This window comes from Saccostrea cucullata, unplaced genomic scaffold (genome assembly GCF_032062105.1).
Source record: "Saccostrea cucullata isolate Sc308-1 unplaced genomic scaffold, CSIRO_AGI_Scuc_v1 ctg192, whole genome shotgun sequence".
In the NCBI taxonomy this organism is placed as follows: Eukaryota; Metazoa; Mollusca; class Bivalvia; order Ostreida; family Ostreidae; genus Saccostrea; species Saccostrea cuccullata.
In genome coordinates, this window is record NW_026932625.1 from 1,051 (window position 1) to 259,013 (window position 257,963).

The 257,963-nt window shown below is 35.5% G+C and overlaps 18 protein-coding genes and 1 pseudogene across 21 annotated transcripts; 7 read left to right on the top strand and 12 right to left on the bottom strand.

Moving 5' to 3' along the window:
- Nucleotides 1–4,327: 4,327 nt before the first annotated feature.
- On the bottom strand, nucleotides 4,328–6,028 carry LOC134235686 (uncharacterized; annotated as a pseudogene).
- A 2,245-nt stretch (nucleotides 6,029–8,273) lies between these two features.
- LOC134235671 (symplekin-like) lies at nucleotides 8,274–33,091 on the top strand. The gene is made up of 32 exons (XM_062717811.1): nucleotides 8,274–8,493; nucleotides 8,934–9,002; nucleotides 9,131–9,184; nucleotides 9,336–9,409; nucleotides 9,828–9,954; nucleotides 11,246–11,352; nucleotides 12,285–12,348; nucleotides 13,250–13,407; nucleotides 13,721–13,818; nucleotides 14,027–14,181; nucleotides 14,717–14,809; nucleotides 14,919–15,086; nucleotides 15,404–15,562; nucleotides 15,888–15,966; nucleotides 17,832–17,890; nucleotides 18,096–18,219; nucleotides 18,311–18,397; nucleotides 20,070–20,271; nucleotides 20,413–20,494; nucleotides 21,118–21,300; nucleotides 22,329–22,401; nucleotides 25,077–25,173; nucleotides 25,922–25,991; nucleotides 26,702–26,810; nucleotides 27,085–27,185; nucleotides 27,576–27,762; nucleotides 27,985–28,172; nucleotides 28,643–28,819; nucleotides 28,942–29,169; nucleotides 29,737–29,880; nucleotides 30,430–30,531; nucleotides 32,787–33,091. Exons 1-32 carry the CDS (start codon nucleotides 8,398–8,400, stop codon nucleotides 32,913–32,915), a joined length of 3,843 nt encoding a protein of 1,280 aa, XP_062573795.1. The 5' UTR covers nucleotides 8,274–8,397; the 3' UTR covers nucleotides 32,916–33,091.
- A 4,966-nt stretch (nucleotides 33,092–38,057) lies between these two features.
- LOC134235662 (NADP-dependent oxidoreductase domain-containing protein 1-like) lies at nucleotides 38,058–43,729 on the top strand. The gene is made up of 5 exons (XM_062717800.1): nucleotides 38,058–38,296; nucleotides 41,453–41,649; nucleotides 42,374–42,715; nucleotides 42,883–43,069; nucleotides 43,498–43,729. Exons 1-5 carry the CDS (start codon nucleotides 38,094–38,096, stop codon nucleotides 43,667–43,669), a joined length of 1,101 nt encoding a protein of 366 aa, XP_062573784.1. The 5' UTR covers nucleotides 38,058–38,093; the 3' UTR covers nucleotides 43,670–43,729.
- Nucleotides 40,057–94,607, top strand: LOC134235664 (uncharacterized). Its single transcript, XM_062717802.1, has 2 exons — nucleotides 40,057–41,192; nucleotides 94,591–94,607. Exon 1 carries the CDS (start codon nucleotides 40,087–40,089, stop codon nucleotides 41,020–41,022), a length of 936 nt encoding a protein of 311 aa, XP_062573786.1. The 5' UTR covers nucleotides 40,057–40,086; the 3' UTR covers nucleotides 41,023–41,192; nucleotides 94,591–94,607.
- Nucleotides 43,767–49,917, bottom strand: LOC134235665 (dnaJ homolog subfamily C member 4-like). Its single transcript, XM_062717804.1, has 6 exons — nucleotides 49,836–49,917; nucleotides 49,376–49,498; nucleotides 46,695–46,809; nucleotides 45,605–45,723; nucleotides 45,255–45,377; nucleotides 43,767–44,114 (listed from the first exon to the last, which is right to left on the bottom strand). The coding sequence occupies exons 2-6, from the start codon at nucleotides 49,450–49,452 to the stop codon at nucleotides 44,063–44,065; spliced, it is 486 nt and encodes a 161-aa protein (XP_062573788.1). The 5' UTR covers nucleotides 49,453–49,498; nucleotides 49,836–49,917; the 3' UTR covers nucleotides 43,767–44,062.
- On the bottom strand, nucleotides 51,207–64,666 carry LOC134235660 (dnaJ homolog subfamily A member 3, mitochondrial-like). The gene is made up of 7 exons (XM_062717799.1): nucleotides 64,517–64,666; nucleotides 63,785–63,883; nucleotides 63,294–63,399; nucleotides 62,817–62,968; nucleotides 61,606–61,976; nucleotides 59,311–59,337; nucleotides 51,207–51,367 (listed from the first exon to the last, which is right to left on the bottom strand). The coding sequence occupies exons 2-6, from the start codon at nucleotides 63,856–63,858 to the stop codon at nucleotides 59,327–59,329; spliced, it is 714 nt and encodes a 237-aa protein (XP_062573783.1). The 5' UTR covers nucleotides 63,859–63,883; nucleotides 64,517–64,666; the 3' UTR covers nucleotides 51,207–51,367; nucleotides 59,311–59,326.
- LOC134235659 (dnaJ homolog subfamily C member 17-like) lies at nucleotides 64,742–72,343 on the top strand. The gene is made up of 8 exons (XM_062717798.1): nucleotides 64,742–64,810; nucleotides 68,833–68,951; nucleotides 69,696–69,814; nucleotides 70,153–70,258; nucleotides 70,348–70,478; nucleotides 70,751–71,172; nucleotides 71,448–71,489; nucleotides 72,048–72,343. Exons 3-7 carry the CDS (start codon nucleotides 69,738–69,740, stop codon nucleotides 71,456–71,458), a joined length of 747 nt encoding a protein of 248 aa, XP_062573782.1. The 5' UTR covers nucleotides 64,742–64,810; nucleotides 68,833–68,951; nucleotides 69,696–69,737; the 3' UTR covers nucleotides 71,459–71,489; nucleotides 72,048–72,343.
- On the bottom strand, nucleotides 72,596–75,907 carry LOC134235691 (dnaJ homolog subfamily C member 4-like). 3 transcript variants are annotated; one of them, XM_062717839.1, is made up of 5 exons: nucleotides 75,752–75,907; nucleotides 75,398–75,493; nucleotides 74,445–74,547; nucleotides 73,687–73,850; nucleotides 72,596–73,376 (listed from the first exon to the last, which is right to left on the bottom strand). In XM_062717839.1, the coding sequence occupies exons 2-5, from the start codon at nucleotides 75,469–75,471 to the stop codon at nucleotides 73,004–73,006; spliced, it is 714 nt and encodes a 237-aa protein (XP_062573823.1). In that variant the 5' UTR covers nucleotides 75,472–75,493; nucleotides 75,752–75,907; the 3' UTR covers nucleotides 72,596–73,003. The 3 variants fall into 3 exon arrangements, with proteins under 3 accessions (XP_062573823.1, XP_062573824.1, XP_062573825.1); XM_062717840.1 differs by having other exon boundaries at nucleotides 75,737–75,811; XM_062717841.1 differs by having other exon boundaries at nucleotides 75,730–75,805.
- Nucleotides 77,337–98,742, bottom strand: LOC134235663 (protein FAM50A-like). The gene is made up of 6 exons (XM_062717801.1): nucleotides 98,594–98,742; nucleotides 88,742–88,960; nucleotides 88,198–88,337; nucleotides 87,871–87,967; nucleotides 81,343–81,412; nucleotides 77,337–78,260 (listed from the first exon to the last, which is right to left on the bottom strand). Exons 2-6 carry the CDS (start codon nucleotides 88,932–88,934, stop codon nucleotides 77,750–77,752), a joined length of 1,011 nt encoding a protein of 336 aa, XP_062573785.1. The 5' UTR covers nucleotides 88,935–88,960; nucleotides 98,594–98,742; the 3' UTR covers nucleotides 77,337–77,749.
- A 139-nt stretch (nucleotides 98,743–98,881) lies between these two features.
- LOC134235692 (uncharacterized) lies at nucleotides 98,882–103,912 on the top strand. The gene is made up of 4 exons (XM_062717842.1): nucleotides 98,882–98,984; nucleotides 101,881–102,259; nucleotides 102,543–102,773; nucleotides 103,465–103,912. Exons 1-4 carry the CDS (start codon nucleotides 98,886–98,888, stop codon nucleotides 103,677–103,679), a joined length of 924 nt encoding a protein of 307 aa, XP_062573826.1. The 5' UTR covers nucleotides 98,882–98,885; the 3' UTR covers nucleotides 103,680–103,912.
- A 5,130-nt stretch (nucleotides 103,913–109,042) lies between these two features.
- Nucleotides 109,043–115,543, bottom strand: LOC134235693 (mitochondrial import inner membrane translocase subunit TIM50-like). The gene is made up of 10 exons (XM_062717843.1): nucleotides 115,186–115,543; nucleotides 113,506–113,537; nucleotides 113,313–113,334; nucleotides 112,474–112,520; nucleotides 111,334–111,453; nucleotides 110,687–110,794; nucleotides 110,461–110,559; nucleotides 110,149–110,305; nucleotides 109,525–109,628; nucleotides 109,043–109,351 (listed from the first exon to the last, which is right to left on the bottom strand). The coding sequence occupies exons 1-10, from the start codon at nucleotides 115,541–115,543 to the stop codon at nucleotides 109,265–109,267; spliced, it is 1,134 nt and encodes a 377-aa protein (XP_062573827.1). The 3' UTR covers nucleotides 109,043–109,264.
- Nucleotides 115,544–116,071: 528 nt separating this feature from the next.
- Nucleotides 116,072–122,052, bottom strand: LOC134235687 (mucin-2-like). The gene is made up of 9 exons (XM_062717834.1): nucleotides 121,926–122,052; nucleotides 121,700–121,818; nucleotides 121,088–121,617; nucleotides 119,313–119,549; nucleotides 118,601–118,839; nucleotides 118,120–118,272; nucleotides 117,498–117,947; nucleotides 116,967–117,359; nucleotides 116,072–116,370 (listed from the first exon to the last, which is right to left on the bottom strand). The coding sequence occupies exons 1-9, from the start codon at nucleotides 122,050–122,052 to the stop codon at nucleotides 116,072–116,074; spliced, it is 2,547 nt and encodes an 848-aa protein (XP_062573818.1).
- Nucleotides 122,053–122,273: 221 nt separating this feature from the next.
- LOC134235666 (uncharacterized) lies at nucleotides 122,274–133,744 on the bottom strand. Of its 2 annotated transcripts, XR_009985457.1 has the most exons (6): nucleotides 133,709–133,744; nucleotides 131,641–131,868; nucleotides 131,279–131,406; nucleotides 127,362–127,462; nucleotides 123,141–125,681; nucleotides 122,274–122,978 (listed from the first exon to the last, which is right to left on the bottom strand). XR_009985457.1 is itself a non-coding variant. In XM_062717805.1 (5 exons), the coding sequence occupies exons 2-5, from the start codon at nucleotides 131,816–131,818 to the stop codon at nucleotides 125,156–125,158; spliced, it is 933 nt and encodes a 310-aa protein (XP_062573789.1). In that variant the 5' UTR covers nucleotides 131,819–131,868; nucleotides 133,709–133,744; the 3' UTR covers nucleotides 122,274–125,155. The 2 variants fall into 2 exon arrangements, 1 of the variants encoding a protein (XP_062573789.1); XM_062717805.1 differs by having other exon boundaries at nucleotides 122,274–125,681.
- A 112-nt stretch (nucleotides 133,745–133,856) lies between these two features.
- Nucleotides 133,857–149,413, top strand: LOC134235667 (fasciculation and elongation protein zeta-2-like). Its single transcript, XM_062717806.1, has 8 exons — nucleotides 133,857–134,170; nucleotides 140,775–140,883; nucleotides 141,540–141,695; nucleotides 143,622–143,718; nucleotides 144,919–145,175; nucleotides 145,480–145,555; nucleotides 145,996–146,061; nucleotides 146,538–149,413. Exons 1-8 carry the CDS (start codon nucleotides 133,860–133,862, stop codon nucleotides 146,552–146,554), a joined length of 1,089 nt encoding a protein of 362 aa, XP_062573790.1. The 5' UTR covers nucleotides 133,857–133,859; the 3' UTR covers nucleotides 146,555–149,413.
- Nucleotides 149,414–149,688: 275 nt separating this feature from the next.
- On the bottom strand, nucleotides 149,689–155,313 carry LOC134235668 (serine/arginine-rich splicing factor 6-like). Its single transcript, XM_062717807.1, has 8 exons — nucleotides 155,251–155,313; nucleotides 154,742–154,870; nucleotides 154,448–154,518; nucleotides 153,471–153,581; nucleotides 153,189–153,258; nucleotides 151,823–151,896; nucleotides 151,461–151,586; nucleotides 149,689–150,979 (listed from the first exon to the last, which is right to left on the bottom strand). Exons 2-8 carry the CDS (start codon nucleotides 154,862–154,864, stop codon nucleotides 150,718–150,720), a joined length of 837 nt encoding a protein of 278 aa, XP_062573791.1. The 5' UTR covers nucleotides 154,865–154,870; nucleotides 155,251–155,313; the 3' UTR covers nucleotides 149,689–150,717.
- Nucleotides 155,314–159,827: 4,514 nt separating this feature from the next.
- On the bottom strand, nucleotides 159,828–160,616 carry LOC134235688 (uncharacterized). The gene has a single exon (XM_062717835.1). The coding sequence runs from the start codon at nucleotides 160,614–160,616 to the stop codon at nucleotides 159,828–159,830; it is 789 nt and encodes a 262-aa protein (XP_062573819.1).
- A 9,249-nt stretch (nucleotides 160,617–169,865) lies between these two features.
- LOC134235669 (glutathione-specific gamma-glutamylcyclotransferase 1-like) lies at nucleotides 169,866–170,956 on the bottom strand. The gene is made up of 3 exons (XM_062717808.1): nucleotides 170,693–170,956; nucleotides 170,540–170,578; nucleotides 169,866–170,404 (listed from the first exon to the last, which is right to left on the bottom strand). Exons 1-3 carry the CDS (start codon nucleotides 170,870–170,872, stop codon nucleotides 169,916–169,918), a joined length of 708 nt encoding a protein of 235 aa, XP_062573792.1. The 5' UTR covers nucleotides 170,873–170,956; the 3' UTR covers nucleotides 169,866–169,915.
- Nucleotides 170,957–188,235: 17,279 nt separating this feature from the next.
- On the bottom strand, nucleotides 188,236–189,518 carry LOC134235670 (putative glutathione-specific gamma-glutamylcyclotransferase 2). The gene is made up of 3 exons (XM_062717809.1): nucleotides 189,216–189,518; nucleotides 189,052–189,090; nucleotides 188,236–188,944 (listed from the first exon to the last, which is right to left on the bottom strand). Exons 1-3 carry the CDS (start codon nucleotides 189,390–189,392, stop codon nucleotides 188,504–188,506), a joined length of 657 nt encoding a protein of 218 aa, XP_062573793.1. The 5' UTR covers nucleotides 189,393–189,518; the 3' UTR covers nucleotides 188,236–188,503.
- A 26,552-nt stretch (nucleotides 189,519–216,070) lies between these two features.
- LOC134235689 (uncharacterized) lies at nucleotides 216,071–217,584 on the top strand. The gene is made up of 2 exons (XM_062717836.1): nucleotides 216,071–217,442; nucleotides 217,528–217,584. The coding sequence occupies exons 1-2, from the start codon at nucleotides 216,078–216,080 to the stop codon at nucleotides 217,582–217,584; spliced, it is 1,422 nt and encodes a 473-aa protein (XP_062573820.1). The 5' UTR covers nucleotides 216,071–216,077.
- Nucleotides 217,585–257,963: the final 40,379 nt, after the last annotated feature.

Here is a 257,963-nt window from a genome sequence, read left to right on the forward strand (position 1 = left end):
GTAGCTATCATATCAGCTTAGATTAACTTTTTATTTGGTTAAAGTATACCGACAGATAGAATAAGAATGTACATGTATATGTAGAACGAAAAAAGATACTAGTATATTAGAATAATTGACGGGAAGTATTACATCTAGTACATTATCTTAGTAAGTAGGTTATACAAAAATATCTACACTGTACACATAAAGAGGTTTACTGCAGATCCACTGTGTTTAATTACATCCCTCGGCAAGAAAAGATAATTCTTGATATAAAGATTTTATTTTCCTCAGGTTGAAAAAGAAATTTATAAATCAAATCGAATCAGAAAATCACTTTTCATTTTAAAATTCTAAATATGATATGAACTGATCTCACTTCTGGAGTTCCCTGTACAAGATTTAATGTTCCCTTTGCATGTATGTTTGGTGACTATTTGCAAATAATTTCATCTCTGAGAAAATATGATAAAAAAGTAAAATCTGCTTTCAAGAAAAGATTAATACAAGGAGTTAAAAGTTTGGCGTTTGTGTTGAAAATTTTCAGCCAATTTTTATCATAAAAATACTGCATGTAGTTGTATGGGTGGGAAGGGGGAGGGGGTGTTCCAACATCTTTCAATACCAAATTTTATGCATATACTACTATTTTACCCTTATTTGACTACACAGCAAACAAAGATGGGTGACAACCGGCCTTTTGAAGAACATTTTAATAGTAAAAAGTTCTGTCTGGACCCCCACCCCACCCGACGCTCCGTACCTGCGGTGTTCGATATCAGATTCTCCACCGAGGCGCATTGCAGCATTGATAACAAGTACAAACAGTGTTTTTTTTAACATTGTTTATAAATTTCTTCGCGAGTAACAGATGTTACAGTGTTTTTAGAAAATGTGTATCAATGTACATACACAAGTAAAAGTGAATCGTGTTCAAAAAGATTGCTTGCATTTTATTGTTGTCGGTATTTTTGTTAAAGTTGACCATCACCCGTCGTTAAGCAATTTTGACTGTTGCTACGTTCTTTCGCTCCAGACAGTGAGGTTTCATCATTCAGAGGGTAAATCTCTCTCTCTCTCTCTCTCTCTCTCTCTCTCTCTCTCTCTCTCTCTCTCTCTCTCGTGTATATGAAAAGTTCAGCAAAATGTGAATGTGCTTTCGAGGTTTATCTGCTGAAATGCCGATATGATAACAAAATGTGTATTGGCCTCGTGCCCGCGGTATAAATGACGACATGATAACAAAAATATGTATTGACCTAATGCCATCTGATAACTGACTGGGGTTAAACAAAATCTTCCAACGGAGAGTACAAGCATCATACAGCTCAGTAAGTGGCGGAAATGAGGTACCGAAAAACCCGAATTGTGATCAACGCCTTGGTGGGGGGCAGGAAGAAATCCACGGAGGCTTCCAGGCTTACATCGTCGCAAACCACGGCGAAAATGTATGATCCTCTCCCATTCTGGCTGTGATTGAATAAGATAAAATATTAACCAATGCGAGTAAAGCATAGTCGGATAATGAACTTTGTTGCGACCTTTCAATACCCAATCTCAGTTTACGAAATATTTTTGTGTACTGATGATGTCCATGTTGATTTCAACTGCGATGGAAACATTTCAATTGCGATGGAAACAAATATTAATTTATTGTCATTGGCTGAACATGACGTCACAGCATAGAGGCGTAAATATATAAGATTACGACAATATAAAATTACGGAATAACTATCTTCTAATTTGGTATTTGCGACTGTACATGTACATGTATACGATGCCTATAAAATCACCTACTAGTATACACATGTACATGTATACGATGTCTATAAAATCACCTACTAGTATTCACATATACATGTATACGATGCCTATAAAATCACCTAATAATATACACATGTACATGTATACGATGTCTATAAAATCACCTACTAGTATACACATGTACATGTTTGTATACGATGCCTAAAAAATCACCTACTAGTATACTCATGTACATGTATACGATGCCTATAAAATCACCTACTACTAGTATTCACATATACATGTATACGATGTCCATAAAGTCACCTGCTAGTAGTATTCACATGTACATGTATACGATGTCTCTAGAATCACCTACTAATATACACATGCACGTGTATACAGTGTCTATAAAATCACCTACTAGTATACACATATACATGTATATGACGCCTATAAAATCACCTACTAGTATTCACATATACATGTATACGATGTCTATAAAATCACCTACTAGTATCCACATGTACGTGTATACAATGACTATAAAATCACATACTAGTATACACATGTACATGTATACTATATGCCTATAAAATCACCTACTATTATACACATGTACGTGTATACGATGTCTATAAAATCGACTACTAGTATTCACATATACATGTATACGATGTCTATAAAATCACCTAATAATATTTACATGTACGTGTATACGATGTCTATAAAATCACCTACTAGTTTACACATGCACGTGTATACGGTGTCTATAAAATCACCTACTAGTATACACATATACGTGTGATACCATGCTTTTCTCTCCATTGTGTTTATGTTTTTTTTTTTTTTTTGTTATGTAGGCCTTGAATTCTGTGAGACTATGGACTGTAAATATTATGATTTGGGAGATATTATCATAATAACAGGTGAAGGTCAAGCTCTGACATATCCGCGCTGTAACTGGTGCATTACATCTGAAACATGTAGATAACGTTAATAGGACAGTGACACACATAAACAAAAAAAAAATGTGACAGAGTTAGCAAAGTTATGGGATGGCAAGGGGTAGCAATGCTAATTTTAAAATAAATAAACACACGATCCTGAGCCATGATATACAATTGAATCACTTTTCCTTTAAAAGTATGTCAATTATTGCAAAACGATTTTAGAAATAATGATGATTCACTGTATAACTAAAGCATTTATATCGAAGAAAGTCTGTGAAACTACTGATTCTGGACCCCCTTTTTGTTCCTAAAGAATCCATAAGACTACAGAGCAACGTGAATCTCTAATACATCAGAGTTGGGATCAGGTGCCATGGAGGAGTAGATCCCCTTTCGACCAGTCACAATAAAACTGCCGTGTGTTCTTTGTCATAATCAGGTAAACGGGGAAATCCTGAAGTAATCTCGTTATCGCTTCATTTTTATGATATATAAAGGCCTCGCATAAAAAATAAAGTCCAGTCCTCGGTCTATAAATTCAATCTCTCCATGATATGACTTTTCACTGGTCTGTTACTGTGATTCTTATTGTAAAAAGGCACCACATTGATTTAAAATTTTCTAATAAAACCATAAAAGGTAAATATATGTTTAACTCTGAGAACATTGTATTCTGTATATATCCCAACAAACAGATGACATAAGATCAGGTTTACTGTTATCAAGTGACACACATAGGAGATTTTTATCCTCTCTGGCTGAAAAACCACTTGTTGATATTAAACATTTTTTTAACTATAGAAAGTACAATCTTTTTCTATAAAGCCTTTTAAATGGAATCTCAATCTTAAATAGGGAAGAAATCAAACTAAAGATTATCTTAACATCGCAAATAAATTCAGTATCACTCAAACCATCATTTAACAGGAAAGATATTTTTTCAGACGTCATTGCAACACTCTAATGCTCTTTTTATAGTATAGTAATAAGAAAATGATATTTTAGTGCTTTCAGTATAATGTTCTGTTTCATCATATCATGCATGCACTGTACATGTCATCTTCCCAAGTAAAGAGTTTCTGATCAGCTCCGCTCCACATAAACGTGGAACGGCGCGGATCAGAAACTCTTGACTTGGGAAGATGTGTACATGTATGTACCTTTATGTATAAGTTCATAGAATTTTTTCTGAAGCATTTGCATTTGCTTTGGATGCAGTTTTTCCCCAACTCTGGATGATCTTCCGGTCCTGTATCTAGTTATCGAGTTAGTTCTTGCGGCCCAGCACCTAGCTATCGAGTTCGCTCTTCCGGCCCTTTATCTAGCTATCGAGTTAGCTCTTTTGGACAGACTGTACTTGTCTTAAAGGAAGTTATAAATAACTCAATATTTTTAAGAAACTTTAACAAAAAGTTATAAAAACTGAAACTAATGTATATCAGTATCATAAACAAAATTCATGTAACTTACAAAGCAATCCCTTATGATATGGACAATAAAAGTTTTCTAAAGCTAAGCTAACGCAGACATTGGAAACTATAGATTCTAAATTCAAATGACAATATTGAAGAGTTTGTTACTTTTATGGTAGTTTATGGAATGTCTAGCCTACTCAGTCTTTTACATGTCAGTTAAAGAGACTATCAGTCTTTTACATGTCAGTTAAAGAGACTATCTGCAATGATTTTGATCGCAGTCCTCAAGTAAAGCCAGTTTTTTTTTCTATAATATTGACAAACTTCAAAATATTAACATAAATAACAAAATAAAATAAAGGTTTCAAGAAACTTAAAAAGGTGACATCTTTGACAGCAATATAATTTGCTGTGTCACAGGATTGTAAAATTTTACACGGTTTCTCTAATTTCTCTCAATCTGTGGAAAAACATCATCTCTTGTTCAGCCTGCCTTCAACTTCTTTGAGATTGTTCTGTAAATCTTGTCTTGGAAATCGAATGGTTGTCTACTTCTGCAGATGGCAGTATTTGGAATTATACCCAATAATTCGATTCACCATTAAGTGACGCACAATTTCAAAAGCGTCTTGAACCACTGATGAAACAGCCAGTCGTCGACTCATAACATGATATTTTCGGATGCAATCAATGTTATGAGAAGTTATGAACTTTGATTGAGTTTCCCCCATTTACTCTGTTCCCTCAACAAAGGGAGATTCCTCCGCACTGCCTCCCGGAAGTGGTTTCCGCTTCCGGGCTTCCTGCTTACTCTCTATAAAGAGTATAAGGAACGTCAATTCCATTAAAAGGAAGGAGAATATCGAAAATAGGAATCCAATGGAGAGGTTGTACTGAAAGAGTGTTCCAAGCTGCGTTATCCATGTCAGGAAACTCAACATCAGACAGAAACCTACAAAGCATAATAATGTAGGAGTAGTAAAAGGATATCGCTAAATTGTAGAAAACGATTACAGGAGATTAGCTTATCTCTAAGGTAACTCTATAGAAAACAAGAGTCGGTTAATTGCCTTTTGTAGTAAACAGAAAAAAATTACCAATAGCAAATGAGCACAGAGCTGTTTCCAGAAGCCGTATTGGTAATTTGTCTTGTCTCTGCCACCGGAACAGGAGAATCCAGTACACAAAAACAGAATGAAAGCGAGGCTATGAAAGAACTGTGGCGCAACTATCCCAGGAATACCTTAATTATTTAAAATGTGTAGTTGTTAATAAAATCATAGTAAGATTTCAACTTTCATTATAACATAATTAAAACCTAAAGCTATATACACATATGTACATTGTACCATTGTATTATGGTGTTGGGCACATCAATAAATAAATTGAATAAATATTTAAAATATTTTTAATGTTCAAAACAACTGAAATAAAATATTTTTTTATACAACTTTAAATGTACATAAATTTCTTTTAATATAATATGGACAGTATTGCTGTTTTGAAGTGGATACAATGAACAATTAATTATATCAAAGAACACAACCTTCGGTATCATATAAATCCATTAATGTAGTTGAGAATTTGTGAATATTTCATTGCAGGGTATATAATCTTATGTGTTCAAATGAAGAGCATTGACATTTACCTGTATTCCAGTCACAACTATAGTCATCATACAACTTGCAGTTTTGCCATAAACAACAATTTTGAAATATTTATGATACAACTTAACTTCAAATGTACATTAATTTCTTTTAATATAACATAGTATTATTGTTTTGAAGTTAATACAATGAACTATTAATATCAAAGTATATTTGTGTACAATATTCACCAATCCTTCGATATCGTATAATAAATTTATCAGTTGAGAATTTGTTATTTCCGGGGTGTCTACATATGGGTGTGCTGAATATTTTACTCACTCTCCATGTTTCTTGTCTGTACAAGATAACCTGTACAGATTTCTTGATGTTTCCATCAATGAAATACAAAGACGTCCTTGTTCATTGCCGGAAGAGAATAAACAAGAGGCTTAAAAGCAAAAGAAAGTTAGTTATATCAAGTCTATTTATATTTTAATATGAGAGACTATTGCAGAAAAAATTTACATAACCCCTTACGCGGGTTATGAATTTGCAAGGTTATTAATTAAATGTATAGAATAGAATATTTATCCAACCAATATGGGCCCACAGTGGAGCATACAGATGAACAATGTCCAAAATCATCACAGTTATAAATACAATACACAGAACAAAACAAACATTGTATAATGAACAGAGAGTTAGCTATCTTCTTTTAGGATGCATGAAATGTATACATTACAGTTGGCTTATGTATAATGACTGCAGTATGCCTATATTGAACTATGTTGTTCTCTCCTATTAAATTTTGGATTTAAAAGTTTGTATAATAAAACAACAAACTCTGAATCTTCATTTGACATAATCCATGTAAACAGGTCAACTTTATTAAGCAGTATCAAATTAGGAAAAGTTTTAAAGACTTTATTTAAAAACTCTCTTCTAGAATGTATAAACCTAACCAAGCAAAGGTGACCTTGGACCCCCCCCCCCTAGAAAACAAGGATCTATGTGAAAACGGTATGGAAAGTCAAAAGGTATGAGGTATGAAGCTTTAAAAGTCAACGACCCCCTTCCCCCGAAACAAAACATTTGAGGATTTGATTTTATTAATTTTGACTGGAGTAGACCCCCATGGAAAAAATTTCTGGGTCCGCGCCTGATGTTTCATTTTCTGATATTCCAGTATTGGATTCAGAAGATTAAAAATCTGGCCTAACCACAAATATACAGTACAATTTAACACGCTTAAACTTCTGGGAGGAGCTCATCAAAGAGAAAATTTAAATAATAAAAGATGTATTTGTAAATATCCATTTGTTAAACACAAAATTAAATGCACCCGTCTGGCAGCCTACGGCAAATTAAAGGTTAAAGTTTCTAGGAACTTCTAGCAACTCAATTAAAAATATGCTGTTCTTCTAAGAAAGGACTTATATCAATGAATGAGATTCGAAAGCCCAAGAACCAACCATCTAACAGTTATGGAAAATATTTTTTTTAATAGAACTTACTTAAGGTCAAGGTCAAAATTGTTGGTATCCCTAGGAAGGTCTCGCCACATGGGATACACATGTGAAATATGAAGACTCTAGTTCTAATTTGTTTTAAAAAAGAAAAGGACAAGGTTCAGTGGGTCAAACTTAAAGGCCAGGGTCAAAAGGTCGTATTTATATCTAAGGAAAGGTTATTCCGTGGATATGAATGATACACATGTATTTTAAAATCACATATGAAGGCCCTAGTACAAACCGCAAAAAAAGTTTTTCCCAATGTTTTTTTTTTTATTATTATTTGCAAACGTTTTTTTTTTTTTTTTACTTAAAAAAAAAATGCCACACCCCCATCCTCACCAACATCACCACGAAATAGGATTTTCGGTTTTGACTGTGAAGAAAATTTCCTCAGACCTTTTCAGTTTTCATGTTTTAAGTACTTTTTTTTATTTCTTCGCTGTCCCCTCTCCTACTTTAAAAAAATCGTTAAAGGTACCATTCTATTTAAAAATAATTTGATTCTATCGGTGTTAGTATTAGAAGACCATTGGCTATTGTACTGATACTCATATTAATAACGCACTTTGAAAGAAAATTTAGTGCTTTGTCCTTTTATAACATGCTCTCAAGTTATTTTCGACTTTTCCAAGATCAGATAAAGAACATTTTAACGCACTTTGAAATTTTTTTTCAAAGTGCGTTGCTACAAGGCCCTAGTACAAACCGCACAAAAGTTTTGACCAATGTTTTTATTATTATTTGCAAAAGACAACTGTTCAAAGCGTTTACGAATATGGGCCTCAAAAACACTGTATGGAGATGTATGATAGAAAATGTTTTTTTTCTTCTTCTTCCACATGTTCCAGAGATGCAAAAATCACGCACTGATGAAGAAGGATATATAAAACGGATTTCCCATGCAGAAAGAAAGAAGGTTTATCTTGAAATAACCTTAAACAATTAATGAGTTATCAGAAAGATTTAGCCATCTATTTTTATTTATTTGACACAACAAAAGACTGAAAGAGGTGCACTTTGTAAATGTGAATTGAACTCCCTTATTATACATCGGGATCTGCAATTAATTATATCGGGATCGCTATTTTAACTTGCCGCCTCAACTTCCGTTTTTGTGTGAAATCTCTGTTCAACTGTTGAAAAGAAATGCTTTAATTAATATTATATTTTTTTGCATTTCATTTGCCAAAAAAGATACGAGATGACGGCAGCTGCAGAAAACAGAAGATCGACTGCCGCGCAGTTTTTCATGGACGAGGAAACGACACACAATGAATCCGTGTCGACCTACGACAAGGTATAACCACTTCTACAGCTCTAGGCCTAGTCCCATGATATGCAAATCTCTGAAATCCTTGAACTTAATTGTCTCTTTAAATATTGGCTCCTTAACATTACATGAGGTAAAAAATTTAAAGATGTGATAAGGAGGTGTTTTCATTACAAACAAGAAGAGGTGAAATGTTTTAGAAATTATCAGATTCTGATAAATTCTTAAACATTTCACCTTTTCTTGTTTGTCATCCTTGACCTTTTTGATGTGACAATAGCCTGGATTCATGTCTTTGAAAACGAAATACATTTTCATGCTGATTTACTCAATTAGAGGGATATCAATGGATTCCAGAGTAAAACAATAACAAAAAATTGGATGCAAATAAATTTAGCATCATTTACACATATGAAAAAAATAGTGGGCTTAGCCCTGTTTATTCAATAAATTATTATATTTTTCAGGTGGTGGAACTTTTGAATCAGGCTTCTCTTGTACAGAAAGATCAACAGAAAATCAACATTCTCAGACAGGTAGTTACCAAGATGACATATTTGTAGAATTGTTGTGTGATAGGAAATGTTACTCGGTGATTGGTGCTAAGAGCTATTGATTATCTTAATTTTTTTCAACTTATTTCAAGCGATTTCTTTTCAAACAGGTCCAGGAATTAATCATTCACAAGGACCCAACACTGTTAGACAACTTCTTAGATGTAAGTAAGCTATTTTGATAAAACTTAAATTATGAATAGTTTTCATTTTTAATTGAAAGAAATGCCTTTATGTTTCATCCATACATGCAAGATTTTGTTTTAAGTGTCAGAAATAAAAGTGTGTTTGATACAGGTACATTTGGTGTTTCAGGAAATGCTAGCATTCCAGAGTGATCGGTCTGTAGACGTGAAGAAATACGTCATCACCTTCATGGAGGAAGCCTGGTTAGTTACCTCTAAGTTACATTACACAATTACATTACAAATTATGTCACGTAATCAGCTTCTCTCACAGAGTCGTATAAGATAGGGATAGCAGTAACATTTCTCAGGATGTTCTTCATGTGTTTTATAACACAACTAAGATTACTTCACAACAAATCTCTCAAGTCTAGACCCTTCACCTACACAAATTTTTACACAAGTTAAAGATAGTAGCATTAAAAAAATCAAATGTCTCCCAAGACACCCAAATAAACTTGCCACTCGACCTACACAAAGTGCCTGTCATGATAAAATTAAGCTTACCTTTCAGCAACATTTAAATTAACTCATGGGTAACATTGAATTATTTTACCAGTTAAAAGAACACTAAATGTCTTACAATCTACTCATGAAGTTTTCACATCTCATTCCATCACAGCAAAAAAGACCCAGAGTTGTTGAACAAGATTTTACCCTGTCTACAGATTCTACTGCAGGACGACAATGTTAATGTACAGAAGAAAGTCATTCTGTCTCTACCACAAGTGTACAAAGTCATTATAAAGGTAAAAACTCATCAAATTGTCTCTACCACAAGTGTTCAAAGTTTGTATTAAAGGTAAAAACTCATTTTGAACAAGATGAAAAAGTTTGTGTTCCAGCAGAAATCATTCTCTGTCTACCACAAGTGAACAAAATTATTTTTTAAATTTTGAATTTTCAAAGTGAGATTTGAGAGGATACATTTGTCATAAAAATTCTATGATATTCCAAATTCTATTGTTTATTAAGGTGGCTCATTACATCCACAGTTTATTTCAGATTTCAATACAGCACCACTTATAATGTAGATGTAAAATATCCAGATGGGGATATTGATATCATAAATATTTTTTATAGATTTTTTTAGTTTTTGTTTTATTTTAGTGAAATGTTTTATTTCAGGTTTATTAATCACAGAATTTCAGAACTTTCAGTGTCAAATGATGGGCATCTTCTTAAGACAAGTACACAAAGTGAAAATACCTCATAATACCTAATAATAATTTTATTAGAAAAAAAAAACTTCTCCTAGAAAACAATTAATGCCATTATCTTTTTAATCTATGCATAAAACATTTTAAAAATGTGTTCTGAAGAGACAAGGAATGTATTTCAATTAATTACATATGTCAAATTGAATGAAGAAAGTTTAAACGAAATGAAAAATCCAATTTAAAAAATATTTGGTATAAATAGTCCACTTTCAAGAGTTATCTTTCCTAATTAGCCAAGACTCAAAACACTATGGAACGTTTGACATTACATCTAAAATTCAGAATAAAGCTTTAAATTGCCAGAGTATACATTTAAATCAATAAAACAAATATATAAATTAACACCAACACAGTAAATAGCGCAATAAAATAAAATTTTAATTTCAACAAGGTTGTAGATTTTAACTCGAATTTCCTCCATACATACATGTCAGTGATTGATAGAGTTTACTGCATGCATGGCTATGAAATTGACATTACTTGTTTGGCGAAGATTTGACTGTTGCTTTCTTTTGTTTCTGCCTAAAAGCATTTCTTCTTGGTTTATGCATAATGAATCCGCTACTTTGTTTTCACTGTTTACAACACCGCATGTTTCATCTATTTTTAAAGCGTTTTAAAGGTCAGGGTCATATTATAGAGGTGCCTATACAACTTGTCCCCTGAGCAAACCGGTCGACACAATGGAGGTTTATTTTTTTGTGTAGTACGTCATCAAAAAGTGGTGTAATGAGCCTCCTTAAATAAAGATGTTTGTGTTATTCAATAATATCATTAAAGAGGTGCCAATTTATGTTAACTTTTATTTACTTGCTAACAGTGGCTAGCCAAGGCTAAGACAATGACAGAGGAGAAATCTTTTGTTTGGGAGACCATGAAATCACTGAAGAACAGAATGTTTGAACTGATAGACTCGGAGAATGACGGGTAAGTTAAATATCAGAAAATGACGGGTAAGTTAAATATCAGAAAATGATCGGTAAGTTAAATATCAGAAAATGAAGTGTACAATAAATATATCAGAAAATGATGAGCAAGTTACAGTTGTACTTGACTATCCTGAGCATTGATATCCCAGCTACTGATCAAATCAGGGGGTTCCAGCTACCTTCCCTTTTGTATTTTAACCTCAAAATTTGGAATGCTGTAATATCTTGGAATCTTTTTATACCCCCCGTCAAACAAGTTTGGGGGGTATATAGGAATCACCTTGTATCTGTCTGTCTGTCTGTGCAAACGTGTCCGGTCCATATCTTTCTTACGGAGGACATTAGAATCTACTACTCCACACAAAGATTGCCCATGATCCAAGGGTGTGTCATGACTTTGACCCGAGGTCACTTGAGGAAGTTCAAGGTCACTGGAAGAAAAAGTTCATAATTTGTGTCCGGTCCATATCTTTCTTATTGATAAAGTTGGTAGGTTCTCTTTTCACACAAAGATTGCCCATGACCCAAGGGTATGTCATGACCTTGACCCAAGGTCATTTGGGGAATTTCAAGGTCACTGGAAGAAAAATTTCATAATTCATGTGTGAAACATATCTTTATTATGGAAAAACTTACTTTGAAAAAACCCATTGTGACTTTTAACATTTGGACAGTGCATTTTTTTGGTCACATCAAGTTTGAGATGACTAGGTTTGATTGGATTTGTGTCTCAGTCTGGATTTATGAAATTGATATTAAAGTCATGTTTATTTTAACCGTTTATCTAATTTGATTATTTTTTTTATGTGTTTCTTTTCCACGTGATAGCATTTGTAGTACTGAAAAATTGAAGTCACTCTACATTTTTGATGAATGTTAAAGTTAAAATACTGTTAATTGTAACGATGTTAAACTTTTGGATTATTACAGAGTGCGAACTCATGTGGTGAAGTTTATGGAGGGAGTTATCTTGACGCTGTCACGGAAAACCCCGGTAAGGATTGGTATAATGCCTGTTTACTGGAAGTTTATACTTTTAAATGATGTTTCAAAAATAGTTGTATACCTTTATATTTACCTCAAAGTGCTCCAAGGGACTAGTAAAATTGATGCTGAGGCAGTGATCAATTTTATGCATGCATTGAAAAGGAGATGACTGAGCTCAACTTCCTATTTGATACAAAATATGTCTCATAAAACAACCTATTATAAACATTTTTTAGCATTGAGTATCAAATAGTACATGTCTACACAGTATAAGTTGTTCTCAAGAAAAAGAGAGACAAATCTTGCTTAAAAAAGTGCTTGATGCATTTTTTGGCCTCAAAAACTGGGAAGGGGGGGTGTTTGCTCTAGTAGATCACATCATTTTTTGCAAGCACGACATGAAATACAGTACATGATATTTTAAGAGTGTTTCTTCATTTGTTTATTTTTTTTAAATGTCAATATTTTACTGGTTGAAAGGAAAGAAGTACTTTACAGTAGATAATTTGTGAGATTAAATAGTCTACAACCACCCATGCATCTAAAAATATAACGGATGAGGACAACCACCCATGCAAATTTAATTGCACCAGTCCCCATTACCCATACAAAAATATATGAAGTGCCATCCAACCCTCCCAAACATTTTTTTCTGGAGTAGCCTTAAATCACTCTATTTTTATGTAATTTTGCGAAATCATCTGCTTATTACAATTTCTTCTCACATATATAATACTTCCATCAAAGATTATGCACCAAAAACACTAGAAAAATTGTGAAATATTTTGTTTCACATATTAAAAAAAAAAACAACATAGCAAAAAGGAAGTTGTCACAAAAATGAATTGATCTACAATTATAGGTGCAAGTATTTCTTTTAAAAAGTTGAATATTTATTTAATGTTCAGGAGTCGGAGGCACCAAAGTCCTCTAAGCCTGAGTCAGAAGTCACGCTGGACATTGTTCCAGAGGACAATAAATTCCTACGAGTCAAACGTCTGGAGGAGCAGGGCAGACAGATGTTTGAAACACTTCTACAGTTCCAAGCCTCGCCTCACATTTCAAGGTAAATATTACTAAATACTAGTGATGGGAAATCGGCATTTTTTTCATAATTGGTCATCAAAATAATCGGAATGACGGATACACTATAATTGATTAATAATCGATTGATATAATCAAATCACAGCTAATAAATCCATTTACATATATATCTTCATGATCTTATCAAAGAATCCATAACATGGTGAAAAGATATAATAGATCATTAAAAAATAATACTTGTGATGTACATGTACATTGATCAAAACATGGAGCTAAAAAATACTTCATGTTTATTTCCTTAGTAATTATTGTGTAGCTTTGAATCTTCCTTTCAGCATTAATCTGATGACTGTTATGGGGAGCTTGACCACCATTGCACGACAGAGGCCTGTCTTCTTTGGAAAAGTTGTCCAGTCTTTTGAGACACTGCAGGGTAAGGTATTTAAACATGAGAACAGATTATGTTCAGAAGCTTATACATGTAAATTAGACTAGTGAAGATATGTAATTCAGTGGTCCAAAATACATTTTCTGGTACAGGTTCATCTCTTTTGCATAGTATATCCTGCATGTTTAACTGAAAGTCTCTTTGTTTAAGAACTACATGTATTATGATTAATAAGATTTTTTTTATGCATCAGTCAATCTGCCACCGACCCTGGCTAAGTCCCAGGTGAGCAGTGTTCGTAAGAATATGAAGATGCACATGTTGTCTCTGCTAAAACACAAGGCCTCCGTGGATTACATCACTCAGATCACCACCTTACTGACAGACCTAGGGGCCACAAACTCCGAGGTAAGGTCACCAGGAAAATAAACAAAAGGGGGAGGGGAACTAATCACTCAGATCACCACCTTACTGACAGACTTAGGGGCCACAAACTCTGAGGTAAGGTCACCAGGGAAAATAAACAAAAGGGGGGAGGGGGGACTACATCACTCAGATCACCACCTTACTGACAGATCTAGGGGCCACGAACTCGGAGAAGGTCACCAGGAAAATAAACAAGAGGGGAGGGGGGGACTACATCACTCAGATCACCACCTTACTGACAGACCTAGGGGCAACAAACTCTGTGGTAAAGTCACCAGGAAAATAAACAATGGGGGGGGGGACTACATCACTCAGACCACCACCCTACTGACAGACTTAGGGGCCACAAACTCGGAGGTAAGGTCACCAGGAAATTAAACAAAAAGGGGGGAGGGGGCATTATCTGAATAATCAAACTATTAAATCTTTGTCACTGAAATATTTGATTGAAAATGCATATCAAAAATTGTTTGTGTTTTTTTAAGGAACATTTTATTTATACTTTTTCTTTTTTTAGGTGATGAAGAGCATGCCAAAGATAGACGAAAGCAGGAAGAGAAAGGCAGAGGAGGCAGGGGGATCAATGAAGAAAGCCAAGACCGAGACAGAGGTATTTCTTGCTGAAGCTTTTTATTACCTTGTGTTCTGAAGTACATTACAAGGTGTACACGTAAAAAAAACCAATAAATCTGACCTGTTAATGTCTGTACTGTTTGTAGATTGAGTTGGATGACGATGATGCTGGTATGACTCCGTTTGTGGATCGCTCTAAAGTTAAAGCACCAGCCACGTTAAAACAGAGACAGACGGCTGTAGACATCACCGCGGAGGACATAATCCCCCGCCTGACCCCCCAGAATGTCGCTGATCTCGTTCTTATTAGCATGGTGAGTATAGCATGGCAATATGGTAAATCAGATAGTGTGTGTATGTGAAGGAATACAGTGTCATAGGTTATTAACATTATTGTATAAAGGAATATTTTTGCCCACTGTTTTATTTTCGCCTCTTTTGCTCTATCCTCATTTTGGCAAAATTAAAATAGGCTGAATTTAAAGAATAAGTACAATTTCTTAAAGATAACTGTGACTGGGCGAATTTAAGATGGGGCATAATTGTTTGCAATCGAAAAAAGGCCAAAATAAATCAGGGCAAAATACAGCTGTATACAGTATATAGAAATCTGAGCATTCTTTATTTGTAGGTGATGTTGCCAGACCAGTTACCTCCTCACTTCCAGGCGACCTACACACCTATAGCTGCTGCTGGCACGGAGGGTCAAATTAAACACATGGGAAGACTTCTAGCCAATCAGCTTACTGCTGCAGGAATGGGCAAGGGAATTGCAGAAGTCCAGATTGAGGTGCGAATTATTATGCTTTTGATAGGGACCAGAAGTCATGTAAAGTAAATAATATCTTTATAAATATCATTTAGGAGCATTAATCTTAAACTTAGCATTAACGGTTAGAAAATGATATAATTTCTTAAGTTGAGTATAATAACACTGTGTTTTGCTAAAATAAATAGTGAAGTTGGTGTAATCCTGATTTGTTGAAGCTCAACACACATAGTTAAAAAAATGTTTATAAAAAAAATACATGGTAGAAAAAGCAATTTATTTTGTGCACAGTTTTATTTTGCATTGTTGTTCTTGCAGACACTTTCAGAATAACATTTACTTGTAGGAGGCATCAGAAGAAGATGGAGGTGCATCTCCTGAGTATCAGCCCACATCCCCTAAACAGGTCATACAGACAGTTGTAGGTAGGTCGATATCTCCCTAGTATCAGCCCACATCCCCTAATCAGGTCATACAGACAGTTGTAGGTAGGTCAGTATCTCCCTAGTATCAGCCTACATCCCCTAAACAGGTCATACAGACAGTTGTAGGTGGTCGATATCTCCCTAGTATCAGCCTACATCCCCTAAACAGGTCATACATACAGTTGTAGGTAGGTCAATATCTCCCTAGTATCAGCCCACATCCCCTAAACAGGTCATACAGACAGTTGTAGGTAGGTCAGTATCTCCCTAGTATCAGCCCACATCCTCTAAACAGGTCATACATACAGTTGTAGGTGGTCGATATCTCCCTAGTATCAGCCCACATCCCCATAACAGGTCATACAGACAGTTGTAGGTAGGTCAATATCTCCCTAGTATCAGCCTACATCCTCTAAACAGGTCATACATACAGTTGTAGGTGGTCGATATCTCCCTAGTATCAGCCCAAATCCGCTAAACAGGTCATACAGACAGTTGTAGGTAGGTCGATATCTCCCTAGTATCAGCCCACATCCCCTAAACAGGTCATACAGACAGTTGTAGGTAGGTCAATATCTCCCTAGTATCAGCCTACATCCTCTAAACAGGTCATACATACAGTTGTAGGTAGGTCGATATCTCCCTAGTATCAGCCTACATCCTCTAAACAGGTCATACATACAGTTGTAGGTAGGTCGATATCTCCCTAGTATCAGCCTACATCCTCTAAACAGGTCATACAGACAGTTTTAGGTCGATATCTCCCTAGTATCAGCCTACATCCTCTAAACAGGTCATACAGACAGTTGTAGGTAGGTCGATATCTCCCTAGTATCAGCCTACATCCTCTAAACAGGTCATACAGACAGTTGTAGGTAGGTCGATATCTCCCTAGTATCAGCCCACATCCCCATAACAGGTCATACAGACAGTTGTAGGTAGGTCGATATCTCCCTAGTATCAGCCTACATCCTCTAAACAGGTCATACAGACAGTTGTAGGTAGGTCGATATCTCCCTAGTATCAGCCTACATCCTCTAAACAGGTCATACAGACAGTTGTAGGTAGGTCGATATTTCCCTAGTATCAGCCCACATCCCCTAAACAGGACATACAGACAGTTGTAGGTAGGTCAGTATCTCCCTAGTATCAGCCCACATCCCCTAAACAGGTCATACAGACATTTGTAGGTCGATATCTCGCTAGTATCAGCCCACATCCCCTAAACAGGTCATACAGACAGTTGTAGGTAGGTCGATATCTCCCTAGTATCAGCCCACATCCCCTAAACAGGTCATACAGACAGTTGTAGGTAGGTCGATATCTCCCTAGTATCAGCCTACATCCTCTAAACAGGTCATACAGACAGTTGTAGGTAGGTCGATATCTCCCTAGTATCAGCCTACATCCTCTAAACAGGTCATACAGACAGTTGTAGGTAGGTCGATATTTCCCTAGTATCAGCCCACATCCCCTAAACAGGACATACAGACAGTTGTAGGTAGGTCGTCGATATTTCCCTAGTATCAGCTCACATCCCCTAAACAGGTCATACAGACAGTTGTAGGTCAATATCACCCCAGTATCAGCCCACATCCCCTAAACAGGTCATACAGACAGTTGTAGGTAGGTCGATATCTCCCTAGTATCAGCCCACATCCCCTAAACAGGTCATACAGACAGTTGTAGGTAGGGGTTAGTTAATGTAACAAATATAAGTTTATGTATATGTTTCCTTATACATAGGTAGGCATCAATTAGGCAGAAAAGCTGGGAGCTAAGTCCTGTAAAAGTTTATGAATCTTCTGTTATTTTATGTTGATGTTGATACAGTGATTGATATTCCTGTACTTTTTGTTGTGTAGGGGGGCACACAGAGCCGCAGGCAGCAGCTTTCTCTAAGTCAGCCAGTTTACCAGCCCCTGTACGTGAGAATGTTTTATCTCCTTCTATTTACTGAGAAACCAATTTACTTAAATTTTGAAAGTAAATGTTTAAATAAACTTGTATTAGTAGTAAAAACAAGTGTTGTACATCAACAATTTACTTCCTTCATTTTATTAACAGTATTTCCCCCCTAATAATAACAATATAGTGTTGCATTGTACATGGAGAGTTGGTCATTTTAGCAAATCCGACCTGTGAGGGGAGGGATTAAACAGTTCAAACTGTCCACAGTGACCACAGATCTGGACAGGGACCGACTGGATGAAATGACCATTGCATCAGTCAGAAGAATACTAGAAGCAGAGAGTAAGGGGAAATTAATTAATAAAAATTATTTAATACTAGAATTGCTGGTAGTTGACTGTTTTTTTTAAATGGCTGTCTTTATTCCTTCCAGAAAGTGCATCATTAGGCAATGCCCTTCCAGCCAGAACCAAATTATTAACAAGTCTGGTATCCCAGTTTGGGGGAGAGCTGAAAAATTGTAAGTATCTTTCTAGTTGAGTGTTATTATTGAGTACAGTTGAACTTCGGTATCTTGAACTCTGATATATGTAAAATCCCATGGATATGGCAAAGTGATTTGAAAGTCCCAACCAATATGTTCTTTTTGTACATGAATTTTACCCTCAATATCTTTGAAATCTTGAAGTTTTTAGCTCACCTGAGCCGAAGGCTCAAGTGAGCTTTTCTGATCAAAATTTGTCTGTTGTCTGTCGTTGTCGTCGTCGTAAACTTTTTACATTTTCATCTTTTTCTCAAGAACCACTGGGCCAATTTCAACCAAACTTGCTACAAAGTATCCTTTGGTAAAGGGGATTCAAGTTTGTTCAAATGAAGGGCCATGTCCTTTTCCAAGGGGAGATAATTATGAATTAGAGAAAAATTAATGGCATTATTAAAAAATCTTCTTCTCAAGAACCACTGGGCCAGGAAAGATGAAACTCATATGGAAACATCCTCAGGTAGTGTAGATTCAAGTTTGTTCAAATCATGACCCCCGGGGCTAGGGTGGGGCCAAAATGGCCGACCCAAGTTTTACATCGGAATATATAGGAAAATCTTTAAAAATCTTCTTCTCAAGAACCACTGGACCAGGAAAGATGAAACTCACGTGGAATCATTCACAGGTAGTGTAGATTCAAGTTTGTTCAAATCATGACCCCCGGGCTAGGGTGGGGCCAAAATGGCCGACCCAAGTTTTACATAGGAATATATATAGGAAAAATCTTTAAAAATCTTCTTCTCAAGAACCACTGGATTAGGAAAGATGAAACTCATGTAGAATTATCCTCAGGTAGTGTAGATTGAAATTTGTTCAAATCATGACCCCCGGGGCTAGGGTGGGGCCAAAATGGACGACCCAAGTTTTACATAGGAATATATATAGGAAAAATCTTTAAAAATCTTCTTCTCAAGAACCACTGGGCCAGAAAAGATAAAACTCATGTAAAATTATCCTCAGGTAGTGTAGACTCAAATTTGTTCAAATCATCACCCCTGGGGCTAGGGTGGGGCCAAAATGGCAAATCAAAGTTTTACATAGGAATATATATGAAAAATCTTTAAAAATCTTCTTCTCAAGAAACACTGGGCCAGGAAAGATGAAACTCGTGTGGAATCATCCTCAGGTAGTGTAGATTCAAGTTTGTTCAAATCATGACCCCCGGGGCTAGGGTGGGGCCAAAATGGCCGACCTAAGTTTTACATAGTGATATATAGGGATACCTTTTAAAATCTTTTCAAGTACTTCAAATCCATGATGATTAGTGATATTTATATGGAATCATCCTCAGGTAGTGTAGATTCTAGTTTGTTCAAATCATGAATCCCTGGGGAGGGGGTTAAAATTCAAACCCACCACCTCAGTAAACTTTCAGTTCTGATCTGATATGTGCTTTTTCCTAGCGGATGTGCTCAGGTGAGCGCTGTGGCCCCTGGGCCTCTTGTTTATTGTTCCGTTGATTTTGAACCGAGTAAATTTGACTGCAGTGGACCTTCAGATATGCGAAGCGGAATTTTATCTTGTTTAACTGGTGATTCAGGTATCCGGACAAATTGACTAGGAACCAAAGCGTCCAGATAAATGAGGCTCCACTGTCCATGTATATGATATAAATCACAGACTATCATTTTCCATCTTGTTTGTGTTGTAGTATTACAAGAGTACATATTTGAGGACCTTCGTAACCGCGCTGACGTAGCTTTCGCTTGGCTGTATCAGGAATACGCTAATTGTCAGGGATTCTGTGCCTCCAGCCTGAGAAATGAACGCTCGTCCATGGCCAGCTATGATGAATGCTTGACCAGACTTTTATCAGGATTACTGGAACGGACAGAACTGACCACCAAGGAAGGGTATGTCTAGAATACAAAGGAAAGCTATAGAGTACATTTGTATTATACACTGCACAAAAGAAAGGAAAAGGGTTTTACATGTAATTAGTGAAAATTATAGATTCTTACTCAATTTTATTTTTATGTGTTGGATTTTTGAAGATTATTTCATCGTTTGATTTTGGAGGCCCCAGCTATCACAGACAATGCTATTCAGATTCTCAAGAAATACTGCATGGATAAGGTATATATAGAAAAAGAGTTCTAAAAATATTGATAAGTATTTATAATAAACTATTGTCTATGCTTGTATTAATGTATTATAGACAATAAAATTATATTTCTTCCAAAATACATGTAACACAGAATATTTAAATATTTTTGACAAATATTTAAATGAATTATGAATAAAGTACTGTAACCCAACTTTTATTCGCGTGCGAGAAATTTTCGCGAGGTTCGCGAGAGCCTGGTTATCGCGAATATTTCTCGCCGCGAACGGGTCCCTAAAGTCTCTTTATCTATAAAAAACAGTTTCAAAAACAACTTGATCGCGAAACTTTATCATCGCGAACTAGTTTACTCCCGGTAAATCGCGAAATAAAGTCGTCGCGAATAAAAGTTGGTTTACAGTAAATTGAAATAATTTAGTACGTTGTATTTCATGAAGTTTGCTGCAATGGAATTAATTGTTCTACATGGACAACTTTTTTGTTACACGGTATACATGTATATATATTTTACATGTATTCTGGATATTTTCAGCTCAAAATTTATCCTGTAGAAATTCAAACATGTAAAATTGCATCAATTTACACATCAAGTAGAGGCCTAGATATCTTTATTCCATTTATCTGCTTGTCACAGGACCGCGTGGTGAGTGGGATTAACACTATTCGTCAGCTGATTTTGACCCGCCCCGCCCACAGACTGAGGTACCTTGAGGTGTTACTGATGTCCTGTCACCATGACATGCCAGAAGTAAGGGCCACGGCCATCCACTGTAGTAAACAACTGTATGAGAAGGGGCACATCAGGCCCTATATAGAGGTCAGTATACAAAACAAAGCCCTGAGTCACATCAGGCCCTATATAGAGGTCAGTATACAAAACAAAGCCCTGAGTCACATCAGGCCCTATATAGAGATCAGTATACAAAACAAAGCCCTGAGTCACATCAGGCCCTATATAGAGATCAGTATACAAAACAAAGCCCTGAGTCACATCAGGCCCTATATAGAGATCAGTATGCAAAACAAAGCCCTGAGTCACATCAGGCCCTATATAGAGGTCAGTATGCAAAACAAAGCCCTGAGTCACATCAGGCCCTATATAGAGGTCAGTATGCAAAACAAAGCCCTGAGTCACATCAGGCCCTATATAGAGGTCAGTATACAAAACAAAGCCCTGAGTCACATCAGGCCCTATATAGAGATCAGTATACAAAACAAAGCCCTGAGTCACATCAGGCCCTATATAGAGGTCAGTATGCAAAACAAAGCCCTGAGTCACATCAGGCCCTATATAGAGGTCAGTATGCAAAACAAAGCTCAGAGTCACGTCAGGCCCTATATAGAGATCAGTATACAAAACAAAGCCCTGAGTCACATCAGGCCCTATATAGAGGTCAGTATGCAAAACAAAGCCCTGAGTCACATCAGGCCCTATATAGAGGTCAGTATGCAAAACAAAGCTCAGAGTCACGTCAGGCCCTATATAGAGGTCAATAACACATCAGGCCCTATATAGAGGTCAATAACACATCAGGCCCTATATAGAGGTCAGTATCACATCAGGCCCTATATAGAGGTCAGCGTACAAATCTTTTCTAAAGATTGCCCAACATCAAGATCAGTATTGTATACTGGGAATTTGTTGCCCCCGTTTTTTTTTTTTTTTTGCCCTACTTGCTAGTGGCCTAATTTAAGGAAATGTTTCAGTTTTGCACTTTTTATAAGCTTTATTTACCTTCAATGGTGTCTTTTAAAATATATGTTTGGAACTGACTGCGAGTAAAAATTAATGCATAGCTTTAAGAATTATGCCAGTTTGATTCATAATGCACACATTTTTTCCAGCAATATGCCACAAAGATGTTAAAGAATCTCCTATTAACAAAGCCACCAACAGAAATGCTAGGAAAAAGTAAGAGTAAGTATGAAACGTTTGCCTCCAAGAGTTTATATAATTAGGGCCCCGCCCTGTGGTGATCAGTCTGTCCGTCCGTCAGTCTGTCCATCCGAGATCTCTTGTCCGGAGCATATCTTCTCTCTCCTTGGCCCAATCTGGCTCATACTTCACCCACGGAGTGCCTTTGGGTAACCGGTGTGCAGTGATCTTGAACCATGTTTCTAGGTCAAAGGTCAAGGTCATAGCAGAATTATGTTAAAATTCTTGTTTGGAGCATATTTTCTCTCCTGTTAGTCCAATGATGCTCATACCTTACTCACAGAGTGCTAGTGTTGTAAAATCGGACATATTTTACTATCGATTATCAAATTGAATCGGAAGAACACAATCGATTACATAATCGATAATTTGAACTATTAAAAAGGTTAAATTTATTAATTCAGCACGAGTAGAATTCGATGACATTTGACCGCGAACTTCAACTTATCTTTATTGGCAGACGACATTTTACACAATTTACAAATAATCGAGTCCATCTGTATATTATTTTTGCATGGAGGCCCATCGCCCTTTTTCAGAAAGCCAAAAAAATTCGAACTTTAGATCGTATTGCACCAGGATATTGATATAATTAGGCGTCAACCTCTTCAACATGCACGTTTGCCATTTTGTTTACCGCCGATTAGAGTGACTTCCCTTTGGTGAATATAAAAGTTGAACCTGATCGGCTTAAAAAATACGACATGAAAAATATAGCGATCTATCGATAATAATATTTACAATCGATTGTCGCCGACCTGGGCCTTTTAACGACGATTTTTCGATAGTCGGCAACTATCGTAACAACACTACAGAGTGCCTTTGGTCAGTGAATGTGCAAGGACCTTGAACAAAGTTTTTAGGTCAAGGGTCAAGGTAAAAAATAGTCTCACTTTTTAAAGTCTTTGTTCGCTGCATAATTTCTTTCCCTTAAGTCCACTCAGCCTCAAACAAATTGACTGGATATGGAACATTTGTGAGTTTCCTTCCATATTATGAAAGAGGATATGCAACAATTTTCATAGATAATACATTTCTAAAAGTTTTTAGCTCACCTGAGCCGAAGGCTCAAGTGAGCTTTTCTGATCACATTTTGTCCGTCGTCCGTCCGTCTGTCTGTCCGTCCGTCTGTAAACTTTTCACATTTTTTACTTCTTCTCAAGAACCAATGGGCCAATTTTAACCAAACTTAGTACAAAGCATCCTTGGGTGAAGGGGAGTAGAAATTATAAAAATGAAGGGCCAAGTCCCCTTACAAGGGGAGATAATCAAGAAAAGACAAAAATAGGGTGGGGTCACTAAAAAATCTTCTTCTCAAGAACCACTGGGCCAGGAAAGCTGAAACTTATGTGGAAGCATCCTTGGGTAGTGTAGATATTAAATTGTTAAAATCATGACCCCCGGGGGTAGGGCGGGGCCACAATGGGGAATCCAAGTTTTACATAGAAATATATAGAACAAATTGACAATTAAATATTTGGAAATGAGAATGTCTTTAAAAATCTCCTTCTCAAGAACCACTGGGCCAGGAAAGCTGAAACTTATGTGGAAGCATCCTTGGGTAGTGTAGATATTAAATTGTTAAAATCATGACCCCTGGGGGTGGGGCGGGGCCACAATAGGGAATCCAAGTTTTACATAGAAATATATAGAACAAATCTTTAAAAATCTTCTTCTCAAGAACCACTGGGCCAGGAAAGCTGAAACTTATGTGGAAGCATCCTTGGGTAGTGAAGATATTAAATTGTTAAAATCATGACCCCCGGGGGTAGGGCGGGGCCACAATGGGGAATCCAAGTTTTACATAGAAATATATAGAACAAATCTTTAAAAATCTTCTTCTCATGAACCACTGGGCCAGGAAAGCTGAAACTTATGTGGAAGCATCCTTGGGTAGTGTAGATATTAAATTGTTAAAATCATGACCCCCGGGGTAAGGGCAGGGCCACAATAGGGAATCCAAGTTTTACATAGAAATATAAAGAACAAATCTTTAAAAATCTTCTTCTCAAGAACAACTGGGCCAGAAAAGCTGAAACTTATGTGGAAGCATCCTCGGGTAGTGTAGATTCTAAAGTTTTAAAATAAAAAAGGGAAGGGGGTTATTGGGCATGATAGGTATAGCAAGAGGGGGAATCTGGTAAAGATCTGCATCACCCAAGTTACTCAGGTGAGCGATGTGGCCCATGGGCCTCTTGTTTAATTGTATTATTTTTCAGGGAGTAATACTTTTTGTCCCCTTTAATCTCAAACACCTTTAAAAAAACCTTTTCAGCTACGTTACATTTTCATGTTCATTGCTAAAAGCGGGGCCCTTTGAGATGGCCACCATCTCAATGATATCTAGTTATTTCTGAAAATTGTTACTTATAAATGTGTGTGACTGTGTGGCATAATTTAAAGTTACTATGGAGTATGGATAAATTTTATTGACACTAGCTTGAACGTTGTGACATTTGAAGCTCAATATTGGGATTTCAGAAAACTATTTATTACCATAAAATGATATTTGCATTAGTTCTTTGTGGAGTAAAATAATTTGAATAATCTGCTGTCTCCTAGAGTATCAAACATTCAAAACATACTACATGTAGATCAGCTTTTGGATATGGGTTTATATCTTAAACACTTTTAAACGCCTCTTTAATACATTGTAGATGACCCCGCCTTACAAGCCTGGACAGAAGACACCATTAAGATGTGTTTATACCTTTACCTGGGTCTGTTGCCTAGCAACCATAAACTAATCCACCAGTGAGTATAACCTTTGTGATAATTGGCATATTGTATGTCCTTACTAAGGTCATGGTCAAGGGCAGGCAACAGCATCTTCAGCTTTTACTTCACTTAAGTTTTAACTACATGTATGTATAATACATGTATTTTAATGTAAATTTTTAGCTCAACTCGACGAAGTCGAGATAAGCTTATGCTATACCCCAGGTGTCGGCGTTGGTGTTAGCGTCGGCGTTCTGGTTAAAGTTTTAGGAGCAGGTCCATTCCCAAGTAACTATAAGCCCTGCCTGGACCAAACTTGCATGGATGATGCATCTAGGGATTGACGCTACCAGACTTGCTTCGGATGCTGGATCTGACCTACATTTTCCAGATTAGTGACTAGGTTATTCCCAAAAACTATAAGTCCTACCCGGACCGAACTTGCATGGATGATGCATCTAGGGATAGACAATCGAAACTTGCTTCAGATGCTGGATCTGACCTACATTTTCCAAAGAAGTGTGAGGTTAAAATTTTTGGAACGGGTCATTCCCCAATGAACTTTAAGACCTATTTAAACAGAACTTGCTTGAATATTGTTGTCAGAACAAATACTAAATGTTAAGAAAACATGATGCAAGATATGCATTACTTAAACTAATAACATTTGTTGAGGTGAGCTTTGTAATCTTTGATTACCTATGTTTTTTAAAAATTTTTGGATAAAGTGAATTGACAATTAAATATTTGGATATGAGATAGCGTAATACTTTCCTGGTTTTAGGTTGGCCATGGTGTACACATCAGCTGGAGCCGACATCAAAAGGATCATCCTCAGAGCACTGGAGAATCCTGTAAGTATAAAAACCGTAATTACTCTCAGGGCACTGGAGAATCCTGTAAGTATAAAAACCGTAATTACTCTCAGGGCACTGGAGAATCCTGTAAGTATAATGACCATAATTACTCTCAGGGCACTGGAGAATCCCATAAGTATAATGACTGTGAGGGTTAGGTATAATTACTCTCAGGGCAATGGAGAATCCCGTAAGTATAATGACCATAATTACTCTGAGGGCACTGGAGAATCCCGTAAGTAGAATGATCGTAATTACTCTCAGGGCACTGGAGAATCCGGTAAGTAGAATGATCGTAATTACTCTCAGGGCACTGGAGAATCCCGTAAATAGAATGATCGTAATTACTCTCAGAGCACTTGAGAATACCATAAGTACAGTATAATGACCGTTTGGGCTCAAGGAATCTCCTAGGTATAATTACTCTCAGGGCACTGGAGAATCCAGTGAATAGAATGACTGTGAGGGTTAGGCATAATTACTCTCAGGGCAATGGAGAATCCCTCAAACCATCAATTTGCGTGAATATGGAGTAATCATGAACGGGTCTGAGGAGAATCCCATAAGTATTCAGAAGCCATTCTAAGTCTCAAGTATAGAGTATTGTATGGATTTTATGTAATTAAAAATATCTATAGATACTTAAAGAATATTGAAAACTTTTTAAAAAAATGTAATACAGTATATTTGAGCTTCTGTATTTTTAGGTGAAGGGTATGGGAATGAAGTCACCTGAGCTGTTGACATTAGTGGAAAGTTGTCCAAAGGGAGCTGAAACACTGGTGACTAGAGTCATACACATCCTAACCGATAAAGGTATGTAACATCTTGTCCAGGTAAAGGTATGGTAAAAATATATATCCTGACAGATAAAGAGATGATAAAATCAGATCATTTCTACCTTATAGCTCTCTCCATATCCAAGAGGATGCAAGAGGCCTTTCCATCAATGTATAATTAAAATTTGAATGTTATACCTTTACCTGTATTTCTAGCTTCGCCCTCACCTGAGCTGGTAGAGAGAGTTTGTGACCTTTATCACAAACGTGTACCTGAATTATAACACCTTTACCGGTACTTGTATTTCTAGCCTCGCCCTCACCTGAGCTGGTAGAGAGAGTTCGTGACCTTTATCACAAACGTGTACCTGATGTCAGATTCCTCATACCTGTTCTCACTGGACTTTCTAAGGTAAAGGGAAATAACTTTGGCTAATATTCTACTTGAAACAATAGATTTAAAGTGAAATATAATTTCAAATTTTCTATTCACAAGAACTTTTGAAATATGAGACAACTCACGAACATTTAATCCCCTCATATATTTGTACTGCTTCAGATTTTGAAGAACAATAGTTATATGTGTATGTTATGATAACTTTGGCTTATTTTACCAAATGAGTGCTTTACTATGTCAAAAAGAAAGTTATCATTAGTTTCTAATGATCTACAGCAGGTGACTGAATCAAGGGTAAATTACTAAAGGTTAGATGATTTTAACTTAGAATTCTTTTAAAAGTAAAAGATAGAAAATTTGATAATAGCATGTAATGAAGAGAATGTTTTTGTGTCTTTGATTCAGGATGAAGTGATACAAGCCCTGCCTAAGTTAATCAAGTTAAACCCGATTGTTGTAAAAGAGGTGTTTAACCGACTCCTGGGGGGTCACAGCGACGCTAACTACACCTCCCCCCTTACCCCCGTGGATCTATTAATAGCTCTACACAACATTGACCCAGCCAAGTGTGACATGAAGACCATCATTAAAGGTGGGCGGAACTTCCTGTTATGATCAACTTCCTGTTATGATCAACTTCCTGTTGTCAAATTTATTTAGCGTAAAAAGAGATTATACAAAGAAAAATTATTCTTGGATTTTCTGGACAAAATTTCTGTCAGGCATTTCAAAATACAATGTATGATCTGCCAGACACATGGTGTTAGAGAGTAACACCCCTTTAAGTGTGTCCATGGTTTTTTTTTCCTTCCAGCCACAAACCTGTGCTTCAGTGAGAAGAACATTTACACCCAGGAGGTGCTGGCGGTGGTGATGAAGACTCTGATGGAACAGGACCCCCTCCCCACTCTGTTTATGAGGACGGTCCTACAGTCCCTCTCCATGTACCCCCGACTGATGGGATTTATCCTCAATATCCTCCAGAGGCTCATCGCTAAAGAGGTAACAGTCAGAGGCCCTCTCCTGGTCATGTATTGTCCTCATTGAAGGACTAACACAAAAGAACATATATACATGAGATGAGAATACTTTTAGTTCCTTTGTGTAGCAATGGCTTCTGCAGTTTTCAAAAAAAAAAAAGAGTTTTAAAAAAATTCAGCTTTTGTTTGAAGTAAAGTTTATGAACACAGGTCCTTCAGGATAGAGGAATTTTCTCATTTTGGGTATATGTTTGAATTAAAAAAAAAAACTGTAAATTCAGAAAACATTAATGTAAGATGAATTTGATATGCTGAAGCAAAACAAAGAATTCTTACCAGTAGTTAAATAATTAATATTTGCATCAGAAATAGTGCAGTATTGCAGCAGTTGTTTTTATATTCAGGGGTTAATTATTTGAATGTAAAAGCTTCTCACTTTAGAATACCCACAATACACTGTGGATAATAATGACACTGCCCTGTTGTCTGTAGGTCTGGAAGAACAAGAAGGTCTGGGAAGGTTTTATTCGCTGTTGTCAGAAGATGAAGCCACAGTCCTTCGCTGTTTTACTCCAGTTAAAAGCTCCTCAGCTAAAGAGTGTGTTTGAGAGTTGTCCAGACCTGAGAGAACCGCTACTGAACCATGTCAACTCCTTCGCTCCAAACCAGGTCTGCTTTTATTGACATTTCCATTTGACTTCTTGTATTGGATTTTTCAAATATGCCATTTAAAACTTTTTACCAATATGAGCTAAGAAATATTACAGCAATTTTGTATGGTGTCATTTCAGAAAGCTCACCTGCCTAAATCTGTGTTAGCTGTATTGGAGAATCCTCCAGAAGTGACCCCGATTCCTCCCCAGGCTGAGGTGGCACCCCCCACCCCCACCCCCCTCACCCCCACAGTTGTAACACCACAGGTGACCACAGTGAAGGTCGAGAACACCACGGTACCCATGGAGACCCAGACCATACAAACTGTCCAGTCCATACAGACCATAGGATCAAACTTGGTCCAAGTAAGTTAACACGACTGAATATTGCACTCAAATAAAATCTGTTGACATAAAATAATGTTTGTTCTTCAGGATTACTGTAAACCAACTTTTATTCGCGTGCGAGAAATTTTTGCGAGAGCCTCGTCATCATGAATATTACTCGCCGCAAACTGGTCCTTAAAGGCTTGATCGCAAAAATTAATCGTTGTGAAGTATTTTACCCCCGGTATATCGTGTCGCGAATGAAAGTTGTTTTACAGTAATTTGGAGAAAGTTGTTTACAAGTATATTAAGCTGAAGAAGTCTAGTTGTAAAATTGTAAAAAAAGGGGGCACAACTATCTTGATACAGCAAAACTATAACGAAGTCACTGGGACCTATGAAATTACTTCGCTATATCTGTAATTTGTTATAACCATATTCGTAACGAATAAGAAATAAGAAATTTATTAAATTTATATAGCTGGGTATTCAAGATGACTTCGCTATATCCGTGAATTCGCCATTATCCGTGTTCATACTAAATGAGTTTTGCTGTAGCGTGAATATAACAAAATTAAGGAGCACATTTGTTTTATTCTTCTTAAGGTGAAACAAGAGCCCCCAGACCCAGAAGAAATAGCGAGACAAGCAACAGAAAACAGAGAGACGCAGGAATCACAGGCCAGAAGTTCACCGGAGAAAGACAGAAAGGAAACACCAGTCAGGAGGAAATCAAAACGGTCAACAGAGGTTGGTAACTGGGCCAATGATAAAGAGTAATTGGGCCTTGAGGCAAAATAGTAGTGGGCAAGTGTGCCTTCATGATAAGTCATTTGGATGGGATAGCTTTTTCCTGAATTTTATCTCGTTATCTCGCTGTAAGGTATTGTATATCATTAACTAACTGTAAGATGATGTATCTCATTATCTCACTGTTGGATAATGTATCTCGTTTTCTCACTGTAGGATAATGTATCTCGTTATCTCACTGTAGGATAATGTATCTCATTATCTCACTGTAGGATAATGTATCTCATTATCTCACTTTTGGATATTATGTTCTGTTATCTCACTGTAGGATAATGTATCTCATTATCTCGCTGTCGGATAATGTATCTCGTTAACTCGCTGTAGGATTATGTATTTCATTATCTCGCTGTAGGATATTGTATCTCATCATCTCATTGTAAGATAATGTATCTCATTATGTCACTCTAGGATAATGTATCTCATTATCTTGCTGTAGGATATTGTATCTCATGTCATTGTAGAATAATCTATATCATTATCTCGCTGTAGGATAATGCTGATGCTGAGATGGAGGAAGCCGACTCGCCGGAGAATGCCCTTGCTATTGCTGAGGAAGCCATGGATACATCACTAAATGAGTCGCAAGATCAGGTACATGTGTGTGGATAATGCTTGGAAAACACGTTCTACAGTTGTGTTTTCTCTGTGGAACATAGAAATATGCAACACTTGTGTCTTTATTAGGTTCAGTAGAAATGTCAAACACTGTAAATGTATTGTATTTAGCGTGTACGATATTTTGCGGAAATTGATTTTTGAACATTTTAGCGTAGATTTGATTTAGCAGATATCTTAATGTTCTTATTTATGTGTATAATTGCAAAACATTTAGCGTTGTACTTGAATTAGCAGAAGTTCCTTTTCGCCAAAAGCGCTAAAAAGAATACACAGCCAAATGTAATACTTTTATAGTATCATGTCAAAACATTTTAAAATATGCAAATGCAAATTTTGCATCTTCTCTGGACATGAGAGAATCTTCAAAACTTTACAAATCAAATCAAAAAAACCTTTTATTTATTAAAGCAATATGAGCTGCATTTTGGAGAAATTAATTTTGCTGTCAAAATAGGCTATTATGATAAATCTGTATGATTGTAATATGAACCATTATGTTATATTTCCATTTCTAATTTTTTTCTCTGCGATAACTCTTTGAAAGTTGTCGGAGTTTATTTCTTGATAATTCTGCCGGAATGTAAATTAGGCAGGTCGATTGGTCAGGAGCTTAGGAGGCCTATAATGCATGCAAATCTCGTGTGCATCTGTCTCTATGTCTGACGCTAAGGTGGCAAAATTTGCATGTAAATCTCGTGCAGCTGCCTAGGTGTTTGACGTCATTGGGCGAGGACTATTGAAATTGGCATGGAAGTCCTCGTGTAATTTAAGTCTATGTCTACATTTTTAAAGTCTTAATCTACCATTTTATTTCGCACTGAAATGAAAATATAAGGAATCACTGTCTAATTAGGAGAGTATGTCAAGGACATCAACAATAGTGGGAAACATGGGATAATTTAAGCATTAACGGGCTTTGCCCGTTATTCAAATTATCCCATGTTTCCCACTATTGTTGATGCCCTGGCATACTCTCCTAACTACACAGTGATTCCTTAATAATAAGACTGATATAAAGAATTGTTTTGTTTTCAGAAGAAAGAATTTTACAAAGAAATGTATAGTATTATATAAGAAATCAATATTGTACAGGACGACAATAATGTAATTTTGCTTCAATCAAAGCATATAAATAGTTCTGAAATATAAAGAATAGAAGTTTATAAATGTTCTTTTTTTCTGTCATTTAAATAGTTAATTGCGATATTAGAACAAAAATTTCCGACATCAAACTTGCAGCTCATATTGCTTTAATTCATTATTAAGGTATATGTAATGGATATATGCCGAATACTGTTCTATATGTAAAATTAAGACTGTTTGAGGCCCGTTAGGGCCGAAAACTGTCTGATAATTTTACATATAGAATAGTATGAGGCATATATCTTACTTAAAACATTGCCATTTAAATGTCCAAAAGTTACCTGGAGGAGTCCGATAATAACACAATAGGAGTTTACGCAGCCATTGTTTTCTACCCGTCTGATAAGTAGATAAAAGAAATGAGACAGTAAAGAAAAGTGAGTGAACTCTTGTTCCATTTCACTCATTCAATGGCAGTCGTTTAGTTTAGCAGGACAGGGGTCAGGTGGTGAAAAATTTTTGGGGGAACAATTTTATTTATGATGTGCATAAATTGACATTGATACCGACATAATTTTAGTTGATATTATAACCATCACCATGGAAAGTAAAAATGTGGATTTTTACCCTGAAGTTTTAGTTTAGATAATGGAAATATTCTCAGGTTTTAAAAGTGTGGCCATCGGGGAACAAAATAAGGAGATTTGCAGACTCTTTTGCAGAAATGGATTTAAATTCGCTTATTCAAAGTGCTGTATAAAAAATTCTTTTAAAGAGTGGAAAGTATTAATTTTGTGGAAGGGTAAACTTGGATTTTTTTTGTCATGGATTTGCTTTTTTGTAGCAATTTAATTTCCTTGCGTTTGCTTTCCCAGAATTTGTTTCCTAACATTTTTATTGGGGGGTTCTGGACATATTTAACCTTAATTTCACTCTTCTTTTTGTTTTTTAAATACCGTCCGATTTTGTTATCATTGCCGTCCGATAATATATTATCAGACTGGTAATTATTATTATCGGACGGCTACAGGTAAATTTTTAGACTGCAAGAACAAAGGCATGACGTCACAGCAATGTTTTAACAACATTTATCATACAAGTCAGTTTAAGTAATGATGACAGCTCGGCATTGCGTTTCTTTGTAGTCACAAGACTCTTCAGGAGATGGCCCATCAAAGACAAGTAGGAGCAGATCTAGGTCATCTGAATCTAGGTCATCAGAATCTAGGCCATCCGAAGCCAGGCCCAGAAGAAGCACAAGGTCACGGAAATAGGTCGAGGTCACCTCAGATATATAGCAGCAGTGCTTTGTGGATTCATTATGTTTCTTTTGACTTTTACTTATGAACAATTAGTGCTGTTAAGTAATCAGTGAATTTACACAAAATTGTGTATTGAAAAATCTCTGAAGTTGAAAATAAACACAGGTCTGTTACAGACTGCAATATAACTTTTTATTTTTCTGAGTTTCATTTACAGATTTATTCATATTAAATTATATTAGATGCAATTTACATTTGTGAGGGAGTAGAACCTAATTTTATTCCTTGACAAACAAAAAAAGGTCTTTATTAGGGGGCACTCTCTACCATCTGCTCATAAATTCACCACTGTCTTTGGCTCGTTTATTTAAACAATAAAATGCTTTCTTTGTTTGTTGTTACTGGAATGAACGGAAGCAGCTGTTGCAGAAAAAATACATAACCCGCGTAAGCGGGTTATGTTAATTTTTTTTGCAACAGCTGCGACCGTTCATTCCAGTAACAACAAACAAAGAAAGACATTTTATTGTTTATATTTATATCTGTTTAAATTATCATTTTAAATAGGATTAAAAATATTAATTATTGTGTTAATGATGCGAACGTCTTTGTACGTTTCATTGATGGAACGGCCACTGATCAAGAAATCTGTACAGGTGATATGCCTAATGTAGTTTATGCAGGGATGAACACAATGGGTTTTCTTAAGAAATAAAGAAGAAAATATTCAGTGGATGTAAATATATCATAGTGATAAATAAAGGGAATAGTGTGTGTTTGTTTTAATTCATTTTGATTCATTTTCTTTGTTTTTTTTTAGTTTTGAGATAGATATTTAATAAATCATTGAGCTATTAATTTATTTTGAAGAAATCCTGCAAATATCACGTTTTATACGTTGGGTCAAAAATCTTGATGTGAGCCCATTGCAAAGGTGTAAGTAAGTAAGTAAGTAAATTTTATTTAAAGTCGGCATTGTATACATTACATAACAAGAAACATGAGCTCTGTAGAGCTCTTAAACCGACTATCACAGTTAAAATATCACAAGAAAACATTTACAACATAAATAAAACATGCAAAAACACATGTACATATATACACATACATATGACAGATAAAACGAATTTTAAGAATTTAACAAATTTTAACAATTTATAATTTCTTTAGAATAAGTTAAAGAAAAAAATAGACAACTTGAAAAGCAATATGATTGCATTAAGAGGAACAAAAATAAATATAACGTGAGTATTATCAATAAATAAATAAAAGTCATATGATAGTAATAAAAATTAAGCACTACGTTTAACCCATAAATTTAGATTAAAAATAACTAATTGTATTATTGATGATAATAAAAATAAATAAATAAAAAACGATAAATAAATAAATAAACTTGAAAGTTTAGAAAATTAAAAATTCACACAGACATAGCTAAACCAAATTTAGAAAGAAGAAGGAGAAAATTAAAAAAAAAAACAAAAACAAAAAAAAAACAACAACAACAATAATTTAAAAATAATTTATGTTCCTCGTCAATACACATCCTGCCTAGTGATTGGGTCAGTCCCTACCTACATAGGCAAGATATGCATTGTTGTGGGGGTAAAGAGGGAAAAAAAAAAGGAAAACAATGGAGTAAAATGAGGTGGTATCATTAAGGTAAATGAAAGATTTCAAAAATAAATGAAAATTCGATTGTTTCTAAACTAAGTGAATAAATAACAGATAAATATTGTCTCCTCAGCTATGCAGTCCCACGCTGTGGTTTCTGCAGGAACTGCATTTGCATTTTTCCCACGTCCATGTCTCAATGAAAGTTTTAAATTGGCTGAGGGTGGAAAGTTCCCTAGCATGATTTGGTAAAGAATTCCACAGCGTAGCAGACGCATAGCCGAATGACTGTTTTCCATACCTAGTGGTTCTTGGCCTAGGTAATTTCAGAGTCTTTTGATACCTAAAATTGTATGTGGAATTTCGCTGTTGAACTAAATCTTGCAGGAACAGTGGGCTTTGCTTGTTCATAATTTTGAAAACTTCAAGGGCCATGGCTCTCATACGCCTGATTTTCAGTGAGAGGAGGTTTGATTTTACTAGTAGCTGGTCATAACTGCTTGTGTAGTCATTATATAGGAATCTTAGTGCTCGCTCTTGAAATTTTTTTTATTTATTTTGCAATTTTGTTCACTGCTAAAATGTCATACCAGAGGACAATAACTAAAGTTGGACATTATAAAGGAGTGATAGATGGTAAGTTTACCCAGTTTACAAAGATGTTTCCCGACACGTTTTAACACATTTAATTGTCGAGCTGCTTTCTTGCAAATATTTGATATATGAGAATTGAAGTTTAAATTAAAATCAAAAGTAACACCAAGCAGTTTCACTTCATCCTCACAGGCAAGAGTTGTACCATTCAAGTTTAAAGTAATGTTTTTATCATGCGTCTTTTTCCCCAGTGCTATTGCTTGAAATTTTTCTGGGTTTGCCTGCATTTTATTAGCTGAAAACCAATCGATGAGAGTGCCACTTTCCTTTTGAAGAGTAGTAATAACATTTTGTAAGATAGGATCTGATTTGGATAAGGTGTTGTCGTCTGCATAGTTGTACAAGTCTGAATTCTTTACAAAATAGAAAATGTCATTAATGAAAATATTAAAAATAACTGGCCCAAGAATTGATCCTTGAGGTACACCTTTCAAGATATCCAATAAGGTGCTTATATTTTGACTAATTTTGACACACTGCTTTCTGCAAGATAAATAGTTCTTTATTAGATCTACCGCAGGTGGGGAAAAACCATAAGATTTTAGCTAGAGCAGAACAAGATCATGAGGGAGGCAATCAAATGCCTTGGATAAGTCCATTAAAATAGCAGCAACATATTTATTTTCATCAAGAGCTCTCTTCCAATCCTTGGTGATTCTTAATTAGGTCGATTGGCAACCATACCCTGATCTAAATGCCGCTAAATAAGGGTTAAAAATTTTCTCAAAATAATTTGATATTTGAGTGTTGATTGCATTTTCAAAAACCTTGGAAAGAGCTGGGAGGACGCTTACTGGTCTGTAGTTTCCCTTATCTAGGACGCTGTTCTTTTTGTGAATAGGGACTACTTGGCATCTGGGAAAACTGAGGATAACAACGATATATTTACAAGTTTGGTCAAGGGACTGATAATAACAGGCGCTTTGCGTAATGTAGTAACTTTGGGGAAATCCCATCTATGCCTGTAGCTTTTCTGGTATTGATCTTACTAATTTGTTTACTTATAAATTCTTCATCAATAGATTTGAATTGGAAAGATTGATCACTGAGTTGTGGCAAGTTTTCCCTAATTGCTTTAACACTTGGGTGATTATCGTCAGTGCTTATATTTGAATTTCCTATGTTTTTGGCCACATTAACAAAGAATTCGTTGAAGATTCCTGGTATTTTGGATTGGTCAGTTTCAATCACATCATTTTCTAACAAGACTGTATCTTTCTGTGCACAACTGCCCTTGTTTGTTAAAAAGGGTTTAATAGTGGGCCAGAAGTCCTTAGATTTCGGACCACCTGTACATCTTTCCAAAAAGTAATTATTAACTGATTTATTCTTTAACTTTGTAACATAGTTTCTTTGAACTCTATAGGCTTCCCAGTTCTTACTTGACCTACAAGCTTGGTATTTGTTGTGTAGCATTTTTTTTGTTATAGATAGCTTTGCGTAGTTCTTTGTTCATGTATGGAACCTGATTGGGTCTTATTTTTCTCATTTTCATTGGTGCATGCTTGTCTATAATGGTTACAAACTTGTTGGTAAAATCAGAAAACGCTAAGTTGATATCATTATGGTCCTCATAATAGAAATCCACCTGCGCAAGATCTGATATAAAAGATTCTTCATCAAAATTTTTAAAGGTACGGCATCTCTCCCATTTGCTATCTGGTTGTTTGATGTTGCATTTAAATTGAACACCTATAAAATTATGGACATCACTGAGGCCACAGCTAAAGTTGCATATCTTGTTAATTTTAGTATCATCTTTAGTCAAACAAACATCAAGCAGACTTGGTTTAGTTATTCTGGTGAAACAAGTTGGGCCTTTAACTAGATTTGTAAAATCAAAAATATCACAGATGTCTAGCAAAGGGGCGCTTTTATCCTTATCTAGCAGATCAAAATTCATATCTCCTATAAACATAATGTTATCGTATTTTGTAGTTATTTTGTCCACGTTTTGCAAAAATCATCGTAAAAAGTAGAATTATGAACATTTGGTGGTTTGTATACACTAGATAAAAACCATTTTTGACTATCAACTCTTGTTTCCAGGCCTATTGATTCTAAAATTTCAAATTCAAGTTGCTGAGAGAGGAACGAATGACAGCTCTGCATGGGAGATAGCATTAGGGGGCATCACAATATTTGCACATCACTAAAAGTAGCATTAATTTTCATTTGTATACTACTTTCTTAGATTATGGGAAAATGGAACCTATGTCTATTCATATTAAGCCAATAATTACCTTAGCTAAAACTTGAAGGTTTGAACATCCTCACAACTTTAAGGGCCCCATGACAATGTGTGGACTAATGAATCCTGAAGTGAAGATGAATTTTGATATTCTACTTAGAGAAAAAAATCCCTTTTTAGTAATGAAACGATAATGGGACAATTCTTCTTTTTCAGTCCATACTGAGGCAAATGTCTTGCTTATTACCTGCTTACCACAAAAAATATTTTTTAAAGTTTTTTTTTCCGTTTGTGGTCAAGATTTAAAAGGAGTTGGTGAAAGTACCCTTCCTCATTCTCATCCACTCCTTTGTTGTTTTTTTTCTTCAGTTTAATAAAATTTACAGATAAGAATCAGCAAATTAATACATTCTTTAAGAATACAATCTCTCTCTCTCTCTCTCTCTCTCTCTCTCTCTCTCTCTCTCTCTCTCTCTCTCTCTCTCTCTCTCTCTCTCTCTTGCAGTTATTTTTTTTTTATCAGTCTGTTCACGTTCCCTGGTATTAATTCTTAATAAAATACACAATTATATTGAAATCAGAACGTACATCTTCAATTATTTGAGAAAGGGAAGTATTCTAGATGTTTATTACGAATATTTATTCCAACAACTGGCATACGAAACATTTTAAGATCGACTTAATAAGAAGACGAGCACTAGAGCGCATGCGTTGGCTTTCATAGATACAAAATGGCGCTAATGAAAAGACTTCAAAAATCTGCGGTTGAAATTACTCCAATAGATATCACCCATAATTTAGAATCTTTACAGTTTGAAAGCGCACTGAATGATGACGAAAGACAACTACTCGTTCTTAGGAAAAGATCTCACGCACTGGTAGTAACTATGTGTACACAGGCCACATTTTTCGCCAATATTCTTCATGAAGCAAGGTGCGCTAATTTAAAGTTTCATATGTAATTGTGATGCAACATAAGAATTGGATTTAGAATCTGTTTACATAAATTTATGTACATGTGTTCAAAATTTAATTAGTTTAATCACTGCATATTGAGTGGTTGACATAATCTTGTATTAACATCTGGAATATATCCAGAGAAATGGCTAGAGGGTTATACAACACCAATCTTTAAATCAGATAATCCTAAATTACCCCAAAACTATAGAGGAATAACAATAAACAATAGCATAGCAAAACTTTTTAATATCATTTTAAATAACAGGCTTAATACATATTTAATAGAACATAAAATAATACATGAAACTCAAATAGGTTTCTCAAAGGAATCCAGAACATCAGACCACTTATTCGTAGTAAAATGTCTAATTGACAAATATATCAACACTGGCAATAAAAGGCTATATGCTTGTTTTGTAGATTTTCGCAAAGCTTTCGACACAGTTATTCATGAAGGCATAAAATTAAAACTATTACAATTAAATATAAACGGGCTGTTTTTTAACATTTTGTGCAACATGTACAGACATAGCCATAATCATAATATGTTTTACGGTGTGACCGTTGGGGCGAGCGCAGTTTATTTACTATCATAAACCTACATATGTACTGTCTGTCATTCAAGAAAAATAAAGCAAAAAGAAGAAAACAAACAACAAAAGATATCATTTCCCAAGCATCGGGATCGAGATTCGCAAATTCTCAGAAGTTTCCGACAAAATCGGAAATACCCGAACCGTTGAAGTGACGAAAGTCTGACGTCAGAATGAGATAAAATGTTTTGTTGACTTAGAACGCAAACACTAGTTTTATGGAAAAGAGATTGCATTAAATCGTTCTTTTCATGCAAGTTGTTGTATGTTTAAGCCGAGTTTCACGGAAGCAACCGACATAACTTCGTGAAAATTCGTAAGTTTCCGGTGACGTCATTTGTATCATTTCCGAAGGGCAAGGTGAATGCCGGTGTTGTGGCATGGGGGTATTTTTTTGAATAAGGTAAGGCAAAATCATTTCGTTAAGATTTCGGTAAGAAACAATGTTCCTTTAATTTTTTTTTTACTATTTTTGATTTATTCGCGCAAGGGACATTGGGTAGTGCAGGAATTCTGGGAAGGTTGCACAGAGAAATTTGGCTGACGTATGTACAGATTTCAATCCGAATTTCCTCTGTTCATACACGTTAGTCTATTGAGCTCGCTTCGCGAGCGTCGCTTCGCGACGCTCGCTGCGCTCGCTATAAAAATAGGTAACAAATTAACTCCCCCATATAGACCAGAAATAGGAGTTCGACAGGGAGACGTATTAAGCCCAAATATTTTTAAAATATTTCTCAATGATTTTTCCAGATTACTTGATGAAGAAAATACTGGACATGCTTCTCTTTCTGGAAAGAAAATTTCCTCACTCTTATATGCTGATGATCTTGTTTTATTATCGGATAGCCAAAAAGGACTGCAAAACAAATTAGACCTACTTTACAAATGCTGTACAGACTGGTGCTTAGAAATTAATACAAGTAAAACCAAAGTAGTGATCTTTAATAAAAGTGGTCATTTTATTAATGAAAAGTTCACACTTGAAAATTCCCTTATTGAATGTGTAAACAAATATAAATACTTAGGTATTATTTTAACCTCATGTGGATCCTTCAAAGAAGCAAGATCTCATCTATATTATAAAGCGCTTAAAGCTTCTTTCAAATTATACAAAGACCTAAAAGCTGTTCATCCTCCCATCAAAACACTCCTACATCTTTTTGATCACATGATAAAGCCTGTTGCATTATATGGCTGTGAAATTTGGGGAACCCTTACAGCACGCATACAAGATAAAAACAAACATTTATACGATATTTTTAAAGAGTGGGAGGCAGAAAGCTTAAATATCAAATTTTGTAAATATCTATTGGAAGCTGGGAAGAAAAGTACTAATATTGCAATAATTTCTGAACTGGGAAGATACCCTATGTATTTTTCAATTATTCAAAACATCTTATTATACTGGCATAGGTTGCAATCAAGTCCAGAATCTTCCCTGTTACATAAAGCATATACAGAAAATATTAACCTTAATCAAGGCAATATTAACTGCTGGTACAAAAATGTAATTTATTATAGTAAGAAAATTAATCTCTCATTACCAGAATGTAAAACATACAAAAACACATTTTTAAAAAAACAAGTTAAGAAACATTTGAAAAAACACTTCCTACAATATTGGAAAATGAAACGTGAAGAGGGACTGGAATCTGGAAAACTTACTACTTATTTTATGTTTAAAGAAAATTTTATAATGGAAAAATATATGTACATTAAATCTCATAAAATAAGAAAATCCATTTGCAGATTTAGAATAAGTGCTCATGACCTAAGAATTGAAAAAGGCAGATATGAATCTGTAAAAAATAATGCTGGTCAAAGAATCCCCTTAGATAGAAACAAAAGAATATGTTTAATGTGTAATCAAAACAATATAGAAGATGAATATCATTTTCTTACTGAATGCCCATTATATACTGAGGAGAGAGATAAATTTTTTCGTGATATCTCATTACTAAACAAAAATTTCATATTATTATCAAAAGGAGACAAATTTCTCTGGTTAATGTCTAATGAAGATAATCTAATTATTACAAAGCTAAGTGAATATCTTGTCAAAGCCTTCAAAATAAGGCATAATGCCATGAGTTTTCATAAATAATGTTATAGACACATATTTATTTGTAAACTGGGATATATGTATATTGATAATATTGATTTTGATTGCATGTTAATTAACAATTTGATAACCCCAACTGCTGCATCTACATGTCCAGTTACTTGTAATATTATATCAGATATATACATGTGTGTGTATGTGTGTTTATGTTTGTATATGTTTACTAGCTATATAGTATAACCTTTCTTTTAGAACTTTCTATCTTGTCATTGTAAGAAACCTTTATGCCTTCTGGGCCCAAAATTGGAAATAAAATTATCTTATCTTATCTTATCATAATCATGAAATAGTGCTACATAAGTTTTCACTATGCATTGTTTTTTTATTAACCATGGCAAAGCCACAAGATATAAGGACTGCTTTTTTAAGTACATGTACAGTATGTTGAGAAATAATTTTCTGTTTGTTTCAGGCAAATAAAGAAACAAATGAAAAGTCCTCAGAAGATGACAGCCAAGATCTTGCAGGACAAGGATTCACGAGACCCACTAAAAGTTGGTATCATTGGATGTGGCCGTGTCGGCAGCCAGTTAGCTCACTGTTTGTTAACATATGGCAGAGTGAATCCAAAAGACCTTAAAGTATCCACCAGACGACCAGAAACACTGGGTAAATTTAATCTAAAGAGATGTAGGATTGCTCCCTGCTTCATTGTTTTTCACATGTAGGAAAAGTGCATGGGGGTCCATAACCCCAAGTCTCTGTGGTTTTTCACGTTATATTAGTAAGAACTGGATACATTTAGAGCCAGAATTAGCCATATCAATTAAAGTGATCAAGCTCTTGTTTAGACTTGAAAGTACACAAATAATCAAAGTTTTGCTGTGTCATTTTCCCCTCTTCTATTAGAAACTGAGATTTAATGGTTTCATCTGGAAAATTTCACACAAATACTTGGATGAAACCTAATTGCATTAAACCTAGCAGTGGGGAGAAAAAAATGCCCCAAAAAGGAATAATCCTGAATAGTATACTAGTTTTAATGTTATATATAAATATTCATGCTAGTTGAGATAAATTGCAACTTATAAACTAAAGGTAGACATGAACAATTGTTTTAAATTTATAATGGTATCATGTTGTCAATTTTACAAGGCAAGTTACCAAACCTAATGTACCCAGCTCTTTACCTGCATGAATATAAACTTACTCTAGAAAGATTTTTTTGGACAGTAAATGAATCAAATGTACTAAGTAGAGAGTCCTTGGTCTAAATCAAAACCATTTCAATACATGCACAAATCATGATCCTGTCCAGAACTTGGGAAACATCTGCAAATAAGAAATCTAGATAAGCAACAAAAATAATTGATTATCAATTTTTTCATTTCAGAGTACTTACAGAATAAGGGTGTTGACTGTTTTCATGACAATATAAAACTAGCCTCTACTTCACATGTGGTGTTCATCTGTGTACTGCCATCTCATGTACAAGTCGTGGCGGAGGAAATCAAAGAACACATTCCTACACACACCATCACCTACAGCTTTGTCGCTGCCTACTCAGTCCAAAAACTCAAACAAATTCTACAGACTACGAATATACTAAAACCTGACCTAACATGGACCAAAGAAAGTGAACAAAATTCCTGGGACTGTTCAGAAAATGTGAATACTGCTCTCGAAAATCCTGTTACAGTTGAAAAGACATGTCCATTTGGAAATCTTAGATCTGGTAGGTCTTTTTTTTTTATTATATATCTTTTTTCATCACTGGCCAATCCATCCCCTACCCCAGAAAATCAGATTTTTTTTTACATGTTAATAAATCATTAAATTTAAATTGGAAAAAAAAACTTTCAATTAAATAAAAATGTTTATGTCAAAATGCACCAATTACAGAATGTGTGATTTTGACCAATGAGAAGTTCGGGGAATTGATGATATTTGCTCTCCTTAATATGTGTACAAGTCTACGACTGAACAAGGCAGACTGCTTGACAATTCTTCACACAACACTTTTTTGTGACATCTCGGAGGATAAACTTCAGGAGTCTGACTTCATCAAAAAGAATCAAGATATGCACGGGTAATATAAACACTCCTGTGCAGAATCAGTCAAGATATAAATGGATAATGTTAATGTACATGTAGTATCAAAGCCATTGCAGTAAAGCATATTAAATTTTATAGCAAGTCCACAGTAAATATACAGTGAATTCTTACCAGATCAGTTAGTATAACAAGTTACTCAAATGCTTCTCAAAAGGTCTTAGTTTTGAATTATTAAAGAAACCTTTGTAGTATTCTTTTACCACGCACACTTGACTTGATGTTACATATTTTTAATATATAATAATTATTAGGTATGTGTGGGGTTATGATTTTTTTAATGAGAAAAATATGTAACATCAATTTCCTGTGGTATTTTCAGGGTTTTCCACTTTTGACACATTATCAAGTTTGTTTTAAAATTTTGTTTCAGCCTAATTCTGTAAAATGTACCTGTATTTTTAGAGTATTCCCGCGGTTTGACTTGGTGAAGGTATCTCAGGTGAATACATCTGTGCAGAAGCGTGTGTCGACCAGTGAACATTTAAGAAAGGCTTTCATAAACAGATATCTGACAATGTTTGAAGAATACTTGAAAAGGAAAGCCCTGCTTGGTCCAGACATGGATGAAACTTAACTCAGAGTTTTGTGCTAAATTGTAAGAGCTGATACATATCAATAAATAAAAATTATAGTACCGGGTATATTCATTTTTTTTTTTTATTAAATCAACATTTTTTATAATTTCATAATCATTTTTAAAAACCCATTAAATTTCTTTAACATTGTACACAGATTCAAATATATAAGTCAACAATAATAAAACAAATTGTAATAATATTCACACTCTTACAAAAACAAAAGTAATTGATCCCACATGAACATTAATTACATGTAATTTCTCTCACATACATAAATTACTCTTGCATATGAGCAAACCATAATTACACTTGCAAACACTCTATACATACTCTCACATAACCAAGTTGTAATTACTTTCAAAAAGTTTATTGATTCATTAAGAGGATTGTCATTTGGGTTGATCTGAACTTCTCCATTCACTTCGTACGTTATAATTCTGTCTGTGGAGTAGAAAGGGTATAAAAATTAAACACTCTTTTCTGACCTTAAACTTTTAAAATAAGCATTGGTATTTGCTCCCTGTGTTCTTTTTTTTTTATTTATTTATTTAAGAATTCTATATTATCTTTTCAGTTGAATTTATTAATTAAATATATATAGATAGATAAATGATAAAAAAAATAGATATCCTTCATGGAGTTTAAGTTAACAAAATCTTTAAAATTTACAGTACATGTCCTAGAAAAAAGTTTTACTATGGGTAAAGTGTGAAGCAAACTTGCACAAGGGCAGAAGCTTTAGACATGTACTGTACTACTAAAGGATTTCATAGTCTGCTTTGACCTTGACATCTTCTGACCCTTAACCTTTCTTGTACCTATGGTTCACTGTACATCATTACCTGAGGTCACTTGTGGTCAAATAACCCTGAGCAAAATTAGACCAATGGAAGAAAAAAGTTTTTGCACAGTAATTTTCTTTGACAATTCACCTGAACATTCTGTGAGTAATAGCAGAAATAAAATATTTTCCACTGAGGTGATTTAAGCAAGAGTTATTCTCCATGTCCGCCATTCCTAGTTCCCATCTTTAGTCAACCAAGTTCAGTTTGTTTTACTGGTTATTGAGGTAAAGATAACACCATTTTTCTTATCAATATACATTTTGTTAAAGCCTCTATTAATTCATAATTTTAAGATTGTAAATATTTTCCCCCATATATTTCTTGCATGCATATTTAGAATTGGTTGCTCGAAGAGGAAAATTCACTGCTTTGCCCTACAGGATGGCGGCTGCTAAGGGGAAAAACTCCTAGGCAAAATACCTCATAGGAATTAAAAGGATCTATTTTCAGATAAGATTTTGGACAGAGGAGACTGCACAACCTTTCCACAAGAGCATATGAACCATACTGGGTCAAGAGAATAGAAAATAAAGAGTTTTCATTGAAAACTGTTTTAATCATTTTTGACCTAAAAACTTGGAACAATCATGAATGTCAATGATACTTTGTGTGTGTAAAACATTATCACACTGAGGCATGGGGTGAGAAAATATACTCCAAACACATAGTACCAGCATTAGATTGACAGACTGACTTATGTAAGATGTTGATAGAAAGAGCCCCGTGATCAACTTACTTTTTACCGAATTGGGTTAATCCGATCACATAGATAATCAAAATAAAAATCCTTATATAAGGAGCGTAAACCACAGTGTCTTTGGTCTCCTCACTGGACAAACCTTGGTTGTAAAACTCCTCCCTATAATACAAAAAATTACCTTTTTACAAAATTTCTTTACCTGAAGCAGAACAGGTCTACATCACATGAAATATTTTAGAGTATAAGCACATGTATTTAGACACACCCAATTTATGATCAAGTGCATAATACATTGTACTAGAAATAAAATAACAGTTTCTGATTTACTTTCTTGTTTCAACAAGAATTAACAAAAAGGTTTAGCCACCTTAGGAATGTATACATACCCCTTTAACTTTTTGTCATATCTGGCCCTTTTACTCTCGTTTATTAGAACATTATAGGCTTTATTCAACTCCACAAAGTTCTGAACATCTTTTGTTCCACTGTTACTGTCTGGGTGCATCTACCAACAGTACAGAAACATAGGTTATCAAAGATTACAAAGCTCACCTCGACGAATGTTATCAGTGTAAGTAATGCAAATCTCACATCATATTTTCTTAATATTTAGTATTTATCCTGACAACAATATTCTGTTCTGCAAGTTCTGTTTAACCCCTTACATGGCGTATACACATTTCTACACGTCTAGCATGAAAAACATATATAGTGTAAACAAATATTCATAACTTTGTTAATACTGCATATCTAGGACTAGGAAGTTCATTGGGATTGATCTGTTCCAAAAACTTTAACCTGGTCTCTTGTTTGGAAAATAAAGTCAGATCCAGCATCCGAAGCAAGTCTGTGAGTGTCCATCCCCAGATGCATCATCCATGCAAGTTTGGTTCTGGTAGGGCTTATAGTTACTTGGGAATGAAAATGTAGGTATCCAGCATCCAAAGCAAGTCTGGTAGTGTCCATCCCTAGATGCATCATCCATGCAAGTTTGGTTCAGGTAGGGCTTAGAGTTATTTGGGAACGAAAATGTAGGTCAGATCCAGCATCCGAAGCAAGTCTGGTAGTGTCCATCCCTAGATGCATCACCCATGCAAGTTTGGTCCAGGTAGGGCTTATAGTCCCTTGGGAATGGACCTGCTCCAAAAACTTCAACTTGGTCACTCATCTGGAAAATTTAGGTCAGATCCAGCATCCGAAGCAAGCCTGGTAGAGTCCATCCATAGATGCATCATCCATGCAAGTTTGGTCCAAGTAGGGCTTATAGTTACTTGGGAATGGACTTGCTCCTAAAACTTTAACCTGGGACGCCGACCCCAATGCCGGAGGTATAGCATAAGCTCATCTCGACTTCGTCGAGGGGAGCTAAAAATGCTTCTTAGCTCAAAAATAAAAAAATATATCCAAGAAGTTTTTATCATAAATTAAAATTGTCATTATATATAGTCAATGTCTATTGATTAAGTCACTCTTTACCGTTTTACACAATTCAAAGTATGCCTCCTTGATTTCTTTACTAGAAGCATCCTTCTTTACTCCCAGTATCTCGTAGTTTGTGGGCGGTTCCTTGCTTGTTGTCCAGAAACATTGCCTGAAAAAAGGGAGGTAAAATGAGGTTTTTTGAATGTATATACATGTATCAAATGCATCATTAGATCATTAGATGGATTATCTTATGTTTGAGTTCAACATCCTTATTCATGTACTAAGGAGAGAGACCATGCTCCAGGGCGACAAAGCTTGAATGAGCTCACTGTTGATCTCGGTTTCACTTTCCACTAAAAATTCCTTTTGAAAAGTGAAACAGATCAAAAGTGAGCTCATCTTAGTTTTGTGACCTCAGAGCCTGGTCAAAAAACATCAGACACTTATTCAGAAAATTAAATTCAAGTAGAGCATGCAAAGTATGCTTGGTGGTGCATCATCCCTGCAAGTCTGATCCAGGTACATGTAGGTTTAACAGTTCCTAGTCAATAAAAGAAACTACTCAAAAAATCTCCACTGTCCATTTACCTAGGTACCCCCAATGATGTTACAGATATGTGTCTAACATTAGAAATATATAGAAATAAAATTAAAGTGAATAATTTTCAGCAAAAGTGTAAAATCAATGTTCCCATGTAAGAAAATGTAGTAGATATGTTCCTATGTAAGTTGAGTTAATCCTAGCTACTGATCATCTCAAGAGTTATACTGGCCTATTCTACTTAATTTTGCAGTGGCGGATCCAGAAGTTCATGTGGGGGGGTTTTGAGGCCCAAAGGGCCGAAGGGGGAGGGCATGGGAGGGGGTGTCCCCCTCCCATAGGTGGGGGTTCGGGGGGCCTCCCCCGAGAAAATTTTGTTTTAAATGGTTCTAAATGGTGCATTCTCCAGCATTTTGGGGGTACTTTTTGTAGCTTTTTTAAAGACCGATCATCACAAATTTTTAATAAAATGTTTTCAATTTAATTTAACTTTAACACAAGACTTTAGGCTTTGTTTAAAAAAAATGTTAAGGTCAAGATCTAGTAAATAACTTTCTTGGTGCTAGATCCATTATGACGTCATAATCAATTTCAACTTTCTTTTTCCCGTACTTTACATCTTTGGCAGAATTATGTAGAAAATGGGGTATTTCCATGACATTCAATTTGAAATCATATGAAAAGTAAACTGGATACCTTTATTAAATTTGATTTTGATTTAAAGAAGAGGCATGAACATACAAATTACTGTTTTCTGAGAGACTGTAGGCAATCTGGATGCATTTCCTATGGCGAGTATGAAAAAAACTCCCATATTCATGATTGGTTTTCTTAATTTTTCATTGAAAATGACAGTTTAGAACACAGTTTTTCATCTTGTTTACCTTCAATTTATGCCCCGAAACACCTCATTTGACCAAGCTAAAGTTGTAAAGCATCAATAAAGGAATTTATTTTTCAAATTTGATAAATCTGTAGGCACCCTTCATTTACTAGATCTTGACCTTAAAACTAGGAATGCAAGCAGTTGACTTCAAGTTGTCTTAGTTTACTTTAAATGCACCTACAATTAATTTAGTCATATGTCAAGCTAACTTCCAAGATACAACTAATATACCAAATTTTTAAACACTAAAAATTTAAAATTGAATTCTTTTCAGAATCCCTAACTTGTGCTTTTCAACTTACTAGAGTATATACTGTCAATATGATTTGGAATATAACCACACGTCTACAATTAATGAAATTACAAACTGTCTTAACTGAAGAAAAAAATTACATAAACTGGAGAATCTGTCAAAACTAGAGGGGTTTGCTAAGCCAACCTGTTTTTGTAAAAAAAAAAATACATGTACATGTATATTAATTTAATTTTAGAACGGTAAAAAAAACCTGCATGAATAATAGTTTATTCATAGTTTAAAAACATGCATTTTATCAGCAAAAGAATATTACTGAGCAGCACCGTAACTTTGCAGTTTTCTGTTGTTGGTACCTGACTACATTGTACTGTGACCTTGTGACTTCACTAGATGCACGGACTACCCGATCTCTGAGGCACTCTATGTTGATTACCTGTGTATTGTGTGCGTTCAAGCGGAAAGTGATTTCCTGTTACGTAGTGGATGTATATTTCACAGTTGTACAAACAAAGGGTTTATGTTTATTAGAGTCTTATCAATGCAACAAAATGATAAAATGACACTTGTAAAAAAAAAAAAAAAAAATCAATGAGCAGGGGGGTTTTCCCGAACCCCCCCAAACCCCCCTGAATCCGCCCTTGTTTTGGGATGACACAAAAAATCAAAACTGGTGTAAAAATATGCTGAAAACTTGAATTGTGTATATGCAAGTCATGGAAAAATTATTTTAAGAAAAAACATTCGGGAAAGGCAGAATTATAACCATGGGACAGCTGCAGATTCTTGTGACTGCTAACTTATGTTCATGAGACTCCAGGTGAATGATGAATTCATTTGACAGTTCTATCTAAATCACCCTTTCCAAATCAGAAATGTGGGAGGAATTAACATGTTTTGAAGCACCTTGTGTGTTTGAAGAAGTCTGTGAATGCTCTGCTCACATTTCGTATTGTAGCAATGGTTTTAGTGTGATTATTGGTCTTTATGCTCATGTTTTAATGATAGAAATAATACAATATGTGACTTTATGATTTATCATGTCATGTTACCCTTTCACTGCCAGGAGGTTTTTACAAGGAGTAAAGGCAGTGACATTCTTGGAGACTGCAGACTTGATACAGTACATGCTAAACACCGATTGGTTATTCCATTCTCCACTACCTGTTCATTTTCTGAAAAAGAAAAGTTGTCCAAGAAATTACATTTACAAAACGAAATCTGTCTAATATAAAATTAGCATAAATGGTGGTTCTATAATTTTGCAAGCGAAATTTTGATCAGAAAACGTGGATATTACATCTTTAACCACACCGACAACCTATAGTACATGTACAACAGCGGGTAGATAGATATCAGATGAGCACACTGTTAATAACATGACTATCCGTGATTGAAATGTCTCTTTACAATACATATAATTTGTTATCCTCCTTGCATTTATTTGATTCATCAGTTGCATAACAGTTCCACCCTTCAGTAATTAGTTTACGTCTCCAAGTAGATACTTACAAAGGACATGCAATGTACACACGATATTTTTGTTTACATAACTGGACCAAACAACCGGATGCTTAGTGAAGGAAACTAAAAATAAAACCAATGTCCTACAAGATTTTTTCCGGATTGATATAATGTGGAATGCTGTCAGTGCCCTTTCTTCTGTTTACATTTTGAAATGATTATATCCTAGTAGTTTAAGTTAATTTTAACATTTTATCTGAAGCATTAAAAATTCCAATGCAGTGTACAGGGGTAGATATAATTCAATTTGCCACCCTCGGCCTCCCCGACAATTACTAAATTCAGGGGCGTAGCAACAGGGGGGCCAGGGGGGGCCTGGCCCCCCCACTTTTTTTCCCTGAGCCTTACTTATACTATAGGAAATGTTAATTGAAAGCCTGGTTGGCCCCCACTTTTAGACTTTTAGTGATGTACCGAAAATGTAGTATTAGAATTGGAGTACTAAAAAGGATTTTCGACTTTGGGCAACTTTTTTTTCCTTTTTTTTTTTTTTTTTTTTTTTTTGCTTGTCAACTTTTTCAGGTAAGTAAAACAATTTTTTTCTCTGGCTGGCCCCCCCCCCCACTTTCAAAAACGATGCTACGCCACTGCTAATCATATACGCACTTTCAGCTTCTGGGTATTTCCTCAAAATTTGCTTTAGAGGAAGTGTAAAACATTATTAGGCACTATAAAATTGTACATAGGTCTTTCATTTAATGAAACTCTTAAATTATTCAGAAAATGGGGGGGGGGGGGGGGGGGGGGGGGGCTAGCGAGGATATATACCTAAATGCTATAATACATGTATATATATCTCCTTAACTCCGTACCGGTACTTTGGCAACTGCAATTATTATAAACAATTGGAATTCTGTATTTTTTTTTTTATAATACACTCTTCCAAATAATCATTGGTCAAAATTTACTCCAGGAACTTTTATTTCAATTTTGATTGTTATTGTTAATTCATAATACATGTACCTTAATTAAACAGCTGTTAAAGAAATTAATTCAAAGAAGTCTTTAAGACTCTAGATCTTCAATTTTTTTCTATTGTACCCCACTTCAAGATCTGCAAGGATGCACACTGTCTGTTTTCTATTCCTTGAAACATTTTTGAAGTCTCTGTTGGCATTTTTCAAAGCTCCAGCGCATAATTTGAAAACATACATTTATTCCAGCATAATTTTTTAACTTTGCTTGATTCCTTGGGATATCAATTAAAATAATTCCTTGAAATTTAAGAATAACACTTAAGTTTAAAGATTTCTCCATGTAAGTTTGATTTAACAGGAAGATATTGTTCATGATCATTACAAATTTAAGCCTATAGAAATTTGCTCAGGACAAATACAATGTTAAGAAAAAGAATTGGTTGTAAAAACTATTTTTAATCTTTCATTTTAAAACTGTTATAAATAACTGCAGTAAAAAAAAATCATCTCAATATCACATAAGAAAAGTTTCACTTCTTTTCACTAAGTTCGTTAAAATCTGCTCCTCTCCAATAATTTCCATATCCATGGGATATAATAATCCTGTAAAAGGAAAAGAAATATCATTAAAACAACACAAAGTGAAATAATTATTTTCTTACAATTGCCATTTCGTTTTACAAGAGAGAAAGTTGTAAAGTAAATATCAAGGAAAATCAAAAAGATTGATAAATCTGCATGACTATTACAGCAAGCTAGAGTTTCATGGTACATGTAATATTGTTTATACTCAGCTTTATGTCACTATATGTATATAATCAGCATATGGATGCTAATCGAGGCTCACACTTTGATAGACTGCGCATGCGTGAGCTGAATGAGAGTCATGATTTTTCGAGCTCTGAATATAAGATATTTTCAGTTTAAAATTAACAAACTTTGGGGGATTTACCGAATGATTTCAACTGCGTGTTATGAGGCCTAAAACATCTGGAAGTGGATCCAGCGGTTCTAGTGGAAATAAATCTAAGAAAGGGAAGAAAAGAAAAGAAGGCCCAGATTTGAGCAGTGAAGCGCAACAAAGAAAAGTAAGTGTTATGAGTACTTCTCAAGACAATGTAGACACACAAAGAATCTCGCAACCGTTATTCTCAACTCCAATAAACAATCAACAGAGTATGCAGAACAATCAAAATAATACATACCAAATACCACAAATGTCTCAGTTGCCTGTAATGAATTACAGTTTCTCACCTGTAGCGCCTGTTCACCCTGTACAACAGGTACAACAATATCAGGGTGGATTACAGCCAATTGATTATGGTAATAAAATAGACAATTTGGCCAAAACATTGGACAAAGTTTGCCAAAAATTGGATAAACTTGATCAAATTGAATCTAGAATTAGCAAATTTGAAGCAACAATGAATACTGTCACAACTGACGTGCTTGAATTGAAAACAAAAATGTCAGACATTGAAAAAAACATTATATTCACTAGTGAAAAGTTAGATGAGAATGAAGAAACATCAAAAGAGATAGTAGCAGAAATGAAGAGATCCAAAAAAATACATGAGAATTTAGAAAAAGAGAGTGAGGCACTTAGAGAACAAATGACAATTATGACAAAAAAAATGTTAGATCTAAAAGACCAGCAAAATGAATTACAAGCAAGGTCTATGCGTGACAACCTTATATTTGTGGGAATTCATGAACCAAAAGATGAAACATCAGAACAATGTGAGCAGGCACTAAAAGCGTTCATGTCTGAAAAACTCGGAATAACGGATGAAATTCCATTTCATTGAGTACATCGTATGGGCCGGAAGCAAGAGGCAAAATCTCGGGCAGTTGTGGCAAAATTTGTAAACTTTAAGGATCGTGAAAAGGTCCGAAAAACTGCAATCACGGTGATCACCGATCTACGGGAACGAGGCGATCAAGGCAACGCAGATTTCAGTGTATTCGAGCAATTTCCCAAGGAAATAAACGATAACCGGAAAATATTATACCCGCATTACAAAGAAGCTAAACGACAGGGCATCAAAGCGCAACTGGTTATGGATAAACTCTATATCAACGGCGAGCGATTCGTGGCGACAGATTTCGGACAGGAAAACCCATGTAACGCACCAGCGGCACCACACAACGTAGATCCGCGCCTAACTCCAATGGCCCGTGAATTTCGACCATTCAACAGACGCGGCTCAGTAAGTCAAAGGTAGGATAACCTAGGAGGAAATCTACCACGTGACAATTTAGTGGACAGTGATCCAACCGACTCTCTCGATTCATCCACTGGAACTGATTGCAAACTTAAAATCTTAGGATTAAATGTTTGTGGTTTAAGTAGACGCATAAATTATCCAGAATTTTCAACATTTATCTCTTCCTTTGATATATTGTGTTTTACAGAGACAAAAACTGATGATACTACACCGATTGATCACAATTATTTTTTGTTTGATGCTAAAAATAGGCACGGATTTTCAAACAGACGTTCTGGTGGTATTGTAATTGGATACAAAAAATCTATCAAAGATTATGTAACTATCGTTCACACAGATTGTAAATTTGTTCACTGGTTAAGATTAAAATCTTCTTTAATTAATTCAGATAAAGACTTGATTTTAGGTGTTGTTTATATACCACCAGAAAGTTCTATATATAGTTCAAGGGAAGCTTTTGAAGAAATTGAACTTGAATTTTTGAATTTACAAAGTGAATTTAGCCATATATGCCTAATTGGAGATTTTAATGCAAGAACTTCTGATAGAGATGATTTTATTGAACCAGATGACATATCAAATCAAGAATTTGAGTTAGATGATCCCAGTTTAGACTGTCTCTCAAATGTATTTGAATTACAAAAGAGAAATGTACCAAGGAAACGAAAATCATTAGATAAAACAAAGAATAATTTTGGAAACAATTTATTAAATTTTTGTAAAAATAACAATATGTATTTATTGAATGGAAGATTAGAAGAGGGTAAATTTACTACAACAAAATCAAGTGTGGTCGATTATTGTATATGTAGTGTTGAATTTTTGAAACATGTGCAAAATTTTTCTGTACTAGAATTCAATAGGTTATATTCTGATATCCATATGCCACTACTTTGTGAAATAAGTGTGAACTCATATATCTCAAATGATAACTACCAAACTAAAGAAGAAAGTAAGAAAAATAAAAATAATTTTTCGTGTCAGAAGATAAAACCATGGGATAATGAAAAAACAGAAGAATTTTGTCAAAATATTGATTTAAATGTTCTAAGAAAATTAAAATATGACTTGAGCAATATTGATATCAATGATTTAAATAAAAACCAGGTTAATGAAATCTTTTCAGACACTGCAGGTCTACTGCTTGACTCGGCACGCACAACTTTTGGAATCTTTAATGCTCGCCAAACTCACAATAAACTACCACAGAAAAGAAAAGAATGGTTTGATAAAGAATGCAAAATAGCACAAAAAAAATATAGGAAATCAAAACGAATGTTTAGGAAATATCGTTCAAGCATCTTAAAAGAAGAAGTACGTATCAATGAACGTAAATATAAAAATACTATGGATAAAAGTATGAAAAAACATAGAAATTTAATTATGAAAAAAATTAGAAAACTGGGAAGTAACGATCCAAAAAGTTATTGGAAAATAATTAATAAAAGGCCGAACAACAAAAAATGTGATATTAATATTGATGAATTTTACAATTACTTTAAAAACGTCAATAATGGCGATGTAAATAATGACGAACCACTATCAAATGAGATTAGAAATACATATACTAATGAAGAACTAGACTCAGTGATAACTGAAGATGAGATAAAACACGCAATTGAAAATATTAAAAATAACAAAAGTTCTGGAAGCGATGAAATTTATAATGAATACATAAAATCCTCTGCTAGTATTATGTTACCGGTATATGTTATGTTATTTAATATTGTTTTTAACTCAGCAATTTTACCTGAAGCTTGGATTGTTGGTGATATATTGCCTATTTATAAAAATAAGGGGAACGACAATGACCCTGAAAACTATAGACCTATAACTTTATTAAGTTGCATGGGTAAATTATTCACATCCATCTTAGCTAAACGATTAAATAATTATGCTGAGCAATATGATATACTAAATGAAAATCAAGGGGGTTTCAGATCAAATTATTCTACAATAGATAACATTTTTACTTTACAATCGCTAATCGAATTATCCTTTTTAATGAAAAAGAAACTATATTGTGCATTTATAGATTTTAAGGCTGCTTTTGACAATGTATGGAGAATAGGACTATGGCAAAAACTCATTCAAAATAATATTACCGGAAAATGTTTTGAAGTTATAGAGAAAATGTACTCTGAAAGTAAATCCAGAATAGCTGTTAATGATATAGTTACTAAATACTTTCCATGCAAAATAGGGGTACGACAAGGGGAAAACTTATCGCCCTTTTTATTTGCTTTATTCCTGAATGATGTAGAATCTTTTTTAATTGCACATAACAATATTGGTGTCTCAACAATATCAAATGAGATTGAAAAAGAACTTGGTGTCTTGTTAAAAATGCTGATTATTTTGTATGCAGATGATACAGTTTTACTATAGGAATCACCCGAAGATTTACAGAATCAGTTGCACAGTTTTTTATTGTATTGTGAAAAATGGAAGCTAGAAGTTAATATAGAAAAAACAAAAATAATGATTTTTTCAAAGGGACGTATACCGCATAAAGTTTTTTATTACAATAACAAAGAAATTGAAATTGTTAAACATTTCAAATATCTAGGAATTATATTCTCAACAACAGGCTCATTTATTAAGACAAAACAATATGCTACTGAAAGAGCAACGAAAGCTATGTATGGTATTTTGAAAAAGGGTAACCAATTACATCTTTCTCTTTATGACCAATTGTATTTGTTCGACAAGATTGTAATTCCAATTTTATTGTATGGTTGTGAAGTGTGGGGTTATGGTAATGTTGAAATGATAGAAAGAGTACATTTAAAATTTTGTAAAATGCTTTTTCATTTAAAACCAAGTACTCCAAATTTTATGATCTATGGTGAATTAGGTAGAGTACCTTTAAGTATACATATCAAAACAAGAATTATTGCATATTGGTCAAAAATTTTATATGGAAAACAATCAAAATATTGTTTTTTAATGTATAAATTACTTCGTGCAAAATTTGATAATGGACATGAATCTAAATGGTTAAAGAATTTGAAATCAATTTTAGACAATTGTGGATATAGTAATATTTGGAACCAGAATCAATTATTTAATAGAAATTGGCTTATTAAAAGTTTGAAACAAAAATTACTAGATCAGTTTCAACAAAATTGGAATTCAACCTGTAAAGATTCTTCAAAAGGTGTGACATATAATCTATTTACAAATTTACACTTTGGATGTCAATTTTATGTAGATAGCAGGTTAAATAATTATAAGAAACAAATTTTAGCTAGATTTAGAACAGCAAACCATAAATTACCCATTGAAACAGGAAGATGGGAAGGTATTGAAAGAATTAATAGAATATGTCTTTTATGTAAAAATGATCTTGGTGATGAATTCCACTATATTTTATGTTGTGAAAAATTAAAAGATGAAAGAAAATTGTACATTCCGAAATATTATTTTACAAGACCAAATATTATCAAATTTAATGAATTGTTTTCTTCAAAAAATGTTGGACTATTGAGTAAACACTGTTCTTTTATTAAAATTTTAAACGAGAGAGTCAAACCTCCAGGTTAACATCAATGTAAACATATATGGAAATACTTGATTATAAGCACACTTTGTATATATGTTATATGTTATGCTCACGCATGTATGTATATATGTTATGATAATATGTATTGATCTCTGTGTTGTTAAATAACAACCAAAGAGATGTTAATAAACTGGATAGTATAAACTAACTACCTACTTGTATGTACATGTATCATCGTTGTTACTAAGCCATGGCTGCATGGTTACTCCTCCTTCCTCTCTAGGAATGAAGTGTAATCAGCCATGGGTGGGATGGTGTCTTCCCACTTAGCCAAAATTCTGAAAATGTTACAGGTGACTGGTTTTGGTGGGAATGGTGTACAGGTAAGGGGTGTGAGAGAACAAAAGAAATTAATCACAGGTGACCTATAGTCTGTTTAAGATTAACCACACGAAATAGGTTAAAATTTACTTTTTTTTAAATTTGTAAATGGTAAACGATTTGTGTTCTTTTTTTTTAATTTTCTATATTGTGCATTTTTATAAAATTTGATTTTTTACAAATTTATTAAAAATTTTAAATGCCAATCTTACTATACTTTGTATCACAGATATTTTAAAGATAACGGTACACGTGTGAATGAAAGGCATGGTATTATAAATGTCTTTGAAATCTTGAATCTATGAACTGTAATCATAATATTAAAATAAAATATCGGAAAAACATGAATAAGATGACTGATAAATTAATATATAAAAGTTTTTATTTTTTAAATAAACTTTTTAGGAATAAATATGCTTATATTAAACTGTATTGTTTGAATTATGTTAAAGCAAGATATTCTCTAATAGATTCTCTATTTTATCATTCAAACATTTTTTTGTGCATTAAGAATTGGTTTGAACATATTTTACAGAATAAATACTATATAAATGGTTTGAAATCAAGTTCTAACAACTTATGAGGTTCTCATCATAAAATGCTACAACTGTCAATGTTTATACATGTGGAAAAAAGAAAAAAAACCTATTGATATAAGAATTAAATATAAGTTTTGCATGGACATTTTATGTATTTCTAGTAAACTATATAATTCAGATCATATTATATTTTTACCATCAATTAATTTTTTATAGTACATGTATACATGTAAATTCTATTTAGTACAAATATTTCTGCAAAGTAACTTAAACTCAATTCTTTGTCTTTTCATTCTGAGTATAATCTCTTTATAGGAAAGATTTAATTAAGGAATGATCCAAATACATTAAATGATTTTAGTGAATTGTAAAAAAAAAATCTCTTTGTAAATGGGTAAATTAAATTTTTTTTTTCACTTTTTCCCAAGAAAATCATTTTTTAAAATTTGTCTTTACATAAAACATGATCCTAAGTTTTCTTTTTAAAAATGTACGGGTATGAATGTACAGGTATGCATTTTAAAATTATTTATATGTAGAACTTGATTAATTAATAATTATGTTATAAATCAAGTATTTATGGTATGTATTTTGATACTGAACTTATACGCCACTGGAATTCAGAATTTTGGCCAAGTGGGAATAAACCCCGATGATGGTACATGTATGTGTATGTCCATTTATGTATTAGCTAGTCCTTAAGAAGTTTTTTATAAAATAACAATAAGGTCAATAAACATGAGGCCCATTGGTCTTATAGGTCACCTGAGCATCATGTAACAACTTTCCTACCATTGAAGCTGGTTCATGGTTCATGTTTATACCAGATGCCATGAAATTCACAATTTTGAAAGAGGCACCAGAGCTAATCAAAACCTTTCCTCATAATAACTATTAATATAGCTAGTTTATTAATACCCAGTGGCAGAGAAGAAGATTTTTAAAGAATTAATGCATTTTCAATACATAATCAATAGCCACCCTAACACCAGAACTCCTAACCCTGGGGCTGTGACACAATTTTAGAAGAGGCACTCTTCCTCATAATAACTATGTATGTAGCTTGTTTGTTTAATACCCAGCAGTAAGAAGATTAAAAGAATTAATGCATTTTCAATATATACGGTAATCAATAGAGCCCTCCCCCCCTCACCTCCCAAGACCAGAACTCCTGACCCAGGGGCCATGAAATTCACAATTTTAGAAGAGGCACCCTTCCACATCATAACTATGTATGTAGTTCGATCGTCTGATGCCCAGGATCAGAGAAGATTTTCAAAGAAATAATGCATTTTCACTATATAACCTATTTAGCCCCACCCTAGTACTAGAACCCCTGACACTGGGGCCATGAATTTCACAATTTTGGTAGAGGACTCAATGCTGATTACATCATACCAACAGTTTGACTGCTTGATGTCCATGAGTAAAAAAGATTTTTAAAGATTGCACCAGGGGAGCTGTGACCATGAAATTCACAATTTTAGTTCCTGCTATATGCCAAAAAATGGTTGAAATTGGTTCAGCAGTTTCAGAGAAGAAGCTGAAAATGTTCAAATGTTAAAGCACGATGCACGTCGAAAGACACATACCATATGGATAGCAATAGGTCACCAGAGTTTAATCAGATGACCTAACAAAACAGTACTGTAAATCACAATTTATTTGTGAGAACTTTATTTTGGGGTAATTACACGAGATAGTGTGCTCGCAAAATTTAATTCTCACATATAATAGGATTTAATTGAGATTAAATAGAGCAATAACCACAATTCTTCCACATTTTGTCTCTCCAATCAGGAGTCAATGACTATCTCATGAAAATTTAGTGATCTACAGTATATAACAAAGCAAACTTTTCTGTTGTACTCCGATAAACTACATTACATGTACCTTTCTTCCATTAGCTTCAGTCAGGACCTGAAAAATAGAAACAACCAGGTGCAGAAAAATAAAATGGCAACAATTTATTGGTTCTGTTTAAAGTATTGGGTGATCAATCAATCAAAAAAATCTCTGTTTTATAATTTTGTTTCTAATGTCAGAGGCCATTTCAAGTTTTTTTCCCCCAAAAAAATCTTTTATACTTGTCAGCCAAATCAGGTCATTGGTAGCAAACCTGTTTACCTATTTTGATGTCTGTCAGTAGTTTTTATTCGATTAGTTGGTGAGATATGGCATTTGTCAGTAAGATTCAGTTTTCCATCAATTTTACATATATGTTACTAGAGAACATCTCATTTCTGATTATCATGTATATCATTTCTAATCCACTGCTTTTGGCAACAAGAGATCACTTAAGTGTTAAAAAGCTTCAAACTGAGACAGATCATAACAAACTTACTGCCAGAATCGAAACAAATGGATTTCTGATTTTCGAATTTTCATAATAGCAAAATGTGAGACATGTTTTTGACTCAAAATCCCTACAAAATACATCGAAATTGTACAAGTAACAAGAGGCCCAGGGGCCACATCGCTCACCTGAGCAATTATCTAGGAAAAAGCACATATCAGATCAGAACTGAAAGTTTACTGGGGGGGGGGGGGGCAGGGGGTGGGGAAGGGGGCTTGAATTTTAACCCCAAGGGGATCATGATTTGAACAAACTAGAATCTACACTACCTGAGCATGATTCCCTATAAATATCACTAAGCATGGCTTTGAAGTACTTGAAAAGAAGATTTTAAAAGTTTTCCCTATATATTCCTATGTAAGACTTTTATCGGCCATTTGGCCCCACCCTACCCCCGGGATTTGAACAAACTAGAATCTACACTACCTTGGGATGATTCCACATGAGTTTCATCTTTCCTGTCTCAATGGTTCTTGAGAAGAAGACTTTTCCTATAAACTCCTATGTAAAACTTTGATCGGCCATTTTGGCCCCACCCTACCCCCGGGGGTCATGATTTGAACAAATTTGAATCTACACTACCTGCAGATGTTTCTATGTAAATAGGACCAATCATGGTTTTGCTGTTTTAAGAAGATATTTTTTAAAGATTTTTCCTACATACTCTCATGTTAAACTTTAATCGTCCATTGTGGCCCCACCCTCCCCCCAGGGGATTTCAATCATGAATCTACACTACCTGAGGATGATTTCACATGAGTTTCATCTTTCCTGGCCCAGTGGTTCTTGAGAAGAAGATTTTTAAAGATTTTTCCAATATTTTCCTATGTAAAACTTTAATTGGCCATTTTGTCCCCACCCTTCTCCCGGGGGTCATGATTTGAACAAACTTGAATCTACACTACTGAGGATGATTCCACATGAGTTTCATCTTTCCTGGCCCAGTGGTTCTTGAGAAGAAGATTTTTAAAGATTTTTCCTACATATTCCTATGTAAAACTTTGATCGGCCATTTTGGCCCTACCCTACCCCCGGGAGTCATAATTTGGACAAATTTGAATCTACACTACCTGAGGATGATTCCACATGAGTTTCAACTTTCCTGGCCCAGTGGTTCTTGAGAAGAAGATTTTTAAAGATTTTTCCTACATATTCCTATGTAAAACTTTGATCGGCCATTTTGGCCCCACCCTACCCCCGGGGGTCACGATTTGAACAAACTTGAATCTACACTACCTGAGGATGATTCCACATGAGTTTCATCTTTCCAGGCCCAGTGGTTCTTGAGAAGAAGATTTTTAAAGATTTTTCCTATATATTCCTATATAAAACTTTGATCAGCCTTTTTGGTCCCACCCTACCCCCGGGGGTCATGATTTGAACAAACTTGAATCTACACTACCTGAGGATGATTCCACATGAGTTTCATCTTTCCTGGCCCAGTGGTTCTTGAGAAGAAGATTTTTTAAAAATGCCATTAATTTTTCTCTAATTCATAATTATCTCCCCTTGGAAAAGGGCAGGGCCCTTCATTTGAACAAGCTTGAATCCCCTTTACCCAAGGATACTTTGTAGCAAGTTTCGTTGAAATTGGCCGAGTGGTTCTTGAGAAGAAGATGAAAATGTGAAAAGTTTATGACAACAACGACAACGACGACAACGACGACGACAGACGACGGACAAATTTTGATCAGAAAAGCTCACTCGAGCCTTCGGCTCAGGTGAGCTAAAAAGGTCTGCAGTAGATATGTAATATGAGAAAAAATAATTCAAAGAAATGGAGGCAGAAATTTGCTTTAAAACATCACCAAGGAAAGTGATTAAACATTTACCTACGATCACTAAGACTAGTAGTTTTATAGTGATGTAGAGCCAAAACAGTGAGAAGAATACGTTGCCCAGCCTGGGACTGGAATGGTAGTGGTAGTACTTCTGCTGTGTCCTGTAGTCGCCCCAGGGGTTACCCCTCGGGTTTCCTCGGGAGGAGTACTGATGGAATTCTTTATACAAGTCATCGTACGCTTGACGTCTCTTTTCTTGGTTTCTTCGGATCATCTCATCATACATTTCCTCCTGTCGTCGAGTTTGTTTTACCCAGTCCCTGTAAATGTCCTCCGCACTTTTGGGTGGGGTTCGGCTTTGCTGTCTATAGTAATTTCTCACAAAATCATCCTCTGAAGAAGATCCTGCACCGCGAGTGTACCTGACAAAATTAAGTTTAAAATCAGGTATGTAAAAAATGATTTCTTTCCAAACTAACTTTTATTTTGATCATGCTTGATGAAAAGAAATTTAGTGAGCAAAACTGAGAAAGAATTCTAACCCTTAACATATCCATATGTATAAATGTATACAGTGGACCTTCAGATATCCGGACGCCAGATATCCGGATGCTTCAGTATCCGGACGATTTTTTATCGGAACGAAATTTTTAATTGTTATTCTGTCTTGTTTAACTGGTGATTCAGGTATCCGGACGCTTCACATATCCAGACAAATTGACTGGGAACCAAAGCGTCCGGATAAATGAGGGTCCACTGTTATTGTTTTTCAATGTATGCATGTAATAAAAGAAAAGCTCTATGCAGATATATGAAACATGTATGTGCACGTAAACCAACTTAATTTTATTGAATTAATTTTATTCTATGGGAACATCTGACAGATGTACAGAATATGAACAGAGGCCTGTTCAACAGAGCGAGCGCTCACGAACATTTGTATTGGAGGTAACAGGAATTTTGGCGAGTGCTCATGAACATTCGCTTTGTTCAACCGTCTTCAGGCTTTTGTGTGTACATGTATATGGCCTCTTGATATCAGGAGACTTTTTACATTTAGTGCATAACTGTGATCTATAATTTCAGCTAACCTGTGCTGTCACCTATACTAACAGGTTAAGTTCAATGACTCTGTCAGCTGCATTTACATTTGATACTTGCACTGATTTGTACATGTATATCCAGTATGGTATAAATATGTACTGATGGTATATACATGTTACAATGTACACACAGGCACTGACTGATCATGTTTGACTCACTGTGTACTGTAGGTGTTCCTGTAATGTTGTCTATTTATCTTCATGTCATATTCAGCTCTCCCTCTGGGGTCATTGAGGACATTGTAAGCTTCTTGTAGCTGGACAAATTTCTGCTGAGCCTGAGGATCTCCTGGATTGGCATCGGGATGATACTGAAACAATGTTCAAAAAAAGTTAAATTCCTGACTAAGGAGCAACAGTATATAGAAAAATATACAACATTCCATCTAATCAACAAAGACTCATGGTTACATCATGGACAAGAACATCTTTCGTGAAATTACCCGGTATACAAGCATTTTTTTGTCTCCATTTGATATGAGTAACATAAAACATTTTTCGTTTTTTTAGCCTGCAGAATAAAAGGCATTGTTGAATAAATCAATATGTGTACAGGCATATTCTTTGTTAAAAATTTCTCATATCAAAAAATATCACAAAGCAGGACATAAGTCTATATGTTGTCATTCTAATTACCTTTTTGCACAGCTCTATATAAGCAGCTCTGATTTCCTTGGCACTGGCCTGTTTCTGGATTCCTAGAACTTCATAGTGGGTTCTGGACAGGGAGGGGGAGTAGTGTCTGACATTCATAAAGAAAACCAGGTTTTTAAAAAGCTTACTCTTCTTTATTTTTTAATACTGAATACAGGGAAATTTTTATCTTCACCCCTTTTACCCTCTTCATGATTGGGTTAGTTAAAATTGGGCAAACCAAAGAACACAGCATAATTTTCTTAAACAGAACTATGAATGGGCAAATTTGAAAACTGTTCACAAGAGCAAAAGGGTGAAAATAACATGCTGTGAAAATATCCATGTATACAGTAATCTTATTGTTCAGCTTATTAACCTTTCCACTTAGATTTATCATTGTGCATATAACTTGAACAGCTATAATAATTTCATCATAATTTTGTAACTGTACTTTATCTAAAAACTGAGCTGGCTTCCCCCTACATATTCACCTTAAAATAAGCAGCCTACATGAAGAAACATGTGTATGCAGAGGCCCCTTCACTAAACATGGTGAGTGTAACATAATTTATGTCAACATCTTCACTGGCCTGCAATGAAAAATACTTTCAAAATAACATTACATGTTTGAATTTACTAGGTTTTTTTAAAGTATAAACTGGTACTTCATTTATGCATATAACTCTAAGATAAAACGAGAGGTACTGTGAGCAATTAGTTCACTAAATGATACCCCCGCCTCCCATATGAATTTAATATATTGGCAGTGTCCATGTTTTGCTATGAGAAACCCAAAATATATGTTGGATCAAAAAGTAAAATAGGAGGTGCAAAATGGCAATATGTAATAAAGATTCTGTGGAAGTCTCATAAGATTTAATTCAGTGGTATGAGAGGAGTTGTGGATAAGAGATTGGTACCCAAAGCGTAACAGACAGACGGACGGACAGGCGGATGCGCATCCTGATTACTATATACCCTCCCACTTTTCAAGCGGGGGTATAATCAGGAGGCATATATCATGTTGTACTGTTACAGCAAAATACTTGCCTTTGATCTCCTGAATTATACAGATACGACCAAATGCCCTATAACGTCTTAATGTCCTAAAATCTGAAATACGTTCAGTCGTTCTGCAAAGATTGATACATGTTTGCAATAGCAAATTATGCAATACGCAAATGTTATGTCTCTGGTTATAATTTACTTGACTGGACACCCACCTGTTATCGTTTCTTTAGTGAGAGTTGTTGTCCTTGTGTCGATGAACTAAAACTGCTATTCCTTATGGCATGTTTTTCTACGCGAAAAAATATTTAAAGCGAATGTTTAGTTTACCCAGCCAAACCTTGAGCAGTTCAACCCCATAACCAGAAGTAGAAAGTGTAAAGTTAATAACAAAACCCATAAGAGTCGAAATTTTTTCCCGGATTGTAAACGAACGACAGAGGGACAGTGATCAACTTGTAAACATTGCAGTTTCCAGATGTATAAGTCGATGCATGATGGACTATTAGGTATACATAACTCATTTTAAGGTTAAGAACTGAAATCACAATACACGTATAAAATATGCCTCTGGACAACACTCAAATGATTTGTGATATTGCTCTCTGACTGAGTGACAGAACAGCTGCAGAATGTTTAAATTGACAGACACTGATCAGGTCCAGCACAATACCCCGATAAAGGTATATAGCTTGATAAAGCTTTATAGCTTTATCAAGGTATTTGAAATACATGTACCTTGATCAAGGTATATTTTATGTAATGAAAATTCAAAAAAATTGTTTAAAAATTAATTACTGAAAGTCGAGTTCTGAGTTGTTGTCAGTAAAATTCACCCATGCATGTAAAGTACTCAAACACAAATAAATCAGTATAAAAACATGTCGTGTGAGGAGACGTTATTTTATGCTTTCTTTTTGTTACCAGCTAGAGTGTTTTTCATGCACAAGTACACACACTGATAAAAACTCAGAACTCGACTTTCAGTATTTAATTTTTAAAGAATTTTTTTGAATTTTCATTACATAAAATACCTTGATCAAGGTATTTTAAATAAAGCTATATACCTTTATCGGGGTATTGTTCTGGACCTGCTGATAGACAGATTATAAGACACAGGGCCTTTGCCTGAGGTTTATGCAGTAACAAATCAATCAGTGATGTGGGTGATGCTGCCACTTACAGAAAACCCAGTGGTCACTGAAGTAAAGTAATTAACCACAGGGGCCGGGTGTTCTACAAGTATTTATCAACAATTTCCCATATACAAACACAAACACAGTGTTTGTGGCCCGGGCCGACTCTCCGCTCTGCTGCTGTCTTAGACAATTAGTCCTGTCTCCGTGTCTGCTTGGCATCCATTTGAAAGGTTTCTTTGAAAGGCTGGAGTCTACCACAGGAAAGAGGGTCCGAAACCATCTCCATCTTTGGAGCGCTAGCTGTTAACGCCCTCCCGGGCTAACTGCATACCCAAGAATTACAGTTGCCAGAGCAATTAGCTCCAGACAAATTAACCATCTCATTGATTACACGAATCCTAATTACAATATTTACCAGGTAGTATGTCCGGGATAATTCCCAGACAACCTCCAACAACTCCTGTTTAACATACCAGTACATCGAGTGGGTCATTAGGTAGCCAGGCCCACTCACTACTCAGAAACTGACACCAGTCACACCATCAGGCTCTCTAGCGCCCCTCCGGTGTCGCCCATGTCTCCGCCTGGATCTGTAAAAGTGACAAGTACTTTTCTCCTCTGGTGTCGAATCATCAGAAAACCAGGGACTGCCTGAATCATACAGGGCTGTCCCCATTTCTGCAACATACTCCTTGGTGCCCTCTACCTCTGGGTTTGGGCCCCTGCCCAAACAACTCAGCAATCCCCAAGTAACATGACCATATGCTACCTTATTCAAAGAAGGTTGGGTTAGTCCTGGGGATAGAGGTTCAACACCGATATCCTCAATGGCCAAATCCAAGAGGTACTCTTCCATTATCTCTACTCTCAGGTCTGGTATACCCAGCTTACTTCCGAGATGGGCCAGAGGCGCCACAAATCCAAGAGGTACTCTTCCATTATCTCTACTCTCAGGTCTGGTATACCCAGCTTACTTCCGAGATGGGCCAGAGGCGCCACACTGCCTAATACCCTCACTAGGTGAGGCACAGATTTACACAAACCTGCCTCAACAAGTGTGCCTCCTGTCAAGATCACTCTTCCCTCTGGTATACCCGCAGACCTTCTAAACCCCATCTTTATGGTCTCACCCCCCAGAGTAAGGGTTCCTTGCCCCAAGTCTAACTAGGCTTAACGGGCACAGGGAAACTCCGTGCCCAGCAACATAGAGTCCTGTAGTGGGGCAACATGAAGTTCCATTTAATGTTCTTGCCTACCAATACACAGAGTGACAGGCCCCACTTCAAACCCTTACAACTCGATATTTTCTCTGGCCTGTCTCATGGTCACATATTCCAGGATCGGGGGCTTAGGTTCTAGCTGGTCAATTACACCCTGGTTGACAACACTGACCTCAGCCCCTGTATCCACTACTGCTGCAACCTCCATGCCTTGCATGCACAGGTCAACAGTAAAACCTTTAGATCGGCATAACGGCTCAGTGGGTGTAGAGCTGAGGGCTCCTTCAATCCCACTGTCACGGGTGACCAGGGATTACCCATCCCTGCAGGCGACATCAGATCAACACCACATGGGTCCATCCTCCCCAAGTCATGGGGTTCATCATCAACCATGGCTGGTCCAAGCGGCTCCAGAGTGGAGTGGGGAGTTACAGTCCCCACCTCCTCTTTCATGGTGACCAGTGACCACTTCCTCCTCAGCCAAGCAAAGCTCTGGTGATGGTGGCACCCCAAAGTGATCTTTCAGCCTGCGGCGCTTGCGCCGGCGCTGCACACAGGAGTGGGAAACACCGACCCCCAGCTCCTTGGAATTCGACCTAGGGAACATCTCAAAAGAGAGTCCTCCCATGTCCCACCCCTTTGCCCATCAGTAGCCACCTTCTTCCCTGCAGCTCGGGTAGGGCAATCTCTAAGGAAGTGCCCCACCTCTGCACACTTGAAACATACAGCAGGCTTCCGATCCTACTCCGTCCATCTGGGTGACGGGGTACGTACCACTCCTCTGATGTTTCTGTAGGGGGGCAGCTTCCCTCTGCCTAATCAACTCCTCGAGTTTCTCTATTCTCCACCAAAGGGCTTTAAGCTCCTCAACAACAGCAACATTTTCCACCCAATGATCAACTTGCTGAACATCTTGGCCACAATCAAGCTTCCTCACTTCCCTCGATGGTTTAGGGCTGTGGAACTGGGAGTGCTGAGTAGCATAGTGTCCCAGCTGGGCTGTACCATGTACATGTGCTATCCTCTCCCCCTCTCTTCCAAAATGGCAGGTTGGGTATCAACATAGGCAGGACTATAAGTTGATGACATGGGGACACTATGATGCTGTGGTGCACAGGGCATTGCCATACCTAAGTGCAAGGTTTGAATATCCTCACCTCGGTACCAAATAGATTGGGTGTGATCAGGCAGTGGGGTTGGGCATATCCACCCCCAGTATTCACCAAGTCTCTGACAGGGGTAGTATGTGGCATTGAGCTCAAGGGTTGCAAATCATCCCCAAGAAGAGAGGGCACTCTAAAGTCCACAGGTCTAGGCTGGGCTTGTACAGGCATGGGGTTCCAGGTGAGCCCTAAAGGGTCAACAGGCCTATGATCATACTCAGAAGTGAGCAGTGAAGGCCTTACAGGCTGTTGATTGGCAAACAGTGTATGTGGTGGAAGGGTGGGGTCAAGCCAGTGGGGTACACTCTCACCCAAGCTTGGTCTAACTCCTATGTCCCCCAGGTTAGCTGTGTCTCCCACAAGGACAGGCTGGCTGCTAGCTGAGTGCACTTGACCTACAAAATACTGATGTTCTAAACCTGAATTCAAGGGAACCTCACTGTATTCATACTTAGGTGGGCTACAACCCACAGTGCTGCCAGGTGAGCCACACCTACACATGCAACGGAAAGAGGACTCCAGGTCATCATCCCTGGTGAGCTAAATTGGGGCTGGGCAAACTTTACCTCTCCTTGACATACCATGTAACACGCTACCCTCCCACAGGGGATGCCCGAATGCAGGTCGGGCATAGGTGTAGAGGAGGGGCCCCCCCAGGGGCAACCTCCCTCCCATGTGACCTGACATTGACTGAGCAAAAAGGTTTGTGACGGGAGGCAAAATGTTCGCTCCCACTATAAACATATGGTGAATAGCCCCCTTCCCCGGGATAACAACCCACACTACACGGAGTACAAGGGTTAAATTTGTCTGACCGGATGACAGCCGGGCACATGTCCAGGCCTAAAGTCAACACAGCCGTCTGACATAATACAAACAGTAAGTTGTACCACGGGACAGTCGCACAGATACTACAGAAGTGAACAAAGTTCTGCTTCTGCATTATGCAATGCCCACAATGAACTTTTAATAGGATTCTTAAATTTTTTTTTTTTTTTTTTTGCTGCAGGTTATAAATAATTGTTGATATGTATAATGCTGGACCAAAGTGATGATTGCCGAGTCCACATGTTTATTACCATACAAGGTACTTCACAGAGTTTCTCCTGGTCAGCTTTACTTTCTGAGGTATTGAATCATTTTATTACTCTGTTTAGCCTAAATGTAAATTAGATAGGTGGACTTTGCTCAGTCAATGTCAGGTCACATGGGAGGGAGGTTGCCCCTGGGGGGGCCCCTCCTCTACACCTATGCACGACCTGCATTCGGGCATCCCCTGTGGGAGGGTAGTGTGTTACATATGGTATGTCAAGGAGAGGTAAGGTCTGAGCATCCTCAACAGACATATCCATAATAAAATGTCACAAATAATCAAGTAAAATCACAGACAATATTTACAAATCAATTCAAAAAATTGATTCAAGAAAAAATACATACAAAATCAACACCTGCTCTCACGTACCTAGCAGCACCAAAAATGGCGGCAAAATCCGCTGCCTGAAAAATCTTTACTTGACAGCAGTACAGGAATCTCCGGGCCCCACGTTGGGCGCCAGTAAAGTAACCGTAGGGGGTGTTCTTTACAAGTATTTATTATCAACAACATATATACAAACACAGTGGGTTCTGGCCCGGGCCGACTCTCCGCTCCGCTGCTGTCCCAGATACGTCCCGTCTGCTCGGCATCCACATGTAGAAGAGAGACTGTGTGACTATCCCGCCGTCTGACATAATACAAACAGTAAGTTGTACCATGGGACAGTCGCACAGATACTACAGAAGTGAACAAAGTTCTGCTTCTGCATTATGCAATGTCCACAATGAACTTTTAATAGGATTCTTAAATTTTTTTTTTTTTTTTTTTTGCTGCAGGTTATAAATAATTGTTGATATGTATAATGCTGGACCAAAGTGATGATTGCCGAGTCCACATGTTTATTACCATACAAGGTACTTCACAGAGTTTCTCCTGGTCAGCTTTACTTTCTGAGGTATGTATTGAATCATTTTATTACTCTGTTTAGCCTAAATGTAAATTAGATAGGTGGACTTTGTTCTTGCTGATTTATGTGAAAAAATATTTAATCATCTATTAATGGCCAGGTCAAGCTCAAAATGCAGCATCTTAGTAAGTGCTACAAAACACAGTTTAAAATGCAAAATTCTCTCCCATTTAGGAGCTTAATAGGAGAGATCAAGTAATGAGCCGAATCCAGACTGCATGTGGCTTTAGATGATTGATCTAGTGCTGATATGTGTTTAGCTCTCTTTAAAGGACTGCTGTTTGAAATGTATAAAATATATTTTTAAGTCTTCTTTTGTTTTGAAGGAAGTGTTCATTTCTGGAATCACAAACTCATTACCAGATTCTGGGTGTAGATCAAAGGGCGGATAACAAAGAAATAAGGCAAGCTTACATCGCAAAATGTAAAAAGGTATGATATTGTCAGACACAAAGAAGGAATTAGATGAAGATAGAAAATTTTAAGAAGCATTGACCTTGACCCCCTTGTGAATTTTCCAGTTTCATCCAGATGCCAATCCGGGTGACTCCCAAGCTCAGCAGAAGTTTATCCGTTTACAGGAAGCCTACCGTGTACTGAGTAACCCCTCGGAAAGGGTCAGCTACGACATCCACTTCTACACCCAAACAAAGTAAACACTCAGTTACTGAAGCTTGCTCTTTGTTAAATCCCTGAGGAATTTTAACTTGTAGAAACTTCTTTTATCAAAAATTTTTGAGATTTAAAGCCATTTTTTGGGCACTTTTGCAGTTCTTCTATCAAGCTGTCAAAAAAGTAAATCTAAAACCAATAGCAAGATTGATATATACACTTTCTTTTAATATTTTCTCATCAACTTCATACTTTAATTAAAAGATTACCTATATGTTCTTGCAATTCCATGAACTTATTAATTTATTTAAGACACAGGACATCTACCAATCAAAGACGTCATCACAGGAAGCACTGGGCAAGGAGTAGAACCGAGGATGTCCACGGACAATGGACAAACCACACCAGACAACAGGAGGATATGTATGGTCAGTGGGCTGGACAGCAGAGAAAGTATGAGGAGTGGATCAAAGAGAACAAAAGTAGACAGAATTCAAACCAAGAACACAGAGAATATTATAACGAGGCCCACTACCATCAGAAGTACTACGACATGCTGGGTCCCTTTGGTTGTCTTGTGGACTCTTTCTTTGGGAACAAAGACTCAAAGCAGGCATCATTTCATGACATTTTCTTGTTGTTTACGTTGATTAATATTTTCACCATCTTGGGATGTGCTTCTGGGATATACCTGATTAAGGATATCACAGAAAGTGCCAGGAAATGGCAACAAGGTAAGAGGTAGAACTTAATGGACCATTTACATTAATGTACTCCTATCTATGATGTACATATACACCTGGCAATATCGTATACAATGTAACTATTTCACAGAAAGTAAAAAGACAAATCTATGTTGAAGATAAACAGCTTAAAACATGTAAAAAAAACAATCATGATAAATCAATGTTAGAGTTATCTTCCATATGATGCCAGGTTTAACTTCCTTAACACATGATTAAATGAATAATTATTGAAAATGTCATAAAGTTATTTCCCTTTTTTTCAGTGAAGAAATAACAACTCCTGATAGCTGTGGTGTGGCTGTGAGGTACAAATATTTGATTCATTTGCTGTAAGGTCTCAAAAGATTTTTTTTAAGGAGATCAAGTCCAATACAATTCTGATGATGAAGTCAAATAATTTATAATCTGTCTAACACCACTTAAGTTTTGTGTCCAGTGTGCAGCAACAGGGCAACTTTTTTCATGAATCCTATTGTTAAGTATGTAATACATGTAACTGTTGAGTGTTTATGAATTGGTGGGGGGGGGGGGGTCACTGTTACCCATAAATACATGTATGTAAAACTTGGATAGTCCATGAACATTTGACTCCCGCAAATTAAAATAATTCCAAAGTAAATAATCCATGAATAAAACTCCTAATCCAGTGATGATAATTAATTTTTTATGAATTCTCCTATGAAATAACATTTTCATTATAATAGTATTAAAACAATTAATAAAGAATATTGGGGAAATATATATTTTTTTTAAATTATGATTCCGATTTCTTTATTAGTAAAAGACTTACAATGTACTCTAACAATTATATTTGAAAGGGGAGAAAATAAAAGTCTTTTTTTTTTTTTTTTTTTTTTTTTCAGTGGCAGTCTACATATTTAATGATGGAGGATGGAATACTCTTTCCTTTCACTTGAATCTGGTAATATACTTTATACAAGAACACTATACTTTGACAGTATGCATGTGTTGTGTGCTAAAGAAGGCACATAAGGCTTTTGTATACAAGTGTATGAAGCATAATGAACACTGACTTTCTAACAATCATACTATGCAAAATTTTTAAAGAATGTAAATTTTTATATACAGTGTAGTTTTAACAGTAATCTTTCAATGTTATGCATTTTTGTAAAATTATTCTTATGTTTGTTAAGTTTTTGTTGATTCCCTCACTGATAATAAAATTGTCAAAAACAATCTTGACCTTTCATTGAAAATTCAAACAGGAAATGACTATAACACAAGTCAGAGTCAACTTGCAAAAATCCAAATTCTATCAGGATGCAAAAGCCAGATCTGTATTTGATCAGAAACATTTGGTTAACTGGTTAGCTAAGATGTTACACTTTTTTTAAAAAAAGGTTCTTCAACTGTGCTTAACTTGGGCCATGGCCTCTACAGAAAGAAAAAATTTAGAACAATGACTTTTTTTTATTTCTTCAAAACTTAAAACAAATTTTACGTATCACAGTTAACAACTGAAATTTTCATGCAAATAACACTCAACAACAAAATGCAGAGTAATGTACCTCTCTGACACAATCAAAGGCATATCTGTGTCAAACAACAATTTTGTACTCTGTCCTAAAGAAAGTAAAACAGATTGAAATAATTCTTGCACAAGAAAAACAAACTTAAGTATGAATTTAAAATATAAGTGCAATCACCTTTCCAAGAGGTCACTTAATTTTAAATTTCTTTTAGACATCCAACATTTTCCCCAAAAATATCAGCATTTACCCTTAATTATTCATGAACATAATATTTATTGTTAAAAAAAGCCCCCCTCTCCTGAAAAAAAGCAAACAAAGAAAACTGTTTAGAACTTTCTGTAATGAATATATAAAAAGTACACAAGTATGAACAGGCCAGCCACTTTCCCTAGAGCAGTAATAAGGAACAAGTCCGCCACTGTTAATTTATTCATGAAGTAGAAAGCTCTGGCCTTTATTTCTTCATGAGGATTGAACCCTCCTTGCCCCGCCCATTGCCTGGGGTCGTCCTGTGGATTGAATCCTCCCCATTGTCTGGAGTCGTCTCTGTGACTATTGTGGTTCTGATTCTGCTGTTGATGTGCGTTAGGACCGGACTGGTTTCGACTTTTCTTGATCCAGTCTTCGTACATCTCCTGGTGCTGTTTATAGTACCTCTGTATGACTTCCTGTTCAGACATGTGTTCTGTATTGTGAGTCCTGAAGGTTAATTACAATTGTTTTAACTTTGGTTGTAAACGTGTCATTTGATTGGGTAAAATAGCCTATATGCTATGACCCATGTTGACTACATCATGACTTACATCAAAAAGGTATCAGATGATATATTTTAAAATATACAGTTTGATGGCATTTTGAAGGAGAAATTGATTTATTTTCTATATTTTTAAAAATTTATAAGGAATACCGGTAAATTTAATAGCTATCCAAGTTATACAGGTATGACCTGGGTTGAAACAGATGAGCAATAGAAACACGAATACAGATATCAGTATTTTTAGTTACGTACGTTGTATAACTTTTGTTGACCTTGGCCCTTGACTGTAAATCTTTGTACATTTGAACGTCATAACTGGTTCTTTCTTTGGGGTCACTTAAAACGTTGTATGCTTCTCGAAGTCGGATAAATTTCTGCTGAGCTTGTGCATCACCTGGATTCGCATCTGGATGCAACTGAATATAAATATAAGAGTCATTTTATTTCAACAAAATAAAAATAAATTAGGGAATAACTATCTTCTAATTTGGTATTTGCGACCGTTAATGCTGATTTAACGGTCGCAAACTGAGTTTTACCGGCGACGCGCAAGCGGAGCCGGTAAAACGGATGTTTGCGACCGTTAAATCAGCATTAACGGTCGCAAATACCAAATTAAAAGTTTAGTTATTCCCATTCTAATGCAATCCATGCATTTTGTTTGTTGTTTCGTCTTATTTTGTTGAATTTTGTTACATGAAATACGTCACGGAGCATTGTATATTTGCGTAGATCTATTATGACGTCACAATGAAAAAACTTTCAAGCTCGTTAATGCTCGTTTTACTGCTTCAAACATCAGTGCATTAGCCAATCAAAGAGTGTTTTACAAAACAATTGCATTAGAATTTCAAAAAACACTCATGAAATGCATTTCATTTTAAAGAAACAAAATTATAAGGTTGTCCTCATTTCAACCATTATGTCTCAAGTTAAAGAGAGCACATTATTGACAGATTCTCAAAAAATTCATAATTAATTCATATGTAACTTTTTTTTTTATCGCGTACTTTTTTACTCATAGAAATATATGCTTGTTTGATTTCTTTAGTATTGGCTTGTCTTCCCACTCCCAAGATATCATAATGTGTCAGGGATGCTGCAGTGGAATACCTACAACAAACGATTATTCATATTTATTGGCAGATTAAAACTGTTTAATATTTATATGGAACATGTCATTTTTTCTTTTATAAATTAAATGTAGATTGAACACAAAACAAAAAAAAAAATAAATAAATGGCAAAAATACTTTCAATGTGTCCATATAATGTGAACATATAATAAGTAGTCGGCTAGCTGCAGATCTGTAGCTCTCCGAAAAAATATATTGATAGACCGGAGAGCTACAGATCCACCCATTGAAAAAAATATATATTTATTGCGCACAAATAAATGCGCTTGGTTCTGGATAAATTCTTCCAAATTTTTACCTCAATTGCAAAAAAGGGAAGTTTTAAAAATTCCTTTCTCCTCTATCAAGTACTCTCGTAGTTGACATCTGAACGAAGCATATTGGACCGAATTATCTTTGAAACCAAAATGGCATTATAAACAAGCGAAATGTTCTCTGATTACAATATCAGGGTCAGGAGGACTATTAACAACATTTATGAGGAATGTTTGGTTGTGGAAACAGCGAAAGAATATGTTAGGAACATACGGTTTGTAATATTTTGAGATCACAGTTTTAAAAACATAGAGAAATAAATCGAGAACCGAGCGCATTTTTTTGTGCGCAATAAATAAACAGTTTTTTCAATGGGTGGCTCTGTAGCTCTCCGGTCTATCAATATATTTTTTCGGAGAGCTACAGATCTGCAGCTAGTAGTCGGCATGAATAGACTTGAAGTTTTGAAACAAAGTATAATATATATTGCTTTGTAAACTTTGTACATAGTGTCTCAACTGCAACTTGTCATTTACATTTTGCTAATGGAACTTAATTCGAGTACTAATGTACCTTTGAAAGCAGTTCTTGTTCAAAGATGTCACCTGCCATTTCACAGAATATTTTAATATCCAGAAAAAACACATAGTTCTGATTCTTTGCACATGGCTTCTTTCCTAAAAATATAAAGACAAAAAAATCGACTATGTTAATAAAAAACAATTGGATATTTAACACATAAAATGCGCCGATTCATGATGCAGATCATATACATACTTATTTTAAACTCGGACACCTTTCATCAACTACAGTATCAAGGTGTTAGACAAAGTTACATTAAATAAATGGTGTCATCAAAGATCATTGTATGAATTGTCCTTATTGAACAATTTGCAGCCATTTACCGAAGACTGTATCCGACAATACCTTTCAATTCTCTCTCAATTCAACAGACACGACAGTGACGACTGACAGTGACTGTGACATTTCTCTGTGGGCCAAACCGGAAGCATAAGTGTGAACAATAAATACCGGTGAAGAAGCGTTAATTCCGGAAAGTGACGTTCGAAATGAAACCTTTTCACGAGTTCCTTTCTCCCAAGCAAGAAGCCCGTAACTTTATGGCTTTATACATGAAACAAACGTCAACAATGAAAAATAATGTGTACTTCTAATGCGTTTGAAGCGATCTGACGTTTCTGTCTAAATTATTCCTGTAAGTGTAACACCCCCACCACCCCGAATCATTTCTACTACTCAATGGCATATCTTTCTTTATTGCTGTAATAGACTGTAATAAATATATAAATGTTCTTTGTTTTTTAAGCTGTTAAGGTGGTTTTTTCCTTCACGAGTTGGGCCAATTATTATTTTTTCCAAATTCCCCTTTGAAATGAAATTAATGCTTCCATAAATAGGATTTACTAACATTAGAGGCCCATTTGAATGCACATTGTTGTTTTCCTGGTCAATTCACCTTTCACAACTCAAAATCTTCATCTTTTATTAAACATTATTATACCTCTACTGATTTTTTTCCTATTTAAAATTTGGGCAGTAAAATGTGAATAATTCCCAAGAAATCTCTTTGAATGGACTAATCCTAGTGCGTTAATCAAATGAGCCAATCCCTGCTTCGGAAGCTAATTCCCTGGTTATCTGTAATCCTCTAGAATTTACTTTTGTTTCATTCTAATATGTTAATGGACTAATCCCCATGTGTTAGTGCGGAATCTTTTTTCTACAAAACAGTGTTCTCAGAACTCCTACTCTAAACTCTGCAGCAGCCAATTCCTCTCTTGGTATACAATTGCTGGTGCCTTGTGGATATCCCGTAAGGTTTGAAAATTTCTTATCTGTGAGCACAACTCTCTCTCTATCTCTCTATCTCTCTCTCTCTATCACTCTCTCTCTCTATCTCGATCGACTCCCCCAGTACCTGATCTTGCAAATTATCAATACAAGTATAACTCTTAGCTGTTGGAAGAAACTTACACATAAACTTTTGAGTCTGATTACTTTTCATTATCTTCAAATTTCTATTACCTTGGATAGAAAAATGCCATTTGATGATGTTTAATTATTCACAATCCAACAATTTTCTCCCTTTTATTTATGATGTGAAACTAACATTAATCTATGAAAAGTACATGTATAATACTCATAAACATGTATGCATATAATTAAGATTGGCAAACAAAACAGTACTTTAGGCCATGCAAAATTAATTCCTTGGTTCTCAGGCCTTTTTTCAAGAAATATGATGAGGGAGGGAGGCATTTTTTTTTTTTACTTTTTATTGCCCCCAAAACATGATGAGGCAGCTTTTTACATTGTACAAAACCTCAAAAAATGATGAGGGAGGTGATTTGTTGTTTTTATTTTATTGATTTAGCAATAAAAAGGGTCAATGAGGCGCCCTTGGAAGAGATGAGGGAGGGCCTGAGAACCAAGAAATTAATTTTTTTTGGCCCTAATTGATTCTTTATGCTGCCTCTTTTCATTTAAGACATAAACTTGTTTTGCAAGACTTATTTTCTCAATTTAAGTGCATCATAGTTAATTTAATTTAATCAATATTTTATTATGTAAAATTACATAATTGGATTGGACATCAGACATGGCCTATATAAGTCCTCTTCTTGTATCATAGTTAAAGTCACAAAACCTGTTCAATGCATATACTGACAAGAAAGCATTCAACAAAACTAGATATGACTGATTATCTGTACTAAATTATAATGTGAAATAATCACAACAGATACCGAATATGAGGTTTGCTAGCTCTCAAATCATCAAAACCTCCTCAAACTGTCTTTAATCAAAAGACTGTACATGTATGTGTAAGATCTTCATAAGATCTTGATTCACAATTGTGTACCATTACTGTGTACTTAGCACTTGACAGATATTGTGTACAGAATGTCACTTGACTGTGATTTTGGCCGCATTCTTGTCTGACACTGTATACTCGTCCCATTTTTTCTCTGGATCATACGGTTCCCATCGACTTGCTGGGAATATGTGCTTGTTCCTTTCGTACCAGGTTCTGAGACAAACTTTCCCGGCGTGTGATTCGTCCTTCTCCACTGAAGCATCACTAAGAAGCCTCACGTCGTCATGAACGTCAAAACTGAACAGTGGACCACTTTTACCCCGAGCCTTGGTAACGATAAAATCATAGAATGTGTAATGATGGGGAATGATTAAGTCCTCTTTGACATACATTAACTGGTCGACGGAGACAACTTTGAGGTCATTAAATTCCCGTCGGAGGGTCTCTAAACACTTCTGTAGGAACTGCTGGATGCTGTTTCCTTTCTTCATCCTGGCCTGCCGTCTGTGTCCTGACCCGTCCCAGTAACTGTACGTTATGTCTATCTCTTCATTCTTCATTCTCTCCTGCTTTTCTTCCCATTCCTGGCGAAGTTGTTCCCTGTGAAATGTAAACATGAATGTTTATGGGAATTTCCTGAGAAACACTGACAAGTACCTTAGCTTCAAAGAGAAAATAAGCAACAAATTAGTCAATGATCTGTCAAATTATAATGTACCAGTATACTGTTCATCAACCCTAATACAACTTTGACTTGTAAGTCTTTTTAAGCAGCATCAATGAAAAGGTACTTTATATACTGGGTATAAAAACACAGTGAGTAGGGAGAGTTTTTACTGGAATCCTATTTTAAATTTAAAACTGCTTGGGCACAGAATTGAAATTAATATTTCTTAAATTTTCGGTATAATGTCATGACTTATTTGTTGCTATAGCAATTCACATGGAAAATAATAAAAACAAAAGATGTTTGTGAAACACTTATGCCCCCTGCCCCAAATATTTGGAATTTTTCCAAGTCCAAGGGACATAACTCTGTCAAAATGGCTCGATCGTACCCAAAACAACAGAACTTAATCTGGATATTCTTATGATAAATATATATAGTAAATTTCATTTCAGTATATGCAACCTCTGCAAAGAAAGTGAATTGAAACTGCAAATAATTGGAATTTTTCTAAGTCCAAGGGGCATAACTCTATCCAAAATAGCTCAATCATACCCAAAATAGAACTTTACCTAAATACAATGTATTCTTATGATAAATCTGTATTTTATTTCAACAAGTATAACCTATGCATAGAAAATGAACAGAAACTGCAAATAATTGGAATTTTTCAAAGTTCAAGGGACATAACTCTGACTCAGTCCAAAATGGCCCCATTGTACCCAAACCTTGAAACCTTAAAACTTGACCTAGATATTCTTATATATCATGTATATTCAATTCATTTATTGACAACACCATCATACATTGGCATATAGTCATGAATACAACAATTAACATACATGAAATAAAATATCAAAGAAAGCATATCAGGTTTGTTGAAGGTTTTCTTTCCTAATATCAAAGCACTTTTTCAAAAAGTTACAAACTCTCCTAGCAGTTCTAATACTTGTAGGATTGATAATGTCAATAATAGGGTTTTCCTTCATGTAACAGTGTGCATTGAATATATCGTAATATTGTAATCTACATTGATCATAACTAGGACAATAAAGTACAAAATGGTTTTCATTTTCAATAAAAAATTTACAAAAATGACATACACGTTTTCCTCTAGGAATAGGTGGCCTTGAGTATCTCCCCATTTCAATATGTAGGGTATGAGCACTAATTCTTAGTTTTGTTAGGATTGTTCTTTCAGATTTCTTCAATGGTAATTCTAGATAGTTTTGTAATTTATATTCATTTAAATCAATTATACTACTATAAAAAGTTAATTTCCAAGAATTTGATTTAGAAATGTTCTTTAACTGTTCACTGATCTTGTTTCTATAATGTTCCTCTAATTTACATTTTAAAGTTTTATGTGATATGTTCAATGAGGATAAAGACAATTTCTGTTGTAGAGTATAAAGCTTCCTTTGCCAAGATATTCTAGATCCCAGTGTTTTATCTTCCTTAAATGCAGACACCACTAATTGGTCATTATAATCATTTTCTCTCTCTCAGTTTTTCAGTCTTAAATAAAATTTATACATATTTATCACAACACAAATAAAATACTGGGAACTGTCCCAACTCATATAGAACAGCAATATTAGATGATTTTCTATGAACACGTAAAATGTCTTTAAAAATCTGGTGTTGTATTTTTTCAAATGGAAAGTGATCTGAGGATAATAAATCACATTTGTAGTCTGCTATCCATATTTCAGAACCATAAGTTAAGATTGGAGTAATCATAGATCTATAAAGTTTAAGCATTGTCTTTACAGAAAAATTTGTATTAGCTGGAAAATTGGTTTTTATAGCATAATAAACTTTTCTAGCTCTTTCTGACAGTTGTTCTGCTGAGAATTTCATTTTTCCATCAGATTTAAACACTAGTCCCAGATATTTATACTGATTTGTTATTTCTATACGGCTATGATTATAGTAAAACCAATACTCATTTTCACAATTTGTACTTTGAGAAAAAATCATAACATTTGTTTTTTCCATGTTCACACACAATTTCCAATCATGACAATATTTACCTAAAATATCTATACATTTCTGTAATATCTGTAAACCAAATTTCATTTCAATATGTGCAACCTCTGTAAAGAAAATGAATGGAAACCAGAGCTCCAGATAAGGTGCATATATATTTACAAAGTACGCACTGAAAATTAAAATAAAGCGTACAATTATGCATTAGCAATCATAGATATTATAAGCATTACACCACCAAGGTACAGCGTACAACAGGTTGAAAAAATACAGGTATAACTTACTTAATGATATGAAATGAATTGAGGTTAATTCAGTGTTTGGTTTTTCTCAAAACGAAGTACAGATTTAAAAGCCTTTTAGTGACCAGGAATATTTTAGTAATGGCAACAACGATCTCCATTTAGGGAGGAAGAATCAGAGATTTAGATTTCTATAAATAGAAAAAATATGCACTCCTATAACTTTTTTATTATGGGTTCATAGCCAATTTTTCCTTTCTCTCAATTTGCCATATTAATGAAGATTCTTTTCTATCAGTTTACTCTTGATACGATATCTTAATAGAAAGAAAGTTTTCTGTGTCTCTGACTCAATGGTACCTTGACCTATGTATTATCTTAGAATTCCTTGTCAAAACAGAATGCTTTCCAAGTTTTGCAAAAAGTCTTGTTGGTATTTTCAAAATTTATTTAAATAAATGGATGTAGGAACAGACCTTTGTAGTTTTTTCCCTCTTCAAAAACACTTATATTTCGATTACAAGATTAAAATCAAAATAAATGTCAAAACATTTATATGTAAACAGAATACTCTTCAATCATTTTGCTTAAACTCAAAATCTGCATTGATTTGAAAATTAGGGAGTAAATACACTTTGGGGTAAAAAATTACCTGGAGCTCTGGGAAACTGATGGTGGACCAACAGACAGACTGACCGACTGACAGACAGCAGCAAAGCAATATGCCCTCCCTTCTTTGAACGGAGGCATAACTAGATAAGTTATTATAGGCAGTTGATACCTGAGCTTGTTTTCCTCTTCCTCTCTGTCGCGATCTGGCAGGAAGCTCGTATCTACATCAGGATTCTTCCCTGTAAAAAGTTTCATTGTAAGTGAGTATGTTCTTATCTGTAAGATAACAGTGATTAAAAAATAATAAATGTGAAGTAAGCACACAAAGATTGCCTATTCAATGATGTTTCTAAAGAGTATCAACAAAATCTGTTACTAGATGCTGTCATGAGACAGTAATACCCGCACTATGGTGTTTGCCTCTAAATATACACTCATTCATATTGGACTTTCCAAGGAAGAAGTCAAAATAATTCTATAATTATCACCGTACATGTATTCGTCAAATTGAACATAAAATTTTCAGATGACCATATCAACTCTCAGAGCCTCACATATGTATTTTAAAATACTTAATTCATAACCAGTCTGAAATAACAGAATTTAATTAATGATTGAAGTGAATTACTTAATTAGATTCAAATAAATAATTTTCCCATAATTTGGAACTTTTTAAATTTACTTTCTCAACGACATAAAATATTATTTTAGTACAAAGCGTTTTTGATGAATTTATCAAAATGTGCAAACTGATTTTAGTATTTGGTCGGGCAAAAAACCCATTGAAAATACAACCCGATTAATTTGTCAATGCCTATCTCCCACCCCCCCCCCCCCCCCCCCCCCCACACACACTCTCTCTCTCTCTCTCTCACTCTCACTTTTTTTAAAAACATAGTTTAGTTTATTATGATAGTTTGAAATTTGTTCTTGTACTAAACAGTTTTATTTTTTACATTCACATTGGGTTTGCGTCACCCATTATCATATTTATAGATATCACCTCTCGGCACACCTCGGCCAATTCATACTGGCAACGGAATCAGCAAAGGTTTGTCGAATGAGATTATTTAGCACATGTATGCTGACGATGCAGTGTGGTCAGTTAAAATCATTTGTGTTTTAATTGGATTATATGGATTATATTTCATGAATTCGTTGTCACGACCTATGACATTCGGTAAGTACAAGATTTAGTATAGATTGCATAAAAATAAATAAATGCAAATGGTTAGGTTGAAGTTCAAAAAGGGTCAACATGGTCAAAGATCATCGCATGCCACAGTCGACAAATTTCACATTGTCAAGTTATCTCCCGTTGCGGACATTCAGTAGGCTATATAACAGACGCAGATCCAGAATTTTTTTTTCAGAAAGGGGGGGGGGGTGTAACACCTCAGTCAAAAAAATCAGCCCAAGATTTCCTGAGATGGAAATAAAAAATAATAATAAAAACAATGATGGTGGAGTCCCTGTTTTCTAAGGGGGAGGATGTCCAAAGTCATTTTTATTCTCTACAGTACATATATAGTCTTATTTAAATAACTGCTAATTCCAGGGGGGGGGGGGGGTCTGATCTCCCTAGCCACTGACTCCCTGTACCTGAAATGACAATTGATCTTCTGACTCCATAATAGTAGAAAATTTTTTCATTTGACTATTTATACATATTTTGTTTCCTATGTTTATGTATTTTTGTTTGTCCACGGAAACTTTAACCTTGCCCATATTTTTTAAGTGGATTGGGCTATACACATGGCTTCAATATTTCATAGGTAAATTTCTTTTGGCAAAACCTTTTAATGGGTACCACCAATTTTGACCTCTTGATCTCTTGACCTTGGAGTTTGACCCAATTTTACAAGAAAAATACCTTGAACTAGGCGTAAGTTTTGAACAGGTGGTGCTAGGACTTTCATGCTCTTACATGTGTAATCATTGTGAACTTTCAACAGGTATAATTATTTTTGACCTAGACCTTAGAGTTGAATCCAATTTAACTTTAACCTTGGCAATAACTTTTGAACAGGTTAGGAAGTTCTAGGGATTTCTCCCTTTTTTCACATTTGTATTCCTTGTGACAAGACTTTCCCTTTGATACCAACAATTTAGACCCTTTGACCTTGACCTTGGAGTTTGACTTACATTTGAGAAACTTCAACCTTTGCCAAAAGCTGCCATAACAGTTGCTTTCACAACAAACAAACAAATTACTAAAAAAAACACAGAATACATGTACATATTTTATATTCAACAGATATACATCTGGTCATATCTCTAGTTCTCCCTTGAATGAGACATGGTGATATAAATTTTAAAAAATAATTATAAGAGTTGAAAAGGTTGTGCATATTGAAATATACTAAGCTCTGCGGATGAATTAGATATACCAGTTTAGCTTTATTTTGCTACCCAAAGCACCTTGATTAACTATTTACGAGGGTTGTTCGAAAAGTTCGTGGACGGTGTAATTTTCTCCGAAGATTTGTTGCAATTCGAAAAATTTTGTATATTACATTAAATGATAATATATTTTGAAATAATATGCAAAATTTCAGTCAGTTTTACTTACATTTATTAAAGTTATACCAATTTTTGTGATACATTGTCAATGCCCGCGGAGCAACTGTGGCGTAATTTTTCTGACGTCGTTACGTCGCTATGTTTTATGAATAATCTTCCATCTTCTTAGAAACTCTTTCGATGCTACGATCCGCCGATTTTTTCGTCCGTAGAAAGTAATTTCGGCATCAAACGAGTACAAACCTTTTCAAATCCAAGATATTTTGTGATTATTTCATACGCATAGACGTACTTATTTCAAATTTATTCGATTTATCTCTTACTACTAATCTTCTATCTTTGTCAAGATCTTGTAACATTGACGCCGTCAAGTCAGAATCAATAGGTGGAGGTCTTTCTGACTTTTCGTCAAGTTTAATCACATCGACCTTCTTTAATTCGTTTATACAACTTGTACACCATTCATCTTGATACTTTTGACCTATCCCCAAGTTCATCTAGCTATATTGTTTTGTCTCAAAAGGAGTCTTTCCAGCTACCATACAAAATTACATCACAGCGCACTGCTCTGTGGCGTCCAATTCTTGCGCCGTTTTCAACGGTGAATCGAGACCGTCCCCTTTCATTATGAATCGGTAAGCTGAGAACCACTTGCTTTAAATAACTGAAACTTCTCAAATATGACGAGTGCATGTTATTGTGACTTCATATTTAATATCATAGATTTTGTGCGCATAATCTAAAACAAATTTTGTAATGACGATATCGACTTAAAATATTCATATACGCAGAAAACGAGGATGCTCCGCGACCCCTTTCTAAAGAAATTAGAACGGCTTTAAAATTTTTATTCAATGGACCCCAAAATTGAAAAGTTGTATTTTTACTGGAAACATGGTATAATAAAAGTATATAAAGTTTCACTTCAAACATACAAATACAGCGGTCAGTACCGAACCCGTCCACGAACTTTTCGAACAACCCTCGTATAAGCATACTGTTTTCTGAAATGTACTGATTTCTGTTGTCCATCTGTTTATCTGCAAACTTTTCACATTAACTTCTTAAGAACCACTGGGCTAATTTCAACCAATTTACATTTAAATATGCAGGGTACTTTTTAAGCGCCCGGATCGATAGATCCCGGGCGTATATTGTTTTTGTCCTGTCTGTTTGTCTGTTTGTCTGTTTATCTGTTTGTCTGTTTGTCAACTTTAACCTTGGCCATAACTTTTGAACAATAAGGGATAGAGACTTCATATTTGGTAAGCATACTCCACTAATAAAGTCCTTTCAAATGACTTCAAGGTCAATGACCTTGTGACCTTGACTAAGACTTATATGCTAAAAATAGCTTTTTCCACTGTTTGTCATAACTTTTGAACCATAGGAGATAGGGACTTCATATTTGGTATGCATACTCCACTAATAGAGTCCTTTCAAATGACATCAAGGTCAATGATCTTGTGACTTTGACTGTGACCTATATGCTAAAAATAGCTTTTTACACTTTTTGCCATAACTTTTGAACCATCAGAGATAAGGACTTCATATTTGGTATGCATACTCCACCGATTAAGTTCTTCCAAATGACACCATGGTCAATGACTTTGTGACCTTGACTGTGACCTATATTCTAAAAATAGCTTTTTCTACTGTTTGTCATAACTTTTGAACCATAGGAGATAGGGACTTCATATTTGATATGCATACTCCACCGATAAAGTCCTTTCAAACGACGGCAAGGTCAATGATCTTGTGACCTTGACTGTGACGGATATGCTAAAAATAGCTCTTTACACTTTTTGCCACAACTTTTGAACCATAGGAGATAGGGACTTCATATTTAGTACGCATACTCCACTGATTAAGTTCTTTCGAATGACACCATGGTCAATGACCTTGTGACCTTGACTGTGATCAATATGCTAAAAGAAGATTTTTTTAACTTTGTTGCCGCCGGGCGCATAGTGTTTCACAAACACATCTTGTTCCAACATAAATCTTCTTCTCAAGAACAGCAAAGACATTTATTGTCCCCATTTTTGCTAAAGGTAGGGTACATTAAATCTCATTTGTTTGTCAATCTGCCCATCTGTCACAATAAATTTAACCTTGGTCATCATGGTCGTATATTTTGAATGAGAAGAGATAGGACTTTTATATTAAACATGTGTATTAGTATTAAATGGGACAATACCATTCTACATACACTATGATTTTCATTACCCATGATCTTGAAGTTTGACCTAATTTCCTTAAAAAATTAATTGCTTTGAATTGATCATTTTGAAAGATAAATGAAAGGGCATTCATATTACCTGTGATAAGACCTTCCAAAATGTATCATGACTTTTTGACTCTGTGACCTTGACCTTGAAGTTTAACTTAGTTTTCATTAATGTTGTATTTCCTTTTCATTGAGAAGAGATTTGACTTTCACATTTCAAGTGAACATTACCCATAACAAGAGGCTCCCAACATGCTATGATTTTTTACCCCTTGACCTTGATGTTTTAACAAAATTTCAAAAGAGTGAACTCTCCCAAAAGATGATAAGACCACTGTTTAAAACAAAAAAGGAGTTTAGGGAAGACTGGGCTTTTTCCATAAAAAACGTCATTTTTCAACCCTCATTTGACCCCCTGGGCAAAATCAAAATTCCGAAACCTAACTGCACATCTACATGACCCAACCAACCATCTCCCAAAGATGATTAGGATGCTGAATAAAATGTAAGAGGAGTTCAGGGAAGATGGGGCTTTTTCCATAAAAAACATCATTTTTCGACCCTTATTTGACTCCCCGGGGCAAAATCAAAACTCCGAAACCTACCTGCACATCTGCATGACCCCACCAACCATCTCCTAAAATATGATTAGGCTGCTGAATAAAATGTAAGAGGAGTTCAGGGAAGATGGAGATTTTTGCATAAAAAACGTCATTTTTCGACCCCCATTTGATCCCCCAGGGCAAAATCAAAATTCCAAAACCTTACTGCACATCTACATGACCCCACCAAACATCTCCCAAAAGCTGGTTAGGCTACTGAGTAAAATGTAGAAGGAGTTCAGGGAAGACGGGGCTTTTTGGACAAAAAACGTCATTTTTCGACCCCCATTTGACCCCCTGGGGCAAAATCAAAATTCCGAAAGCTTACTGCACATCTACATGACCCCACCAACCATCTCCCAAAAGCTGGTTAGGCTACTGAGTAAAATGTAGAAGGAGTTCAGGGAAGACGGGGCTTTTTGGACAAAAAACGTCATTTTTCGACCCCCATTTGACCCCCCGGGGCAAAATCGAAATTCCAAAACCTTACTGCACATCTACATGACCCCAACAACCATCTCCCAAAAGCTGGTTAGGCTACTGAGTAAAATGTAAGAGGAGTTCAGGGAAGACGGAGCTTTTTGCTTAAAAAACGTCATTTTTCGACCCCCATTTGACCCCCTGGGGCAAAATCAAAATTCCGAAAGCTTACTGCACATCTACATGACCCCACCAACCATCTCCCAAAAGCTGGTTAGGCTACTGAGTAAAATGTAGAAGGAGTTCAGGGAAGACGGGGCTTTTTGGACAAAAAACGTCATTTTTCGACCCCCATTTGACCCCCCGGGGCAAAATCGAAAATCCAAAACCTTACTGCACATCTACATGACCCCACCAACCATCTCCCAAAAGCTGGTTAGGCTACTGAGTAAAATGTAGAAGGAGTTCAGGGAAGACGGAGCTTTTTGCTTAAAAAACGTCATTTTTCGACCCCCATTTGACCCCCTGGGGCAAATTCAAAATTCCGAAACCTTACTGCACATCTACATGACCCCACCAACCATCTCCCAAAACCTGGTTAGGCTACTGAGTAAAATGTAGAAGGAGTTCAGGGAAGACGGGGCTTTTTGGACAAAAAACGTCATTTTTCGACCCCCATTTGACCCCCCGGGGCAAAATCGAAATTCCAAAACCTTACTGCACATCTACATGACCCCACAAACCATCTCCCAAAAGATGATTAAGCTACTTTGTAAAATGTAGGAGGAGTTCAGGGAAGAAAAGTGTGACAGACGGACGGACGGACGGACATGAGTAACAACAATATACCCGAACTTTCTTTAGAGAGTGCGGGTATAAAGAACCAAATTCGAATCTAGAAAGAAAATGGTGAAATAAGTACCAAGCCGTCGTTTCTTTTTTATGTCCTCCTCTACTTCTTCTTTTTCTATTTCCTCATCCTCTTCCTCTTCATCGGGATCAAATGAGAGACTGGCAATCTGAAAATTATGTAATGATCATTTAAAAGAGCATATTACCCTACAAGTATTTTAAAAATGCAGATTTAGCATATGAAAAGTCATTTCTCAATGTGTACCTAACTGCCTACCATTAGAAGTTGCAATCCATTACATTCTTGTATCACATGCATGGTTGCACCAGAAGGAGATGATTTTTAATTTAGATGCAATGATTTCAATGTAAATTTCAGAAAATAACACTTTTTTACCTTCTGTTGTTCTTTTCTCTTCTTTCTCTCCTTCTCTTTCTCTATGAGTCGGGCCTGAGCATCTTTCTTGGCTAACTGTGACTGTCTCTTTTTAATCACATCTTCCTGCTTTGCTTTCATTTCATCCAGAGTTACAAGACCTAACACAAAATCATTTTATCATTATAACTTACTCAACTTAATTAAAAATGTATTTAATTACTGTAAACCAACTATTATTCACGATTCATCAGTTTGAAACCAATCCACATAACATTCGCAAGTTAAAGTACAACTCATGAAACTCGCAAATATTTCTTGCGTGCTAATTAAAGTTCACCTTATTTTCGCGAGATAGTCATTGACACTTGATAAGCGAGACAAAATTTTCACGAATTGTGGTTATTGCTCTATATTATCTTATGGAATACTATTGTACGCGAGAACTTATTTTTCGTGATCACACTGTCTCGCGTAATTATGCAAAAATAAATTTCTCGCGAATAAAAAGTGATTTACAGTATATGTATTTTATTTCTAGGCAGAACCATAGAATGTGACTTACCTATGGTATTAGACTTGAGTTGTTGTTCCACTGCGTCATAATGAGAAGCAAACTTATTCTGTATGCTGCCGATCTTCAGTTCGTCCTCGATCTTACGTTTCCGAGTCTCTATCTCCTCTTGTTCTTTCTGACGTTTTTTCATTAAAATCTGGGCTCTTCCACCCTCTGATGCTGCCCCCTTGTAATGTGCCATTTTTCTTCTTAACACAATCTCTCACTCTATTAAATACAATATATACAGTATTCTCTCTTCCCGTAAACTGGAGTTATCGTTCTCAACACAAGTTATCTTTCCTAATAGCAGGTATTGTAAAATTTCCGGTATTAAATGAGGTAGAAGAATGTTGTAAAAGACATTGTCTAAATGTTGTTTTTTTAATTCAGCTTTCTTTTCCAGGCCAAGTGTTAGAAGGTCGTCCCTTGGACAAATGTAATGGAAATATGCACATTAATAAATATCAAGGTTTGACCGAACTATTTAAGTTGTACAATCGCTAATGAATTAATTAATATAATATGTAACTTGTAAGCGGATGGTGTTGGAAACAAAACTCGGGAAAATGATAGTCTCTGGAAATAGGTGGAACATGTCGCTTCATTGATTGCTTATCACATTTTCAAGATATATTACTATTCTACATAGCAGGCATGTAGTCGAAGCATCGCTCTTCAAAGTAAAGAAGGGGGCATTGAAAAGGCAAATTAAAAAAAAGACAACAACAAGAATATTAAAATGAATTTTGAAAACTGTTTCAGGAAACCTGAAAACTATTAAAAAAAAAAAAAAAAAGAAGAAGAAAAAAATTTCGTGTGGGAAGGTGGGGGGGTGTCCTATATGTTCTCAATCGTTTTCCGTAAAAGAAAATCCAGTGCAATGCCATACTACATTAATAGTGCGGAGGGGAAGGAGGACCTGCAAACCTGCCTAAGAATGAGAACTTCCATAGCTTAACTCTGTAATAAGCAGCAAATGACCTGTTATTGCTGGTGGGGGGGGCACTTTGGATTTGCACACTGGATATATAGAAAAGATAAAGATAAAGCTTCTCATTGATATGTAATAGTGTGGGGAAAACTTTTGATTTTTAAGCAGTATTCCTGATTGACGTGCATATTTATGCATGATGTGAGGATAAAGTACAGGAAATCATTATCTGATTCTTGTCGGAAAGTTAGTAATTTTCATTTCGTAGTTAAACTTGAATGAGCAGGGTACAAATATTAAAGTTATTGATATACCTGTAATTGAAAATATTTTTTTTTACACTCAAACAAGGTATGACATACACTTGTATATACCGGTGTGTAATTGTACCTCTTGAACCATAAACTGAACTGGCTCTAGCTTATGATTAGTGTCCTACATGTACCTTAGTGAATTAGTTGTTACTGTGCCTATTTCATGAAGGGTGGTAGGGAGTTTGTTTCCGACTTTTTAGGTCACCTGAGTAAACTCAGATGACCTATTGCCATCTGTTTTCATCCGTCGTCGTGCGTCGTGCGTTGTGCGTTAACATTTGAACATTTTCATCTTCTTCTCTGCAACCACTGAACCAATTTCAACCAAATTTGGCACAAAGCATCTATGGGTGAAGGGGAACAAAAATTGTGAATTTCATAATCCCTGCCCCCCTGGGGCCTGAGGGGTGGGGCCAAAACCACTAAAATTAGTGCAATCTTTGAAAATCTTCTTCTTTACTCCTGGACATCAAGCAGTCAAACTGTTGGCATGATTGTAATCAGCATTGAGTCCTCTACCAAAATTGTGAAATTCATGGCCCTGGGGTCAGGGGTTCTAGTGCTAGGGTGGGGCTAAATAAGTATATAGGGAAAATGCATTATTTCTTTGAAAGTCTTCTCCTCTGCTCCTGGGTATTAAATAAACCAACTAAGTGCATAGTTATAATGAGCAATAGTGCCTCTACCTAAATTGTGAATTTCATGGCCCCAGGGTCAGGGGTTCTGGTGTTAGGGTGGGGCTCTATAGATTATATAGTGAAAATACATGAATTCTTTGAAAATTTTCTTCTCTGCTCCTAGGTATTAAATAAACAACTAAGTGCATAGTTATGATGAGCAAGGGTGCCTCTACCAAAATTGTGAATTTTATGGCCCCAGGGTCAGGGGTTCTGGTGTTAGGGCGGGGCTCTATAGATTATATAGAGAAAATACATGAATTCTTTGAAAATCTTCTTTTCTGCTCCTAGGTATTAAAAGAATAAACTAAGTGCATAGTTATGATGAGCAAGAGCGCCTCTACCAAAATTGTGAAATTTATGGCCCCAGGGTCAGGGGTTCTGGTGTTAGGTTGGGGCTCTATAGATTATATAGTGAAAATACATGAATTCTTTGAAAATCTTCTCTGTTCCTAGGTATTAAATAAACTAACTAAGTGCATAGTTATGATGAGCAAGAGTGCCTCTACCAAAACTGTGAATTTTATGGCCCCAGGGTCAGCGGTTCTGGTGTTAGGGCCAGGCCTCTATTGATTATATAGTGAAAATACATGAATTCTTTGAAAATTTTCTTCTCTGCCCCTAAGTATTAAATAAACTAACTAAGTGCATAGTTATGATGAGCAAGAGTGCCTCTACCAAAATTGTGAATTTTATGGCCCCAGGGTCAGGGGTTCTGGTGTTAGGGCGGGGCTCTATTGATTATATAGTGAAAATACATGGATTCTTTGATTTTTTTTCTCTTCTCCTAGGTATTAATTAAACTAACTAAGTATATAGTAATGATGAACAAGAATGCGTATTCCAAAATTATGAATTTTATGGCCCCAGGGTCGGGTTTCTGGTGTTAGGGCGGGGCTCTATTGATTTTATAGTGAAATTCTAATAAATTCTTTGAAAATTTTCCTTTCTAGGTATTAAGCAGGTGAACATACCTATATAGTTATGATGAGCAAGGGTCCTAATCTTCCAGAATTGTGAATTTCAAGGCCCCTGGGTCAGGGGTACCATAGACAGGGGGGTACTTATATACTAAAAATGAATGAATTGTTTGAAATCTGCTCCTTGGTATTAATCAAATATTTTTGAAAAGCAAGGATGCCTTTTTAAAAATTATGCAATGTTTGGATCTAGGCCTAAGGGTCAGGGGTTCATGTGTGAAAGGGGCACTACTGATTAGTTGACATGCATTTTTTGCTCCTCTACCCTGCCTTTGGGTATTCAGTAACCAAACTAAGCAACTGCTAAGTGTATTGTTATAATGATCAATGGTGCCTCTTTCAAAATTGTGAATGCCATAGCATCTGGCTTAAAACATGAATCAAATTCAGTCACTGGAAAGTTGTTGCATAATGCTCAGGTGACCTATAAGGCCCATGGGCCTCTTGTTATTAAAAGAGAACTATTCGAATATCTGAACATTAGACTGCAAAAAAAAAAACAAAAAAAAAATGTGTGGGCGGTTTTCAATGAATATTTTCATAATAAATTAACAATAAAACATATTCCGAGAAAAAAAGGGGGGTTCTTAATTCGTGTTCTATACAATGCATCCATAATATAAACAAAAATGGCATTTCAGTAAAAATATTTCCATTCAAATATGAATGTAGAACATTTGAAAATATTTCTGTTTTTGATATTTTCTTTTCGCAGCATCATTAGGAACTTGTATATTTAATTGCAGAATGCTTACTCACACTTGCCAACCTCCAGCATGTAAAAATCTGGTCATGACCAGATTTGGAAAGTAAAAAATCTGGTCATAACGCGTAATGACATTCACGACATATTTACCATGATTAAATTCTATACATATATATACAAAGTATTTGTGTATTGAGAATTCTTTTATTGAAAAAGGATTGAATTTACTATGACAAAAAATTCATACATAATTTGATTTAATTTACATGTTAAAAATGAGAACTGAAGGTTTCATATTTCAGTATTGACCTGAAGTAAGTGTGCATTTTTTTTTTTAAACCTTTTCAGTTTCTGCTAAATTTGAAAGTATACCAATTTCAATTTTGAAGTTATTTTCCCTCTCTCTTAAACTACTGCAATATGTTTTAAATGTGAACTTAGGCCTACACTGTCTTTGATCACTTCATTTTATCTAGAATGAAAGTTTTTTGCCAAGATTCCTTGATATGTACATAAATATCGTTGCTCTTTTTTTTGGTTCAATCAGAGACATGTGTTTGGTTCAGTTTGTTCCTGTTGGCCCTGATAACGATCTAGTTCTATCGGAAGCCATTTTAATTGACTTCAAACATTGATTTGTCAAAACAACACCCAGTTAATTGTTTACACCTGCACTGATAATTAATCCATCGGCACTGTTTACGTAGATCTAAGCTTGGGTTGTTACTGGAAGTTAAAAGTGCAACCTAATTTACGAACCAAATCCGGAAATCGGGAGATTTTCGGGTTGTTCGGCAAAAATCGGGTGATAAGCATGACCCGCCGGGTCATCAAAAATAATCGGGTTACGGGTTGAAAAATCGGGTGTGACCCGACGAAATCGGGTGAGTTGGCAACTATGCTTACTTTTAAAGTTGAGACAGTTTCTTCCTTTTACGTTATGAGTTTCATATTAAATTGTGTGAAGAATATTGCGGAAATTAGATGCCATAAATATTTGACATAATTCGCAGAGACATTCAAACACTTTCGTCTCGCATTTCGTTAATATCGTCATTTATTTTTGGCCAAAACTTGGCCAATATGGTTTATGTATTTGACATTAGGATTGTAAAATTGTGTGTTTCGGTCAAATCTTAAAATTTGATACAATGTATCAGATCATACATTTTTCCAGAGACGAACTTCGGACTCGCTAGTTTAACTTTAATGCCTTTAAAAAATTAACATTTTAGACTGATTTAGTCATCTGCGACATTTGCTCTAAAAACGGAAGTTTTGTGATACCTGCTATAAGGAACAGATAACTCGTGCTAAAAACGATAACTCGAGTTTACGGGAGGAGATAATTACACAAAGAAATTTTGGAAGACTGGTTATGAGATTTCCTCTGATCATGCTGATAGTGGGGGAGAAAAGCTCCCTTTTATAATGTTGCTGTGATAATAAAAAAGTAAAGGAGTGGATCTGATCGAGGATTTGATTTTAATCAGATTGCAATAAAAATATGCATTGGGTATCGGTATCGGCACTTTTCAAAAGTTATGTTCTTTGGCTGCCATCACAGTAGCCATGATAGTTTTCTGGTTTGTAACTTTGTCATCTGACTGGAAAAATTATGTGCATCTTGTATAATGATTGCCCTAAGATCGATGGGGCTATACCCATTTATCCAAAGATTTTTTTTTAAAACACTGCAGATTTATCAGAGTACGCCCAAATGTTAAGTAGCATAAAGAGGAGAAATTTCATTGCTTTCCTTTTTGATCTTTGAGTTGTCCCCCGCAAAGGGACATACTTATGGTTACTTACTTATGGTATTTTTCCAACACAGGTCCTGTCAAGGTCCTCTTCGTCGGACTCCAAACTTGCTTTGTAACTACTTGGGTGACTACCGGTGTAATCGGTTTTAAAGTCTACTTTGTAGTTATAGAGCACATCCTGGTCCTTCCAGAAGTTGTCTAGTCTATTCTTGAAAGTATTCAGAGTTTTAGCACTAACAACGTCCTCTGGTAAGCTATTCCATAGACTGACAGTTCTAACACTGAAGCTGAATTTTCTTATATTGAGTCTCGGTCTCTGTACCAATAGCTTCTTGGAATTCCCTCTTCCTTGTTCCCTCATAACGTGGTCTCTCCTTAACTTGATAAAGTCTGCTGCTAATGGGTCATACTTTCCACTTGTTATTTTGTACACTTCAATCATATCTCCTCGGTGGCGCCTGTACTTCAGCGTTGGTAGTTTTAGTTTCTTCAACCTTTCTTCATAGCTTAATTTTGCCAATCCTGGAATCTGCTTGGTAGCTCTTCTCTGCACTCCTTCAATCATCTCTATGTGTCTTGATTTGAAAGGGAACCAGACCGAACTCGCATAGTCTAAGTGTGTCCTGACAAGTGTCTTATAAAGAGGAATGAAAGTTTCTTCATCCAAATGTTGAAACGTTCGCCTTAACATTGCAAAAATAGAGTTTGCCTTTTTCACCTTCTCGCTTATGTGTCTGTCAAAGCTGAGTTGTTCATCTATGATGACTCCTATGTCTTTTTCCTCTTGTACCTTCTCCAGAGTGCGTCCTAACAGCTCATACTCAAAGTCTTGGTCTGGGTCTTTCTTCCCAATGTGCATGTGTTTACATTTATCTGGATGGAACTTTAGGAGCCAGGTGTTACTCCATTCTGTTAGTTTCTCAAGATCTCTTTGAAGTGTCATTTTATCTTCCCTACCCTTAACTATGTTGAAGATTTTCGTGTCGTCGGCAAATAGGTACACAGTAGAGCTCACGATATCAGGGAGATCGTTGATAAATATAACGAACATTATCGGCCCAATTACTGACCCCTGCGGAATGCCGGAAGTTACGCTATGCCATTTTGATGTTGCCCCGTTTATGGATACTTGTTGTTTCCTTCCACTTAGGTAGTTCCTTATCCAGTCTACAAGTTCTTCCCCTATTCCATATGCTTCCAGTTTCTTAAGCAGTCTGTTATGTGGGACAGTATCAAAGGCCTTTTGATAGTCCATGTAGATACAGTCAACATCATGTCCACTGTCCAAAGCCTCTGTCCATTCCTCTAATACCCTTAACAGTTGTAGTGAAGTTGATCTACCACTGATAAAGCCATATTGTTTAGTTGTAAAGAGGTTGTTGCTTACAAAATGCTCTATTATGTGGTCCCTAACTAGTCTCTCCATGACTTTACACACCACTGACGTTAAGCTCACTGGTCGGTAGTTTCCTGCTATCGCCTTGTTTCCTTTTTTAAAGATCGCGCTAATACGTGCTGTTTTCCATTCTTCTGGGACTTTTCTCTCATCTATCGATTTCCTAAAGATCCTTGCTAGGGGTTCTGCTAATTCCACTCTTAATTCCCTCAATAGCCTTGGATGCATATTGTCTAATCCTGGTGACTTATCTGGCTTTAACAGGTTCAGTGCTTTGACAATTCCTTCCTCCAATATTCTTAATTCTGTCCACTCCTTCTTGATAGGGCGTTTGTCCAGTTCGGGTATGGCTTCCTCAGGTTCTTGTGTAAAAACGCCACTAAAGAAGTCTGCTAAAATGTTTGCTTTCTCTTCGTCCACTTCTGTTTTATTAGACTTTGGATTTTTAGGGTCTACACACAGTTCCGCGATTCCTTGTCTCGTTTTACTTTTTGAGTTAATATACTGCCATATCTTTTTTGGGTTAGTTTTTGACTCTTGTGCTATACTCTTTTCGAATGACTTCCTTGCTTTCCTCACAAACTTTGCCACTTTGTTCCTAGTCCTATTGTACTTTTTCCTTATATTTGGATCCTTGGTAGTCACATATTTTCTGCTCAGTGCGTTTTTTTCTTTAATCAAGGTGACAGTTTCTTTGTCCAAGGGCATTTTCGTTTTTCTGCTTGGTCTGATGGTGACTACTGGCACATATTTATCCTCTATGTCCTCAATTTTTTGTCGGAATTGACGCCACATCTCGTTTACTGTGCTCTGTGACTCCAGAATGCTTTCCCAATCTGTTTCGCTAATTTCCTTCTTCATACCCGCAAAGTTAGCTTTCCTGTAAGTCCTCCTCTTTTTTGGTCCGCTTTTCAGTATTGCACTGCAAACATAATTAAAGCAGATAACACAGTGGTCGCTCTTTCCTAATGGGCTTTGGTATTCCATTTCCTCCACAGCATTTTCATCCTTTGTGATCACAAGATCCAAAATGGTTGGAATGTTCGTTCCTCTCCACCTTGTTGGTTTTGTGATGGTTTGGAACATGAAGTTGTCCTGCAGACAATCTATGAATTTCTGCTCAGCAGAGTTTTCACTTTTTGTACACAGTAAATCCCAGTCTATGTTAGGAAAGTTGAAATCTCCCATAATGAGATAGTGTTTGCACTTCATTCTTGAGGCTTCAGTTATCAGGTTTCTTAAACATTCATTTTTTTCTTCGGTGTTGTCTGACGGTGACCGATAAATGAGGCCGGCTAGGAAATATTCTGTGCTGTTTATCTTTATTTTCACAAATAGCTGCTCCTCAAAGGGCGCTGAAAGTTTTGCCTCCTCTGCATAAAGAGAATCATGTACATATAAAAGTAGTCCTCTACCTATGCTGCTTTCAATATTTACATGGAACATCCTGTATTCCTTCGTCCAATCCATCGTATATTCAGCTGGATTAGGTGCACATGTTGCATTTTTTGCCTTCACTTCTGTTATTCCTATTATCAATGGCTTTGTGTCCCTTATCCTGACCTGGAACTCATTGAACTTATTTCTAAATTGGTCTGCATTGGTGTAAAAGAACGAAAGTTTGTTTATCACTTTAAAATTATGTACATTATTTACATTCCTCTTTGTATCTTCTATTCTGGATCGTTTACCCTGAGTTTTACCACTTTCCTTGCCCAAGGTGGACCGCGCACACGGTAATTGAATTCCCCCGAACCATTTTTATTCAGTTCCTTGGCTTTCATATACAGTTTCTTTTCATTTTCCCTCTCTGTGCGTGTTAAATCATTTGCCAGTCGTACTTCACTGTATTCAATGTTTTCCCGCAACTTTCCACCTCGTTTAAAGAACTCCACTTTTTTTTCTGGGGTTGAGAAGGTAACGAGCAATGGACGGCGTTTCTTATCTTTATTAAATTTACCAAGTCTCACTAACTTTATCATGTTTTCCTCTGCGATGTTCACTTCACAGACATCAGCAATTTCTTTCACATGGTCTCTGTCATAGGAACGACGTACTTCCTTATTGTCTGAGTCACTTTCCTCTATCCCATAAATGATCATGTTACATTCTCTGTTTTTCCTCTCATTAATTTCACTCAGTACTGCTGATACTGGCACGGTGTGTTTTCCAGATTCACTCGCAGTCTCGTCCTCTGTATTGGCTTGATTTGATTCTGTTGATTTCTGTATTGCCTCAGAAACTATATCCCTCACTTGTTCTTCACTGCATTTCTTCTCTATCTCGTCCTCCAGATACTTAATTCTACTGTCGAACATCTTCATCATGTCTTTACATCTCTCCTCAATTTCTCTGTCCACAATGATATTTTTCTCCACTTTTTCTCGGCATGGCACACAGAACCACATGATATCACTACTGTCCATCAGATTGTATTCTTCGACCGACTTATCCAAGCACTTAATACAAAAGTGGTCCTTGCATCGTTGGCATTCCAGTAATTTATCACTAGGGTCAGAGAAAGAGTATTTGCACAAATTGCATTTCCAAATTTCCTCCGTGTCATTTGATCCATTTACAGGTTTATTAGGGGAGTTAGTTCTGGAGTTGTTCCTAGAGTTAGTTGCTGATTTAACAGGTCTACCTCGTTTCTTCAGTTTGTTTTCCCCGCTTTGGTCGAGTCCGCCATCTTGGATTTGTTTACTAGCCATCCTTTGTTGGGTGTTTCGTTAATTTCGTAGGCAGAATAGATTTTCTCCACCACAGATTTATTGCAAAACCTACTAAGCACCTCAGAGACTTACCACTACCCTTTCTATGCAATTAGAGCTCTTTGAGTTTGCAGAAAAATAATTTTTCTCTCCTTTGTTTTTCCAGTCCGTCTACACCGGAAGTCACCGTGTTACATAACTAATGCAAAGTGTGGATTGGACTATTGTCTAAGATTTTCTACTTGCAATTTTACACATCGATAGCAGCTATAATTCATTTTTTAAACACTTGGATGAAGTGACTCTTTATTACTTCCCTTAAAAACAATACTTGATTTTTAAAATAGCATAAATTATGACAGAGAAATGAATGTAAGTACCAGTATTTGAGGGTGTATTTGATGTCTCAGCCCCTCTCAACTCAAGCTTTGGTTTTGTTCTTCCAACAGGAAATCAAATAAGGGTAGTAAACTTAAAAGCGGACACAGTCCTTGATCCGGAAAGTATTTTTAAAAAATATGAATAATTTTTTGTCATAACATTAACCACTTAAACAATTAATTAGAGGGAAAAAATGTGAAAGCGATATTTTTCTATTAATTCAAGGTACTACTTAATAACAATTAACAAACCGAAAGCGAAAGTTGCATATTACACTGAACCCAAGTTTTCATGATGGGACCTTGGTCTTCAAAGCAAGACAGTAATGAAGAAATCACAAAACAGATCAACGATCTCGATTCTCTGATATCTTTAATTGCAGAAAAACAGGTATTATATAAAATTTTGTATTTATACAAAAGCTATATCGTCATCAGGGGCGTGAAAGTTATATAGATAAGATAGGCTATGAAATATAGTATATTTTTTGTAAAATAGTTGGCTTGAGGGTCTAACTTAGTGAAGTGAACAACCTATTCGAAAAATTCATTATTTATTTTATCCTCTCCCCTCACTCTCTCTCTGATGTAAAATAAATCTAACGATCATGATTTCCAACTGTAATGGGAGAATCCAGGTATTTAAAAATAATAATAAACAGGCCCATGGGCCATGGAAGTCACCTGTCTGTCTTCTTCCTATATAGTGCAAGACTGACTATAAACTCTGGAGCATTGTCGCACCTATACTTACACAGTGTAAGTTACTAAATCCTGGGTAATTTAAGTTTTAATTGGCAATAAATACTGTGATTAAAAGGTTATTTAGTGGCGGATCCAGGAATTTCATAGTGGGGGCACAGTAGGCAGGATTGGCAGGGTGTCTGGGGCTGCATTGAAGCTTGGGCACAGCCCGGGCTGGTGCCGGGTCATGCAGTGGCAAAGGCTGACAGACAAATTCCTACAAATAAAAAGTGTTTTTCCTTTAATTGCATGCCATGATTTTAGGTAACATGTCGTGAATGCAAAATAATATTTCGGAATATATCTCATACTAGTACTGTACTCAGGTTGGTGAATAACATTAGTGAAAAAAAAAAAATAAAAGACATATATGTTATCATATTTTATCAATTTAGGTACTAATTTTTAAACTGGACTAAACTGAAGGTAGTTGCTTAATATTAAATTAAAAAAGAAATTTTTTTAAGTCAAACCAGCACTATATGGATCGATCAGTCTTTAAGTTATTTTTGCTTCAAATTATTTTCACCCTTTCACAGTGACTTGCAAATAATTTTGCCCCATTTTGAATTTGCAAAAACACAGTTCTAGTTCAGAATAATCTAACTCAGTGTCTTGATACAAGCCCTAACCACAGGTAGAAATTATGACTCCCATAAATGCATGTGCAATGTAACAAATCAGAGCGGATCGATACGTGCTCCAAAATGATTTAGAAGAATATATACAAAAGAGGTTGAACGTAAAATAATTACCAAATTATTCAAAACAAATCTTAATATAGAGATTGTATATATCTTTTTTTATCCCAACAAATATTCCATATAGAGGAAAATTCATCTAATTTCTCAACATTTTTGTCACTTCAAATCTACATGCTATGTTTACATTCTGAACTCCTCTCTGGATTGTTAGTACATGCACTGAGTTTGAGTTATCACCTGCAGTGTTTATTTTGCAACATTGCAAATACTGGAATGAATTCTATCATAAACTGGGTCCATAGAATATATATCATTTTTAGCTCACCTGAGCCGAAGGCTCAAGTGAGCTTTTCTGATCACATTTTGTCCGTCGTCCGTCCGTCTGTCTGTCTGTCCGTCTGTCTGTCCGTCTCTAAACTTTTCACATTTTCGACTTCTTCTCAAGAACCACTGGGCCAATTTTGACCAAACTTGGTACAAAGCATCCTTGGGTGAAGGGGAATTTAAATTGTTAAAACAAAGGGACATATCCCCTCGCAAGGGGAGATAATCAAGAAAAGACAAAAAAAAGGTTGGGTCATTAAAAAATCTTCTTCTCAAGAACCACTGGGCCAGAAAAGCTGACACTTATGTGGAAGCATCCTGGGGTAGTTTAGATTCTAAATTGTTCAAATCATGACCCCCGGGGGGAGGGCGGGGCCACAATGGGGAATCAAATTTTTATATAGAAATATATAGGAAAAATCTTTGAAAATCTTCTTCTCAAGAACCACTGGGTCAAAAAAGCTGAAACTTATGTGAAAGCATCCTGGTATAGTGTAGATTCTAAATTGTTCACATCATGACCCCCGTGGGAAGGGCGGAGCCACAATGGGGAATCAAATTTTTACAAAGAAATATATAGGAAAAATCTTTGAAAATCTTCTTCTCAAGAACCACTGGGCCAGAAAAGCTGAAACTTATGTGGAAGCATCCTGGTATAGTGTAGATTCTAAATTGTTCACATCATGAACCCCTGGGGAAGGGCGGGGCCACAATGGGGTATCAAAGTTTTACATGGAAATATATTGGAAAAATCTTTGAAAATCTTCTTCTCAAGAACCACTGGGCCAGAAAAGCTGAAACTTATGTGGAAGCATCCTGGGGTAGTGTAGATTCTAAATTGTTCAAATAATGACCCCCGGGGGAAGGGCGGGGCCACAATGGGGAATCAAAGTTTTATATAGAAATATATAGGAAAAATCTTTGAAAATCTTCTTCTCAAGAACCACTGGGCCAGAAAAAGTGAAGCTTATGTGGAAGCATTCCGGGGTAGTGTAAATTCTACATTGTAGGAATCATGACCCCTGGGGGAAGGGCAGGGCCATTATAGGGAATCAAAGTTTTACATAGAAATATGTAGGAAAAATCTTTGAAAATCTTCTTCTCAGGAACCACTGGGCGAAAAAAGCTGAAACATATGTGTCCATGGAAGGATCATGGGGTAGTGTAGATTTCAAAATGTCTAAATTATGATCAGTGGGGTAGGGTGGGGATGCATTATGTATAACAAGGGTGAAATCTGGTAAAGAACAGAATGGTCAAAGCTTCTCAGGTGAGCGATGTGGCCCATGGGCCTCTTGTTTTTAAAGATAGAACATGCTATCTAGATCTGCTTGAGAGACTTGGCTGTTTTATTTAAATTTGCCCCATTTTAAATTTGCTTGATTACAATGAGGGCAAAAGAGGCAAATATAAAAGAGGGGAGGGGGCAAAATTTTCCCTGTATACCAAATTAAGATGGATGCGTCAACTTTCTTTTTCAAAGTAGATGAATGTATGATTTAAATTTCTTTGTAGGTGTCAATACATAAAGAAATAGATACACAAAGTGATGCAATTAAGAAACTGGTTGATGGAAAGGAGAAAGTTAAACACTTACTGAACACATCACATTCTTCTCGTGGGGACCACATTGATTACTTTCACAAAGCCAGTGTTCTTCAGCGTCAACTTGATGATTTAAACAGACATTGTAAAGAATTAGAGAGGGAAAAGAACCATGTGGATTCTGAGAGAAGACGGTTCCAAAGTAAGAAAGAACAATTGGAAAAAGATGTGGAGAGATTGAAAGAAAAGGATCATGAAAGAATGAATCTTCAAAAACAAAATGCGGAACTGGAGAGAGAAGTGCAGAGATTGAGATATCACTTGGAGGAAGTTTCACATAAAAAACCTGGTAATTATGAGAGAAATGGTAAAAAATTTCAATCTGTTACAATGAAACTGCATAGTTTGTCTAAAATAATGACATTAAACATTTAAATTTACATGTATTATAATGATGAAAAAATTATTATAAGGAACAGCAAATATTAAATTACTCAAAAAAGTAAAAACTTACTCGTAATATGTGCTTGTCTTTTAATTTCAACTTTAACTTTTTTTTTTACTGAATTATAGGGAATACATTATTGTAATAATTCTGTCTTTATTAATTCTCTTCTTTTTTATTATTGAAGTTCAAATTTACATATATGCCCCATCAATGAATGAGAAAATTTCTTCTGCCGTGAGGTCAGAGCTACAGATGATCTTGATGTCGCATCTGGAGGCTACCAGGGGGAGACAACTAGAGATTGTGTATACCTCTGATGCCAGGTCCGTGTCCTCAAACAAACCCCTGATTGTCCTGTGTATCAACGCCTCCAGACTCGGGACTGACGTGGAACAGGCTCTCCAGCAAGTCAACTGTAAGTGTACATTGTAAAACAAAGTCAACTGTAAGTGTACAACGTAAAACAAAGTCAACTGTAAGTGTACATTGTATAACAAAGTCAATTGTAAGTGTACGTTGTAAAACAAAGTCAACTGTAAGTGTACATTGTAAAACAAAGTCAACTGTAAGTGTACATTGTAAAACGATATATAACAGAGATTTTAAAGAGGAAATTCTAATGAACTAGTAAATTATTGTAATTAAATCATTTCACTTGAGTCACTTGACAATTTTAATTTCAAGGGAAATTGAAGGAAAGATCAATAAGTAAAGTGTATACCGTATAAGCATGATAGGTAGAATTTTTAGCAAGGATTTAATTTTGAAATTATTAGCAAGGGTGCCAAGATCACTAAAATGGAATATCGCTAAAAATTAATTACATTTTATTTCTAATAGCTTCTTTAATGTGCATTTTAAATCGCTAAATTAACATCTCGCTAAAAATAAATTACCAGTTTTTAAGGACAAATCACTAAGTTTGCGTGTCGCTAAAATTTCCACTTATACGGTAAATTGTCTCCAAACTTTTTAACAGAAGTAAAACTTTAAAATGCATTACATGTAATACTTAATAAATAAAATTAGATATGAAATTTTATTTCATATATTTATTAACACTTTTTGACAGTTTAATTTTAGAAAATTTTCACTTTTCTTGACAGGTTCCAAATCAGTGACTGTAGCAGTGATACATCATAAAGAGCTTCACGCCTTGCCCCCGCAAACCTCAGAAAAACTTCTCTACGGTGATAAATTCCGTGATCTCTATGCTATTGTGGACATTGCTTTCCTTACAAACAAAGGGATGTATACTTGTGATATGAACAACAAAGCCCTAGAGAGACTCACAGAATTCATCTGCCAGTTTGATACCTGAATTATTTTAAAAAAACATATTACATCAAAATGAAAAAAAAGGCAAGAAAAATGGAAATTAATTTAATTGTTGCTACTGTTCAAAATGAATTAATTAATTTTGTCCACAAAGTGCCATACACAAGCATAGTTTCAGTCAAAAATACAGCCTAGTTAATGGTATCTCAAACACAGATGTAATGTCACTGGGGACATATGACAGCGAGTTTATGCACGGTGCTTACTTTCATTTGAAGTAAAGTAAATTTATTATTTAAATTTGTACATTTCATACAAAGATGTATTTGTCAGTCCCACTGAAGTTGATATAGATGTACCAGATTTAACAAGTGTTATACATGTGTTGGAATATACATTGTACATCTACTTTAAATCAATGATTTGTGAAGTACCAATGTTTTCATATAACCATACAAAATAAATACAAAATTGTGGAATTTCTCTGTCATAAAGTTCCTGGTGTCCCAATTAAAAGAATCCAGACCTGCCAAGTGACCCGCATTCGGTGGGTTACACCCGCAAAATTGACCTCTCACCCCCCACTCATAATGACCCGCGGTGTGTCATTGTTTTCACCCGCAAAATCGATCATCCCAATTTTTTGACCCAATATTAATTAAGCATGTTTGTCTCAACAAGAAAGATCTGAAAATTCATCCTAAAATTTCCGATTTGTGTTTTATAAATCAGGATATGAACATCTTGTTTATTCAATGCACACAGATTTAATTAGTATCTTTGTTTGCCGAGGTGTTAAAAAACTGTTAATTAGCCACAGGAAATCACTTCACGCTTGATCGCAGACTGACACAGCTGTACAGGTAATATGCCTGGAGCATTTAGGGGATTATACGTAACCATTTGAAGGGGTATATGCATGGTGAGCCACATAGATTTAAAGGTTAATTAAATATCATTTTATTAAAAACAGAAATTAATTAATTAAATACAATGATATGATAAACATTGGGATCGTTTTTTAAAAACGAAAGTAAAAAACGAAACTACAAAGCATAACTGATAACAGCTGATTTTATCAGCTCTCATATATTGAAATTATTGTTAAGTGTAGTGGTTAAAAGAAAATGATATTAAGTTAAAGCAAAAGAGTCTAAAATGAAGTATATTGAATTTCTCTCCCCCCCCCCCCCCCAAAAAAAAAATGTAGTATTATACGTTGTGTTTCTTCGTTAAATGGCTATGACAAGCCTGAAGGAAATACCCACTTGTCAGTCACATCATGACTCTAACGATTTTAAGTTTTTGTTTGGGATGTTAGGTATCTTTCATTATTTATTTTGTAGTATTTGATTCATTTAATTTATTTTTTGTGTGTTTTAAAATTAATTAATAATAATAGAAAATTAGATGGCACATATTTCTTACCACCACCCCCTGCAGCAGCAATTTTTCAATATTAATCTTTCAATGTAATGTCAAATTACAATTTTCTGATTGTGTAATATGTTGAAAATTAATCATTGTAGAATCTAACAAATGTTTCCCTGAAACTTTTTAAATTTTTAAAACTTTGCAAAAATTCTATTGAACTAAAAGTATCTGAATCTTACTATCAATCTAAAAGTGTTCTTATACAAGCAATTTTAGGTAACCTGTCCTAAGTAAAAATTAAGTCTGCAATAAAATATAACATATACATGCATGTGTTTGACTGCTTGCATTGATGCCTAAAAATTAGGAAGCATTTTGTTACTCAAACCCCAACGAAAATGTCGCCGCGCGCTATGACCCAACATTTCAATTCTGAATGTTGGGTCATGACCCCCCGCAGCATCAATTTTGGTTGGCAGGTCTGAGAATCTTAAAAATCAAATTGGGAAGAACAGCATAAAAAAGGACTGGGAATTTTCTATCATCAAATTATTTTATGTTTATTAAGATCTCATTAAGTGTTAATGAACATTTTATAGAATGAACATCAAGTATTTTTTGTTTTACCTATGTATTATTCATGTTACTTTATCCAAGATTTTCATGCTTTTAAGATGTGGATGATGGACACTAGGCTTCTTCAACAATGAAAGAACATGTCATGTAAACAGGGGATGCTTACTCCTTCATGGCACCCAATCCCACCTCCGTTCTAAGAGGATCATGTTTGCTCTGCTCACAATTTAGTACTGTTGAAATAGATTTTTGAGCTTTTAAAAAGACTGATCTGTATTTTCCATTTGAGTGAAATATGAATATAACAAACAGCATGCTAAAAGATCCACAAAATTGTGAGCAGAGCAAACATATACCTCCTAAAACCAAGGTGGAATTAGGTGCCAGGAAGGAGAAAGAATCCCCTGTGGACGGATCACTGTAAATGAAACAAGCAAATTCAAAGAATTGTGGTTTTCCCCATTCAGTGTCTTTGTGGGTGAGATGTCATTATTTATGGCATATAGTGTCAAACATGAATGCCCTTTCATATTTCATTCAAAAGTTATCACTGGAGTTGATTTTTCTTTTAATTAGTTCAATCATGAAGGTCAAGGGGTCAGAAATCGTAGCTTGCTTGGAAATATCTTGTCACAGGTAATATACATGTCAAATTTGAAAGCCCTATCTCCTTTCAATCAAAAGTTATAAGGAAAATTTTTGAAAAGTAGGTCAAACTTCAAGGTCAAGAGGTCAAAAATCATAGTGTACTTAGAAAGGTCTTGTCACAGATAATACACATCTTAAATATGAAAGCCCTCTCTCTTCTCATTCAAAAGTTATGGCCAATTTTAAGTCTTTAATTTTTTTTAAAATACATGTACTGTAGATCACTAAATCTTCGCGACACCTTATTTTCGCGAGATAGTCATTGACTCTTGATAAGCGAGACAAAATTTTCATGAATTGTGGTAATTGCTCTATATAATCTTAAGGAATACTATTATACGCGAGAACTTAATTTTTGCGAGCACACTGTCTCGCGTAATTACGCGAAAATAAAGTTCTCGCCAATAAAAAGTGATTTACAGTATATCAAACTTCAAGGTCATGGGGTAAAAATCTTAGTGTATTTAGAAAGGTCTTGTCACAGGTAATGTACGTGTATAATATGAAAGCCCCAGCTCTTCTCATTCAAAAGATATGATCAAGGTTAAAGTTTTTATGACAGACTGACAGAACTACAGACTGACAGACTTGCAAATGAGATTTCATACTTTCATGAAAGCGAGGGACAAAAATCTGTAGGTGGACATTTTAGTGAATGTGATGGCCTAAGAATTTTTATGAAAGATGTAGCAAAACTTTCAACTTGACAGTTTTTAGCTCACCTGAGCCGAAGGCTCAAGTGAGCTTTTCTGATCACATTTTGTCCGTCGTCCGTCCGTCCGTCCGTCTGTCTGTCCGTCTGTAAACTTTTCACATTTTCAACTTCTTCTCAAGAACCACTGGGCCAATTTTGACCAAACTCGGTACAAAGCATCCTTGGGTAAAGGGGAATTTAAATTGTTAAAATGAAGGGACATATCCCCTCGCAAGGGGAGATAATCAAGAAAAGACAAAAATAGGGTGGGGTCATTAAAAAATCTTCTTCTGAAGAACAACTGGGCCAGTAAAGCTGAAACTTATGTGGAAGCATCCTGGGGTAGTGTAGATTCTAAATTGTTCAAATCATGACCCCCAGGGGAAGGGCGGGGCCACAATGGGGAATCAAAGTTTTACATAGAAATATATAGGAAAAATCTTTGAAAATCTTCTTCTCAAGAACCACTGGGCCAGAAAAGCTGAAACTAAATATATGGAAGCATCCTGGTATAGTGTAGATTCTAAATTGTTCAAATCATGACCCCCGGGGGAAGGGCGGGGCCACAATGGGGAATCAAAGTTTTACATAGAAATATATAGGAAAAATCTTTGAAAATCTTCTTCTCAAGAACCACTGGGCCAGAAAAGCTGAAACTTATGTGGAAGCATCCTGGTATAATGTAGATTCTAAATTGTTCAAATAATGACCCCCGGGGGATGGGTGGGGCCACAATGGGGAATCAAAGTTTTATACAGAAATATATAGGAAAAATCTTTGAAAATCTTCTTCTCAAGAACCACTGGGCCAGAAAAGCTGAAACTTATGTGGAAGCATCCTGGTATAATGTAGATTCTAAATTGTTCAAATAATGACACCCGGGGGAAGGGTGGGGCCACAATGGGGAATCAAAGTTTTATATAGAAATATATAGGAAAAATCTTTGAAAATCTTCTTCCCAAGAACCACTGGGCCACAAAAAGTGAAGCTTATGTGGAAGCATTCTGGGGTAGTGTAAATTCTAAATTGTTCAAATAATGATACCCGGGGGAAGGGCGGGGCCATTATAGGGAATCAAAGTTTTACATAGAAATACATAGGAAAAATCTTTGAAAATCTTCTTCTCAGGAACCACTGGGCCAAAAAAGCTGAAACATATGTGCCCATGGAAGGATCATGGGGTAGTGTAGATTTCAAAATGTCTAAATTATGATCAGTGGGGTAGGGTGGGGATGCATTATGTATAACAAGGGTGAAATCTGGTAAAGAACAGAATGGTCAAAGCTTCTCAGGTGAGCGATGTGGCCCATGGGCCTCTTGTTTGTAGTTAGCAATTTGCAAACAGGGTCATCATATTAACCTTAATGATGGTATCAGCTTATGTGGCAATAGTCTGTCCTTTTAAATAATTGTTTATACATAGAACAGCCGAAGTGAAAAAAAATGTCAACTCCCTTGTTTCATGGAAAAGAAATGTTACAATCTTACTGGAGTCTGCTTTTGTTCAGTTGAATTTAAATAATCATTTAAATGATACAGGGTTCTTAAGTTTCATTGCAAAAGCTTAAGAACTTTTAAAGATGCATGCATTGTCTTTTTCTTTGTTGTTTAACATCCCTCTCGAGAATATTTCACTAAAATGGAGAGGCCACCACTTGCCGGCGGAGAGCTGCAAATTTTGTCCTAAACTCGGCATTTACGGCCATTAAGCTTTTTTTTTTCATGCCAACACCTACTGTGACACGGGGCCTCATTTTTTACTGTCTCATCTAAAGGAAAGGTCTCTATGATTGGGATTCAAACCTGCAATGTACGGATCAACAACTTTATACATGGTTACTCTAGAGCAAATCCTTAACAGCTTTAATTTGCCAGATATCAGTATCTAAAGGCATAGTGACAGACCGAAATTTAAAATCCCCAAAGGGGAAGAAAAACTTTCATATTTTTTTAGATGAAGGCAAAGTTATGCAAGTTTCACCGCTGAGAAAACCTTACATTTACAAACTCTCCTCAAAATAAAATTGTTCATTATATGTTCAAAACATAGTACTCTTTACCAATCTGTGTCCTGAAGTTAGGCCCACTTAGAGATAAATATATCAAAAATAATCTACACAGCATAAAAACAATTTTATTGACAGTTTCATCATCTTACAGTGGCAGTACATGTACTGTTCCTCATTTCATTTCAATCTAGAGTGAACAAATCTGTATGATATTTGACATGCATCTGATGCAGTTTTCACTCATATCTTTACATGTCATAATGATGAAAGAGCACTATATGTATGTTACATTCAGTTATTTCAATCATTCAACCATTTGTTCTATAGCTATCTCTTTCTAAATGACTTGGCAAAATCAAACGGTGATTTCTGTTTTGGCTTCTCCTGTTCTTGTCTTTGTCTTTCCTGCTCTTCCTACAAAATAAAGCAAATTGATAACATCTTTAACACATCAATTATAAATGCACATGTCAATTATTAGGTAGTTAATAAAACGTCACTTTTCTTTTATAGTGTACTGAATTCCATCTAGATCCCTAAACTACATGTTCCTGTATTCTATGGAAGCAGTTAGATAAAGAGCTAACCTGAAGGAGTAACTGATTTTCTCTAAATTTGGCAATAGGGTCATCAAACTGCATGTAGTATTCTAAAACTGTCCGAACATCCTCGATCTTACTGTGTGCCAGAGCTGGAAAAAAAAAATTATAATCATTTTCATTTTTAAGAAGGCTTTCATATCACCAAAAGCTTGAATTCCTCTAAATGACATATACAGCGAAATAACATTAACAAAGCAGGTGATAAAAGAGAGACTATTAAAATGGATTGTTAATTTCTGACAAATATTGTTTGTATAAGTTTAGAATACCATTATTTTATTCATAAACTACTGTAAACAGGGTTATTTTAGCCCTTTCACACTTGCAAACGATTTTGCCTTGTTTTAATTTTGCCCCGCCACAGTTTTGTTAAAAAAATTACACTGTGTTATTTTTAAACTTGCCCATCTGTAACTAGGGCAAAAACAAAAGGGGGGATATTTTCCCTTTAAACAGTATATTATGAACAATGAAATTTATTACACTGTATAGAGTGAAAAGGGATAGAGTAAATTCCAGTTTTTAAAATTATTTTCTGGCAGAAATAATGCTAGCTTTAGGTTGCGCCTCCCCCCCTCCCCTTCTCTCACTATCTCACAGATAACCTACTCTGTAGAAAAGAAGCCAGATCAAACAGTGCTGTGTCATTCTCGTCTCCGTCCCACTCTTTCAGAACAAACGCGTTGTTCCTCTGTAGCTTCACAGACTTCGACTTACAGTCAATCATTATAACTTTGTTTAGGTCTCTGTTTAAATAGGACAAATCCTGGAAAAAATCCATTTATATCATCAATCAATAATATAAGTTGCCTCAAATGCTTGATTTTTCACGGATATTTTTTGTAGGAGTTTTATGACTATGATTTGATCTCTGCACTATCATTTTGATTTGTACACATCCTTGATCAAGGTTACACTCACTTTGACGTGATCTTTGCCGTCGTACCAAGTGGCATCTCTGTATAACTTGTACATGATGTGTCCTTGTTGATCAAGGCTGTGAATCACAGGAACAGCATTCTGAAAAAAAAAAATTGTAGACTTCAACCAAAGAAATAGTTTACTATTGTGTAAGCAATTTATAAATTAATGATTTCACTGCTGTGTATGCCATTCATTAATTAATGCTTTTACAATCCGATTATACCATGCCGGTCTCTGAGGTGTACACAACAGTCTCAAACAGAGGTGGCCCTACAGCCTGGAGGAAATAATCCACACCTGGTCTCTTCTTAAACCTCCATCCATTCTTAATCTGTAAGTGGAAAGCCAACCATTCAGAAAAGAGAGAACTTTAAAGACATGCTCATCAACAAAACATTTTAGAAATTTTAAAATCTGGACCTTCACTTTTTTAAAGCTAGAATGGGCAGTCAGTCTACTCTAGCTTAAAAATCTGAAAGTTTGTTATGAGCAGGTGCCCTCTATATAAGATGTAGACACATATTTGTTTGTATGAGTCAGAGTTGACCATTCTTATTGGCTTTACGAACTAAATGTTTGTTATAAGCAGGTGACAACTATATATGTAGACATATGTTTTTGTATGAGTCAGAGTTTACCATCCACTCCGGTTTGTTATGAGCAGGTGCCTTCTATGTATGTAGACATATGTTACTTGTCTGAGGTAGAGCTTACCGTCCACTCCAGCTAGACAAACTAAAGATTTGTTATAAGCAGGTGCCCTCTATTTATGAAGAAATGTTACTTGTATGAGTCAGAGTTTACCGTCCACTCTGGTTTGTTATAAGCAGGTGCCCTCTATTTATGTAGACACATGTTGTTAAAGATTACCGTCCACTCCGGCTTGACCAGGATCCCGGTGATCTCCATGACCAGTGTGTAGGGGGGCTGGACAAATGGCGGCTGGAGGGGCTCGGGGAGCAGCTTCTTCCTGGAGGGCTCCTCCATCTCCTGTTATCAGAAAACAGTAAAAGTGTAACGTCAACAAGTGTAATGTCTGATTCATCTCCTGTTATCAGAATAGAGCAAGTGTTAAAGTGTAATGTCTGATTCATGTAGTGTAATGTCAACAAGTGTAAAGTCTGATTCAACAAGTGTAAAGTCTGATTTATCTCCTGTTATCAGAAAACTGCAAGTGTAAAGTGTTATGACAACAAGTGTAATGTCTGATTCATCTAGTGTAATATCTGATTCATCTAGTGTAATGTCTAATTCATTTAGTGTAATGTCAACAAGTGTAAAGTGTGATTCAGCAAGTGTAAAGTATGATTCATCTCCTGTCATCAGAAAACAGCAAGTGTAAAAGTGTGTTGTCAACAAGTGTAATGTCTGATTCATCTAGAGTTATGTCAATAAGTGTAAAGTCTGATTCAACAAGTGTAAAGTCTGATTCAACAAGTGTAAAGTCTTATTCATCTAGTGTTATGTCAACAAGTGTAAAGTGTGATTCAGCAAGTGTAAAGTATGATTCATCTCCTTTTATCAGAAAACAGCAAGTGTAAAAGTGTAATGTCAACAAGTGTAAAGTCTGTTTCAACAAGTGTAAAGTCTGATTCAACAAGAGTAATGTCAACAAGTGGAAAATCTTGTTCTATAAATGTAAAGCCTGGTTCATCAAGTGTAAAATTGATTCATCAAGTGTAAAGTCTGATTCATCAAGTGTTATGTCAACAACTGTAAAGTGTGATTCAGCAAGTGTAGATTACAAAGTGTAAAATCTGACTCAACAAGTGTACGTATTGTCTGATTCATCAAGTGTAAAGTCTCGTCCATCAAGTGTAAAGTCTGGTTCATCGACTGAAAGTCTGATTCAACAAGTGTAATATCTGATTCAACAAGTGTCAAGTCTGGTTCATCAAGTGTAAAATCTGATTCATCAAGTGTACAGACTGATTCATTCTAAATGGCTAATAATGACTCAATGGAACAGATTGCATGTTATATATAGTTAATAATGTTTAAGAAATTTACCTGTTTCTTGATTTTAAAGGTGGCAACACTTCTTTGAATGGAGAAACCTACAGCAAACAACTAGCTGCAGATCTGTAGCTCTCCGAAAAAAATATTTTGATAGACCGGAGAGCTACAGTGCCACCCATTGAAAAAACTGTATATTTATTGCGCACAAAAAAGTGCGCTCGGTTCTCGATTTATTTCTCCATGTTTTTAAAAATGTAATCTCAAAATATTACTAACCGTGTGTTCCTAACATATTCTTTCGCTGTTTCCACAACCAAACATTTCTCATAATTGTTGTTAATAGTCCTCCTGACCCTGATATTGTAATCATCGAACATTTCGCTTATTTATACTGCCATTTTGGTTTCAAAGATAATTCGGTCCAATATGCTTCGTTCGGATGTCAACTACGAGAGTACTTGATAGAAGATAAAGGAATTTTTTGAAATCTTTCCTTATTTGCAATTGAGGTAAGAATTTGAAAGAATTAATCAATAACTGAGCGCACTTTTTTGTGCGCAATAAATGTACAGTTTTTTCAATGGGTGGCACTGTAGCTCTCCGGTCTATCAAAATATTTTTTTCGGAGAGCTACAGATCTGCAGCTAGCAAACAACAAGATGTTTTATATGGTAGATGAATATTGTATTATATAACAAAGTCTTATCATAAGGTGTTGAATGTTACATTTTACTTGTAGATAATCTTTTTTAATGTGAAATATTTTTTAATTAACAATACTTTCATTCCGCATTAAGTTGCATGGAACTTTCATGCTACGACACATGTACATTATCCTATTACAATTAATATGATTTACAATTAATGCACTTGGCCTCGAAAAATCTCACCTTTTCCAAATTCATCCTCAACCTACAAGACAAAGGATAAGTTTGACAGAATTTGTTAGACATGCTTATTGGGAATGACCTAAATTATGTACATTTAACTGGAAAAAATCATAAAAACTATCAAAATTACATGAAGTACTGCAAGAATTAATGCACAGATATAAGCGTGATAAGAAAGATTTATCATACTTACAACATTGCCTTCTGGGTCTGTTGGTGGTAGGCCTAAAAACAAATAAATGTACATTTAAAAATGGTTTAAATTACATGAAGCTTTAATGGTACAGTAGGAACTATGATTCAATACTCTAAGAACATCAAAAATGTACAATGTTTTAACTCAATTTCATACAAAACACTATAACACTGTTAAATTAAGTAATGTAAAGCTACAACAAATGGGCGTTTAAAATTAATTTGTCACTTTTTTCCTCGCATGTTCGTTTGCGTTAATTAACGTTGCAACATCACGAACAGCTCTTACGCAGCAGTTATATGTATTACTTAAATCAAACTTGAAGGGCGCTAAATTCACTTTAAAGATTAACGAAATAAACAATTATGAAGAGGGAAAATTAATGAATGTAAATGTAAGCATTGAATTCATATTTTTGGATGTCGTCGGTCCCATACATGTGATTCTTCCGGCGGGAGGCAAAATCTCCCGATTTTTAACCCCTCTTCCGTCCCTCCCGATTAATTTTTAAATCTTCCGTGCTTAAAATAATTCTTCAAATTAAATATATTTTGCATTACTTTTTATGATGTTTCTTATAATTGCTTAGAATGACAATACATTGAGATAACAACGGCAGTGCAATAAATTTTCACAGCAGTAGGCTTCGTAGTAATCAACATGAGGTCGTATAATTCGGTTGTAAAAATTAGTGATATATCAACTTGATAAATGACCATCGATGTTTTATTGCTGAATTGCTGAATGCAGAACATTGTAATTAGTTGCTAAAATACCCAATTGCCATCTTCTAATGCTGCGGTGGTCATTAAAAGATACAGTTATAATATGGGTCACACTTTTGACTTTAGTTAAAAATAGATCAAACTACAGGGTGTTGCTAAAAAATATACCTGACTCTACATTCACTTTGTTGTATTTTAAGAGAAATTAATTTTATTTCTTTATATTCTATTTTAAAAAAAATACTTACATAAAATATGCTACATAAGACCTATATACATATGTTTTACTTCAATTACTGCTAAAAAAAATATACTTCACTCTACTTTGTTGTATTTTTAGAGACTATTCATATTCTATTTAAAAACAAATTACTGACAAAAAATATGTTACATAAGGTCTATGCATGTTTTACTTCACTTACTGGTTGATGTATCAATACCAAATCAAAAATAAAATTTTATTCATTGAATGTTTTAATGATGATCATGTGATGATATTAACTCTTAATTAATTTCAATGAATTAATTTAATTCTGATTTAATTTCACTTCTGATCATTTGACTAAAAATTTAAACATATTTTTTTAAAGCTTATAAACCTTTATGAAATAAAAACTATTTTAAGTAATAGAGAGGGAGATGGCATTTTCTAAGGAGTTGGATGGTCTTTTGCGATTTGAAAAAAATGTAGATAAAAAATCTCCAGCTTTGAGACCCAAACTCCAGCTGAAAAATTTCAAATCTCCAGTTGTGATTGTTCAGTTCTGTCACATGCATGCGGTCCCATAACACACCTGGCCGTGCCGACAAATAATCAAACCGTGCCGGTATTCAATTTATCGGCATGGTCATGTATGTTATAGGACCAACAACATCCAGAAATATGAATTCAAAGCTTAAATAATTATTACACGCCGGGGGCAAGCCCCTGTTGTTATGTGATTTTTCTCACCTAAAATATATGCACCATAAACACACCCTGCTGAAAAAGAAGCTAGTGTAAACCACATAAAATATTCCCCGTACTTCTTCCATTTGGATTTTTTCTCATCTCCCTTTTCAGAGTTCACGTTTGAGTCTGACGTAACACTGTTGTTATATATAACACTCCTGCTTTGAAACAACCGATCAGTCGACCTTCGGAAAAACACACAAGCACATAAACCTAGCGGGGGCCGTAATGTTTCTGGTCGATATAAATATCGAAAGTTTGTAATAGATCTAGTGTTATCATAAAAATCAAATTTGATGCTTGTTCCCTTATTAAAAAGTATTCGTTTAAATAAACATGTGGACCTGAGAGCTGACATTTTTACCGGAAATAGTATTCAGCATAGTAAAATCTAGAGTCTTACTAGGTAGTTAGTATAATACCGGGAAAGTATTGTAGAACGCGATAAAACTTTTCAAAAATATTTTTATTTTCCAAGATGTTTCTTATATATTATATCTCACTGTCAGGAACTGAATTTTTGCATGTGAATTTTTTTTTTTAAATTGTGGGACCAGGTGTCATGAAGGAGTGAGTATCCCCTGCAGATCAGTCAGGCCCCCGTGTGCTCCTTGTCCTGGTCGGGAAATAACAGAAATGGCCTGACCATTCAATGATTATGGAAAATATCCGTCAATGTTAGATTGTATTTGCCAAAAAAGTCACTGTATCAACCATAGAAGTAACAAAACGAGGACCACGACTGTTGATATTCTTGTTTCATCAACTTGTTTGTCAGTAACCAGAATAACAAGTCATACTGTAGAGCTGGAGGGGGAGGGGATGATTACTTAAGGTGGGGAGAAGTTACACCAGTATTGGGTTATAGGAAAGTTGTTGGATGATATCAGTACTGGGGGTGTGGGGATGATACCAGAACTGGAGGAAGGGGGCATATTTTATCAGAACTGGGGAAGGGTGTTGGGTGTGAGGGCATGATTCCTGAGTACTGGGTAATAATACTAGTACTGTATGGGGAAGTTAAGGGGATGATACCAGTTCTGGTGAAGATGAGGCGGTGGTACCAGTACTGGGAAGGTGAGGGGATTTTACCAGTACTGGGGGAGGTGAAGGGATTATACCAGTACTTTGGAAAGTAAGGGGATGATACCAGTACTGGGGGAAGGTGAGGGGATGATACCAGTACTGGGGAAAAATGACGGGATGATACCAGTACTGATTGAAGATGAAGGGATGATACCAGTACTGGGAAAAAATGAGGGGATGATACCCCAGTACTGGGAGAGGTGAAGGGAGAAAAACCCAACCTGGGGGAAAGGTGAGGGGATGATATCAGTTCTGGAAGATGGTTAGGGGATGATACCAGTACTGCGGGAAGGTGAGGAGATGGTACCAGTACTGAGAGAGATGATGAGATGAAGCTAGTACTGGGGCAGATGATGAGATGATACTAGTACTTGGAGAGATGAAGGGATAATATCAGTACTAGGGGAAAGTGTGGAGATGATAACAGTAATTGGGGAGGTGAAGATGAGGGGATGATACCAGTACTTGGGGAAGGTTAAGGGATTATACCAGTATTGGGGGAGATGATGAGATGATACTAGTACTGAGGGAGGTGAAGGAATAATACCATTACTGCGGGAAAGTGAGGGGATGATACCGGTACTGGGTGAAGATGAGGGGATGATACTAGTACTGTGGGAAGGTAAGGAGATGACACCAATACTGAGGGAGATGATGAGATGATACTAGTACTGAGGGAGGTGAAGGGATAATACCAGTACTGGGAGAAAGTGTGGGGATGATGTCAGTACTGCATGGGGGAGGTGAAGGTGAGGAGATGATACCAGTATTGGGGGAGATGATGAGATGATACCAGTACTGAGGGAGGTGACGGGATAATATCAATACTGGGGGAAAGTGTGGGGATAATATCAATACTGGGGAAGGTGAGGGGATGATACCAGCTTTGGGGAAGTTAAGGGGATGATACCAGTGCTGGGGGAAGGTGAGGGGATGATACCAGTGCTGGGGGAAGGTGAGGGGATACCAGTACTCTTGAAGATGAGATGATGATACCAATACAGAGGAAGGTGAGGGGATGATACCAGTACTGGTGGAGATGAGGGGTTGATACCAGTACTGTGAGATGTGAAGAGATGGTACTAGTACTAGGGGAGATGATGAGATGATACTAGTACTTTGGGAGGTGAAGGGATAATATCAGTACTGGGGGAAAGTGTGGAGATTACATCAGTCCTGGGGGAGGAGAAGTTGAGGAGATGATACGAGTACTGGGCGGATGATACCAGTACTGGGGGAAGGTGAAGGGATGATAACAGTACTGGGGGAAGGTGAGGGGATGATACCTGTACTGGGGGAGATGAGGGGATGATACCTGTACTGGGGGAGATAAGGGAATGATACCAGAACTTGGGGAAAGTGAGGGGATGATACCAGTACTGGAGGAAGGTTAGGGGATGATAGCCGTACTGGAGAAAAATAAGGGGATGGTACCCGTACTAAGGGAAGATGAGGGGATGATACCAGTACTGGGGGGAGATGAGGAGATGATACCAATACCTTGGGAAGATGAGGGGATGATGGCCGCACTGGGGAAAAATTAGGGGATGATACCAGTACTGCCAGGAGATGAGAGGATGATACCAGTATTTGGGAAAAATTAGGGGATGATACCAGTTCTGGGGAAGATGAGGCGGTGATACCAGTACTTGGGAGGTGAGGGGATGATACCAGTACTGTAAAAGGTGAGGGGATGAAACAAGTACTGGAGGAAGGTGAGTGAATGTTATCAATACTGGGGAAGGTGAGGGGATGATGCCAGTACTTTGGGAAGGTGAGGGGATGATATCAGTACTGGGGGAAGGTGAGTAAATGTTATAAATACAGGGGAAGGTGAGGGGATGATACCAGTACTGGGGGACGGCGAGGGGATGATATCAGTACTGGGGGAAGGTGTGGGGATGATATCAGTACTTGGGGAAGGTGTGGGGATGATTTCTGTACTGAGGGAAGGTGAGGGGATGATACCAGTACTGTAAAAGGTGAGGGGATGATACAGTACTGGGGGAAGATGAGTGAATGTTATCAATACTGAGGAAAGTGAGGGGATGATGCAAGTACTTTGGGAAGATGAGGGGATGATACTAGTACTGGGGGAAGGTGAGGGGATGATACGAGTACTGGGTGAAGGTGAGGGGATGATACCAGTACTTTGGGAAGGTGAGGGGATGATACCAGTACTGGGGGAAGGTAAGGGGATGATACTAGTACTGGGGGAAGGTGAGGGGATGATACCAGTACTTGGGGAAGGTGAGGGGATGATACTAGTACTGGGAAAGGTGAGTGATTGTTATCAATACTGGGGAAGGTGAGGGGATGATGTCAGTACTTTGGGAAGGTGAGGGGATGATACCAGTACTGGGTGAAGGTGAGGGGATGATACCAGTACTGGGGGAAGGTGAGGGGATGGTACTAGTACTGGGGGAAGGTGAGGGGATGATACCAGTACTGGAGGAAGGTGAGGGGATGATACGAGTACTTGGGGAAGGTGAGGGGATGATACTAGTACTGGGGGAAGGTGAGGGGATGATACCATTACTGGAGGAAGGTGAGGGGATGATACGAGTACTGGGAAAGGTGAGTGAATGTTATCAATACTGGGGTAGGTGCGGGGATGATGACAGTACTTGGGGAAGGCGAGGGGATGATATGAGTACTGGGGGAAGGTGAGGGGATGATACCAGTACTGGGGGATGGTTAGGGGATGACATCAGTAATGGGGGAAGGTGAGGGGATGATACTAGTACTGGGAAAGGTGAGTGATTGTTATCAATACTGGGGAAGGTGAGGGGATGATACTAGTACTGGGAAAGGTGAGTGATTGTTATCAATACTGGGGAAGGTGAGGGGATGATACCAGTACTGGGGGAAGGTGAGAGGATGATACAAGTACTGGGGAAGGTGAGGGGATGATACTAGTACTGGGGGAAGGTGAGGGGATGATACCAATACTGGGGGAAGGTGAGGGGATGATACTAGTACTGGAGGAAGGTGAGGGGATGATACGAGTACTGGGAAAGGTGAGTGAATGTTATCAATACTGGGGAAGGTGAGGGGATGATGACAGTACTTGGGGAAGGTGAGGGGATGATATGAGTACTGGGGGAAGGTGAGGGGATGATACCAGTACTGGGGGATGGTTAGGGGATGACATCAGTAATGGGGGAAGGTGTGGGGATGACATCAGTAATGGGGGAAGGTGAGGAGATGATGCCAGTACTGGGGGAAGGTGAGGAGATGATGCCAGTACTAGGGAAGGCGAGTTGATGATACCAGTACTGGGGAAGGTGAGGGAATGATACCAGTAGTGGGGTAGTTGAGAGGATGATACCAGTATTAGGGGATGATTGATTGATTATTGTTTTTAACGCCGTAGAAATTTAAATATTGTATGAACGGTTTTGAAAGTTTTTGGTTTCTCTCGCGGCCCCCAATGAGCCTACTCTTTTTCGAACTCCAGAGAAACGATCTTTTACGTGCCACGGAAGTTGTTATCCTAGACACGGGGCACCGTTTAACGTCCCATCCGACGGACTTGGAATTTAAAAATAAGAAACAGTTAAATTCAAATATACAAAGATAATAATGCTTATAAAAATATTGACGTTAAAATCTTATTGTAAAAATCTATTTCTTGCAAGTATTGCAAAATTGCACTAGGCGTTACTTTTGTAAAAAGATCTTGCATTGTTTTAACACCATTAAAAAGTTTATTTCGAACAGGTGTAAAATCAGAACATTCTAAAAGTATATGATTTAAAGTTATGGCACAGTCACAAGATATGCATTCAGGTTGATGTTCCCCGCTTAGTAAATCGGAATGGGTAAACCTTGAATGTCCAATTCTTAATCTTGAAAAAAAAAATAACTTCGTCCTGACGTTTCAGACCGAAGTCGGATGATTGATTAACTTTGTTTTGTATTGAATACAATTTATGACTATCACAAAAATCCCAAAATATTTGCCAAAGAGAATTTACAGAAAGTTTCACAAGGTACTTAAGATCGGTGTAAGGAGTTTTAAAAGTAACAATTTCATATTGAAGAGCAGATTTTGCAGCACTGTCAGCCTTGTTATTACCGGGAATACCAATATGACTTGGAATCCAACAAAATTCGACATTTTTACCTTGTTTAGCAAGATGATGTAACTTATTTAATATCCAAAATGTACGGATGATCACTGTTCATATTGTGTATGGACTGTAAACATGAAAGCGAATCTGAAAATATTGTGAAAGAGTTTTTATCCGAAGTTTTAATATATTCCAAAGCAAGTTGTATACTTTAGCTTCAGCCGTAAAAATTGTTGCTTCGTTTGGAAGTCTTACAGAAAAAAACATTTTTATTGACAATTGCAGCGGCCGCAACCCTGCCTTTATCCTTTGAGCCGTCTGTGTAAATTTCTACTGTTGCAGATTTAGAATCTTTTATTTCGTCTAATTTCTGTTTAAAAACGAGGGGATTTGTCTCTGATTTCTTAAGTTCGGAAAGGGATTTATTAACTACGGGTTTAATTAATTTCCACGGTGGTATTTCAGATAGAGAAGTTGATTTTACTATATCTAATGGTAGTTCAGAATCTCTAATATGATTTTTTAATCGCAAACAAATTGGTTTTATGCATTTCTTGTTTTTATCATATAAATGTACATTTTGAGGATGAAATACGCAGTCATGAGCAGGATTGTCCGTATTCACTTTTAATTTAATTATGTATTGTAAAGCTAGTTTAATTCTTCTTAAGTCCAGAGGTGGCTCATTTGATTCCACATATAAACTATCTTTTGGCGAAGTTCTAAAAGCCCCCAAGCACAATCTAAGACCTCGATGGTGGATTGCGTCAAGAGCCTTTATATAAGAAGTCCTAGCTGATCCATACACAATACAACCATAATCTAATTTAGATCTATCAAGAGAGCGATAAAGTTTAAGAAGGGTACTTTTATCAGCTCCCCATTTCGTGTTGGCTATAACTTTTATAATATCTGGGGGAGGTGAGAGGATGATACTAGTACTGGGGAAGGTGAGAGGATGATACCAGTACTGGGGAAGGTGAGGGGATGATACCAGTACTGAGGGAAGATGAGGGGATGATACCAGTACTGGGGAAGGTGAGGGGATGATACCAGTACTGGGAGGAAGGTGAGGGGATGATACCAGTACTGGGAGGAAGGTGAGGGGATGATACCAGTACTGGGAGGAAGGTGAGGGGATGATACCAGTACTGGGAGGAAGGTGAGGGGATGATACCAGTACTGGGGAAGTTAAGGGGATGATACCAGTGCTGGGGGAAGGTGAGGGGATGATACCATTACTGGGGGAGGTGAGGGGATGATACCAGTACTGGGGGAAAGTGACAGGATATTGGTATAATCCCCTCACCTTCCCTCAGTATTGGTATCATCCCCTCACCTTCCCTCAGTACTGGTATCATCCCCTCACCTTCCCCCAGTATTGGAATCATCCCCTCACCTTCCCAAAGTACTGGTATCATTCCCTCACCTTCCCTCAGTACTGGAATCATCCTCTCACCTTCCCTCAGCACTGGTATCATCCCCATACCTTTCCTCAGTAATGGTATCATCCCCTCATCTTCCCCAGTACTGTTATCATTCCCTCATTTTCCCCCATTGTTGGTATAATCCCCTCACCTTCCCTCAGTATTGGTATCATCCCATCACCTTCCCTCAGTACTGGTATCATCCCCTCACCTTCCTCCAGTACTGGTAACATCCCCTCACCTTCCCCAAATACTGGTATCATTCCCTCACCTTCCATCAGTACTGGGGAAGGTGAGGGGATGATACCAGTGCTGGGGGAAGGTGAGGGGATGATACCATTACTTGGTGAGGTGATGATACCAGTACTGAGGGAGGTGAGGGGATGATATCAGTACTAGAGAAGGTGAGGGGATTATATCAGTACTGGCGGAAGGGGAAGGTTTGTTGAATGATAAAGATGTTCAGTTTCATGTTCTGTATTCACTAAAATATCAATACTGAAGTCATATTGTCCAATAAAATATTTATTTTTTTATACAAATACATGAACATATAAACAATACCAGTAACAAGCAATGTTGATCCATTCATAAACATTTTTTCTACAATATAAATGTTTGTATGCAATAAACTCTATGCTTTTATCATTTCTTTTTGTAAATTATACACAACTGGATCATATCAGTGAATAAGTTTGAATTCAATGATTTTATCTGATAGAAAACAATTTCTTAAATGAATGTCTGGTTTTGAGAGGAGAATCAACATATGGATTAACAAGAGATGTTTGTAAAACACTTATGCCCTCCCTCCCCCACAAATTTGAATTTTTCTAAGTCCAAGGCATAACTCTGTCAAAAATGGTGCGATCATACCCAAAACAAAACTTGACCTAGATATTCATCTGACTAATCTGTATACTAAATTCCATTTCAATATGTGCAACCTCTCCAAAGAAAATGAATGGAAACTGCAAATAATTGGAATTTTTGTAAGTCCAAGGGGCATAATTCTGTCAAAAATAGTGCGATCATACCCAAAACACAACTTGACCTAGATATTCATCTGACTAATCTGTATATTTAATTCCATTTTAATATGTGCCACCTCTCCAAAGAAAATGAACGGAAACTGCAAATAATTGGAATTTTTGTAAGTCCAAGGGGCATAACTCTGTCAAAAATGGTGCGATCGTACCCAAAACTTAACTTGAACTAGATATTCATCTGATATACTTGTATACCAAATTTCATTTCAGTATGTGCAACAGTTGTAAAGAAAATAAACGGAGACTGCAAATAATTGGAATTTTTCTAAGTCCAAGGGGCATAACTCTGTCAATTATAGTGCGATCTTACCCAAAACAGAACTTGACCTAGATATTCATTTGATATACCTGTATACCAAATTTCATTTCAGTATGTGCAACAGTTGTGAAGAAAATGAATGGAAACTAAATGGACCGACAGACCGACATACCGACCGACCGACAGACAGCAGCAAAGCAATATGCCCTCCCCTCTTCGAAGGGGGGCATAAAAATATACATGTAATTATACTTACAGTATTAAAAAGTGATAAATTGAAAGGCCACAGAGCTCACCTGAGTAACATCTACCTCTTAACAAAGGTCAACTTCAAGTTCATCATTACACAATTTTAGTATACTGAACTTTCTACAAATCTTAACTTTTCTGGCCTAGAGGTTCTAATGAGATTACTTATGGAAGCCAATTGCATTTTTGCCTTTTTATGATTATTTCCCTTTGAAAGTGGTCATGACCCTTCATTTGAAAAGTGATTTTTAAACCTAAGGATGCTTTCTGTCTGTTTTCAGTTGGATAGAGAGACACAGGTAGAAGGAGGGGTGCCAGACAAAGGTGATCAGAAAAGCTTACAGCTCATGTGAGTTAGATCCTCATAGAATTAATTTGTAAAACAAAACGGGTAAAAGTTTTAACCCTTCACATTTGGAAAAAATTGAATTTTCTTGCTTTGGGAAGTTGGTCCAGTAAAAGAAATGAACATAACAAAATCAAAAACTTTACTGACAGCCAAACAGAAAATGAGATGAATAATTTAGAACAGCTTACTTGAGTCTTTGGCTAACTAAATGTATACAAGAATAACTTTGAACAATAAATAATATTAGGAAAAAAAATCTTTCCAAAAAACTTCTTTAGGGAACCAGTACATTTACAAGAAGCAAGCCTTTTTTTACACGGATATTGAAAAGATTAAACTCTTCTTTGTAAATACAATACTACAAATTAAAACTCAATTAACTTTTTTTTACCAGACAAAATTAAGTTTCCTCATCAAGGCGCTCTTACAATAAAATGTATCTATTGATGAAGATAGAAATTATAAACAAAGTAAACCATTGCATCAGAAACCTGCACGAATGTTCAGAATCTGAATAAAAGTGTCAGTATACAATACATATATTAAGCTTCTGCAGCAGGCAGATAAAATATACATCTACAGAGATGAGTATAAAAATAGTATTTATATGTAATACTATTGAAACAAAAACACTCTGTATTGAAATAAAGTTTCCAGAGATGGTCAGGTGCTGAAAATGGCGGCACTGATAGTCATCTCAACTTCACAACCACCTCATCATGTTACAAAAAAAAAATGTACATTTTATTATGTCAAACTTAAAAATAAATTAAAAAGAAATATGATATGTAGAAAAAATAATCCAGATTATAACACTGGATCTAACAAAATACTAGCATACATCATGAAAATGTCAGTACACTGAAGGCAAGAGATGTAAATGGCACTCTGTTTTCTGTAGAACTGTATTCCAACTCTCTCCCCTGCCTTCTTTCATAACTATATATGAGCAACTCTGTATGAAATGTGTGATGTAATGTACTCTGTAATTCCACTTGTACTATGGTCAGATGATGAAATAACAGCACAATCACTGACTTAACAACAGATACACATGTACAACAATACCACCCCAAAATCATTTTTGAGAATTTGCTTTTTCAACTGACTGAATACAAGTATAAGACAATTAATCACATCTCAATCCAGTTTGTTTCATAATCTTGGATTAACATATATATTACTATCTGAAGTGAGTTAAATATTAAACAATCATTATGCTTTTGTAAAATCATCATAAAATGCCTTTGAATTCACAATAACTGCACGGGGCTCCTTCTTATAACCTACATGTACATCCTCTGTAACCCACCACTGATTCACAATGATTCTCTCTATGAGGGAGCTTGTGGACTCAAATCCATGATTTGCAATGATGGATAACCTATGACTTCACGAATATCAAAAAAAGTTACACTGCCTATGCATCATTACAAAAATATAAACAGCTACATGTATTGTAAAATCACAGGACTCTAGTTCTGGACTTCTTCACTGGGTCTACGTGAACTGCTTGTGTCTGAGAATTCATCCACATCTGAGCTGATTTCAAGGTCATTGTCCCTCAAGCCTTCCCGATGTGATGATGTTATTATTATAGGAGGCTCGTTATTTTCCACTCTGTAAGGATGTAATGATGTCATGATTATTGGAGATTCATTGTTCTCCGTCCCCTCGCGATCTAACGACGTCAGAATCACTGGACGTTCGGCGTCCTCCACTTCCTCCCCGTCTAACGACGTCATCATTATAGGAGGCCCGCTGAGACTCGAATAACAATGTTCAGGGGGAGATAAATGGGGATAATAAGGAGGAATCCAGCACACACTGGCTGGAGTTGTCCCTCTTGTACAGATCTCTACACAGGAAGTGCTCATGGCTTCAGCGTAAGAAGGCGGGTCCTCTATCTGCTCGTTCACCTCCTCCGGCAGGAGAACAGAGTGGTTCAGATCAGATTCGGTGGCTTCCATGTAGCTGGGTGGGGCATTGTCATCCGTGCTGCTACAAGAAAATAAAAGTTTCCCTTAAAGCAGAAAAAAATTATCTTCTGATTTATATTTACTCTTTAAAACATAAGAAAGAAAGGGAAAGTCATCACTCTTTTGTAAAACCATCAAGAAACACCTTAGGATTCATATTATCTACATGGGAACCTTTAATACCATTTCACTATTGTACACATCACTGGTTTGCATTTTACTCTCACCTGTACATTTTTCTCTTACTTGTTATTTCATTCTTACCTGTATATTTCACTCTCACCAGTACATTTCATTCTTACCTGTATATTTCTCTTTAACCTGTACATTTCATTCTTACCCGTATATTTCACCCTTACCTGTACATTTCAATTTTACCTGTACATTTCACTCTTACCTGTACATTTCACTCATACCTGTACATTTCACTCTTACCTGTACATTTCACTCTTACCTGTACATTTCACTCATACCTGTACATTTCACTCTAACATTTCACTCTTACCTGTACATTTCACTCTTACCTGTACATTTCACTCTTACCTGTATATTTCACTCTTACCTGTACATTTGACTCTTACCTGTACATTTGACTCTTACCTGTACATTTGACTCTTACCTGTATATTTCACCCTTACCTGTACATTTCATTCTTACCTGTATATTTCACTCTTACCTGTATATTTCTCTTTAACCAGTACATTTCTCTTTATCCAGTACATTTCACTCTTACCTGTACATTTCACTCATACCTGTACATTTCACTCATACCTGTACATTTCACCCTTACCTGTACATTTCACTCTTACCTGTACATTTCACTCATACCTGTACATTTCACTCTTACCTGTACATTTCAATCATACCTGTACATTTCACCCTTACCTGTACATTTCAGTCATACGTGTACATTTCACTCTTACCTGTACATTTCACTCTTACCTGTACATTTCACCCTTACCTGTACATTTCATTCTTACCTGTATATTTCACTCTTACCTGTATATTTCACTCTTACCTGTATATTTCACTCTTACCTGTACATTTCACTCTTACCTGTAACTTTCACCCTTACCTGTACATTTCATTCTTACCTGTATACTTCACTCTTACCTGTACATTTCTCTTTAACCAGTACATTTCACTCTTACCTGTACATTTCACTCTTACCTGTACATTTCACTCTTACCTGTACATTTCACCCTTACCTGTACATTTCACCCTTACCTGTACATTTTACTCTTACCTGTACATTTCACTCTTACCTGTACATTTCACTCATACCTGTACATTTCACTCTTACCTGTACATTTCACTCATACCTGTACATTTCACCCTTACCTGTACATTTCAGTCATACCTGTACATTTCACTCTTACCTGTACATTTCACTCATACCTGTACATTTCACTCTTACCTGTACATTTCACTCATACCTGTACATTTCACCCTTACCTGTACATTTCAGTCATACCTGTACATTTCACTCTTACCTGTACATTTCAGTCTTACCTGTACATTTCACTTATACCTGTAACTTTCACTCTTACCTGTGCATTTCACTCTTACCTGTATATTTTACTCATACCTGTACATTTCACCCTTACCTGTACATTTCACTCATACCTGTGCATTTTTGTCTTTCCTGTACATTTTACTCTTACCTGTATATATTACTGTTACCTGTAAATTTCACTCTTACCTGTACATTTCACTTGGGGTCAGGGCCTCAATAATGACAGTCTCTGGGGGATTATCACCGTCTTGATTTACTGCCATTGTGGCTATGGCTTGTCTTCTCTGCTGTAAATCAGAATTCTTATTTAAAATTTCTTGATATTTTGAACATTAAAAAAATGTCTTAACCCAACATAGGAATAAGCTACATAAATACACACACTGTGAAATTATTTACATGATATTTTTGCTCCACGTCAGAGTATTCCTTTAATCAGTCAAAATAGGAAAAGAAAAACTTTTGCAGTCATCTTGTGTTAGAGGAGCTTGAAATGTATTTAACTTTCTAATCCTGAATCTAAAAGCAATATGCTGGTTTGATTTTTAAAATTTTACAAATTTTTAAAGCAGATTTTTGTTTTTCTTCTGAATTTGTAGCAACAGAATTACTTCAATGATATTTTTTCCTGTTCTACAGAATTCTCTAGTTTAATCAAAATCACAGAAAATTGATGACAATTTGTGTTCCTTAAATGACCTTAAAAGCGTCCTGAGTTGACTTATATCTATTTGTACTAACCTCCTTGTAACTATTTCCACAATGTCAGAACCCACCTGTTTTCACTTTGTTAAACTGCTTGTTGAATGCAGTGTAACAGAGAGAAAACCTGAGGGTTCAGAGGGTGCTACGTCCATAGCTTGTACTAATCTGTTATCCATACTTATCTCCTTAGCCTTCTGAGTTAACCTATCTGAACTACCCTGCCAGCCTCCTGAACTAAACTATCTGTACCTAGCTACTAATCCTCCTAAGTTGACCTATTTGTACTTATCAAATCAGAGTTGACCTAATTGTACTTCCCTCCCAGCCTCTTAAGTTAAGCTATCTGTACCTAGCTACTCAGCCTCCTGAGTTGACCTTTCTATACTAGCTCCCCAGCCTCCTGGAATGGCAAATCTGTACTTATCAAATCAGCCTCTTGAGCTAACTATCTGTACCTTCATCCTCAGCCTCCTGCAATGATCTATCTGTACCTACCTCTTTAGCCTCCTGTGTTGACTTATCTGAACCTAGCTCCTTAGCCTCCTGGGATAACCTATCTGTACCTACATCCTCAGCCGCCTTGGTTGACCTATCTATACTCATCTCCGCAGCCTCTTGAGTTAACCTATCTGTACCTAGATCCCCAGTCTCCTGAGTTAACCTATCTGTACCTAGATCCCCAGTCTCCTCAGTAAACCTATCTGTACCTAGATCCCCAGTCTCCTGAGTTAACCTATCTGTACCTAGATCCCCAGTCTCCTGAGTTAACCTATCTGTACCTAGATCCCCAGTCTCCTGAGTTAACCCATCTGTACCTAGATCCCCAGTCTCCTGAGTTAACCTATCTGTACCTAGATCTCCAGTCTCCTGAGTTAACCTATCTGTACCTAGATCCCCAGTCTCCTGAGTTAACCTATCTGTACCTAGATCCCCAGTCTCCTGAGTTAACCTATCTGTACCTAGATCCCCAGTCTCCTGAGTTAACCTATCTGTACCTAGATCTCCAGTGTCCTGTGTTGACCTATCTGTACTTACGTCCTCAGTCTCCTGAGTTAACCTATCTGTACCTAGATCCCAAGTCTCCTGAGTTAACCTATCTGTACCTAGATCTCCAGTCTCCTGAGTTAACCTATCTGTACCTAGATCCCCAGTCTCTTGAGTTAACCTATCTGTACCTAGATCCCCAGTCTCCTGAGTAAACCTATCTGTACCTAGATCCCCAGTCTCCTGAGTTAACCTATCTGTACCTAGATCTCCAGTCTCCTGAGTTAACCTATCTGTACCTAGATCCCCAGTCTCCTGAGTTAACCTATCTGTACTTAGATCTCCAGTCTCCTAAGTTAACCTATCTGTACCTAGATCTCTAGTCTCCTGAGTTTACCTATCTGTACCTAGATCTCCAGTCTCCTGAGTTAACCTATCTGTACCTAGATCCCCAGTCTCTTGAGTTAACCTATCTGTACCTAGATCCCCAGTCTCCTGAGTTAACCTATCTGTACCTAGATCCCAAGTCTCCTGAGTTAACCTATCTGTACCTAGATCCCCAGTCTCCTCAGTAAACCTATCTGTACCTAGATCCGCAGTCTCCTGAGTTAACCTATCTGTACCTAGATCCCCAGTTACCTGAGTTAACCTATCTGTACCTAGATCTCCAGTCTCCTGAGTTAACCTATCTGTACCTAGATCACCAGTCTCCTGAGTTAACCTATCTGTACCTAGATCCCCAGTCTCCTGAGTTAACCTATCTGTACCTAGATCCCCAGTCTCCTGAGTTAACCTATCTGTACCTAGATCCCAAGTCTCCTGAGTTAACCTATCTGTACCTAGATCCCCAGTCTCCTCAGTAAACCTATCTGTACCTAGATCCCCAGTCTCCTGAGTTAACCTATCTGTACCTAGATCTCTAGTCTCCTGAGTTTACCTATCTGTACCTAGATCTCCAGTCTCCTGAGTTAACCTATCTGTACCTAGATCCCCAGTCTCTTGAGTTAACCTATCTGTACCTAGATCCCCAGTCTCCTGAGTTAACCTATCTGTACCTAGATCCCCAGTCTCCTGAGTTAACCTATCTGTACCTAGATCCCCAGTCTCCTCAGTAAACCTATCTGTACCTAGATCCCCAGTCTCCTGAGTAAACCTATCTGTACCTAGATCCCCAGTTACCTGAGTTAACCTATCTGTACCTAGATCTCCAGTCTCCTGAGTTAACCTATCTGTACCTAGATCCCCAGTATCCTGAGTTAACCTATCTGTACCTAGGTCTCCAGTCTCCTGAGTTAACCTATCTGTACCTAGATCCCCAGTCTCCTGAGTTAACCTATCTGTACCTAGATCCCAAGTCTCCTGAGTTAACCTATCTGTACCTAGATCCCCAGTCTCCTCAGTAAACCTATCTGTACCTAGATCCCCTGTCTCCTGAGTTAACCTATCTGTACCTAGATCCCCAGTTACCTGAGTTAACCTATCTGTACCTAGATCTCCAGTCTCCTGAGTTAAACTATCTGTACCTAGATCCCCAGTCTCCTGAATTAACCTATCTGTACCTAGATCTCCAGCGTCCTGTGTTGAACTATCTGTACTTACGTCCTCAGTCTCCTGAGTTAACCTATCTGTACCTAGATCCCAAGTCTCCTGAGTTAACCTATCTGTACTTAGCTCCTCAGCCCCCTGTTTTGATGTATCTGTACTTAGCCCCTCAGCCACCTGAGCAGACGTATTTGTACTTAGGTCCTGAGAAGACCTGCCTGTACTTACTTCCTTAGTCCACTGAATTGACCTATCTGTACTTGCTTCTTTAAGCCTCTTTAAGTTGGCCTATCTGTACCTACCTCTTTAGTCTCCTGAGTTGACCTATCTGTACCTACCTTCTCATTCTCTTGAGTTGACCTATCTGTACCTACCTCTTCATTCTCCTGGGTTGACCTATCTGTGCCTACCTCCTCATTCTCCTGAGTTGACCTATCTGTACCTACCTCCTCATTCTCCTGAGTTGACCTATCTGTACCTACCTTCTCATTCTCTTGAGTTGACCTATCTGTAGCTACCTCTTCATTCTCCTGGGTTGACATATCTGTGCCTACCTCCTCATTCTCCTGAGTTGACCTATCTGTGCCTACCTCCTCATTCTCCTGAGTTGACCTATCTGTGCCTACCTCCTCATTCTCCTGAGTTGACCTATCTGTACCTACCTCCTCATTCTCCTGAGCTGACTTATCTGTACCTACCTTCTCAGCCTCCTGAGTTGATGAATCTGTACTTAACACCTCAGCCTCTGACTTATCTGTACTTAGTTTCTCAGCCTCCTGAGTTGACCTATCTGTTCTTCCCTCCTTGTTTTCCTGACTTAACCTATCTGTACTTAAATACTCAGCCACCTGAGTTGACCTATCTGTACTTACCTCCTCAGCTTGTCTCTCCAGAAGCTGTTCTTTTCTGGCTTGTAAGAACTGACATGAAGCAACAAGGAACACAATGAGAGAAAAACCAATCAAGATGGGGCCTGCTTCGACAATACCACTTAATCCAGCTATAGAGAATCAAAATAAAATGCCTCAGTAAATCAATGTAACTTTTATCATAATTACTTACTACTTTCAAAACCTCTATACAAAAAAGGATACATATACTAGAATTGACATTAAGTTGCAAAATAGTACTTCTTAAATACAAAGTTTTGTAAATGTTTATCCGCATTCATGTACACAGAATACACTCAGAATACTAGATTTGAAGATAAAACATACATTTACGATACACATACCTATCCAGGTCAACATTATACCAATGGTCAGCAGGATCCCAGCTATGACCCCCAGAAAGAGCCCCCTAAAGCATGGCTGCTTCCCCCGGGGCTGGACGGTACCAAAGAAGGTGTGGTGGGTGGACGACCATTGCTGTCTACGACTCACAGAGATGTGGCTCACCCGGAACATGGTCATTCCCCAGTCACCATTGTAACCAAGGGAGGTTTGATGAGTGAGCACTCTCCCTTTTTATAAAATAAAACATAGGTAATCAAAGATTACGAAGCTCACCTCTATAATGTAATCAGTTAAAGTTATGTAAATCTCACATCATATTTTCTTAACAATCAGTATTTATTCTGACAACAATATTCAGGCAAGTTCTGTTTAAATAGGTCTTAAAGTTCATTGGGATTGATCAGTTCCAAAACTTTTAACCTGGTTATTCGTTTGGAAAATGTAGGTCAGATCCAGCATCCGAAGCAAGTTTTGACTGTTCATTCTTAGATGCATCATCCATGCAAGTTTGGTCCAGGTAGGGATAATAGTTACTTGGGAATAACCTTGTCACTAATCTGGAAAATATAGGTCAGATCCAGCATCCGAAGCAAGTCTGGTAGTGTCCATCCCTAGATGCATCATCCATGCAAGTTTGGTCAGAGTAGGGCTTCTAGATACTTGGGAATGGACCTGCTCTAAAAACTTTAATGTGGTCACTCATCTGGAAAATGTAAGTCAGATCCAGCATCCAAAGCAAGCCATGTAAGTTTGGCTTGGGAATGGACCTGCTCCAAAAACTTTAACCTGGTCACTCATCTGGAAAATATAGGTCAGATCCAGCATCTGAAGCAAGTCTGGTAGTGTCCATCCCTAGTCCAGGTAGGGCTTATAGTTACTTGGAAATGGACCTGCGCCTAAAACTTTAACTGGGAGGTCGACGCAGGGGTTATAGCATAAGCACTTCTCGACTACGTTGAGGTGAGCTAAAAATCATGTAAATAGTTTTATTCTTGCATATAAATCATAATTTTATAAAAATTATAAGGATTTCTAAGACTGACTTGAATACCTCTCATATTAAAACAGAAATTCAGTGAAGGATGGATTCCTTCCTTAATGACACATGCAGTAACTGAAGCTGTTTAATGATATATTGGAGAAAAATATACAGGGCTAAGTCTTTAGTAAAGGGTGCTGTATCCTTTGAATTTGAAGTTTTAAATTTAAAATATTGGCAAAATTGGAAATATTGAAGACAAATTATGCTGTACTTCTATAAACTTAAAGGTAGCCTGACTGTATCATGTCAGCTGATCATCCATCTGCACTGACAGGCCCGGTATATTCATATACATTTCAATCGACCTGCATTCATCCTTTATTAATCTCAAATATAAACATGATCAAGTATATATTGTGGTATCTAAGAATTTATAAAAGTTTGCTAAGCAGCAGCTGGCTTTAAAACAATAATAATTTAATTTTCAAAAGAATGATGTGATCATGGTGATAACAATGTAGAATTTTGTCCTAATTTAAAATTTCTTCATCAATTTTTAAGGAAAAAAAGATGCATGACTTTCAACCTTTTTTTTTATTCATTAAACAGTTAGACTTGAAATTTTCCAACATTTTGATGTCTTATGTACATAATGATCGAGCAGATACATGCAGTTAACCAATTTCACATACTGCACGTGTTAATATTAATTTAAGAGCTATAAATGTCCATCCCTAGATGCATAATCCATGTAATAATAAAATGTTGATACTGTACTTCATGTCACTATAAAACTCATTGATATAGCATTTAGTGAGTTTTATACAGTTCATACTCTTTGATGCAACCATTGTCTTCAGATTCAAACAGGTAAGATTTATTTTTACCTTTTGACACAAATTCCTTCAAACATAAAAATCCTCAAGCTGTTAACATTTTAGAATATGAGAAATCAGTATCTATACACGATTATGAGGGAAAAACATGAAACCCAGAGTTAGGTCCAGTCCAAAAAAACTGCATTGTGTAAATTCTGAACCTAGAGAAAATTTAAAACAAAGAAAAATCCAAAAATCCACACTTACGGTACTCCCCCTTCTTCTCAGCATCAGCAACGTTTGTTGTTAGAATGAAATTACCAAAGGAGTTCCGCAAGGATTACATAGGCATATTAGAAAATTCTAGAGGTATTCCGATAACGGGCACCTGAAGGTAAAGGTCATTTACTCCTCGAATATGGCGGAGCTTCAGTTCGAGGCACCGCTAGCCAAGTTTGAAAACGAGGAATGGAATGAATACAGTGAATTTCAGGAAGCTATAACAGTAGAAAATATCTTAAAAGAAACTGAATCTCATCAGACGAGTGAAGGGAACGATCACGAGGACAGTGAACACTTTACAGAGCCTTATTCTGGCTCGTTAGAAGATCTCGTGAACTCTTTTGACGAGAAAATTACCAAGTGTTTCTGCAATTTTGAGGAGAATGTTAATGACAAAATAGCCCCTGTACAAATACGAAGCCAAGAAGAGATAATTAATGATTGTCAGTGAGTAATTATTGTCATTATTTACGTCTGTATTTTACAGTCACAGGAGAGGATCAAAGATTTTTTTGTTTTGGTCTAGGGGCAGTAGGGTGTTTGTGACAAAGATTCTTCACATGTCCAGGATTGGTTTATATCAGCCATCTGTTAAGACATTTGTCAGCTGAGTTTGTATCAGAGTGTTAACTAAACATGATTTATTGATCATGTTGAATATTTCATGCGTTGCTTATGTCGATTCCAGATTCATGAGGGTAATTAAAAATTGTTTGGGGAATTGGTGTGGAAGTATATATATATGATAGAATATATTAGGCAGGGGTAAGGAAGAAGCTGCTCTGTGTGCCAAAAAATGGTGCAACACAATAATGGTGCTGATTTGTGCATTAGGCGAATGTTTGCCCGCAAAATCACACCCACTGGCAAAGAAAACTTTCCTCCCATGTGGTTCATAAGAGTCAGGGTTGTTGTGGACCTCTGACAATGTCTTTATAAAACTTAATTTATCTCTCAATCAGCATTTTAAAAAGAATTAGGTGCTTTTGGTTAAACATTTTCCTCTAAATACTTGCTGTCACAGTGTAAGATGAAAATTGATTTATATTTTAAGTTCATCATTTCTACTAGTCAGTGTATGATTTACCAAATACCTGTAGCATTTTTTTTAATTTGATATGAATTTTCCATTTCAAAGTGTCTAAAACTTTTAATCTCTAATTGCACTAAAGCTGCCTTTTAATACCTAATTTCTCTAAGTAATATTCTATCCCATCTTCCATCTAACCCCAACTTGTTTTAAAAATTTAAGAGTTTGTTGGAGGTAAATGTTCTGAATCTGTGGCATTCTATTAAATTACTGGGTAGAATAAGCTTTAATAGCCATGCAACATAGGTATAGAGTCCTCACTCAGATGTGTATTTATTTTCTTTCTGCGTTTTAAGTTATCTAAACAAGGTGTACTTGCCACAAAATGGCTATAAAGATTTAACCATCATGTCAGACTCAGGATGCATGAAATTTCCCTGACAAGACATTGTTATGATTGTGGACAGTGGGTTTTTTTCATAAAGAAAAAAATGTTTTCTTAAAGACACATGTTTCAGATTACATTGTACAAAGTTTTCTTATTATGTTTACAATGTGAATTTTAAGTTTATATATATACTTAAACATGTAAAAACATAAGATATTTGTCAAAACGAACTTTATTATTTTATACTGATATCTCAATGCCATTGATATACCAAAGCAAATTGGGAGTCCTTACCAGTTACCAATTTTCTTTATGTTTTTTTTTTTTTAATTTTGATTTCATAAATACCTCAAAGAGTTTAATCCACGAACCATAAAATATGGCCTCATCCCCAAAATTAACATGATTTTTATTATCGATAATGTAGACTTTAAGCTTTTCATAACCCTTTTTCTTTTTTCGATATCTATTTTACTTTTTCAAAACGAGATCTTGTAATATGGTATTGTTTTGATGGAAAAATGCATTAGGAAGGTCACTTTTTTGTAATATAACGTCACGTAAAAAGGCGATAGAGATGACTGTAGGATTATAATGCACCTATTTATTAAAGGTGCTTAGACACATAATTGAAGTAAATTTTTTTCTCAAATGTTCTGTTTAAGTCACAACTTATTATCGAATTCTTTTAAGAGTGAAAAATTCTTATAAGCCTAAGGCATAAGATTGATACGTCGCCGTTGTTTTATGAAGAACTAATTCTCTATAATAACATATGGGCGTCATTTTGTTTCCAACAAATGCTTGAAATTCACAGTAGCACAATGTCGGCAGTTCTGAGAAAAACTTATTTTGATGAAATTGTACATGTATTTTATAAAACCTGGTTAACAATAACAAAAAATTATTTGAAGTATCATCTTATTTAAAAAATCATTTTAGTCGGCGCGATTAAATTGGGTAGGTCGCGTTATAGGGGAAACAAAGGTATTTTTTTTATTTTGGCCTCGGAAAAAAAATCATAATTTTCAGATAATGTAAAACAATCTATGTTCGCAGGTATTTTAAAGCATAATTTTTAAAAGCTAGAAAATAAACTTGTATAGACTTTTCACATGTCCGATCAACGTATTTAGGGGGGAAATCGATCAAAAGGAAAAGGGCATTAAAAATATTTTGAAGTGAATTATCATTTATCTTACTACGCAGAGAGAGTTCGTAAAACAAACAAACAAACAAACAAACAAACAAAAAAAATACACGAGTGAATTCAAGAATTATTGAATTCCTATACGAAGAAGATCATATTAACTTGCTTGGCATGAATAAACAGGATTTTGCTCAAACTGAAAGCTATATCAATGCAATTGCTCTCTTTACAGATTCCATTGTGTCTTAACGAATTTATAGTGAGCCATTTCAAATATAACTCGTAAGTTTAGTGGAATAACCTGTCATATAATTGAATCAAGAATCTATGCTTATATTTTGCCGGTCTCTAGCATGAAACAAGATGGGTTTTATGGGTCAGTTATTCATTTTTTTTATTTAAGACGCCGAGCTGTCTCATTCAAATAATACAATTACCTGCATAGCTGTAATGGCTAAGCCGGGATTTTACAGTGAAGTATACGATTTTGTATATTCACATGTAAAGTTAACAACCCCCCCCCCCCTCCGATTTTTGGAAAGGGTACTTTCAACATTTTATTTTAATTGATAATACAACAAGTGGACATGACTCCCCTACACCACACCACTTTGAAAAAAATTATAATTCCATAATTGGCTCGAATATTTTTTTTACTGAAGTGTCTCGACCATACTGCAAAAAATGAATGAAGAAATAAAGAAAGATAGGATGAAAGACTCTTCTAAGTTAAAGAACACCCTCCCCCCCCCCCCCCCCCCCACTACCACACACACATACATGCTTCAATTTGTGTTCTTTCTTAATAAGTTAATTATCAAAGTGTATAACTTTTTTTAGCTTATTTATATTTCTTGACTCCAAGCCCCGTCTTTAGGGGGAACGCGATGCCATGACCCGTACCTTAATATTTCTAGTAATTACTATATAGTGACATGTAGAAATTAGAATAAATTATGCATTTTGATTCTGGAAACATATTTAAAGTATATCGCATAAACGACAGTGAGTGTATCAAGATTTATACTTTCGACGTAAATAAAAGATATATCAAATATACTTATACTTTTTTAAATAAAAAGCCAGACAAGTATCTTTCGTTTGAAAAGGATGATACAGTAACTGCGCGTTTTATACAAATTCATATTACATACAGTTCGATAAGGGGATTCGTCAAAAACATATTGTGTGTTATATGCATCCTCACATGAGTTCTATTTTGGATCCAGTTTTTAGAAATCCCAAATGTTTAAATTTTTTTTAATGATTTTTTTTTCAAGAATATTACTCATTTCTTCTTTTTTTTCAAAAGGGCATTTTTATTAATGACAGCAAGCCACCCAATACGTCCATAAAATCATTAGAAATGTTTTTTAAATAAAAAAGTGAAACCTCATGATCACTTTACATCTTTTATGATGTCACAAATGACGTATAATAATCATTAACGTCACATTTATGTGTACATGATCTTAGTATAGTTTTTTTTTTTTCGAATTTGATTTCAGAATTTTTTTTTCCACTATTAATTATCGTCTGAAACATGTGGGATAGAAATGTGTTGTTCTTTTACTCTTATGAATAAAATACCCCCTTGTTCGATGCATTGAATTTGTGTAAAACACATGGAAATGTATGATGGTTTGAAGTCATTGCTCTTTCACGACAATGATTTCTTCTTTTTTCAATAGGGGCGCACACGTTACGGGTAAATATTTTCATTTGAAAATATCCCTCGCATAGTGATTGTTATTTTTCTGGTTTAATATTTTGCCGTAACGAATGTGCTCTATGTGTAAATAACGATTAACTGTCGTATTTTGGGCATTTTCCCGGAAAACTTCGAACCATTGTTAAGTTTAGATTTTAATTTGATATCCCAAACATCCGGTTTCGACAGAAATGTTGCACATGTAAACTGTATCAATGGTCTAAGGTAAGATTCACCAGAAATATTTATTCTATAGCCCTCTTAAAATTTTTCATATTTGCTAGGCCATATGAGGCACTTTGTGGGTCGAGTTCTTTTCTTCTCAGACCATGCAAACCAATCAAATTCATGATAAATGAGATTTGTCTGTACTTAATGAAAATTAAATTTAGCTTAGGCTACAAGATCAGAGTTTGTAAAAGTGTGACATTTTTTCTAGTAAAAAGCTGCTGTCATGTTCATAAAATTAATTTTGAATTGTCTAAAGAATCAGTCATGAATTATGGCAATTGAGTGAAATTTTGGATTTTTTTAAGGGATGGGGGGGGGGGGGTGGGGTGGGCAGAAGATGTTGAGACTTGCTGTGTAGAATTCAATTGGATTATATATGAAAAAAAAATTCTTAGAATTTTGATAGTGCAGTTTTAGCTGAGGGTTAATAATCATATTTACATTTATAGATTTTATCTATATATCAATATTTAAAATTGAAGTTTTCTTTTATTAACTAAAGAATGGTAAAACAATGGACTATCAGGCTGCCAGTGTATTGATGAATCACCCAAATCAATACTGAGTCACCAGTTATAAGCAATGCTGATCAGGCCTAAACAGATATTGTTTCTTAATTTATAATGATTTCACTCTTTTGGTACATGAAGTCATTTAAATTGAAATAGATTTCGTAGTTTAGAGAAATGTTACACGATGTTTACAAATCAATATGTACTCCAGCATGCCAAGCGAGGGCCTGGGAGTCAGGAACTCGGGAGAAATGCTGCTATTGATTCAGAATGGCAAATCCGTCCAAGATCAACACGGCTGATAATCATTCCCGGACAGAGCTTACCAAATACCCCATTCAAAATCATTTAAAGACAGTCATTTAAATTGTTATTTAGTGTGGTGCATTGAATTCCACTTGGTGAATGTGGATGTTTTGCTCATGGCAGTGATAGAGTTGTTATTTGTAAAAATGTTTTTAAAGCTTGACACCCCTGTAACAACAGTATGCCTCATTAACCAATGACCCTACATATATAAAGGTATTTATTGAAAGAGGCCAATTCATTACTGGTCAGTCTCTGGAAATATGTCACACATGTCCATGTTCATGAATTCAAACATAATTAAATCCTGTAAATTCAACACCTAATAGTTATAACTTTATATGTGATATGGCACAACATATATTTATGCGAGTGGGCACGGCTCTATTCCTATAGTCCTAGTTTATCACAGTTAGGTATTTATTGGTCAGGCTTTCTACTTTCAGTAGTGGGCTGAGGAGAATTATGAATTTTATCGGGTCCATTGGAAGACTGAGTTATTGTCAATATTACAGGGAGAACTTCATTGTGTGTACACAGAACCAATCAATACATTGTCTCGGAAAATCGGAGTATCCTGTCACAAAATATAGAGATTAATCTTAGCTTCCAGGGGGAAATTTGGAAATGAAAATGGATAGTTTGACCCATTTCAGTAAATCATGCGAAAATTGTTAAATGCTAGCCATTGGTTATAAGCTTATATTTTTTCTGCAGTCTCAGTAAGTATTTAGAAGAAATCTTGGTAGGGTTAGCTTTAGATAGGGAGAGGAAAGCACCTGTTATTCCATTATAAGTTTGACCTTAATAGCCTTGTCTAAAACTCTAAATGACACACAAGATTGCACTAAAACTAAAATAGATTTTGTAGATGTATAGTGAAAACAATGTATTAATTGAAAAAATAGCCTCATAACATCTTTATTCACTGGTTACAATACTGTAAATCACTTTTTATTCGCGAGAACTTTATTTTCGCATAATTACGCGAGACAGTGTGCTCGCGAAAATTTAATTCTCGTGTATAATAGTATTCCTTAAGATTATATAGAGCAATAACCAAAATTCGTGAAAATTTTGTCTCAATAATTAAGAGTCAATGACTATCTTGCGAAAATAAGGTGTCACGAAAATTTAGTGATCTACAGTATTGTTTTAAAAATTACACTCAGAGAGCTAGGTTATGAGTTTTGAAGTTTATATGTAAGACTCCAAAATCTGTCCTGATGCTTTTGCTGAGGTTCAAAGTGATAACCTGGAATTCCGACCAAAGTGTAATTGGAGAAGGAGGAGTAACAGGTTTGGGTTATAACATATCAGGGCTATTCCTTGTACACAATTTGATTGGTTGTCCTCCACTTTCATGGAATGTGAGAGATACTAGTTTGGGTCAACTGCTCTCTCTGTCCATCTGTCTGTTAGTCTGTATTATTGTAAAAAGATCAAGGAAAAAAAAAAATCATATTCATAACTTGCATAAAATTTTATCCAGTGTTAACTTAAAAATAATTATAATTCTTCGAAGTTTTTTTTTTTTTTTTTTTTTTTTTTATAAATGTCTTTTACTTAAAAAAATCTGTTTAAAAGAAATGCTGTGCAGTAGACCATTCAGACATAACAGGAAAGCCTGCTTTGCACATTAACACAATATGTCATTGATGCAAGAAACATGTGAAAGCAAAACATATAAAAGCTGTTTTAACAGAGACTGATGTATTTGTAGAATGTGGTGGACCATCACTGGTAACTTTGGTAACATTCTTCCCATTGATTGGTCCAAGAGCTATGCAAGACAGCTGCAATCCAAAGTACTCAACCTCAAAGAAGATCAGGTAATGTTCTAAATTAATCAGAAATCTAGAAGTCACTTGACATTTACTTTGTAGTGTACGCTCTAGTCAGAAAATGACCCGAATATACCGGTACTCACTAAAAACCATGTCATAAAAGAGGAATAGAGTGTTGATGTCACAGGGTTCGATCACCGGTGCCCAAATAGCTTGATAGAGCACCTGACTGGTGATTCAGGTGTCTGAGGTCAAATACCATTTTGGTCTGTTGCATTGTTCTCAATCTCCTATTTTTCAGATATTATAAATGGAAATCTTTTGATTCCTCTTGTTGTCATAGTGCAATGAATTCTAAAGGAATTTCTCAATAAAAAAATTCAAAGAACGTAGAATATTAGTATACTTCTTATTGAACATTAGAGGTCATATTTCCTTTGGTTTAAAATGATGTCTTTATATAGAGCCCTCCCACATTTATGTAAAACACTCCTTCAGGATAGACATTCATAATCCAGAGCTGCATGTTTCTCTCATAATTACATTATATCAGCTTTTATACCACTTTGCGTCAGTTCAGTAGGAATAGTTATATAATTAAGTTTTAACAAAGTGTTGAGAAATCAATGACTCTGTATGTCTGTTTCCTTAGTAAGTTAACAGCCAGTGATTGGTACATTAACATCTCTGTGATGTTTCAGGAGCAGGAAGCCCCCAATCTGGACCTCTCTGACGATGAAGAACTTGCCCAGCAGTTTGACATGCACTCGCTGATCGTGTCCAGTCTGCAGACCAGTGATAACGACCATGTTGCCACCGCCGACGAGGTCATTAACGAGATCGAGTACATGATGCAGGTAATAAATCCGTGCTCAATCGAGTACATGATGCAGGTAAGACATGTAAATAAGTGCTCAATCGAGTACATCAATCAATAGAGTACATGATGCTGGTAATAAATAAGTGCTCAATCGAGTACATCAATCAATCGAGTACATGATGCTGGTAATATATCAGTGCTGAATTGAGTACATCTATCAATCGAGTACATAATGCAGATAATAAATCAATGCTCAGTCGAGTATATACAGGTAATATATTGGTGCTCAATCAAATACATGATGCAGGAAATAAATCAGTGCTCAATTACTTCAGTTTTACTTTGATTTCATGGTTCATTTCAAGTTAAGTTTACTCTAGTGAATGTTTTAGCAACCAAAGTAAATATTACAGGCCCTGCCATGTGCATTGGAGATATAAAAAACCTAACACCAAGCAAGTGTTAGTCTTATCATTTATGCACTGAATTGATGACGGATTTTTCCGTTATTTCCTAATCATGACAAAGAGCACACATAGGGTTAGCTCAGTCTACGCGAAAGTTAAAAATTTTTAAAGGACAAAATGTCTGGTAAAAATAAATTTTTTACCAGACCAAGCACTTTCTTACCAGACCGACTTTTTTCCTTTAAATCCATACATCATTATGATACTGAGATTGAGACTTTGATTTCACTGTGAAATTTAACCCTTAAATAAATTCAGAGTGAAATGGACAAGTTAACTATATTTATAATTTTCCTTTGTAAAAGGTATCTATTTATACAATTGCATGCATTTTTACCTTCATATTTGACTTATACAACATACACTGTATCAAATATTAAATCTAATATGCACTTTCAATGCATATGTGAAACAACTCATTATGGTTACTCAAGTTCAATGATCATTTGAAAAAAAAAACGAATCTACATAAGCACTAAATAGCAAGTGTTAGATCTCTAACCCTTGACAGAGGATGAAAACGATCATGATAGGGTTGTATTTACATAAAAATTAATCAAGTATTATTGCTAAATTGGTCAAATAAACGGTATTTGTGGGGAACTGGACCATGTGTACCTCTTAATTTTGATTTCATGACAAAGACCACACACCGGTAAAAACCGACGGTCCGGTGACTTTCGCATAGACTGTTAGCTGCAGAACTGTAGCGTTATGGTTTTGTATATTTGTCTTTGACCATAACGCTACAGATCCCGTAATGCAAAAAAGGTGCAATTTACGCCGCAATATTGTTTGCGCACTTTTGGGGAGAATTCTCCATTTTCCAGCTTCGGTCAATAAACTACCTTCCACTCCCTTATTCTAGACACATTATTTACCTAATCTGTATATTTTATCCATCTACATACCCTTAATAATTGTCTCTACAAGTGATTAACTCGCTTTTCAATGATTAAAATTATATGTTAGATTGCTGAAAATTCACTTCAAGCGAGTTTATTGCCTGTAGAGACAACTATAAATGGTTTGGAGGTGGATAAAAAATACATATTGGCTACAGAATGTGTCTAGAATTAGGGAGTGAAAGGTAGTTGATTGACCGATGCTAGAAAGTGGAGAAATTCTCACCAAAAGTGTGCAAAAACTATTGCGCCGTAAATTGCACATTTTTTGCATTACGGGATCTGTAGTATTATGGTCAAAGACAAATATATAAAACCATAACGCTACAGATCTGCAGCTAACATAGCGTGTGACCGGTCGGCAGGGAATGCTCACTCCTCCATGGCACCTGATCCCACCTCCAAAGTTTTGGAGGTCCATGTTTGCACTGTTGCTATTTTGTATTGTTTTATGGACTTTTGATCTTGAATACTGTTTGTTATCTCCATATGTTTCATTGTAGAGAGAATTTAGATCTGTGAGATAATTTATATATTGGAGAGATATATTTTTATTGGATTTATTTGCATGTTTGTCGTCACCATTTGCAGGAAAATGGACCTTCTGAATACTCTCAAGATGACCTTGACCATGACATGGCCTTGGAAAAAGAGAAACTTCCTCAGATTCCCTCCTACACAGAAGCAGGTAACCATGGCAATGAATAACCATTGCAATGGGAGGGTAATTATAGCAATGAGAGGTAGTGATGGAACGATTGTCGGCGACAATCGATTGTCGGTCGTTAGAAGCTCTTCGATGCTACTAATCGATTATAAAATAAATGTCGCCGACATCGCTAACAAAAAATAAAATTGTCATACTTTAATTTTATTACCAAATCCAAGTGCAAAGAGCATAAAAGTAGTGATGAACATTGAAAACATGGAAGGATCCCGTGTCTTGTTGATACTTTTACCGCCATGATTAAATATGGGGTTAGACTAATACCAGGAAACAGTAATATTGCAAGTAAAGAAAACATAATTAGTCTAGTCAATCTTTAAACGTAATTATAATCATAAATACAAGTCTAACTTCTGGATAATTACTTTTAAAACTTGCAATTTTAACTAATCAAAACTAATTTTAAGACATAAATACCTACATGTATTAAATGAAAGGTGGGACTAATGTCAGTAAAATACCCATTGCATGGACTTTATAAAAAAAAAAAATAAATAAATCCTATATTGTTTAAAGTAAACAAAATATTATTTTCCACTTTTTGAAAAAAGAAATTTCAATAAACTTTTTTGAATATTTTAGGTAAGTAAATGTTTTTTTAGTAAAAGTCTGACAGAAATCTGAATAAGTTTTAACTTTTCTGTATTAATTTTATTAAAGTTCACAATTTCGATTATAATCGATTATTAATCGATTATGCCCAGCCGATTATTACCGATAATCGATTATGATTTTTTTCCGATTCCCCATCACTAATGAGAGGGTAACCAAGGCAAGGAAAGAGTAACATTGGCAATAAGAGAGTAAAATTGTATCATCAATACCTAAAAATGACTTTAAAAAGATAACAGTTTGTCAGAATGCCTTTGTCTTATGGGACATGTATATTAATCAAATAAGCAGCTCTTTTGAGAGACTTGTTTTTAATCTGTTGAACATTGTTTTACTATGTTTTAGTAGTCATTAGAAACAGTAAACATTTTACATCTAGTGCATGAGAATTGTTTCAGTAAAGATAGATGATAATTGAATTTTAAACTTGCAGTGTATAGTCCTAAGTGGTAAAAAAGGAGAAGAATCCAGTGAAGTATTATAAGATTTAGGTTCAGTAAATAAATGCTGTAAATAACACTTGATCAATTTTATCATTTTGTTCTGTAGATCTCAAAGGGATGAACTGTACTCAGCTGAATGAGGTTCTGAATGAGTACGAGGTCATTATAAAGGAGCTGTCGGAGGTTCTGATCCGGGAACTGGCCCTCCGAGACGAACTGGAGTACGACAAAGAACTCAAAAACCAGTTCATATCCCTACTGCTGACCATACAGAAACGTCGCCGTGACGGAAACCTGGACAAAAAGAAAAAGAAGAGTAAAGGAGTGAATAACAATATGAACAGCCCTGAAGGCACAAGCACAGTATGTAATATTTAAAGTTATATACTGTGTGTACATCAATAGGCATATTGAAAATTTAGAGCAATGACTTGGAATTACATTGTTGGGGTATTGCAAAATAAGTTCTTAATAATTCTGCACTATATATTGTATTAATATATGATTTTTTTGTGATATTCATGAATTAGTGCATCGATGTCTGCTTCAATATGAAGCCTGCTTTTTTTTTAAGTACACGTACAGTAATAACAAACAGCCCTGACTTGGGGTTCATCATGAAAACCCTGATCAAACATACTTAATTATCAAATATGACTTGTTTCAGTTTCTGACAACTGTAATTCCTTACCATGCAACAGATGGTGCACCCAGTTCTGAACAGCTACAGATCTACATCAAAAGTAAGTTCTCTACCTCAAAACAACTACAGATCTACATCAAAAGCTCTACCTCAAAATAACTACAGAACAACATCAAAAGTAAGTCCTCTAACTCAAAATAACTACAGAACAACACCAAAAGTAAGTCCCCTACCTCAAAACAGCTACAGATCTACATGTACATCAAAAGTAAGTCCCCTACCTCAAAACAGCTACAGATCTACATCAAAAGTAAGTCCTCTACCTCAAAACAACTACAGAACAACATCAAAATGAGGGTTTCCCACAAAGTACAAAAAAAACTACAGATCTACATAATTATCAAAAATATCCAACAAGCAATTATAGTTGAAACACACACACACATGAAGTTCATATATTTATTGCAGAAGCAGCTTTTGAAAATTTGAATAATTAAGTAATTGAGAAATGGACATGTGATTAATTACTTTTTATTTCAGTTTTACAAGCGATTAACGAGGATAGTCCTACAGTCCCCGGTCTGCTGACTGATTACATCCTAAAAGGTAAAGCCTCACTACGGGAAACATTTAACCACTTCTAGTACATCTCAGCAAATAGAAACTATCTAATGATATAAAGTCATGACATATAAATATTCTATAGACAATTCAGTGTCAAAGTAATGGCCTAACAATTGAAAGAGAAAAAAAAATCTGTCTATATTCTGTAGATTGGCAAATAATCACGATGGTTTTAATTTCACTATGTTCGCGATTCATCATTTTTACGCGAAATTTAACCCATCGTGAATGGTACCATTTGTTTTTTAAAACATTTTAATGCTTATATAATGCTCAATTTAAAATATCTTGCAGCGTGAAATTAAAACCATCGCGATCAGTACTTTTTGAGAAATCGTGAAATTTTAACGCCGTGGAATTAAAACGACTTACAGTATTGTATTTGATGAAAGGCACAATTTTGATTTCAGGGATATGCATTTATGATACAATAATTTACATCTTTTCTTCATTTCCAGTGTTGTGTCCTACTTGAACTCCTAGTAGAGAAAAGTCGGGTCGTATTTTTCCTCCTTTATTTCCGAGAGTCCTGTTTCTAGCAGCAACACGCGGGACTACTGATCGCTGCTTGATCGCCTTTTGTTTTTGTTTTCTTTCCATGACAAACAAGTAATGAGTTACTTAAATGAATAGTTTTATATTCAATTTTACATTGTTAGAGTGCAATAGTAATGTACAATGTGTAATATGTATGCATTTTTGAATAGTTTATTTGTTTTTATAAAATAATTGCCACCAAAGATATTATTTCAATATGTGATGATGTTTTATTTTTTAGGTGCTTATAGTTTTTAATCAAATAGTTTATCCACCAGGATATTTAAGGAGGGGGGTGTCATCATTTTTATCTAGATGCTGTGTTCACTAACCTGGTAATTCAGTCTTTATTAAATGACATTAGTACTTCTATCCAGTATTGTAGAGAAAAAAATAGTAGACAGTATTATTTTATCATTAAAGCATGTGAAATAATCTTGCTGTTCAATTTAGTTCTGCAAGTCCTTTTGTGGTTCAAGAAAACTGTTACCGGTTTTAGAAATATAATACTGTATACAGGGTTAATTTTACCCTGCTTTATTTTTGCCCCTTCAATCATGCATACAATTTTGCCTGTCTTAAATTCGCCCATTCACACTTTTGTTTAAATTATACTGTATTCTTTGAATTCACCCCGTTTCAAATTTGCCCAACAAAGGTAAGGGCGAAAGGGGCGAAAATAAAACAGGGGCGAAATTTCACAGTATACAGTAACTCAGCCAGCTAGTTGTAAGCATTGTCAATGTGTATTGTGAACTTAGGAATCAGACATTTTTGCTTTGTTCATGAAGATTTTTCTTCATGGATTGTGTAAATTTAATATTTATAAAAACTTCATTGTTGTGATAGGTACTGTCTCCTGTATATAAAGCTTATACCGTATTTGAATGTATGCTATTATGAACAAATGAGAGTGCCATTTATTTATTAGCAGAATGAAGCGTGTTATTATATTATGGTTTTTAATGATTTTTTATATGATTTTTTTAAACCTCCCAATTGAATAGCAGGGAGATGTCTGTCCTCTCCATATGTCCTAACAAGGAGTACCAATGTCTTATTATTGTTTCCTCCAGAACTGAACCACTTTTTCAGAATTTAGAGTACCTCCTACTTTTTCTTTTTGATCCAAAGATATTTAGTGTTTATCCATCTCATTCAATCCCAAACTCCTTGAAGAATTCACAGATTCATTAGTGCCAATGTGTACCTCCTATTTTATGTTAAGTAGCCTCCCCCCCCCCCCCCAAGTCTTTACCAGTTAGATTCTCATATGGGAGTGTGTGTGTCATTTTTGAAGCTCAGTGCACTTGGTACCTCCATTTTTAAATTGTTATTTTCTGTAATCATATGTGAAATAGTTTTATTCCATGTTATGGTGAGCTATTGAGCATATGTACTTATACAGAAGCTAGTGAGCATTTTTATTACTTTTTGTGACTAAAGGTTTTCAAAAGCAATGCCAACAAGAATGGATGCATGTGAGAAACTGAAATCCATATATTAATGCAACACCATGTAGCACAATCTGTGTAAATAATAATTTAAAAGTATCTGTTCTAAAAATACATGTAGGTCCCTTGATGTTGCACAGTATTAGTTGTACAATGGTACAGATATTTCTGTTGTTTTTAAAGTGAGCACATTTATAATGAATTCATGCTTATAGCAATGTGAGTTTCATCTACTGTATCTTTGAAACATTATGAACGTAAGGGATAAAATGAATAATTTTTTTAATAGCAAATCAAAATTGTTCCTTCATGGCACTTTATCATAAAGTGAAAGGTATTTTCAGAATGGAATCAGTAAATAACCGTGCGATAATTGCTGTTCAGTTGATTGGAAGAGTAACCAACCGTATTTCACTGGTTCTTACAGGCAATGTTTCATGTATTGATCGGTATTGATCTGTACATTGTGTGTACAGTCATACTTACATCATGACCATTTTATTCTGTGTACATCAATAGCTTATAAATGTTGTTACAATGTGTATACTTAATATCCTTGTTCAGTACTCTGTATTGGTCTAGTCAACACGTGAGTGTCATCTGATAAACCCTGTATTTGTCCATACAAAATGTATGTATATTAATGTCTAGTAACATTTAAATATGTTTAATAGATTCACTTTGTCACGTATGCTTTACATATATACTGTATATGAAGAATATACTTGTGTACTGTTTCTTTAAAGTGGAATACTATGGAATTATTTCATTTGATTATTTTTCATGGAATTTTAGCAAATGTACAATTTTAAAATGTCTACAAATTTATAACCTCAACAAATAATGAAATAGTTTAACTGAAAATGGCATTGCAACAAAATTTTATAATTTCAACAGTCATCAAAACAACTATGAATTTGCAGTACAGTTTGAATCACATAGAGGCTACTTTTGAATTTTTAAGAATTTCTGTTGATTAATGTTTGTTACATAAGAATTTAAGCTACCCTTGTATGTATAGATGTCTCATTACAAAGCTTTACTAAATATCACTTCAGTGTGATAGTTCTAGTTTTCAATTTGTCATCAGAAAAACACATTTTGCATCCTGCTAGATCTGTATCAATATTGTAATTAAGACAAGTCTCTGTGATTAGCTGTAATAGTAGAAGCAGGTGTGACTCCAGTATCACATCACTTATCCAGTGAGTATTGAAGCTGTTTGTCAGTGTATAGCTGTGATTAATGTTATTTATACCAATCACTACTATGTATATATACTCAAGTGTGTGCTCTGTGAATGCAGGTGTATTTACCAATTAAAATGCCTCTTTGCAAATTAACCGTGTTATTTTTGAAAGGCATGCCCTCTGCAAAAATGCTTAGCAGCTATGAGGATGTTCATTTTAGATACCCCAGGAATATTGTTGTGGTATGTACAAATTAAAATTCCTCTTGGTTCTGGAATTGAACCCTGGGCCCCTGCATCACTAGACACGTGCTCTACCAACTGAGCAACTCAGATGGATATCCACGGCCCAAACCATTACAAGAATCCATATTGGCTGCATTTTGTAGCAAAAACACTTCATTGCAAACAAAACTATAAACCAGCATATAGCATTGTAAAATTTATTCACAACATACATGCTCATGTTCTATGTAAGAGGTACTCTAGTTTGAAAATAATCTACACTGTGGGTCAACCTCAAAAGAAATCCATTTAATTAAGAAAATAAAAAATACCATTGCTATGGCAACATCATGAGTTTAACATCACAGACATGAATGATCTGGTGAAATTTTAGCAATGCAACATCAAAAGCAAAGCACAATGGTTGTTTACTTGTTAAAAACTTAAAATAATGATGAAAACATCCTACAAAAAAAAATCCAATTAAAACACAGCATAGGTAGTTAAGCTGCATTTACAAGTACATGTATTTCCAAATTATTCGCAATCAACGGGATGTTTAAGATTGTGTGGTCATCATATAATCCAAAAGTAACCAAAAAAGTAATATTTATGACTTGTTGATTGCAGCAACATTTAATCAACAGGAAAAAGACAGTATTCTTGCAGAAACATGATAACCAGTAACTAATGGTTAACACAAGTAGACTTGAATCATTATATACAAGTACCAAAATGAAGGTGCAATAAAATATAGTTTATGTCTACAATGTACACCATGGTGAAAATCAAATTGGAAATGCATAAAATATGGTTTAATTATGAATTTTATTTATGTGATAGTTAATAAAGCAAAAAACACAGTCAAGCTGGGCTGAAATGCCACCAAGAATGGCCAAAATTGTACTGAACTGATGAAACATACATTTATGATGAGCTTTTAAAATGAACAAAGAAATCTAAGCAATTATAAAAAATAATGAGGATTTTCAAAATGAATCCATATCAATACTTCCATGGACCTGGGAATTGTCTGATACGTCTGAAAGCCTTATCCTTTCAGTTATAGCCCTTTTAAAACAGTTGGTTTCAGTGTGATGTACATGTACATACTCGTATCTAATAAACAAATTTTGTACATTAAAACGTTACTCTACAATGCTGTATGAGAGTTGTTGTGGAGACTCTGATACATGAAGTTATAAAGATGTGAGCCCCTCTGGTTTGAACTCCCTAATTCTCGTCCTTGTCCTCATTGTTCACCGGACTTTTGGAGCGAGACCTGGACCTGGACTTGGACTTAGAGGGCGACTTTGATCTAGATCTGGACTTAGAGGGCGACTTAGACCTGGACTTGCGCTCTGGTGACTTGGATTTAGACTTGGACTTGCTACGACTGCTACGGCTTCTGCTGCGACTCCTGGATCGACTGGCTGACCTTGACCTTCGCCGTGACCTTGACCTACTCCTGGATCTGGAGGCACTTCTGCTGGGACTGAAAGGATAAATGTATAATATTTTAGATTTAATATTTACAAATTCTCTCTTTTATTTTTTCAAAAGTTTATCTACAACAGATGATGGTGATGGATGATTCTTGATGCTTGGTTTCAGCTGGAGGGGGATGGTGACATGAAATCTCTGGACTCCTCGGCTTCTGATGATCAACCTCACCTAAAATAAATATCAAACGACTCCACAGAGTCAGTGTCAGCCAGTGAAGAGAGGGGACTTCTGGACCGATCAGTCGTGGTACTCGACCTATCAGACTCACTGAAAAAGGACGAAACAGTTGACCAATCACTGGAGCTGGAGTCAAAAGTCAAGTCAGAGGCCACAGAGGGACTGCAAAATAAATACAAGAACATTCATCAAATGTGATCCAAAACATATATGATACCAAAATACTAAGCTAAACTTTAGAACACAATATACATAAACATCCACAATATAAATCCCTACTGGGAGCCCCCTACCTTCTACGTCGGCTGCTGCGTTTAGGTTTGTCCTCGATTAACTTGATCTTTCTCCCGTTGATCTCCGTCCCGTCCAGCTTACTGACGGCGTTCTTCATGTCCGAATACGAGGCGAACTCCACGATTCTATTAATACAGAACAATATATTAATAGAAAAATTTATGCTTATTACTTAATAATATGATCAAAATAAATTTAAAAAAGAATTTATGTCTATGAGCAGTTTTATTTAGAGAAAACATTGTTACCTCTTAAAAAGAAAAATGTTCATAAAAAAGATTTCTATCCAAAGCAAAACAGCATAACTATAAATGTAAAATCCTTTAATTGTTTATTATTTAAATTTCATATTATTTCTCACCCCTCATTCTTGTGTTCTTTGTGGGCGTCGGCGTAAGTTACTTCCCCTGCCTGTCTCATGTAGTCCTTCAGATCCTTCAAACCAAAGACAAGAGAATTAATGACCACAGAACAGCGTTCACACTAGGATGAGGATGATTGATGTTTCTGATTATAAGATGCCCTGTCTTACCATTATAACTCACCTTCCCTCTACTTGTACTTATAACATGAAAAGTAAAAATTCAATTGTTATCTATCCATTCCATACAAAACATAACTCAATCAGGGCTTCTGTTCATCAATTTAATTAAAACTGTAAATATTTTTTGAATCATAATTTTGCTATTGCTTTAATTTCATCAAAACCAAATTGTTAACTTTGCTCATGACAGAAACAAATTGTGTACAACATTAAAATTTCTTAAAAGCCCTGATCTCATTAAAACAGCATGGAAAACGAATTACCTCCACTGCTGTACTCTGTACCCTAAAAGCGCCCCCTAGAGTGTAAGCCTGGTGGCAAGATTGCCCAGCTCTTCTTCACAGTGATACCAGGAAGCCTTATTTTCATTGTAGACCTGAGAGTTTCAATCTACCATGAAAATCAAAGGCAGGGCCCGAGTAAGAGGAGGTGTGGTCACCAACCAGGAAAAAAACCCAAAGAGAATTGCAATATCCTGTGACCAATGTGCCGAGGCTTGCCCCGCCAATTATATGTGAAGGCTGCGGATTGCCTGGATTTAAGCCTTCGTGAGGGAGGAAGAGGAGGAAAAACCTGGCCAGACCTCAAGTATTAACAATCGAGCGACCCGGATAGCACCCTGAACCTGATCATGTGACCCTCTCGTCTTTCGAGCGCTCTCGTCTTATGAGGCTGCGAGGTTTTATGAAAATACATTATACATATTATTATATTTGTAAATCTGGGAGAAATCACATTCTACATACATTAATTCTTTCATTAATTCAAAGTTATATCACATGATAGTTATAAATCTAACAGTATTCCATATAAGACATATTTCACTATAAGCATTCTGCCCTCTTCGAGTCACAGAGGAGAGAGAGATGAGCTTCTGTAAAGACACAGCACTGGAACAGTGTGGTATCGCCTCCTCACATTGAATAATTTACTGCGCAGGCCGACATTTCTTCCAAAATTCTCTGCAAATCTTTTTAAGTGAAATGTGCAAAAATACTTATGGAATTACTCTTCGAGCAAATGAAATATAAAACCATGAAGAATTTAAGTGAATATAATCGGGGAAGAGTCAATATATAAATATAAATGCTAATGTCTTGCACATAAACATATAACATTGGTACTACTTTTACATGTGACCACAATCTGAACATGTGATCATATAGTATAATAATCAACATACCTGCCAGCTAACTCGAGAACTCAAGTTTTCCACAATCAGTCTGTAGTCAGTTCTAGTGGGTGGCCCATACCTCCAAAGAACAAGATAAAAACAGGTAAAATTCTACTTCTCTCAAAGTATGAAAACAGAAATAAATATCTTATAACCTCATAAAATGCTCACTTTTCTGTTATAAAATGTACTCACTTTTCTGTTATAAAATGTACTACTTGTCTGTTATAAAATGTACTCGCTTTCTGTTATAAAATGTACTCACTTGTCTGTTACAAAAAAGGTACTCACTTGTCTCTTCCTCCGCCTCCACGGTTCCTTCCTCTGGGGGGTGGGTAGTCACGGTAACTGTTTCTCCTGTCGTCGCCACGGGGACCTCCGCGAGCATGCTCCACAATCACTCTGTCAACAATAAAAAACCACTGTAACTGTATTTTATATTACAATACCTTTAAAATTTTCACGTTGATTACTGTAACACTTGAGACAGCTTTCTTACTGAGAAAAAATATGAAGCAAATTGTTGATCTTTATAATATTTCAGGAATATTAATATAATTATCAAAAAGTTGTTAAGTCATTCTTTTTAAAAAAAAAATTGGGCAACAAATGAAGAAACATGTCTGATTGCTTCTAAATTAAAAATATAGACTTTGTGAAAAACACTGTAGAATTTCATCCAGAGTTCTTGAAATCTTTCGGTCCTGTTGGCAAGACCGATAAAAACAACTAAGGACAGATAACTTTACATTCTGTGTCAGTCCAAATGACCGGTAGATGTTGAGAGAGCAACTTGCGAAAATCTGACTAAATTTCGTACGAATTCCCTATAACCAACCGATCATAATCTGTTAAATGCTTTTCAGTATCTCGTAATGGCTTCTTTGATGAACGCAAGTACCAAACTTAAAACTATGATTGATTAACAAATTTTTGATGGTGCTAGAGTAAGCCAGGTGAGAAATTCGAACTAAATTAAAAGCTTGCGAAGAAAATCGACCCCCCATGAGAATCAACGAAAATTGTTATATGGCATGACGTGTGCAGTGTGTATATAATTGACGCAGGGTGTAAAATGTATTGATAATAAAATTCAAATACAGTTTTCATCTTTTTACTGATTTTTTTTTGGACTGATAGAAATCCGTATGGACTGACAAACTTCCAACGGCAATCAGTCCAAATGACTGACAGCGGAGAAAAGATTTCAAGAACTCTGATCCTGTTAAAATGTAGCATCGAAAAGCTTTTAAGTTGAGGTATTTTACCTTTCACCAGCAAGATCTTTCCCATTCAATTCATACACTGCATCATCAGCGTCACGATAATCTTCAAACTCCTGCAATCAATAATCTACATCTAAACACTTTCAGTTTAGCATTCCTTAATCCTTCTTCCTTGAAACCAAATAAAATTTAAGACAAGTTTGAAATAACACCTTAAAATTATTCTTTACACTGTCATTATTATTAAAAAAAAAAACATATTTAATTGGTACATGTTGTTCTCAATTGTGAAAATTTAAATTCAAATTTCATGAAAAGAAATGAAGAAATAAATACCACAAATCCGTATCCATTTTTCAGCATGACATCTCTAAGTCGTCCGTATCCTTTGAAAAATCTTTCTACATCTCGTTCCCTGGCATGATGTGAGAGTCTTCCGATATATACTCGTGTACCCATTCTGTTCTATTTGAAAGATATGAAACAATATTCAGAGCTTTGTGCGTTTAAGTAGACTTGCTCAAGTCGGATATATTCAAAAAGTATAAGGGAGATTGTTAAACATAGATACTTGAGCAATGCCGAATAGTAAGTTACACAGCGTGTAAATGGCGTGAGCGTAACTGTTGTGAAATCTTCAAATGCAAAATCAAACGTTATAACTACGAACACAAACCGGAAGTTCATTTTTATCGCGATCTCATTTGGTAAAGAATTATTTAATCAAAATACAAGTGTAAATCATAAGTTCCTTATGCCTAACAATTAAAATATTCCTAAAGTTCAAAAATGTGTAAAAATTCAGTTTTTCTTAAGTAGCACATTAGTTATTTTATCAAAATTACCTATCAAGCAATTCAAGCCAAATTCCAGTGCGTTACGTGTATGTTCGATATCAAGGTCTTGCACACGCTTTAATGCAGACGACGTAATCAATATGTCTAAAACATTCTAAGGATATAGATTAAAAAAAAAACAACAAATTCACAAACTTTTATTGATAACAAAGAAAGGAAATCATCCTATAATAGATATATATCTTGAGTAGAAAGAAAATACTTCATTTTATTATTTTGAAGATCACCGATATGAATCAATCGCAACTTCTCGGGCCTTTCCGACTAGCGGAAAAACGATCTCTGACGGAAAGACCCGAGATGATGCGATTGCGATATGAATGACATCTTTCAATAGACTGGTACCCTGACATTGGTTAACGGGTAGTCTCGTTCAACCAGACACTCGGCTGTCTCCGTAAATCTCCGACGAGCCCGCATTCGATTGAAAGATTAGCACTGGTTCTCTGCCCTTGATTCCAGTCGCTGCCGCTAGGAATTTGGTTGGTTTTTCAGGGCGCTTGCGCCCGTTCACAGTCTCGTTCAACCAGACACTCGGCTGTCTCCGTAAATCTCCGACGAGCTGCCCTGACAATCGCACCTTCTCGGGCCTTTCCGACTAGCTGAAAAACGACCTCGAATGTATATGGTAGACGCCATGACAACCCTCCCTTTTCACGATCTTTGAAATAAATGCATGAAGACCTTTTATCTGTGGAATATGGAGTTCAACTTTATTCAATATAATGATATTACCTAAAATATATTATAGAAGTGACTTCTAACTCCGTCTCTGCTATATTTGAATAAATAGGAAATGTATAAATTTTTAACATCCGCTGATGTTAATACATTCGAGGTTGTTTTTCCGACCTCTGACGGAAAGACCCGAGATGATGCGATTGCTGCCCTGAAAAACCAACCAAATTCCTAGCGGCAGCGACTGGAATCAAGGGCAGAGAACCAGTGCTGATCTTTCAATCGAATGCGGGTGGTTTCGCTCCTATTACGTGTTCGCGCCGAGTGGTTTCGCTCCAATCACTTGTTCGTTCCGAGTGGATTCGCCCCAATTGGTTTCAACTAATAAATAAATATTAAACAAATATTAATAATTTATTAAATAAAATCCAATATTTTCTCATAAATGTATATATAATTTTAATAAAATGCTTGTAAAATTGTATTAAACCTCTTAAGAATGCATTTAGCTAAATCAGGTATTCACAGATAAATCCAGGTAAATCCAAACCAACAGAAATAGGAATCCAGACATTGTACAACCCTGCTTCACTCCTGTTGTTACCCGGAACCAGTCCGTTTCTTCTCCATCTTCCAGGACTGCACATTGGAATGATTCATATAGGAGTTTCACCATTCTGACCAGTTTGTTTGAAAGCCATAAAACTTCATGATAGACCAAAGGCTCTCTCTGTGAATGGAATCAAATGCCTTTTCAAACTTCAAAGCCAACATAATATACAGACAATGCTGATTTCCATTCGGTGCATTAATATTCTATGTAGCTGCAGATCTGTAGCTCTCTGAAAAAATATATTTTGATAGACCGGAGAGCTCAGTCTTGAAAAAACTGTATATTTATTGCGCACAAAAAAGTGCGCTCGGTTCTCGATTTATTTCTCCTTGTTTTTAAAACTGTAATCTCAAAATATTACTAACCATGTGTTCCTAACATATTCTTTGACTCTTTCCACAACAAAACATTCCTCATAATTGTTGTTAATAGTCCTCCTGGCCCTGATATTGTAATCATCGAATATTTTGCTTATTTATACTGCCATTTTGGTTTCAAAGATAATTCAGTCCAATATGCTTCGTTCAGATGTCAACTACGAGAGTACTTGATAGAAAAGAGAGAATTTTTTTGAAATCTTCCATTCTATGCAACTGAGGTAAGAATTTAGAAGAATTAACCAAGAACCGAGCGCACTTTTTTGTGCGCAATAGATATACAGTTTTCTCAATGGGTAGCACTGTGTAGCTCTTCGGTCTGTCAATATATTTTTTCGGAGAGCTACAGATCTGCAGCTATATTCTATGATGTTATACGGAGTGTAAATAGTTGTTCTGTTGTACTCCTCCCTCGTCTGAAGTTTCTCACGCAGCTGTTTTTCCACTCCATCTTGTATTCTTTGTATTACTATTCTGGAGAATACTTTGCGTGGCACAGACAAAAGTGTTACTCCAAACCGATGGTATAGTTTCTTGTCTCCAGATTGTTGAAAATAGTTTTTTCCAAATATCTTGCTGTTGTCTCTGTGTCTGCCTTTAACATTTCAGCTGTTATCCCATCTCCCAGATAGCAAGACTATGTTGGGCCAACATCGGCAAAAGGTTGTATGGTTGGCGTTGGGGGAAAGTAAAGTGAAGGGAAGTTGCTAACGTTGGGCCAACGTTGGACCAATGTTACCATGCCAACCTTCTCGACCATGACAGAATTCCTATGTTGGCCCAACGCTGGTCCAACGTTAGCAACTTCCCTTCACTTTACTTTCCCAAGGAAGGAGGGATGTTGATGTTGGCCCAACGTTGGCCCAATGTTTGTAATACACCTATAAAGAATGCGTCTTATCAAGTTGGTATGTTGGCCCACGTTCAATATTTGTAATACATCCTTAAAAAAGTTTCTTATCAAATTGGTAGTAGTATGTTGGCCCAACGTTGGCCCAATGTTTGTAATACACCCTTAAAAATGTCTTATCAAGGTAGTAGTATGTTGGCCCAACGTTGGCCCGATGTTAGCACGAATGTTCTTTTGTTTAGGTGTTTTAAAGATGGAAATTTCATTTGGCCAACGCTGGCCCAATTATTATACTGCCAACTAAATGGTGGTGTCAATTTTAGCTGCTGAGCTTTACGTTGGGACAACATTGGTTCTAATTAAGTTTTAATTTAGATGCACATTCTAAAATAATTAAGAGGATATTCTATGTTCATGCTTTTAAATGGATGACTGTTTTTGTTTAGATCTGATATTTTCAACATTTTAACTTTGAACTTAAGTGATCACAGCACCAAAGAGTGTTTTATTATATTTTTTGAATTGTGCACATGCATGCTTATTTATTTGAAAAAAACCCTTGAAATTATGAATTTTTTCATGAGCGTTGTATTCATGAGAATTTAGAAAAGACTGAATAAGTTCTCAGGAACAGGATGCGAATGAAGCATACATAAATCAAAATGACACAGCTTTATCATTAAATTGAAACAAAAGTTAGGCGTTCGCTAAAAGTTGGCGAGTTAACACCAAACTGTGGAGTGAGCTGTCAGATTCAATTGCTCACAGGTGGTGATAGACTGAAAATGCAGGGCAAGCAAGAAGAAGTGAAATTTAAATTTGTGGATTATACACTTACTATAGCTGCGTTTAGAAGCGATGTATTGTTATTTATTCAGGTTAACTGTTAAAATTGATTCGGAATTCATTCTTTTCATGTTTTTGCACACAAGCACTGAAAGTTAAGGTTAAATAACATCTTTTAAGTTGTTTCTATCTAATTCTTAACTGTCTATTACAGACACGATTGTATCATTACGTCAAGGAAATTAAGGTGCACTAATAGTATAATACATCATTCTCTTTATTAAAAGATTTAATTTAAGTAATATTTATTCATAAGTTGGACCAGTAATTGCATGTATTGTTTCTAATATCAAACTATTTTATATTTTCAGTCAGAGACTGCAAGGAAAACAAATGTTGTGGTGGCAAATAACAATGAAATCGAAGACCATGCATAAAGTGTATAAAGTATGCCTTTGAAGAAAACGGGAGGCGACAACGGGAATACAACAAAAACAGTAATAAAGGAAGTGAGCCCTGATTAAGAACTTTGAATTGATAACTTTTCATAATTTACCTCTATTGTCTATTTTAAAATTTATTTTGTAAATTATGATTGAATTGATGTACTAGTATATGAAATATTTTCACAGTGAATCATTAGTAATGTTTTCATTGAACATGTCCATGTCTGCATTATGAATGCAGATTGAATTGTGTATTATTTTTTTTAAACAGTCATAAAATAGGTTTATGTAAAGAATCACTTAAAACCAATCGCAAATGTTTCTTTGTAATAACTACGTCGGCCCAACAATTCGCCATGTGACATTGTAAAAAAGGGTCAACATCGGGCCAACCTAACCAACCAGTTGTTAAGGTTGGATGTTAGTTGGCATACACTAATAACTACGTTGGCCCAACAATATGCCATCTGACATTTCAACAAAGGGCCAACGTTGGGCCAACCTAACCAACCAGTTATTAAGGTTGGCTGTTAGTTGTCATACAATTATACCCACGTTGGCCCAACAATAAGCCAACATGTTGGATCAACGTTGGGCCGATGAGCAAAATTGTGTAGGCCTGCGTAAGGTTACCAACATTTGGAAAAAAAAAGCTGTTATCTTGCTATCTGGGCTACTCTTCCAGCTTTTCCATTCTTCAATTTCTTTATAGCCTTGACAATTTCCTCTTTCCGTATGGGACCTGTATCCATCTCATCTAATACTTTTTCGCTTTCAACTTCTAATTGATGTTCAGGTTGTGGGCGGTTTAATATTTATTGAAAGTGCTCTTTCCACCTTTTCTTTCTTTCATCTTGACTGCTCAGGATCTTGCCCTCTTTATCCTTCATTGCCGTTGTCATGCCTTTCTTCACATTACTTAGCACTCTAGTTATCTCATATACCGTCTTCATATGCCCATTACTAGCTGCTCTTTCTGCTTCTGTAATCATGTCTTCTGTCCCCTTTCTCCTGTCATTCCTCATACTGCGTTTTACCTCTCTGTCTTTAATTGAATATTTATTTCTTAAGCTTCTTTTTAACCTTTCTGATCTGCTGTTGGTAAGTTGGAGTTTTAGCTGCTTCCTCTCTTCTATCACCTTCCAAGAGTCACTACTTATCCATGGTTTTTCTTCCTTTTCTTTTACTCCAAGTTTGCTGTCTGCTGTCTCGTTGTAACCTTGTATCATATTTTCCCAGATGTCTTCAACACTTTCCAATCCTTCTAGCACTTGGAATCTATTTTTCAGCTCCAATATGAATGTTCTCCTTTTCTCAAGCTGTTGTAGTTTTGTAACATCATATTTCTTTCTGCCTATGTCTGCATTTTGCTTTTGTTTCTTCAATTTTATTCTGATCTTACTCTTTATCAGTTCATGATCAATTCTTGCATCGGCTCTTCTCATCGCCCCTGTATCTAAGATAGATGTTCTGTGTTGTTTCGAAATAAGCACATGATCAATTTGGTTTTCCGTCTTTCCATTGGGTGAGATCCAGGAGATCTTGTGTCTTGATTTATGAGGAAATGTTGTTCCTGTAATGACTAAGTTGTTGAGTTCGCACATATCCAATAGTCGTTCTCCGTTTTCATTTCGTTATCCTATTCCATGTTTCCCCATGTAGCACTTTCATGGCTATTGTTGTTGCTACCAACCTATGCATTCAAATCTCCAATAATGAACAGTGTGTCATGGTTTGGAATATTAATAATAACTTCCTGCAATTGTTCCATGAATTCTTCCTTTGTCTCTCCGGGGCTCTCATTTGTTGGTGAGTAAACTACTATCATGCTTATCTTTAGAGTTGATGTATAGAATTTTGCATACATCAGTTTCTCATTAATGGATTTCCATTCCATCAGTGACTTCTTAGCTTTCTTTGTCATCATTATTCCTACTCCTTCTTGATGTAATCCATCCTCTCGTCCTGAGTATAGCTCTAGATTCCCACATTGTAATGTAGTTTTTCCATTCATAGGCCATCTGACTTCACTAAGTCCTATTATATCTAGCCGACATCTATCCATTTCCTGTTCTATCTGGGCTGTTTTCCTGTAATATACATAGATCTCACATTCCAACTCCGTATATAGATGTTGTCTTTGGGTGTGCATAGGGACTTCGGCCTGTGGACTACCAAATGGCTTTCATCCACCTGCGTCATGTTGTCCTCTGCGTTATCATTTATCACAGTTAAAGGGCTAACCCCCCCGCTGTATGCTCAGTGTATTTTGGATTTCTGTAATCATTTGAACTTTTACTATGTTTGGTGATTACCGGTAGCTATGCAGAAACCCCCCTGGACTCGGAGGGTCAGTGGTTTTCTGTTGGGGTTTTCCTTCCCTTAGCCCCAAGTTACAGTTATTTAAAGGCGACAGAGTTTCGCCTTTTGCCACTGTCACTCAGCTCCAAAGGTATTACCAGGGTTACCAAACGTGGAGGTGTGACTTGTGATTTGCTGGCAGAACCTGTTTGAGACTGTTGGCATTACTCGAGGTTTTGTAAGGTGATTACTTAGTTAAGAAAAAAATAATTGAAATTTTAAACCTAGCATGCATATGATCATTTTTAGTGGCGAATAATTGGTATCAGTTTGTTTTAATTCTATCGGAAAGCAAAAATTAAACAAAATATTCCGCCAAATTTGAAAATAAAAAAAAATTTACTACATAAAAGTGTTTTGGGAGTCTTCCCCATACCCAATCAACAATAAATCACTTTTTTTTTTTTGCGAAACTCACTGACAAAAAAGTGAACTAAAAAATAAAAATACGAGATTAAATATAGTTTACATAACTAAAAATTTATAAAGTTGAACCACGAAAGAAAGCCAAAAGGTAAAACTTTATTCTTTAAACAAAATCTTATATCCTTTTTATGTAAAGGATGTATTCGCTTTGACAAAAGAATTGACCTATAGGAGAGAACAATTTCCCGGAAAAAGTGACATTGAAAAATTAATCTTTATTTGTTGTTCTCTACCGTATACATGTCTAAATTTTTCAAATTTGTATTTTATACCTAAAATTTATTATTTACAACTTTACAATTAACCTCCAAAGTTGGCATAAACACCATTTTGTCCGATAAAGCGTTGATTTTTCCATGAATTTTGGCCTAGAAGTCCATCAAAATCTGCATTTAAAATTGTGATATTTTGATAGGTTTCACAATTTAAAAAGCAATTTTTTAGGAAAGCCCACGAAATTCACAAAAAAACTACAAAAAATAAGGAAACCTGATTTTGATAATCTGCTTCAAATTCATACCTATTAATGCTGTAGTAAGACTAGCTCAGTTGAAATATGCGCTGACTTTTAAAAAAACATTTTACAGTCGGAAATTTTAATGCCTGGTACCACACTCAAAGTTTAAAATTTTCGCCTTTTCAAAGACTATTTTAATATTTTTTATAGCCTCGTATATTTTCCCTCAATTATATATCCTTTATGCATGCCCATTCTTAATATAAGAAACACTATTTAAAGAGATATCAAATCGTAAAAATCCAATGTACAGTTGTCAGTCAGGCGGAACAAAACTCAGTATAAGCATACTTTCTCCGAGGACAAGAATAACTCACTCTGTGTTACTCAATACAGGTACTCTTGGCAGCATTGAGCTGTGATGTATATATCATTGGCGTCGGAAGCAAATTGAAAGTGGGGGGCTAATGGAAAAAAAAATTGTACCTTCAAAAAAACCTGACAAGCAAAAAAAAAAAAAAAAAGAAAAGAAAGAAATGGAAATGTCCATTGTCCAAAAACGAAAATCCTATTTCGGGGGGGGGGGGGGGGGGGGGGGGGGGGGTTGTTAGGTTCCAACTTCAGTACCAAAATTTTTTTCCGAAGACCACCACTTTCCCCAATTTTAACCTATATTAAGACGTATCTGTGGAAAGTGGGGGGGGCTAAACCTACGCAGATATGTTCAATGTCTATACTAAGTATATATTTGGACACACTCCCAAGCCCCCCCTAGCCCCCCCCCCCCCCCCCCCCCGGTTCCGACGCCTATGTATATTCCTTAGAATTTAATAACATTGATTTTGGCTACACACATATCAGTAACTCCTCCTCGGATTTGATTTAGGCCTATATAATTGCACACATTAATGAAATGGTTTACTACATTCACGGATAAAATTGCTTAGACATAAAGAATAGAATTTCAGAGGCAGTAAGTTACATTACCATTATGCATTGAGAAGTAAAGACAAATATAAATTATTACATTTTGAGATTAAAAAAAAAAACTCAGGAATTCAATGAAAAGGTTCCTTATACCTCTACTAGCTGAAAAAAGATTTAGGAAAAAACAAATTGTTATATGTATTCAGCCTAATGCCATTAATCAGAACGGAAATCAACGAGGTTTTTGTGGAGAAAAAAACCAAGCCCGGTCCTATAGGTCAAATCCCTATTTATAATGAAGTGATCCTTTCAAACACCGATACCGAGCTGTCGTCAAATAAGTACAGCTCATCGCACTTTTTAAACTCACATGGCTTTTCGCACAAATTAAGGTCACATTGTTATAATGCAAAATTGTGTACTGTGACAGCAAAATGTATTTTAAAAATGATTTATAACTTTATTTTGATCATATTTCATTACTTTAAACATAATTCACACATAATAATCGGTAGAATTTTTATATGCTCTTGAATATTATGAGAGTTTCCAAATGGTTTTTTAATGGTTTCTCATCAAATGCAACCTACTTTGTATCTGTTCATTTTAAAGCATACTTTTGCCTTGTCTTAATACAGAAACAGTGCAATTCATGTAACTTCTATATTTTCTGTAAATTAATATGACACTAAGGCGCAAGATAATAGAAGTATTTCTCATCTGTCCGACTGCTTTCCATGATTAAAAAAAAGACATTTTTTCAGGTTAACTTCCCGAAATCTTGCATCATGAAAGATACCTTCCAAAGCAAAATTTCAAAGTTTCAGACCATAAATGTAAAAGAATTTTCTTTTCAATACATGTATTTACAATTAACTATGTTTAAAGACAAATAATACTTTTTTATTCTATCCTTTCACATGATTTCTTTATGCAGTTTTGTCATTTTTCGGCTCTGCATTTCGACAAAAGCAAGACAAGTATGGAAAATGTGCAAAGTACTTAAAAAATTACTCAACTGTAAGAAGTCAATTTGAACATTTCAACCAAATAGTAAAAAAGAAAGTTCGATTAGTTGATTTGTAAATACTAGTACCTATGATAGAATCATACACATTTTTAAAACATCATACAATATAGAAACAAATTCCCTTTAAGAACATTGACTTTAAAAAATTAAGCTAATGATTTAAGAGAATATGCACATAAAAATGAAATATTTATTAATATAAGGGTTATGTCTCGTACTGAAACTCGATAAATGTAAGTTTTAATGCAAGAAAAATGTGACCTTAATTTAACGAGGCCCGATCTACTTGATCTGCGCATACGTTTTAACGCAGCGTCGACTCAGGCACGTCATAATACCCTTGACTGCCGTCACAGTTGAACACAATAACGTCACAGTTACATTGACATCAAATTGCGCTAAAATGTTTCGCTGATCTTGCTTACCTGGTAACTCTATAGAATATGCATTGAAAGCTGGCATTTCTATTATTTTTTTTAAATATTCAAATTAATAAACAACTTTGGAACCTAATAAATTTTGAGGGATTAATCTTTTGGTACAGATTCATTAATTTTATTCTGTTTTATTTCAATTTGTGAGTTTAAAAAACAATCACTGCATCTAAAAGTAAACGATTTTAGTCTTTCTCTTTGAACATGTTGAAGTGTTTATGCACACTCTTTTTATTGCGGACTTAAATATGCATGGGCTATCTTCAGTTTTAAAAAGTAAAATAAGTCTAAATCATTTAAATTGAACCGCCGAAATATTTTATTTTTCTATATATTACATGATATCAGTAAAAATTGCAATTTTGTCGCCGTTACCCCCCCCCCCCCCCTCCTCCCTCTACCCCTTTTCCACGTATAACAACGTCGCGTGTTAAGAGAAAAATAAAGCATGGCTAGAAAATTATTTCATAATGTAAGAATTATTAATTTTTTTTAGAAACTAATACATTATTGTAATCGTTTGTTGGCGTTATGTAAACCCATTGCGACCTATAAAATACGAAGCTGGATAGAATAAATCCAAATTTTGTGTTTTGACATGCCCTCTTTTCACTGCAATAAAGGCTACCTCCAATTTTCTTTTCATGATTTATAAGAAGAAGGAAAATTGCATGATATATGTGAAAAACAAAGAATTTCATCATGTATTTTTTTTTTAAATTTGTAAATTTCTTTGTTTATTGAATAGTTTTAGTATGTAATTGTGTATAAAAACACGAAAAATGGTCCATATCTTGACAGTGCCCCCATTTCACTACAATAAAGGCAAGGTAACAAAATTTCATTCTAATTTTTCTAAGCATAAAACATACAAGTATATTTCCAAGAATTGAAATTTTTCATCATTCCGTTTTCGTAATTTTCAACTAGATCGGGCCTCGTTAAGCGAAAAACCACGTGACTTTAAAATGTGCGTTGAGCTGTACATATAAATATATAGAGATCATATTTTAATATTTTTGAAATACTTATCTTTTTGTAAAATGTCAACATATCTAGTGAACAGTTAGCTTCAAATTATTTCAATTCCATCGGGAAAAAATGGTTAAAAAGCATTTCCTCTGGGTAGATAAGTAGAAAAACAGTTATTGTTACTCAAACTTTTGAAATATTTGAAAGTCCTGATATCCAATCAGCAACGAAATAAAATTCTGGAAGACATTTTGGTAAAATCAAATTATATGTACTAAGATTAAATGGCGTCCAAGGAACCAGATCTCAGGTGGTAGGTATCCATAAAGGAGGTTTTAAATAGAAATGATGCATTAAGTTTATATATTTTATTAAAAAAAATTAAGTCATGGAGGAATTACACTAATTAAAAGGACATTGATACCCAACTTACTCCAACAGCCTTGTTTGTAAGATTTTTTTTTTTAAAAATCGTATGTCAGTTTTAAATGTTTTTAAATATTCAAACTAATCAAAATAAATTTGAATTACCAAATATATACTGGATTCCTAAACTTTATAAGAATCCTTACCAAAAAAGGAAGAAAGGAAAAAGAAGGGGAAAAAGATACATAGCGGGTTCCAGTATATGTTCTATCAAGCCCCTTTCTTTACTTCTTTCTAAAATATTAACAGCAACGAAGGAAAAACTCTACGCGTAAGAGTACTGTGCAACAATATATTCAAGAAGTGGCGTAAATCAGATGTGGGGACTTAAAAACTCAAAGGAACTTTTCGAAAATCTAAAAGCATTTACTATAATCAATAACATCAAACCATGTGCCTTTTCAGCATTTTATATCATTCTGTTGACAACAATTCAGAGGTGAAAAAGGAATTAAGTAGATTACATGATAAGTAAGTACTGGTAACTGCTGACAAAGCAGGTAACAACACTGTCTTTGAATGTAATGGTCATTATATGAATTGTATGCCTACAAGTGGTAATCCAACTTATACTCATAATTCCCTTTCTATGGAAGAAATTCTTCAAAATTATATGTCAGTTCTGAATATTTTTAATATCCCAAACAACCAATGTTAATTTGAATTACCATATCTATATATTGGATTCTGAAACTTCAAACAAAGATACATAGTAGGTTTTAATTAATTTTCAACCAAGTCTCCCCTTCTCACTAAGATATTTTCAAAAGTGGTGAAAGAGAAACTTCAAGAGTACTGTGCAACAATATATTCGAGAAGTGTTGTAAATCAGATGTGGATACTTAAAAATTTCAAGGAATCTCTGGAAAATTCGAAATCATGCACAAAATTTTACCAAAATTAACTACTTTATACACAACCATTCTCCGCGATAAATTAAAGTCCGGGCTTTTTGATATCATCGACAGCTGGTTTTTCAATAAAAAAGGAACTCGAAATTTACTTAACTTTTCATTGGTCATTTACAAAATTATTTTGTGAAAACATTCTGATTGTACACACAAGTACTCTGAAGTTGACATCAAAAAGATATAAAGTTTATGATTGACAATATCTATGTGGTTTTTAGAGACCAACAATCTCTTGGAATTCCCATGGGTACCAATTGCGCGCCGTTATTTGTAGACCTATTTTTGTATTCATACGAACCAGAATTTGTCTAAAATCGTATACGTGAAAAGAAGAAAAGAATTTCTAAATCGAGGTAAATTATTGACAAGCTGATGAAACAACAATTTCAGCAGTCTCGTTTAAAGTCATCATTTCGTAAGTTCTATGGTCGATACAATGACCTTGTCAGCAAAAACAATTGAGTCAAATGCTGACTGACGTTTTTCATACTAATTGTTAGTCCATTATTTACACACTGAACTGACAACGGTGTTCCCTTTACTTCCCGACCATAAGGAGCACACGGCTGGTGTGACAGTCGTCAGGTGATGCTGACTCCTCCATGGTACCTGATCTCACCTCTGATGTTTCTGAGGTCCGTTTTTGCTCTGCTCCTATTTTGTTGTGTTTGATGGACTTTGAGCTTGAATACTGTACATTATCTTCATATATTTCAGCCATGAAAAGAGAACACTTGCTGTGGCCGTCAACTTGACATTTAGATACATGTATATCGAGTCTATCGAAACGTATTCTCTCTTAACAGAACTATGTTGACTTGGTATATTTAAGTGAACTTTAAATCGCAGAACCTGGTACAACTGTATCATATTTGCATACTAGTATTTTACTAAAAAAGACGTAAATAGAATTGTTAATTGATAATACATCGTCGATATACCCAGTATCAAATGTCGAGTTGAAAGTCATAGCAGGTCTTTTGCTTTTCTCGTGTAGGTTTTAATTTTTTTTTACTCCATATGAATTCAAAAATAGGTCTACGGAACTCAGTTGAAATTTAAACAGATTGCTGGATGATCTGAACTCCGAAAACCTATATATAAATGTTGTCAATTGGAAACCCAACCATCTTTCTAATACCGGTATACATGTATCAATTTTAGAGTACATGTATTAGTGTGTAGACTTAAAATGTTTATTTCAACAAAGGATTTTGCAAATGACCAGTGATGAAGTAAATGTATTTATGAGTTTCATTTTCATTTTAAAAAACAGCTGTTTATGGTATCAAAAAAGCTTGGGTTTCTTTAATTTAAATTGGGATTTGTTTTACATTTAAAAGTCGTTGGTCATAAAAGGGAATAATAATTACTAAAGTCAAATAAATCAAATAAACAGTTTTAACAAAGAAATACAATTTATCAACTTGAAGGGCATTATTATTGTAAAGCACTGATAGAATTTGATTCAAAGATGCAGAGAGTTTCTTTGTGAAGAGAAACATTGTACATTTACTGAGTTCGAGGGAGGCAGGCTTTTTTTTCCGATTCAAGAATCACACTTTTTCTTGTCAATAGATATAGGATTAAGCAAAATGCTTATGGTCCCAGACCACACCCCACAGAGCTTCACCTTTAAATGACATATCCTGCGCTGACTTTCATATTCGATCTATCACGAAAACACGTCACATGCAGGTAAGAAATATACAACGTTGATTTAAATTTTTCCTAGAAAAAAATAACTTCCTATTCAAGACGAACATAGATAATGATTTGCTTCTTACCTTTATTTTGGATACGCATGCTTGGCACGACTACCTATAAAGTCTATTGATATGTTCAGATCATTTGCTTCAAATGTTATTCTGTCCCTTATCTTTCCAAAAGTCATTTATATGAATGCAGCAATCCCTGTTCTTAATTTCCAATTCTGAAATACTCATAGGGATTCCGTTAAACAGACTACGGACTTATTGTTTAAAATCTCATTAACTTCTTCATCAAACAAGGTGACTAAGATTTCTTTATGTAAAAGTCTTACACTATCAATGGCTCTATTTATACTTTAAATAGATGAATGAACCAATAGCTCCAAACTACCATGGCTTTTAAACAAGAAGAGAAACTTCATCATAACATCTTCATACAATTTTAATTTTTCTATCGCATAAAAATTCCCGATTTGATGATTGTAAAATTTCCCAATTTTATTTATAAAAACAAATAAGCATACCCCTTTAATAAAATGAATTTCAGTATAACAATACCCAGGTAAACTTTTGGTTAAATGTAGGTGTAATAAATACGCAGTTTGTGGAAAGTATATATAAAGTTATATTTTTGTTGAAGCTTATCCAAAGTGAACGAAAGCATATTTTGACAAAGATATTGTTTTCGTCCAAAGTGTGTCAAAATGATAGAAAGCGAAACATTTTCACTGCTTTAATTCACATAAATATTCAATAACAAAAAAGCAAAAAAAAAAAAAAAAAAAAAGCAATTCATTCTCATAAATCTTGAATTATTGAAAAATGAAAAGATAATAACGAATGGTGAGTTTTCTAAATTTCTGCTGTTAACTTTGTCCAAAGAAACTTTGAATGAATTTCCAGTTCAACATATATTTTTTCATCAAGAAGAATAAAAAAAACATAAAGAAAAAAATCATGGTATATACATCAATCAATCAATCAATCATATTTCTACTTCATTTTGAATTAGATTTTAATCTTTATCGTACGATAAACTCATCTAAGTTACAGTCCAAAAAATGTTTAAAATATGGGCATTATGAATAACAAGAATCTTACTTACTTACAATATGAGATTTTTATTAAAATGCTATGCATTTTCTTGAGTTACAAAAATTAACCATGCATTAAAAATAAAATATTTAAATAAAAACCTCAAAAATGAACACGTTTACAATGCTTTGGGATACATGGATATATCTTACTCATGCGTTTTGAAACGAAGCCATCGTCCGTTTTTGCCGAGTATCCATCAACATACGTGCAAAATAGTCTTCCATTTCTTCCAAATACTTGAGAACACTGTCGGATCGATTTCCTAGTTTTTCTTTCACTCTTGCAGCGAGTAAAGATAAATGTTCATCATCTTCTTCTGGGAAAAAACGCTGCACAAAGTAGTCCAGTTTTATGACGTATTCAGCATTGGTTCCCGCTTTCCCTGTTGCTCCAACTACCTGCTTGGCGATGTGTTCTACGTCTTCTTCCATATTCTCCGACTTGGGTCCCACATAGAGATCGTTTTCCTTAGTAGCAGTGAAAACAAGAACATTAGAGTGGACGCCATCTTCGTTGTAGAACGTGGTGTGAAATGACGTGTATCCCCCTAGCACTGTCTCCCGTTCATTCAGTTTCTCCTTGACTTCCTGAATATTGGCGGATCCAACTACTGTAAACTTCACACCCCACAGAACATCCTACATTAAAACATTAGAATAACATCAGAAAGAAATGATTTTTTTTCAAGTAGATTTTTTCCATTGAGTAAACCGTGAAATTAGGTTGATTATCTTTCATTTTCAGGATTTAGAAAGAACCCGTATGTTACTCACATCTTCTTTTGTTTCATACAAAATTGCAACTCTTCCAGGCTAAAAAATTAATTAAAATTATGATTTGATAAATCATCAATTAAAGAATCTAACCATTATTTTGTGAAGAGATATTAAGATTAAATGCCAGAGAGTTATCTACTGAAAAAAAACCTTATCCTCTGTTCCACGATGAGTCTTATTCTCCTGCCAGAACTTTCTATGGAAACCCTTTATAAAATCATGCTTTTTCTCAACAATCTTGAAATCATGCCTCCATAGAAGAGATCCATACCCAAAAAATTCGAATACTTCTGCAGTATTTGACATTTCTGCTTCGTTGTTGTTAAACATTTTAAATATGATCTCTTATAAGCTCACATCTATATCCTTGTGTGCTGTACGAGTTTTTATACCCTTTGTTATAAACATCCCTTCCTAGAAAAGCCCTGAAATCCTAGCATTGACACCTATAATAATCCATGAAGCATACAAGGGTTTCGGAGTTTTTATGATGTATCTGATACTGTAGATCTATTGCACTTTCAGTTTAATTAATAAGGTAAACAATTAAGTATACATGTCTTTACTTAATTGAAGTACTTTGTGTGTACTTGGAACCGAACCTGAATACACAGATTGAATTCTGCTTTCATTTTCAGAATGTTTCGGGTTTGGTTTTTGTCATTGTCTAATTTACATTAATCATGTATAGTTGTTTCATTTGAATCTACATCTTATCCCATTGTCCACAGGAAAACTACTGATAAATTTAATAAAATGGAAAATATTTTTGAAATAAATGGAGATATTGAACAGTATTGAGGCTCAAAAGTCCATTAAACAATTCAAAGGAGCAGAGCAACTACGAACCTCCGAAACTTTAGAGGTAGGATCAGGTGCAGTGGAGTAATGAGCATCGCCTGCTGACCGGTCACACCCCTCGTTTGTTCCCTTGTCATGATCGGGAAATTTTGAAGAAATCCATCGTCAATCTAACAAAAGTCATCAACAAGAACAATTAGCAAGACATAAAACAAATTTCAATGGACAATGGTCGTGATGAATCATAATCCATAGTACTGCGATATTAGTAAGTATTGATGTAACGTTTAAAATTAGTCATGAAGGACCGAATTCATAACATGATCTGATGATATAAGATTGGATTAAATATAATTTTTAATTATTATCCAAGTTTTTCAGTTTCATTAAATTTTTACTTTTATGAGATGCAAATATACATATCTCCCTTTTGCAAAATTGTTTCTATGATTCCAAATTCAGTGGAATCATATTAAGGTGAACAAAACTCGCTGTATAAAAAATCAAATCAAGCCTGATTTGAGGACTTATTCAATTCAGCAATAACTTTTAGTTATATTTGGATAACTTGTTCATAATTATTTCATTCAAGTTAGCTAATGAAATTCCCAAGAAGAATATGGAGATACGAACGGTATTTAATCTCAAAGTCCATAAAACAATACAAAATAGGAACAAAGCAAACACGGACCTCCGAAACTTCAGAGGTGGGATCAGGTGCCATGGAGGAATAAGCATCCCCTGCTGACCGGTCACACCCGCCATGTGCCCCTTGTCATGACCAGGAAATAACGGAAAATCCGTCGTCAATTCAGTGTATAAATAATGGACTAACAATAAGTATGATAAACGCCAGTCAGCATTTGATTCAATGATAAATTGTAAGGTGTAAATTGATAAATGACAAGGTCATTGTATCGACCATAAAACGTATGAAATGATGACTTTAAACAAGACTTCTGATATTCTTGTTTCATACTTGCTTGTCAATAATTTGCCTCGTTTTAGAAATTGTTCATACGTCGAGCATGCTCTTGCGTATCGAATCAACTGAGAGCAGGTGATGAAGGTATATTGCTGCATAAGTAAGGGAAGTTGACGATAGAAAAGTTAAAGTCATCACGTTTATTATATAGCTTGGTTGTTAGATTACCACTAACGTCTTTTTCAAGTAAAATATCCAAGTATGAAACAGATGTGTCAGACTCTGTGGTATCTTTTATCTCAAGCTCACCAGGATATATCGTATCGACGTAGGAATGGAAATTACCATTGTTAATACGTCGTCGATATATCTAAATGTCGAGTTGAAGGCCACAGCAAGTGTTTTCTTCTTTTCACGCATAAAATTTTGCACAAATTCTGCTTCATATGAATATAAAAATAGGAGCGCAATTGCTACCCATGGGAATTCCAATGGATTGTTGGAATACCTGGTCTCCAAAAACCACATAGATATTGTCAATCAGAAACTCAAGCATCTCTTTGATGTCAACTTCAGAGTACTTGTGTGTGCATTGTTATAACGCACTTTGAAAAATTACGCACTTTGACAAAATTTTTCAAAGTGCGTTAAAATTGGGACCAAATCAACGCACTTTGAAAAAATGTTTATGGCTTGGTCAATTTTCTTGCAAATCTTAGGTATGATAAACAATTGAACCTGTTTGATAACTCTTCGGTGATGAGGTCACTTCAGGATGTGAAAGTGAGCAATTTTGATTTTTCCATGCTTTGAAAATTCTTTCTCTCTTAAATGTTTAACTATAATTATTTTTTTTCAGTTTGCATGCATTTTATTTAACCTAGATTTTATTGAAAGTTTTTAACGTCATACCAGTTATGCAAATACATATATTTGGGTGTAACATAGGCATCGGTACCGGAAGGGGGGGGCTTCGGCACACAAACGTTTTGAAAAGATACACATAATATAGGTATTGAAAATTTGGCTAACCTTGAAGGGGGGCCCTCTTTCAATTTGGTACCGACGGCTATGTACAATGTATAAGAAAAAAGTTAACATGAGAGACCTTCTACTAGTCTTCTCCTAGTTCTCAGTGAGGTTAAATGAGTACATATGTACATGTAAATGAAAAGGTTTTTCGAAAGGTATAATTATTACAAATTGATTCTCTCAATAACTAAAATCTACGTCTAAAATTTTTGTTTTATACATATTTTTTTTCAAAGTGCGTAAAATGTCACCATGACAAAAAATGTTAATGTACACTCTTAACGCACTTTGAAAAAAATTTTTCAAAGTGCGTTGAATGTGTCCCAAATTTAACGCACTTTGAAAAAAATTTTCAAAGTGCCTTGGTTTTGTCCCAATTTTAACGCACTTTGAAAAAAATTTTCAAAGTGCGTAATTTTTTTAAAAATGCGTTGCCACAGTGCAATCAGAATGTGTTTTAACAAAATGATTTTGCAAATGACCAGTGTCCAGGTAAGTAAATTTACGAGTTCCATTTTTATTGAAAAAGCAGCTGTCAAGGATATCAAAAAGCGTGGACTTTAATTTATCGTGGGGAATGGTTGTGTATAAAGTTGAAAAGTCATAAGTTTTTAAGCTGTTGATTTTGGTAAAATTCTGTGATTTCAAAATGTCTAATAGTTCTTTGGAATTTTTGAGCATCCACATCTGATTCACACCACTTCTTGAATATATTGTTGCACAGTACTCTTGAAGTTTTTCCTTCACTACTGTCAATATCTTAGTGAGGTGTAACGAAAGAGGCTTGGTTGAACATTTACTAGAACCCGCAATGTATCTTTGTTTGTAAAGATGTTTATGAAGTTTCGGAATCCAATATATAGAGGGTAGATCAAATTCATTTTGGCTCTTTGGAATATTAAAAATATTTAAAACTGACATATGATTTTGAAGAATTTCTTCCTTAGAAAGGAAAGTAAGAGTATAAGTATGATTACCACCTGTAGAATTAAATCCAAGTTCTTTTAAAATACAATTTATATAATGAGCTTACAAACGAAGACAATGTTTATACCTGTTTTGTCGGCAGTGACCAGTAGGTACTGATCATGTAATCTATCTAATTTTTTTTTTCACTTCTGGATTATTGAACACAGAAGGATAGATGGTTTTCATATTGCCCCCTCAATCTTTTAATACGCGACTTTAACGTGGATCTGATATATTTAATTCAAATCATCTGTAAATTGTAAGACAAGTAAATTTAAAAGTACTGTATGTAAGTAAAGTACACCCTGTACTCTACGTCCTTTTGATATGCCGTGTTTGTAAATATACAAGTATGAAAGTAAAGGAAACAAACAGCCTGGGTCATAAAAATACCGTTGTGTCAGTTTGATAGAATCAAGGAAAGAAATGAAATATATGGAAATAACGAACAATCGGTTTGTAAGTTGATCATTTTCAGAGGATTCTTTTAAGAATTGCCCGAGTTAGGAGAGGTAAACACCATATACAGGTGATAGCGGAATGTTACGACTTGAACAAGGAAATGTTTTGTTTGTAGTACGATTTTAAAAAGCATTAGTTGGCCTTAGTTGTCTACAGTCATTAAAAATTCTAAATATGAAACAGATGTGTCAGTCTCAACTGAGTCTTTTTTTAAGTTTAGTTGGATATATTGAGTCTACATATAAATGAAAATACCGTATAACGGGTTTTCTATACGGATGTAAAATTTGGCCTTTTACTTGCTCCAATTTTGCTTCGCAAGCTATGCTATAATTGTTTGTATTTTACTTATAAAATATATTTCTTTTCGAAAATCATTAAAGTTCAAGCAACATTTCATATGAGTGAGCAGAGGGTTTATGAACCTCAAAATGTTTATGTTGCTTAATTGTCAATCTCTGATTTTATTTGAAAACAATTTTATTTTCTTGCGATAACAACATTCACAAGCTTGAATTCTATTTTGAATTGTTTTCATCCATCACAATTTGGTGAAAATTGCATTCATGTACTGTATATGAAACTGAAATTTCAACCAATATCCACCAAAACGTATAAAAGGTATTCTAAGCTCCTTATCTTTAAATAAGATAAATTCATTAGTTTCACATGCTCATAAAATATACAGTGTGCAAATAGAGATTCAATGAGTTGTATCTATGTATATTCATTTACCAATGTTTACCTGGAAAATATTTCCGTCTAAATACTATATTTTATTTGTTTTTCCTGTTGCTAAATATTAAAAAATATGTTGATTTGTTTGATTGACACATCCTTGCACCCTCACAAATTTTAACCTTATTCTTAATCCTTAGGAAAAGTGGCAATCTTGTTGTGTATTAATAAGAAATATTAAAACTTTTATCCAGAAAAATAATTTTATTCTGAGTAGAAATATCAGAAAGCAAAATTCCTTCACAAGTATCGTCAATTTGAACTAAGAGTTGCGTACAGAGTTTAGCAAACCGAGCACACTCGTGTTATGTACACAGTTTTTGTAAACAGGGCAAGAGTTCTGTTATTGTTGATGTTTACAGTTCACCGGGTGCGTTCAAATGTCACAGTCTGCTTACCACAACTGCACGGACTGACAATATATTGCGTGTTTGTTTTGCTTTTGAACATGTCTACTCTGAATTTTCTGGATTATAGTATTCATATTTTTCATTTATACACAACGAGATTGCCACTTTTCTTAAGATTAAGAATAAAATTAATTTGTGAAAGTGCAAGCATGTGTCAATCAAACCCGCCAAAAAAATTGAAATTTTAATATCTTTTATATGAAATAAGATTTTTAATTAATTTTTGTGTGAAATGCTATTAAAATATATAAGTCGTAAAATTATAGAGAAAATAATATCTTCAAATCTGTGTCTAAGTACCTTTAAAGAATCTAACCATTATTTTGTGAAGAGATATTAAGATTAAATGCCAGAGAGTTATCTACTGAAAAAGAAACCTTTTCCTCTGTTCCACGATGAGTCTTATTCTCCTGCCAGAACTTTCTATGGAAACCCTTTATAAAATCATGCTTTTTCTCAACAATCTTGAAGTCATGCTTCCATAGAAGAGACCCATACCCAACAATTCGAATACTACTGCAGTATTTGAAATTTCTCCGTTGTTGTTAAACATTTTTCTAAAATATGATCTCTCATAAGCTCACATCTATATCCGTGTGTGCTGTACGAGTTTTAATACCCTTTATAATACCCTTTGTAATGAACATCCTTTCTTAGAAAAACCCTAAAATCATAACATTGACACCCATATTTAATCCAGTGTCACTGTTTTTGGTAATAGAAGCATTTTATATACACTAGTACCGATCCGGCAAACGTTCAATTCACAAATAAGAACACAAATGCGAAGAAAAAATTGAATCTTTTTATTATTCGAAAATGGATTAGAAACGATATAAGTTTTTCTATGAATTGTTCACACTTCAGTAAACATTGAAGTTAATTAATTATAAGGCTTAATATTAATATGCCTTATTGTTTATTAAAGTAACATATTTGTTTATCAATTACATCATTAATAGGTTTTTATAAGTAAAATATTAATTATCTTAGATGATGCATTAGCAATTTTGTCCAGTGTATATTTACTTAATTCAAGTTCTATGTGTGAATTGGAACTGAACCTAAATAAACAAAAATTGAACTCTGCTATCATTTTCAGAATTATTAACATTAATCATGTATAGAAGGTTTCATTCGCGTCCACATATTCACCCATTGTCTACGGGAAAACTGCTAATACAATTTAATAAAAGAGAAAACTATTATCGAAATAAATGGAGATAACGTGCAGCATTCAAGCTTAAAAGTCCATTAAACAATACAAAATTGGAGCAAAGCAACTACGAACCTCCGAAACATTAGAGGTGGGATCAGGTGCCATGGAAGAGTGAGCATCCCCTGCCGATTGTTACATCCGCGGTGTGCTCTCTTATCCTGATTGGAAAATATTGGAGAAATCTGTCGTCAGTCTTACAAAAGTCATCAACTAGGACAAGTAGTAAGACATAAAACAAATGTCATTAGACAATAGTCTTGCATTCTATTCAGTTTGTAGGATCGATGGCGATCAATAAAAACATTGCGACATACTAAGACGATGAATCATAATCCACAGTACTGTGATGTTAGTAAGTATTGATGTATCATTTAAAATTAGTAATTATGGACCGAATTCATACATGATCTGATGTTATAAGATTGGTTTGAATATAATTTTTTAATTATTATCCAAGGTTTTTAGTTTGATTTATTTTTTACTTTTATGAGATGCAAATAGGCATATCTCCCTTTTGCAAACCGTTTCTATGATTCCAAGTACAGTGGAATCACATTAAGGTAAACAAACCGCTGCATACAAATCAAATCAAGCCTGATTTAGGGACTTATTCAATTCAGAAATAACTTTTAGCTTTATATCTCTCTTAGATGATAAAATTCGGAGGTCCGTGTTTGCTTTGCTGCTATTTTGGATTGTTGTGGTGTTTGCGGTGTTTGTCATAGGCGTCGGAAATGGGGATGGGGGTGGGGTCTAGGGGGCTTAGCCCCCCGCCCAACTTTTTTGCAAATACTCAGTATATACGAGGGGTTATCAAAAAGTTCGTGGACTGAGGCTATAAAATTAGTACTATGTAGTCTATACTTTCAAATTTTAAAAGGGACATAAAGCAACAGAAAATAAAGAAATCTGGAAAATTTTTAGCTTGATTCGTTCATTTTTTGCTAAAATATGATAAAATAAAAACGACATTATATGATTACCCGGCGCCGTCGCCGTTTTGTTTCATGACGTCCCACAACGTCATTGTTTTTCAATGTCCGCTTCTTCTACCTCATACACTTAATTTGATGAGATTCCCTGGAGTTGAGTAAGGACTTAATCCCGTCTTGTTTTTATGACTTTACAATGTCAGGAACAGCGGCTTTAAATGCATATAATATTGCAAATGGATTGATACATTGGGAGAGATCCTCGCTCGATTGTGCCAGCATATTTTACTTTCGGGAGTTTAATACATTTGTATCTGCAGTATATAATCAACGTCATTTTTGACGTGAATGATTTTTCACACCTTGATTACAAATCGACATTAACTGTGCATCCCTTTTCTTTCTGAACCTATTTGGCATTAAAAAACAAGTACTCTGGATGCATTTAATATCTCCAAAGCCAGTTTAAACATTTCCTAGGTCTATACCACTTTTTTCAGGGCCAAAACTTTATAGAATGTTTGAAATGAAACACCTCCCCCCCTTTTGACGTCATTTTCAAGGACTTATTTGTTTGGACACTCCAAGTCAAATTTACGATAAATTTTCATAGAACTTTCAGAATGAGGTGAAAACTTCATTTTTATGAAGCAATAGTGTCCCAACATATAACTGAATTAATAAGATTTTTGGATTGCAAATGTTCATATCAAAAGAGTTTTTCTTAGTTACACTGCGGTCGAAAAAACGCCGTTTTCGAGGTTGCGCCGCCTGGACATACCATAGCTTACAAAAACATAACTAATTTATTTAAAAATAAAATTTATGATCTGCGGTTTATTCTATAGAAAGAAAAGATTATGCTGACCAGATATTTGAAAATTCATTGATGTATCTAAAACGGTTTTAATTTTATGGCGCCAGTCCACGAACTTTTTGATACCCCCTCGTACATAATATAAGCATTTAAAATTGGGGTTTACCGTCTTTTTTGTTGGTTTAGCCCCCCTTTTTTCAATTAGCCCCCACTTTCAATTTGCTTCCGTGGTCTATGTTGTAAATATACATGTATATACAATGTGAATGTAAAGGAAACAAACAAGACGTGGTCATAAAAATACCCTTGTGTCAGTTTGTTGGAAACATTGTTACACAGAAGCATTAAATAATTCAAGGAAAGAAATGAATTATATGAAAAAAAGAACAATATTAATTCAAGCGCTGTTTGTAAGTTGATCATTCTCAGAGGATTCTCGTGAGAATTGACTGAGTTTGGAAGGATAAACCCCATATACAGGTGAAAGCGGAATGTTACCACGTGAATAAGGAAAAGTCTTATCGTTTGAAATACAATTTTAAAAATTATTGGTTGGCCTTAGTTGTCTACAGTCATTGAAACATCTAAATATGAAATAGATGTGTCAGTCTCTGCTGAGTCATTTTTTTAGTTTACTTGGATATATTGAGTCTACATATAAATCGAAATACCGAATAAAGCGTTTTCTTGGCGGGTGTAAAGTTTGGCGTTTTACATGCTCCAATTTAGCTTCGCAGGCTTTACTTTAATTGTTTGTATTTTAATTATAAAATACATTTCTTTGGAAAATCATTTAAGTTCAAACAACATTTTATACGAGTGAGCAGAGGGTTTATGAACCTTAAAATGTTGATGTTGCTTAATTGCCAATATCTGGTTTTATTTTAAAACAGTTTGATATTCTTGCGATAACAATATTCACAAACTTGAATTCTGTTTTGAATTGTATTCATTCGTCACAATTTGTTGAAAATTGCATTCATGTACTGTATATGAAACTAAAATTTCAACCAATATCCGCCAAAACCTATAAAAGGTATCCTAAGTCCCTTATCTTTAAATAAGGTGTATTCATTAGTTTCACATGCTCATAATATATACAGTGTGCAAATAGAGTTTCAGTTGGTTCTATATATATTTATTTACCGATATTTACCTGGAAAACATTTCCCTCTAAATACTATTTTTTATTTGTTGTTCCTGTGGCTAAATATAAAAAATATAAGTTAGTTGCATACATGTCGTAATCTGCTCTACGGAAGACAAATCAATTACGAAGAATCAGTAAAAAAAAAAAATATCAATAAACCTACAATAGGAATGTTTAGTAATCATGTTTTTGCAATTTTTAAGTACAGTTCAAAAAGTTTCCTAAATCTAAAGTTTCGGTCAACGTTGAATCTATTTAAATGCGGAAAAAACATATAAACATGGATTTTTCTTGAAACACGGGGGATAATAAACAGTATATTCATGATCAAAAGTCCATAAAACATTACAAAATAGGAGCAGAGCAAACACGGACAATAAAAAAGATAAAGAAGATATCTTCTTTATAACTGCAGTAAATAAAGAAGTTTACGCAAAATTCCAGCAAAATATCTAAAATAATATCCACACATGTCAAATTTAATGATAACTTAAAGAAATATATCATCTGCTATAAATGAATGGCCGATGTGGGTCAGATAAGCAATGAGTATTTCTAAAATGTTCTTTAATATTGTACATGTATCGCTTACAGAATCTACAGGTGTCTGAATAATTTTGTCCCCCGCTTGAAAAGTGGGGGATATTAACTTGGGTTTGTCCGTCCGTCCGTCCCTCTTTCTGTCTGTCTGCCTGTAACGCTTTCGTTTCCACACGATATCTCCAGAACCCTTTGAGCTTTTGCAATGAAATTTAACATAGCAACTCCCTATGGACTAAAGAAGACCCCTATTGATTTTGAGGTCAAAAGGTCAACGGTCAAGGTCATAAATAATCAAATTCTGTCTGTTATAACACTTTCGTTTCCACGCGATATCTCGAGAACTCTTTGAGCTTTTGCAATGATATTTTACATAACAACTCCCTGTGGTCTAAGGGAGACCCCTATTGATTTTTAGGTCAAAAGGTCAAAGTTCAAGGTCGTAAATTTATACATTCTTTTTGTATGAAACACTATCATTTTCGGGCGATATTTCAAGAAGATTTTGAGCTTTTGCTATGTAATATTATACCAAAACTCCCTAGGACCTCTCTCACTCCTCTCAAAGTGCCCCGCCCCGGCAATAAATGCTAATAAAATAAACGGGCCCGTTGATTTTATTAGTATTTATTGTATTACATGTCGCTATTTTTAGCACAGGGACATGAGGAGAATTATTACGTATAAAACAGGTTCTCGGTGGACTTTATATTCTTATTACATCTATTAGAACTGTTTAATAAAGGTTAAATTAGACACTATGCATTGTGTAAAATTTTGACAATATCGAACGTGAATATATACATGTATGTCACTTCATGTTTGTATACAATTGTCGCCATGTTACAGCGGCTCCGTGATCTAGTGGTATGTCTCTCGTTTCAATTTTGAGAGGGCCCGGGATCGCATCTCGGACGATCTATTTTGTTTTTTTCGAAATATTTTTCTTTTTTTACTAAACGATAGTATTCAGCATGTGAAATGAAAAATTTATGAGGTCTGGTTTGTACAAACTCATAATATCATCATTACTGTGTGATAAATATTCCATATAAAAAAGAATCTTCTACACACATAATAAAGAATAATTCATCAAACCTTTATATCCATATTGGCATATTTTATTTGCTTACATTGTATGTATACATTTGTATACATTTCATAATTCTACAAATTCAGTGAAGGGGATCCGAAACCCCCCCCGAACTTCGCATGGTTTACTTTTCCCTAAGCGGGGGACACAAATTCTCTGAATTACCTTGTTAATCTTTAATTTTGACGGTATTCTGAGCACAGTCAGAAATGATTTAATACGTAGGGACATTAAATAAGAAGACTTGGCAGATATCCGATATGCTATTTATTGTTGTTGTTAACAGCTTCCAGGACATGAAAACTTCCTGTTTTGGAACAAATACCTTTCTTGTTTCTACATATAAACACCGTTTGGTCTAACCTATGGATCAATGATCGACTTTGAAATTGCGCTTGTTTTGTAGATACTTTGTCAGGGTGTTTTAATTAATTTGAATTAAATCATTGTTAAGTTTATTTAAAAAGGTTTATTTAAAAATACCTATTTTGGTGTTCCTCGGGCTTATCTTGTATGGCGATTTTTTAAAGATATGGGTCCTTCTTACTTAGTCATACCTTGTTTTAAAAAAGTCTCTCAATGTGTTTCATTAATATGTATCTTGCAAAACAAAGTAAAGTAAGAAAAAAAAACCAACCTAGGTAACTGTGTCTTAGGTTAATAGTTTATTTAGTAAAATTGAAATCCATTAACACGTGAAATAATTAAGAAAAAGTGAAAAAAAAATCATAAGCAATATATCATTATCATTATATTATTAATAAGGAAAACAGCTTGTTTATTTTATGATTTTTTAGCTACAGACATTATTAGCAATGCTCAGGTGAGTAAAATTAACAGGAAGGTATTTACAATGCTATATTTACAATTCTCTACAACAACCTATTAAAACTACAGAAGTTCACATCCAAGCATTAATAATCCATTGTTTTAATCAAAACTGTATGTAGTCATACATTCTGATTCTGTTATTTACAGACAAAACAGATTTACATTTTTAATCTAAAAATAAGTTTTTAGAAGTACATACAGGTAATTTACTAAGTATATGACAGTCGTATTTCTACAGGTATTTCTGCATTTGCGTACCGGTACATGTTTTTTAAACTTTCTGACAGAATTAAATCCTTCAAGTAGATAAGGTCTCAAACAATATTTTGAAAAAAAATATGCATGACAGTAATTACTTGGTAATATAGGTATTAAAATTGAAATTTTTTTTTGACAGTATTCAAGATCAAAAGTCCATAAAACATCACAAAATAGGAGCAGAGCAAACACGGACAATAAAGAAGATAAAGAAGATATCTTCCTTTTTTGAGGCCTTGATTTTTAAGAACCCTATATGCGTTTAAAAATACAGGTATAAAATGAATTTCAATGTTGCAGACAAATATTTTTGCAGTGTTTGTCATTATACGTGATAAATATTGTTTTCCACTTGTTGATGATATATGGCAACACTTTCAGAGTCATTTCCTAGTTTTTCTTGCACCTGTACATCAAGTAAAAATAAGTGTTCGTCGTTTTCCTTTGGGAAAAAGCGACGCACAAAGTAGGCCAGTTTAATGACATATTCTGCATTGGTTCCCGCCTCGCCTATTGCTGCAACCACCTGTTCTTATGAGTTTTTATGATGTATCTCTGATGGATATACTGCACTTTCAGTTTAATTAATAAGGTAAACAATTTAGTATTTGCATCTGAACCTGATCATAAACAGAATGAGTTCTGCTTTCACTTTCAGGATGATGAGTTAGATATTTGTCATTAATTTAATTAACAATAATCATTTGTCATTAATTTCATAAACATAAATCATGTATAGAGAGGTTTCATTTGAATTTACATATTCACCCAATGTCCACAGGAAAACACTACTAATACAATGTAATAAAAGGGAAAACTACTAATAAAACTTAATAAAATTCTTTAACAAGGACACTTAGTAAGACATAAGACCAATGTCATTAGACATGGTATTGAATTTTTTTTTCTGTTTGTAGGATCGATGGTGATCGATAAAACATTGCGACTCACTAAGACAATGAATCATAATTCATAATACTGCAATGTTAGTGAGCTTTGATGTAACTTTTAAAATTAGTCATAGTTTTAATTTTAATTATTATCACAAGTTTTTAGTTTTTTCTTTTACTTTTATGGGATGCATATCTCCCTTTTGCAAAACCGTTTCTATGATTCCAAATACAGTGGAATCAAGGTAATTAAGGCTATTAAGGTAAATAATCGGAAATTTGCTGCATGAAAAAAATCAAATCAAGCCTGATTTGGGATTTATTCAATTAAGCATTAACATTTAGTTTCCTCCTAGATTATAAATGGAAGAGATCAAGCTTGTCGTCTAACTCGCTATACTTTATACGGTATTTAAAAAAACCCATTCGGTCATGTTTTAAAGACGTGCAATAAGGCTTCACAAAGATATTTTCTTCTTCTAACCGGTAGGGGATTTTGGATAACTTGTTAATAATTATTTCATTCAAGTTATCAAATAAAACTCCCAAATAATCTGTAAATTGTAGGGCACGTGAATTAAAAAGTCTGGAAGTAAAGTACACCCTGTACTTACGAAATATAAAAATATGCCGTGTTTGTAAATACACAATGTGAAAGTGAAGGCAACAAACAAGACTGGGTCACAAAAATACCGTTGTGTCAGTTTTAGTGAGATCTGGAATCATAGAAACATCTGTTAACCATTTTCTAATTATGACATATCATTTTCCCATTTATATCCACTTGAAAAGCAGGGGATATATATATAGTGATCGGTGTGTCCTTTTTGTTCATCTATAAGTCCGTCCGTTATGCTTTTGGGTACCCATCTCTTATCCGCAACTCCTGCTATACCACTGCAAAAAATTTAATGAGACTTTCTCAAAATCGGTTTTACTTAATGCTAATATGCACCTCGTATTGTTTTCGTTTTGATACGACACATAGTTCGGGATTCCAATAGCGGGGGAGACAAGGGTATCATTTTGTAAACTCAGTACTCACAGTACTTCTAGTTTATCATGTAACATGTATTTTCTATGTAAATTGTCTATAATTTCTAATGCTATGATTTTCTTAGTATTGTTCAGTCTTTCTATTTATGCCATTTTATTTACAATCTTATATATGCTTTATTTTCTGTGTGTATTGTATGTTTGTATTGTATACTATATATTTATGTAAATATTTTTATATTACATGACCATCAACATAGTTTATCAGAAGATGATATAAAATTATAGCCACGCCTCCTTCATTCCCACACCATTATTTTTACACATTACTCGCCATTTTCCATTATGCTTTGATTACGTTTTTTTTTAATTTAGGCCGTAGTTGTCTACAGTCATTAAAATACCAAAATATGAAAGCAATGTGACAGACTCTGCCATGTATTTTTTTTAAAGTTTACTTGGATGTATAATATATCAAGTCTACTATAAGTCGCCATTATGCTTTGATTACATTTTTTTTTAAAGTTTAGATTGTTTCGGAATTCTTAATCTATGATTGATTTTAATGCGTTAAACTTTTAATAATACTGTTATGGTTAAAATGTTTATGTTGCTTAATTGTCAATTTCTGATTTTATTTTAAAACAATTTGATTTCCTTGCTATAACAACATTCACAACATGAATTCTATTTTGAATTGTTTCCATTCATTACAGTTTGGTGAAATTTGCATTTATGTATATGAAACTGAAATTTCAACCAATATCCCCCATAACCGAAAGGTTTCCTAAGCCCCCTTTCTTTAAATAAGATATATTTATTAGTTTCACATGCACATAAAATATACAGTGTGCAAATAGGATTCCAATGAGTTGTATCTTTATTCATTTACCAACATTTACCTTGAAAACATTCCTGTCTATATACTATGCGTTATTTTTTTCTTGTAGCTAAATATAAAAAAAACTAGTTGTATGTCGTAATCTGCTCTTCAGAAGGCAAATCAACTATGAAAAACCAGTAAAAAAAACAACAACAAACAAACAAACAAACCTAAAGTTTTCTGTCAAGTTCAAGTTCAGTTTATTCTCCAAAACCCAAATGTTGGTACACATGGGGTCATTACCCTGTATTGGTTTTCAGTATCGATTTTTAATTTTCTAAAGAACGATGAAGTATGATTGATTTATTTTATGTCAAGACGACTTCGTTGTTTACGCCTTCTGCTGAATAATCATACAAAAGATAACAAAAAGTTCTTGCACTTTACTGATTTTCTTTTGGATCATAAACACTCACTGAGCTAAATTCATTGAGCAAAATGTATGTACTGTGATGACCTTTAATTAGGTTATATGAGAACAACTGCGTGTGGTTAATTTCCATATCTGTCTTTTGAAATCAGTGATGCACCAATGCTCATGTATCATAAACAGAATTTGTTTTTTCCTTTACCAAAAAAGGAAGTATAAATACTTCTAATTTGATTGTAATTTTAATGTCCTGTTTTGAAAAACTCAAAATAAAAATAAAATATTTTTTTCACCTTTAGTTAATATAATTATGTTTTTGCAATATAGAAGTACAGTTTATTTAAATGCTAAAAATATGTAAACATGGATTTTTATAAACATGGATTTTTCATCAGTTTCTCTAAATGATCAAAATCTATATTCTTTTATTCTTTTTTTTTCAATAAAAATTAATAAATTAATTTTCCAAGAGCCTTCTAACAGGTATATTACCCTAGATCATACAAATAAGAACGGGATTTCCGTATTCTAATATTTTTCATAGGTTTTCCATTTCGTTATGTATGAAAATGCATGCTCGATTTAGGAAATCTTGCTAATAAGATGTTATTGACAAACAAATTGATAGAAACATTGATGAAACAAAAATATAAACAGTTTCATATAACTCAGTTTTTGCAAGTTCTTGGTTCATACGATGATTGACTTTATCGTTGAATAAAATCTATCATTATCTGGAATCCTAATTGTCAATTTTTCATAGAAATTATTATACCATTATTTATACACAGATTTGTTGACGGATTTTCCCGTTATTTCGTGCATCGTGTGCACCGTGACAAGGAGCACACGGCGGACGTGACCGATCAGCCGAAGATGGTTATTCGTATATGTCTCCTAATTCTATTGTTTGCGCTTCATCTGATTTGTATGTTTCTTTTGGATTTTGAGTTTGATTACTTTGATTACTCCATATTATTGATCCACCAGGACATTGTTTTAGTTATTAGGTCCCCCATTTATTGTTTTGCTATATATTTCGTTTTGTTTGTCGATATGTTCTTTTATGTGAATCAATATTAATTAATACGTTTTACCTTTTCTCGAAAAAATGAAAATAAAGAAGTTTATCCAAAATTCTAGCAAACAAAAATATCCAAAACAATGCAAAACCCCAACAACAACAACAACAACAAGCACATATGTAAATGATAACTTTAAAAAGAAATATATCATCTGCTATAAATGAATGGCCGATGTGAGTCAGATAGGCAATGATTATATCTAAAATTTTCTTTAATATTGTACATGTATCGCTTACAGATTCTACAGGTGTCTGAACAAATTTTAATATTTAATTTTGACGGTATTATGAGCATAGTGATTTAATATGAGCACAAATGATTTAATACGCAGGGGCATTAAATAAGAAGACTTGGCAGATATCCGATATGCTATTCATTATTGTTGCTTCCAGGATATGAAAAGCTTCCTGTTCTGGAACAAATTCTTTTTTTTTCCTCGGGCTTATCATGAATGGCGAAGAGGATGAGTCCTTCTTATTTAGTCATACCTTAATATTGAGAAAGTCTCTCAACATGGATTTTAAACAAAAAAGTGTAGTTTCATTAACATGTATCTTGCAAAACAAAGTAAAGTAAGATAAAAAAAAAAAAAAAAACTAGGTAATTGTGTCTTAGGTAAATAGTTTATTTAGTATAACACGTGAAATAATTAAGAAAAAGTGAAATAAAATCATGTCATATTGTATTATTATTAAATTACATGTATAAATATTGAAAAAATCTTGTTTATTCTGTGATCTTTAGCCATATACATATGTTATCTATGCTCAGGTGAGTGGAATTAACAGGAAGGTATTTACAGTGCTTTATTTACAATTCTCCACAACAACTAATAAAGCTACAGAAAGTTCACACACAAGCATTATCAATCCATTGTTTTAATCACAATTGTAGTCATACATTCTGATTCTATTATTTACAGACAAAAGAGATTTACATTTTTAATCTAAAATAAGTTTTAAAAAGTACATACATGCAATTTACTTAGTATATAACAATTGTGTTTTCACGTGCATTTCTGCATTTGCATACATGTTATTTAAACTTTCTGATAGGATCAAATCCTTCAAGTAGGTAAGTTCGCAAACAATATTTTGAAAAATATGCATGCTAATATTTCTTTATAATTGAATTATTCTGAACTGGCAACATTAGTTGTTAGAATATTTTAGAGCACATTTTAACACTTGTAATAAAACCATTACATTTTATTACAATGACATTTAATAGCAAATACATGCACGAAGACTGATCAGATTTACAAATCCTCTGAATGCCTTTGCGAGTTTTGAATGATTATGTGTTGCCTTACGTCCAATTTGAGTTTTTGCACTCATAAACATACAAAGAAGTTACCGTCTACCGATGAAAGGCATCAAATTTTTATCTTAATTCGGCACTTAGGGCCAATAAGCAGTGGGGAATTTCTATCGTGACAACGCCTGTCGTTACACGGGGCCTGAATTTTAAGATCGCATCCGAAGAACCCTATATGCGTTTAAAAGCGCAAACATAAAATGATTGCAATGTTGCAGATAAATCTTTTTACCGTGTTTATCATTATACGTGATGAATATTGTTTTCTACTTGTTGATGATATGTGACAATACTTTCAGAGTCATTTCCAAGTTTTTCTTGCACTTTTTCATCAAGTAAAAATAAGTGTTCATCGTTTTCATTAGGGAAAAAGCGACGCACAAAGTAGGCCAGTTTAATGACGTATTCTGCATTGGTTCCCGCTTTCCCTGTTGCTGCAACCACCTGCTCGGCGATGTGTTCTACATCTTCTTCCAACTTGTCCGACTTGGGTCCCACGTAGAGATCGTTTTCCTTGGTAGCATTGAAAACAAGAACTTTGGAGTGGACGCCATCTTCGTTGTAGAACGTGGTGTGAAAGGACGTGTATCCCCCTAGCACTGTCTCCCGAACATCAAGTTTCTGCTTGACTTCTTGAATATTGGCGGATCCAACTACGGTGAATTTCACGCCACACAGAACATCCTAGATTTAAAATAAGATTTACAGTTTTATTCCATTGAGTAAATCGTGAAATTTGACGGCTTATTTTTATTTTTTAGAATTAAAAAAAACCCTCCTATGTTACTCACATTTTCCATTGTTTCATGTAAAATTGCAACTCTTCCAGGCTGAAATTAAACACAAAAATCTTCATTACATGAATGGATGAATTCAAAAATGCTTATCAGAGAACCTTTTAGACAGATAATTATATTGAAATTATCTTTGAAAAAAAAACTAACAAACCAACAACCTTTCCTTCTGTTCCACGGTGTGTTTTATTTTCCTGCCAGAACTTCCGCTGGAAACCTTTAATAAAACCTAATTTTTTCTGTGAAAACTTGAAATCATGTTTCCACAGAAGAGACCCATATCCAAAAAATTCAAAAACTTCTGCGTCATCAGAACTCACTCCATTGTTTTCAAACATCTTCAGTGAGATCTCTGAGGTACTAAGACTTCTTTAGCTGTTCTCGGTCCCTGACTAGAATTTATACCCTCTGCCATTTCATAAACATTTCCCTGGATAAACCCTAACATTGGTAATTATATATAAGTCATGAAAATCACTAACGTTTTTTGTGATGTAAATTCTAGGAACCTGCATTGCTGTACTTTCAGTTTCAACCATTTTGGATGGCGAACTCTTAATTAGAACTATTACGTTTTAATAATGAACTGAACCTTCTTCCGGATTTGGTTGAATTTCGGTGAATATTGACCAAAACACATTCAGGTCACATTACATTCACAGGGTTATTCCAGGAATCTAACAACACCTTTGACTTACTTGGAATCATTCTTAAAATATAGCAAGCTAATTTTTCTGACATAGTAAGTATTTTGAAAAGGGCTCGATATGCAATACAATTACAAATCTTTTATTTTTTGCCCACATACTTATATATTCCGGAATTTCTTTTTAGTATCTAAAGACAATTGTATTAAACATTCAGTTTTTTTTTAATTCGTCATCTACCTTTTGTGAAGACTGACAATTAATGTATTAGGCGTTAACACAAATAAATGTACACGGTACTTAGCTTCTTTCCTGAATTAGAAATAAACAATGGTGGGTAACAGACGTTCTGGATCTGAAACCGATACACCTGTATTTATGTCTCTTTGTCATGTTTATTTCCTTGACTTCCATCATTGTAACGCCTAGATCGATAAAACTGTTCGAGTACAACCAGTAAAAAGAAGGTTACATGAAATTACGAGTTCAAATCTTTATGTTATTATTTCATTTAAAATGTCTTGAAAAATTGATATATCCTTCTTAATTATTTTGAAAAAAGTACTTCATCAAAAATAATATTTATTTGGGAGAGAGAGAAAAATCCTTTAGAAACATTGCCATTTTTGTCTACAACACACGGTTAAACCATAAACTTTTCAACGAAAAAAAATATTGCTAGTTTCGTATGAAAATGAAGGTGCTTCTTTAGCATAGGGTTACACAAATGTTTTTAAATGTTTCCTTATCAGGGATGCCTTTGTTATATATCTCTCCAAATGGATCACTTTAGATATAAAACAGCTATGAAACCATGGATGTCTTTAATACTAAATTTAAGGGTTACTAATCCTCTGCTCATTCATATATAATGTTTAACCCAAATGATTCTCCAAAAGAAATGTGTTTATTAAGTAAAATGCAAACAATTGTATCGTGGCTTGAGGGGCAAAATTGGACAAAAAGACACTTTAACTTGACTAATAGACTATTAGTCATTTAGAGTTACTTCTCTTTTCAGAGTATGATTTAAGCTGGTTTTAGACCTGTTATTCGCTTTTGTAAGGTGTTGTTTCCCGTTGACGTAGTTTTGCATGGCAAATAAAGAAATTTAATGTAAATTTCATAAGAAAATTTAATTATTTGATAAAAATCCTTTCTTTTATATACAAAGAGTATGCTCTTGCAAATCGAATCAACTGAGAGGTATAAAACCCTTTAACGTGTTGAGGGGTAAGTACGTGGTTGATTCCAGGATCTTGGGTTTGGATAAATAATTTCCTCTTTAAAATGATCTTTTAAATGACTGGCCTGCAAATACATACAGATATGACCCTTCCCTTACTAAGGGGAACATCACACTTGATGGTCGGCCTTATATTTACAAAAGAAAGCAGAGGTTCACAAATGTACCGGACAGACACCAATCATGCCTTATCCAGGCTCGTAGTGTCTGTCACCATGTCCAGTCCTAACGTACTACTAGTGGTCAGCCTCTGACAACAGATGATATCCTGAGTTGTCCGTATTCAGGAAGTACAGTCATCCATGCTATCAGAGACTTGCACTGTCTTAAAAGTTACAAGTCAAGTCTCTGACTGGTTGACTTCCCTCTAGGGTCGGCCTCTAAATGGTTAGTAACACAATACAACTACCGTATGAGTGGAAATTTTAGCGAGACACAAATTTAGCAATTTGTTCTTAAAAATGGGTATTTCATTTTTAGCGAGATGTAATTTTAGCGATTTTAAAAAGGTCACGAAAGAAGCCATCACAATTAATGCGCAATCGTTTTTTAGCAATAATCAATTTCAGCGATCTTGGCTCCCTCGCTAATAATGTCAAAATTAAGTCCTTGCTAAAATTTTTTTTATACGGTATTTCATTGTCACAAGCCTTCAACGTCAGGCAATCCACCTAGTATTGTTAAAATATTGTGGTTAGCCTTGATATTAGACCTTAAACCCAACTAACCTTATCTTCCATCTCTGGCAATCGAACTTAAAAGAATGCCGCAGCTGAGCTGCGCTCGCTTATCTTTGTCTTTGTTTTAAGTCACGTGATCTGCTTCAGCCAAATACAGGTCCCCAAGGGCCGACTTGCAAATCCAGAATATATAAAGCGATAAATCGTTACGCCCCGTATGCAAGTGATGAAGATATTTGCTGCATAAGTAAGGGAAGTTGAAGATTGAAAAGCTAATATAATAATGCTTGGTTGCTAGATTACCATTATCGTCTTTTTCAAGTAAAATACTAGTACCTGGTATCCAAATTTGAAACATATCGCGTCAGACGCTGGGTTATCTTTTATCCCAAGCTCACCAGGATATTTGGCATCGACATGGTTATAGAAATAGCCATTGTTAATTGACCTTGATATAATTATCTAAATGCCGAGTTGAAAGCCACAACAAGTGTTTTCTCCTTTTCACGTACAAGAGTTCGTATAAATTCTGCTTCATATGAATACAAGGAAAAAGGTCTGTTAGTAATGAGGTACAATTTGTACCCATGGGGATTCCAATAGATTGTTGGAAAACCTGGTCTCCAAACACCACATTGATATTGTCAATCAGAAACTCAAGCATCCTTTTAATATCAACCTTAGAGTACTTGTGCCTACAATAGAACGTTTTTAACAAAATAATTTTGCAAATGACAAATGACAAGGTTAGTAAATTTACAAGTTCCATTTTTAGTGAAAAAGCAGCTTTCATTAATATCAAAAAGCGTGGACTTAAGTTTATCAAAGGGAATGGTTGTGCAACATATTCAAAAATTAATCAAATATGGCAGACTCTGTTGTGTTCTTTATTTCAAGTTCACTGCGAGGGATATATTGAGCCAAGATATAAATGAAAATAACTATATTCATAGGAACAAAGAAAGGGTAAAATCATAATAATGGAACAAAATAAGTGTCCATCAGAATATCCAACATTTTTTTATTTTGCTGGTAATTTTGGTCTCCGAAGACTACATACTATTACATGTTACCAATGAGGAACTCCAGCATCCCTTTATATCTACTCCAAAGTAATTGTGTTTACAATCAGAGTGGAGATGGAGGAAATGGTTTTGCTGATGACCAATCACATGCAATGAAACAATGAAAATTTCTCTCCAAAGAAAATTGATTTCACTATGCTTATTGTAACACAGGACAACACACTGAATTGCAAGATTGTCTATTTGTACATATATCTTCCACGTTTTGGTAAGAATATTTAGAGCTTAATATTCTAACTTATTTTCAAAACACAGCAATTTTCCCCTCTAAATTCAATATAGAAAATTCCAATCCATTTATTTTATTTTTAAATTGTTTCACCTACTAAATCATAAAAACATACAGTCCTCAATCGCCTAAAAATCCCATCATAATATACCCATTATGCACAGTGTCATTACATGCATGTTGAGTATAGGGTGCCAAAAGGTTTTCACATGAGTGACCTCTATTTATTAACATAAATGCGTACTTAAAATTTTACCAAACATGGATTACATATAGGTATTTGTTTTCTTGCTAGGAAGTACTAGTCTGTGCTAAACCGCTATTCTGAGGATATTTCTATGTGCATATTAAAAGAAACTTCGGTGTGGGTTATTTTTACCACACTTGGAAATTATCTCAAATGAATTTAAATTAACACATCGTCATTTTTTCTTTCATTTAAATCACATACGTAAGTAATGTTGTTGTTGATGGATGATGTTAAGGATATATACTAGTCAAATTTTCTAAGTCCCCAGGCAAGTTTTTGCTTTACCCCGCCCCCCCACTTTTTTTCCAAATATATATATTGAATTATTTTAACAGTTAAAAATAAAATTTACAATAAGCCTTTGGAAAATGAAATTTTCCTTTTTTTTTTTTTTTTTCTTTTGCTTGCCAGGTAAAAAAAATTTTTATAATACTTTCAATTTGTAGCTTATATTGAATTATTTTAACAATACAGGATAATAAAGTAGCAAAAACAATGTTTCTCAATTTATTTATTATATTGAAGCGCATTAACACAATATGCAGAAAATTTAAGGCACCCTAGAATTAAAAATTCACAACGTTAAATACTGCATTATACCCCATTCAAACGAATTCACAGCAAGAGAACCGTTCCTCGAAGAGTTAACACTATTTAAGAAAAATTCTTTTATTGAATGTTTTTCCATTTGGAGACTAGATCGTCCTCTAGTTCCACTAGATTCTGCTGCTGGAAAAGCTGTCTCACACTCTGGTCTATCTTCATCTTTACATGCTGATTAGGGTTGAGATAAGGATGACAAGGGGGCTTATCGAAATTGTCTACGCTTGTCAACAATGGTTACATAACGTCTTGTTACATGTATTCTCCACACCTCCAGTTTGACATTGAGGGGAGGGCACTTCCGGTTCCGGTTCCATTGATTTTTCCTGATAAACTCTAGGATTATTTTGTGGTGTTTGTTGAAAATCTAGCGATTTCTAACGATTAAAAGGGATTCAGGTATGCTTTGTAGGTTTTTCGGGTGACAATTATAAAGGTTTTAAGTAAAACAGTCATGCAGTGAAAGGAAACATTATTTTCGTTAACTACGACCAGCTTGGGCCATTTTAACTTCACTTGCACATTGTCGTGTGGACATACACCGTATTTTACTCAAGCTTTTTTCTGTTTTTCGTTATCTATTAAAGATGGAGAACACATGAAAGTAACAAATATGAAGAATATACCCGAAAAACATATGGAACTCGAACTTCATGCTTTTTAACAAAAACAGTCACGGTCGAGTAATTACACATTCGATGACAATTTTTTGGCCTTGTCAATTAAGAATTGCAAATAAAAGGCAAATTTGTAAACAACTAGTAAATTGAAGTTAAGGTTTTTAACTTTTTGAAAATATAAAAGCGGGGACAAGTATATTGCTTGGCTTTATTTAGAAAACCTATAGTATAGACATTATAAAACACAGGTAAAATTTTCCATCAAATGGTCTCGAATGAATGCAGGAATTAAAGAGGTATTTGTTAATCTCAAGATTTCAAGAGTTTTCTTTGTAATGCATCACTTACAAAATCAAGGAAAGTCTCATTATAAAGAGATATTTTAAAGAGAAATACGACATCGGAGTGTGAGATATTAACACCTATTTTAGAAATTTTCAAATGCGTTCAGATACAATGAAATGGATACATGAAGGTACTCTTATTTACAATAAAAGTCAGGGTTAAAACGATACTTCTAATTTAAAAACAGAAGTATGTCAAATTACAGAATACACTTTTTCTCAGTCCCTTTAAATCTTTTTTTATTTGTTTAATGTGTATAAATTATGACTGATGTATAAGAATTGATGGGTTTTTGAGGGGAAAAATATCATTATTAACATCTACATTTGTTTTGAGTAAAATTAAAGACCTTCCCTCATCATCAAAATTAACAAAAATGCGTTTTATATATGTATTTATAGTTTATACTTGTGATTGTATGCATTAATTGACCATTATTTCTTTTATTCCAGGAGTGATAACTGTTCATAAGGTTTTGAAAGAAAAGTAAAAAAAAGAACCTTTTCGTTCGTCCCTCGCTATGTCCGATTCTCTTGCCAGAACTTCCTGATGAAAACCCTTAATAAAACCACACTCCTTTCTGGAGAATTTGAAATCATGTTTCCATAGAAGTGATCCGTAAGCAAAGAATTGAGATGACTCTACATCATCGTCATGTGGCTCTTGGTCATTAGTTATACAGTGTTCAGGTCCCTTCTGAATTTCAAACGTCACCAAATATCCACTCATGGTCATTATTTTGGGTCTAAGTTATGTCCAAGAAAAAACATATAAACAGGAAAATCAACTCAAAGAAAGTAAATCCAGAGAAAGGAGTCTGTACAGAGCCCGTGATTTTGATCTCGATTAAACTGTGATGAAAATTTGAGTTCTGGCATTTCATTTTCCGGGTACCCAGTATATTATGCAAATTTTATTTTTTTTTAATCATAAAATTTTCTTGGAAAATTAAAATAATTTGATATGTACAGAGGTTAATCCTTTACCATTTGATAAATACCTTAACAATCAAATATGGAATTCATCTTCCTCATACCTGTCATAGTTCAAATCGTATAACAGTAAATATGTAATGGATATTCTAATAAACAAAAAACCAGATGACATGAGATATAAATGAAAATAACTATTTATAAAGGAATGTAAGAACGGGTCAGCTAAAAATGGAACAAAATAAGTGTCCATCAGAATATCTAACATTTTTTTTATTTTGTTAAAAAACTTGGTCTCCGAAGACTACATACAATTACCTGTTGTCAATGAGTAACTCCAGCATCCTTTTATATCTACTCCGGAGTAATTGTGTGTTCAATCAAAGAGGACATGGAAGAAATAAATTTGCTGATGACCAATCACATCCAATGAAACAATGAAAATTTCTCTCCAAAGAACATTGATTTCACTATGCTTATTTTAAAACAGGACAACACAATGATTTGGCATGATTGTCTGTTTGTACTGTATATCTTTCACGAAATAAAGAGCAATAAGGACAGATTGGAATGTAACTCATCGTTTAGTACTAGTATTTGTAAAAACTACAGGAAATATTTTTAAATGCCAGCCGTTTTGGTAAGAATATTTAGAGCTTAATATTCTATCTTATATTAGAACACCTTGAATTTTTTCCCTAAATATTCAATATAGAAAATTCCAATCCATTTATTTTATTTTTAGTTGTTTCACCCAATAATGAATAATCATTGCACGCTCAAAATATTGAATCATAAAAATATACAGTCCCCAAGCATCTAAAAATCTCATTATTACTGAGTGTACCTTTTAATGACCCGTGTCATTACTTGCATGTTGAGTACAGAGTGCCAAAAGGTTTTAACATGAGTGACCTCTATTTATAAACAAAACTGCGTACTTGAAAATTTTCCAACCGTGGATTATTTGTTTTCTTGCTAGGAAGTATATGCTTAACCGCTATTTGAGAATATTACTATGTGCATATTTAAAGAAACTTCGGTGTTGTTGTTGTTTTTTTTTTTTTGTTTTTTTTATCACATTTGGAAATTATCTCAAAAGAAGTTGATTTGTCTTCGGTCTTTTAAGTATACAATACAAATCAACTACTTCCTATCACTTAGATATATCAACTTTAGATAAGTTTTTAATTAACACATCGTCATTTTTTTTTCATTCATATAAATCACATATAAATAATTTTGTTGTTGATGATGTTATGAGTAAATTGTCCCCTATTGAATGCAGGACTTTAAAAAATATTTCTTAATATAACGATTCCATGAGTTTTCTTTGTAACGCATTGCTAACAAAATCAAGGGAAAGCTTTATTATAAAGATATATTTTGAGAAACAAGACATTGGAGTTTGGGATATTAACATCTATTTCAGACAATTTAAAGTGCATTCAGTTTTTCTTTTTTTTAATGGATATCTTTTTTTTTACTTTAAAAACAGAAATGTGTCAAATTACAGGGCACCCTTCAAAAAACTTCTTTTTTTAATTTGTTTAATGTGCATAGATTATGTCTGATGAATAAATGAAAAAGAATTGTTGGATTATTGAAAAAAAAAATGTTATTATTCACATATTAATTTGTTTTGTGTAAAGTTGAGGATCTTTCCCCATCATCAAATTAACAAAAATACGTTTGATACATAGTTTATCCTCATGATTGTTTGGTATGCATTACTGACCATTATTTTTTTTTAAATTTCAGATGTGCTAACTGTAGTAAAATATTGATAAGGTTTTGAAAGAAAAGTAAAAGGAAAGAACCTTTCCGTTTGATCCTCGGTGTGTCCGATTCTCCTGCCAGAACTTCCCGATAGATCCTTTAAAAAACCAAACTCCTTCCTGGAGAATTTGAAGTCATGTTTCCATAGAAGTGACCCGTAAGGAAATAATTCAGATAAACCTTCATCGTCATGCGGCTCTTGGTCATTAGTTTTACAGCGTTCAGGCATCTTCTGAATTTCAAACATCACCAAATGTCCACTCATGGTGATTATTTTGGGTTATAGTTATATCCAAGAAAATACATATAAACAGGACATCCACTATCCAGCAATAAGAATCTGTACAGAGGCCGTCATTTAGATATCTTTTTTCCTAGATTTTTGCATGTGGAATTCAATGCAATTTCATTTCAAATTAATTAAACGAATCTTAGAAAAGAACTATTTTTAAATTTAGGCCGATTTATAAGGAATTTAAGGTGGATGTGACGTGTTGGCAAGAAATGCTCCTTCGTCCATGGTACCTGATCCCGACTCCTAATTTGTAATGTTTGAATTGACTCTGAGCTTGAATACTGTTCGTTATATCCATAAATTTTATTTCATACATTCATATAGATATGTTTCTAGATATTCTTTCCTCATTTTTTCACATTTGGTCTTACATAAGGTGTAAAACAAATAATAAATGTTACTCATAAATATTTACAACTATTGTTTTTAAAAACGAAAAATGATTTATCTTCAGGTTTTTAATTTCATGAAAAAAGGCTTAAAATACTTAACTATGATTTAGTTTCTTTTCTCTTTTTACCATTCAAAAGTACATCTAATCATTCAATAATTAAGTAAAAAATAAATATATCTCTATTTCATTTTTATGGATGAATTTAGTTGAGAACGGCCAACAGGGGATGCTTAGGTACCTGATTCAAACTCTTGATTTTCACAGTGTTTCGTTCTATGCCTTGTTTAAAGATTTGTATTGTTTATAGATTTTCTGAGATCGTTACCTTCATCCTTTTTGTGAAAAAAAAATGCATTCAAGAAATGATGTGAATCAGATGTGGATACTCATAAATTACAAAGAACTATTAGACTATTTGAAATTACAAGATTTAACCAAAATCAACAGCTTAAAACTTACGACTTTTCAAATATACACAATCATTCCCAGAATTAATAAAAGTCCAGGCTTTTTCATATCATCGACAGCTGTTTTTTCAATAAAAATAGAACTCGTATATTTACCTACCAGGTCATTGGTCATATGTAAAATTATTTTGTTAAAAGACATTCTAATATTACACACAAAGTACTCTGAAGTTGACATCAAAAAGATGCTTGAGTTTCTGATTGACAATATCTGATGTTTTTGGAAACCAGGTCTTCCATCGATCTATTGGAATTCCCATGGGTATCAATTGCGCTCCGTTATTAGCAGACCTAATTTTGTATTCATATGAAGCAGAATAAGTGCAAAATCTTATGTATGAAAAGAAAAAAAAACTCTTGCTATGGCAATTAACTCGACATTTAGATATATTGGCGACGATTGACAATTAACAATGGTAATTTTCATTTTTATGTCGATATGAAATATCCAGGTAAGCTTGAAATAAAAGATGCCACCGATTATGACACTTCTGTTTCATACTTGGATATTTTACTTGAAAAAGACTTTAATGGTAATCTAACAACCAAGCTATATGATAAACGTGATGACTCTGACTTTTCTATCGTCAACTTCTCTTACTTATGCAGCAATATACCTTCATCACCTGCATACGGAGTATATATATCTTAGCTGATTCGATACGCAAGAGCATGAACAATATCTAAAACGAGGTAAATTATTGACAAACAAGTTCATGAAACAAGAATATCAGCATTCTCGTTTAAATTCATCATTTCGTAAGTTCTATGGTCGATACAATTTATCATTGAGTCGACCTTTCTTGGTTGTGAAGCAAATCGCTATCATTATATAAATGGTGCCTGTTTTGGAGGGTAACATTTGAAATTGACACCCCAAGGAAAACCATTGTCAACCGACGCGTCAGCGGAGGTTGACAATGGTTTTCCGAGGGGTGTCAATTTCAAATGTTACCCTCCAAAACAGGCACCATTTATATTATTATACTGAATGTCTTATTGATTTAGGACGTCAGCAAAAAAAAACCGTCGATCGTCTTTACGTTCATGTATAGAAAGCTTTCACACTCACCGGTTCACTAATCTCCTTATTGTTTGTTTGATACTCGAATTAGAGTCATTTACCATATAAAGTTTCGTTATTTCTGACTCGCAAGCATGTTTCCTACACTCGCAAACAACTATCGTCTGCCGTTTGTTGTTTTCAAGTAAGCTATATCGGACGCAAGCTTTTCTTGACGTCAAGTTAATTCCGGTTCTTTCAAACGCGCAACTGACGTTTTGAGAATTCTACGGTGAACCGTACGCGCATAATTTCCACGCATGTGGCATTACCGTTGTGTTACCCGTTGTCACGTGTGTTGCTAAGGCTCAGGGTAATCGAACGGATTGTTAACTGCGTCTAAACCAATCAGATTTTAGTATTTAACATGAAAGTATAATAAAATGTAATGTTATATACAGGTCAGTTTTAAGAGCAAGTTCATAAGCTCTACCTGGTCCAAAGTTACAAGGACGATGCATCTAGGAATTGAGACTACCAGAATTGCTAATTCGGATGATGAATCTTTGATTAACTTAGAATAGTCAGTATACATGTACCTAGAAGATCCAATTTAGAATGTTTTTCACCTACATCGATAAAATATTATTTTCTAACATTGTAAATGCACATGTACCTTAACATTCTAATGTTTCTATATTCTTTATCAGTGTGTCCATTATTTAGATCTCAAGATCTCATAGGTTCTCAAGGACATTATCACGTGCACTTGCAATCTTAAGTTATCTTTGACACATCTCATTCTTTGGGCAAGTAGTTGATCGGGGACGTTACTTGTGTAGCTTGAATAACGGTGTGCAAAGCAACATAAGGTAAGTATGTCTTACATGGCAAATAAAGTTTTCAAGTTTAATGATTGTTAATGAAGGGATTTGCCTTTTAAGGTAGTTCGATCTTCAGGTTCTTAAAATCAGAATTTAAATAATTGAAATTGCACATAAAAATGTCTCTGAATTCTCAAACTAATATGTATTTACCCACAGTAATTCTTCAAACTTCATTGTTAAGGTAAAATATCCCTCTGCTCCAAATTTCACCGTTTTTTTTTAAATTCCAAACATTGATTTTCATCAATAACAATAGCATTAGATTCAAATGGAAAATAGTTTGAAGTATGAAGCGTTGCTTACTTTTTCTGAAATGAATATAATGCCTAAACATGATGTGAAGAAAATTTGATATGAAAATTAGAAATATCAATAATTTTTTTTAATCTCACAATAAAATTAAAAGTATGAGGTACCGTATAAGTGGAAATTTTAGCGAGACGCGAATTTAGCGATTTCTCCTTAAAAACCGGTAATTTACTTTTAGCGAGAGGTAATTTTAGCGATTTTAAAAAGCTTATTTAAGCAGCTATTACAAATAAAATGCAATTAATTTTTAGCGGTATTCAATTTTAGCGATCTCATGGCCCTCGCTAATAATGCCAAAATTAAATCCTCGCTAAAAATTATATCAAATTGTTTTCTGTGTTGGTAAAATAATATGCATCCACCAACAAGAGAACTTAATCTTTACATTATTGCTTCAGTCATTTAAAATGCATAGTGTATAAAGCATTTCCTATCAATGCAAAGTATCATAAATCACTTCTTATTTCAAACCATGCAAATAAACATTGGTATCTAAGGCTAGATTAAAGGAAAATTGATTTCTTTAAAATATGTATCTTTTAAAGTAATTTTATGGGGTACAAATATCAAAGTCTTATAAGATAAGATTGGCATAATTCTGTTGAAAGATCCCACAAAGTCTAACACATCTTTTTCATATTTGAATATTTTGTAGTAAAAAATGTTAATGGAAACCTGACAACAAAACTTTATGATAAACCGGATGACTCCAACTATCCTATCGTCAATTTTCCTTTTTTTATATAGCAAAATGCCATATCATCAGCATTTGGAGTTCCCGGTTGATTCGATACCAATGAGTATGCTCCAAGTACCAACATTTTCTAAGCAAGTCAAATTATTGAAAAACTAGTTGATGAAACAAGGACATCAAAAGTCTTGTATAAAGTCAGCATTTTGCTTTATGGTCGATACATTGATCTTGTCAGCAAATACAATCTATCATTACGTCAAATATTGACCGGCATTTTCATACTTATAGTGCTACGCTAGGCCATTATTTACTCACTGGATCGACTACGGATGTTTCCGTTTACCGATCAAGACAAGAAGCACACGGCAGTCGACAGGGGTGCGTAAAAATTTACGCCACCATAGCATCTGATCCTAACTCTGATGTCTTTTGAAGTCCATGTATACTATGCTCTCGATTTGTATATATAGTTTTAATGGACTTTTGAACTTAAATATCTGTTCGATATCTCTATGCATATATAATATATGCTAACACTAGTACGTATGCTAAATCTAAATGTATACATTATATTAAGGGGGCCGACTATAGTTTCCATTGCGCAATATTTCGCACATCATAGTAAAACGAAGCGTATTTACTGTTTTAATGCAACTTTTTTCGCTTAATTATTAAAATTAAACAAAATTAGAAAATTATAGGTATAAAAATGTAATTACAATTTGATATAACTGATTTTTTAACCGATTTTGCAATTGATAGATAGGTTGCCGTCGTTGCAGTGTGTTTTTGACGTTATTATAATCTGTAGCTCTTAAAGAAAGGGGTAATAAAAATATTATTAAAGAAAAAGTAATAAACATACGCTCTTGAAATTTAAAACATAAAAATTTGAGAATATCTCCAATATTTTTATTATGTTTTCATGTGAATCCATAGGTATGTCATTTTTTGTAATACTCTATAAAAATAGTAAAATTTGCTAATTATTTGCATTTTCAGTTGCCCCCTCTGGTAACAAGACGGTAGAATTTTGTGTTTCTGACATATATTGTATAATACAGTATAACTCATCAAATGTTATAGTTTGAACAAAATGTCTATTGTAGTATTTGTATAATTTGCTTTAAAGTGCTAAAAATTAGCATTTTCCTATATAATCCTATAGTAAATGTACGTGTATTTTGAGACGGTCCCTCAAAAATACCTGGACGGTAGATTTCCCCCAAACTTTGCATGTACACTGAATTGTTTATGTAAGTCAGATATGGTATAAAAATGAAGAGTTTCGCTATTTGTAGTTTTCACACAATAAAACTAGAGTCGGCCCCCTTAAAAATGAACATTTAAAATTTGTCAAACTGATGATTTAATATAATTTCAGATGAATAATACGGAAGAGACGAATGCCATAGACATATTAGATTGGAAAGCTAATTTGAACGACTTCATAAAATTTTTCGAAGAAAAAGGAATCAGTCTTTCAACTCTGAAAGCAGTGAATGAACTTCTCCAGGAAAATGGTTTGGATGTTTCGACAATTAAGAGGGAAATAGCTTCCGAGGAGAGAATTTCAGGAAAAGTTGATGCAATAATGGGATGTTTGTGGTCTTCAATTGCACGATACAGGAGCCTAGGTGATCTCATGAAATCAGCAATATCTTTCATGTTCTCTCTCACTGTACATCTGGAGTCAGTTATCCCTTACTCTCCTCAACTAAAACAAGTTTTTCCAATCGTGACAGCTTTCTTGAATCTGGTTTCCAAGGAAAAAAGTACTGTTACAAAACTAGTAGACAAGGATTTGGTTGACGATGAAGTCAAGCACGAAATTGTAGGTGTGATAGAAAAGTTGTCAACCTCGCAGATATATCTTTATGCAATAAATGATACAGAAAGCCTAGACACGCACCCAATACAAGTTATGATCGCGAACGTTAGCATTGACATTGGTGTAAAGCACATTGGAAATCTGAAAAGTCGGATTGAGAGTCTGATCTCATGTGATATGGACAAGTCACAGGCGGATAAATGTTTCCTTTACCTCAATCTGTTTGTGAGAGTGTCGATACTTAGAAATTCTTTACTTCTTCATATGTTAACAATACTGAGATCAGCAAATTACAGTCCACAGACGGCTACAGCTATTACAAGGGTCATAGAAAACGACAATGAACGTGCCAGAGAGTTGCTGGGGTTTTTGGAAACACCAAGCATTAGGAAATCAGTGACACTTTTTGCATTTTTCAACTCACTGGTCAACTCCAGTGAGCAAGACTGCATTGCACAATTTGCTACAGAATTGAATTTAAAGTTACAGAACCTTAGTACTGATTTTGATGAAAAGGTTTTATGTATACAACCAAGTGTTGAAGAAGATAAAGGAGAAGAGTACGTTCTTTCAAGACCATTTTTTGCGAAGATGACGTCACTTAATAGAGCTAAACGTCAGACGGATTCTACTGACGTTCTTTTTCGCTTTGAGTGTCTTCCAGGTTCGAAAAATCGTTTCTATATTCGATCAAGCGATGGTAAATACTATGTTTGGATGACTGATGACAGATTTTGTAAATGTCGTGAGCACAAGCCTGGAGACGATGGAGAATGGATTATAATTAGGATCGAAGAGAAAGAAACTTTTTATCTATTTTCCCCAAGGAAATGGCCAAACAAGTTTATCTACTTAGACAAAGGGATATTTGACAGTGTCAGAGGTTTGGACGACAAGCGAACACTTGCTGATATGAGACAATGTTTATCAAAATTGGTAAGACAGTTTAATACATTTTTTATTTTCAATATCATACGTGGAATTTTTTTTTAACAAACAATGTATTTATGTTTTCATTTCTTTTTATCAGGTTCCACCAACTATGAAACAAATCAAAATGAATGAACCACCATGTCCATCGGTATTACAAATTTACATTGGTTCTGAAGATCACCTGATGAATAAAAAAAAATCACTATTTTTCTTGCTAAATTTCGCACATTATTTATTTCAATATACGATGCAAAAACTTTTTATTTTCAATATTTGCAGGAAGAAACCCCTGGAGAGGAATTTTCAAATCAACTTGAATTCGTTAAAAGATTTCTGAAATCGAAGAATATCGAAGACGACAGCTCCGTCTTGAAAACCAAATTTCATCTCTTTGGTCAGTCTGGCGATACTATTGCTTCTGTGGTCAGAAATATAAAAACAGCAGTAGATTTTTTGGAATGTGAAACTCCGTCCAGTAAAATGAATGGCATTCTTGAATTGCTCGGTAATAACAATAGAACATTTATGTCAGATTTAACATCCTCAACCGCCCTATCCCCCGTCTTCTGGTTAAATAATTCTCTTCTTAGGCTCATCTGGTATGAGAAAGGCATCGAATCCTTTGTTCAAGAAGGTTTAAAAATGGAGAGTGAATTGGAGAAAAACATAGCAGAGGACGTATCCAAGTTTGTCCAATTCACCTTTTATCTTAGGAGCATTGAAGAGAAAAAAGAAATAAATGAAACTGACGTTTCTACTATGATGTCTCAGTCATTAATTTTACAAGAGGTCAGAAGTATAAAAATCCTAAAATGTGAAATAGAAGACCGTCTTGCCAGGTACTGTACTTTCAAATCTGCTGTCTTCGGAAAGAAAATTCAGTCTTTAACAGCTACATTCACTAAAGTGACAACTCTTCAATCAGTAGTACTATGGCAGATGTACACCGTTGCAAAGAGACATGACGAAAGTTCCAGTTCCGCCGACGTCTTACTCAAAACCATTCAGAGGAACAAAGAGAGGGATGAGTATGTGCTAGAACTATTGGAAGAGCACAAGGATGACTTATTTTCAGAATTCCCATTGTCCTATATCATTTCTCAGTTCAAGAAGAGTGTAGGCATTGTCGACGATCAATAGAAAGATACCCATTTGGTCGCCAAAATGTGTTACATGTACGTGTACATGACTTATTTTACCTATTTGTGTATTTGATACTTTTCAATCTATTGTGGTCGATAAGACGAGCTTGATAGACGATGGCAACAGCTGGTAGAAAACCTGACTGGATCTCGGGTTCGAATCCCAGTCAGTTCTATTGCATTTTTCTCCTCTTCCTTTATATTGGTGCCATGAGTGCTATGAGGGTGACAGAGACCTATCATGGAAGAGTCTGGGTTGGTGTCTACAGGAAAACTAGGAGAATGTCTCCTCTGGATAAAATATATACATCATTTTGTGAATTTTAGTATATTTAAAGATCATATACTTGTATCATGAGTATTGTTGGATTCACTTGTATGCATCCTCTTTCATGCTTTCTCGCTCACTGTAAAAAGGAATTGATGATAATTACGATTCCACGATTGTATCCTTACAAGTAATAATGTCAGATTTAGTTGAATAAAAAAATAATAACACAGAAATGAACGATTGAAAATAAAGCTAGCTATTTCCTCATTGTCTGTAGTCCACAGGGTGTTGTTAAATAAGTTGATCCTCAATGTCAGTAATGACACTACTAACAACAGTTCTCAAGGTTTCTGTTGACTATGGGAATCGGATTTCGGCGATTCTCTTGATGTTGACTTTTTAACAGCAGGGGAAGTACCTGAAGTCAAATAGGATCAACATTCATCAAAAACCAGATTTACTGGAACCTGCAATATATCTTTGTAAGGATTACTAATCCAATATTGGCATGGTAATTCCAATTTTGCACTAGGGGTTTCATATTTCACAGTTGTCTTCCTTGTGACAAGACATACCAACAATTGCAATGGGTATCAACAATTTTGAGCATTGACCTTAGAGTTTGACTCACTTTTAGGAAACTTTTACCTGGCTATACGTTTTTAACGGTTGATTCTTGGGCTTTTTCACAGGTATATTTATTGATACAAGTCTTTTCTTCGGAAAGCAACAATTTTGATGTCTTACATCGATCTTGGAGTTTAACTTGCATTTGAGAAATTTTTACTTTAATTCGCCATAGACTGTCATACAGGGTCACCAGTGTTTCACAAGCATATTTAGTTTCCTAAAGTATTCTTCTGCAAATTTTTGTGGCCCCACTCTACCTCCGATCGTCATGATTTAATCAAGTTTGATTCTTCACAAATAGGGGATATTCTTATAGTGAATCATTAAAATTAATATAGTTCCCCCACCCCAACATCAGAACCCCTGACCCTGGGGCCATGAAATTCATGATTTCAAAAAAGGTACCCTTCCTCATCCAACTGTGTATGTAGTTAGTATGTTTAATATCCAGGTGGCATTATATAAAAAAGATATTCATATTTGTCATTCTCCTCTGATTTCTACGTTGTTTTCAAAATGTTTTCAGTTCTTCAGTGGATTTTGAATAACAAAATAATTGTTATTCAAAATCCACTGAAGAGCCGAATGACGAAAGCGCTTTGGAATAAAATGTGATCATCTTTTCCAAACTCTGGATTATTTTTCTATATGTATATACCTATACCAAGGACATCTTGAATCTATATATATATATATATATATATATATATATATATATATATATATATATATATATATATAAAGCACATTTTACAACAACTCTTAAACTAACATAACTGCCCTAAGTGAAGAAATATTAATATAGAAAGCACAAAGAAATTCACTTTTACATGGATACCCACTTCCGCCCCAGCCCGGGGTTGAACTCTCGACCTTCGGAATCTGTCTCCTAGCAGTGCAGAAACAGCGCGCTAGACCGCTCGGCTATCTAGGCAAGTCAAAAAACTTGATTTCGATGATGATGGAATTCTCGCGGCGCTGCCCTACACTACACGGTCATTGAGAATAGAAGTGAGATACAGTTATTTGGACATTCGTTTTCACAGAGGATTGTTACCAATACATGTTGTAATGAAATTAATTATTATTTATAAAGCACATTTTACAACGACTCTTAAACTAACATAACTTCCCTAAGTGAAGAAATATTAATATAGAAAGCACAAAGAAATTCACTTTTACATGGATACCAACTTCCGCCCCAGCCCGGGGTTGAACTCTCGACCTTCGGAATCTGTCTCCTAGCAGTGCAGGAACAGCACGCTAGACCGCTCGGCTATCTAGGCAAGTCAAAAAACTTGCTTTCGATGCCGATGGATTTCTCGCGGCGCTGCCCTACACTACACGGTCATTGAGAATAGAAGTGAGATACAGTTATTTGGACATTAGTTTTAACAGAGGATTGTTACCAATACATGTTGTAATGAAATTAATTATTATTTATAAAGCACATTTTACAACAACTCTTAAACTAACATAACTGCCCTAAGTGAAGAAATATTAATATAGAAAGCACAAAGAAATTCACTTTTACATGGATACCCACTTCCGCCCCAGCCCGGGGTTGAACTCTCGACCTTCGAAATCTGTCTCCTAGCAGTGCAGGAACAGCGCGCTAGACCGCTCGGCTATCTAGGCAAGTCAAAAAAACTTGCTTTCGATGCCGATGGAATTCTCGCGGCGCTGTCCTACATTACACGGTCATTGAGAATAGAAGTGAGATACAGTTATTTGGACATTAGTTTTAACAGAGGATTGTTACCAATACATGTTGTAATGAAATAAATAATAATTAATTTCATTACAACATGTATTGGTAACAATCCTCTGTTAAAACTAATGTCCAAATAACTGTATCTCACTTCTATTCTCAATGACCGTGTAGTGTAGGGCAGCGCCGCGAGAATTCCATCGGCATCGAAAGCAAGTGTTTTGACTTGCCTAGATAGCCGAGCGGTCTAGCGCGCTGTTCCTGCACTGCTAGGAGAGAGATTTCGAAGGTCGAGAGTTCAACCCCGGGCTGGGGCGGAAGTGGGTATCCATGTAAAAGTGAATTTCTTTGTGCTTTCTATATTAATATTTCTTCACTTAGGGCAGTTATGTTAGTTTAAGAGTTGTTGTAAAATGTGCTTTATAAATAATAATTAATTTCATTACAACATGTATTGGTAACAATCCTCTGTTAAAACTAATGTCCAAATAACTGTATCTCACTTCTATTCTCAATGACCGTGTAGTGTAGGGCAGCGCCGCGAGAATTCCATCGGCATCGAAAGCAAGTTTTTTGACTTGCCTAGATAGCCGAGCGGTCTAGCGCGCTGTTCCTGCACTGCTAGGAGACAGATTCCGAAGGTCGAGAGTTCAACCCCGGGCTGGGGCGGAAGTGGGTATCCATGTAAAAGTGAATTTCTTTGTGCTTTTATATATATATATATATATATATATATATATATATATATATATGTAGGACTCCAAAGCGCGATGGGACTCCAAAGTCTAATGGTCACGCCAAAGTCAGATGGTCTGCACCAATCCCCGATGGTCTGACACGCCAAAGTCCGATGGTGCAGAGAAGCAATTAACGTTTATGACGTCATAGTACCGATGCGCCAAACTACAAAGCCGCACCGTGCCAAGGTTTTTAATAAGTATTAACATTTATCATTATGCGAAAAATTAATCCTTATCTCTCGGATAGGTGCAAAACTAACCCTTATCGGTAGAAAAGTGAGTAGGCCTAACAGCTTTATAGATATCTAGATATCTTTGGTGGGTGCAATACTAACCCTTATACAGTGTAATTTGGCTAGTGTGTGAGGACTATAAACCTATATCTAAGCAATTTAAAATGACTTACCCTAATCAGTTGAGTGGTGTGCGAAGATTAATCCTAATATCTCTGAAACATGTAAGCAATACCCAAAATAAATAAAAGCTTATGCAAGGATAAATTCGGAAATGATGGCATTTGAATGCATGAAAAAGGCGTCAAGGATTGACCTCGGATTATTGTGACGTCATAAACGTCGATTGTTTCTCCGAACAACCGGACTTTGGCGTGTCAGCCCATCGCACTTTAGCGCAACGTGTCTCATAGGAAACGAGCCATCGGACTTTGGCGTCTGTGACGACAACAAACCATCGGGGTTTGGTGCAGACCATAGGGGTTTGGCGAAACCATCGGGCTTTGGCGTCACCATCGGACCTTGGAGTCTTACATTATACACTAAAAATTTCGATATATGCCATTCAAAAGATTACCCATTAGGGTTATTTAAGAAATATGACCCTGTGGTATCTTGTCCAAATGCCTGGTAAGGTACCCTAATTTTTTGTGAGGAAACTTGTTTTAGTACCTATAGTTCATTGACAAATTCTTAGGAAAAGTTATATATTATTGAGGAACGTATCGTCTGACCTTAATGGATTTCCACTATATTATCTACCTCTATGCTTATTACAATCATGCCAACAGTTTGACTGTTTGATGACCATGAGTAAAACAGATTTTTAAAGATAATTTTAGTAATTTTGGTCCCAACTGTTGGTTACTAGTAAAATTAGTTGAGCAGTCGCAGAGGAGCTGAAAATGTTGAAAGTTAACACACAGAGCACCACACATGACACGGAAAAAACAGGTGGCAAAAGGTCACCCGAGTTTAACTCTGTAAAATCTGTGGTTTAATACTGACAATGATTTAAACAGGGGAAAGTATATAAAACAAACAACATGAAGGGAGCAACATAAAAGTGTCGTTTTATAGGCTTTTGAAGGTTTTTATAGTGCGAGGAAGTGAAGATCTCTGGTTCGTCTTTCTGAATTTTCTCAACCAGACAGTTACAGTTTTGCAGCTATATTCTTAGATACCTTGCAGAAAAATAACTACATCTGATAACAGAATAGCTCCCTCACATGAATTATGTGTATACAAAACTAATACAATTTTTTGACTTGTTATAAGTTTTATTTACTAACAAGGTTGTCACTGGAATTTCATTTGTGTCACTCCTTTTCACTCATTCTCTCTCACTGTTACAGATCAAATCTGCATGTACTAAATTATTCCATAATTGTCAGAATATATAAAGTAATAATGTCAGATTTTTTTGAATCAAAAACATGTAGCACTGACATGTACAATTGGAAATAAAGCCAGCTATTTCCTCATTGTCTGTAGTCCACAGGATGTTGCTAATTCAGTTGATCCATAATGTCAGTAATATCATTACTGACAACCGTTCTCAAGGTTTCTGTTGATTGGGGGATTCGGATTTCGGCGATTCTCTCTATGTTGACTTTTTAGCAGCAGGCGAAGTACCTGAAGTCAAAAAAGATACAGAATCATATAAAATGAAAAATCATTCTAGGAACATCTTCAAAGATGTAAGAATGAAAAGCTTCTAAACAATGACTATTTCCTATAACCATATTCAAAAATATTCCATCTAATTACCTGATATGTTATATCCATAAGCAGCATAGGCTGCTGTCATTCCCGCCTGGGCACCTGCCAGTTCTGCGGCACTCAGAGATTTTCTGATACTGCCCCGTCCCCTGGGTCTTCGTGGGACCCCGGTGGAGCCTTTAGGTCGTCCCCTCTTTCCTGAACCTCTCTTACCAGTCGGGGTCACTATAAAGAATCAATAGTTTCCATTTCAGCTCATAAAACAAACATTTATAGATTCAGGATTACTGTAGATTCCTAATTATATGCGGGGAATTAATTTCCACGTAATTTCGCGAGAAGCATCCCTCGTAAAAATTTTACTCGCTTTTATTTTGATGATGCTGAAATCTATGTAAATTCTGTTGATCAACTGTCCATTCGCGAATTATAATTCTCGCGATTTGATGTTAAAGAGCCAGTTCGCGAAAAATAAGCATCTACAGTACTGAATACAAAAAGAATTTACCAAGAGTTTATTACATTCTTTTTTTCCCAAGGTCTGACAAACTTGGAAAATTTTAATACCTGACTGAGGAAAACAGGAAAGAGTTACTTATTTTTTTTAGATATCAATAAGCATTAAGTAGGTGCTATTTTAATTAGTTGTGTATATAGTTGTTTTCTTTTTAAAATTCAGTTTATGGCTTTCCTATTTCCTGACACAGACCTGGGGGGAAGCCTGAGTGGGCGTCGTCCACAATAACCAAAGCGTCGTTACTGATGTCATCTATACCAGTCTGATTAGTAGCTTCACTTCCCACAAACATCTGAAATAATAAATAAACAATACTTACATCACTCCTACAGACATCTGAAATATTTAAACATCACTGTACAATACTGTACATCACTAATTAAGTCTACATACAGTACTTATGACACTTAATGGGCTGGCAGGGACAGAGGTAGAGGCAATGCTGTATTCAGTACATGTAGTTATATAGAGTAATTATAAGCGTATGGTAGTTATATACAGTACTTACAGCACTTAGGGCAGAGGTTATAGTCCATGCTGTATACAGTATATGTAGTTATATACAGTACTTATAAACTGTATACAGTAGTTATGTACAGTAGATGTACTTAAAAGCTGTATACAGTAGTTATACACAGTACTTACAACACTGAGGGTCTGGCATTAGCACTTTGAGTAACTTTGGGCTAGTTTAGTAGAGTATTAAGAGCATTCTTGGTATTTCTTATTTTTTACCAGACTAGATCCAATATGGCTTGTACATCCCCCTTAAGGAACTTTCAGCATCATAGCTATATGTATTTTTGTATCAGTAATTACAAAATATTTATGATACTGTTTACAAAAAATGTTTGATTTTTAATGTAGACATATGCTTCTGTTTATTTACGTCTCCCATCTTAAATAATATGGCGACCTATACATTTTTGGAAATAATTGGTAATTTTATTAAATGAAAATAAATTCTATTCTTGTACTTTTAACCATTAAAATTGTAAGGGTGGAAAGACCTTAAAGTAATACGTAAAGTGTGACAAGAATTGTCTTACGCCCAGTATATAAAGGCGACACTCCTTCGAGTCTAAAAGGGACACAGACTCTCAAGGAGTTCATTTGGTGCCCCTCGGATAATCCTCAGGGATATTAAACATATGTCATATGTACATGTACAGTCTTCAGATTCCCAGTTTTGGTATAAAACCAATACATCATACAAAAAATTGAAAGAATGTAAGATGTCTATTACAGGTATATTGGATAATTCCTTTTCCGATCCAATGTCCACAGTTTTAAAATGTTTTGTGAACAACTGTAAAACCTGTGACATTTTGATGACTAACAGTCCTTTCACCAGTAATCTTACTGGACAGAGCTTCTATACCAAAACTTGGGAAAATCTGAACTACGAATCTTCTAATGCTGTCTATGGAATAGAATGTAATCTGTGTGGACTTGTTTATGTTGGTGAAACCAAGAGATCACTTAACAAAAGAATATCAGGTCATCGATTTTAAATAAATTATGGTGGTCAGCAGCTATTATACAAACATTTTAATTTACCTGATCATTCTATTTTGTCCATAAAAGTTAGAATTCTCGAAAAGATGACACCTTTTTCAGAATGGATTAAATGTATCAGATCCATCTTAAAGTAACGTATTAAAAGATTGAGGGGCAATATGAAAACCATCTATCCTTCTGTGTTCAATAACCCAGAAGTGAAAAATAATTCGAAATAGATAGATTACAAGATCAGTACGTACTGGTCCCTGTTGACAAAGCAAGTAACAACATTGTCTTCGTTTGTAAGGCTCATTATATAAATTGTATTTTAGAAGAACTTGGATTTAATTCTACAAGTGGTAATCCTACTTATACTCATAATTCCCTTTCTAAGGAAGAAATTCTTCAAAATCATATGTCAGTTTTGAATATTTTTAATATTCCACAGAGCCAAAATGAATTTGAACTACCCTATATATATTAGATTCCGAAACTTCATAGAAATCCTTACAAACAAAGATACATTGCGGGTTCCAGTAAATGTTCAACCAAGCTTCTTTCGTTACTCCTCACTGACAGAAGTGAAGGAAAAACTTCAAGAGTACTGTGCAATAATATATTCAAGACGTGGTGTGAATCAGATGTGGATACTCAAAAATTCCAAAGAACCTTTGGACAATTTGAAATCACAAGATTTTACCAAAATCAACAGCTTTAAAACTTACGACTTTTCAACTTTATACACAACCATTCCCCACGATAAATTAAAGTCCAGACTTTTTGATATCATTGAAAGCTGCTATTCAATAAAAATGGAACTCGTAAATTTGTCATTTGCAAAATTATTTTGTTAAAACACATTCTGATTGCACACACAAGTACTCTGAAGTTGACATCAGATAAGATGTTTGAGTTTCTGATTGACAATATCAAATGAATGTGGTTTTTGGTGACTAGGTATTCCAACAATCTATTGGAATTCCCATGGGTACCAATTGCGCTCCGTTATTAGCAGACCTATTTTTATATTCATATGAAGAAGAATTTTTGCAAAATCTTATGCGTGAAAAGAAGAAAACACTTGTTGTGGCCTTCAACTCGACATTTAGATATATCGACGACGTATTGTCAATTAACAATGGTAATTTCCATCCCTATGTCGATACAATAAATCCTGCTGAGTTTGAGATAGAAGATACCACAGTGTCTCACACATCTGTTTCATAATTGAATATTTTACTTGAAAAAGACGTTAATGTTAATCTAACAAATTAGCTCTATGGTAAAGGTGACGACTTTAACTTTTCAATTGTCAACTTACATTACTTATGCAGCAATATACCTTTATCACCGGCATACGGAATTATATATCTCAGTTGATTCGATACGCAAGAGTATGCTCTACGTATGAACAATTTCAAAAACGAGGCAAAATTTTGACAAACAAGTTGATGAAACAAGAATATCAGCAGTCTTGTTTAAAGCCATCATTTTGCTAACTGACGGTTTTCATACTTATTGTTAGTCAATTAATTACACAATGTATAGTCGACGATTTCTTCTGTTGTTTTTTTTTTTTTTTTGGATCAAGATAAGGAGCACTCGGCCGGTGTAGATGTTTACTCCTCCATGGCACCTGATCCCATCTCTGATGGTTTGGAGCTCCGTGTTTGCTCTGCTCGTATTTTGTATTGTTTTATGGACTTTTTGGGTCTTGAATACTGTGCGATATCTCCATATGTTTTCTTAAATAAATTTGAGAATCTGTTTAAAACCACAAAAAAGAAACAATTGATAAAAGTTTGTAAATTTATACAAAACGTTATCGAGAGAGTTCGCTCTCCTACTTAAATTTTTCCAACACAATGTGCATAGTCGTTAGTATTTGTATTAATAATTGTTCTCTACAACTTTACAAGTTTAATGATAATAAAGTCATTGTTATTGTCATAAAGCCTCAAGGTCTTTAATTTAAATCGTGGGGAACGGAGTTAAAAGTGTTGAAAAGTTTTGTGTTATGTTGCTATTGATTTTGGTGAAATTTTGTGCCAGTTATGCAATGCTTATTGTGTGTCCCTTTAAAGTTATTCAGAACTCCCCAATCGCGACCTCATTTTTTATAATAAGCAAAAAAGTATATCTTTGATAAACTCGAATATCCCAACTTTGAATATCTTTAACTAATGAGGGAATATATATACATCGGGATTCGAAGCTTGAAATGAAGATTCAATTGCTTTGAAACTTTCGTATTAATTGAACACAATGTAAGTTTTAAAATTTATATTTATGTTTTTTCTTTAATATTTTTTTTTGTTTTACATATGACAAGCTAAATCAGTGAATCTCTGCCCCTCTCTTAAAGGGAAAAAAGAGCATGTATGAATGGGGGGTCGGTTGTTCGGATTGTCATGATCATTAATAAATCGTGGTATAAAATTCGATTGCTGCGAAAGCTTCTTGACATATCACCCTGAACTGAATGTTTTACACATAGACAAAAGACCAAAAAAAATGAATTTTTGATCTCTACCTTTGACCTTTTGATCTAAAGATAAATAGGGGTCTTCCTCGGGCCATAGGAAATTGTAGCATAAACTTTCATTGTAAAATATCAAAGGCTTCTCGGGATATCGCGTGGAATAAAAGTGTTCAAACAGTCATAATTTATGAGCGGGTGTGAACAGTCGGCAGGGGATGCTCACTCCTCCATGGCACCTGATCCCACCATTTTAGAGGTCCATGTTTGCTCTGCTCTCATTTTGTATTGCTTTATGGACTTCTGATGTTGAATTCTGTTCTTTATCTCCATATATTTCACTATGACCTTGACCTTTTGAACTTAAAATCATTAGGGGTCATTTTAGTTGTTTTGCAAAAATTCCTTGCAGAAGCTCAAAAGATTTTCGAGATATCGCGCTAAAACAGGAAACAAAAAGTTTAAACATACAAAATTTCTGAATTTATGACGTTGACATATGACCTTTTTAATCTCAAAATCAAACGGAATTTCCTTTAGGCCATAGGAAGTTGCTATTCGAAATTTTATCGCAAAAACTCAAATGTTTCTCGAGATATCGCGCGGAAACGAAAGTTCTATAGGCAGAAAGATAATATTCAGACGGACGCACGGACGCACGTCCGAAAAATAAATATTCCCCATAGCTACTCTCATAGAATGCAGGAGGTTAAAGCTGATGCAAAATAACACGTAGTGTCAACTATTTACCTCCATATCATTGCGATTTTTTTATATGTCGGTGCAGTATGAACAAAGTGTTGATATGTTCTCAATCTGATACGTTATTACAGAATCAGAAACAAAATGGAAATGACATCTACAATGGATATAGGAAATTGGAAAAGTCATTGGAATGATTTCGTCGCATTTTTCAATGACAAAGGTATTGATCTTTCAACATTAAAAGGAATGGATGCATTTCTGCGTGAAAATGGTCCAGACGTTTCAAAAATTAAGCGGGAAATGGCTTCCGAAGAGGGTATAACAGGAAAAGCTGATGCAATTATGGGATGTCTGTGGTCTTCGATTGCAGAGTACAGGACCCAGGGTGACCTCATGAAATCATCAATATCTTTCCTGTTCTCATTAACGGAACATCTCGAGTCAGTTATTCCTTACTCTACTCAGCTTAAAAAAGTTTCTCCAATTGTTACAACTTTCTTGAATCTTGTTTCAAAGGAAAATGACACCGTAAAAAAACTAGCGGAGGAAGTTGAAGCTGATGATGCTGTGAAACATGAAATTGCAGGCATAATAGAAAAGCTGTCCACTTCTCAGATACATGTTTGTGCAATAAATGACCCAGACGATATTGATAAAAACGCAATACAAGTCATGACAACTAATGTTAACATTGACATCGGTGTGGAGCACATTGGAAATTTGAAAAGTCGGATTGAGAGTCTGATCTCATGTGATATGGACAAAGCACAGGGGAATAGATGTATACTGTACATCGATCTGTTTGTTAGAGTTTGTATGCTCAGGCAAACTTTACTTCTGCAGATGTTGACAGTACTAAGATCAACGAATTACAGTCCACAGACAGCTACAGCTATTACAAAGGTCATGGAAAAGGACAGCATCCGAGCCAGAGAGTTGCTGAGGTTTTTGGAATCACCAACCATCGAGAAATCAGTAACACTTTTTGCGTTTTTCGACTTTGGTGAGCAGAAGCATATTGTACGTTTTGCTACCGAATTGAACTTAAAGCTGCAAGATCTTAGTGGTAATTTTGCTAATCAAGACTTATGTATTCAACCAAGTAATGAAGAGAAAGGAGATGAGTACGTTCTTTCAAGACCAATGCCACGATTGGCCAAGATAAGGGCACTTAACAAGGTTAAACGTGACACTAATTCCACTGACGTCCTTTTTCGCTTCGAGTTTCTCCCAGGTTCTCAAAACCGTTTTCATATTCGATCAATCGATGGTAGATACTACGTTTGGATGAAAACAGATAGATTTTGCAAATGTTGTGAGCACAAACCAGGGGACGATGGAGAATGGATTATTATAAGGGCTTATGGGAAGGATCCTTGTTATCTCTTTTCTCCCAAGAAATGGCCAAACCGATTTATTTACTTAGACAAAGGAATGTTTGAAAGTGTCAGAGGTCTAGATGACAAACGTACCTGTGGAACCGTAAGGCAGTGTTTATTTAAACTGGTAAGAAAGCTTCCTACACATTCAGTATTTCATTTAGAATCCACATTAAAATTTAATTTGGTTTATATTTTTCGTCTTTTTTCAGGTTCCACCAACGAAAAAACAAACTGTAAGTACTAAACCAACACCTTCATCAGCATGACTAAACTTGAAGATCACACTTAAGCTAAACAAATGATACAATGTATTTATTAACTCATAAACTAGTACTTGGAACTCATATAATGAAATTCTTTCAAACTTTTTTCACTATAGAAAGAAAATCTTCGGGAGGAATGTTCAAAACAACTGGAATACATCAAAAAGTTCTTAAAATTAAAAGGTATCAATGCGGAAAGCTTTGTGTCGAAAACCAAGTCCCATCTCCCGGCCCCGTCCGGTGACACAATAGCCACGATGGTCAGAAATATAAAAGCAGCCATAGCTTTCTTCGAATGTGAAACTACGTCCAGTAAAATGAATGGCGTTCTAGAATTGCTCGGTAATAACAATAAAACATTTCTGTCTGATCTCACGTCCTCTTCAGAATTAGCCCCCGTCTTTTGGTTAAATAATTCTCTTCTGAGACTCATCTGGTATGAGAAAGACGTCGAATCCTTTGTTCGAGAGGGATTAAAAATGGAGAGTGAATTGAAGAAAAACATAGCGGAAGACGTATCCAAGTTTGTCCGATTCACCTTCTATCTAAGGAGCATTGAAGAGAAAAAAGAAATAAATGAAACTGACGTTTCTACTATGATGTCGCAGGCCAAAGTTTTACAAGAAGTCGGAAGTATCAAAACACTGAAATGTCAAATAGAAGAACAGTTAAGCAAGTACAGCAATGTCGAGAGTGCTTTGTTTCTAAAGAAAATTCAGTCTTTGACAATAGCATTCACAAAAATGACAACACTTCAATCGGCAACTCTTTGGCAAATGTACACCGTAGCCAAAAAACAAGACGAAAGTTCAAGCTCCGTCGAAGTCTTACTCAAAACCATTCAGAAGAATAAAGAGAGGGATGAGCATGTGCTAAAACTATTGGAGACACCCGACAAAGATTTGCTAGACTCGTTTTCAGGATGTTCGTCGTCAGATTCCTTGCTCATCCTCCATTTCAGAAAAAGTTTGGACTTGGGTTTGGACAAGGAAGGCATAACGGAATAATGCACTGTCTGGGAAAGATGTTTCGACAGAAATAAGTTCAGAAATAAGGAAATAAATTATGACAAAGTGAACCAGAATGAAATGGGAATTCAATGTGGCAAAACTACTCACTTTTATATGCAAAAACGGCCATTCTTTTTTTTCATCTCATTCAGGGCAAGTTTAATCAATTGGGTGTAATTTGTAAAAGACATTTCAAACCACAGGCACCTGTTTTGTATACATTGCGCCAAGCACTTATTATAAATAAGTGCCTTATATTAAATAAAAAAAGAGCCAAAATAAAAAGGCTAAAAATGTACATAAATTCCTCATATACATGTACATCATTTCCCTGAATTTATAATGTGCTTGTCGGATGCTTTGATTGTGATTTTTAAAAATCTAAATGCTACACAAAAAGAGGAGGGGCAGTAGTTTGACAGAATTTCCGTAAAATTTCATCAAAGTTAAAAACAAGTATCTTAGTGTACAAAACGGTAGGCGGGGAAGCTTTTTTCACAGAAATTTCAATTTTAAGTAACCATGACATGGTAACACACCATCATAATTACAGATTTATATGTCTTTGTGAAATCTATTTATTTAGAGAGTTTTGATGAAATCAAACCAAACCTATAGGAAGAGTAGCATCTTTCATAGAATTTTAATTTTTTTACCATGGAATCACCATGTTTCAAAATAAAAACTTATCTGTACAAAACAAATGATTTTTTTTAATATTGTCCACTTGTGTAAGCTGATAACAAAATATGAAGAGGCCCATGGCTGACGTCGCTCACCTGACCAAATCAGCGAAGAAAAAAGCACAAATCAGTTCAGTATTGAAAAGTTTACCGGGGTTGTTGTTGATGATATTATACTTCTCGAAGATGCCTCCATATCAATATAAGATAAGAGATCTTTTATTACTAACTCAGTGCCTAAATGGGTATAAAGAGAACAAATTTTTCGAAGGAAAGACCTACAATATAGGTGAAATTATTATACCTCTACTGATTTTTCCCTATATAAAATTAAATGATTAGATCTGAACAATTCCCTAGAAATCGCTGTGAATCGGCTAATCGCCGTGCGTTAGTTTTTATGAGCTAATCCCTCGGTCGAAAGCTAGTCATCCTAATTCGCGGTTATAGCTTTTCATTGTGACGTCATAATAGAGCGACGCAAAAACACAATGCTTCGTGACGTATTTCATGTAACAAAACACAACAAAATAAGACGTAAACAACAAAAAGAATGCAATGATTATATTAAAATAAGGGGTTAACTGTCTTCTAATTTGATATTTGCGACAAAAAATGATTAGTTAATCTATAAATGAATATATTTTTTAAAAAGGTGATCTTTACAATTTAAATTTGTATCGGTATAATAAAACAGTTAAAGTATATATCATTGAGGGAGTTAGCAAGATAAATATATATATAAATACAGATAATAAAATCCAACTTTGATAGAGAGAATATTTCCGGTTTCTTTGACATTGTAATGGTGGCAATTTATTCATAGCGTTCCACCATAGTGACAACAATAAAACCACGTGACTTTTTGCGAGATTTCGTCGTTCCGGTGCGTGAAGATGTAAAGGATGTGGACGATCATCCATCACCGTGGCAATGAGCGCGACAGACGACAGTTCTGCTCTTGTCTCTTCGCTCTTTGGAATCATGGATTAATTGACTTCTGTTTTATTGCTCCAAATTGTCTATCTAATGGCGATGAATAACGTTTTTTTCACAATTTTTATCTCTTTGAAGCATCTGATTTTTTGCGTTTTATAAAATTCCCGATTATAAATCGTAAATATAAAAGAAATGAACGGAGCTTGTCGGGGATGATGTCGTTTTGTGAGAAGGATGAGATATAGAGATAAGGATTTCTATGCAAAACGAGTTTTACATCAACACATCGAATACACCTCAGATTCATCGACAGATTGATTTTGCTTAATTGAATATGAACAATTTCAGTTAATTGAATATCAATAAGTCGGATAGAGTTACGAGCAAATCTGATAAATTAAAGAATTTAACGTCGTATGGAAATGTATTTTGTCTATAGATAGTCATTAAGTTTTCCCAAGCTATTGTGTTTTCACGAGACGTTTTAATCTCGGGTACAAAAGTACTATACGTGTGGGTTGAAGTCAAAGTTCAAAAACAGTCCAACACGGTTTTATCCTTACTGAGGTCCGTCGTGGCCCTATTCATTTTGAAGTTCAGGGCGACTTTTTCCTTACTGAAACCCAGCGTGACTTTATCCTTAATGACGTCCAGTGTGACGTTATTTTTACTAACGTTCAGCGTGGCTTCATCCTAACTGACGTTCAGCATGACTTTACCCCTACTGAAGTCCAGCGTGACTTAATCCTTACTTATGTCCAGCGTAAATTTATCTTTCCTGACTTCCAGCGTGACTTTATTCTTAATGACGTCCAGCGTGACTTTATCTTTACTGACGTGCAGCGCGTCTTTATTCTTACTGACGTCCAGCGTGACTTTATCTTTACTAACGTCCAGCGTGACTTTATCTTTACTGAATTCTAGCTTGACTTTCTTACTGACGTCCATTGTGACTTTATTCTTACTGATGTCCAGCGTGACTCTACCTTTACTGACGTCCAATGTGACTTTTTCTTTACTGACGTCCAGCGTGTCTTTATTTTCACTGACGTCAAGCATGACTTTATTCTTATTATTATACCTCTACTGATTTTTCCCTATATAAAATTAAATGATTAGATCTGAACAATTCCCTAGAAATCGCTGTGAATCGGCTAATCGCCGTGCGTTAGTTTTTATGAGCTAATCCCTCGGTCGAAAGCTAGTCATCCTAATTCGCGGTTATAGCTTTTCATTGTGACGTCATAATAGAGCGACGCAAAAACACAATGCTTCGTGACGTATTTCATGTAACAAAACACAACAAAATAAGACGTAAACAACAAAAAGAATGCAATGATTATATTAAAATAAGGGGTTAACTGTCTTCTAATTTGATATTTGCGACAAAAAATGATTAGTTAATCTATAAATGAATATATTTTTTAAAAAGGTGATCTTTACAATTTAAATTTGTATCGGTATAATAAAACAGTTAAAGTATATATCATTGAGGGATTTAGTAAGATTCCAGTTCCCCTCGACCAGGACCATTTCCCTCGGCGCGCTGCGCCTCGGGAAATAGTCCTCGTCTTGGGGAACTGGAATCTTGCTAACTCCCTCAATGGTATACTTTAACTGTATAATAATCATATATAGACATACCTACCCAGCAGGCACACAACATTGAATAAACTTTGAATCAACGTCGTTTTTCTATGTTGATTCAACATTGATTTTATGTTAGATTTTGAAAAGAACGAGGGCGCTTTTGATTGGCATTCGGCAGGAATCTGGGCGTAATTGAAAAGTGAAAATTTTATCGAGATGTCACATAGAATTTTATAATTTTTTTTTTATTTATCAGGTTCTTGTGAAACAGGAAAGGAAAAATTTTCCCGAAATTGAGCTTTGATTTGCTAAAAAAAATTGGTACAAAATGGTACAATTTTAAACACGTTTTTCTAGAATTTTTCTATCTCTAGGTCTTCTCTCCATGATTTTGAAACGTTATTTGTGTGTATTTTAATTCAAAGAAACAAATACACATTTTTAAAAAATGGAGAGAAGACCCAGAGACCACGAAAAATGAATTTTTTTCCAAAAAATCCAAATGTGTGAATGTTGTGCTTCTTTGTCCTTTTTAAATCAAATGGATATGTGTAGCGGTGATAGCTCAGTAAACAGGACTACCTGTTCAGTGCGCTCGAAGCGAACAGTTTTTGGTTCGAGCCTTGTATGGGGCGGTAATTTTTTTTCAAGCAAACAACCATTAATTTTGTCAGTTTCGTTTTCATGTATTGATGTATTAAAATTTTGAATTAGATAAATTTTGATTCAGTTTGGTTCTCGAGCGAAATCAATTCCAATCTTCTGTTCTATAATGTACATGTTCACGTATCATGCATCTGTGCTTTAAATGTTTTTTTTGTGAAACATTACTATGTTATACCCCCCGGTATTACCCCCTTGGAAAAATGGACATAAATGTTACAATCTCACAAGGTCTATCAAATTAAATGAAAAAAACCTAGGGACGTGTTTGTAATCTGACCATCTATGTTCAGCCAACTAGCACTGGTTCTCTGCCCTTGATTCCAGTCGCTGCCGCTAGGAATTACAAGTTGGTTTTTAGGGCGCTTGCGTCCGTTGGAATGTCAGGGTACCAATCTATTCAGCCAACCAAATCATGGACATTTAAACCATAAATGTTTCGTACAAATGATTCCTGCAGATCATACGCCAAATGCGCCCATCTTCTTTGTATCAACATTGAAGTCTTAACATTGAATCACCATTGATAATAACTCGTATGTTGAAAAACAGTTGATTCAACATTTATTCAATTATTTATGTAATGGTTAAGGGGCGTTTGAATAAACGCATAGAAGACCCACAATAATGGAATGATTTGACTACCCTTGGAATAGAACAGTCCAAGGGTATATAAAGGGATGCTTTAGGGAAATCAGGCATTCAGAAGTTGGCTGAAGAAGCCAACAGATGAATCAGAAGCTGAGTGAAAAGAATAAAGTAGTAAGGCATTCAGAAGTTAGCTGGAGAAGCCGACAGCTGAATCAAAAGCTGAGAGAAGGGAATTGTAGAATAAAGAATAGAAGCATCAGTGGCAAGTAGTCCTAGGAAACTGATGGTAAGTTCTGAGTGTAGTAAATCTGAAGAAGATTCTTGAGACACTCAGTTCTTATCTATCAATAGGAACCTAGGAAGAGAAACACGGTGCAAAAGCAATACCCAGTCCACGTCTCTAGATAACAAACAAAAATTTAATATAGTGTGATTTTCCCTCAGATAGAGCGGCCGTACAATTATTAGTACAATCATTAACTCAGATAGAGTAAGAGAAAAAGCTGTATACTGTACATATATCCCTTGTAGAACCCAAGCATACACGTTACATTTTGGTGGCAGCCGGTCAAGGGATAAAAGACACGGCTTTTTCTGATTAATTTTTTATTGTTGTCTACTTCACTTTGTTAACATTTGTGATAATATTGACACCAGGTACACTGAAGAAGTGATACCGGGTGCTATTGACACCGGGTGCTGGAAACTCGGTTCAGTGTTACCAAATACTGTAAAGCAGAGTAGTGATACCAGGTGTTGGGTACCAAGAGCAGTGGTACCAGGTGCAATATCACCGGGTTCTCTCTTTACCAGGTATATTACTCCTGAGTGTAGAGTAGTAAGATTTATTGAAACTGGGCACTGTGTGTCAAGTGTTGCAGCCTTAGGTCTTGTTAAGATTCAATCTCAACCGCCAAACGTATAGCATCATTTAGCGATTTAGGCCTCGATTGTTGAATGCGTAAGCGCATATCAAAATCTGTCAATGCATCAACAAACTGATCCTTGGCAATCATCTCAGTGACTTCCCTAGGTGCTGTTGGGTAAGCTAGGTGAGCCAAGCGTCTAATACTCTCACCGAGCTCCGGTAATGTCTCGGACACTATTTGTCGTTTATCTTTCAGCATTGCCCGATATAACTCTGTTTGATTGGCTGGTGCAAAGCGGTCTTCTAATGCATTACATAAATTCACATATGTACAAGCCGTACCTCCCTTCATGTTACCAAGGACAGTCTGTGCTGGTCCTCTCAATGGCGCTGCAAGATATAAACTTTTCCACATGTTTATATCACTGCATGCCTCAAAGTGAGCTTTATAGTCTATCCAAGACCCGGTTCCGTCGTACGTCGCTGGTTTCATTACGGTTTTGCCATATGAACCTCCTGCATCATTACTTTGTGTGCCCTGTGTACTCATATTTGGATTTTGATGGTATCCAATATGGGAACCATGTCCAGCTCCTATCCCTGTTGTCCAGGTCACACTAGTTGTTGCTGTTGAAGCACTTGGTGTACGCCAAGAGAACCCAGGTGTGGATCGTGCCTCGGAAAACACAGGTTGTCTAAGTGAACTTTTCCTCACCGAGTCATACTTACTGGCTCCTCTCATGTCCCTATGCTCATCTTCATACAGCGTGTAACTTGATTGTGGGTAATCTATATGACTAAAAGTGTCCTTCATATTAGTTGTACCCTCTGCGCCACGGTTACTGGCCGATTTTGATGTCAGTTCATACAAACTATTTTCTAACAGTTTGTCTCTAGCATCTACCCCGGAGTCTGGAACTTCGTTAAAAATTGATATTGAAGTCTGGGGCGTCGACTTCATCCTATCTAATGTTTCTCTCAATTTTTCTCTCTTAGCATCTATTGCACTTAGATCAGCGTACAGTTCTGCTTCTAAATTATCCATGGTCATTCAAGGCTTTCTGTAGAGCCGAACGCCAACGTCGGCATGATGTCAGATTCGCACGAGTAGCTACTGGAGATCAGGAAAATATCAGAGAATCTCAAAAGGAATCAAGTATGAGGGATGAAATCAAGCAGCTATGTAATGAAATGCAGGAATCATTAAGATATATAGAAAGGAAAATTGCAGACATGGCTATGACAAAAGAGACTTCAAAAGCACCACGTTCTAATCATTCATTAAAACCAATTGCTTTCCCATATGAATGTTACAACTGCGGGAAGCGTGGTCATAGAATCAAAGACTGCTTCGTAAAGCTTCAGCAAACTAATGAGAGGATACAGAAATCCGAGTCAAACGGTGAACCAAAGACTGGCACAGAGACTCAAACCGGGAATAAAACCAACCAAGTAGTGTCTAGTACAACTGCGGTCAACTAAGGACAATTAAAACAAGAAGCTGGCTTGTTCATCAAAGCTTTGGTGAATCATGTGCCATGCAATTTGTTGGTTGATACCGGGGCAACCTTGACAATTTTAGCGGATAGACTATACAATGAAATAGAAAGTGAAGGGGATGGTAGACTAGAGCCTGTTACTCAAAGTATTCTAGGTGCAGATGGAACACCCCTGCAGGTTAAAGGAAGAGGGAAATTTTCACTTTGACTTGGTGATAGTGAATTTAAATGCCATGCTGTTATTGCAAATATCAAAGCTGATGGCGTCTTGGGTTTAGATTTCCTCAAGTCTAACAAATGTTTATTAGACGTATCTGAAATGAAAATGCATATTTATGGAGTGGAACATAAACTGCATTTACAAAAACATATTGGATGTTTCTGTGTGAAACAAGAAACAATATCTAGGCATAGACGAAGGAAAGTTACATGTTCAGGTCAGTTGCATGCGTCAAATCTCAGCATGGTCACAAAGAGGCAAAAGTTGAAGAAGTCAAGTCAAGGAAAAACCAAAGCTAAAGTGACCAAACCTCATATCGGTCCCACTGACAGTTTGGCTCATGGTTTGTCTAATTGTAACAAAGGAAAGTTTAAATGTGAGCAGTGTGCTCATATCTTTGGCAAGAAGACTATGCTTAGAAGACACTTGAACAGAGCACATAATTGGAAAGAGCCAAAAGAAATCGTAGAGTCAGGACTAGTGGGGGAAAGTCTCCAAGGAAGTCCCCTGGGAGTACAGTTAAGGATAAGGTGTAGGATCCAGGAGAGCTGATATTCAAGGAGACAGATTTTTGCTGAACAATCCTTATAATGTGTCTGTACCTCATTCTGTTGCATGTGTTAAAATTAAAACATTTTTTTAACGAAAGTTTCTTTATAGCAATAGTGTTCCCTGAATTCCAGATAGTTTCAGCCTAAAAAAAATAATATAAATAGTAAAAAAAAATCGTTTAGTTTTGAATCAAATCACATGCGGGACGCATGATATCAGAGGCGTGGGTAATGAAATGGTTAAGGGGCGTTTGAATAAACGCATAGAAGACCCACAAAAATGGAATGACCTGACTACCCTTGGAATAGAACAGTCCAAGGGTATATAAAGGGATGCTTTAGGGAAATCAGGCATTCAGAAGTTGGCTGAAGAAGCCAACAGATGAATCAGAAGCTGAGTGAAAAGAATAAAGTAGTAAGGCATTCAGAAGTTAGCTGGAGAAGCCGACAGCTGAATCAAAAGCTGAGAGAAGGGAATTGTAGAATAAAGAATAGAAGCATCAGTGGCAAGTAGTCCTAGGAAACTGATGGTAAGTTCTGAGTGTAGTAAATCTGAAGAAGATTGAGACACTCAGTTCTTATCTATCAATAGGAACCTAGGAAGAGAAACACGGTGCAAAAGCAATACCCAGTCCACGTCTCTAGATAACAAACAAAAATTTAATATAGTGTGATTTTCCCTCAGATAGAGCAAGATAGAGCGGCCGTACAATTATTAGTACAATCATTAACTCAGATAGAGTAAGAGAAAAAGCTGTATACTGTACATATATCCCTTGTAGAACCCAAGCATACACGTTACATTTTGGTGGCAGCCGGTCAAGGGATAAAAGACACGGCTTTTTCTGATTAATTTTTTATTGTTGTCTACTTCACTTTGTTAACATTTGTGATAATATTGACACCAGGTACACTGAAGAAGTGATACCGGGTGCTATTGACACCGGGTGCTGGAAACTCGGTTCAGTGTTACCAAATACTGTAAAGCAGAGTAGTGATACCAGGTGTTGGGTACCAAGAGCAGTGGTACCAGGTGCAATATCACCGGGTTCTCTCTTTACCAGGTATATTACTCCTGAGTGTAGAGTAGTAAGATTTATTGAAACTGGGCACTGTGTGTCAAGTGTTGCAGCCTTAGGTCTTGTTAAGATTCAATCTCAACCGCCAAACGTATAGCATCATTTAGCGATTTAGGCCTCGATTGTTGAATGCGTAAGCGCATATCAAAATCTGTCAATGCATCAACAAACTGATCCTTGGCAATCATCTCAGTGACTTCCCTAGGTGCTGTTGGGTAAGCTAGGTGAGCCAAGCGTCTAATACTCTCACCGAGCTCCGGTAATGTCTCGGACACTATTTGTCGTTTATCTTTCAGCATTGCCCGATATAACTCTGTTTGATTGGCTGGTGCAAAGCGGTCTTCTAATGCATTACATAAATTCACATATGTACAAGCCGTACCTCCCTTCATGTTACCAAGGACAGTCTGTGCTGGTCCTCTCAATGGCGCTGCAAGATATAAACTTTTCCACATGTTTATATCACTGCATGCCTCAAAGTGAGCTTTATAGTCTATCCAAGACCCGGTTCCGTCGTACGTCGCTGGTTTCATTACGGTTTTGCCATATGAACCTCCTGCATCATTACTTTGTGTGCCCTGTGTACTCATATTTGGATTTTGATGGTATCCAATATGGGAACCATGTCCAGCTCCTATCCCTGTTGTCCAGGTCACACTAGTTGTTGCTGTTGAAGCACTTGGTGTACGCCAAGAGAACCCAGGTGTGGATCGTGCCTCGGAAAACACAGGTTGTCTAAGTGAACTTTTCCTCACCGAGTCATACTTACTGGCTCCTCTCATGTCCCTATGCTCATCTTCATACAGCGTGTAACTTGATTGTGGGTAATCTATATGACTAAAAGTGTCCTTCATATTAGTTGTACCCTCTGCGCCACGGTTACTGGCCGATTTTGATGTCAGTTCATACAAACTATTTTCTAACAGTTTGTCTCTAGCATCTACCCCGGAGTCTGGAACTTCGTTAAAAATTGATATTGAAGTCTGGAGCGTCGACTTCATCCTATCTAATGTTTCTCTCAATTTTTCTCTCTTAGCATCTATTGCACTTAGATCAGCGTACAGTTCTGCTTCTAAATTATCCATGGTCATTCAAGGCTTTCTGTAGAGCCGAACGCCAACGTCGGCATGATGTCAGATTCGCACGAGTAGCTACTGGAGATCAGGAAAATATCAGAGAATCTCAAAAGGAATCAAGTATGAGGGATGAAATCAAGCAGCTACGTAATGAAATGCAGGAATCATTAAGATATATAGAAAGGAAAATTGCAGACATGGCTATGACAAAAGAGACTTCAAAAGCACCACGTTCTAATCATTCATTAAAACCAATTGCTTTCCCATATGAATGTTACAACTGCGGGAAGCGTGGTCATAGAATCAAAGACTGCTTCGTAAAGCTTCAGCAAACTAATGAGAGGATACAGAAATCCGAGTCAAACGGTGAACCAAAGACTGGCACAGAGACTCAAACCGGGAATAAAACCAACCAAGTAGTGTCTAGTACAACTGCGGTCAACTAAGGACAATTAAAACAAGAAGCTGGCTTGTTCATCAAAGCTTTGGTGAATCATGTGCCATGCAATTTGTTGGTTGATACCGGGGCAACCTTGACAATTTTAGCGGATAGACTATACAATGAAATAGAAAGTGAAGGGGATGGTAGACTAGAGCCTGTTACTCAAAGTATTCTAGGTGCAGATGGAACACCCCTGCAGGTTAAAGGAAGAGGGAAATTTTCACTTTGACTTGGTGATAGTGAATTTAAATGCCATGCTGTTATTGCAAATATCAAAGCTGATGGCGTCTTGGGTTTAGATTTCCTCAAGTCTAACAAATGTTTATTAGACGTATCTGAAATGAAAATGCATATTTATGGAGTGGAACATAAACTGCATTTACAAAAACATATTGGATGTTTCTGTGTGAAACAAGAAACAATATCTAGGCATAGACGAAGGAAAGTTACATGTTCAGGTCAGTTGCATGCGTCAAATCTCAGCATGGTCACAAAGAGGCAAAAGTTGAAGAAGTCAAGTCAAGGAAAAACCAAAGCTAAAGTGACCAAACCTCATATCGGTCCCACAGACAGTTTGGCTCATGGTTTGTCTAATTGTAACAAAGGAAAGTTTAAATGTGAGCAGTGTGCTCATATCTTTGGCAAGAAGACTATGCTTAGAAGACACTTGAACAGAGCACATAATTGGAAAGAGCCAAAAGAAATCGTAGAGTCAGGACTAGTGGGGGAAAGTCTCCAAGGAAGTCCCCTGGGAGTACAGTTAAGGATAAGGTGTAGGATCCAGGAGAGCTGATATTCAAGGAGACAGATTTTTGCTGAACAATCCTTATAATGTGTCTGTACCTCATTCTGTTGCATGTGTTAAAATTAAAACATTTTTGTAACGAAAGTTTCTTTATAGCAATAGTGTTCCCTGAATTCCAGATAGTTTCAGCCTAAAAAAAATAATATAAATAGTAAAAAAAAATCGTTTAGTTTTGAATCAAATCACATGCGGGACGCATGATATCAGAGGCGTGGGTAATGAAATGGTTAAGGGGCGTTTGAATAAACGCATAGAAGACCCACAAAAATGGAATGACCTGACTACCCTTGGAATAGAACAGTCCAAGGGTATATAAAGGGATGCTTTAGGGAAATCAGGCATTCAGAAGTTGGCTGAAGAAGCCAACAGATGAATCAGAAGCTGAGTGAAAAGAATAAAGTAGTAAGGCATTCAGAAGTTAGCTGGAGAAGCCGACAGCTGAATCAAAAGCTGAGAGAAGGGAATTGTAGAATAAAGAATAGAAGCATCAGTGGCAAGTAGTCCTAGGAAACTGATGGTAAGTTCTGAGTGTAGTAAATCTGAAGAAGATTGAGACACTCAGTTCTTATCTATCAATAGGAACCTAGGAAGAGAAACACGGTGCAAAAGCAATACCCAGTCCACGTCTCTAGATAACAAACAAAAATTTAATATAGTGTGATTTTCCCTCAGATAGAGCGGCCGTACAATTATTAGTACAATCATTAACTCAGATAGAGTAAGAGAAAAAGCTGTATACTGTACATATATCCCTTGTAGAACCCAAGCATACACGTTACATTTTGGTGGCAGCCGGTCAAGGGATAAAAGACACGGCTTTTTCTGATTAATTTTTTATTGTTGTCTACTTCACTTTGTTAACATTTGTGATAATATTGACACCAGGTACACTGAAGAAGTGATACCGGGTGCTATTGACACCGGGTGCTGGAAACTCGGTTCAGTGTTACCAAATACTGTAAAGCAGAGTAGTGATACCAGGTGTTGGGTACCAAGAGCAGTGGTACCAGGTGCAATATCACCGGGTTCTCTCTTTACCAGGTATATTACTCCTGAGTGTAGAGTAGTAAGATTTATTGAAACTGGGCACTGTGTGTCAAGTGTTGCAGCCTTAGGTCTTGTTAAGATTCAATCTCAACCGCCAAACGTATAGCATCATTTAGCGATTTAGGCCTCGATTGTTGAATGCGTAAGCGCATATCAAAATCTGTCAATGCATCAACAAACTGATCCTTGGCAATCATCTCAGTGACTTCCCTAGGTGCTGTTGGGTAAGCTAGGTGAGCCAAGCGTCTAATACTCTCACCGAGCTCCGGTAATGTCTCGGACACTATTTGTCGTTTATCTTTCAGCATTGCCCGATATAACTCTGTTTGATTGGCTGGTGCAAAGCGGTCTTCTAATGCATTACATAAATTCACATATGTACAAGCCGTACCTCCCTTCATGTTACCAAGGACAGTCTGTGCTGGTCCTCTCAATGGCGCTGCAAGATATAAACTTTTCCACATGTTTATATCACTGCATGCCTCAAAGTGAGCTTTATAGTCTATCCAAGACCCGGTTCCGTCGTACGTCGCTGGTTTCATTACGGTTTTGCCATATGAACCTCCTGCATCATTACTTTGTGTGCCCTGTGTACTCATATTTGGATTTTGATGGTATCCAATATGGGAACCATGTCCAGCTCCTATCCCTGTTGTCCAGGTCACACTAGTTGTTGCTGTTGAAGCACTTGGTGTACGCCAAGAGAACCCAGGTGTGGATCGTGCCTCGGAAAACACAGGTTGTCTAAGTGAACTTTTCCTCACCGAGTCATACTTACTGGCTCCTCTCATGTCCCTATGCTCATCTTCATACAGCGTGTAACTTGATTGTGGGTAATCTATATGACTAAAAGTGTCCTTCATATTAGTTGTACCCTCTGCGCCACGGTTACTGGCCGATTTTGATGTCAGTTCATACAAACTATTTTCTAACAGTTTGTCTCTAGCATCTACCCCGGAGTCTGGAACTTCGTTAAAAATTGATATTGAAGTCTGGGGCGTCGACTTCATCCTATCTAATGTTTCTCTCAATTTTTCTCTCTTAGCATCTATTGCACTTAGATCAGCGTACAGTTCTGCTTCTAAATTATCCATGGTCATTCAAGGCTTTCTGTAGAGCCGAACGCCAACGTCGGCATGATGTCAGATTCGCACGAGTAGCTACTGGAGATCAGGAAAATATCAGAGAATCTCAAAAGGAATCAAGTATGAGGGATGAAATCAAGCAGCTACGTAATGAAATGCAGGAATCATTAAGATATATAGAAAGGAAAATTGCAGACATGGCTATGACAAAAGAGACTTCAAAAGCACCACGTTCTAATCATTCATTAAAACCAATTGCTTTCCCATATGAATGTTACAACTGCGGGAAGCGTGGTCATAGAATCAAAGACTGCTTCGTAAAGCTTCAGCAAACTAATGAGAGGATACAGAAATCCGAGTCAAACGGTGAACCAAAGACTGGCACAGAGACTCAAACCGGGAATAAAACCAACCAAGTAGTGTCTAGTACAACTGCGGTCAACTAAGGACAATTAAAACAAGAAGCTGGCTTGTTCATCAAAGCTTTGGTGAATCATGTGCCATGCAATTTGTTGGTTGATACCGGGGCAACCTTGACAATTTTAGCGGATAGACTATACAATGAAATAGAAAGTGAAGGGGATGGTAGACTAGAGCCTGTTACTCAAAGTATTCTAGGTGCAGATGGAACACCCCTGCAGGTTAAAGGAAGAGGGAAATTTTCACTTTGACTTGGTGATAGTGAATTTAAATGCCATGCTGTTATTGCAAATATCAAAGCTGATGGCGTCTTGGGTTTAGATTTCCTCAAGTCTAACAAATGTTTATTAGACGTATCTGAAATGAAAATGCATATTTATGGAGTGGAACATAAACTGCATTTACAAAAACATATTGGATGTTTCTGTGTGAAACAAGAAACAATATCTAGGCATAGACGAAGGAAAGTTACATGTTCAGGTCAGTTGCATGCGTCAAATCTCAGCATGGTCACAAAGAGGCAAAAGTTGAAGAAGTCAAGTCAAGGAAAAACCAAAGCTAAAGTGACCAAACCTCATATCGGTCCCACTGACAGTTTGGCTCATGGTTTGTCTAATTGTAACAAAGGAAAGTTTAAATGTGAGCAGTGTGCTCATATCTTTGGCAAGAAGACTATGCTTAGAAGACACTTGAACAGAGCACATAATTGGAAAGAGCCAAAAGAAATCGTAGAGTCAGGACTAGTGGGGGAAAGTCTCCAAGGAAGTCCCCTGGGAGTACAGTTAAGGATAAGGTGTAGGATCCAGGAGAGCTGATATTCAAGGAGACAGATTTTTGCTGAACAATCCTTATAATGTGTCTGTACCTAATTCTGTTGCATGTAAAAAAAAAAAAAAACATTTTTGTAACTAAAGTTTTTTTATAGCAATAGTGTTTCCTGATTTCCAGATAGTTTCAGCCTAAAAAAATTAATAATATTAATAGTAAAAAAAATCCTTTAGTTTTGAATCAAATCACATGCGGGACGCATGATATCAGAGGCGTGGGTAATGAAATGGTTAAGGGGCGTTTGAATAAACGCATAGAAGACCCACAAAAATGGAATGACCTGACTACCCTTGGAATAGAACAGTCCAAGGGTATATAAAGGGATGCTTTAGGGAAATCAGGCATTCAGAAGTTGGCTGAAGAAGCCAACAGATGAATCAGAAGCTGAGTGAAAAGAATAAAGTAGTAAGGCATTCAGAAGTTAGCTGGAGAAGCCGACAGCTGAATCAAAAGCTGAGAGAAGGGAATTGTAGAATAAAGAATAGAAGCATCAGTGGCAAGTAGTCCTAGGAAACTGATGGTAAGTTCTGAGTGTAGTAAATCTGAAGAAGATTGAGACACTCAGTTCTTATCTATCAATAGGAACCTAGGAAGAGAAACACGGTGCAAAAGCAATACCCAGTCCACGTCTCTAGATAACAAACAAAAATTTAATATAGTGTGATTTTCCCTCAGATAGAGCGGCCGTACAATTATTAGTACAATCATTAACTCAGATAGAGTAAGAGAAAAAGCTGTATACTGTACATATATCCCTTGTAGAACCCAAGCATACACGTTACATTTTGGTGGCAGCCGGTCAAGGGATAAAAGACACGGCTTTTTCTGATTAATTTTTTATTGTTGTCTACTTCACTTTGTTAACATTTGTGATAATATTGACACCAGGTACACTGAAGAAGTGATACCGGGTGCTATTGACACCGGGTGCTGGAAACTCGGTTCAGTGTTACCAAATACTGTAAAGCAGAGTAGTGATACCAGGTGTTGGGTACCAAGAGCAGTGGTACCAGGTGCAATATCACCGGGTTCTCTCTTTACCAGGTATATTACTCCTGAGTGTAGAGTAGTAAGATTTATTGAAACTGGGCACTGTGTGTCAAGTGTTGCAGCCTTAGGTCTTGTTAAGATTCAATCTCAACCGCCAAACGTATAGCATCATTTAGCGATTTAGGCCTCGATTGTTGAATGCGTAAGCGCATATCAAAATCTGTCAATGCATCAACAAACTGATCCTTGGCAATCATCTCAGTGACTTCCCTAGGTGCTGTTGGGTAAGCTAGGTGAGCCAAGCGTCTAATACTCTCACCGAGCTCCGGTAATGTCTCGGACACTATTTGTCGTTTATCTTTCAGCATTGCCCGATATAACTCTGTTTGATTGGCTGGTGCAAAGCGGTCTTCTAATGCATTACATAAATTCACATATGTACAAGCCGTACCTCCCTTCATGTTACCAAGGACAGTCTGTGCTGGTCCTCTCAATGGCGCTGCAAGATATAAACTTTTCCACATGTTTATATCACTGCATGCCTCAAAGTGAGCTTTATAGTCTATCCAAGACCCGGTTCCGTCGTACGTCGCTGGTTTCATTACGGTTTTGCCATATGAACCTCCTGCATCATTACTTTGTGTGCCCTGTGTACTCATATTTGGATTTTGATGGTATCCAATATGGGAACCATGTCCAGCTCCTATCCCTGTTGTCCAGGTCACACTAGTTGTTGCTGTTGAAGCACTTGGTGTACGCCAAGAGAACCCAGGTGTGGATCGTGCCTCGGAAAACACAGGTTGTCTAAGTGAACTTTTCCTCACCGAGTCATACTTACTGGCTCCTCTCATGTCCCTATGCTCATCTTCATACAGCGTGTAACTTGATTGTGGGTAATCTATATGACTAAAAGTGTCCTTCATATTAGTTGTACCCTCTGCGCCACGGTTACTGTCCGATTTTGATGTCAGTTCATACAAACTATTTTCTAACAGTTTGTCTCTAGCATCTACCCCGGAGTCTGGAACTTCGTTAAAAATTGATATTGAAGTCTGGGGCGTCGACTTCATCCTATCTAATGTTTCTCTCAATTTTTCTCTCTTAGCATCTATTGCACTTAGATCAGCGTACAGTTCTGCTTCTAAATTATCCATGGTCATTCAAGGCTTTCTGTAGAGCCGAACGCCAACGTCGGCATGATGTCAGATTCGCACGAGTAGCTACTGGAGATCAGGAAAATATCAGAGAATCTCAAAAGGAATCAAGTATGAGGGATGAAATCAAGCAGCTACGTAATGAAATGCAGGAATCATTAAGATATATAGAAAGGAAAATTGCAGACATGGCTATGACAAAAGAGACTTCAAAAGCACCACGTTCTAATCATTCATTAAAACCAATTGCTTTCCCATATGAATGTTACAACTGCGGGAAGCGTGGTCATAGAATCAAAGACTGCTTCGTAAAGCTTCAGCAAACTAATGAGAGGATACAGAAATCCGAGTCAAACGGTGAACCAAAGACTGGCACAGAGACTCAAACCGGGAATAAAACCAACCAAGTAGTGTCTAGTACAACTGCGGTCAACTAAGGACAATTAAAACAAGAAGCTGGCTTGTTCATCAAAGCTTTGGTGAATCATGTGCCATGCAATTTGTTGGTTGATACCGGGGCAACCTTGACAATTTTAGCGGATAGACTATACAATGAAATAGAAAGTGAAGGGGATGGTAGACTAGAGCCTGTTACTCAAAGTATTCTAGGTGCAGATGGAACACCCCTGCAGGTTAAAGGAAGAGGGAAATTTTCACTTTGACTTGGTGATAGTGAATTTAAATGCCATGCTGTTATTGCAAATATCAAAGCTGATGGCGTCTTGGGTTTAGATTTCCTCAAGTCTAACAAATGTTTATTAGACGTATCTGAAATGAAAATGCATATTTATGGAGTGGAACATAAACTGCATTTACAAAAACATATTGGATGTTTCTGTGTGAAACAAGAAACAATATCTAGGCATAGACGAAGGAAAGTTACATGTTCAGGTCAGTTGCATGCGTCAAATCTCAGCATGGTCACAAAGAGGCAAAAGTTGAAGAAGTCAAGTCAAGGAAAAACCAAAGCTAAAGTGACCAAACCTCATATCGGTCCCACTGACAGTTTGGCTCATGGTTTGTCTAATTGTAACAAAGGAAAGTTTAAATGTGAGCAGTGTGCTCATATCTTTGGCAAGAAGACTATGCTTAGAAGACACTTGAACAGAGCACATAATTGGAAAGAGCCAAAAGAAATCGTAGAGTCAGGACTAGTGGGGGAAAGTCTCCAAGGAAGTCCCCTGGGAGTACAGTTAAGGATAAGGTGTAGGATCCAGGAGAGCTGATATTCAAGGAGACAGATTTTTGCTGAACAATCCTTATAATGTGTCTGTACCTCATTCTGTTGCATGTGTTAAAATTAAAACATTTTTGTAACGAAAGTTTCTTTATAGCAATAGTGTTCCCTGAATTCCAGATAGTTTCAGCCTAAAAAAAATAATATAAATAGTAAAAAAAAATCGTTTAGTTTTGAATCAAATCACATGCGGGACGCATGATATCAGAGGCGTGGGTAATGAAATGGTTAAGGGGCGTTTGAATAAACGCATAGAAGACCCACAAAAATGGAATGACCTGACTACCCTTGGAATAGAACAGTCCAAGGGTATATAAAGGGATGCTTTAGGGAAATCAGGCATTCAGAAGTTGGCTGAAGAAGCCAACAGATGAATCAGAAGCTGAGTGAAAAGAATAAAGTAGTAAGGCATTCAGAAGTTAGCTGGAGAAGCCGACAGCTGAATCAAAAGCTGAGAGAAGGGAATTGTAGAATAAAGAATAGAAGCATCAGTGGCAAGTAGTCCTAGGAAACTGATGGTAAGTTCTGAGTGTAGTAAATCTGAAGAAGATTGAGACACTCAGTTCTTATCTATCAATAGGAACCTAGGAAGAGAAACACGGTGCAAAAGCAATACCCAGTCCACGTCTCTAGATAACAAACAAAAATTTAATATAGTGTGATTTTCCCTCAGATAGAGCGGCCGTACAATTATTAGTACAATCATTAACTCAGATAGAGTAAGAGAAAAAGCTGTATACTGTACATATATCCCTTGTAGAACCCAAGCATACACGTTACATTTTGGTGGCAGCCGGTCAAGGGATAAAAGACACGGCTTTTTCTGATTAATTTTTTATTGTTGTCTACTTCACTTTGTTAACATTTGTGATAATATTGACACCAGGTACACTGAAGAAGTGATACCGGGTGCTATTGACACCGGGTGCTGGAAACTCGGTTCAGTGTTACCAAATACTGTAAAGCAGAGTAGTGATACCAGGTGTTGGGTACCAAGAGCAGTGGTACCAGGTGCAATATCACCGGGTTCTCTCTTTACCAGGTATATTACTCCTGAGTGTAGAGTAGTAAGATTTATTGAAACTGGGCACTGTGTGTCAAGTGTTGCAGCCTTAGGTCTTGTTAAGATTCAATCTCAACCGCCAAACGTATAGCATCATTTAGCGATTTAGGCCTCGATTGTTGAATGCGTAAGCGCATATCAAAATCTGTCAATGCATCAACAAACTGATCCTTGGCAATCATCTCAGTGACTTCCCTAGGTGCTGTTGGGTAAGCTAGGTGAGCCAAGCGTCTAATACTCTCACCGAGCTCCGGTAATGTCTCGGACACTATTTGTCGTTTATCTTTCAGCATTGCCCGATATAACTCTGTTTGATTGGCTGGTGCAAAGCGGTCTTCTAATGCATTACATAAATTCACATATGTACAAGCCGTACCTCCCTTCATGTTACCAAGGACAGTGTCACAACTGACCTCAAGTTGTGATGGATTCTTTATAGAATTTACTAACCAAAATAAATAATATTTTGGAAGACCTCCTGTGTACCAAGAAACAACAAGATTTATAAAAATTAACAATAAATTTATCTACATATGTACAATAAACATGAAACCGGCCAAAAGTTCAATCATGGTCATCACTGGACAAATTCACACTCCACACCACGTCCATGGTCCACCATATTGTCCATGTTGTCCACCATAGTGTCCCTTCCGGTCCACCATATCCTAAGTAGCCTTACTACGTAACAAATCCTCCCGTCCGAATAAAGCTAATATACAGTTTTGGTCACCTACAATTTTCATAGGGTTTTCTAATAAAATGTTCAAAACACTTATCTGTTCAAAATACTAGATTTTACAAACAAATTACAAAAGAAAACATGTATTTTTGCCGTTTAACAAGTAAATGAATTAGAGCGTAAATATATACATTCTCGCTATATTGCTAACCGTTTTACATCGAATATTGCTCTTTAAAGCTAATAACAAAAATATTGTAAAGTATAAAAACTTACTGAGCTGTGGCATTTTATACATAAAAACCATACTGTCGGCCCCCAGGTCTTGCTCTCAACGCCGCTACAAAACATCCCTGAATCCCAAGATCACACAGCAGGGGAAACAGCTAAAACACACCCAAGTTCACACAGCATGGGTTATATAAAAGGCACACCCAAGATCACTAAGCATGGGTAAAGTATCACTCACGGCGTCCAGACCTCATCTGACAAACACTAGCCAACACCCAGTATAAATAACTGACCAAACTACTCAAACGGGTTCGACGAGTATACGTTGATAAAAATAGTAACAAGTACAACTCAGTGACCAATAGTGCGTAAATGAAATAAACGATAACTCCTAATGCCAAATACAGATAACTCTTACCAAAACCTGGACAATAGCTAATATTAAACATTGACACAATGTCACTTGTGACAATACCTCCCTTCTTAAGACACAAAATGCAATTTTGTGACAAAAATGGAAAACTATGTACACAACAAAGTCTTTATGAATACGAACTTACTCAGGAACAACACGACTGAGAAAATCAGCTCCAATATTATCTACACCTCTAATAACTTCAGTTCTAAAGTTGAACGCTTGTAGAAAAAGAGACCATCTCATCAATCTGCCGTTTGAAGCTTTAGTCTTTTGTAAATGCAGTAGTGGTCTGTGATCTGTCTCCACAACAAACGCTCTTCCATACAAGTAAGACTGAAATTTCTGTATAGCCCATACGACAGCAAGACACTCTTTCTCCACCACCGAATAACGTTGTTCTCTGTCTAGCAGCTTCCGGCTTGCGTACGCAACAGGAAATGTACGTCCATCATGCTTCTGCATCAGTACTGCACCAACTCCATGATTAGATGCATCGGTCCTTAAGATGAATGGCTTCGTCAAATCTGGTAATCTGAGAATTGGACTATAGAGCAACATGGATTTTAAACTCTTGAATGAATTATCATGTTCTTGTTTCCAGTCAAATTTGTTTGGAACACCTTTCTTGGTTAAATCAGTTAAAGGAGCAGCAATGGTGGAAAAGTTTGGCACAAATTTTCTGTAATAGCCAATCAAACCAAGGAAAGATCTAACCTGCTTCTTTGTCTCTGGCCTTGATGCTTCTTGGATAGCTCTCAGCTTCTTGTTGGTTGGCTGTAAGGTACCTCCTCCAATAACATGACCCAAGTACTCTAGTCTCGTCTGCGCTAACTCACATTTTGATGGTTTTGCTGTTAATTGTGCTCTCTGTAGTCTCTCCAGCACTTTTCTTAGTTCTGTAATATGTTCTTCAAAAGTTTCTGTATGAATGAGAATGTCATCAACAAAACTATCAGTATGCTCTAAACCTTTTAGAATTTTCCGCATGAGTCTATTAAAAGTAGCTGGGCTGTTCTTCATACCGAAGGGCATTACTTTAAACCTGTACAAACCATCTGGTGTTAAAAATGATGTTAAGTCTCTATCTTCTTCTCTCATTGGAATCTGCCAATATCCCTTACATAAATCAAGTTTAGAAAAGAAACGACTGTTACTAATTTTAGTCATGATTTCATCTGGATCTGGCATTGGTTCTGGATCAAAAATCGTTACCTTGTTCAAGTTACGAAAATCCACACATATTCTCTGGCTACCATCGGACTTCTTTGCCACGACAATCGAACTAGCATACGGTGATTCTGATGGTTCGATGATATCCATGTCAATCATATGCTGTATTTCTTCTCGGACTGCACTTCTGACTGCATACGGTATCTGATATGGTCTGTTTCTGATTGGTTCTTTGGTAGTGAGATGAACTTCATGCTGGATAACATTCGTTCTACCAGGTAGATCTGTTAAAACTTCCTGAAATTCATGTAACACATCATTTATGTTTTCAAGCTGATCTGATGACAGTGAATGGTTTACCTTGACATCTTTGAATGATTCTGTTGCCTTCATTGGAAGAAGATGTAACAAATGTTCATTACTTGAGTCCTTCGTTTCTTCAGATTCCAAAACGACACAAGATGCTAAAGTTGTTGGCGAGTCTGTATTCCTTTCCTCTCGAACATTGTATTTCTTCAATAAATTTGCATGAAACAAACGAATATGTCCATTCATGTCTATCTGGTAATCAGTTTGTCCTTTTCTATCAACTACTTTGAAAGGTCCTTTCCACTGCATTAAAAGTTTGTTATGGTCTGTTGGAAGCAAAAGAAGAACGAAATCACCAACCTTGAAAGATCTCGGCTTTGTTCTTTTATCATACTGTTTCTTGTGATGGTCTTTAGATTTCTGAAGTTCTCTCTGAGCCAGCTCACACGTTCTTGCCAATCGCTCCTTCAGGTCAAGCACATACTGGTAAGTAGTTTTCACTTCCGGGTCCTTCTCTTCCTTTGTCCACAGTTCCTTCAAAACTGCCATAGGTCCCCTAACATTACGTGCATAAACTAGATCAAATGGAGAAAATTTAGTACTTTCTTGTGGAACTTCTCGATAAGCAAATAACAATGCTGGTAAATATCTATCCCAGTCTTTTGGTCTTTCAGAACTCATTTTCCTTAACATTGACTTCAAAGTACCATTGAACTTTTCTACTAGTCCATTACATGCTGGATGGTATGGAGTTGTTACTAATTGCTTAAATGATAAAAGTCGACCCACCTCTTTCATAATGTTGGAGGTAAATTGCGTACCCATGTCTGACAGTACTTCTTTTGGAATGCCAACTCTGCTGAATATCTCTACCAGCGCTTCTGCCACCGTCTCTGTATCGATGTTCTTCAATGCAACCGCCTCTGGATACCTAGTACTGTAATCTACAACAGTCAAAATGTATCTATTGCCTTTGTCAGTAATTGGAGAAAGCGGACCTACCAAATCTACGGCTACTCGTTCAAATGGTGTATCAATAAGTGGCATTTTCTCCAACGGCACCTTCGTCACTTTGCCCTTAGGAAATGTTCTTTGGCATATGTCACAGGATTGGCAATATCTCCTTACATCACCCTGGATTCCAGGCCAATAGAAATTCGACATGATGCGGTCTAGAGTCTTCTTTGTACCAAGATGTCCGCCTAGGATACTGTCGTGCGCAATCTTCATAACTTTCTGTCGCAAAGGTTCTGGAACAACAAGTTGTTTATACAGTTTTTGATCACTAACCTTTTTTGAATGATAATGTCTGTACAACAGTCCTCTTTCAACACTAAACCATGTCTCTATATTTTCACCTATGTTCTTCTTTCTGCCAGTCGCTGCATGCTCACGATACACTTTCAAGGAAGAATCGTCCATCTGAAGTTGTTTCATCTGATCAATTGTCAAATCAGTATCCACTAAATCTGTAACTTTTAGCTTTTTCATACCTTTGTCTTCTTTTTTCTTTTGATTCCTTGTCTGTACTGCTTGAAGAACTTGATTACACTCTTCTCTTTCGTCCTTTCTACACCACTGTGGATCAGGATCCGTCTGATTTCTGGCACCATCGATGTTACCTATGATAAGATCGTAAACAGGTTCTTTCATACATAAAGCATTGATATTACCTGTGAAGTAGGGAGTGTCCACATAGATAGAAGCCTCCTCTACTGTACGAACTGTGCCGTCTATCAGAACACATCTCTGCACTTGTCCAGTCAGCTGATCATCTGTAACCAAATCTCTCTTCACAACAACACCACTACAACCTGAGTCTCTTAATACCTTAACAAAGTTCTCACCGACATAACCCATAGCAATGGGCATCTTTTCACAAACCTTACAGACGCCTCCAATAACAGGTAATACGTGTCCACATGCAAGTTTAACAAGTCCGTCTGTGACACAACACTGCAACAGTTTATGTTGAGGGATGCATGCTGATCCTATGTGAGGCTGATTTTGATACGATATTGCGTTGTCCGTCCTTACTTCAGCAGAATTCTGTAAGTTGGAACTAGAATTGTTATTAGATTTTATGCAATTCAACTCACAGTTATGTTGACTCTGTAACATCGCAGCCTTTTGAGTATTGTGCGAAGTAGGTACTGCTCGAGGAATCTTCTGCTTGGAGAAACAGTTTCTTGCCAAATGTCCACTTTTCCCACAGATGTAACATTTTCTCTCACCTTTTTGCTGTAGTGATCCTTGGTACGTCTGTTGCTTTTGAATGCTGTTACTGTGAACGTTGAAAGTGCTTGATGGTTGCTTCTGAAAAACTTGTAAGTCTTTAGTGAATGAAGTATAACCATGAGCTTCAATAAATTGGTCTGCGAGATTTGACATTTCTTCTACATTTTTCGGATGTCTTTCTTTGAGATACATTCCCAACTGCTTACTACAACTGTTTAAAAACTGTTCTCTTAAACACAAATCTTTAAGACCGTCATATGTTTTAGGACTATCTGCTAAAGACAACCATTTCTCTACATAATTGTTCAGCCTAGCAAAGAATTGTGAAGGATTCTCACCCTGTTCTGGTCTGCTGGAACGGAACTTGACACGAAACCCTTCTTCCGTCAGTTGAAAACGCCTTAACAACGATTGCTTGAAGGAACCATAGTTCAAAGCCTCTGAAACTGGAAGTCTAGAATAAACCTCAAGAGCTTTACCTTTCAGGAGAGCACTAAGATTAATCGCCCATGAAGACTGTTCCCACTTAGCACATGAAGCAAACCTTTCGAATCTCTGTAAATATGAATCAATACAATCTTTAGATTCATCAAATGGAGGTAACTTTGGCAACTTAGCAAGCGATTGAGAAGCAAGACCCAATGGACCTACAGCTAATTCTCCAGCTTTTAATTTTTGTAATTCAGTTTCTTTCTTAAGTTTTTCTAATTCAATTTCGCTCTCAATCTTTCTCGCTTCTCTCTCTGCTGCCCTTTCCGCCCTTTCAAAATATTCTCTCTCTTTTCTGTCAACAAACTCTTGTAACTCAGTTCCTTGCAAACCTAACTCTTTTCCTAATTGTAAATACTCCATGGTTACAATATGCAACACAACAACAAACAACAAATGTGAAAATAAGAAAATGACAAAATGCATATGAAAAAAATAGTTTGTACAAAACCTGCCAAAAAAAAAACAATTCAAACAATAGAAATAATATTCAATTAAAGCTTTTTCTACAAAACGTGAAAATAATGCAGGTATATTTGGTAACAGGAAGTCTATCCCACCGCTGCCACCAAAATGTCACAACTGACCTCAAGTTGTGATGGATTCTTTATAGAATTTACTAACCAAAATAAATAATATTTTGGAAGACCTCCTGTGTACCAAGAAACAACAAGATTTATAAAAATTAACAATAAATTTATCTACATATGTACAATAAACATGAAACCGGCCAAAAGTTCAATCATGGTCATCACTGGACAAATTCACACTCCACACCACGTCCATGGTCCACCATATTGTCCATGTTGTCCACCATAGTGTCCCTTCCGGTCCACCATATCCTAAGTAGCCTTACTACGTAACAAATCCTCCCGTCCGAATAAAGCTAATATACAGTTTTGGTCACCTACAATTTTCATAGGGTTTTCTAATAAAATGTTCAAAACACTTATCTGTTCAAAATACTAGATTTTACAAACAAATTACAAAAGAAAACATGTATTTTTGCCGTTTAACAAGTAAATGAATTAGAGCGTAAATATATACATTCTCGCTATATTGCTAACCGTTTTACATCGAATATTGCTCTTTAAAGCTAATAACAAAAATATTGTAAAGTATAAAAACTTACTGAGCTGTGGCATTTTATACATAAAAACCATACTGTCGGCCCCCAGGTCTTGCTCTCAACGCCGCTACAAAACATCCCTGAATCCCAAGATCACACAGCAGGGGAAACAGCTAAAACACACCCAAGTTCACACAGCATGGGTTATATAAAAGGCACACCCAAGATCACTAAGCATGGGTAAAGTATCACTCACGGCGTCCAGACCTCATCTGACAAACACTAGCCAACACCCAGTATAAATAACTGACCAAACTACTCAAACGGGTTCGACGAGTATACGTTGATAAAAATAGTAACAAGTACAACTCAGTGACCAATAGTGCGTAAATGAAATAAACGATAACTCCTAATGCCCAAATACAGATAACTCTTACCAAAACCTGGACAATAGCTAATATTAAACATTGACACAATGTCACTTGTGACAGACAGTCTGTGCTGGTCCTCTCAATGGCGCTGCAAGATATAAACTTTTCCACATGTTTATATCACTGCATGCCTCAAAGTGAGCTTTATAGTCTATCCAAGACCCGGTTCCGTCGTACGTCGCTGGTTTCATTACGGTTTTGCCATATGAACCTCCTGCATCATTACTTTGTGTGCCCTGTGTACTCATATTTGGATTTTGATGGTATCCAATATGGGAACCATGTCCAGCTCCTATCCCTGTTGTCCAGGTCACACTAGTTGTTGCTGTTGAAGCACTTGGTGTACGCCAAGAGAACCCAGGTGTGGATCGTGCCTCGGAAAACACAGGTTGTCTAAGTGAACTTTTCCTCACCGAGTCATACTTACTGGCTCCTCTCATGTCCCTATGCTCATCTTCATACAGCGTGTAACTTGATTGTGGGTAATCTATATGACTAAAAGTGTCCTTCATATTAGTTGTACCCTCTGCGCCACGGTTACTGGCCGATTTTGATGTCAGTTCATACAAACTATTTTCTAACAGTTTGTCTCTAGCATCTACCCCGGAGTCTGGAACTTCGTTAAAAATTGATATTGAAGTCTGGGGCGTCGACTTCATCCTATCTAATGTTTCTCTCAATTTTTCTCTCTTAGCATCTATTGCACTTAGATCAGCGTACAGTTCTGCTTCTAAATTATCCATGGTCATTCAAGGCTTTCTGTAGAGCCGAACGCCAACGTCGGCATGATGTCAGATTCGCACGAGTAGCTACTGGAGATCAGGAAAATATCAGAGAATCTCAAAAGGAATCAAGTATGAGGGATGAAATCAAGCAGCTACGTAATGAAATGCAGGAATCATTAAGATATATAGAAAGGAAAATTGCAGACATGGCTATGACAAAAGAGACTTCAAAAGCACCACGTTCTAATCATTCATTAAAACCAATTGCTTTCCCATATGAATGTTACAACTGCGGGAAGCGTGGTCATAGAATCAAAGACTGCTTCGTAAAGCTTCAGCAAACTAATGAGAGGATACAGAAATCCGAGTCAAACGGTGAACCAAAGACTGGCACAGAGACTCAAACCGGGAATAAAACCAACCAAGTAGTGTCTAGTACAACTGCGGTCAACTAAGGACAATTAAAACAAGAAGCTGGCTTGTTCATCAAAGCTTTGGTGAATCATGTGCCATGCAATTTGTTGGTTGATACCGGGGCAACCTTGACAATTTTAGCGGATAGACTATACAATGAAATAGAAAGTGAAGGGGATGGTAGACTAGAGCCTGTTACTCAAAGTATTCTAGGTGCAGATGGAACACCCCTGCAGGTTAAAGGAAGAGGGAAATTTTCACTTTGACTTGGTGATAGTGAATTTAAATGCCATGCTGTTATTGCAAATATCAAAGCTGATGGCGTCTTGGGTTTAGATTTCCTCAAGTCTAACAAATGTTTATTAGACGTATCTGAAATGAAAATGCATATTTATGGAGTGGAACATAAACTGCATTTACAAAAACATATTGGATGTTTCTGTGTGAAACAAGAAACAATATCTAGGCATAGACGAAGGAAAGTTACATGTTCAGGTCAGTTGCATGCGTCAAATCTCAGCATGGTCACAAAGAGGCAAAAGTTGAAGAAGTCAAGTCAAGGAAAAACCAAAGCTAAAGTGACCAAACCTCATATCGGTCCCACTGACAGTTTGGCTCATGGTTTGTCTAATTGTAACAAAGGAAAGTTTAAATGTGAGCAGTGTGCTCATATCTTTGGCAAGAAGACTATGCTTAGAAGACACTTGAACAGAGCACATAATTGGAAAGAGCCAAAAGAAATCGTAGAGTCAGGACTAGTGGGGGAAAGTCTCCAAGGAAGTCCCCTGGGAGTACAGTTAAGGATAAGGTGTAGGATCCAGGAGAGCTGATATTCAAGGAGACAGATTTTTGCTGAACAATCCTTATAATGTGTCTGTACCTCATTCTGTTGCATGTGTTAAAATTAAAACATTTTTGTAACGAAAGTTTCTTTATAGCAATAGTGTTCCCTGAATTCCAGATAGTTTCAGCCTAAAAAAAATAATATAAATAGTAAAAAAAAATCGTTTAGTTTTGAATCAAATCACATGCGGGACGCATGATATCAGAGGCGTGGGTAATGAAATGGTTAAGGGGCGTTTGAATAAACGCATAGAAGACCCACAAAAATGGAATGACCTGACTACCCTTGGAATAGAACAGTCCAAGGGTATATAAAGGGATGCTTTAGGGAAATCAGGCATTCAGAAGTTGGCTGAAGAAGCCAACAGATGAATCAGAAGCTGAGTGAAAAGAATAAAGTAGTAAGGCATTCAGAAGTTAGCTGGAGAAGCCGACAGCTGAATCAAAAGCTGAGAGAAGGGAATTGTAGAATAAAGAATAGAAGCATCAGTGGCAAGTAGTCCTAGGAAACTGATGGTAAGTTCTGAGTGTAGTAAATCTGAAGAAGATTGAGACACTCAGTTCTTATCTATCAATAGGAACCTAGGAAGAGAAACACGGTGCAAAAGCAATACCCAGTCCACGTCTCTAGATAACAAACAAAAATTTAATATAGTGTGATTTTCCCTCAGATTAAGCGGCCGTACAATTATTAGTACAATCATTTACTCAGATAGAGTAAGAGAAAAAGCTATATACTGTACATATATCCCTTGTAGAACCCAAGCATACACGTTACATTTATTTAGGAAACGGGGGTGTCATATAGTAATACTATACTTACTTAAAATTTCAACCGTTTTATAGCACGGTTGCTACTTAAGATGCCTTCATAATTGTTGAAGGGATAGCGACCCTCTGATAATACAAATAACTTTCAGGGTACAAAATAGTAATACTACTCACAGTTAAGTTTCCTGAGACCTATGAGTAGTCAACTTGATGAGATGAAACATATGATGGCAACATTACTTTCTATTTCTTTTGCAAATTTCTTTGTTATTGTTTTATTAAATTTAACAATAAAACATTTAAATCCAACATCAAATGCCTTATTAATTGAACAAGTTGTATCTTTTTAAATACCATTTTAAAAATGGTTTAATATTTCAAGTACTTAATACAGTATTTTAATTAGAATTTTTTCACATGAAGAAATATATAAAAGAAAGATAACTCCTCATCACAGATATATTTTTTTCTTACAACCACATACAACATTGTGATTTTCTGACAGGAAACATCGCTCCACGATGTTTTCTAACATGATTTAAATAGGTATAAATATAATATATAATAGTAAATATTATTTTCATATGCACTTCATATATTATATTTAATGTGTTGGTAATAAATCGTTACTCTTTCTATTCTCTGTGTTCAATTTCTTCATTTCATGATCTGCACATAAAAATCATTTCTGAAAAAATAAGCAGCGCTTTATACTTCAAACTATTTTCCATGTGGCTCTAATGTTATTGTTGTTTATGAAAAATCAATATAACAAATTTAAAACTTTCTAAGGTGAAATTTATAGCAGAGGGTCGGGACACCTTAAATGAAAACATACGGTATATCACTACTAGTATCTGAAAAAAATTATATATTGTAATAAACAGTAAGTGTTTAATTTCCTATCAATAGTTATAATTGTGTTACAATAATTTTCACCAAAATACATTTTATAAATTATTCATGTTGCAAAACCCGAGCATTTACAAACGTGTTGTATTTTCACATGTGGTCATGAAATAGTCCAGAACATGAAACCATTCCAAGGTAAGATGCAAATCTTATACGGTTCAACTTTTTATGCACCAGATATGCATTTCGACAAATTATGTCTCTTCAATGATACTAGTACTCTGACATGCCGATATGTTTTCTTTAAAGAGTATTTTTTAAATTAAATCTTGGTGTTGAGTCCTGAGGCTTGTGTTATGCTGTCTTTTTGAATATTTTCCAGATGTCCTACTGCGTATCCTCTTAATTCGTACTTAGACAAATTCGTACTTAGGCAAATTCGTACTAAATTCATATTTATCATTGAATGTGTAAAATTTCTATATTTACCATCCTTGTTAGTCATAATAGTTAGTAATGATATACGGTAGTGCGACTTTGTCAAGTCCGACCTCGTTATGGTTCGACAGTGTTATAGTCCGACACTGTCTTAGTCCAAATTATCTATCAGCGAAAAATAGGATTGGCCCGCTCAGCGAAGATCCGACGTTGAATCAATGTTGGCAATTCAACTCAATTTGAATTCAATGTTGATTCAATGTTAAATTTTCAACATTGAAAAGTCAACGTTGAATCAATATTGTATCTAGATTTATCAACGTCTAAACCCAACTTCAGCTAATATTCAACGTTTAAACAACGTTGTGTGCCTGCTGGGTATATAAGCATGTACAAGTAGACATATGAAACTGTAAATATACACTGTCCGGGGGTATCAGTATAGCAGTTAACTTTGCTGTTCTTGAGAAGATATTTAAAAATTTCTTCCTATACTGAGTATATTACTTTGTAAAAATCTGGTCCCCCGTTGTGGCCCCTCTCTTCGCCCAGGGGTCATGATTTGAATAAATCTAAATCTTCGCTATAGTAGGGTGTAGTATGTATGTACGATTTCTAAAACGAGGTAACTTATTGACAAACAAATTGATGAAACAAGAATATCAGCAGTCTCGGTTTAAGTCATCATTTCGTAAGTTCTATGGTCGATACAATGACTTTGTCAGCAAATAAAATCTATCATTAAATCAAATGCTGACTGAAGGTTTTTCATATTAATTATTAGACTCTTTTATTTTTACACAATGAATTGTTGACGGATTTTTCCGTTATTTTCCGATCATGACAAGGAGCACACGGCTGGTGTGACCTGTCAGCAGGGGATGCTCACTCCTCTATTTCACCTTATCCCACCTCTGGTGCTTTGGATGTCTGTGTCTTCTGCTCCTATTTTGTATTGTTTTATAGACTTTTGAGTTTGAATACTTTTCGTTATCTTCATATGTTTCAATCTTATACCAGTATATCAATAAGACTAAATATATTTTTTTTCTGTTCTTGAGAAGATTTATTTTATTTTTTTTTTTAAATGAAAAACTTTGATTTCCTATTGTGGCCCTACCCTAACCCTGGAGGTTACGATTTGAACAAACTTGATTCTACACTACCTTATGTTGCTTCTATATAAAAATCACAAATCATGGCTTTGCTGCTCTTGAGAAGATTTTTTTAAAAGATATTTAATATATTTTTCTATGTTAAGATTTGGTCCCCCATTGTGGCGACCCTATCCCTGGGGAACATGATTTGGACAAAATGGAATCTACATTATGTCAAGAAGCTTTCACTAACTCGTATATAAGTTTCATCTTTTCAAGTGCACTGGTTCTTGAGAAGAATTATGATTTTTATATACACCAACCCAAATTTGCCCTCCTAATTAGATGGGGAATCATTCCACTGTTTCAAGGTGACAAATGAGGTGACGATACAAAAGTTGACGTCATCTTTCTTGTCGTCAGTAGTAGAATTTAAGTTAGTAAATGATATGATGTTTTCAAACTTCTCGTATTAAGTCAGAAATTTGCAAATCTGATGGTCGGTAAAAAGTCTTGTTTGCCAATACAATGAATCGCGTTTAGTCATATTTTGAACGGCACGTTGCTGCTTATTGCAATTGATACAATGCCAATTATTCCTTCTGATGTGTGCATGTCTCTCTTTAAAGCTCTTGATGACTCCTCAATCGTAACTTCATTCAGGTATTGTCAGTTATAACCAAAAAGACGCGATCTACAAGATAACCGAAATATACCCAATTTTTAATCCAGGGTATCTAGTGGAGGTTTTTATATCTCAATTAGATTTTATGTTTTATACATGTGTATCACATTTACGAGGTAGTTTGAAATCACTTTATCAGAACTCCACAGTTTTTCAGCCTACGAGTAGAAAACACAGAATGTAAGTTGTGTCTTTTTTATGCATTACTTTTTTCAGAAAATGAAATCATATTTAGTATCATCTATCGAAAGAACTTAGTCTAGTGAAACAAGTCATGTATTTTTTTAAAATATCTAAGATAGTTCATTTGCTAAAAGTATAGCAGTGCGTATTTATACCGATTTCTTCCTGAAGTTATTTTTTTTTAAAATTTCAAACATATACATTTTTGGTTTGAAATATTTTTTATCAAATGGAAATAATTATTTTTTTAATTTCATAAGTAGTTATCATCAATTACCGACCGTTTTCTTTGTATACGTTAGTTAAATCCTTATTTTCAAAATGAATGTTTTCGGGAAAAAGTATTGCAGTTCTAATTACGAAACAGATGGTGCAAACATTAGAAAGTATTAGACATTGAATAAAATACTAGTAGTTGTGTTGACTTATATTGTATGTTAATCCCAATATTTTAGATAAATTATGTATCATTAAAAAATACGCGTACGAAATAATTTCTGATGGCACTATACATTGTCAATGTGATGCATAATTTCAGAATCAGTCATACAGAAAAACGATATGGGAACGGCATCTGCAATGAATATAGATAATTGGAAAAGTCATTGGAATGACTTCAATGCATTTCTCCGTGAAAATGGTATGGATGCTTCTAAGATTGAGCGGGAAATGGCTTCCGGAGAGGGTTTCACGGGAAAAGTTGATGCACTAATGGGATGTTTGTGGTCTATGGTTGCAGAATACAGGAGCAAAGGCGATTTTATGAAATCATCAATATCTTTCCTGTTTTCACTAACTAATTATCTCGACTCAGTTATTCCCTACTCTCGTCAACTCAAACAAGTTTTTCCAGTTGTTACGACTTTCTTGAATCTGGTTTCCAAAGATAGTGGCACAGTAAAACAATTGACAGAGGATGTTCTGGCTGATGATGTGGTGAAACACGAAATTGCAGGCATCATAGAAAAGCTCTCCACTTCACAAATATATGTTTGTGCAATAAATGATCCCGAAAGCATAGAAAAGAAGGCAATAAAAGCCATGATCGCTTATGTTAACATTGACATCGGTGTGGAACATATTGGAAATTTGAAAAGTCGGATTGAGAGTCTGATCTCTTGTGATATGGACAAAGCACGGGCAGAGAGATGTGTAATGTACATCGATCTGTATGTGAGGGTGTCGATACTTAGACATGCGTTACTTCTGCAGATGTTGACAGTACTGAGATCAGCAAATTACAGTCCACAGACAGCTACAGCTATAACAAAAGTCATGGAAAAGGACAACGACCGTGCCAGAGAGTTGCTGAGCTTTTTGGAATCACCAAGCATTGAGAAATCAGTGACACTTTTAGCTTTTTTCGACTTCAGTTAGCAAGACCACGTTGTATGTTTTGCTACCAAATTGAACTTAAAGCTGCAAGATCTTAGTGGTGATTTTATTAATCAAGATTTATCCATTCAAACAAGTGATGACGAGAAAGGAGAAGAATGCGTCCTTTCAAGGCCAATGTTGGCCAAGATACAGGCGCAAAAAAAAGTTAAACGGCAGACGGTTTCTGATGATGTCGTTTTCCGTTTCGAGTTCCTCACAGGTTCGCAAAATCGTTTTCATATTCGATCGAGCGATGAAAAAATACTATGTTATGATGAAGACGGATAGATTTTGCAAATGTTGTGACCGCAAGCCGGGGGACGACGGAGAATGGATTATTATAAGGGTTGATGGGAAGGATCCTTGTTATCTCTTTTCTCCCAAGAAATGGCCAAACCGATTTATTTACTTAGACAAAGGAGTGTTTGAAAGTGTCAGAGGTCTGGATGACAAGCGTACCTGTGGAACCGTAAGGCAGTGTTTATTCAAAATGGTAAGAAAGCTTCCTACACATTCAGTATTGTTAATATGAATCCACACTTAAGAATGTTTATATGCAGTGGAAACTGTCTAATCGGACACTTGTATAATTTGTCACATTGTGAAATCTGAGATGAAATTTTCTTCACAATTTTTATGTTTATGTACACGTCTAATCTGACACACTGTCTATTTCGATATAAAATTCCTTCTGATTAGACAGGTTTCACTGTATTTTTATCTTTTTTTATTATCAGGTTCCACCAATGACGTTAATGAGGAATCAAACTGTGAGCACTGAACCAGCATCTACATCGGTATTACAAAATTTATGTTTGTTTTTCAGATCTTCAACAAAATATAAGTTCTTAATATGCTATTTTAAATTAATTATTACATGTATCATTACATTTAAATACTTACTTGAACCTTTATTTTATATTTATAGAAAGAAACACCTCGAGAAGAATGCTCAAAACAACTTGAAAGCATTAAAAAGTTTTTAAAAATAAAAAGTATAAATGCTGAAAGCTCTGTGTCGAAAATCAAGTCCCATCTTCCGGGCCCGTCCGGTGACATAATAGTCTTGGTTGTCAGAAATGTAAAAGCAGCAATTGTTTTCTTCGAATGTGAAACTATCTCCAGTAAAATGAATGGCGTTCTGGAACTGCTCGGTAATAACAACAGAACATTTCTATCTGATTTCACATCCTCCTCAGAATTAGCCCACGTCTTTTGGTTAAACAATTCTCTTCTGAGACTCATCTGGTATGAGAAAGACGTTGAATCCTTTGTCCAGGAGGGATTAAAAATGGAGAGTGAATTGCAGAAAACCATAGCGGAGGACGTGTCGAAGTTTATCCGATTCACCTTCTATCTTAGGAGCATTGAAGAGAAAAAAGAAATAAATGAAACTGACGTCTCTACTATGATGTCGCAGGCCAAAGTTTTACAAGAAATCCGAAGCATCAAAACACTGAAATGTCAAATAGAAGAACAGTTCAGCAAGTACAGCAATGTCGAGAGTGCTTTCTTTCTAAAGAAAATTCAGTCTTTGACAATCGCATTCACAAAAATGACGACACTTCAATCGGCAACTCTTTGGCAAATGTACACCGTAGCCAAAAAACAAGATGAAAGTTCAAACTCCGCCGAAGTCTTACTCAAAACCATTCAGAGGAATAAAGAGAGGGATGAACATGTGCTAAAACTATTTGAGACACCCGACAAAGATTTGCTAGACTCATTTTCAGGATGTTCGTCGTCAGATTCCTTGCTCATCCTCCATTTCAGAAAAAGTTTAAACATGGATGCGGACAAAGAACACAAACCGGAAGACTGCATAGGGAAAGATGTTCCGAAAGAAATAGGTTCAGAAATAAAAGGAAAACATGAACAGAGTGACATTGGAATTCAATGTGGCAAAAGTTCTCATTTCTATATGTAAAAATGGCCATTTTTTCATCTCATTCAGAGCAAGAGCAAGTTAACCCAAAAGGCACTTGTTTCGTACATATACACTTATTTTTAGGGGTGCACTGTATACGAAACAGGTTCCTATGTGTTAAACCAAAAAGGGGCTAAAATAATATACTAGTAACTAAAAGTGTACATAGATTCCTCACCAATTACCTGATTTCCCTTACTTATTTATGCATGGCCTATGCTTTGGTTGTGATTTTTTTTTTAATCTAAAAAGGACTTGGTTTATTGATGTTGATTTTTATTGTAAGTGTATAGCATACCCACGGATGAATACTAATCAGGAGCAGAGCACACGCGGGCCTGTAAAACATCAGAGGTGGGATCAGGTGCCGCGGAAAAGTGAGCATTCCCTGCCGACCCGCAATGTGCTCCCTGTCATGTTCGGGAAATATAGCAGAAAATTCGTCAATTCAGTTTGTTAATAATGAACTGACAATTAGTCTGAAAAACTTCAGTCAGCATTTGACTTGATGATAAACTGTATTTACTGAAAAGGTACGCATTATATCGACCTTAGAACTTACGAAATGATGACTTTAAACGAGACTGCTGATATTTTTGTTTCGTCAACTTGTTTCTCAAAAACCTACCTCGTTTTAGAAATTGTTCATGCCTAAAGCATGCTCTTGCGTATCGAATCAAATGAGAGTTGTAAACCCCATATGCAGGTGATAAAGGTATATTACTGCAAAGGTAATTGGCGATAGAAAAGTTAAAGGCATCACATTAACATTAAGATTTGTTTTTGTTAGATTGCCGTTGACGCTTTTTTCTAGTAAAGTATCCAAATCTTAAACAGATGTATTAGACTCTGTGTTATCTTTTATCTCAAGCTCACCAGGCTTCGGGGCCACCAACGCTGAGATTTTCTCAAATCTGAGATTTCTCAGAAAATCTGAGTTTTTCTCACCAAACTGTGCCACCAAACATATATTTTCTCAAACTCAGACTTATCTTTTGAGTTTTTTCTCAAATCTGAGATTTCTTCTCAAGTCTGAGATTTTTTTCAAAGAGGCGTGCCACCAATGTTTTTCCCGACTCAGGTGAGAAAAAAATCTGAGATTTCTCAGAAAATCTTGAGATTGATGGATACCAGTCTCAAATAAAATCTCAAAGAATATTCTTTTATGGTAAAATGATTGCAAATGTTAGAACAAAACACAATTAAATCCATAAATACAAAATTAACGTACAAGTTCAAAAAGAAAGTCAATTTCCATTTTGTGAGGGGGGGGGGGGGTATTAATATCACTCACATGTTAATATCGCCACACATGATATCAAGCCATCAAAAAAGAAAGGGATTATTGGTATTCTAGTGGCACACTATAAAACAAGTATATCTTCATCTATATAAGAATTGATTTATCAAATTCATATTTAATGTGCTATTTGTCACATATGGCAAAATTAGATGTAATATTCACATTGTTCATGTATAGGAAAGGAAATATAACTAGATAAGATTTCAAGCCTACCCGGCCACGTCTTTTTTTTTCCTGTAGCTATATTTTACTACATGTATTTATTAGCCTTAAAGTAAATTAAAAAATTTAAATGAAATCTGATTAAATATAATATTTACAAATATTTATATTCCTTCGAGATACGTAAATCACCTTCATGGGTGATAACATTGTCTAATATGGTTCTTTATTAAATTTATAAAATTTAGATCGACTTTATAACAACAACATGCAGTGACGTACATGTAGCATCGTTTTTGAAAGGGGGGCAGCTACAGAAAAAAAATAACTTACCTGAAAAAACTTGACATGACAAAAAAGAAAATAGCCTAAACTCGAAAATCATATTTCGAGGGGGGGGGGTATTTTTTTTTCAGGGTCAACTTTTCCAGTACCAATTTTTCACAATACAATGCTACATTACCCTTATTTCACTTTACTTTGCTAAAAGGGGGGACTGGTCTTTCAATTACTGTAATATGTTCAATAGTAAAAGTTATGCCTGAAAAAAAAGTCCCCCCAGTTGCTACGTGCCTGACATGAGCAATGCGTTGTACTTAAATCCTTGACTGTTCGCGTTTATTTTATTTATAAGAATAAACTTGACTTGTCACCATTCTGAAATACATGTATAAATCACAATGAAATATATGGATGAAAAGTTTTTGAAATAAAAAAAATTATCGTTCGCGTGGTTTTTAAAAATGTTACAAATTCATTACGCGATGAAACATGTATAAGAGATTAATCAGTTTCTTATGATCATTAAGCCGCTCAATTACGCTAGATTGACTTGGGTTTCCAGTGTAACAATGATTGTTGGTCAAGTTGTGCAATATATTCGTTGTTTATCATTTATAAAAAATAATTTAAAAAAAAATACTGAGATCGATATTTAAATCGTCACAGAGGATCATACAAAACTGGAATGTGTTAGTTTGCTTCTTAAATCCATAAACATGCGCTGAATTCAAATTTTAGCTGATTTCCTTATTTCAACTGACAAGGGGAGAGGGTTAGAAACTGAATATTCCCCTACAATATATATATAACATTTTCTGAAAAAAATTTAAAACCAAGCATGCGCTTCTTACCCGTCCCTGGATATGTTCGCTGTTCATCTTATCGCACTAAACCACAACTTTGGAACACTTCCGAAATTTATTACAGCCTGTGAGAAATTATGCTACTGGGGTATATAGTATCGAGGTTTTTTTAAAAATTATATACATGTATTTATAAAAAAAAAATCATTTATTTATTTTCGATCTGCTAGAAAAATATCACTTACTTTTATTCTAAATACATAAAGTCCCTATAACTCAAACACTTTTTTTTGCTATGAAGAATTAATACCTAACAAAAAAAAGCAAGAAAACTAGAGTCTACAATGTCTCAGGGAAATATAGTCTTGATCCGCCTACCTGCTTCACGTAACGTCACGATGGCGGAAATTATGTTTTTTATGTCGACAGACGAACCAAGACTACAACGTTTTGATATGTTTTTATGTTTTACTTCTATAGAAATATATTAACGAGGGTTAAATAAACATTCATTGTCGCGAACGTCGTATTGGAATCCTCTCTGTTGAATCACGCAAAACAGCAAATAAAAGACGAAGGAACTGGGGTGTGTGTTTTTACCGCGATCTACACCTAAATAATGGATAAACAACTGAATAAAAGGTAAATTCAATCATTGATTCAACAAAATCCTTGCATTTTTTGAAAAAAGGCCGCATATGACAACGTAGATATATCTAAGATTTTTCTCAAATCTCAGCTTACGCGAGACCAATCTCAGAAATGTTGATGGCACGGTGTTTTTCGAAAATCTCAGGTGAGGCAGAAATCTGAGATTTGAGGCTGAGTTTTGAGCTGAGATTTTTATAGGTTGGTGGCCCCGAAGCCAGATGTATCGTATCGATATAAGAATGGAAATAAACAATGTTAATTGACAATATGTCGTCAATCTATCTATATGTCGAGTTGTGTTTTCTTCTATTCATGTACAAGCTTTTGAACAAATTCTGATTCATATGAATACAAAAGTAGGTCTGCTTATAACATTGCGCAATTGGTACCCATGGGAATTCCAATAGATAGTTTTCGATAGGCCTGAATTTAGCGAAAGTTGCCTCCCGTTGGCCGCCATTTCAGTGATTTTCCCTCTTTGTCTTACCAAGTTTAAGAAAATATAGCAGAAATATTTGGTGGAAAATCTTTATCAAATAATTTTTTTTAAATAAAGGAGGCTTCCAAAAATTTATATACTTCAGAAAAATAATGATTTCTAATTCAAAATAGCAAATATAAATTTTTTTAATTGGTTGAACAATGAAGGAATGTGAGCATTTGGACCTCCAGTATGGCGGCCAAAGGGACGTAACTCTTGGTCAATCGAAAACTATCTATAGATTGTTGGAAGACCTAGTCTCCAAATACCACATAGATATTGTCAATCAGGAACTCAAGCATCTTTTTAATTTCAACTTCAGAGTACTTGTTTTTACAATCAGAATTTTTTTAACAAAATAATTTTGCAAATGACCAATGACTAGGTAAATCATTTTACGAATTCTAATTTCATTGAAAAAGCAGCTGTCAATAATTTAATGTTTAAAAGCCTGGACTTGAATTTTTCGTAGGGAATGGTTCAATATAAAGTTGAAAAGTCGTAAGTTTTT

Excerpts from the sequence above, each read along its gene's own strand:
- LOC134235692 (XM_062717842.1), top strand. The coding sequence starts at position 98,886 with ATGATGGGACCTTGGTCTTCAAAGCAAGACAGTAATGAAGAAATCACA. Across the intron at positions 98,985-101,880 it reads CTTTAATTGCAGAAAAACAG|GTGTCAATACATAAAGAAAT; the intron begins GTATTATATAAA and ends ATTTCTTTGTAG. Across the intron at positions 102,260-102,542 it reads AGTTTCACATAAAAAACCTG|TTCAAATTTACATATATGCC; the intron begins GTAATTATGAGA and ends TTATTATTGAAG.
- LOC134235693 (XM_062717843.1), bottom strand. The coding sequence starts at position 115,543 with ATGTCAGCTCTCAGGTCCACATGTTTATTTAAACGAATACTTTTTAAT. Across the intron at positions 113,335-113,505 it reads CAGACCCAGAAGGCAATGTT|GTTGAGGATGAATTTGGAAA; the intron begins GTAAGTATGATA and ends TTTGTCTTGTAG. Across the intron at positions 111,454-112,473 it reads CCTTTAAAATCAAGAAACAG|GAGATGGAGGAGCCCTCCAG; the intron begins GTAAATTTCTTA and ends TTCTGATAACAG.
- LOC134235666 (XM_062717805.1), bottom strand. The coding sequence starts at position 131,818 with ATGACCATGTTCCGGGTGAGCCACATCTCTGTGAGTCGTAGACAGCAA. Across the intron at positions 127,463-131,278 it reads TGGAGAGACAAGCTGAGGAG|CAGAGAAGACAAGCCATAGC; the intron begins GTAAGTACAGAT and ends TCTGATTTACAG. Across the intron at positions 125,682-127,361 it reads ACCCCAAGTGAAATGTACAG|CAGCACGGATGACAATGCCC; the intron begins GTAAGAGTGAAA and ends ATTTTCTTGTAG.
- LOC134235691 (XM_062717839.1), bottom strand. The coding sequence starts at position 75,471 with ATGTGTTTTTTCTGGATATTAAAATATTCTGTGAAATGGCAGGTGACA. Across the intron at positions 74,548-75,397 it reads AACAAGAACTGCTTTCAAAG|GTATTCCACTGCAGCATCCC; the intron begins GTACATTAGTAC and ends CGTTTGTTGTAG. Across the intron at positions 73,377-73,686 it reads GTCAACAAAAGTTATACAAC|GACTCACAATACAGAACACA; the intron begins GTACGTAACTAA and ends ATTAACCTTCAG.
- LOC134235687 (XM_062717834.1), bottom strand. The coding sequence starts at position 122,052 with ATGGAAGGTGAGGGAATGATACCAGTATTTGGGGAAGGTGAGGGGATG. Across the intron at positions 121,618-121,699 it reads AAGGTGAGGGGATGATACCA|TACTGGTATCATCCCCTCAC; the intron begins GTACTGAGGGAA and ends ACTTTCCCCCAG. Across the intron at positions 119,550-121,087 it reads CACCATCGAGGTCTTAGATT|TACTGGTATCATCAACTCGC; the intron begins GTGCTTGGGGGC and ends CACCTTCCCCAG.
- LOC134235668 (XM_062717807.1), bottom strand. The coding sequence starts at position 154,864 with ATGGGTACACGAGTATATATCGGAAGACTCTCACATCATGCCAGGGAA. Across the intron at positions 154,519-154,741 it reads AAAATGGATACGGATTTGTG|GAGTTTGAAGATTATCGTGA; the intron begins GTATTTATTTCT and ends TATTGATTGCAG. Across the intron at positions 153,582-154,447 it reads AAAGATCTTGCTGGTGAAAG|AGTGATTGTGGAGCATGCTC; the intron begins GTAAAATACCTC and ends TATTGTTGACAG.
- LOC134235671 (XM_062717811.1), top strand. The coding sequence starts at position 8,398 with ATGACGGCAGCTGCAGAAAACAGAAGATCGACTGCCGCGCAGTTTTTC. Across the intron at positions 11,353-12,284 it reads ATAGACTCGGAGAATGACGG|AGTGCGAACTCATGTGGTGA; the intron begins GTAAGTTAAATA and ends GGATTATTACAG. Across the intron at positions 20,272-20,412 it reads GAACTGACCACCAAGGAAGG|ATTATTTCATCGTTTGATTT; the intron begins GTATGTCTAGAA and ends GGATTTTTGAAG.
- LOC134235665 (XM_062717804.1), bottom strand. The coding sequence starts at position 49,452 with ATGTACTGTATCAAGTCTGCAGTCTCCAAGAATGTCACTGCCTTTACT. Across the intron at positions 46,810-49,375 it reads AACCTCCTGGCAGTGAAAGG|GCAATGTTTCTGGACAACAA; the intron begins GTAACATGACAT and ends CCCTTTTTTCAG. Across the intron at positions 44,115-45,254 it reads TTAACCCAATTCGGTAAAAA|ACAGAATTATAACGTACGAA; the intron begins GTAAGTTGATCA and ends TCTACTCCACAG.
- LOC134235669 (XM_062717808.1), bottom strand. The coding sequence starts at position 170,872 with ATGTTTAACAACAACGAAGCAGAAATGTCAAATACTGCAGAAGTATTC. Across the intron at positions 170,579-170,692 it reads ATCGTGGAACAGAGGATAAG|CCTGGAAGAGTTGCAATTTT; the intron begins GTTTTTTTTCAG and ends TTAATTTTTTAG. Across the intron at positions 170,405-170,539 it reads TGTATGAAACAAAAGAAGAT|GATGTTCTGTGGGGTGTGAA; the intron begins GTGAGTAACATA and ends GTTTTAATGTAG.
- LOC134235670 (XM_062717809.1), bottom strand. The coding sequence starts at position 189,392 with ATGTTTGAAAACAATGGAGTGAGTTCTGATGACGCAGAAGTTTTTGAA. Across the intron at positions 189,091-189,215 it reads ACCGTGGAACAGAAGGAAAG|CCTGGAAGAGTTGCAATTTT; the intron begins GTTGTTGGTTTG and ends GTTTAATTTCAG. Across the intron at positions 188,945-189,051 it reads TACATGAAACAATGGAAAAT|GATGTTCTGTGTGGCGTGAA; the intron begins GTGAGTAACATA and ends TTTTAAATCTAG.
- LOC134235689 (XM_062717836.1), top strand. The coding sequence starts at position 216,078 with ATGGAAATGACATCTACAATGGATATAGGAAATTGGAAAAGTCATTGG. Across the intron at positions 217,443-217,527 it reads GGCAGTGTTTATTTAAACTG|GTTCCACCAACGAAAAAACA; the intron begins GTAAGAAAGCTT and ends GTCTTTTTTCAG.
- LOC134235662 (XM_062717800.1), top strand. The coding sequence starts at position 38,094 with ATGGCGCTAATGAAAAGACTTCAAAAATCTGCGGTTGAAATTACTCCA. Across the intron at positions 41,650-42,373 it reads CAGACGACCAGAAACACTGG|AGTACTTACAGAATAAGGGT; the intron begins GTAAATTTAATC and ends TTTTCATTTCAG. Across the intron at positions 43,070-43,497 it reads AAGAATCAAGATATGCACGG|AGTATTCCCGCGGTTTGACT; the intron begins GTAATATAAACA and ends CTGTATTTTTAG.
- LOC134235659 (XM_062717798.1), top strand. The coding sequence starts at position 69,738 with ATGATTGCCGAGTCCACATGTTTATTACCATACAAGGTACTTCACAGA. Across the intron at positions 69,815-70,152 it reads GGTCAGCTTTACTTTCTGAG|GAAGTGTTCATTTCTGGAAT; the intron begins GTATGTATTGAA and ends TTTGTTTTGAAG. Across the intron at positions 70,479-70,750 it reads CACTTCTACACCCAAACAAA|ACACAGGACATCTACCAATC; the intron begins GTAAACACTCAG and ends AATTTATTTAAG.
- LOC134235660 (XM_062717799.1), bottom strand. The coding sequence starts at position 63,858 with ATGTTACACTCACCATGTTTAGTGAAGGGGCCTCTGCATACACATGTT. Across the intron at positions 63,400-63,784 it reads TGTAGGCTGCTTATTTTAAG|ACACTACTCCCCCTCCCTGT; the intron begins GTGAATATGTAG and ends TATGAATGTCAG. Across the intron at positions 62,969-63,293 it reads ATATAGAGCTGTGCAAAAAG|TATCATCCCGATGCCAATCC; the intron begins GTAATTAGAATG and ends ACATTGTTTCAG.
- LOC134235663 (XM_062717801.1), bottom strand. The coding sequence starts at position 88,934 with ATGGCACATTACAAGGGGGCAGCATCAGAGGGTGGAAGAGCCCAGATT. Across the intron at positions 88,338-88,741 it reads ACTCAAGTCTAATACCATAG|GTCTTGTAACTCTGGATGAA; the intron begins GTAAGTCACATT and ends ATTTTGTGTTAG. Across the intron at positions 81,413-87,870 it reads AAAAAAGAAACGACGGCTTG|GGAAGAATCCTGATGTAGAT; the intron begins GTACTTATTTCA and ends AACTTTTTACAG.
- LOC134235667 (XM_062717806.1), top strand. The coding sequence starts at position 133,860 with ATGGCGGAGCTTCAGTTCGAGGCACCGCTAGCCAAGTTTGAAAACGAG. Across the intron at positions 140,884-141,539 it reads TCAACCTCAAAGAAGATCAG|GAGCAGGAAGCCCCCAATCT; the intron begins GTAATGTTCTAA and ends GTGATGTTTCAG. Across the intron at positions 145,556-145,995 it reads GCTACAGATCTACATCAAAA|TTTTACAAGCGATTAACGAG; the intron begins GTAAGTTCTCTA and ends TTTTTATTTCAG.
- LOC134235664 (XM_062717802.1), top strand. The coding sequence starts at position 40,087 with ATGATAAAGCCTGTTGCATTATATGGCTGTGAAATTTGGGGAACCCTT.
- LOC134235688 (XM_062717835.1), bottom strand. The coding sequence starts at position 160,616 with ATGTGCGAACTCAACAACTTAGTCATTACAGGAACAACATTTCCTCAT.